This window comes from Ochotona princeps, chromosome 8, assembly GCF_030435755.1.
Source record: "Ochotona princeps isolate mOchPri1 chromosome 8, mOchPri1.hap1, whole genome shotgun sequence".
NCBI lineage: Eukaryota > Metazoa > Chordata > Mammalia > Lagomorpha > Ochotonidae > Ochotona > Ochotona princeps.
Window position 1 is genome coordinate 13,565,872 of NC_080839.1, and position 228,194 is coordinate 13,794,065.

Genomic DNA, 228,194 nt, shown 5'->3' on the forward strand with positions numbered 1-228,194 from the left:
TGGAAAATCCAGACGTTCACCTTCCCCTGGTTGTAAGGAGTGCCCTGCCACCTCCACTCTCCAGTGCCCACCAAACCATCACTGCCCGGTGACATTAGACAAGGCCAGCTAACATCCGGGCGTCCCACTCGGGCCTGATGGTAATGAGACAGGCCTTTCAGTCTGCAGGGTCAGTGCAAGGCACCAGGGGTCTTGTCACACAGCGGTGACCGTGAGGGTGTCGACAGAGCCGAGTCCTGGACCCGGAACTTGTCTCTCGGTAGCCACAAGCTCCGTTGCCTGTTACGGTATTTACCAGGACTGTGCCAGTTGTTGGCACTGGGAAGATTTTGGTGAATGGGGTTTACGGGACCTCTGCATGAGGATCTGTATTTCAAAATATACAAATTTAAAAATTCTCATAACAATATGATGCACATAAAATAGAATAAAATAAACAACATGAACAATTTCTGTGGTGAATGAAGGAGTAATCACCTTTTAATTATGCAACCTCTCAACTTTCCGAAACATGGATGTGTCAGGTCATCTAGAATCATTCAATCTGTTTGATTAAATGCAACATGAGATTTGAAGTGCAGGAGGGTAGTCTTGGAATTGGACATCATGCTGCCATAGGTTAGACAACTATTTCATTTTTAAATTTTTTTAAAGATTTTTTATTTTTGTTGGAAAGTTAGATATACAGAGAGGAGGAGAGACAGAGAGGAAAATCTTCCATCTGATGATTCACTCCCCAAGTGGCCACAACAGCCAGAACTGAGCCCATCTGAAGCCAGCAGCCAGGAGCTTCTCAGGCTCTCTCACGGAGTTGCAGCGTCCCAAGGCTTTGGGCCGTCCTCAACTGCTTTCCCAGGCCACAAGCAGGGAGCTGGATGGGAAGCAGGGCAGCTGGGATTAGACTGGTACCCATATGGGATCCCGGGGCATATGCAAGGGGAGGATTTTAGCTGCTAGGCTACTGTGCCGGACCCAACCTGCTATTTCAGATGCCTACATCCCTTACGCAAGTGCCCAGCATGGAGTCCTGCTAACATGACCCTGGAGGTAGCAGTTGATGGCTCAAGTGCTTGAGTCCCTGGCACTCACTTGGGACACCCAGATGGTGTTTCTGCTCCTGCCTCCTGGATTGGGCGTGGCTCAGCCCCGGCTGCTGCAGGCAGCTGGGGGATAGCGGATGGAAAGGCTCTTGCTCTCACTCTCTCCCCCTCTCCCTCGCCTTCTTTCAATGGTGGTCATCTTATAATAAATGAAGGTGACATTATGCTCCAGTCCCTTCCCCCTGGGGGCTCGCGGCCTTTTTCTTTGAATTCTTTTCAGATACCAAAGAGCAGTGCTTTGCGGAATGGGGTGATGTCATCAGTGAATCAGGACGGGGGCTCCGGAATCCTGGCAGCCGTTTGAGCCCTGGACACTTGGATACGGTCAGTGCTCTTCTCGCCCTGTTGTGGGACTCTGCTCTGGGTAAGCAGAAACCCAGCTTCGGTAGCCCTGTGGGCGCCCACCCTTCTCTGCGGTAGACTGGATCTTGGGTCTGACCCATACTCCTCCAAGGGGTCTCAGAAGCTGTAGGAAGCTTAGCCCAGTCACACAGCAGGAATAGAAACACGTCTTGAACTTGGCAGGGGGAGAGAGAACAAGAGAGGTGCTGGGGAGGTTCAGAATAATGTGGAACTGCAGGAAGGAGCCCTGAGGATGAGCAAGGCAAACCCCGCAGCCTCGAGCTCACCCAGGGCCATTTCGGATGGGAGTGAGTCACTCTGGCCAGGCTTAAACTGCCCGTGAACTGACAGTAGCTCATCAGGACAGCTAACACTCAGAGAAGAGGGGATCCCTCTGAGACCCACAGCAGCTGCCTCAGAGATCGTTCAATGCCAGCAGAACCCAGCACAGATGGGGTCAGAGCCAAGGGGATGTGTGTGAGCAGGAAGGCGGGTGTGCCAGGCCCCAGGCCCTTCGCCCTCATCTTTGCCTGAGTAAAGATGAAGGCCCATTATGGCCCAGCACCAGCCCATCCTCTGCCCTCTGCCCTCTGGCCTCCTGAGTGCAGTTCTGCAGGGTTGCGGAAAAGGAGGGCAGGCGAATCAGGAGACCGATTCTCATTCACTTTTTTTTTTTTTTTAAAGATTTATTTTATTTCCATTACAAAGTCAGATATACTGAGAGGAGGAGAGATAGAGAGGAAGTGGAGCTGCCGGGATCAGAACCAGCGGCCATATGGGATCAAGGCGAGAACCTTAGCCACTAGGTCACACCGCCAAGCCCAATTCTCATTCACTTTTGCAGCAATGGAAGACACTAGACTTCTCTCCACAGTGTCCTCCAGTGGAGGCAATGTACAGGAGGAGGCGCCAGAGGGCGCCCTCTGCCAAAGGAAGACAGGTAAACCCCAGTCATTGGGGGCCCTGGGGACAGATGCCCAGAGTCCATCATCAGGCTCCTCTCGCGTCCCAAGATGGCTCAGGTTAAAACCCTCCAGGTGAGGGAGCCGCGCAGAGCCCAGCGTGGCCAGGGTGCGTCCCTGGGTGTCAAGCACAGTCCTCTGTCCCTGCAGCGTCCCAGGACAACAGCCCGGTGGCCTCCAGTCCTGCCCCTTCAGTGGCTGATCCTGAGCAAGCAACCAGGGAGAAGAGGGACCCAGAGACAAGGAAACTGGCAGACGCCAAGGCAGGTGTGTGCCCTCAGTCACCCCGCGACTTCCTCGCCTCTACTGCCAATCGACCACCTCCTGTCCTCACAGAGCAAGGCCTGAACTGCAAGGGACAGGCCAGGCCCTCCCACGCGTGCTTCGTTCACTCACCACCATGTTTGGGTTCCCGCAGCTCTCAGTAGGAACAGCTCCCCGCCCTCTGTCTCCGGCCTGAAGTCCTGGAGAAGGAGGGGCCAGAGGAAGAACATATGGACTGTCAATCACGTCGAGGGAACGAAACTCAGAATGAACAAGAGGAGAAGACCCAGTTACCGCCTGGAGGACCAAGAGGCTTTCTACCGACTGCTAGGTGTGCTCTGCGGGCGGGCAGAGCGTCCGGGGCGGCCCTCCTGGACAGAGAGCTGCAGGGAGGGGTGGGGGCTCAGACACCTCCCTCTGAACCCCGTCAAGCTCCAGAGCACGCTCTGGTCCTGTTGTGGATGTGCTGGGTGGTTCCTGTCGCAGCCCCTGATTCCCTCTGGTCAACCTGCTAGAGAGTCGCACTGTTTATTCTAGTCCACTTTCTGTTGCTGTAACTGAACGACACAGACTGGGTCATCAACAGGAACACAGTCCGGGTGGCTGGGAAGGCCAGGGGCACAGCCAGTGGCACTGTGGAACCTTCTCCTTGCAGCACAGGATGGCAGAGGCACAAGTGTGCTAACTCAGGTTAGCATGAACAAGGCAGCATGGGCAGTGGTTCAGCCACCCGTGCCACAGTGATTTCGGCTAATCCTAACATCTTCCCTGGAGCAGGGAGGACTCCAGGGAGTTGGGGCTCCCGGTCCCCAGCACTGCCAGCCTGGCAGCTGAAGCCACGCCCCGTGGCAGAGGCCAGGGGTCCTGTGGGCTCTTAGTGTTGAGGCCAATTGCTGTCCTTCAGAGAACAGAGTCAAGTTCTGCAGCCTGAACACATTCATCACATCCCACGGTGACCCTGTGTGAACGATTCCGGAACCAAATTTACATCCCGCAGCCAAGGGTCATCAGTGTGTGAGAGGCTGTGACCCGGGCCGGGCCGGGGGCCAGGGCCACAGCTGTCCGAGCAGCTGCTCACCTCCTCCTCACCACACACACCGAGGGACTCCACCAGTCTCACGATCCTTCTCTCCCTTCCAGAGGACCCTGTAATCCAGAGCTTCTTGGAAGCAGACATCTTCCTCAAAGTGTCTGACAAGGTACCTGTAGCCAGGTGCCTCTGGCAGGCCGGGGGTTGGGAGGGGCGATGTTGGGCTGGGCCTGCAGGAGAGGAGAGGAGCAAGGGGCCACGGTGGGCGCTCCAGGCACCTCAGGGTGCTCACTCCGTCCCCACAGTACCTGCTGGCCATGGTGGTGGAGTACTTTGGCCGCGTGGGGCTGCCAGGACACCTCTACAACAGAATCCATTTCTTCCTGGCCCTGTGAGCGCCCCCTTGCGGACCAACCCTAAAATAAACACAAACTCCCCAGTCTCCCCCGCCAGGGGAAGGGGAGGTTCAGCGACGCCCCTTGTGCCAAGCCCATTACCACCCCAGCTGCAAGGCTGTGGGGGCGAGGGGCAGTGGGGAGAAAGAGGCCCTGAGATGCTGAATGTAGAGACCAAGTTCCCTTGGGAAATGGGGTCACCTATAGCGTTGGTTTCCCCAAGCCCATTGTCCTGAACACACACTTGCCCTGGGCATGAGGCCTCTCCCTCCAGCCCTGCCTGAGGTTGCTTCTTGCTCCCCACTCCTGCTGGCAGCTATATCGCCTCTGACATGGAGGAGGACAACCCCACGTCAAAGCGCAGCATCTTCCAGTTCCTGCTGGGCAAGGAGCACTGGCCAGATCTCTACAAGGAGTTCCTGAAGCTGAAGATGGAGTTCTTCCACGCCATGGACCACCGCGCCTGGGTCACCCCGGAGCTATGTGAGGAGGTGGGTGTGCGGGGGCACACGGTGGGGGAGGCTGGGCCCTTACCCCCACCTGCACTCACCCCCTGTGCATTTCCTTGGCAGATACAGGCCCAGAATCCACACCACTGGGTCTGGGGCCGGGAGCGCCAGTGCGCTCCCTAGGTTCCCAGGCTTGGGAACGCCTCCTGGCAGGTGGTGTGGCCGCGGTGGGGGGAGGCGCTGCCGGCCAGGTGAGTGTGGGTCCCAGCCCCCTCTTTGGTGCCCCCCAAAAAACAACAACAAAATGAGCAGGCGTGAGGAGGCGGTCTGTCACTCGGTGTCACAGACAGGACTCTGGAAAGGTGTCGCTGATCCAAGTCCTCCCAAGGAATCACGCGCTGTGCGTGCAGTAATGCTCCCAAGCGCCTGACTGCAGGCTTCTGATCAGAGTTGGAAACTACAGGTGTCCATCCAGGACCAACACTGATGCCCACCCCTACTAGAAAACGGAGCTGCTGCCACTGTGGCTCTTGGTAGGAGAAAAGCAAATAAATGTTACACTGTCCTTCCACGTGTGGTGTCCTGCTGCTACATACAGCAAGGCTGTGCCAGGCTGGGTCCGTGGAGAACATGCTGTGTCTTGTCAAGAAACAGAAGCAGTTCCCAGGCCCTTCTGGCCTCAGAAAAACTAAGGTGGCTAAATACCCGAGGGAGCACAAGGACAGAAGTGTGTGGAAGGAAGAATTCATTTGTCACTGCCTCCTAAAAGGCAGGCAGGAATGCTGGTGCTCAGGAAGTGATCGAGGTGGTGTTCTGGAAGCCCAGCCTGGTGAGGGGTGATGGGGGAGGTGGCACAGCTTAGGGACGGCCTCTTTCCCTAGCCTCAGGGGTCTCCATGTAGAAGGAGGGGGCAGGACCAGATGCTCTCTTGGGAGCCTTGAGGGCTGACCGTGGGTTCCCTTGTACGTGCCCTCCTTCAGCAGCCTCTACTACTCATCCCCGTCTCTCTGAAGAAAGTGCTCAGAGCAAAGCAAGAGAGTTAAAAATGGGCCACTCCATCCTTATCCACAAGTGAGAGTGTGGGATCCTTTTAGGGGCCTTTTCGTTTCAAAGGGCTCTTCTGTAGCTTGTGAGTGTAATGAGGAATGGCCAGTATATTTCACAGTAGGGTGGGTCCAGGGCAGCCCTTGGAAGCAGATTGGGTACTGCAGAGTGCATTAATGTACGGACCAGCCTATTGCACCTGTCAGGATAGACACTGCTCCAGCCACGCTGCCCCCTTGGCTGCTTGCACACTGCATGCGCTAGAGACACACAAGAGACCAGACCCTACCCCCTCCCCACAGTAACACATTTCTGATAAAATGTGGCCAGTCTGAGGATGGGGGAAGCAAGAAGAGAGGCTCTCCACCCCACCACATGGGGGGGGAGGTAACACCTGGACTTCTCAGAATCAACACCCATCCACTCATCTGCAGTTCCCTTCACAGCTCCCACGGGCTCTGGCTTCTACTCCCAATCCTGGCTCCTGCTCTCACCTGTGTGCCTAGCAGACATGCTGGCCTGCCACTGAGTGACTTCCATCATGACCCTCAAATGGAGATGGAAAACCCTCCTCTTCTCAAATTTTCTGGGGTGTCTTGAGTTGGGAAAGGCCCCTCACTGTAAGCTGTGGAGCTCCCCCGTTCCCAGACCAAGGGTGAAAAGGTGCGTTTTATTTAGGATTAGGCAGCACAGAGGGCAAGTTCCTGGGACTGAAGCCAGCAGTCTCCTGCAGAAACCCAGTGTGTATGCCTTCAAGTGGCTTCCAAGCTCTGGACTCCACCTCTTTATTGGAGCCCCCAGGGGCAAGCAGATGCCGCTGACTGGAGGCAACGAAATGGAATCTGAGGGTATGTGTGCATGTGGTTGCAGAGTTTATTGCCTTCTGGCTGTGGAAGCAGAAAAGATGGACAGGGGCCTGCTAGTGACGGCCAGAGGTTACTCACCCTCACCGGCAACAGCCTTTCCTCCCCACTGTGGGCATGAGGCGGAGCAGCATGATGAGGCCTGGCCTCTGATCTTTAACTGGAAGTGACACGTGCTGCTTCTGCGCCAAAAACGTCCCTGTTGGCCATTGGTCTCCAGCTCCTCTTCCCTGAGCCTCTGATAGCTGAGTGTGCCAGGTGGCCTGACCCCACCCTCCAGGTTGGCTTGTTCGATCGTAGCATGCTTGCTCAAGGGCAGACTGCCCAGGACCTCCTCCTTGCCACCTGCCAGCTAATCCCAATGCCCAATAAAATGCTACTTCCAGATGTCCAGTCTGTCTGTCTACCTTCTTTTACAGCCTGTTTTTTGCTTTTGTTGACAACATTTGAAAGGCAATTCTCCCCAATATGTGAGTTTGTGGATGCGTCAATTACTGCCTTTCAAGCCATTCTTTCTTCAGGGGACAGCAGACCCTCAATCACAAACAACTGCAAGTGAAGACAGCAACAGCTGTCCAGATGCTAAGCTCTTTGAATATTGATTCAAATGGAATTTTCATTTGAAAAAAATGAACCTATTTTTTCTTCTATTTTTAATTAAGAGAAAACCTATTTTAGTACAAAAAGCATTTTTTTTTTAGTCTCTTGGCCAGCCTCAGCTGGGAGTGAGACTAGAGTCAGGCAGGGCTGTGAAACATGAAATGTCTAGAGAGAACCACTCCACCTCAAAGTACGTGCCTATGCAATGAAGTCTCCTCTTGCAGAGGAAAGCGCCACACCAGTCGTTGCCAGCATGCGAATGGAAACATTTGCCCTTGTTTCAGTTTGTTCTCGCTCTCCCCGTTACAAAGCCCCCGACCTCATTGCATTAGGATCCCACCCTTCCCCTTCACCCAGTTGAGTCCTGCATGCCCTGTTTTCTTGTAATTGTGCTGGAATCTGGGACACTGAACAGAATTCAGACCATAGAACTCCATGCTGGACCACTTTTCACTGGGCCTTAAATCTCCTTTCCCGTGTTGGAGGTGGTCACACCTTGAGGCTGTCTGCACCGTCACGGGATGCATAAACCACTTCAGCCAGGACAACCGCGGCATCTCAGGAAATGTGGAAGGCTCTTTCACCGATGCAGAAAGTAAAACTTCACAGCTTCATTCAACACTCTCACTGTCAAGCACGGTCGCCTCCCACCCACCCTGCGCCAACCGCTGTCTCTCAACTCCAAAACCAAAGCAATCATCAAGATTTCTGAAAACAAACCAAAAAAATTTATTTACAAAAGTAATTTTAACTCACTTTTATGTCATATAATGTTAATGTGGACAGCAACAGATTCCTTGGAATATTTAAAGCACACAGATTTATAAAACACATTGAGGCTTGTGTAGCTCATCTCCCTCTAGTTATGTTATACAATTAATAAAGGTCTCATTAGCTCTGAGGTTGGGTCTTGTTGCTGCGCTGTCGCCTCATCGCGGGGTGGGTCTGCCGCCAGGACGGTCACATAACCATCGGCTGTGGACTCCCAAGGAGCAAAGGAGCGAGTCGCAGCAAAGCACGCACGGGCATTTTCAGCTGCTGGAATTTGAAGAGCAGTTCAGCAAAGCTTGTGCTCCCTGAAGAAGCAGAAATGAAGGACAAGGTCACATCATCAAATAAATCACACACCCCTTCCAAGGACATCGCGGAAACACACGTTTAAAGCAGACATTCTTTGAGCACAATCACCCAGATAATTAGGAAATTTCCCTCACACACTCTATATGATTACACATAAAAATCTAAACATAGCTTTCCGTGCTTTAGAAAGTGAATTACTATATGTGAACCTTTTCGTAATATTGTTTAAATACAGATGTTATTCAAATACAATCAGTATCTTCAATTATTACTTCAGTGACTTCTGACTGGTTCTAATATTTTAATTTTTAATTCATGTACTCTATATTTAAACTAAAACAAAGAACACGGGTTGGGCTGTAAATGAGCACCAGAGAAGTTGCTCCAAGGCCTCTCCTCTAGATCATGACAGGATTTCTCCTGAGTGCAGCTGGGGCACCCTCAGTGTGAAAGCAGCCCAGGGAGATGGCTCTGTGGTGCAGTGCACTAAGCTGCTGCTTGCAATGCTGGCACCAAAGAATCAGAGTGCCAGTTTGAGTCCTAGCTTCTTCACTTTCAATTCAGCCCCCTGCTATAGCACCCGGGGAAGCAGCAGATGAAGGCACAAAGACTTGGGTCCCTGAAACCACACTGAGACCCGGATGCAGTTCCTGGGTCTTGGTTTGGGCCTGGCCCGCCCCAGGCCACTGCAGTCATTTGGGGAACAAAACAATGGATGGAAACTCTTACTCTGTCTCTCCCTCTTTCTCTCTGCCTTTCAAATAAATAAGCTAAATATTTAAATGAGGGAGGGGCGAGGAAGGGAATCAGACATAAAAAAAGCTGCTCAGTGGCTGATTGCAACCAAGGTCAAGAATTCCAGCATAACAGCACGGGGGAAGTGCCCCTGCCTACAGTTCTATCAGCTCCGTCTTCCTTTCCTGCTCTCATCCCCGCTACACACCTGCCCACAACCCCCCCTCAGCCCCACCACATGCACACAGGAATGCATCTCTTAAAAAAAAAAATCACAGAACATCTAACCAAAAACAAAACATTTATTTTGGTGAAAATAGTTGAAATCCTTGGAAATCAAAGATGAAAAATCTTCAAAAAGTATACAGAAATAAGCATTACCAAAAATTATGCCTGTATTTCAATTTTTTTTGCACCCAAGGTTTTTGACTCCACTGTCTATGAGCTGAAGCCCCTCATGCAGCCCTTCCGCCTCCAGGCCACGGCGAGCACCCTAACGGGTCCCAGGCAACGAAGGTTCCATGGACATCCCATGAACATGGGCAGGGAAGAGACTCGGGCTACAGAGCAGTGATCCTCCAACATGGGAATGAGTTCTAGCTCTGCAGACTATTGAGGGGCAAGGCTTTCTAAACATTTTATTGAATCAGGCTCTGCCAGTCAGCTGGGAGTGAAATGTGTTTATCAACCTCAATAAAAATTTAGACACTAGGGATTGGCGTTGTGGCCTAGTGGGTTAAGCTACTTTCTCACTCCTCACTCTGTGATCAGTAAGTACGTTTGGTTTTTTTCTACTGGGCTCCAGTCACATACTCCATTTTGTGTTTTCCATCCATTTTTCTCAGGGCTTCAAACTGTTTTTACTAGTCACTGTGTCACTTTTACTCACTGTTCAACTTCCTTCTATCTGCTAACATGTTAATGAGTCCATATGCACTGTGACCCAACATTGAATATTGTATGTTAAAAACTACAGAGTTGCTGGCTATGCTTTCCTTGAGCAGTTCTCAACCCTGTTCACTGGAGGTTTTCTTCCACCCTCTCTTACAGGACTTGGTCCTTGGCCACTATTTCACCTGAGCAGCTGAGCTGCGTGCTTCCCAGAGCCACTTCCCGGGCACTATGCTACTGCTGGACTGCGTGGCACCTCTTAGCCGTGTGATCTGTGCTGGATCTCCAGGTCTCAGCTGTGCAGAGGCAGGTGAAGACGGGTCAGTCGTTACCTCCTGCCAGGACCCAGGCTCTTGGGCAGGCAGTCACAAGCCCTACCCAGGCGCCTCAGCCCAGGGGCACTACAGGTTTCTGCTGAGGTGATACTTGCGCTTTAAACTGGCAAATGGCCTGGAGGGAAATGCCAGGGCAAACAGAAGGGTCCCTGTTATGATTCCCTTCTTATGAACTGCTCAATCTCAGCTGGCTTCAGTACTGTCAGTACTGCTGCTGCTGCAATCCCTTTAAAGTGCTCATCTTACAGACTTTTGTCTGAATTTTGTATCCATTTCTGCGGCAATCAGGCAAGCAATTCCATTTTAGCTATTAAACTTTAAGTTTATACAATTAAATGGAATAGCCTTCCCTCGTGTTGAAAACATTTTTTTTCACCTTCAATTAAGAGGCATCAATTTGAAAGGTGATATAAATAAAGATGCTTAGAATTCATTATATTTGATTATTCAACTTACTGAACAAACTTTGCATCTGTTTTTATATTCTAAGAAAATATAGTCAAAATGCTAACACTATTGGTTTTAAATTCCCTTGTGAAAAAATTTAAACATGTTCAAACTAAATACTTGTTTATTTTAAATGTTTAAAATTTTAGAAACTCACATTTGACCTTTTTTTTAAAGGACCAGCATTTGTCCAGCAGTTAGGATGTCCCTTCTGATGTTCCTGTCTCGTACCACAGCACCTGTGCTCAGTATGCACGTCTGGCCCTGACTCCTGCAGACCCTGGAGGGCAGCAGGGGTGATCCAAGTGATCGGCTTCCCATTACAGGACACCAGCTCGAGTCCCGAGCCCTGGCTTCACTGAGGACATTTGGGGAGGAAACCAACAGGTGGAAACACTTCCTGCCTGTTTCTAATAAACTTACATAGACAATATCTTAGAAAAGAGAAGCAACTGAAAATTTAGATTAAATGAAAAAATGAATATGTGCTGGGAACACAGACAACAACATAACCCGCTGTGCCACTAATCTGGCGTCCCTTATAAGCACTAGCTTGAGTCTTGGTTGTTCCATTTGTGATCCAGTTCCCTGCTATTGTGCCTGGGAAAACAGCAGAGGATGGTCCAAGTACTGGGACCCCTGCCACCCATGTGACAGACTGCAGAGTCCTTGGCACCTGGTTTTGGCTTGGCCCAGCCCTGCAGCTTGCAACTATCCAGGGACTGAACCAGCAGGTGGAAGAACTTTGTCTCCCTCTCCTCGTGACCCTCCTTTCAAATTAACCAATCTTAAAGGCTGAGCTAACATAGAAGGATGAAATGAACAGCTAGGACACTGGTGCAGATCAGTGTTTGGAATTCTATTTAGAACCCAGCCTTGTGTGAACTTCAACGAAAGTTTACACATGTGTAGTTAATAGGTTCTTTCTTAATGGAAAAACATCTTAAGGCTGAAAATGGAACATTAATGAAGAACTAGAGAAAGTAACCCACTAGAAATTTTTCCTACTTAGTAAAAACCTAACCAGGTAGGTACTGCTGGTATTAAAAGGTGACTTTCGCTATACAAGTACCTTCTAGTGCCACCGATGACAGGTGGCGCGGAGCAGGCACCGAGTGGTAGACAAGGAAGCAGGCCAGCATGGTCAGCTGAGATTCCTCAAAGGGCTGCCCACTGAGGTATGCGTGCACACACATGTCACCCCCGGCTGTGAAACAAACACAAATGCAATGAACAAGTGACAATAGAATCAAAAGGCACAGGGAATACTCTATTCTTACTTTTCATCAAGATTTTTACAGTACTTGCCATATGGTAACTGGGTACTATACTGGGTAAAGTTTTTATATTGTGGTAAACTAGACCACATACCTGTCATTACAGAGTTTGGGGTGTTCCAGAGGAGAGAGCTGACATAAGCCAAGGTGTACAAATTGTGCTGAGTGTCAAGAAAGTGTGGACAACTGTGGTTTCTCCCAAACAGCTTTCTCGCATCCTTCCCTCCACTGTGTGCCCTCCGAGGAGATGGACCTCAGCCCAGGACAAGCTCCCCAACTCCCATGTGGATCACACTCCACAGCTTGTTCACACACAGACGGGCACAATCTCTGACTAGGCAGTTCTGGGTGGGGTGGGACCAGAAGCACCGCATTTCTGAAGCCAGTTCCCCTGTGATCTGCTACCGTAGAGGAACCATGGTGAGAACCACTCCCACGAACTGATCAGTCATCTTGTCCCTATGACACAGCAATTAGTTGGAAGCCTCAGAATGGTGAAGACAAAATGAGCCAAGAACTGCATTCCACTGAACACAACAATGAGGATGCTAGTCTACTGGGAGGTGGAAACACCTGGGATTTGGGCAGAGCAGCAGAGGAACAGAAACTAAAGGAGAGAAGGGATTCTTGAATAGCTTATCAAGAAATGTGAGCATGGTATTTCCTTGCTTCCCTTCAATGGCTTTCTCATACCTGTCAATTCTTTTTTTTTTATTGACTTATCACTATTGTTTTCAGTTTCAATGATTTCTGCTGTTAATGTTTAACTTTGGGTTTACTTTCCTTTTTCTGGGGAGTGAATCATTGGATGGAAGATCTTCCTTTCTGTCTCACTTCCTCACTGTATATCTGACTTTGCAATAAAAATAAATAAATCTTTTTAAAACAAAGTGAAATTGAAAGACACAGTTAACAAAAGGTAAAATAACCAATGAGCAAAATAAAAGTACACTGGTCATTAAGGAAATGCAAATTGAGAATAATACACTATATTAATCACTAAGACTATAAAATATAAAAACAATGATATAATTAAAAATTTAAAACTGCATGACACCACTTCACTGATGGGAAACTAAAATGGCACAAATTAGGAAAGAAAAAAATCTCCTGAATGTGGTGACGATGAGGCTCAGCCGATACAATAATGGCAGGAGTGATTGTACCACTCTTTAATTTCCATATGCTTTATGTTTTCCACAACACATTTATTAGACAGTTAAAACTTTAAGTTGAAACCTAAAACCTATTTTCCCAAGATTATAATTTAAGGAACCAGAGCACAGGAAACATCTGGAATTTTCAGATTCCATAACTGTAGCTGGGGTTACAATGACTGATCCTAAGTCTATAAATGCATCTGATTTCTACGGAGACACTGCTGTGAAGGCCAACTCACAGGCTCCCCATCTCAGTCCCGCTGTTGTTTCCCCCGCAAATCCAGCTGCGCACACACCTATGAGACAGGAGGATATAGTTCTACACTAAAAATGACACACTATTAGTAAGTGAGAGTGAAAAAGCAAAATTTGATGGTGGCTCAGAGCACTGCTGTAAATCATCCAGTGCACTGCGGGGAGAAGGATGACCCAGGACACTGTGTGAGAGAGAGCCCGGTCACTATGGAAGTTTCATTTCAATGTATGAAACTGCAGACCAGAGAAGTTGCTGGCATTTAAAGACATATTTCTTAACAATAGCAAAGGTTATCAAAAAGGGGTCAAATGCTAAAGTGAATTAAAATAATAAAACCAATGAAGTAACATATTTTCCCTCTAGAAAAGGGCAGATGGGATGTAGCCATTAAAGTACAAAGAGTTTGGGGGCCAGGGCCAGTGTGACGGCTCAAAAGGCCAACACCCTTCGTTGCAGCGCCAGCATCCCATACGGGTGGCCAGTTTGTGTCCTGGATGCTCCACTTCTGATTCAGCTCCTCTTCTGAGCAGCAGAGGATGGCCCAATGCCCTGGGAGCCTGCACCTGCATGGGAGACCCAAAAGAAACTGCTGGCTTCAGATTGGCTCAGCTCCATTTGTGCTGGCCACCTGGGGAGTGAACCAGTGGATGGAAGACCTCTCTCTGTAAAATCTGACTTTTAAATAAAAAGAAATGGATTTTCAAAATACAAAGAATTTGGAATTGCCACTTTTCAATGTATATGTCTTACCATCTTGTTTCAAATTTTCTCCAGAAACTTGCTTTCTAGACTCAGAGGTGGATAGTTTGCCAATAGGGATTTATTGGAAGCATTTCAATAAACTAAAAAGAATAAAAATAATCATGGAGTTGACTTATATCAGAATACAGAAGTCAAAAGGCCTCACCTTTTTGCTTCCGTGAGAAACACTTCGACGCTACTATAAATAACTTTGTCATTTCACACAATCAGAAGCCAGCACTTCCGACAGAGAGTCACTGTTCCACGATGCCCCAGGGGCTCACTGCCTGGCTCTCAGGGCTGGGAAAATCACCCTCCCCACCACACACATACATCAAGTCCTAAGAGTACAGAGAGTGGAGAGAAGAAAAGGGGGCAGGAATGACAGCTGGTCTCAGGTAGGTGACAGGCCACACCCCTAATAAACAGGACACAGAGGTACCAGAAAGAAAACCTGATCTGATGCTTGGAAAAAAAACAAAGTTCCGAATCAAGAGATATTTACAATGCTATACACATTCTGTGTGCATGCTTTATAAAGAAGTATAAGCAGATAATCAGAATCCAATTCACCTAGCTAGAAACATGACTCCTACAGCCACTCTGGCTTAAAATGGACTATATCTTGCTGGGAGTCCAGGGTAGGTTCGAAGCCCAAGGGTCCAAGGCCACCATTACCTTGCAGCCACTGGTCCAGGCTGTTGTCAATTGTGCACTTCACCACGGGCAGGAACTCAGAGTTCATGAAAAGCCCGCGCTTGGGGTGGTTCTGTAGCCGCTCCTGATGGCTACGTGAGCTGAAGAACTCTAACACCAACTTAATCTGCCATAGCTCGGAGGTATCAGCTATTTCTCTTTTTCCAAGTCTTCTTACAGCCTTGAGGAGGAGAGAACAGTAATCCACTTGGTGAGTGAGGTGCTCTATTTTTAAATGTAACCCTAAAATAAGTGCAGTGGGGGGAATCCCTTCTGTGGTTTGGTGCATCCCGCCTCCACAGGGCCCTTCCCTGAGAACAGTGACAGGGCTCCCCTCATCTTCAACAGGACCCCACTTGAGCAGTCCCCGGGGGCTAAAGAGTTTGCTCTTTTAAAGATTTATTTATTTTTATTTTTAAGATTTATTTATTTATATTGGAAAGGCAGATATACAGAGAGGAGAGACAGAGAGGAAGATCTGCCATACGATGGATCACTCCCGAAGTGACCGCAATGGCCAGTGCTGAGCCAATCCAAAGCCAGGAGCCAAGAGCCTCTTCCGGGTCTCCCATGCAGGTGCAGGGTCCCAAGGCTTTGGGCCGTCCTTGACTGCTTTCCCAGGCCACAATCAGGGAGCTGGATGGGAAGCAGGGCTGCTGGGATTAGAACTGATGCCCATATGGGATCCCAGCACATTTAAGGCAAGGACTTTAGCCACTAGGCCACAGCGCTGGGGCCCAAGAGTTTGCTCTTGACTCAAGACCCTGAACAATTAGGACCCCAAAGGTCTTTAGTTAGTCCCCTATGAGGAACTCGGACAGGGTACAATGGCATGGCAGGGATCAGACAACGACAGCAGCACTCCTGGTCTGGCTGCTGTTGAGAGCCACCTTTACACAGAGGGCACAGGCGTCCTGGAATCTGCCCATGACTGAAGAGAGAGGGCTCAGAGGACAGAGAGAAGACATCCTCAGCCAGCAACTACAAAACATAGCTTCCTACTTGGTGTTGAAGGGAGGCACCGCGAGGAGCAGCGCAGCACACACACCACAGACTGACACCTTCCGCTCTATGAAGCAGCAGCCTGGGGACCTATCTACTTAAGCTGGAATCTGTATTTAATTAGGACTGTCATTTGATACAATGTGATTCCTCAGGTATTTCCACACTTGGTTTACAAGATTATTTCTCCACTAGAGATTATCCCTTTGGCTTCAGACACTGAGTCCCAACTGCTGATGTGTGAACTCAGTATAGCAATCAGTTGAAGAGCTTTGTAAAACTATAAATTCTGGATCTCACACTAGAAATCCCGATTCAATAGCACACTGGTTAAGATGTCAGTAGAGATGCCCATATTCCATATCGGGGTTTGAGTCCTGGCTTGGCTCCTAATCCCAGCTCCCTGCTAACGTGGACACTGGGTGACCCAAGTGACAGCTCACATACTGGTGTTCTGGCCACTCACTTGGGAGTCTTAGATCAAGTTTCCAACTCCTGGATTTGCTGCCTTGGCCCATGCAGCCATTGATGCAATGAATCAACCTTTGAGAACCGTCTCTTTCTCTTTCTCTCTCAAATAAATGTTAAAACAGTATGAATTACCAATAACCTAAAGTGATAAATTGGTTTGATCTATGAGGAGATCTGGTAAGCATTATTTTCTATTGCCTTTTTAGGCTCTTTTAAAATAACAATAACAACAACAACAACAAAAAGAAAGAAAGAAAGAAAAAAATTTAAAAGTAAGCCCCAACTCCCCGAATCACCATTTAGATTTTGTAATGTTTGGCAAGTTGAATCATGTAAGTATAATATCACTTACAGTCATTCTTATGGAACTCAACTTAATCACCTGTTGTTCATTCAGTGTTCCAGTAAGCGGCTTCACTAGGAAGGAGGCAAGAAACCACAGAAGCACACCAAGACAAGAAGAGAGGGAATGTCCTTCTCTCCGCATTAGGGGTCAAAGGACTAAAGGGGAAAAGAGGACTGCTCCCCAAAGAAGGGACACTTCTGTCTTGTAAACTCCAAGCTTTTAGGAGTGCTTTCAACTTTGTCAGGCCTTCCTTTTTAATATTTCTAAAAGCAAACAAGAAAATAAAAGGGAAGACATATAGGGCACCTTGTCCTACTATTGGTAGGATACTTGAACCACAGATAAAGTCATTAAACACTGGAGCAGGTTTGGGGATCCTACCTGATCCATCGCTATGTATGCAGGCAACATCTCTGGCGTCTCCTGAGCCACACACTCGTACAGCACTGAAGAGAAGAGATCCAGAATCTCCTGTTTCTGTGGAAAGTCAGGTTATTGCAACACATGAACACAGAGCTCAAAGCCAATTCAAAGAAACAATTACAACTACTAAGGCTTATTTTTAATCTGTATAGTAAATGACATAAAATAGTGATTTTCTTCAAAAACTCCTGGTACATGCAACAGTAAACATCAATTAAAAAACAAAATGGAATTAGGTCCCAAAGGCCAGCTGAGGACAGAAGCACTGTGGAAAGCAAAGGGACTAGGTTAAAATGAACCACACCAGGTGTCCCTGCTTGGGCTGCTGGGGAGGGATTCAGAAACTGGGCACAGCCTCCAGGAAGGTGCAAGAGAACACTGAGCAGAACAAGCCTGGGAGGACAACAGGTTCAACTGCTGCTGGGGGAGGGACACACGGACCCCATCCAAGAACTGTGCCTATAAACCACAGTGATAGAGGACCTAACCTCAGGGGAAGAATTAAATGAGAAAATTATAGAAAATACAGAGCAGAGGGCCCGGCGGCGTGGCCTAGTGGCTAAAGTCCTCGCCTTCAACGCCCCGGGATCCCATATGGGCACCAGTTCTAATCCTGGCAGCTCCACTTCCCATCCAGCTCCCTGCTTGTGGCCTGGGAAAGCAGTCGAGGACGGCCCAATGCATTGGGATCCTGCACCGCGTGGGAGACCCGGAAGAGGCTCCTGGTTCCCGGCTTCGGATCGGCGCGCACTGGCCCGTTGCGGCTCACTTGGGGAGTGAAACATCGGATGGAAGATCTTCCTGTCTGTCCTCCTCTGTGTATATCTGACTTTGTAATGAAAATAAAATCTTTAAAAAAAAAAATACAGAGCAGAGCATCTAACATATATTCAGACTTAAATAAATAAGAGAGGGGAAGGTGACCTCACTGAACCATCAAAACAGCATAACAGTGTAATCCTACTTTTGGAAATAAAGAGACCTCATTTCCTAAGGCCACACACACACTTAGAGACAAAGGGTGTAAGTTCCAGATCATCTAATTCCCACATTCCATCCTCCCGCTCCGCATGGTGGACTGAATGAAAGAGCAGTAAAGCACTCCTGGAATTCTGAGCAAAACGGGTGACTAACAGAAAGAGGGTGTAACATACAGAGAAAACTAAGCAAAATGAAATCACAAGAAGAGAAAGGTGTAAACTACTGAGAATATAAATCGGTGCGAGAACAGATGCAAGAAACTGTAAGCTACCAAACGAACATGTACGGAACTTTTTTTTAATGTTAATTTACTGGAAGGTAAGATTTACACAGAGAAGCAGAGAGAGAGAGAGAGAGAGATTCCATCTGCTGGTTCACTTCCCAAATGGCGCAACAGCCAGAACTGAGCCGATCTGGAGCCAGGCACCAGGAGCTTCCTCCTGGTGTCCCACACAGCTGCAGGGTCCCAAAGCCTTGGGCCGTCCTCAGCTGCTCTCTCAGGCCACAGTCAGGGAGCTGGAAGGGAAGTGGAGCAGCCAGGATATGAATTGGCATCGATATGGGATCCCAGCGCATGCAAGGTGAGGACTTTAGCCACTAGGGTACTACGCCAGGCCCAGGAACATTTATTTATTTATTTTTAAAAACAGTTTCACTTATTTATTTGAAAGAGTTGATAAAGAGAAGCAGAGAGATCTTCCATCCGTTGGATCACTCCTCAAATGGCTGCAACTTAGCTTCTTGTTTTCCCACATGAGTGACAGGGACCCAAGCATTTGAGTGATCTTCTATTGCTCTTCCCAGCCAATCACAGGGAGTTGGACAGACAGTGAAGCAGCCAGAACACAGACCAGTCCCATAGAGAAGGGCCTGCACCACAGGCAGCAGTTTCACCTGCTAAGCTACAATACCTACCCCATGCACAGACATCTAAGCCGGTTCTGTTATCACAGTAGGCAGTTATTACAGAAAAATCAACACTTTGCCAAACAAAAAGCACCCAATGCTCCTGAGGCATGTTGTCAATTTCAAGGACAGGTACCAATATCACAGATGGTTTTGTGGATTTACATGTAGCAAACCAAACCAAAACAAAAGAAAACACACAAAAGAAACAAAACAACAAATCCTGTAGTGCTATGCTGGAGCTAAGAAACCAAATATGATGCATACCTGACCCATATTCACAGTTGGTTTGCAGAAATATTCAGCAAATGACAGAAGAGCTGGATCAGACGTAAATGATGAAATTGTTTCTGGCTAGAAAAAAACAACACAATAATCCATGTGAGACAGTAGAAGATTGTTTTCCTTAGGCTCCCACTGTGATGTGTGCAGTTGTAAACTGCCACTCTCCTTTCAGCTCATGTCCCCACAAACCTAAGACGCTACAAACTCACGTGAGTCTCATCGATATGTTCTGCTAAAAAGTCAGAAATTATCAAAAGATCACTAATAAACGTCCTCTCTCTTCTAAAACTCAACCCCCAAAAGCCTTTCCCCTCTTTCCTTGAAAGCCTAGCAGGAAAGGTAATTGTAACTAAGGCGGTAAGGAAAAAGATTACCACGCACAGCCAGTCTATCACAGTCAACAAGTACCACACAGCTCTACACAGAAGAGGTCCTAGCTTATCAGCTGAAGTCACCGAGATAGGAAGTAGAATGGGGACGGCCAGGGGCAGGAGGAGGGGGAATGAGAAGTGAGTGTTTCAAGGGCTCAGAGGCTCAGGTCCTCCAGAGTCCTGGAGGCAGACAGAGGTGATGGCTAGCACTAAACTTGCACCCTTACAAAGGGTTACCAGGGTAAACTGTGTTATATATATTTTACCAAGACAATAAAAAGCTGGTAAGAACAAATAAACAAACCAAACAACAAACTGTCATAAGTTGAAGACTGAAAATGAAGCACAACTACTTTTCACTCTGAAATTCATAATCTTTCTGGACTAACAGGAAGGACGCTGAAAGTATACACTTTCCCCATTGGAACGCAACTCTAAACTCAGACCTGCTTTCTCCACAACTGGATTAGAGTCTTTGAGATAGACTGTACTTTTAGAAGAAACAACTGTACTAATGTAAGTCAAGTTTTGCTCACAAACCCTCTAGAGTACTTCAGAGACAACCTATTGAATACTGCTAAGCAAAATTCCCTGCCATCACATCTGAGAACATAGGCTCAGTTGCAACTAAACCAAAATGAGACATAACAACAAATAAACAAAATGTAATGCTTGAACTGAATTAAAATAAGCTGTGTCCTTCCCTGGAGGAACAAACAATGCTTACTCAATCCTCTATTTGCCACTTGGCAGCTCAGCTGTCACCTTGCTATACATAACCATCCTCCGGGCTCCTGGCGCCTTCAACAGGCAGATATTTGCTCCTGGGACTCCAAAAAAGGAGTTGAATTCAGGCATCTTAATGCTAGATCATTGGTATATTTCTGGTGCTGGAACTCTATTTGAGTTCTAAAATGTACAGCAAAATAGATACTGGTTCTGCCCCAGTAGATATGAAATTCTTCATATCCTCTCAGAATATAGATCTGTCTATTTCTTCACTTCAAAGACCGCTGCACCGGCACTCAAGTATCATGCAAATAAGAGTCACACACACTGACGAAAGACTAAATCTTTCATTTATCCTTTCCAATTCTTAAGAAACAAAAGGTAGTTCAAAACTTAGAGTGCTAGCTTGCAAAAAAAAAAATCTTCAATTTTTTTTATGACTTAAGTACATCTCTATTATGGAAGGATAATAAAATCCTTAAAGTTTTACACTGTTAAGATATAATCACATTATGACTCTTCTTTTCGCTAAATAAAAATCTTAAAGTGTTTTCTCCCCAAGCCAGCAAACAGTCTGCGGCCAATCAGTGTTTCCAATCAAGAGGGATGAGTGAGGAAGCAAGTGGGATCTGGAAGTACTTCCTCTCATCTTCTAGATTCTACCAACACCCCCTACCTTGAAAGCCCGAGCTTCAGAGTTCCTGTTGGCAACAGTCTGGGCCAACAAACTTTGCCACCCCATTGGATCTTCTTTGTAGGAGAGCTGACCTGCTCTGAGCTTAACATATAAAACCCCATCCTTAGAAAGGATGGACCTAAAAGAAAAAGAATGAATTTAATAGGAGGTAACATCGGCAGTTCTTGACTAGAAAGGTTTTTCCAATACCAAGTTCACAAGATGAAGTCTTTCTCATTTTCCACTAAAGAACATGATTATTTTTTGGTTGGTCCTATGATAGAGCAGTTAAGATGATACATGCAACACGAGAAGCCCATATGGGTACCAGTCCAAGTCAGCTGCTCTGCTTCCAAACCTGCTCCCTGCTAACGCTCCTGGGAAAGCAGCAGCAGATGGCCCAAATATTGACGCACCTACCACCCATATGGGAAACCCTGCTAAGGTCCTGGCTTTTGGCGTCTGCTTTCAGTCTAGGCTAACTCTAGCTGTTGCAGCGATTTGGGGAATATAGCAACAGGAGGAAGATCTCTGTCTTTCCCTCTCTCTTCAATAATACCTTTCAAATAAACAAACAAATTCTTAAAAAAAAAAAAAAAAAGAATGACTATTTATTTGGCCTAAAATTAAATCAAGCCCTAGATGACAACCCAAATTAAAGTTTTGTTTTTCTATGGCATCTAGAATTATGGCACTTATTAAGAAGGCAATTTGATTATTTTCTCAAAGATGAGCTTCTAAGATCGTATTTATCTGACATATCTTGGTATTTTTTACGCACTCTTGCACCATACATGAGATACATGAGGTACTAAAATATCTATTCACTGATAGCAGAAAGAAAGAATGCTTCAGAACTAAAAATAAGACAACACAAAAAACAGCTATTATACAAACTGCCTGGGAATACATAAATTGAGAGCAAACTCTAACAGCTTACATTCTTATAAAGCTTTCTGGAAACTTGTAAAGACTTAATTTAGATACTACTCAAAATTATTAATTATTAATAAAATCATTAACACTCCAAAGTAATTACTTGGATATGGCTATTCCCACCCAAAGAAATCTATTACAATTGTAAATGTCTAAGAAACTTCCAACCAAAAAATGACAAAGATACAAAAGAAGATGTATGACAAACATCAGTAATTACAATAGATTCCTCTTTCCTTAAACTTTTCTTAAATTATTTATCAAAAGATAATTCCATTACTACCTCCAAATTAGTCAGTTCAAATTTCTCAATGAATAAATATTTATGTTTGATTTCTGACTTTTAATTTTCACTTTCTAATGTAAACCCATCTTCAAATATACAGAACACTTTATTCAAGGCACACTGTGTATTATCTTTTTTTTTTTTTTTTTTTTTTAAAAAATATGTATTTATTTTATTGGAAAGCAGAGCAAATTTAAAAAAAAAAGACTGTGTATTATCTTGTATGAGATGAAAGAGTAACAAGTAACACTCAAGGTAATAACTGATACCCTCCCTCACACTTCTATATACTTCCTAGACTCTTCCTAAAAGGTACATCTGAGAAATTTAACATACTTACTTCAAGTGTTGTGTTCCTTTGCTCAAATCTATAAGCAGCTCCCAGTATCTTGGGCCTTTAACTTTAATCTGCCAAGACAAACAAATGTAATCAACCCCCAACTGCAGAGTCCTAGCCTGACAAATTGAAACCCACTCTCAGAGCAAACAGCAACTTAGCTGGAGGCAGCTGGAGATGACCAAGCTCCATTTCCAGACAAAAATTCCACAAGCTTCAACATCTGAGCCATCTAATCTCCTAGTAGAGCTTCCCAAGATAAGCCCTTTTCTGTTGTAAGCAACTATTCCTTTTGCTGCTATTGTCTTGTTTTCTACCAAAGTTTCATAGCTATCTAATGATACACTGTTCTGTTTCAACCTACCCCTTGAACAAGCATCCCCAAGTCAAGCCCAACTTACTTGTTTTAAAAGGTGGAGTTCTGGAAGAAGCGTAGGAGCCATCAATTCTTCTTTGGTTTGTTCATACCACTGAGTGCCCTTTACAAATGTAACAGTACAGTCACAGTTCACAAGACCATCATTGGAAACCACAGAAAGGAACAAGCACTACTCCAAACCTATCTCTTGCCCAAAACATGTCCAGAGACTTAAGGGACATAAAATTCTGATACTCGTGCCTTAAAAAAGGACTACAGCCTCAATCCCTTTACCTGGCATGTATCACTTCTCACTACTTTGAGTTTGGCTCCTCACAGGCCAGCAACACTGAAGGTTGCACTTCAAGCGGGTCTTTGCACACGTCTTCTTCACTGGAAACAAGCCCCCCTCAGCTAGCAATTTACAACCCAAACACTGTCCACTGTGAATCCATCCCAACCCTCTAAAGTTGGACAAGGGCATGTGTCTGAATTCCATATATACTCTCAATTGCCACCATATCCATGGCCAGTGAAGAGAAGGAACACAACAATGTCATTTTGTAAACCTGTAGCTAACAGTGTTGATACACAAAATATACTTAATAATTTCTCAAATGAATGAAGAATACTGGATTTGAAATCTATATATATATCTAAACGGAAGGTCTCTCAACAAATACACAATTTTGGAATTTCAAGTATTTAGCTTACAACTCTAACAGAACTCAATTGGTCTTTTTAGAACACACAGGGACATGTTCAAACTATAAGCTGTAAGGACAAGAGAGTACTGATAACCCCTAAAACAATCATAGTCACAGACACTAAATGAGTCTCAACGGCTTGGATGGGATGTCCAACGAGCCTGGAAGCTCCAATTTTTATGAGAAATCAACCTTTTACTGAAAGATCCTGACCTGCAAAGATGGATGAATGGTAACAGAATCATAAATCAATGACAGGGAGGAAGAGCTACCTTGTAGGTCACCTCTATGAGGGCATAGCAGGGCGTGTTTGTGTCCACATCCACGGGCACCAGAAGCCTGGGTTCTGCAGCTAGCACATAGAGATGCCGCAAAGCCTGGAGATGGTACCTGTGCGAAGCAGAGAGCAGGTAACAAACATGTGACGACAGCTGCTGCCCCAAAGTGAGAGAAAGAGCTCCAAGTGAACAACACTCTGAAAAGATGACGACAAGATTCAAGGAAAAGCAATGCGGAAGTGAGTATCCTGCCAGTTGGAATACCTGTATCCCTCAACACAGTCCTTGGATTTCAGTGTTGGCTCAGCCTCCAATTCCAGATTCCTACTAATGTACAGCCTGGAAGGCAGCAAATCACGGTTCCAACATGTGGGACACCTGGATTGAGTCTCCAACTCTCAATGCTGGCCTGGCCAAGCTCAAGCTGTTGTGGGCGGGTATTAGGAAGAGTACTAGTGAGTGGGAACTCTGCCTTTTTCTGTTTTTCAAATAAACAAAATTTTCAATTAGAAAATTTTTAAAAAATCAATGCAAAATTCTCTTTTGGAGGGCTGGTGCTATGGCATAGCAGACACACACAGCTCCTTGAAATACACAGCACATTAAAAATTTACAGCTGAGATTATGACAACATTTTGTGTATACATGCTTTACTTTTTCAAAAAAATGGACTTTAAAATTTGCATTTTAGACTGTAATCATTCACAAATTATTTATCACTTACTATCCCAGAAGGATGAAAATTTTAATTTCCAAAAAAATTATGAACAAAAGGCTCCCTCATCTCATTGAAACATACTACTCCCACAAATCTATTTCTAAAAAATCAATAAGGATCTGAGAAACCCTGGTTATTTATCAATTATATAAAGATTTTTGATGTTTATCATCAAATTGCTTTGTCTAAATAGCTAAGTTACATTATGATCAGGAACATATAAATGTGGCTCATTACTGTACACGAGCCAACAATTTGGTTTAACAACTCAAAAATCTTTCCTAAATGACAAGAGTGAGACCCTGAGGCAGAGACGCACTGACTTAACAAGACTCTCACCCCACCATCCCATCATCAAAGTTTCGATTTCAGATCAGGTTACTTTGTACAACAGCTTTCTTTCTTCCGACACTGGCTGTAATTACCATTCTGTGCTCAGCAAAGATGGCTTAGGTAGTATTACTGTGAGCGCTCTGACCCTTCCTGAACACGGGGGTCGCCTCAGCTGTGATTCATAAGCAAGAGGGATCGGCTACATCAGAAACTGAAGTGCGCTTGTTCTGTGTGCTTAAAAATACGAAGCTTCTGGACCACTTACACATGTGCTGGGGTTTCACTGCTCGCACTACTTCTCAATTGTGTTGATTTTATGCTGTGTTTTGCTATGTTTTTCCTGGTTCCTTCAGTGTCATTTACACCAATCAACTCTCATTAATATAAAAGAGGGAAGTTAAGAAAGGACTCACAACCACTGTCCCTCGATCAGAGGCATTTTTTACTTGGAATTAGTTGCAAACACAAAAGGTATTGTCTTGAACCCCCTTTGGTTACTATCCTCTGCTCGGTGACTTTCGCCCAGATGATAACTTGGTCTTGGCCACTCTGGGGTTCACAGCAATTCTACAGACTTGAGAATGAGGGAACAACAATCAGTCACTAGATGGCGAAAGTTCTCTTTTCCCCTAACATTTTGTGAAAGATACTTTTTAACGGATTTAGCCAGAAGCACAAGTTCGGGAACAGAACAATGTGAATTTAGAAACAGGCTCAAGAGACCAAAACACAACCAAGTTATCCTCTGGGAGAACGGAAGGTACCACAGTGAAGGCAGACTCTGGACTCACCGGTTGTCGGTGCTGTGAGCCGGGAAGTGCGGGTAAAGAGCACAGAGAAGAGCGGCGATGGAGGAGTTGGAGGTGCTCAGAGAATACCTGCGGGCAGACAGGGCACAGGTCACTAATGGCCCTTTGCACAAATGGACACTGAGCCACTCACTCACTCAATAAGTGTGTCAACGGTGTGAATGTTTTCAGTTACTATTCATCATCCACAATATACTGAAAACAGAAGCAACATCTCACAATTGGCAAACTTCAGTCCTTGAATGTAATAAACAAAATTAAAGCTAAACCATAGTGATGGAGACCATGAATTCAATCGTAAATATTAAGAGTCACACACAGCAGGCATTGTGGCATAACAAGCAAAGCCACCATCTGCAACACCGGCAGCCCACACGGATGCCAGTTTAATGTCCTGGCTGTTGCGCTTCTGATCCATCTCCCTTCAAATAGCAGACGATGACCCAAGTGCTCGTGTGACTGACACCCACATGGGAGATCCACACGAAGCTCCTGGCTTCAGCCTGGCCCAGCCCTGGCTGCTACAGTCATCTGGGGAGTGAACAGTGGATCGAAGATCTCTCTCTGTAACTCTTGCCTTTCAAAAAATATATACATACATATTTTAAAAAAGGGTCATGCATAAAGTTTATGACCTCTATTGGTTTTATTTACATCTATTTACAGAACTGTGAACTTGACTTTTGAATTCTCTTTCACCAGATACATTAAACATTTTTCTGTTTCTGTAAAATGTGAGTACTCCTTTACAATGATGGACAAAAAGGGGCAAAAGTTAACATTAAAAGTGCAATGAGTATATAAACAGCAATCTGCCTTTACATAAACTGCTTTTTCTTAATGTAATATAATTTTTTTTTAAAAAAAGGATACATTTTCTCAGCAAAGGATCTTCTGGAATTTTCCTAAGTTTAAATTATTTTGCTGTTGCTCCAATTTAATATAGCAAGCAGGTAAATTAGATTAAAATTCTAGAGTGTTTCTAACAAATATTATGAAAAACGTAACAGTACAAGACATCATATAAAATAACACTGGAGCACCATGGTGAAGTAGGCTAGACTTCTGCCTATGGTGCTGGCATCCCACATGGGCCCTGGTTCGTGTCCCAACTATTGCACTTCTGATTCAGCACCCTGCTAAGACTTGGAAAAACAACAGAGCTTGTTCCTGGTTTCCCACATGGGTGATGGGGCCCAATGATCTGGATCATCCTTTGCTGCCTTCTCAGGCACATCAGCAGGGAGTTGGATTAAATGTAGAACAGCCAGACTCCAATCAGTATTTGTGTGTGTGTGTGTGTGTGTGTGTGTGTGTGTGTTTTGTGTGTGTGTGTGTGTGTGTAACACAGCAACACAGGCAATGGCTTTACCTGCTATACCACAGTGTCAGTCCCTAAATATATACCACTTTACACACATACACACACACACAACCAAATCTTTCCATATCTCTGTGTTCATATTTACAGTGTCCAATAACTTGGCATTAACCATACATATCACACAGTTAAGTAACTGGGAAGAAGAGAGACCAGAATTTAAACAAAGAAAGATATCGCTTTTTGGCATGTACATGTAATAGGCCATTTTTTTCCTACAAGTTTTGATAAAAGAAAAGTCAAAGATAAATATTAAGAAACAATGTCATAAATTTGGGAATTCAACATGTCGATGTAGCTATGCAAAGTTTACTTAAATGCAGATATTAGACATATAACGGCTTATAATACCGAAATCCCTTGAAAAGCTGAGCAAGAAGACATCTGTTCAGCACGAAAGAGCAGATGGAGTCACAATGCAAGGGCCAAGTGAAGAAGCACCCAACATAAATGCAGGGGCTTATTTTGAAAGGAAAGAAGCAATTAAAAATAATAAAAGAAGAAATCATAAATGATCCAAAATATTTATAGGCACATTAACACACTTCTCCAATGATCTTCACTTTACATACTTCTTGGAAGTTCCAACAGTAAGCTCGATCTCAGGCCAAGAAATTTTAGCAGCTGGCCAAAGTCAGACACATGGAAGCTAAATAAATGAAGCGACATACCTGGAAAATATGCACAACCTGGAAAATTCCCTTGTAACAAACGTATAGAATCCATGCAATTGTAACCAATATTTTACCAGCTTGCATAATGTGGAAAATGACAAATTCTGGTATTTATATGAACATATCAAAAAAGCAAGAAAAAAACATACATTTGAAGAAAAAACCCAGGAAGAAGAATGTACTTTACTGGATATCAAGACTTTAGAAACAATCATTGGGGGCCAGCAATGTGGTGCAAGCTAAGATGGAACCTGAGATGCCAACATATCACATACTGAAACACCAGTTTAAGCCCCGGCTGCTCCGATTCCTCTCCAGCTCCCTGCTAATTAATGTATTTGGCAAAACAGCAAAAGGTGGTTCAAATGCAGGGACCCCTGCCACCTACATGGGAATCCAGACAGAGTTCTGGGGTCCTAGTCTCTGTCAGGCACACTGGTGGCCACTGCAGTCATTTGGGAAATAAACAGGGAGTGGAAGATCTATTTCTCTTTCTCTGGCATTTATGCCTCTCAAATAAAATATGTACAAGGTGGTACTAATGCAACTATAAGAAAACATACCAAGAGAATTTAGCAGCCCAGAAATAAGCACACACGTACACTTCATATTGGAGAAAGGAAATTTTCAGTAGCAGTGGGGGAAAAAAATCATACAGAAAAATAAAAACATACAGAGAAAAATCAGTTTCAGGTAGGTTTCTTATTTTTAAAATTATTTTTTAAAACGTATTTATTTTTCATTCGGAAGTCAGATTTTTATAGAGAAGGAGAGACAGAGAGGAAGATCTTCTGTCCACTGGTTCATTCCCAAAGTGGCTGCAACAGCCAGAGTTGAGTCACTCCAAAGCCAGGAGCCAGAAACTTCCTCCAGGTTTCCCATGCGGGTGCAGGATCCCAAGGACTTGGGCCATCCTCAATTACTTTCCTGGACACAAACAGGGAGCTGGATGGGAAGTGGATCAGCCAGGGTACGAACCAAGACCCATATGGGATCCCGGTGCATGGAAGGCAAGAATTTAGCCACTAGGCTACTATACCAGGTCCTCGTTTAATAGTTTTTTATGTAAAGATACTGCTACAGAATTTGCAGTGTTTAATGCCTTTTACATTATTTTATGTTACTTTTAGTTATTTTTCTTGGAAAGGCAGATTTACAGAGTAAAACATACTCTATTCACTGGTTCACTCCCCAAGTGGCCACAACAGTCAGAGTGGAGCCAATCCGAATCAGGAGTCAGGAGCCCCTTCCGTGTCTCCCATGCAGGTGCAGGGTCCCAAGGTTTTGCCACTGCTTTCCCAGGTCACAAACAGGGAGCTGGACGGGAAGTGGGGCCGCCACGATATGAACCAGTGCCCATACGGGATCCTGGCATATGCAAAGCAAGGATTTAACCACCAGGCCACTGCACTGGAACCACAAGTAGATTTTAGATCCAAATGTAAACAGAGAAGCTACTAGAGATAAAAAAAAAAATCTTGGGAAAACTGATAAAGGACAACTATCAATAACTGCATCAGGTGGCCACTGTGACACTGCAGTGGTGACTAAGACTGCCACTGGTGAAACTCAGTCTAACAGCTCGAGTCCAGCTGTCTTGCTGCCGATACAGTTCCCTGCTCCAGCACCTGGGAAGGCAGTGGCAGGCAGCCTCAGTACCTGGATCCCTGCCACTCCTGTGGGAGGCTGGCATGGTGTTCCCAGCTCCTGGTTTCAGTCTGGCCCATCCCCAAACACTATGGCCATTAGGAGTGAACCAGGGGGTGGAAAATTCTTTCTCTGTTTCTCCCTATCATCTGCCTTTCAAATAAATAAGTCTTAAAAAAGAAAATCAAAACACTACTCTGAGAGAGGACAAAGGTAAGCCGAAGAGTAGAAGACAGCTATGATATACAAAACTGACCACAGGCTAGGCCCTAACTTCAGGAAGTCCTAAGGGGTGGGCACTGTTGCCCAGCAGGTCAAGCCATCACTCAAGACCAGGTGCTGATTTAAGTCCTGACTACTGTGCTTCCCATCCAGCTTCCTGATAACGCATCCAAAACACAGCAGGTGCGGGCTCAAGTGCTTTGGTCCTTGTCATCCACATGGGAGACCCTTGATGGAGTTGCAGGCCCTGGCTGGGACCTAGCTGTGGAGAGTGCTTGGGAAGTGAACCAGCAAATGAAATTTGTTGCTCTCAATTTCTCTCTCTCTTGCTCATCCTTTCAAATGGATGAAAACAAATATTTAAACAAATAATGAAAACAGCCAAATCCATAGAACCAAAGGGTACACAGTGAATTGGCAGGGTGAAGGTAGAACAGAGAACTGTGTAAGGGGAACAGAGTATCTAGTTCACAAGACAAAAAAATCAAACAGACTGGTTGTATGACTCTAACAAAAACGAACACTACTGAGTTGTATACTTCGAGTAAGATTACATATTTTGGTATATGTATTTTATTACAACTAAATTTTAAATAGATAAATATGAAAAATGGGTAGGAAAAGACTTGGCCGTCACAAAAGGAGATTTACAATACGCTACTAAATATATAAAGTGGTGTCCGATATTATTCAGGGAACTGAAAATTAAACCACAATGGGTCACGGCTATAAACTCACCAGATGGCTAACATTAAAAAAGACTATATCCATCAATTGAGAGTAAATCAATATTCTACAGTAGAGTTACACCACGAAATACTGAAACTTGAGTAAGATTCTGATCTATGCAGCATGAATGAATTTCACAGACATGATGCTGAGCAAGAGCTAGATACAAAAGAATAAACATAAACAGTATGATTTCATTTAAATTTCAAGACCAGGTTGGAACAGGTTTTGTGGAACAATCCCACTCTAGGTCAGAGCACAGCTGCTTTCTTTCCAACCCAATTTCTTGCTAATGCAGTTGAACACCAGATGATGGTCCAAGTACTTGGGTCCTTGCCACGTATGTGGCAGATCGGAAGGAACTCCTGGCTCCTGGCTTCAGCCTAGCCTAGCCTAGCTTAGCCCCAGCCTTTGTGAGCATTTGAAGAATAAACCTACAGATCTCTCTGCCTCACCCTCTCCCTCTCTATCACTCTGCCTTAAAAATAAATAAATAAACTAATCTTTACAAATACAAAACAGGCAACATCAATCTAAGAGAGAAGACCACACAGGTGTTATCTTTAGGGAGGACGTGACAGTGATCAGCATAAGTGATGCAGAGACAGAGCTAGGTGATCTGAACTGCAAATGCTGCTCCAAATGTACATCTGTGGGGTAACAGAGGCTTTCACAGTAAACAGTTCACTGCCCTGTACTCCTATGATGTGACTATTTTTACACAATACAAATAATTAAAACCTAGGGTAGTCTTTAAAAGAATGAAGCTGTCATCAGGGTGTTTATCTTTCCATGCCATGTGTTTGAGAACTCTGTGCTTGTATGACCTGTACATATGTGTGTGTGGGTGGTGGAGAGGGCTGTTTGTCTGCAGCTAGTATGCTGGAGGATGTATAGATGTGTAGTATATCATGTTTTCTGTCATTGTGTTTCCTTTTTAAGACCAGTACCATTCTTTATTATGTGTTATCTTATAGTTTTCTATTAAAACATAGTCCTTTTTTCCCTAATAAAATAATCATCCTTGCAAACAAACAAACAAAAAAAAAGAATGAAGCTGTGAAGAATGACAAATGGTGCAAAGGAAGCAGTAAGGCTGAAAACTAAGAAGAATTAAACAGTATTTTAGTGACCAACACTGCTCATGCCCCTTCTGAGAAAGCAGTGCAACAGAAGCAGGAAGCCTTTAACTAGCTGGGAACAGAGGTATTGCCTGGAAGTACTGGTTAGAGTTCTCCCGAGAAATACAGCGATACTGATAATTCAGGGGAAGATTTGTAATTTTGAGTGGACCCCAGCTGCTGACTAACCTACAAGGAAGCCCTTAATGTGTAACAATGAACCTACCTAAGCAGCCAGTCACAATTAAGTTTAACATTGCCATGTACCTTAAAAATCAAAATAAGTCACCTGTACAGTTCTGATTATGTGAACTTATCACTGAGATGAAAACCAAACCAAAACAAAAACACCACATACTCATTTACCTTCCTCCTCCCAAAAACAGAAGGCCCAGGGCCATGTGGTGGGCGAGGTGAAAGCCATAGTTCATCTCACCGCCTGTTTTCATGTGCAGAAAGCGACAGAGCTGTAACACCTTCAGGTTCCCAGAGCCAGCCATCACCATGGCAAGAGACAGCAGCACCACACTCAGGCACGTTTCCAGGTTGTAAGGACCTGTCTGAAAAGGCAAAGCCAGATGGCACCGCTGCACCTGCTGTGTTACACTGCTTTATCATCAGAGCTAAATCAGCCATCACTGCAAGACTGCACATGTCCTATAACTCAAACATTTTTCAAAAAATAAAGCATCAAGAAGAAAAACATTTACTTGGTAGCTTGGCTTTCTTCTTTGAATCTCGCCTTGTAACTAGTTATTTTTCAAACTGAGACATTACTGCATCGGTATTGTAAATCTAATTTTAAATCTTTAATACATTTAGTGATGTATTATAAGCAATAGTTTTGTTCAAAAAATAATTCTTACACGATTTTTGATAATGCCACTGTATAATCATGGATACATGATAATCAAAGTACTAACTGCTTTTAAAGAGGAATTCCTAATATTCAGTACCGAGACAGAGTAACATATAAGAATCTACAACTGTTATACTCTTCTTTAATCTGTTGTCAAGAGAACTAGGCGCCTGAGCATAATCAACAGTAGTCAGCTTTGGGGCCGGCACTATGGTGCAGTGAGTAGAGCTGCTGTCTGCAGCACCAGAACGAGTCCCCAGCAGTGTCACTTGTAATCTAGCTCTCTCTGCTAGTACGCTCAGGAAAGCTGCAGAAGATGGTCCAGCACCGGCTGTTGCAGCCATTGGAGTAGTGAACCACCAGGTGGAAGATTTCTCCGTCTCTCCCTCTTTCTGTTTAACTCAGTTTTTCAAATTAAAACTAAGTAACAAAAAAAGAGTAATCACAGTCTCACCTAACCCAAAACAAGAAAACAAACACGGACCAATTTAAATCTCCCATTGTATACACTGAGATACTTAACAACACATAAGTTTAATTTTATTCACAACTAGAACTGTAGAAAGACTTACTACAGAAGCATTGGGTGCGGACAAATAGGTCATGAAATCTTTCGCAAATTTATGCTGGAAAAAATAAAAATTCAAAGTTAAATGAAGCATCATAATCCTTTGTTAGAAAAAAAATCAGAACAGAGCAAACTGTGACTGTTCTTACCAAGCAGTTAAATGCTGATAGGTTTTCTGAGCCGGCAAACCGGAAGCCCAGAGCCAGGCAGGCCCCTGCAATGATGTAGACGTGTGCCTGCCTGGGGACAGAGACAGAGTGCATCTGACACTGCTTTCCTTTAAAACTCATTCTTGATTGTCTTGGGGATAAAGACAGCAAATATTCCTGTTCTCTCCCCTTGCTCATCTTCTTCCGGGAAGGCTCAAGACTGCCTCTGCCCAGGCAGCTGAGCCCCATCGTGCTTGGCCCCTCCCCGTCCTGCCTGACGAAGCCTGGCTCTGCACACTGCTCAAAGGTTGCCCAGCCTTTTCATGGAATGGATAAAAAAATGAGCATCTACAAGCTGAATCTCTGCCTTTTGTGGGCAGCAACTTCATGCCTCAAAAAGCTTTAAAAAAAAAGATAATCTTGTAAATATCTGATGGAGGACTCAGAATTATTCAAATATACAACATGAGTTCCACACAGTTCACATCAAGGTATTTATTTGGTAAAAGTTGTATTAAATATTACATTACTTACGACAAAGTTTCCAAATTCAAGTCCTCTGAGCAGGGTAATTCAATTTCACTGAGAGAGATGCTATTTTCTCTTATAATCTGTCAAGAGAGAAAGCAAGAATATTTGACATCAATATTTGTTACAAGTATTCAATAATTTAAACAGTAACCTTCCCAGGTGTCCAAGAAAATAAAAACTAGGGTATATTTGCACAATGAAATGCTATCTGAAAATAGCAAGGATGAATTATTAATACACGATACCTCAAAATCACTTTCAGTAAAGAAAGTTCTATAGAAAGAGTACATATACTGTATGTGATGTCGTTACTACCAATAAGCCTAAAATAAATATTTTTTGGGAAAAACCAATTTGGTTGCAGTGGGGGGTGGAGAGCACAGACTATAAAAAGGGTCAGACAGGACACAGGACTGTTTCCACAAGGGCATGCATTAGCAAAATCTCAAACAGAAAATTTTATTTAAGGGCTATGCTTTTCATGAGACATAAATTTTATCTCGAAAGAAATGTGATTAAATAATACATTCTAACTAATGATACATAAGCTAAATAATCTATCACTGTGCGATTTTTGAAATTCATGAAAAATGTCAGATATAAGAGGTGCTAAAAGGATAGCATGTGATTAAGCCAAGTTCATATAGCAAAATATTAACTGCACAATCTCCTGGCCATATGGGTGTTCATATAAGGTTCTTTCAATTTTGCTTTATTTTGGGATTTCTTTCTAATGAAGATATTGGAAAAAATAAGCTATCCAATAACCTGAAAGATAAAATGATTTTCCAAACAAAAAGAAACCAAGAATATGAGACACACACAGGTGAATAAAGGCAGTGGTCAAGCTGGTGTCATTGACTAACCACATCCACAAAGCACATCATTAATCCACGATGATCAAGTTGGGGGGATTCTGGTGAAGGGTTTTGAGTATCTCCCGCTTCATCCCTCCCAAAATCTGGAATACTTATTCTGTTGAGCTATTACACCAGTTTTAACACCTTGCTCGTATTATGTTTAAAAAAATAAATAAATTTAAGAAAACCATTTTAAAATTATGCACAGTTGCAGCCTGAAAAACTTAAGGTGGCACCTCATAATATCAATTTTAGGAGCTTTATGTGGTGCATTTTACACAACTGGTAATTGCAAAATCCACTTCGCCTGTATAAGTGAAACAGACTGTTACCTTGTTGGCCCTGTGACATTCTGCACTTGATATTTCATGTATGCTCTACCTTCATTACTTTGGGCAAGAAGTTCTGCCTTAGCACTCAGTTGCATTTTTTTCCCTTTCCTTCCTGTTCATTATGCTTTAATTCCATATGAGGGTAGATACTATTTACCTTTTTAAAAAGTACAAAAATTTGTATAAGCAAACCATTTTTCTTAAGTTGATGGCCAAATGTTAAAAATGTTATTTTCATTATCATTTATAATCTTGTCACAATCCACTTAACGAAGTTTGGTTAGATTTCAATGACAATTCTCTTCCAGAGTAGGTTTTTTTTCCCTTTGTGGCATGGGGGGGTAGATAACTTTACTACAATTAGCATGTATGGTGCAGAATTTCATGCAAATAAGGTGTGCTAGCAGTGTGATCATTTAAACGAAAAGGAAGAATGCACACACTTGCTGCTGCTTAGACCACTGCAGCCTCTAGGACCCAGTTTCTTTTACTGATTTAAAAGCAAAACAGAAAAAAAACAAAAAAACAAAAAAAAAACGTTGTGCTTGAAAAAAAAAGGTTACAAATTTGATTTTGAGATTTATTTTTTTCGAAAAATTTATTCATTTTTATTGGAAAGGTAAATCCTATTTACAGAGAGAAAGAAGTTTCATCTGCTGGTTCACTCCCCAAGTGGCCACATCAGCCAGAGCTGAGCCAGGCTGAAGCCAGGAGCCCAGAGCCTCTTCTGGATCTCCCACACGGGTAACAGGGTCCCAAGGCTTTGGGCCTTCCTCTGCTGCTTTCCAAGGCCACAAGCAGAGAGTTGCATGAGAAGTGAAACAGCCAGGACATGAACCAGTACTCATATGCGATCCTGGTGCATGTAAGTAAGGCAAGGCAGTTAGCCACTATGCTACTGTGCTAAGCCCTGATTTTGAGTTCTTACAGTGTATTTGACTTATTGAATAAATCTGCTATAACTAATTAAAACAGGCTATTGCACAGAAGATCTAAAAGTTTTATGAAGCTACATTTAGATAAAAGTATACTTAGACTAAAACTAAATGTTAGGGGACATTGGTATTTATCTCCCCCCCCTTTTTAAGGATGTTATTTATTTTAATTGGAATGGCAGATCAGATTTACAGAGAGGACAGAGAGAAAGATACTCCATCCACTGGTTCACTCCCCAGATGGCTACAATGGCTGGAGCTGAGCTGATCCAAAGCCAGGAGTCAGGAAACTCTTCCAGGTCTCCCTCACAGGTACAGAGAGTCCAGGTTTGGGGCTGTCATCTGCTGCTTTCTCAGGCCATAAGCAGGGAGCATGATGTGAAGTCGAGTGCGATTCTAGTGCTTGCAAGGTGAGGATTTAGGAACTGAGCCATTGTGCTGGGCCCAGTATTTAATTTTCAAAAACCCTAATGTAGAGGACTGGCACTGGGCACAAGTCACAGCACTACCTGAGATGACAACATCCTATGAGCCCCAGTTTGCTTCCTAGATGTTCCACTTCTTACCCAGCTTCCCTGCTAACGAGCCTTGGAAAGTAGCAGAAAATGCCTCAAATACCTGGGCCCTCACTACCCACAAAAGAGATCCAGATGGAGTTTGAAGATTCTGATTTTGTTCCCATATATTTCCCCCGCCTGACTCTGCAGCCATTTGGAGAAGGAACCAGCCAATAGACAAGATCTATCTCTATATCTCTCTTTCTAACACTACTTTCCAAATAAAGAAATACATTTACAAAGCAAAAACAAGACACTTCAATTTCTAGACATGAAAAGAAAGGCTGTGGTTACTACATGATCTTCAAATCGAAGTTCTTTATCTTTGAGATATTGTCATGAAAATATTGCCTTCATGGGGAAAATATTTATAGGATTTTGTGGACTCCTACTAAAAATCTTTATTGCTTGCTATTAGACACGTAATTTTGACTCTATGCACTTACCTGAGGAACGTTGCTGTCAACCCACTTGGAATTTGGTAAAATATCATCCCACAAAATCAGGCATCGAGCAAGTGTCTGAAAAAATAAACAGAAACTAATTCGAGCACAATTAACAGATTCTGTAACAATGCTAACATTAAACAGAACAACTTAACAATCAGTTTCTAAGGAATGACAATTAATGAATTAAGTAAACAGTATCAATCTAAGCTACTCATTAAATGAAAGATTTCAACTGCAACAAAGAAACACTAAAATTAATTTGACCATCACTTGGAGGTGATACAAAGCAATCAACAAAGTGCTAGCCATTTGTTGCTTTTTACGTTTCTTTTTAACATTTATTTTATTTGAAAGGAGAGATAGAGGGGGAGAGTTATCTTCCACATGCTAGTTCTCTCCCCACATGGCCGCAATGTCCAGGATTGTTCAGGCCAAAGCCAGGAGACAGGAGCTTCTTCCAGGTCTGCACACTGGTGTGGGAGCCCAGGCACCTGAGTCCTCTGCTACTGCTTTTCTAGTGCATTAGCAGAGAGCTGGACCATAAGTGGAGCAGCACTCATGTGGGATGCAGAGCCACAGACAGTATAACTGGCTATTGCCACAATGCTGGCCACAAGGAACGTTTCTAATAATGAAGTAAGTAACTAAAATGTCACCTCAAGTATTATATATCCATAATGTTATCATTCGTGAGTCTCCTGAAGTTATTTTCACCAAATTTGAACAGAAAACTGTCAATCACACACCCAGGAAGGATTAGAAGTAAAAAGACTCTATTCTCAAGATAGGTACATTTGCAAGACAATTTTCAGAAGCACAAACAGATTCCTTGTGTTAACAGAAATGAAAATGACAAAACACCATACTCTAAGCAACAGAAACTCTGGTTTCACAAAGTCCAGCAAATACATGGTATCCGGAGCCCGGAGCCAATCTGCAATGGACCTGTGGGTGGAAGACATGAGTGAGAATGAGTGCGAAGCAAGCAGCACAGGAGCCCGGAGAGATATTTCAAAACATTTCTTCCACTCCAACATGCTCCATTTTGTCTTTCTGGGAAACTTCACATTCTAACATGATATTTACTATACATGTCTTATGGTAATCCAAGATCCTTGAGGGTAGATGTTTTTAGTTTTGTTCACGGAATGTCACCAGGCCAAGAAAGCACTGACAAACATGTTCATTCAAACAGTAGTTGAAAAAGTATCTTTTTTCACTATGGGAAGAAAATTAGCTCACAAAAAAGTTCCTTGAATCTTAAAATATTTTTTAAACTAACAGACTCAAGCTCTCCAATCCAACTCAATCATCCAGACAGAATCTAAAGTAAATGCCAAAAGTCTATCTTCAAGCTACAGTAATAACTATGGAGGACTAGGACAGTGGAACATTTAGTTACAGAGAACTTTTGAAATTAGCAGAAACAACTTACTAATGGTAAGCAACAGCATATCAACACTTTCTGGCTTAACCAGTGTTCACAAGGATATATAAAATCAATGAAAAGGAATGTGGGCAATTTGGAAGTCAACACCCACAACTACAACCGGCATGAGCAGCCACCAGCAGACACAGTCAGTGGCTTCCCATCAGCGTGTTCTAGCACCAACTGAAAATATTCAGGAAGCAAGCTTGCACTTGTACCAAACACAGCTGGGCTTCTCCCATTGGCCTAAGTACCTGATTACACAGCATACACATGGTACTATAAGCCATCTAGTGATGATTTAAAGTGCACTGGAAGATTCAGTTTGTATATCACACGTACATTTCATGGAAGGGCCCTGAGTATCCACACATCCTGACATCTCTGGGCGCTCCAGGACCAATCCCCCACAGGTATGGCGGGATGACTATATATTGTCAAATAGCACTTAAAAAGCAAAATCTGTTATTTCTAGGCACAATCTGTATAAGTCACACTTTTGGAAAGAAGGAAAAGGAACTGATCTATCACAGGAAACCTTAACACATAATATAAATTCACTATTCAGGTCAGATACATGTCACAATGTCATGTGGAAAACAGAGCAGAGGTCTAAATACCTGTTATTGGTTTTTAAATAGATCATAGCCAAAGCTAGAGTAGCGCCTGGACAAGTCACATCCACATTTATGGTGTCTCCTTCCTATCGAAAGAGAAAGTATTCATGTAAAAGGATTCTAAATTATTATAAAACTCTTCTGAATACTAGACTAGGTTTAAAACTAATATATAAGAGTACTTAAGGAAGTTCATGGAAAAGAGAATTGAATGATAACTGTTTCATTGCAAAATAAATTATTTTGAAAACCATACATCATTTGCATTTTTTTTCCATAAAATTTCCAATGAACTTGTACTGACAATGCTGGTATAAAAAATTACTCCAACTTCAGGATTTTTATCTGCAGCTTTGATCCGGACTTACTTTGATCTGGTAACTTGGAGATTTATGTTTCTCCCTGTGCATCCCTGTCTGGAAGCGCCTGTGCCCTCCGACCATGTACTGGTAAAGCTGCTCAGGCACATTGAGGTCAGACATACCTATCAGGTTACTTCCGTGCTGGAAAACAAAACCACACACACACACACACACACACACGAGATGAAATCTTAGGGAAGAGACACGAAAACAAAGGACTGACTTCAAAACAGGCCTCTGGGCTTTAGGTTTGTTATTTTCCTATCGAAATAACTCAAACTATTTGTAATTCTCATACAAACTGTAATACAAATGTTCAAGTTTAAGTACTTTTCATTTTAGGAAAGACAAAGACTTCAAAATAGAGCTAATTACTCTTAATAGCAAAGGAAAATGTATTAGCAACATAAGTGAAATCTGAACTATATATACTTAAGTTTTATAATTGTTTCTATTAACTTTTTCAGCAATAATAACTACAATAATAACTTACTGAATGTTTGCTCTCTGCCAGAAGTTATTCTGTGAGTTGAACAGGAATTATTTATTAATTCAACAACCCAACTCTGTTACAGTCTAGACAACAGTTTGGCTGCTCTCAAAAACCCGGGTATTGGAGGCCTGATCCCCAAAGTGTAGCTATTGGCTAGTCGGTTACATAATTACGGCCTCCACAGAGGATGGGCCCGTGGGACTCCTTCAGGTTACCTGGGTGTGCGACTGAGAAGATGGGTGACATGCACTGACTTGGGCCTGCATGCTTTCTCTCTGCTCTCTGGCTTGCCCTAGGACTCTTCCTCCACACATGCTCTGCCATCTACTGCCTTCATCACACGGATCTTAAACTGTGAACCAAAACTTTGTCCCTTATAAGTCAGTTTCTTTCAGGTATTTTAGTTATGAAAAGCCAGCTTTACATACATACCAAACAGCTACATGAGGAAAGTGAGACATAGACGGATAAACCATAGCTAGTAAATGACAAGGTGAGAGGGGCTGCCTGACCAATCCACAAGAACGCAGTCATTCTGACTCGCTAATCAGGGCCAGAATCTATGTCCCAACTCCCAGCATAGCATCCTTCCGTGCTGCCATACACGGGCTCTTTAGCTCATGTGTCAAATGTGTAGTACAAACCCCAACATATGGACAACTACAGGGTAAATTTGCAAAATACATCTAAGAAAAACTCATTGCACTGTAACTTGGCCTGAATCATTTAGCTTGATCATAGCATTACTTTGGTAACCCTTAAGGAAAATCATACTCCAACTTAATTAAATTAGATTCTGTGGAAATTTCTTGACGGGAATTAGACTGGCTGGCTTGGTATTAAACTTTGTTATAAAGAGCAATCTGGAGTTAAGAGTTTATTTCTACCAACTACTACAGACTCTTATTGCTTTCCATCTTACACATTTTTCCATGATTTTCTGACTTCTATCAAACTGGGCTGTCACTATCTTATCTTACACCTTAAACTCTTTCCAAGAAACTTCATTCCCTTAGTTTATTCAGGCATACTACAGGGAAAGAAATTTACAACCCCAACCTTTCCAGTGTAATTTCTCTACAGTGGACAAATCGGGAACTATGACGAAAAAAAGTCCATTAAGAGAAAAAAGCTTGGAAATTAAGTCACAATTTAGGCAGTGATATTCTGAAATAAGTGTCAAGATCACTGGTCTCAGCACACCGATGTGGTAACTACAATACAGGAAGGCACAGCTTCTCCTTACCCCCAAGCACACCATGCCCAGGGCCAGGCCAGCAGCTAAGGAGTAGGACTCCCTGTCAGTGCAGTATTCCATCTCAGGGCCAGGAGGCCGTCCTAAAGAAAACAGAGCAGCACAGTTCAAGTCAGCTTCTTTCCAGGAATTTTTATGATTTTCCCATCATTTTTACTTAAGATCATGTAAAATGGGAAATATACATCTGTGAGAATTCAGCACTGTTAATTTCCTACCTATTTCAGCCAGTAAGACTTCTGCTGTATGTCTGTGAGCCGTCCCTTGATACACAAGGCCAATGCCAACTACTGCAGCCACCTGGACATTGTGAGGAACATCAAGTTCTGTGGACGTTGGGGGTAAGAGAGCAGGAATGTGAATGCTAAGAAGCCGAGTAATGGACATGTCCATGGTGCCTAGTTTCGCAGCAGAAACACCAAGTAGCAGTCCAATGCTTGTCATTTCATGGCCCTAAGACAGAAAACAGAGTGAAACTTAAGATTCACTACCAAAACAAGCATGTAGCTTTAGATTAAATATTGTCTGCCACTTTTAGTAAGTACTTTTATGTGACAGGCACACTAAAAGATAATGGGAATACAGTAACAAAACTAAACAGACATGATCCTGGTGCTCAAAGAGTTAGTGTCCTAAAAGGAAAAATAAATATATGTATGAATTAAATAAACACATTAAAAAGTAGCATGATAAAAATTAAATCATAACAAATATTATGAAGGAATATTTTATTAACCTTCAAATGTTTATCTCAAATTAAATTTCAAAAACTTGAGAGGCAGAAAGGAAGAGAGAAAGCAAGCTCCCACTAGTTGAAATGCTCACAGCCATGAGGCAGTCAAAGCCAGGAGCCAGGGACTCAACTTTTCTTTCCCATAGGTGGCAGGAGCCCAACTACTTAAGTCATCATCACTGTCTCCCGTAACCTGCCTGAGCAGGAAACTGGAGTCAGACAAACACATGCTGCATTAAGGGCATCCCAAGCAGCCTTTAAACTAGATACTAAGAGAACATTTTAAAGGAACTAATTTAAAATAGGGAGAGGTGAAGGATTATTAGGAAAGAGAACATTACGTAAGTAAATTTATAATTGGACCTGAAAGATGATTATAAATTAGCAAGGAAAAAGTAGCAGCAGGGAAAGACTTAAGTTTAGAAAGTGAGGAGGAATGTTTGTAGAGGTGACATCACAGCATGGGAACAGTCCTGTGGTACCCGAGAAGAAACCATCACAGTGACAGGCCAGGTGAGCACGAGGGGCCCAGAACAAAACCCAGCTCCTCAGAATGGTGCTGAGACAGCCAGAGCCACATGCAAAAGGAACAAGTAGAATCTACTCTACTTTACTCACAAAAAGTAACCCTAAATGGATCATATTCCTAAACGTAACTTCAAAAAGAAACGTCAGTACAAAACTTAGGGTGACTCTGGGTCAGGAAACAACTTGTTAGATAAAATAACAAAAGCACAGCAAGCAGCTAATGGAAAAAACAGATTACTTGGACTTCATCAAAATTAAAAACTTCTGGGCTTTGAAGCATAGGAGAAAGTGAATGGACAACCCAGAAAATGAGAGAAAATTTTTGTAAATCACTTATCTGTTAAGGGATTAGTTTCCAAAGTAGTTAAATAACTGTTACAAACAATAAGAAAAATAAAGAATTTAAATACACATTTCTCCAAAAAAGATACACAAGTGACTCAAGAGCACATAAAAAAGAAGATTCTTGTACATTATTAGTAACCAAGAAAATGCAATGAAAACCACAGTGAGACAGTATTTTATGTCAACCAGTATTTTATGTTTTTAGAAACACAGTATAGGGCCCAGCACAATAGCGTAGTGGTTAAAGTCCCCGCCTTGCACACCAGGATCCTATATGGGCGCTGGTTCTAATCCCGGCAGCCCTGCTTCCCATCCAGCTCCCTGCTTGTGGCCTGGGAATGCAGTTGAGGACGGCCCAAAGCCTTGGGACCCTGCACCCGCGTGGGAGACCCAGAGAAAGCTCCTGGTTCCCGGCTCCCGGCTTTGGATTGGCGCAGCACCAACCGCTGTGGTCATTTGGGGAGTGAATCATTGGACGGAAGATCTTTCCTCTGTCTCTCTTCCTCTCTGTATATCTGACTTTCCAATAAAACTAAAATAAAAACATAGTATAATAACTGTTATCAAGAATCTGAAGAAATCAATAAACCCTTGTATACTGATGAAAAAGTATACTGGAAAAAAAGTTTGGTAGTTTCTCAAAAACTGAGCCAGAGTTCTCATATAATATAGTGACTGTACTCCTTAGTATGTACACAACAAAAAATGAACAACTGAATACCAATCACACAAAAACACCTATATAAATGTTCATAGCTTTGTTCATAATAGCCAACAAATAGAAGAAGCCCAAACATCCGTCATTAGATACATTGATAAGTGAAGTATGGCATTTTCATACAGAATATTTACTCAATAATAAAAAGAAGTGCTGAGGTAAGGTACAAATATGAATACATGCTACATGAAAAAATCTAGTCACAAGAGATCAGATACTATATAGCTTCATCTACATGAGAGGCTCAGAATAAACAAATCTATAAAGACAGAAAGTAGATGAGTGGCTACCCAGGCCTGGGTGGAAATGTAGAGGGAACCACTAAAGTATAAGGCCCTTCTGGGGCACAGATGTTTTAAAATGAATACAAGTGCTAATACACTAAAACCTACTGAACAAGTCAATTCCATGGCACGCCTTGTATAAATACAGCTTTAAAAAATGCAAGGTTCTAATGCAGAAGAACGAAGATGAGGAAGAATGTTTGTAGGGGAGATGGAACAGCACGAACACACCTCTCAAGTGATTCAGGAAAATAAAACCTCTGTCAGGAAGCTAAAACAGCCAAAACATGGTTGGAATGTGGAGAGCAAGAGAAGAGCAGTGCAGAGTAAGGCTGGAGGAGTGAGTGAGTGAAGGCCCTACGTGGCGAGAATGTCCAGGAAGAGCAATGCAAGAGTACTGCCATGGGGCAGGGGAAGGACCCAGGCCGACGTGAGCCACACTCCAGACAGATGACTCTGCCTGAAGACACACGAGAGTGAAGAACGAAGAACAAATAGAGAAATTTGGCACTAACGCAGTAGGCAGATGAGACCCCATGCCAGGTTCCGGGAACACAAGTTCTCACCTTGGTCAAGTAGTCATGGATATTGAGAGTAGCCAGCTTGGTAAGGTGCCCGTTCAGACCCAGGGCCATGAGAAAGCCTGCATATTCATTGGCTAGCTCGGCATGCTTGGGCTTATTGTAAACAATCCAAGCTGAGTCGATCTGGGAGGCAGGGGCTATCTTCAGGCCAGCAGCCACACCATTATGGAAGCTGGCCCAGCTTGTCATGTTGGGAGGCACATCAATGTTTCCACTATTAAGGTCCACTGTCGTATTCCGAGGAGGGGCACGCCCTATCCAGCCAAGTGAAGTGTCACAATGAGAGAAAAAATTGACAAAATCAAAACTGTCAAATTTAGATCTTGGAGAACAATTATTACCTTCTCTACATTCAAAACCCTTAACCCCATTATCCCTAAAATGATATTAAAGCTCTATGAGCATTTAAACTTTTACATGTCAGTTACACTTATTGTAAGCTGAAAAAAAAATCATAATTTCTTAAAATAGTTCACTGTCCTTTTGCTAAAATGAATAGGGCTACCAGATAACCGAAACAAATGTGAACTTTATAAACATCTCTGATTAGAATGCTAATTTGAAATTTTCTTAAACAGCTAAAAGCTTAATTAGAAACCAAAATGAAAATTAACATTATTCTTCAGTTATATAAGTACTTATTCCAATAAGTGATTGATGACAATAGTGTTAATTTCAAATATTGCATCCCTTACTTTGCTCCGGACAGTAACAGAAAATGGTATTTTAAAAAGAGACAAGGGCCTTCATACATCTGCTATATCTCCTATCTATAAATGTCTCTCTGCTTAGAGGCATTTAGTTACACACTATTGTTAAAAAGGCCAAACTGCATTTAGAGACAGCTATAAAAAAGCATCCTATTATAGACTCGTTACCCAATAAATTACAGAAGAGAGAACACTTGGCCTCATGGTCAACAGACTTCAGAGCAATGTTCAGAAAGTACGATACTACATGTGCTCCTTTCATTTGTTTTTTTCTGGATTCCTTTGGATTTGATCTACATTGTATTTAGACGAATAATTCTTACTAAATTATCAGTATTCTATATCAGTTCAAGGCACAGCCAAATATTTAAAATACATTCTAATGTTCCTTAAAGTTATCCAGTTCACTGAAACGCAGAAACTATAGTTCTCAAGTTGTAAAGAGATGGACTTCAGACAGACACATAACATCTTATCTGAGGTGCACAACAACACAAACACCAAGCATAAGCACAAGGCAAAGCATCTTCATCATCTGCTTTTTTTCCAACTAAAGGCAAACTCAACTGCTAGTGTTAGTGCCACAAGTTCATGAGCCACACCTGGATTTTCTCAAAGAAGGCAGAAATCAGTATTGAAAAAGCAAGTAACATTTCTGAATCATCCCTTCATCATCCATATAACATAATATTTACACACAGGAGAAAACGAAAGGTAAATAAATGCTAAAGCAGAATATCTCCGGTAAGAGTTAACAACACACGAAAGTACAACAGGTCACATCAGGGTGGGTAAGGAACTACTCTAAGGAATTATATTTCCATAAATTAATGTGCCATTCATTTATAACAAGATGATCCTTTCTCCCACTTTTTTTCTTACGCCTACCAGATGACTAAAAAATTAACCACTGTAATGAACACATTTTAAATTATGCAAATGCAACTGAATACATTTAAAAAAAAAATCAAGCGATTCCTAAACTTATTTTTTTAATGCCAACTCATGTATTACTTAGATATTAGGTCAGATGGATTTAATGTTTTAACATTTGCCAATTCTATGTCAGAATCTGGAAACAGAGCTCCAAGCATGGAGACTGACCTGTCCTGGAACCTAGATTCTACTCTTTTAAACTCCCTGTTTTTTTGTTTTTTCCCTTTAATTTATTGGTTCATTCCTCAAATACCTGCAAAGACTCAGGCTCGGTTTAGGCTGAAGCTGGGAAGCAGGACCGTCAAATAGGTATACCATGTGGGTGATAGTAACCCAATTACTTAGAACCATCAATTTTGCCTCTCAGGGTCAAAACGTGAGTTAGGACTCAGAGATGAGAATCAAACCTAGGTACTCCCAGGTGGCAGGCAGGCATCATAATCACCAGGCTAAATGCCCATTCTCCTAACACAGTTTTTATATGAACATTTTCATATAAACAGTAATTGTAACAACTAACAAAATAAACCTTCAAATATCAGGCCTCTCTTCAAGATCTAATTATTGTTCAGATTCAGCCATAGTTACTTCTCTCTCAGAGAACAATGTAAACATTGAAAGCAACCTATCTACATGCCTCCCAATGAGAACTGGGCTCAGAAGAGGCAGGAAACGGAAGACGGAATGTCTTCTTCACTCAGGTGATTTTGTTTCCTGTAGGCTGTTCAGTGCATAGGCTCTTTACAAATCTGAGTGTAACTCAGGTTTTCTTTTTAAATTATTCAGTTGAAAATACTGTGCAATTTTATGTATTTGATTTGTATGTATCTGATTATATATTTGTACTACAATAAGTTTTATGCATTCATTGTATACAGGTTTCACAAAACCACACATATTTTAAGGAATTTTCAATGAGTTTCAACTGCATGTGGCTGTCATCTTTATAATGAATTCAAACATGATTAAGATTAAGGGGACATGTTTAAAATACACTGCTTGTAAGCATACTGGAAATGGGGCAAAATTTCATCTGACAGAAGTAAAAACTCATGTAACTAACCAGAAAAGAGAACTGACAATATGCTACTTCAGAAAATTAAAGCCATTCATCCTGCTCTCCTAGGAGTTCTGCTTCCAAGCTGTTAGTCTAACGACATAAACTATGATGTCCACAAATATTAAGTATAACTATGGCATATTCTATGAATGAAATACCCTACAGCAAATAAAAATCAAGGTAATGGTGAAAAAAATGTGTATAACACACATATATAAAAGCATAACTGTGTACATATGTATGCTAGATATGGAAAAAAGTATTAACCCTAAAGGCAATTTCTAAAACAGATTTAAACTTTCCGATAATCTGACAAATATAAACTTAGAAATACTTAGAAATAAAACTAGGAAGCTTGCATACTAAAATGTCAACAGGGTGACACTGGGGAGTGGGATTAGTATAAACAATCATTTTTTTCTTTTGGGTTATTTTCTTGCTATGTACAATAACAGAAGGCATTTTAAGACTAAGTATTATATTTGGGACTCTTTACAATTCAGTAATCTCTCCATTAACAGTAATATATTTCTGAACTTTTCCAAGTGACTTTGACACCCTGAAAAATCTCATTAAGTGAGAATCTGTAATGGGGTATAATCTACTTCCTTCAGTGTTTAGCTTGTCTTAACTGCTTTCATGAGCTTTGATAACCTCTGTACTGCAACTATTTATGACATCTTAAATCACTAGAGAGGGAGAGAGTGTGTCTTAGAGGTTCACCCAAAATAATTCAGAAGAATTCCACTTCTGCTGGTACTGGATCATCTAAACTTCCTCACAGAGCCCACACCTTAACATACCGGTGAGATTCAATTTAGGAATAGGCAGTGGTTCTGTTGGAACAGGATGGTATGAAAACAAGGTAAACATCCCACGTCCTACTGGAAGGGCCATGGTTCGCTGACACAACTGGAGCAACCTACAGTTAAAATAAAAATGTGAAATGTTAAAAAAATGAAGGCATACAAGATGAAGTCACTTCAAAGTAAATCTGTGCAAAACATGGGGGAACCACCCAAACAGAATTTTTCTCATTTTAATACTCTTGCTCCCGTTAGATTCCAATAGCAAGATGCATTTCTTTTTTGTTTTCTATTTGCTTTTTTCATTTTCTACCAAGCAGCTCCATACGGCAAGCTAATTCTCCTTGCATGTTTAAAAAAACATGTGAAATTTTACTCTCACTGATGCTAACCTTCCCAAAGGAAAACATGGTACTTTCATGTTTCATCATTGTGTTTTCTCCCAGCCTACTTTCCTTCAGTATATGTGGAAGCCAACTCTCGTTCCTTTTGCCAATACAACCTCAGAAACACCATCTCTGTGGTCGGTACCCAAGAAAAGAAGAGAACTCCTGTCCTGAAGGTAAATGGATTTCATGGCCTTTCCAGGACATAGTCAGAATCAGTTTGGCTTACATCATGGCTAGATTCACTCACAGAACTAAATTCACTATGTACCAGGCATGCAAGGTTAAAATGGGATCTTTGGGCTACAATGCAAAATTAATACAGCATTCCCTAACTTGTTTCTGTTAAATTACATTTCAGATAGTCCCTTAAAAAGACAAAAACTATCAAAAATATTCAAAGTAGAGACATTTGTAAGTATTTATAAACAGGAGCATTATTTGCAGATGCATATAAAAGTTTTATCTGGAAACACAGAATTATCCCTTCACAGGTTAACATTCTCTCTGCAGACAAAGCTATCACAGGCTTGCTCTCCCTGACTGTACCACACAGAACTGCTTTCCTAGCTTAATGGAGTGGAATATCACTTGATATATACACAGCAACTCTATGAAGTACAAATACTACAAGCATGCTTATTCTTAAACTTGAAGCAACAGAGATAGCTGAGGTTAAGCCAATTTGCCAACACCAATACATAATAGCAGGCTCTATATTCAATCTCTCAGTCACTCCATCTCCTCATTTACAGATGACTACTACTGGGTATCCGGGAAAGGGAACAGTGACAGGCCAACTACCAGTAATATCTTCTTTGGCCTGTGCTTAAGTGTGGGTGGCCCTTCCTCTCGAAGCAGTACTACAAGGAAAAGTAAGGAGCTCAGAAAACAATGGCAAGCAGAGGACAAATGCCTGAGTTACGGCTGATGAAAACGGGAGAGAATTTAAAAAGCTGTAGTGTCCCAAGACAATAGCTCTAACACATCACATGCACGTGACACTAGTTCCTACTGAGTCTAGGAATTAATACAAGGATGATCTACCACATTAGCGGCAGGAAAAAAGGATCACAGAGCATTACCCTGACCATCAAACAAACAAACAAAAACCACTGTTGTTAAGTGGAAACTACATTAAAAGCAAAACTCAAAAATTCTTCCTGATGAAGACAAAAAGCAGTTCAGTGTTTTGCTTTGTTTCTAAATTCTTACAACAGCAAAATGATTTTAGAAAAGACACTGTTGTGCTGAACATGATAATTATGTCCTCAAAAGCCAAATTTTGGAAACACATATCGTTTAGTGAACTTGGATGAATACTTAAGAAAAGCAGTACATTTCAACTTCAAAGTAACCTTTAAACCATTCTCGGGTTTGAGATGCTAAAAGCTCAAAGGAAAAACAAGTATCAAGTTGAAATGCAATATGGACTAGTGCCTTCCTGTACCTGTTCTCTTTTTCTTCAATGAACTCGTGGTCACTGAGCTCTGGGTACTGCACTACGTTGACACGAACAGGATGTGCACTCTGCAGAAGCCTCCGCACATCCTGCACCCTCAGATCTTCACTCCAGATTAGCGACATGACCTCGTGATTCAGGTCATTCATGCCATCATCTTCCTCCTCAGCCTCAGTTCCTGAAGACACATCTGATGAGAGCACCTGAGTGACAGACTTTGTTATAATAATTTTATGTAATTAAGCCAAAAATGCACATTGAAAAGAATATGAGTCGGGTCATCAATGTATCCTCTATTTACATACAATGTTTAAAAATCTTTTTTAAAAACCAGCATGGTGCCTCCCTGAAAACAATTACTGTCATTTATTGAATGACAGGAGACAATTTAAGTTGGAGGCATCAGGAGATCAAACTACGGATGAAAACATTGCAAATAAACTAAAATATTGACATTTCTTAACTGCTTTACAAAATAACTAAACCAATCAAAGTAGAATATAAACCTCATTCTGTTACTGTAGAACTATGGGTTTCATAGTTCATACAGTGAAATTATATACTGTCTGTGGATGAACAGACACAAAGCCAGACATTAGGAAGGATATACAAAGGGCTGGAAGAACTGAGACAATACCTACGTTAATACTTTCAACAGACTGGATTATGGTTAATTTTTACTTCTTTTCTAACAAAATATATCAAACAAAAATGTCTCAGAATGAAAGGGATTGAACTGTGGCAGAACAAGAAATTAACTCTGTGTCATCGTACCCTCTCAAACTTATCACGTGCTTTCATATGGGGAATACTGATCCACACAATTTAATCTGCCTGCAACACAGATGTGAATCATATGGAATCTTCTCCTTTACTCTCAAGTCACTCAAGACGGCCTCCGTGATCAAGTTTTATGTAATTAAATTTTAAAATGTTTTGCAACATTTAATACAGAAACAACGTTAGTCAAACAAAAACACTAGCAGCAGATATGACAAAATACTCATTCTTAGTTCATAAAAACTGACTGTTTCCTATGGGATATCACTTTTAAAGAAATTACAATGGCTGAATTGGCTACAAAATACAGCCTAGGGACCCTGTACCCCTGTGGAAGACCTAGAGGAAGCTCCTGGCTCCTGGCTTCGGATCAGTGCAGCACTGACTGTTGTGGTCACTTGGGGAGTGGATCATAAGAAGCAGGATAGTAGAGAGAGAGGCACATCTGCTTGCTGACACAGTGCGCGTCCCAAGGCAGGACAGGGGCAGCGCTCACACAATCTACTACCCCAGGTTCAACTGCAAGTTGAACAACACGCTGCTAATTGCAAATCCCATCTGGTATACAATAAAAGCAAATGAAGAACATTACCATTTTGAATTACTACAGAAAAGCACTGTTGATACTCACAGATTTCCCTCTGGGTAAGTTTCCTTCGACAGCTTGCTTGGAAAGATCCTGACGTCCAATTAAGAGACAGACAGGTTCTGGCCAATCCGAAGCGGGCTGCTCACGACAGTGATAAATTGCATCTCTGATAGGAAGAGCAACTCCAAATGGAAGTGTTTCCAAATCTCTTAAAGTGAATCCTTACGGTGAAAGGAAGGGAGACAACTGTTTACACTTACCACTATACCAACTGCCCTAACTCAAGTTAGTAAACAAGTAAGAAATGAATTCATTTGGCTGGGCACTGGGGCACAGTGGGTACTGCCTGCAACCCCGACATCCTTCGCAGTTGCTGGTTTGTCTCTTGGCTGTTCTCCTTCAAAACCAGCTCCCTGAAATGGCCCAGGTACATGGGATACTGTCACCCAGGCAGGAAACTTGGAAGAAGCTCCTGGCCTTTGGGGGCAGGATCAGCCAGGACAGCTGGGCTTTGGGGGAGTCAGTCACAGCAGCTGGGGGGAGTCAGCCAGAGCAGTTGTGGCTATATAGGAAGTAAACCAGTGAATGGAGGACCTCTCTATGTCCTTCAGATAAATTAAAATATACATATATTTATATATTTTAATATATACATATGAAATTCATTTATTCATCTTATTATCAGATCGATGGCAAGGACCAAAGAAGACTGGCTGTGGTATAGCTAGTAAGCCACTGGCTGAGCTGTCAGTATCCCAAATGGGTCCTGGTTCATACTCCAGCTGTTCCCTTCCAATCTAGCTCCCTGCTCATAGCTTTGGGAAAGCAGTGGAGGATGGCCCATGTGGGAGACTCCGTGGAAGGTGCTAGGTTTCCAGCTGCAGATCGGTCCAGTGCTGACCACTGCAGCTATTTGCAGACTAGACCAGTTAATGGAAGATGTCTCTCTCCTTCTCTGACTCTACCTTTCAAATAAAAAAATAAGAGAAATCTTAAGGGGGAAAAAAAAGGAAGAAAGAAAGAGAGGGAAAGATTGTGAGGTCTTCCACCCATTGGTTCACTACCCAGATGGTCACTAGGCCAGGACTGCACTGGCCCAAATCAGGATCTTCTTCCAGAGCTCTCCTGTGTGGGAAGCAGCGGCCAAATCACTTGGACCGCGTTCTGCTGCTTTCCCAGGCTTCAGCAGGGAGCTAGGGTGCAAATCAGATGGCCCCATGGGGCTGAGGCCATTGCAGGCAGTGGCATGATGTGCAACACCGCAATACTGGCCCCCAAAGTATAGCTTTCCAACATATTATTCTATATGACAACCTCTTTTTTTTTAAATTACATAGTTGTATTAGTTGCTTATTTCTTTTCAGTTTGTTATTTTTGGCAAAAAAAAGTTTCCTTAGCATTTTATTTAAATGCAAGAGTGCAGATTTTAGGGATGGAGAATATAAAAAATCTTTTTTTCCCCTTTTCTCTGCCAGCCGAATCTCCACCTTAGTAGCAAAGATGCCTGACTTCAAGCTTCACAGGTCAGGTGGTGCCCAAAATACCATCTCTGATAGCTAGGCATCCCAATGGTGTCACAGGTGAATGTGCAGTGATCAGAGCTTTCTGTCCTAAGACTGGTTTCTGTAACTACAGTCTCCAACTGGTCCCAAGATAGACAAATGTAACTCATGCACACAGAGACAAAAAGACAGCATCTCAGGATAAAGAAAGCATGGCTTAGTCAATCACACTCTCACACTCTCAATCTTGAGAGACTTAAACACAGAAACGGCAGGCCACGCCCACCTCGCACCTTGCAGCTCTAGCCAGCACAGAGGAAAACAAGTCTAGTTAGACGCCAACAAAGCAGCTCTCACCTACATTAGTCATCCAGACAACTAATTTTTCTGCTAGACTAGAAACTGATGTGGAAGGCTTGAAATCGAACCTATGAGAAAGTAAAACACAAAGTTATCAGGCAAAAGGTAATGTTACAACATTGCCTTAAATTTTCTCCTTGAAAAGTACAAACTAATCAAGTTACCTGTTTTCCTCTTGTTCTGCCTGTGGTTTCTGGGGGGCTAAAATACAACAAAATAAAATGTTATATTCACAGTCATCAACAGATGGTGGTTATGTGTCAGACAACTGGAAATGTGAATTCATTAACAAATAACTGGTAAAAAATTTACAAAATAAGCAAAACTGCATCGTGCTGGAAAGTAAAAGTTTCTTGAAGCTAAAATAATTATTTTAGACACACTGAAAATGTAAAAGATTTGTTAGATTTTCAAGCAACCATGGTATGCAAACATCAGCTGCGATCTGTGAATTAGACGAGCCTACGAGGTGCCAGCATGGATGCAGCAAGCTAATCCTCCACCTGTGGCACCAACATCCCACACAGGCAGCGCATGTGCACTCCCAGCTGCTCCGTTTCCAATCCAGCTCCCTGCTTACAGACTGCAAAAGCAGCAGAAGGTGGCCTAAGACCTCATGCCCTTGCAGCCACTGGAACCAAGCTTCAGAGGTGCCCAGTTCTGGGCCATAGTGGCCATTTGGGGAGTGAGCCAATGTATGGAAAATATCTCTGTGTCTCTCCCTATTTCTCTCTAATTCTGACTTTTGAGTAAAATTAGTGATACCTTTACAGAAAAAAAATTTATGGCCTCTAAGCCAATCACAAACATTTTAGTAATTCAATTCTGATACTGACACTTATAAACATTTGTTCTGAGAGGACAAACATTACATCAACTTACCTACAGTTATTCTGGATAAATATTGTGAGGCGTCATTCAAAACTGAGCTCTCATCACCAAGTATGTAGAGTGCAATACTCTGAATATATAAAAAAATGTTAAGAAATTAACAAATAAGAAATAATCATAGTGTAGAAACCCATCTATACTGGAGTACAACTCTATCAGTCCAATACACTATTATACGATCACGTAAGTACTACCATACTCACCATACAGAACATTCCCAACACTGAAAGCTCCCTTGAGCCGTTTGTAATCAGTCCTATAGTCTCATACCCAGCACTGAACAGTTAATCCACTACCATGATGACATGTAAACAGAACCACACTATGCATTTTTGTGGCCTAATTCTTTAAAAGTACAAAGATTGGAATTCATCCTTGTTCATACATGCATCAGCTGTTTGCTGCTATCCATAGCTGTGTAATACTCCATCACAGTTATACCAAATCTCATCTCAAAACTGATGGACAGTCATTTCCAGTTTGTAGTAACCATGCAAAGTTGTTGCTTTCATTTCTCTTGGGTAAATATTCAGGAAAAAGACTGTTGTAGCTCACTATCTCTAAAGGAAACTGCCAGTGTTCTAACATGCTATGCCATTTTTGCAATTTCCTACATCAGCAATGTAGAAGCTTTAGTTGATCCAGTTCCTCACAAATCGTTTCAATCATCCTCCCTAGTGTATAAAAGAGTATCCTAGTATCCAACAGGTATCTAGGACTATCTCCGTGTGCCTTTAATTTTACAATAGTATATTAACTTTGAAAATTTCAAAATATTCAGTGCATAATACAAACACAAAAGGCCATTTTCAACCTGCCATTTAGATGTAAATTACACTAGTCAAAAATTTCATAGCAATAACCAGTGACAAATCAGGTCTCTTTCTACTCATTGAGAAAGTACACACAAAGTTCCTTGAAGACACTAGCTCCACAACTGTCCTTTCCTTCATTTTAGCAAACAGTAAACAGATAACATCTCCACTTACACAAATGACTCAACAGCAAAAAGCCACATAAAGAGGATATGGTACAGGGGTACGGCAAATGCCTCACCAGCTAAAAAACACATAAAAAAAAAAGGCACTGCAACACAGCAGCTACTGCCTGCTTTCCAGCATCCCACATGAGCACCAATCAGAGCCCTGACTCCTTGGCTTCCAAAGCAGCTTCCTGCCAAGGTGCCCAGGAAAGCAGCAAACGATGGCCCAAGTGCCAGAGCACCTGCCATCCGCGCGGCAGGCCAGGATGAAGTCCTGGCTGCAGATTCTGGCATAGACAAGCAAAGGTCATTAAGTCATTTTGGAGAGCGAATCAGTGGACAGAAAATCTTGGTCTCTTTGTTACTCTGCCTTTTTAATTAACCAAGCCTCCTATCTAGAACTTCCCTAATACCAGCCACCAATAGGGAAATGTAAATTCAATATGCCAGCAGATGTAATAACACATCAATCAGAAGGATGAAAACAAACAAAAAACTTGACAGTGTCAAATACTGACAAGAACACGGGGAACTACCACAGCAGTATTTCTGGTGAGTATATAAAATGGAACACTTTGGAAAACAGTTCATTCTTTTTTGAACAACTGGATAGGAGCCCATGCCTTTGTGTAGTAGGCTAGGCCTCCATCTGAGGCTTCAGCATCCCATACTGGTGCCAGTTCAAATCCCAGCTACCCTACTTCTGATCCAGCTCGTTTGTGGCATGGGAAGGCATTTAAGGAAGGTTCTAGTTCTTGGGCTTCTGCACCCATGTGGGGAACCAGAGGAAGCTCCTAGCCTCAAACTGGCCCAGCTTCAGCCATTGCAGTCATTAGGGGAGTAAACCAGAGGATGGAAGATCTCTTTTTCTCTGTCCTTCCTTCTCTCTGCAACTCTGCCTACCAAATAAAAATAAAATTAATCTAAAAAAGGATAACTAGGTATACAAATATCCTTCTGCATGACCCATCAATTTCACTCCTATAGAGAATGAAAACACTATGGTCCCTAGAAAGCCTATGCTAAAAACTAGAACTAACTCAACTACTGTGAATAGATGAACTTAGTGTGGCACATCCCTTAGATGGACTACTAGTTGTCAACAGAATGCAATGAACAGATGATAAAGACAATATATGAGAGAAATTTGGGGAAAACAATGCAAGTGTGCCATATCCTAATTAGATTAGTGATCACATGAATCTACCCTTCTACTGATGAAAACTCACAGAGCTGTACCCAGAGGAAAAAAAGGTTCATTTTACTACATAATTTTTTTAATTTTAAAAGAAAAAACAAACACTCCAAACACTCACCAAGACCACGAGCTTGCTTCTTTCACAGATTCCAGGAAGGTAAGGGTAGGGCAGCATTCCTTCACTCTTCAGACAGGAACTCACCCACTGATAAATACTAGGTGGCTCAGAGGTGAAAAACGACGGCTGATGCATAAACCCAGCTTGAACATGAAAATGAAATTCGTGTGAATCAAGATTTAAGAATACATGAACTGTAAGCAGGAAGACGGAAGTAGTACTATGCTCCTAAATCTGCATCGTGAAATATGAGTTATCTGTTTACTTTACACAAATTTTTTAAAGTTTACAAAAGAAAATGTTAAGAAAACATTATTTTATTCTAAAGGGAAGTTGAGCAACAACACATGTAATTTTGAAACAGGAATAACATGGTTCTATATTCCCCAAAATGCTAGATTTTCTGTCACAGCACATAACTAATTAATATACTTTATATAATTAGCACAATTTAAATGACTTCTATTTTATTTAATCCCAAATAGAATTTAGCAAATTCTATGCCCAAAGCAAATATAGAAGCTAAGCAAAATCTCTGGCCTAACCCTGAAGGTGAGAAAACAGAGGATATGCTTAGCTCTAACAAGCAGGTCCCAACTTTGAGCTCCTCTGGCTCAGAGTTCAGGACAGTGCAACAGCAATGGGAATTTTCCCTCTCAGTGCTGCTACATGCGGCACCCACTGGCTGCAGACGGCTACGGAGCACCTGAAATGCAGCAAACACACTGAGGTACTAAAGTTCTCATTCTTATTTGAGCTGAAGTAAGAGATGACTAATGACTGGGAAATGGGCAGTGCAAGTCTACATTAAAGCACGGTGGGCACTGGAAGCTCTCTCAGCTTCTTCAAGTCACAACCTTAAAGATGGGTAAATTTTTTATACACAATGAGTACAGTTTACTGCAAGTCAGAAATCAAGCGGAACGAACTGATCTGTGTGATGGAAAACATACACAGGCTTGACTTAGAGACTAAGGGCAAGAAAACATACACAGGCTTGACTTAGAGACTAAGGGCAAGAAAACATACACAGGCTTGACTTAGAGACTAAGGGCAAGAAAACATACACAGGCTTGACTTAGAGACTAAGGGCAAGAAAACATACACAGGCTTGACTTAGAAACTAAGGGCAAGAAAACATACACAGGCTTGACTTAGAAACTAAGGGTAAGAAAATATATCCTCTGCTACCAACTGGAAAAGATGCAAACAAATGTCACTACACTGTTCAGAAAATCTTTAATGGCAAAAACGCTTGCCTGGATCAATGGTGAACACCGGCCCAGTCATTCTGACGAGCGTAGGATAGTCTCTGTAGTAATGATCTACATAAGGTTCCAACTTCAGGTCTCTAAAGCAAAAGGGCATATAAAGAAGAAGTTATAACAATTTTCCCACCTCCCTGCCAGAGTTCAAGAGTTTGTCAGTTGAACTTTACAGTTTTAAAAGTCTTATTTATAAAATCAGAAACAAGATAATCAAATGAACAGTCCCTTTCTTCTATGCCTGAACTTCATAGTGCCCAAGGTGACAAATGCAGTCCAATCCTGTTTTGATAAACTTTGTGTAGATAACATTAAAGTATGAAACCTGTAGCTTGGCACCACCTTCTGCTGTTTATTAGCTAACTATGGGACCTTCAGCAAGCCCTCTCCAAGAATTTTAGTATTTACTTCTAGGCAACTCAAGCTGGTCTTGAAGATTAAGTAAGATAATAAATGCGAAAAACACCTTACAAAACCGATTAGAATCTGGAAATAATTTAATCACAGAATTTTCAATGGTGACCACCTGTCATAATTGAAATGACCATCAATTAAAACCATGATCAGAGTCTATGGAAGTAGGATTGCAAGTTAAGCCCAAATCCATTGTCAGCTGGAGTACTAGAAGCTTCACACGCCATCCAGCTTCCTTCTGGTACATCTAGGACAGCAGCAGACAGCCCTGCACCCAATACTGGAGACTCAAATGGGGTGTCCGGTGTCTAGCTTAGGCTTTGTCCAGCCAGGGCTATTGTGGGTATTTGGGGAGTAAAGCAATAAGTGAAAGATCTTTACGTGTGGGGGGTGGAAGGGCGTCTCTTGGTTCCCAACTCTGTTTTTTAAATAAATACAAGCCCATGCTATGGGATATTGGGTGAAGCTGCTGCCTATGCTTCTAGCATCCCATGTAGATGTCGGCTGGAGTCCTAGCTGCTCCACTTATGATCAGCTGGGAAAAGCAGCAGATGATGGCGCAGTGCTTGGGCCCCTGCACCGACATGGCAATCCTGGAAAAAGCTCCTGGCTTCATTCTGACCCAGCCCCGCCCCCTTGTGGCCATCTGGGAAATGAACCAGTAGTTAGAAGATCTCTCTCCCTCTCGCTCTCTCTCTCTGCTTCTCCTCTCTTTTCAATTACGCCTTTCGAAAAGAAAGGAAAAAACCCTTTAATAAAAACTTTTAAAATAAACTGCCACGTTTCCCAAAAGCATTTCAGGATCTCAGGAAAGATCACAGAAATTCAAATATGCTATAACCATAACTCAGAAGTTAACACTTTTTTAAAAGATTAATTTATTTTTATTACAAAGTCAGATATATAAAGAGCAAGAGAGAAAGAGAAAGATCTTCCATCTGATGATTCACTCCCCAAGTGACCATAACGGTCAGTGCTGTGCCAATCCAAAGCCAGGAGCCAGGAACTTCCTCCAGGTCTCCCACAGGGTCCCTGGGCCTTGGGCCATCCTTGGCTGCTTTCCCAGACCATAAGCAGGGAGCTGGACGGGATGTGGAGCTGCCGTGATTAGAACTGGACCCCATATGGGATCCCGGCGCGTTCCAGGGGAGGACTTTAGCCACTAGGCCACGCCACCAGGCCCAGAAGTTAACACTTTTTAAAAAGATTTGTTTTTATTGGAAAGGAAAAATTTACACAGAGAAGGGGACACAGAGAGAAAGATCTTCTGTTCTCTGGTTTATTCCCCAAGTGGCCGCAAGAGCCGGAACTGAGCCCATCCGAAGCCAGGAGCCTGGAGCTTCTTCTGGGTCTCTCACGCAGGTACAGTGTCCCAAGGTTTTGGGTCGTCCTCCACAGCTTTCCCAGGTCATAAGCAGGGAGCTGGATGGGAAGTAGGGCAGCTAGAACATGAACCAGCACCCATATGAGATCCCCGTGCATGCAAGATGAGGATTTAGCCACTGAGTCATTGCACCAGACCCAGACGTTAATATCTGGAATTCAACTGCATTAGTACAAAGGGTCATGGAGACATAATATCTATGTATGACACTAAATTTAGGGACATGGGCCATTGTTGTGGCACATCAGGTTAAGCCACTGTCTGCAACAATCCCAGACCAGAGTTATAGTTCAAGCCCCAGCTCCTGCACTCTGGATACACTTCTTTGTTCACGTGCTTGAGGAGACGGCCCAATTACTTGGAGCCCTGCCACCCATATGGGAAACTCATGACTTTGACTTGGCCCAAGCCTAGAGACTGTGATCATTTGGAGAACGAACCCGCAAATGAAAGGTCTCTTTTTCTCTGTGTTCCATTCTGCAACTCTGCATTTCAAATAAATAAGTCTTAAAAAAAAAAAAAGAAAAAGAAGAAGAAGAATTTGGTGCCAAGCACAGGGTGCTAAAAATGCTGTTGAAACATGTAACCAGAATTACCCAAAAATTCGATAACTACCTGAAAGATGGAGACAACCACAGAATACAACAAGAAAAGCAGAGTAAAAAACAGCTCACAACTGGCATAAACTCAGGAAATCTGGGCAACGTTCCCTCAACACCAAAACAGGGATCATAAAACCTACATTGTGTATGAACTACGACTCTGTTAACCATAAAGCATCATCTGAATATACAGGTTATCATGAAACAGCAGATTGATGATGGAACTTACACCACAGTCTAGCCAGATATCTTTTCAAAATGAAAAGCTGAACAGGCCATCCACATTTTCTCATGGCTTTTTGCTAATCTTAGGACAAAAACCAAACATTACAGATGGCAACCGGCCCTTACATAACCAGGATTGGCAAACCGTTCCGTGGTTTATAGAAAATACCCTGGCTTCTTGAGAAGGCAGATTTCAGACACTCATCAAGATTTCTATTTGAGGACTTGAAAAAGAAGGTTACCTAAGGACTTGTTGGCAGTTCCTGATCCAAGGACAATATTTACCTGGCCAACTGAACAAGAAGGTCAACCAGGGAGCACATTCCTTCTCCCATTAGAGTGTTCAATTTAAGCTCCTCATAGACAAGGTGAAGAACAAAAAAAATTGCAGGTATATGACTGAAGAGAAGTGTAGAAGAATCCAGACAGAGACTTTGTGACGAGTCCTCGTCCTGCGTCTGAGAGCCTCTCAGAGGACCCAAACAGAGAGACTGGCTCAGCAGGTGACACTCAGCATTATGGTGGTACTCAGAATTTACCAGGTATTCCCAGTCCTGAGAAGGTGAAAAGGAACAAGTTAACTCTTTAAACAATGCCTTTTTACATCACCATTTAAAAACATAACCAAATTCACTGCGCACAATTCAAGTTCCATATTCACATTAAGTCCGTAACAGGAAAAAAACAGCTACAAAATAACCAAGCAATCGCCAGATGCCAAACAAAGCATTAAGACAAGCCACCATAAGACCCGTTTTTTAAAAATCCAGTCCTGCATTTTAAGGAAAGGACTTTGGGGAAAGAGTCAAACTAATAACAAAGGAATTAAGAAAGACACTCTAAGATTTTCTTGAGCTATGCTTCTGAATCCAGGCACAAAGAATGACAGGTGGGAGGCACAGACGGGCAGGTTTAGTGATTTATGTTTTTGCAACAGTGAAGTCTACTAGTACTCAGTGTATATTATTATATTTACATTCAGACTGACTTCTCATTTTTCAAGCACTTGGTCTACTTTGGTTTCCATTTGTGATTTACTGCATTATGTTCACAGAATATGGTTTATGCTATTTACATAACTTGGAACTTACTAGTGTTTTTATAAAGCTTAATATGGAGTTATGATAACTCAAACTCTTGTTCCAGATATAGAAAGAATTAAACAGAAAAAAAACCTGATAAACTGGACACTCAAAATTGAAAATTTTGCCTATCCAAAGACACTATTAAGGCACACACTAAGATAAAACAACCTCAACACAAACTTAAAGCAGAAAGCTCATGTGCAAAACACGTTGCAGTTGGTGCAACACCAATAAAGATGCCTGCATCCTACATCAGTGTCTAGGTTCTATTCCAGGCCCCGGTTCTCAATTCCAGCTTCCTGTCAATGAGATCCTGAGGGGCATCTGGCGACAGTTCAAGTAGGTGGGCCCTGCGGTCCCCACAGAGACCTGGCTCGAGTTTTCAGGGTTCGGCGCTGGACCAGCCCTTCCTGATCACTGCAGGTGCTTAGGCATCAGTTGATGGAAGCACGCTCTGTCTCCATCTGTCTCTCAACAGATTTTTTTTTTAATTAAATACATAGGTATCTATATGTGTGTGTATACTTTATATACACACATATAAAATAGAAGGATTTATTTACATAATTTACACCTCAAATAAAGAGATGTTAGGAGGCTGGCTTTGTTATATAGCAGATGGAGAACCAGCATATGAAAGACTGCTCTCTCTCTCGCTTTCTCTCTCTCTCTCTCTCTCTGTAACATTTCCAAATAAAACCAATTTCTTTTTAAGGAAAAAAATTAAAAAAGAATGTTGGGGCTTCTTAAGAATCGAACCATCTGGGGACCAGCGCAGTGGCACAACAAGCTAATCTTTCACTCGGTAGTGCCAGCATCCCATAGAGCCCAGGTTATGTCCCGGCTGCTGCATTTCCCATCCAGCTCTCTGCTTGCGACCTGAGAAAGCGATGGAGCATGGCTCAAGCCTTGGAATCCTATACCCATGTGGGAGACCTAGAAGAGGCTCCTGGCTTTGGACTGGCTCAGATGTGGCTGTTGCAGCCATTAGGAGAGTGAACCAGTGGAGGATCTTTCCATCTCTTCTTCTCTTTAAAACTCTGCCTTGCAAATAAAGATAAATAAACCCTTTAAAAAAAAAAGGAACTATCTTATAATCTGATACATCTGAGAACTCAAACTAGAAAAACACTGCATAGAAAGGTAAATGCTGTCATTTAGCAATAAAATACCTATAAACCCAACTAAAATCAGGACGCATTACCCATGTGCACAATAACTTTCTGGTGATTAACAACAAAAATAAAAAATGACCATAGAAAACACAACAAATCTACCCTTCCAATTAATTGCTATTTCATATCTAAATAAATAAAGCAGTAGATGTTGGAAATACAGACACAGTTAGAGGAATACCACAAATGTGGAAAACCAGTACAAACAACCATAAACTAACTTAGAGTGACATGGTAATAATGCTTACATCATCAGATCCAGTATCTGAAGGCCTTGCTTTTTTGGGCGCAATGACTGGAGAAAGCGATCCTTCAAAATCAAACTGAAAAATAACCCCACAAAAGCAGACAAAATCATAAATGTATTACTGTCAACTTACCAGCTGAACAAATTCAGAAATCAGCAACATTCAACGCACAAACCTGATGTTACTATAAATCACCCACCAGCACCTGTGAGGAAGTGTCTGGGGGAAAAAGGAGAGGGCTACAACTGTATCGTTAACAAGGCAGGCATGTGGGATGGAACACTCATCATACCAAACAATATGTGGTTAAAAGGACAGCCTGGTCCTAGCTAAGAAGCCTAGGGGGTCAGCATTACAGCACAGGCGGTTAAGCTGGCACCTGCAGCACTCCCATATAAACACTGATTTGAGTCCTGGTTGTCTGATCCAGGTTCCTGCTAACTTGCCTGGGAAAGCAGCAGAAGCTGGTCCAAGTACGATTTTAACATATGAGGCCCCTATCACACAAGTGGGAGGCCCGGATGGAATTCCAAGCTTCTGGCTTCAGTCTGGCACAGCCCAGCAACTATGGCCATTTCAAAGAGTATGATAGCAAATGGAAGATCTTTAACTCTATCACTCTGCCTTTCAAATAAACAAATGTTTTAAAAAAAAAAAGTTAAGCCATGATACCAAACATTCTACTCCCAGTTTTGATCAAATTAGAACTGAATCTCTGTAATTCAATTTCTGTATAATAAAACCCAGATTATTAGCGAGGTCAGCATTGTAGCATAGTTGGTTAAGCTGCCACCTACAATGATGGCATTTTATAAAGGTGTTGGTTCAAGACTTGGCTGCTCCATTTCCAATTCATCTCCCTGCTAATGCACTTGAAAAATCAGCAGAAGATGGCCCAAGTTTTTAGGCCCCTGAACCCACATGGAAGATCTGGAAGAAGCTATGGACTCCTAGCTTTGAGCTGCTACAGTCCCTGCTACTGCAGCCTTTTGGGAAATTAACTCGTAGATGGAAGATCTCTCTTTCTCATTCTCTCCCATTCTCTATTTTAACTCTGCCTTTAAAATAAAACAATAAGTAAACAAATAATTTTTAAAAAAGACTTTTAAAATAATCCTAGCAAAACTTCAGTCGTTTACAAAGCATTAAATTAAAAGAGTCAAATATACCTTAGTAAACTAAAAAGACTAAAACACTATTATATCTTTAATTATTACAGATTTACAATATTCAAGGATATTTCAGGGACTAATGTGGTGACACAGCAGGATATTCCTCCACCCTATGGTGTTAGCATCCTATATGGGCACCTGCTCTTGTCCCAATTACTCCATTTCTGATCCAGCTCTCTGCTATGGCCTAGGAAAGCAGCAGAGGAGGGTCCAGACACTTGGGTACTGCAACAAGGGAGACTTTGGATTGGCTCAGCTCCAGCTACTGCAGCCATCTGGGGAGTGAGCTAGTGGATAGAAGACTCTAACGCTCCTCTCTCTGTAAAATCTGTCTTTCAACTAAAACTAAATACATCATTAAAAAAATACTTCAAATAGTCTGTGAAAAAGAGAATTAAAACATATGTTTCTGGGATGGCACAGGGCAGTGGAGCCTGCTTCTTAAACTCTGCCAGCCCACACTGGAGCAGCAGTTTGAATCCTGGCTGTTCTACTCTGGTTCTGCCTTCCTGCTCATGCACCTGGAAAGGCAGCAGAACATGGTCCAACTACTTGGACCCCTAACACCCATGTGAGAGAATACGATGGAGTTCGTATTCTCCTGGCTTTAGTCTGACCCAGATCTGGCTGCTGCAGCCATTTGGAAACGACTGCATGGAAGATCTCTCTCTCTCTCTCTGTCTCTCATTGTCTCTTCTCTGTCTCTCTGCCTTTCAAATAAATGAGTAATTTTTTTTTTTTTTTTTTTTGTAAGTCAAGCTGGGGTGAGCGTTTGGCTTAGCAGTTAAGATGCTCCTTGGGACATCTGGTAGCCCACAAGAGTGCCTGCGTTACAGCAGCTCTGCTTCCCACTCCGGCTTTCTGCCAATACAAGCACTTAGTTTTCTCTCATCCACGTGGGAGACCCAAATGAAGGCCCAGGCTTCTAGCTTTAGCCTGGACCAGTCCCAGAAGACAGAAGATATCTCTCTCTGCATCTCTCTACCTTTCAAATACAATGAAAATAAATAGATTTTTGAAAAAAGTCAAATAAATCATTTAATGGCCTTTTTAAAAAATGAAAGACACTTGGTTTGGTGCAAAATAATTTTAACATCCACATTTTAAAAAACATGTACTTTCTATGATTTTTAAAGACTCTTCATACAGATACAATAAATCTTAGTATTACTCCATTAGCTTGAATAAGGTATGCCCATTGCTACTCTGAATGTTATATTTATTACCAGTTAAGACATTACGTTGATAACAGAATAATTCTTGAACATAACAACGATAGTTACTTACATTTCGGGTCCATGTTAAGCGGTCTGTGTTATAGCCCATCATGTTCATGAGACAAGTCACAAACAAATTCCACTCTGAGTGATAACCAGGCCCTCCGGGAGCACTGTGAACATTGTACCACTTCACAAGCATCTGGACTGCCACCTCTTTCGGCAGGATAAACTTAATTGCTCCCAGACATGTTTGTACTGTTGGAAGCAAAGATTAATTTCAGCATGCTTCAAGGGGCGTCATTCACTGCTGTATATACACACACACAGCAAAGGTGAGAAGCAAAGGGCAACCCGTGTGAGAAAGCGGGATACACAAGTACACCACAACTGGATCCTAAGTAAGTATAAACCACAACACTGTTCAGAACTCTTCTTCCCTAGAGTCTTCCAAATTGCATTTCTGTAGTAATTCAAGCAGATTCTAGTATTTATTAAAATACTATGACTCTATTATGACCATATTTTGACCATAAGACTAAGTTCTATTCAATTAGGCAATTATGCTAATACCATACTTTACTGAAAGTTGAGGAACTTATTTTAGGATTAAAACTGTCATTAAATATGCCACGAAATATTTTAGCTGCTTAGGCTCTTGCAAGAGGCATGTCTCCATATATTATAATCTTGCCACGTGGTTTCTTCAACACGAGATCACAGACAAGGAGCACCAGCCCCTCCTTCAACTAAAGTCAAGCCTTATACCATAAATAGATACAAAGGGAAAAGAATTTCAAGCTCAATATGACTTCTCTGCATTATGACTTCTTAGTACTTCAAAAATAACTAAATAAATGTTAAAACTCTAATTAGTAAGCATATCAGCGATTACTCCACATCTTATAAGCCAAACTGAGAATGCACAGAAGTGAGATCTGACTCCCCATCATACCTAATTCAGAGGTGGCAATCTCAGGAATAGTGATCCTGACCATGGAGCCGTTACTTAGTTCCTAGTGAAAAGAGTAGAACACAGAAGAGAAAGTAAGTAGAACCTAAACATTCTAACTCTTTGAATAACTTAATTAAAAATTCTTGATAAAAAATGTCTGATTTTTATAGGACACCAAGAATCAGCATCACCAAAAAAAAAAAATCACTGATCATTAATGAAAGACAAGTCTTGTCAATGCACAATTCAACTTATTGAACAAGTTTTGTCAGTAAGTTTTTAAACATAACTTTAGAAAATTTAAAAATTAGAGGTAAGGACCCGGCGGCGTGGCCTAGCGGCTAAAGTCCTCGCCTTCAACGCCCCGGGAACCCATATGGGGTCCAGTTCTAATCCCGGCAGCTCCACTTCCCATCCAGCTCCCTGCTTGTGGCCTGGGAAAGCAGTCGAGCACGGCCCAATGCATTGGGACACTGCACCCGCATGGGAGACCCGGAAGAGGTTCCAGGTTCCCGGCTTCGGATCGGCGCGCACTGGCCCGTTGCGGCTCACTTGGGGAGTGAAACAGCGGATAGAAGATCTTTCTCTCTGTCTCTCCTCCTCTCTGTATATCTGACTTTGTAATAAAATAAAAAAATCTTTGAAAAAAAAAGTTAGAGGTAAAACAGTGAAAACAAATGACACATCACACAGACTTTTAAAATCATGAGAAATGTTTGCTTGCATTTTTCAGGCAAAATGCTGCATTCTAACAAATCCCTCACATCTCCTGGACAGCACGCTCATCTTTTAAAGGTTTACTTACTAGAGTAACTCTGTTATGGACAGGATCCCTGACAGAATGGATATAAGTGCCAAGCTGCTGGAAAGTGCAGTCCTCAGTACAGAGAGAATCATGGAGTTTGGCAGAATCCCTGAGTTCTGGAACTGGGGACAACAGAACAACCTGTAAAAAATTACCAACAAATCAGATGAGGCATTTTTGGAGAAATCAAAGCTACAGAACAAAATTATTGTGCACTAGCTACAATGCTGTTCGCTGCAACAGACAAGGATCCTCACGCAAACAGCCAGAAAAGGTGCACGCACAGCAAAGCAGCTGACTGCTGGCACGGCCAGGCTGTGGAGGCAGCATGGACTACAGAAACAATGCCCAAGAGAGAAGGAAACTGTGGGGTGGGCAGACACACTTATCCAGCTTCTTCTGCTTGACGTCATGCAATTTCTGGTGGGAAGGGATGCATGTGCTAGGCTGACAGGAAAGCTACCGCTAAGAGTTGGAGAAGGCAGCAGGCCTCTTGGTCATCTTCCACTGTGACTAGAGGCAGCCAAGACAGACAAAATCCAGGGAATAAGACCCAAGGAAAGCAGAGCAAAGAGACAATACCAACATTTGGTGGTATTTCCCTTATAGGCAAACATTTGAAAATATAAGAATATAATAACTACAAATGTGTAATAAAAACCTTAAATGATCTTAGTTACTGCATACAGGCAGAGCCTTCTAATTTCATATCTCCCATCATGTCCACTGTAATTCCATGTATAGATTTCCAGGAGATATCATCAATGCCTAGAGTCAATGAGGCCTAAGATGTACCTGGTATGGTCCTGCTTCTACCTCAACAGTTACCAAGAACAATTCAGCTCCAGTGGTCTGGCTCTGAATCTTACAGTCTTGCCAAAAAAGCGGAAAAGTTATCCACCAACAGGATGCGCCATGGTATCCCGGTGCTTTCCCAGCTAGCAGAAACCACCTTTCCTGGATTTAGGAAATGCTGAAAAAGCTAGAAAACATTTTTCGTTATAAAATAAAATCTTCCAAATCATGCTCTAGAGCTTTTCCGATTACCCTTCTAAGAGTTCTGCTAATGTACTGGCTTGAAGGGAATCATCTCAACATTGTATATGCATAAAAAAAATAAAATGAAGATCTAGATATTATCCCAAACTTGGCAGTGCTGTTCTTCATTCTGAGCTGCTCTTCAACCCCTACAATCAGATGTCTTTGATAAAAGGCCTATTTTCTCTGGGCTTCCAAACTCAGGCAGCAGGACTACCTATCCATGTTGTTAAAAAAAACTATAGGCCTTGTTCCTCAGCACCCCATCCCAACCCAATCATAAAACCAACGAGCTGATACACTGCTGTTTCCACCTCTTTGGGATCTTCAGTCACATCTCTCCTTGCCTCACATGCTCCTCTAGCTGACTCTCTTCACAGCTCTTCTATCGACACAGACAACCTCCTGTACAGTCCAACTGGTCTCCTGATCTTTAAGTCTGAGATATACCAATCAAAACCAGATTCTGACACTCACTGTTCCCCGAAACCAGTAATGCCCTGACAGTTGCATTTGGAATAAAATGACCTTTTCATCCTTCCTCCCTTTAACAGAACCTTACAAATTATATGAAACCAATTCTACCACTGTAGAACTTAGAAGCTGACAAGTAACAGGCAAATGCCCTATTGGGCTCATCTGTAAAACAAGGATCAAGATACCTCCATCTTAAAAAAAAAAAGAGCTATTTCAGGGATTAAATCAACTGATCACAATGAAGCATTAGCAACAGTGCCTAGAACACAAAAAATGCTCGTACAAGAGTCATGATTATCACCCACCCCCAGCTCTGCAGACCCCACAGAAAATCCACAGATGTACTGAGGACTTGTTTGCTTGCAGATGGAGTCATAAGTAACACTGACAAAAGAAACGCTCTTCACCTCCTACATTCATCCAGTCCCATGTGACCTCTCTCTGCCCTGCAGGGCTCTTTCTACCTACAGACACTGAGCTAGATTTGCCTCCCAGAGCTGAGGCTTTGGTTGGGCCCCAACATTTCATCAGGATGTTTCTGACTATCAAAGAGTCTACTATGGCACTTCCTGTTCCCATTCATAAGTCTTCACTTACAAAAGTACAGGAAACAAGGTCATAAGTTATTATAAAAATAGTGCATTTATTCCACCCAAATAAAGTGTGAGGTTCCTCAATAGAAGAATGTATTATTTTCCTCTCACTAGCATCTTCATAAAGTACACTACTACACGAAAGGTCAATTTATGTTAACTAGACTATCAATGTTTAAAAACATTTATTCTTTAAGAATTTGCTACAATTAAGTGAAGTAAGGAAAGAATTAATATTTGATCAACTTTTTTAAAGCAGCAATAACTTCTGGCAACACCTACTCCACCTCTTACCTCATCCATTGATCCAAGTAGTTTACTAAGAGGTTTAGGAGTACTGACACCATCCAGAGGAGTGCTGGGCCGAGGCATCGTGTTGGACATTGTCAGGGAAGGAGCTGGCAGTCCAGGAATAAAAACCTTTCCCACCTTTGGGTAATAAAAAGATTGCAAAAGACAATGGCTTTAATGTATCTTATTCTTCTGTAAAATACTAAGGCAAATAAGCACATATTATCTTTTGGGATGTCACAGTTTATGGTCGTCAAACACAATTAAAAACAATTGAAAGTTCACTAAACAATCCAATTCCAGCATCTTACTGCAAATATCATACTATGGTTTTTATTGGCTCAATTTTGTCATCATGACTGGGGACTTCTTTTGCTCAGTGGGGAGTACTAATATACTCGAGATACTATACTGAAGTCTTCATATTACATTTTCTACCTTTTTGGTGGTAAAGACATCAGGATTCCATGCTGTCAGAGGATATACATGGCAACCTTGTTAACTAACTCTCCAGGCAAAGAGACACAACCCTAACTGCACCCCAGGAGCTGAAAATTGAGCCTTCATGATATTTGAAGAAATCAAATTCAGCCTAATTTTTTTAGAAAGATGTATTTATTTATTTGAAAGGCAGGATTTCAAAGAGAGGGAGAAAAGAGAGAGATCTTCCATTCATAGGTATACTCCCCAAATGGCCACAAAGCTGGGCCAGGCTGCAACCCGGGGCCTGGAACTCCATTCAGGTTTCCCATGTGGGGAACAGTGTCTTCTGCTGCTTTCCCAGGTTGCAAGTGGTACATACAGCCAGTTCTCAAACCAGCATTGACATGGGATGTCGGTGTCAGGACTGGTGGTTTACCCTGCTGTACCACAATCCCAGTCCAATCAAACCCAATTTAAAAAAAAATGTTTATTTTTATCTACAAAAAGGCAGAGTGACACAAAATGAGAGACAGAGCGCTTCCATCTACTTCCCAAATATCCACCAAGAGGAGGCCTGAGCCAGGTCAAAGCCAGGAACCCAGTACCTCACCTAAGTGTTCCAGAGATCACTATTTGTTATCTGCCAGGATGCATGAGCTGGACCAGAAGCACCGGAGCTGGGACCTGAACTGGCACTCATGTGGATTGATGACCATCACAAGCTGTGGTTTAACCTGTTGTGTCACAATAGTCAAACTCAACCTAATTTAAACTCTCCATCTCACCAACTGTTTTCAGCCTGGACTCTAAAATTGTCTTTCTTGAAATAACTTTACATAAAATGGAATAAATGCTTTATTGGCTTTAAAAGAAGGAGCTGACAATTCAAGCTAGCTGGTATTATTTATTAGCTATCCATAAGGTTCTCAGGAAAGACAAAACACAAATTCATACTCAGTCTGAAAACTTGGTAAGACTAAAAGCTATACAAAACTAAGTGCAAATTTAACAGTACACATTTCTATTAATATATTAATGAAAGTTGCCCAAATAAAATCCTTAAGTTTAAAAAATAAAAATGAGGATCCAGTGTGGTAGCCTAGTGGCTAAATCCTTGCCTTGTGTACTGGGATCCCATACTGGCATCGGTTTGTATTCTAGCTGCTTCATTTCCCATCCAGCTCCCTGCTTGTGGCCCGAGAAAGCAGTCGAGGACGACCCAAAGTCTTGGGACCCTACACCTGTGTGGGAGACACAGAAGCTCCTGACTTATGGCTTCAGATAAGCTCAGTTCTGGCCGTTGTGATCACTTGGGGAATGAACCAGCAAACAGAATATCATTGTCTTTGCTTCTCTCTATAAATCTGCCTTTCTAATAAAAATAAAGAAATTTTTCAAAAGAAAAAAAGAATGTAGGCATTTGGCACAGCCATTGAAACCCTACCCAGGACATCTGCATCCCACACCACAATGCTGGGTTTGAGTCCAGGCTTCCTGACCATGTGCACCTGGAAGGCAGCAGGTGACGGCTCAAGCATGTGGGTCCTTGCCACCCAAATGAGACTCAACTGAGGTCTGGGCTCCTGGTTTCAGGCTGGCCCAACCCCAGCTGTTTCAGACATTTGGAAAATAAACAAGTGGATGGGGCCTGGCGGCATGGCCTAGTGGCTAAAGTCCTCGCCTTGAACGTGCCAGGATCCCGTATGGTCACCGGTTCTAATCCTGGCAGCTCCACTTTCTCTCTGTTTCTCCTCCTCTCTGTATATCTGACTTTGTAATTAAAATAAATCTAAAAAAAATAAATAAATAAACAAGTGGATGCCTTTCTCTCTCCCTCTCTCTCTCTCTCTTAAAAACAGTGAGGGGGAAAAAGATAGTGAAAGCTAGTATAGTTTTTAAAAACCTATCAGAAACACACACCCCCCAGTTCAAGGCTGATGCTGTGGTTCAAGTCGAAGGTGTCCTATTAATGAGTCTGAGATGACACTGGAAGATGGCATAAGTGTTTGGCCATACCACTGATGTGGAAAACCCAGATGGTGTTCCTGGTCATGGACTCAACCTGGCCACACCTGGCCACTGTGGTCATCTCAGTAATAAACCAGCAAATGCACAATCAATCTCTGTCATTCTGTCTCTCCTTCTCTCTTTCTGTCACTCTGTCTTTAAACTAAACTCTAAAAAAATAAAATCTCCCAGTTCATAAAAAGAAAACAGCAAACACATTCAATGCTATTCTTCCCACAAATTACCAAAGGAGAACAAAAATACTACATAAGTTTATAATTCAATTAATTATAAAAGGCAGGGAATACAGACTGGCTAGGAACTTAGACCCCAAGAGGGATCTAATGATGAATCCTCTAGGTTTTGCTCTGCCTTTTCACTTCCTTACGTTTCTGGCCTTAGATTCTCAAGGGGTTCACACCCAGACAGGTGCACAGACAGACAAAAGAGATCACAAGGAAATCTTGCTTTTTTTTAGCCCAAGTGTTGAGAAAAGACTGACCAAGCAGGACACAACACTTGCACTACTCCTGGCAAGAACTAAGAAACAAAGCCCGAGCCACCTCTTCCTCTGCCCCAGGAGCTGTAACCTGGAGACTGCATGGCACTCACGCCCCACGACGGGGCACAGCCCGCTGCAGCCTTCGGTGGCACCTCAGCCGCAGAGCCCCACCTAGCTGGAAAACTCAGGGGGAAGCAGTTCGCAGTTTCCCATCCGTGCAGCTGCTGGGGACGAGGGAGGAGTCTCAGCTTTCAACCTTGCCCTACAACAACAGGGAAGCACACAAGGAAGAAAAAAGATGGAAAAATACATAAACAGAGCCTGGGGGGCCTGTGTGTGGCACAAGAGCAAAATAGTATTTATTACCTTTAGAGAAACCAGGAGAGGAAAAAAAGCACAAAGCTGCAAAATATTTGTCAAAAAATGTCTAGATAATTTCCCACACTGAGAGACCTATAGTTGCAAGCTATTGTACAAACCATTAGCGCTATTAAATCCAAAGACACCCACGCCACATCAGACACATGAAAGTCAAATTTCTGAGAACAAAGAAAAATTTTTGAAAGTAGACAGAGCAAAAAAAAGTATTACTACCAAGGATAGCAAGTCCAAAAGAAAAAAAAAATCTTTCATCAGAACCAATGGAGGCCAGAAATAGCACCTTTTTCAAAATTCAGAATTCTACATTCCAGTAAATTTTCCTTCAGGAAATGAAAGTAAAAAAACAAAACCATCCTCAGATAAAAGGAACCTATAAGAAACTATGGTCAGCATATTTGCAATAAAATAACAACAGTATGATTCAAAATGAAAAGGCAAAGCTAGAACACAGAATCATTTTCACATATTTTTAGAATATTTAATGTTTGATATTTGAAACCAAAAACTGTAATATTGTCGACTGTGGTTTTTTATGAGGTGGCAAATACTTCGTAAGACAGCTTAATCATAGGATAGCAACCAGTGTTTGGCTCAGAAGGTTAAAGTTGCAGCATCTACACCAGCATCCCATGTTAGTGTGGGTTCAAGTCCAGGCTGCTTCACGACTGATCCAGCTCTCTGCTAATCCTCCTGGGAAGTTCCAGGTGGGTGGGCCTGTACTACCCATATGGGAGATACAGATGGAGTGTAGCACAGCTGTCCAATGAGGCCATTTGGGGAACAAAAGAGCAAATGAAAGAACAATCTCTCTCTTTCCCTAACTTTGCCTTTTAAATAAAAATTTCGCTAAAACATAAATAAGTATATCAGAGTAAAGCAATCTATATAGTATCATACTGACAAGAGTAGATTCTGACAAGTTACATACATACATACATATTGTAAACTCTCTTACAACTAGTCAACAGAAAGCTGGAATGGCCGTTAAGCAGACTTCGGAAGACAATGACCTGAAGCTAGACTTGAGTTGAACGTGCAGAACCAGACTGTCAGGAAATCAGGCCTAATGCAATGGCTCAGTGGCTAAACTCTCGCCTTACAAGTACCAGGATCCCAGACAAGGGCCGGTCCAGTCTCAGCTGCTCCACTTCCCATCCAGCTCCCTGCTTGTGGCCTGGGAAAGCATTCAAGGACGGCCCAAAGCCTTGGGACTCTGCACCCATATAGGAGACCTGAAAGAAGGTCCTGGCTCCTGGCTTCAGATGGGCTCAGCTCCGGCCATTGTGGCCACTCGGGGAGTGAATCAGTGGATGGAAGATTTTTCTCTCTGTATCTCCTTCTCTGTAAATTTGCCTTTCCAACAAAAATAAATAAATCCTCAAAGAAAGAAAAAAAGAAAGAAATCCTATAAATCCTCAATGTGTAAGTAGCAAACAACAGAACCATAAAGTGACTGAGGCCACCAGAGTTCAAAAGATAGTTTACCCAAATTGGAATATTAAAAATAAATACAAAAGAAATTAATTAGATTTCCTATATACCGCAAGAACACTTAGAAAATAAAAATTTAGGGCCCGGCACAGTGGCCTGGCAGCTAAAGTCCTCGCCTTGAACGCGCCGAGATCCCATATGGGCACCGGTTCTAATCCTGGCAGCTCCACTTCCCATCCAGCTCCCTGCTTGTGGCCTGGGAAAGCAGTCGAGGACGGCCCAATGCATTGGGACCCTGCACCCATGTGGAAGACCCAGAAGACATTCCAGGTTCCCGGCTTCGGATCGGCGCACACCTACCGTTGCGGCTCACTTGGGGAGTAAACATCGGACGGAAGACCTTTCTCTCTGTCTCTCCTCTCTGTATATCTGACTTTGTAATAAAATAAATAAATCTTTAAAAAAGAAAATAAAATTTAAAAACAGTAACACTTAAAGTAGCATTAAAAACTATGGAATATTGGGCTTGGCAGCGTGGCCTAGTGGCTAAGGTCCTCGCCTTGATCCCATATGGCCGCTGGTTCTAATCCTGGCAGCTCCACTTCCTCTCTGTCTCTCCTCCTCTCAGTATATCTGACTTTGTAATAAAAATGGAATAAATCTTAAAAAAAAAAAAAAAAAAAAAAAACTATGGAATATTTAGGGATAAATTTGACATAAGACACATCTGACATAATACTTGTGAATTTATCCTGTTCGTAGATCAAAAAAGTAAACATTACAAAGATGTAAATTATTCTTTCTTTAGGATTTATCCTAATCCCTACCAAAATTCCAACAGCCAAAACAAGATGGAATAGACAGATATCACACTTTTTCTAAGTTAAAGTCCTAGCTATTCTATATAAAATCACACGATTCAGAAAGGCAAAGGGAGAACTCAGGACCCAGAAAGTGACATGACAATGAATGCCCTGGGTTTTTCTGACCTGGGTGCTAGGGAAACTGAGACATCATGGCAGCAGACAAAAAGAAAAAAGAAAGAAGACCCATGAAATCCTGCTTCCCAAAGAACTAGGAAAAGAATAACCCAACAGGATGACATTTAAATACAGCAAGCAACCGACTGTAGACAAACACCATGACAAAAACTGCAGCCCGGGATGCACCCCCTCAGTAAAGGCCAAGGGGGACCTAACTGCTCACCCTCAGGGAGCATCACTTTGAGGATGGTGTGAGGGACAAACAGCACTATAGTTCAGCAAGAATGTAAAATATTTAAAACCCTCATGCACTGCTACAGGCACAAAGCAGGAGGAGAAGCTCTACGTCAACACAACCTACCCTCTGAAAAGCAATCTCGTACCACGTGCTAAGTACCACACACATATTCCCTAAAAACCAGGAAGCATATACAAGATTTTGTTTCAAGGATTATTTAACAGAGGAATCAGAAACAACATGAATAACCCTGATGATAAAAATTAAGCTTGATGGAACAAAACAACACTGTAGACAGTGAATGAGTAAACAACAATGATAGACAAAAAAAATAAAACAAGTATAATATTGAGTAAGTAAGTAAGCTGGGAAACAGCACACGGCAAAACTTTTAAAGATTCATACGCAAAGAAAATAAAATAACTCATTCTTTATGACACACAACTACAAAAACTAATGATGAGGGCTCGGCGGCGTGGCCTAGTGGCTAAGGTCCTCGCCTTGATCCCATATGGCTGCTGGTTCTGGTCCCGGCAGCTCCACTTCCTCTCTATCTCTCCTCCTCTCAGTATATCTGACTTTGTAATAAAAATAAAATAAATCTTTAAAAAAAAAAAAACTAATGATGAAAACAAGCAAAAGTTAGGATAATGTCTGTGGGAATGGCAGGAACAGGAGGCAGGCTGTTCAAAGTCAGAGAAAAGCAGAGACAGAGAGTAAGCCAGTGCTGGGCCAGGCTAAAGCCAGGTGCTACACCCAGGTCTCACGCATGGGCAGCAGAGGCCCATCAAGCTAGCTGTGCCACCTTCAGCACTTCTCCCAGGCCGTTAGCAGGGTGCTGGATCAGGAGTGCAGCATCTGGGACAGGAGCCAGTGCTCACATAGTATGCCTGCATCTCAGGCTGTGGCTTTACCCTCTATGCCATAATGCTAGCACTGACATTCTGCTCCTTAACCTCAGTAGTGGCTATACAAATGTTTACCTCCTAATTCTTCAATTCCTTGTGTTTGTAACCAAGTTTCATACTTCAATGAATCTGTATCTAAATTTCATAAATGTCAAACAAAAATGCAGCCAATTAACACTACATTTAATGTAATGAAACGTCAAGATCAGCACAGTGGTTCAACAGGCTAATCCTCTGCCTGCAGGCACCAGCATCCCATACGGCTCAGGACTGTTTATGTCCCAGCTGCCCAGCTTCCAATCCAGCCCTGTACTTATGGTCTGGCAAGGCAGCAGAGGATGGCTCAAGCCCCTGGGACCCTGCATTCATGTGGCAGACACGATGGAAGCTCCTGGCTTTGGATTGGCTCAGCTCTGGCTGTTGTACCCACTTGGGAAGTAAATCAACCGATGGAAGATCTTTCTCTCCTCCTCTCTGTAAAGATCCATTTTCAAAATCTTCCAATAAAAATTGTAAAACAATAATGGAAGCACTTCTACTAAAGGCAGAACTATTTATTTCTTACCCGCACCACTCCAGTATATAGCACCAAGTTTCCACTGCCTTCCAGGACCAGCATGGTGTCTATCTTCTAAAAAAAGAAGAAAAAAATTCTTTTCCGACCTGAGAAGACCAGCACAGAATTCTCCCTTTTCAAGAGGGCGGCCTGCGTCTACCTCCACAGGTGCTGCGTCTTTCGCATGGATGCTGGTGACAGAGCCAAAGATGAGCTGGGTTTTATCATTACTCTCTTGGAACTTGACACATCTGAAGAGTAAAATAAAAACAATAATAATAATAAACTCGTGCTACATGCAACAACCTGTATGAACCTTAGGAGGATTATGTTTCTAATAAACACAATCTTAAAAGGCAGATACTTCTTTGTTCCGTTCACATACATTCTCAAATGGAAAATTTACAGGGAACAGATGAATGTTGCTAAGGTAAGGGGTGAAAGAAGGTGCAAGGAGACTATGGCGTGTCTGCAAAGAGGCAGGGGATTTTTCTTTTTTAAGATTTATTTATTTTGGGACCCAGCACAGTAGCCTAGCAGCTAAAGTCCTCACCTTGCATGCGCCAGGATCCCATATGGGCACTGGTTCTAATTCTGCTGCTTGCAAGGTGTGAATTTAACCACTGAGCCATCATGCCAGGCCCAAGGAGACCGTTTAAAAGGTTAGTTTGTATCCTGACTCGGTGTTTATACAACTATTACACATGAGAAAAAAAAACATAAAACTAAACACACAAATGAGCATATGGAAAATTGACGGAAACTGACAAATGTAGGTCATAGTGATGTCACAGTGAAGAGAGCTGAACCTTCCCATCCCCTCAAAAAACCATAGAATGTCAATTCTGTTATGTATCAGTGTCCAGAACAGATTCATGTACAGAGGCAGATGGTTTCTAGGATGCTTGCCTAAGGTTGGAAATGGCCAGTGGGCACAGGAGCATCTTCTCATGCTGACGGAAATGTTTTAAAACTGACCTTGACAACTGAATAACTCTAATTTACTAAAAATCATTTATCCAGGACATGTCAATGTCATGAAATATACATTACTAGTCAACAAAGCTCTTAAACAAAAGACAAACAAAAACCAAACAACAGCAACAAAAAACCTAAATGATTTCTAACAGAAACAGCAGGAACAGGTACACACCGCAGCTGGAGCAGAGGCTCTACCAAAAAACACAAGAACTTCTGTCCACACAGGTCAGACGTAATAAACACTTTTGACGCTTGTGAATTTTTCTCCCTGTAATACACATATTAATAAAGCAATTGTCAGTGTTGGTGCAAAACTCTTCCATGATAACTAATATATTCAGTGAGAAATCTCAAAACTACCTGGGTTAAACAAGACATGGAAACATGTAAAAATTAATATTCATGATCCCTAACTTCCTTTTAACTTTGCTCTGCGCCCTTCACGCAAGGCTTTGGGGATGTAATCCTCACTAGCAGCCTCTCAAATTCCATACTCTACAAGCTGACTACCTATGAAGTACACAGAGGTGAATTTCTATCCACTAGAGAAACTAAAGGGTCAGATTTTAGTGCACCTTCTTTCTGTCCCCTGCTCGGTCCCCACTTAACTCCTTTTCTCTAAGCCATAGCTCTAACACCTGTTTTTTATTAAAGTGGTACAGAAGATGACAAATCTGTGAGATACAGATGTGCAACATATTCGGTCTACTAATGAGGCGTTGAAACAATAATTGGGGCCAGCACTACAGCATAATGAGTTAAGTTGCCACCTAAGATGTCAACATCCTGTATGGGCACTGGGAGTCCTGGCTGTTCCGCTTCCCATCCAGCTCCCTGCTAATGTGCCTGGGATGGCAGGAGAGGATGCCCACATGTTTGGACAACTATGCCCAGCATGGGAGCCACAGATGACGCTCCTGGCTTTGGCCTATTCCAACTCAAGCTGTTAGTCACTTGGGGGAATGAATTAGATGATGGATGGTCTGTCTTTGTCTCTCCCTCTCCAACTCTGCGCTTGTCCTTAAATTCCTTCCTGCATAGAGACATGAACATGGACTCAGCCATCCTATAAACTCATTGCCATTCAGGTCCGTCCTCTTCTGACAATCCAGGCACCTCATCCTGGAATGCTATCTTTTTTGCTCTACAACTGTCTGACATCTCATGGCTTTTTTGGCAGTTTTTTCTTTTCGGTTTTTTTTAAACAAGCCCCAATTTTTTAAATGTCATAAAATCCCAAATGTCCTAATCTGGTCCTAACCTACCAAAACATCGAATACTTCAAACCTGAAAATTATTATCACTGTAATATCATTAATATTACCTACTGAACCTGAGGTAGCATTAATACATACCTCTAATATTCTTGTGTGTATTACACTTGTTAAAAAAAGCAAGCCTTAAGCCAAAACACCAAATAGATTCTAAGACTTCTAGCCATGTTTTCCTTTGCATATAAAAAAGACACACTCCAAACCTTATGTTAGTCATCGGTTCTGTCCACAGATGATCAATACACAGCTCAGGAACGATTGGCTCCGTTTCCGGGGCCAGGAAGGAACCATTAGAGTTGCTGCTTGGAGAATGGGAAATGCTGTGTCTCTTCGGAGACTGATTATGGCTTGAAATGTTGAACCTTTGCACTCCTGAGAAAGAATGCACTCCTAAGGCAGGAGAGTGAGCACGGCTGCAGAAGGAAGAGAGTACAGTTAGCAATGCCTGCTCCGTGACACAACTTCCCAAAACCAACACTCAGAAACTGCTTAAAGCAGTCACTTCAAGTAGTTCATGTCAGCACGTTATAGTAGTCCATACACTTATATCTCATCAAAAGAATCTATTCTACTAAAACAAAGTTAGCTCATTTCCTTCCTCAGAAAATGTTTATTTAAAAGGGTTTAAATTGTAATTCTGTATATAATATATTCACCAACAAAACTGTCTTTGTCACACAAACATTCCAATACACAAATACATATATTTCACCTTAGAAAGACAGACATAGTTAACAAGAACTAAGGAAAAGCATAAGTTAAGAAAAATAAAATGGTACCAAAATATTTCTAGAATTAATATTCACCAAACTGTGACCACAGAGCAACAGAAATGAAGCAATCAATCTTATGACAAGCAAAATCAACTTCTAAACACATCTCAGCAGGGCCAACAAGGTGGCATAGCAGCTAATCCTCCACCTGTGGCACTGGCACTCCACATGGGCGACGGTGCGAGTTCTGGCTATTCCACCTCCCATCCAGCTCTCTGCAAGAGGCCTGGGAAAGCAGTATAGGATGGCCCAAGTACATGGGTTCCTGGGCTCATTCAGGAAACCCAGAAGAGGCTCCTCGATGCCAGCTTTGGACCACCTCAGCTCTGGCTGCTATGATCATTTAGGGAATAAACCAGCAGTTGGAAGATCTCTCTCTTTAACTCTGACTTTCAGGTAAAATAAACAAATCTTTAAATATGTGTGTATATACACACAGAAGAGACAGCCAATTTGAAAGTCTTAGCTAAAGCAACACAATTGAGATAACAGCTGTTTTCCCAGAAACAGTCAACAGAAACTTTAAATCCTTCAATACGTGAGGCAAAGGTATCCTTCTCCGGGGTATCTCCTTTAGAGCAGGGGAGCATGTGCACCTGAGAGCTGCCATGTTGGAGATAGAAGGGGAGCGAGAGTGCAGACTGGGCGACGAGGTGGAGCGGCTCTGGCTGTGAATGGAGGAGTAGTTCTGGAACGGGGAGGCCACGGGCGACTCGCCTTTGGAGAGGCTTCTGAGATGTGCCGTGAGGGAGCTGCTAGTGGCCGCATTCTGCGGGGTTCCCCCTTGCTCGGAAAACTTTAAAACAACATTCTCTTCCTTAAGTCAAAAGGAAGACAACAAAACAAGACAATAATTAGAACAAAAGGGCAACTTCTATTTTGGAGGATACACAGAAGATGTCCCAGAATCTTTTTCTCTCAAGAAAGTCAATCCATCTCACAAATGATTCTTCCCAAGACCATGGAAGGTGTTCAGGATTTTCCACTCGTCCACCTGCCTTTCTCCTTACCTCTGGTCTGACTCTTCGCAAAGTCCACACAGAATGCACATTCTGAACAGAGTCATACGTCATTACAATGGAGGGGTCAATGTTAAGGAAAACAATCTTCATTGCTGGGTCTACAACATAGTGGACCCTTGATGAACCAAAAAGACCTTAAAAACAAAACAGAAACAATGAGCATCAGAACGATGAACTTCACAAGACTGATCTCTATGAACCGAGTTCTTCAGATTCCAAAAGGGAAAAAGAAACCAAGCCAAAGAACAATGGCCACTATTACCTTGTGTAATTAACTCTGAATTTTAAAACGTTTACTTTGCATTTCTTCCATAAAAGATATTACTGATAAGAGTGTTATAAGTTTCACTTTCAAATACATGAAGTAAATTCTGAAGACTTCTTTTGACTCATCACCAAATTCATCAGCCACAGCTAAGAGGGCCATAGACTCCTTCAACAATCAGCTTCTTTATAAACTGCAGCCAACTGCCTGCCAAGTTTAACTTCCTTACAGATCCTGTTCCTCTGTACGAAATCTGTCCTAATAACTGTTCAAACAGTTCCAGACAGTGCAGTGCTGTTTCTGCTCTGCTGTCAACAGGTACACAGTGACATCCTACTGGGGCAACTTTCACTCCAACAAGCCAGGGAGTAGCTCCCATAGCCTGACGTCACAGCTTCCTAGCTGGTTCCCTCTCTGTTGAAATACTTACAACTCTTATCAAACAGTTACTTTGCAAAAAACTGTATTACTACATAAAGTAACACATAATATATTCATCCTGCCACCATCTCAAAATACCAATGATTGATGTTTCCCTATTTTTATCATTTTTTCTTTTGCAGTCACAAACACGTACTTTGTAGGCTTTCACAAAGACACAACTGTTTACAGTTTAGTTTTGTGCCCAATTTGACATTATGAATGAGCAATTCCTGAGGTCGCTGAGTATTACTCCAACACATGACCAATATCAGCTGTAGGCCATTTCATCGCTGGCCCTAACATGCTGACTTCGAATGGCGGTATTCATTAACAATTTTGTTTAAAATTGTAAATAAACTTTCTCATAAAAGGCCAAAGAGTAAATTGTCTGGGCTTTGTATCCCATAAAGCAGAGCATGCTATGTTATTTCAAGCAAGGATAGTAAGACAAGAAAATTCACAGTATACATTCCTTCTTTAATAAAAAAAAAATCACTTCATACAACTATCATTTATTTACTTATCAACTAGAAACAGGTGAATAAATGGCAATACCCCCTAATTGATTTGCATGCCTCATTTTACCAAAGTAACTTCTGAAGTTAATACCACGGTAAGTAGGAAGTTCTTGCTTTAATATGAATTACTTTCATATTACTTAAGTTACATTATTTTTTTGTGAGATAGGTCAGTTTTGACAGAGGCTTTTTTATAATCCCTCCCAGCTTTAAATCAAAATTCCCCCAGCTGTAGGCAACAATCTAGGTTGCATTGTACCTAAGAAAGTGTTACACTGCTAGGAGAAAAACAGCTATTAGCTGGCAGGCATCCTGGGCCTGGTTAATGCCAAGTTTGTGTTAACTATACCAGTGTGCGTATTTTTTTGTTAACCATACCAATGTGCTTATAGTTGCTTCTTTTTTTGTTTTTGTTTTCTTCATAAATATGTAAGGGACAGATGCCAAGACACCAGCAGACGGGGTCTAGGGACCCATGCCTGAGCATGCTTAGACCCCAGGATGGCATGGCACAACACCAGAGGACTGGGCTTGGGGATCTGTATGCCCGCAGGCATGGTAGGCTGTGGATTGCTCAGGAAAATGGGTCTAGAGATGTGTGGAAAGGAACACTGCTCAGACAGAATGTGACAAATGAGGAGTGACTTCTGCTGGACTTCCACCAACCCAGGCTACTGCACATGCAGGTAAATGAGGGGGCTGACATCAGGTGGTTTGGAGGAAGGAAACTGAAAGACCTTTTGGCACCAAAACCAATATACCTACCCACGTGGGAGACCTGAGCTGGGCTCATTGGTATCAACTACCACCTATTGGCACACATGAAAGCCATGGCTTGGGGACCTGTCTGGCAGGGCTTGAACCACATCAGGCTTGGCCATGACACTAACCAGCATGGGAAAGAACCAGGTGTGGGAGCAGATTCTGTGGGGGATGTGTGGGCTCACCCCAGTGGGTCTGCAATACCAGCTGGTTTACTTTAGGGCTGGGGATGGTGACAGACTGAGCCAGGCATGATTATGGAACTCACCAATACTCATGGTAACTGGGGCTGGGAACAGGCCAGGCTGGTCTAGCCAGCACCAGTGCACATACCCAAGAATAAGTGTGAGGCAGGCTGGGCCACAACATTCACCAGCACACACAAAGGCTGACACTGGGAACAGACTTCCAGATAAGGGCCTAACACCCGCTGGCATGTGAGATCTGAGTCTGGGAGTGGGCCTAGTAATGGAACTTGAGGAACTCCCAGGTGCACCTGATGGTAAACTCCCTGTAGCACCTGATGGTAAACATGTGAGTCGGCTCGGCAGGGCTGCTGCTTCACTTGCTAGAAACTGTACTTTAGCTCTGGGGAGGGCAGACCAGGCAGAACTAGGCCACACCATAGCACACTGACATGTACAGGAGCCAGGATGGGGTACGGGCCAAGCTGGGCTAGGCTAGACTATCACACCTACCCATTTGCATGAAAGCCAGGGATGGGGTAGGCCAAGCAGGGCTAGGCTGCAACACCCACCAGCAAAAAGTTGGGACTGGGGGGCAGGCAAAGCCAGGTCAGGCTGCAGGATCCAATGACAAAAGCCAATCAGGGTGATAGCTTATGCCAGTCTGGGAGAGAGTAACCACTGGCATGCGCAAGATCTATGGCTGCAAGCAGTCAGGTTGAGGAGCGAAGGGGATATCCTGGCTGGGCTGCGGTTCCCACACTAGTGGAAGTGGAGAGCTGCAATGGGTGCAGTGAACTGGGATGGACATGACTAAAGCATCTCTTGGCTTGGGTGTGACCTGAGTCTGGGGTGTGCCAGACGGGGATAGGCCCTAGCACCTGCTGGTTCTCCCAGGAGCCAGGCTGGGCACAGGATGGGCTGGGCTAGATCTTGGCACCTGCTGAACCACGCAGTTACTGGGTCTGGGAGTGGACCAGGCAGGGCGGGCTGGGTGTAGCACTCAATGTTAAGAGCCAAAATGGGTATGGGATGGTCAGGCAAGGCCACTGTACCTGCCACGACAGGAGGTGGATCAAGTCAGGCTGGGCCAAGAAACCAGCGTAATGGGATCTGTGCCTGGGAAGTAGCCTGATAGAGCAGCTTGGGGAACTCTTCCATCAGGACGCAGTCCCTACAAATGAACACAAGAATCAAGGCTGGGGGCAGCCCAGACCAGGGTAGGTTACAGTATATGAAAGAAAGCAAATGTGTGGGGACAGGCCAAGCTGAGCCAGTTCATAATACCCACTGGCAAATCTGAGAACCAGGACAGGGCACAGGACAGGCCAAGTTGGGCCACAACACCAGCCAATTCATTTTAGGGCCATGGTATTCCAGCCTGGGCTAGGAGCTGGGAGTAGGGGCAAGTCCTGTCAGGCTAGACCATAGTACCACCTGGAAAGTGCATAACCTGGGGCTGGGAGTGGGTCTAGTGGGGAAATTTGGGCATCCGTCTGATGGGCTGCACCTCCCACAAGTGAGCATGGGATCCAGGGCTTGGAAAGGGCATGGCTGGACAGGCAGTGGCACCCCCAGCATGAGTGTTAGCTGGGTAATGGAGTTGGTCAGGTTGAACTAGGCTCCAACACCCAATTATGTGTATGAGAAACGAGCAGGATACAGAACAGACCGGACCAGTCTACTGCATACACTGGCAGCTCAGGAACCAGGACTGGGGGCGGGCCTGCTATGGGTACTACGGCTCCTGACTGGGCTGCAGTTCTAGCTGGTGTGCGCGAGGGTTGATTATGTGGCGGGCAGGGACAAGCTGGGCCATAGCATTCATTGGTTTGTGTAAGAGATGGGGCAACTGCAAACACCAGTTTGTGTGTAGGCTAATTTGGCTGATGGATGAATCCAGACCCCACACTAGCTGGCACACATAGGAGTCAGATCTGGAGTCAGCTCTGGTGAGATTTCTTTGGGGACTCCCAACAGGACCACCAAACTCAGAACTCAACCACAGGGAAAATCACAGGATATGTGGATTGACCATGGCATGCATGTGTCAGAACTCGTCTCCTTGGTTGTTGAATCCTGTGCAGTGGACAGCATGCCCAGATGCACATGGGGGACACAACAACCAGTTCACCGAGCCCTGCAGAGGATGTCTATATCATAGAGAGCAGAACAAACCAGACAGTTCTCACAGCTAAGCTTTGACTGGGTGTTTACAGACTATGTAAGTAAACGGACTTTGCAAGGATTTCCTCAAGTTTGGAGTAACAAAATGAACAGCATCTCAGAACTATCAAAACCACTTAAATATTACCCTCAGAACATGCTCCACATTGGGGACCCTGGGAAGACATCAGATGGCCTTTCCCCATCCCTGGGTACTGATGCGGTTGGACTGCTAGGAGCAGCCCACTTCCCTTCTCTCCCCACTACTCCCAGATTTGAGAAGAAAATAGGAGACTGGAAACAGTTGTCTCATCTACTTTCCACCATTCCTCGATCCTTCCCCCCCCCAGTCAGTGGTCCATATGGGCATTCATCCTTTTTAACGATATAAACAGCATCAAAAATAAATTTATTATTAAAAAAATTTTTAAAGCTTATATTAATAAAATGTACTTACCTCCAGATTTACAAACAAGTGGGGTTATTTCATCTAGTGGGTGCAGCATGCTGAACATAGTAGGTAAAGGTTCCCTAGCAATAAACAAACAAATGCATAAGTACTCACTAACACAGACTACGTGTTTATATGAACTGTACACCTTCCTTGCAAAGGAAGAGCGTTCTCAGATTATGCACTCGATGAGAAACCTCTCATCTTGAAAGGCAACCTTCTGAGCCCGGCGCCGTGGCCTAGCGGCTAAAGTCCTCGCCTTGAACGCGCCAGGATTCCAGATGGGTGCTGGTTCTAATCCCGGCAGCTCCACTTCCCATCCAGCTCCCTGCTTGTGGCCTGGGAAGGCAGTCGAGGACGGCCCAAGGCCCAGGGACCCTGCACCTGCATGGGTGACCCGGAGGAGGTTCCAGGTTCCCAGCTTCGGATCGGCGCAGCACCGGCCGTTGCAGCTCACTTGGGGAGTGAATCATCGGATGGAAAATCTTCCTCTCTGTCTCTTCTCCTCTGTGTATATCTGACTTTGTAATAAAAATGAATAAATCTTTAAAAAAAAAAAGGAGAGTAGATTACGTGACGTTTAAAAAAAAAAAGAGGCAACCTTCTAAACTTTTGCTATACTGTTTTGAGTATTTTATTCTTAGAAATCTCTCCTCTTGCTTAAGGCAATTCCGTCCTCACACAGAGAGACATGACAGCACCGCTAGAGCGATGGGTGTCGGACAGTCTTTACTGACTTCAGTTGGTGTGTCTACAACAGCTAAGACATCCAGCTTCTTACACATCCTCATACAGAAGTGCACTCAGCAAAAAGAATACTTCAAATAAATTAGTCTAAATTTTTAAGAAGTGACTTTTTTAAAAAAAGATAAAAGCTTTCTATCAAAACAAAGATTAAAAAATCCATGCCAATTTTTAAAAACGTAGGAAGTATCCTAAAAATCTAGTGCATTATGACAGGTGCTATATATTTCCGTCTTCCAATGAGTTCATGATTAATAGCCACACAGGATAAGCACACTGTTAATAAGCATCTATCATTTACTGTGCACCTAGCACATACCAGTCATGATATCAAAGCTTATATACACTTAGCTTAAGTTCTGCATAAATCCGAACAGGTAACTGATAAATGATTGTATGTATCTTGTGACAGATAAGAAACCTCTAATGAGCCCAAACCATAAAATGGCAGAGTTAAGAAATGACTCTTGGGCCCGGCACAGTAGCCTAGCAGCTAAAGTCCTTGCCTTGAACGCGCCGAGATCCCATATGGACGCCGGTTCTACTCCCAGCAGCCCCACTTCCCATCTAGCTCCCTGCTTGTGGCCTGGGAAAGCAGTCAAGGATGGCCCAAAGCCTTGGGACCCTCCTGCACCTGCACAGGAGACCAGAAGTTGTTCCTGCCTGCTGGCTTCAGATCAGTGCAGCTCCGGTCGTTGCAGTCACTTGGGAAGTGAATCATCAGATAGAAGATCTTCCTCTCTGTCTCTCCTCCTCTATCTATATCTGACCTTGCAATAAAAATAAATAAATCTTTTAAAAAAAATGACTCCTGCTGGGCCCAGCATGATGGCTCAACTGGATAATCCCCTCCTGGCAAATGCTAGGGTCACATACTGGCACCCATTCATGTCCCAGCTGCTCCACTTCCCATCCTGCTCCCTGCTTATTGTTTCCCAGGATTACTGGCTTGGGAAAGCAGCACAGGACAGCCCAAAACCTTGGAACCCTGCACCCACATGGGAGATGCAGAAGAAATTCCTGGCTCCTAGCTTCAAACTGCCTAAGGTACAACCAATATGGCAATTTGGGGAGTTAATCAACAGATAAAAGATCTTTCTCTCTGTCTCTCTCTTTGTAAAATTGACTTTCAGTAAAACTAAATAAGTTTTTTTTAAAAAAAAGAAATAACTCATGTTATCATTAAGCTATTTCCCTGTTCCATTTTAAATCATGATGGATGAGGGAGCTATGGATAATTAAATGGTAAGCTAAGAGTGTACAATAAAAACAAAAATCAACACCTATCTATGCCATCATCATAGAAATAACCACCAAATAGTTTTATCCCAGAACCAACAGCAAAAAAGCCCAAGCAACACTCTGAACTAGGGCAGATACTTGGGCACAGGGTGTTAGGCTACCACCTGTGACACTGGCATCTCAAACACCAGTTCAGTCACAGCTGCTCCACTTTCAATCCAGCTGGATGTGTCTAGGAAAGCACCAGAGGAGAACCCAAGTGTCTGGGGCCCTGCTACCCACATGGAGACCCGGATGGAATTCTGGGCGCCTGGCTTTCCTGGCTTTGATCCAGCCCAGCCTTGGAGATTGTGACCATCAACCAACAGATGGAAGAAATCTCTTTCCTGTTTTCCCCCACCCCTGGTTTAACTCTGAATTTCAAATTAACACATATTATATATTTAAAAAAAAATACTCCTGACAGAATAAAGTCAATACCTTGGTGGACCAGGAGGTGTCTCGTGTGAACTGCTTCGTTCAAACAACAAACCATACTTAGTGGGCCAAACATTTGCAACCTATCACATAAAAAAGGCAGACAGAAAAAGAACCTATCCTTATAAAATGTTTTTAGGCAAAATTCCAAAGCATTACATTTCCCCCCAATTTACTAACAACTTTATAAAACAGCAAGATCATTAACTGTAAGAGTTTTTAATAACAATATTTAGAAGCAATTCTAAAGATTTATTCATTTTATTACAAAGTCAGATATACACAGAGGAGGAAAGACAGAGAGGAAGATCTTCTGTCTGATGATTCACTCCTCAAGTGAGCCGCAGCGGGCCGATGCGCGCCGAGCCGATGCCGGGAACCTGGAACCTCTTCCGGGTCTCCCACGCGGGTGCAGGGTCCCAATGCATTGGGCCGTCCTCAACTGCTTTCCCAGGCCACAAGCAGGGAGCTGGATCGGAAGTGGAGCTGCCGGGATTAGAACCGGCACCCATATGGGATCCCAGCGCGTTCAAGGCGAGGACTTTAGCCGCTAGGCCACGCCGCCGGGCCCTAGAAGCAATTCTGAAAGAAAAATAAATCTGGGCATTGGCACACTGCACCCACGTGGGAGACCCGGAAGAGGTTCCAGGTTCCCGGCTTCAGATCGGCGCGCATCGGCCCGCTGCGGGTCACTTGGGGAGTGAATCATCAGACAGAAGATCTTCCTCTCTGTCTCCTCCTCTGTGTATATCTGGCTATAATAAAATGAATAAATCTTTAAAAAAAAAAAAAAAAAAGAAAAAGAAATCTAAGAAAGAGGAGTCCAGTATGGAATTCCTGTTAGCAGCTTGTATCACTAACAAAATGACATTATAATACAATTTAAACACCAGCACTAGACTTTAAATATGGACAACAGAAATACCTGCATAACTCATTCACCATTTAACACAATTTTTATATAAACTTAAAAATCTGAGAAAACTTCATAATTCTTCGTTAAATAATGTAATTTTTTACACAAACAACAGAACAATGTTAGCTACAAAAGCAGCCAAAGTTTAGTTATCATAGTTGGGCAAAAATAGTCTTGATTATCATAAGACATGAGATGTAAGACCTACTTCCGACACAAAACAAATTAAAAAACAAATTAAAAACAAATTAAAAAAAATTCTGAAACACTCAGGTTTACCTGGAATGGTAAGGAAGCTATGTAATCCTTTCCTTCTATGCTGTGCATGTTAATGCAGGAGCTTTGCAATATACATATGCATTTTTCAATTTCAAAGCGATCTAAAAAGATAAAGTATATGGATGGATTTTTTTTTCCTGAAGAGTTCAAGCCTAACAGCACAATTAACACACAATATAAAAATGCTTAGCTTAAACCACTGTTGTGAATGGCTACGTATCTTGGGTAAAAAGAATTTAAAGATGAAAACAGAATCATAGTGAGATATAAATTTTTAAGAAGAAACTTACTGTAGGTCTTTTCAGACTTATCCTGTGATATGATGAAGTCACACCACAACGCCTAAAAAGAAAACAAAACACTTAGCTAAAACAAACAAACAAAAAAACTAGATAATAATCTGAACTAATGGCACATGCGTAAAAATTGTGCTACCTTCTCAGCTCAACATGCATACCATGGGAACAATAACGCAAAGAAATCTACACCAACTGACGACAAATACTGTAAGCAACTATGTGTGCAATTAAGTTTTAGAAGAAGAAAAGACAATCAAAAAACCAACTGGACAGAAGCCTGTGGCACAACCTGTTTTAACACCACATCCCATAACAAGCTAAAGACGACCTGAGCAGTTCACACTTGCTACTGAGAATCTCCAACATCACCAACTGATCTTGACAGTCTCCACGCTGACTCTAGAAAACCTATTCATAAAAACTCACATCTTCTTGTCTTCCAAGTCCTTTTTAGAAGATACAAACCAGGAAAAGCCAATAAGCTTTCACTGGAATATATCACAATCACTTGTAATCACTCAATGGATTTAATGCATTTTGGTAAAACGCAAACAAAAAATCTATTTCAACCACTTCGTAATGTATATTTCAAGAGATTAATTACATTGACAATATTTTTTTAAAGATTTATTCATTTTTATTACAAAGTCAGATATACAGAGAGGAAGAGAGACAGAGAGGAAGATCTTCCATCCTATGGTTCACTCCCCAAGTGAGCCGCAATGGCCGGTGCTGTGCCGATCTGAAGCCGGGAACCAGGAACCTCCTCCAGGTCTCCCACACAGGTGCAGGGTCTCAAGGCTTTGGGCCATCCTCGACTGCTTTCCCAGGCCACAAGCAGGGAGCCGGATGGGAAGTAGAGCTGCTGGGACTAGAACCCGGCGACCATATGGGATCCCGACGAATTCAAGGCGAGGACTTTCACTGCTAGGCCACACCGCCGGGCCCATACATTGACAATATTGCACAACTTCACCACTACCCATTTCCAGAACATTCTCTGCACCCATACACCATAGCTACCAACCCAGCTCAGGGAACCTGTGTTTTACTTTCCCTGTAAATGTGCTATGCTGCACACTTCTTGTAAATGCAGTATTATATGTCGCTTGGCTTGTTTCCACTCTTTGGCTTTCATGAACATTGGTGTCCAAATACCTGCCTGAGTCCCCGGTTTCATTTCTTTAGTATATACCTAGTATATATTCTTTAGTATATACCTAGAAATGCAATTGCTAGATCATGAGGTAATCCTAAAGAGAACATTCCACAGCAGTTGTTTACTTTCTCACCAGCAATGCACAGGGTTCCAATTTCTGAACATACTTGGTACTTCTTGGGTTTTTTTTTTATAAAGTCAACCTATAGCAGCATATCATTATGGCTGCAATTTGCATTTGTCTAGTAATGTTGAGTACCTTTACACATGCTTATTGATCATTTATGTATACTCCTTAGAAAATGTTTAAATTCTTTTGCTCATTTTTTTAATTGGATTGTCTGCTTTTCTGCGGAGTCGCAGTGTTGATGGTACTTTAGCATATGAAAATTCAGGAAGAGGAATATCCATCAGAGTTGTGTTCCCACCTGAAGTCTCTAAAATATGTTCTGCACCTACTACTTCTCAACTTCCTTTTAATGAAATCTTTTCTTCTAAATACATTAACACTTCTTTTACCGCTGATATCTAAGACGACACTAATCTTTCCATTTCTTCCTCTTCTTTCACACCCGCATCTATCTATACTTTGTCCAAGGCAGCAATCTCTCTGGCTTAAACTAACATAAACTTGTGTCCCAGACTAACTTGCCCAATCTCCAGTCAACCCCATATATCCTTTCATACTTAGCAAGCTATCCAAAGGATGACAACTTACTCTTTCTACCCTACAGTATTATGGTGCCATGGTACTATTCTTTCACCCTACAATACTAGCATTCATTTACAATTCTGCCCAGAATTAATTACACTGGAGATTACAAAACGGTAACTTTCTAATTCCATCATTTTTCCTACACACATTAGCAGGCAATCTTCCACATGTTTTCCTCCATCTAATGGAGTTGAACTGCTTTCCTTACAGACCCACAGTAAGGGCATAACTGTTCTCTTTAATTACCAATTTTCAGAACAGTGTTAAGTGTGAGAACCAACTACACTGGTAACCAATTTCCCTTTGCTTCCTGAGTATTATTATGAACCCAATTTTTATTTAATATTTTGCAACAAAATAGAACAGTCACATGTTAAAATATTGATGACAATAAACAGAATACCTGAGAACAAAGTGTTTAAAGATTTTCAATGACAAAGGACTAGAATAAAAAAGTGATGATACAGAAAATAAAATGGAATTTTTATTTTCCTGACATTGCCTTCTTCACAACACATTAGAAAATATTGCATGAACTGCTGGGATTACTGCGCTGTTATAATTTCTGTCATATCCCATAACAAAAATTTTTTGTTTTTTTAAATAGTAAACAAACACTAAAATTGCAATCAACTCACCTGCTGAACAGGACTGTCAACTGTAAATGCTTTATAAACTGCCAGAGCCTGGCTCTTACTGCCTTTGCTCCAGATCACCATATTTCCAGCCACGTAAAGCTCCTCATCGTAGTCCACTTCGTCTCCAATGTCACTGACACCTTTCCTTAACTGCCAGTTTTCCTTAAAAATCAATACACCAAAGATCATAATTACGCACTGTCTTTTCTTTTTTCAATGTTCTGGAACAAGATTTGCCTGGAGTAAACTCAGGGCAAGCCCAATTCCTAGAAGGCTGAGCGCACTAACAGAGTCTTTAGGTACGTCTGTTACATCATACAGGATTTCATGAAGAATTTACTCAAGAATTCCCTATAGTACACGTCTTACGCTACTCCTTTATTGTTGCTTTGCCAAAAACATAAATGAGCAAAAGGTACACCTTATCTATAGATCAAAACCTGAAACCATACACTAAAGGAGACTGGAAGCACTGCTGTACCTATGTGGGGTTACAATCAGGCCCACGAGGCGTGCTGGTCACTGGGGGCGTTCATATACCTCGCAGACATCCCTGCCTCACAGCTGCATACACATTCACTTTCCTTCCTTTTCCCCACCCAGTAAAACGAACGGAAAAGAGAGAAGTGCTGATTTCTAAGCACACAGACTTTCCATCCCTGAAAATTTTTAGCTCAAAGGCATAGGAAAATTAAATGAAATAGGAAGAACTGATTTTTCCAACATACACACCACTCACTCCCCTATTTTAAGAACTGCTGGGCCCTGTGCAGTAACCTATGCTACCTTCTTAATGTGGCATTTCTTCCCTTTAGAGACATCCAAGTCTTCTGCAGCATTTCTCTACCATTTAATCATCCAACAACACATCTGGCCCCCACACAGGCAACCCAGGATTTGAAATCACCATAATCATAGCAGCAAACAATTGATTATAAAATCATCAGTCACACAGGATACATAAATGAATGGTTATAGCACTACAAGGGTCTTTATCTTAGCACTGACGGAAACTGCCAAACCTCAACCTTTACTCCAGACACAGCACGGTACTGCTCTCTCAGTTGCATGTGGAGAGCCTTACACTGCACAGTGATTCTATCCCCCTCAATTTCAAAAAAAAAAAAAACATGCTGGGAAACTGAATAGCACCTTTTGCTTCTCGTGTATTGTGACCTCCTGAAGGGATCCCACCAAGCCAGCAGCACCGTCAGACGACCACAATTCCGAGGCTGGCTGCAGTTGGCGAAGCTGAAGGGTCAACGCGTTAGGGTGCTGCTTGCAGTGGTCGCGACCAAAAGGGACAAATTCCTGCAAATCCCCGGCTGCAATCATCGTTGCCTTTTCTTCATAGAAGTTCGACATGGGTTCCCAGTATCCACATTATTTCTGTTTGAATTCAAAACACACTGGCATCAGCTTCTAGAATTTAGGACTACAGAGATGTGAATCGGCAGTGGTGGAAACATGGCACTCCTCGTGCAAAGCGCTTCTCTGTCCATAGACAGCTGGTGAAACCCTGACACCCGTGACAAGCACACCATCTTCTCACCTAGAGTTGTGTTAATGGCATCCCATTTACAGAGGCAACGCTCCAAAGACAGCACCACAGGCAAGCTGTAAGGCGTGCGAAACAAGACTCAAGGTGAACAGGCTTTCATGAAATTTGACCCTAATTTCTCCTCTCTTTCTGGCATCACCTTGCTGCACACAACACCCCCAAGACCTCTGCCATTTCCACTTACCTCCTCTGGAGCCCCAAAGTTATAGCACCGTGATTTATGCACTACCCCTGAGACAATATATCACGAGTTTGTTCTCCCCTCCTGCTAAAAATAAATCAGTGCTGAGAACACTTGAAATTAGGAACTAAAGCCATGCCTTCTAAAGCTTAAAACGAAAAACAGATCCAGCCAAGGTTCCCACACCGAATCAACAAGGTAACCAACCTAAAAGAACCTGCAACTCTATCCAACTTTAGCAGGGCCATTCCCAGATGCTATTCTCTAACTTCAAACTAGAAACAACAGAATTACTATCGAATTAGTGTTCCCTCTTAAGACAACGTAATTTGGCACTTTTACAGCACCCCCAAACTTCTATAAATGTGGCATCCTTGTCAGGGACAATATAAAAAGCTATACCTGCAAGTATAAAAGCAAAAGCTATACATCAAAATAAAAGCATTGTGGACTGGGCCCAGACATTATCCTGTCAAAAAAGAGACCCAAATGTCTACAGAAGAGGCCTCATGTGGATGATGCATACCAAAGCCCTCAGCATCTTTAGGGGACGATGACATTAACAGGCTAAGAATGATGAAGGTCAGAAAATTTACTCAGAGGGGCCCATACAAGGGCACAGACCACACCAACTGTGCACCGGGTGGTGCACCCCGAGACACCTAACCCAGGCCCTCCGCATCCCCGAGCTCTCCTCGGCCCACACCCCCGCCGGGCCCTCCGCATGAGAGCATCCAGGCCCTGGTAACACGCATCCCCAGCCCTCGGCATCCCCCGGCCCTCCTCCGCACCCCCGGCCCTCCTCGGCATCCCCCGGCCCTCCTCCGCACCCCCGGCCCTCCTCGGCACCCTCCGGCCCTGGGCATCCCTCGGGCCCTGGGCATCCCCCGGGCCATCGGCATCGCCAGCCCTCGGCATCCCTCGGGCCCTCGGCATCCCCCGGGTCCTCCGCACCCCCCGGCCCTCCACATGCCCGCGCCCACCGTGGCCGAGCGGCTCCCACGGTCCCGGGGCACACCCTGCGGGCTGCGGGCCGCACCTGCGTTAACTCCGGACGTGTCAGGCGCGGCGAGCCCCGGCTGCTGCCCGGGGGCTCAGGGGCCGAGGAGGCCCGAGGGCAGCGGCGGGGTCAGGTAGGGTGACTCCTCGGCTGCCACGGCTTCTCATGCCCGGTCGTCCCCGCCCTCCTGAGGAATACGCGGCCGCAGAGTGCAGGCAGGCGTGCGCGGCGTTCAAACGCACGCCTCCATCTTGCTCTCCCGCCCTGCTCAGCGCCGGGGCGGGGCCTGGCGGGGCCGGCGCCTGCGCAGTCGTGGAAAGAGGGCGCGGGAAGGAAAGAGCCCGGTTCTTGCCGCGTGGCGCATCCTGTCTCCAGACAGCGTCCCAAGGCGCCTCAGCTCTTCCTGACTCCTGAGTTTGGCGATTTCGAGCTGGTTTTGCTTCCGCCTCCTGCATGGTAGGTGGAACTACGTTCCCCCGCCCTGGTGGCTCGGAGGGCGAACGAAGTTGCTGGGTTTTCTCTCAGCTCCACTTTAAACCCTGTGGCGTCTGAGCCCTTTGCAACATGGATGAAAGGCATGGCGAGGCGCTCACGGAACAGGCGTGCAGTTCCCAAGGTTCACACGCTTGAGTCAGTTCAAAGACTCGGGTTACGAACAACCAGCTTTACCCTTCCCTGGCTCCCTGTCGTAAGCGGTCCAGCTTGTGACCACTGAACAACACTTGAACCCTGGTCTGCCTTGGCCTCGTATGTGCAGGCAAAAGCTGTTGATGGGTTTCCAGTCCTAGTCCTCTGCCCAGTTAAGACGAAGTTGGCTGAAATGTTGGGATTCCCGGAGCACACCTCGCCCCTCTTGACCCTGATGTGTTGCTGGATGCAGCGCCCTTTCCTAAGAGTGTCATCCTTCGTGCTCTGTATCCATGGCCACTTCTTGGAAGGGTTCACCCCCAAAAAGAAGGAGCCTCCTGGACCTCCAGCAAAACTGCCCTTCCGTGCCTTGAAGCCAGGTCGAACTAACGATCATAGCCCATACGCCCTCTTACTCTTCCTGTCTTTTCAAATGTATTTGACGCCGAGAGGTCTGCCATGTACTGGTTGGTTCCCTCCTCTCATGGCCACGGGGCCTGGACCAGGTGTGGCTGGTATCCCCTATAGGAGATGTCACCATCACAGGTAGTGGCTTAGCTTGCTGGGCCTCAACACCTGGCACTATCCTTCTGTTGCATCTCCCGGAGTCCCAGCATCCTACCAGATTCCCTTCTAACCTCACCAAGGACTATACACCCTGGTTGCTCTCCATGTCTCAGAGGCACCATTCTACATACTCTGGAGGCTTTGCCACCATCCCCACCTCAGCTGTCCATCACTCTAGGGCCCTGTGTGCCACACCCTGTGAGCTCCCCTTCACCCGCTCCCCCGGCTTTTCTGTGCAGTCAGGCTATTATCTCACTCCTGGGACTATGACTTCTGCCACTGCAAGATGTAGACAGCGTGGGAACTGACGTGGGGGCTGATGTGAGGGCCGCAAATGGTAAACTCGAAGTGTAGGAAGCCAACTTTGAACCCCAGGTTCAGGGTCAGGAGATGTCTGTGTGGCTGAGCTGGTTTGGGGGCATCCTGTTGGGGAGCAGGCGCCTTGGCAAAGCTGCTCGTATTTGCCTGTCCTCCAGGCTCCAGACTCATCATCTACCAGTCTCTTCAGACAGCAAATCCTGGGGCAAGCCTTGGGGAACACCAGATTAAGCCATCATGTGGGCACCTGCACCCCACTTCAGAGGGGTTCTAGTCCTGGCTACTCCACACTCCAGCCCAGTGTCGTGCTAATGCTCCTGGGGGCAGCTGATGGTGGCTTGAGTTCCTGCCATCCCCATGGGAACACGTTGTTCCTGGTTCAGGCTGGCCAAGTTCTGGCTGTTGTACACATTTTAGAATATAGATTAGCAGATAGAAGGTCTCTGTATCTCTTCCTTTCAGTCTTTCCTTTTAAAAAAAATCCTTTAGTACCTTTTTAAAACTTCTTTTTTTAAAATAAAGCAAGAAACTCCTCTGGCTTTTGCCATTTAACACCTCTGTTCTTGGGAAATTGAACCACGAGTCCAGGAGTTTCAGAGGACAGTATCTGCTATTTTCTCCGTCATCCTGTCCCCTTTGACTGGCATTTGAGGCACCTGCTTGATTCAGAACACAGAGCTCCACTGTGGAGACTGATGCTTGGCCTGGCAGTTAAAATGCCCCCTTGGGGGCCCGGCCTGATGGCGTAGTGGTTAAGGTCCTCGCCTTGCACACACCAGGATCCCATATGGGCGCCAGTTCTTATCCCGGCAGCCCTGCTTTCCATCAAGTTCCCTGATTGTGGCCTGGGAAAGCAGTGGGGGATGGCCCAAAGCTTTGGGACCCTGCACCCGCATGGGAGACCCAGAAGAGGCTCCTGGCTTCGGATTGGCTCAGCTCTGGCCATTGTGACCATCTCGGGGAGTAAACCCATGGACAGAAGATCTCTCAGTCTTTCTCTCTTGCTCTCTCTTACTCTGAAGCTCTCCCTTTTAAAAAAAAAAATGGATAAAATGTTTGAGTGGACATTTCGCCAGACATGTGCAAGTTCAAAAAGCTCATGAAAAGATGATCAACTTTATTAACCAAAATGCCAATAAAAGCTATCATAGATATCATTTTCCACCTACTAGGATGGCTGTAGTCAAAAAGACAACAATAAGTGTTATATAACAGGTGTTGATAAAAATGTGGAGTTCCTGGAAGCCCTGAACCTTACTAATAGGAATGTAAAATGGTACCGCCTTTTGGTAAAACAGTTTGGCAGATCCTCAAAAAGTGAAACACACAGTTATCATGTGGGCCAGCAGTCCTTCTGCTTGGTGTATGCGTGTTTTCATAATAATATGCTTGACAAAGCATTGTTATAAACATAGCAGCATTATTCAGAATAGCCAAGGGAAAAAAATAGCCAAGGAGTAAAAGCAATCCAAAGCTCATCAATGGATGAATAGGTAAAAATCATGTGGTAAATGCATATAGCGAGATATTACCCAACTACAAGAGGGAATGAAAGACTGCTATGTGATACAACACAGATGGTTCGCAAAAACATGCTTAATGAACAAGTGAGGTCATAAGAAGTCACTTATTTGATGATTCAATTTACATGAAATATCCAGAATGGACAAGTCCACAGAGTTAGAAAGGATATGAGTGACTACCAAGGGTGAGTAGAGAAGGGCGGCATAGGAGGTGACTGCTAACAACGCAGGATTTCTTTCAGGAATGACAAAAATCTCTGAATTAGACAGTGATAATGGCTGCATGGGTCTGAGAATATACCAAAAACGCTTGAGTTATACACTTAAATTGAAAGGCAGAATTTTATGGGTCGGGGTGAAGTATATATGAACAGAGCTGGTTTTTAATTCTTGGATAAAACGCTGAAATCACAGTCCATAAAAAGGTAAAACGAGTGACTTATGGACCATTGTTGTACAGCAGCGTAAGCTGCAGCTATCAACACTGGCTTGCTGGTTGAGTCCTGGCTACTTCACTTCTAATCCAGCTTCTTGCTAATGTGTCTGGGAAAGCAGAGGAAACTAAATTAAGAGCTTGGGTCCCTGACACTCATGTAAGACACTAGGATGGAGTCTCTGGCTCCTGGCTTTGGACTGGTCCAGGCCTGGTTGGCTGTCTTTCTGATGCTCTGCCTTTCAAATAAATATGTCTGTTTGTTTGTTTCTTTGTTTGTTTTTCAAAAAACAAAAATATAAGAAAACAAAACAAAGTCCAGCATGGTAACCTAGTGGCTAAAGTCCTCACCTTGCATTCGCTGGGAGCCCATATGGGCATCAGTTCTAATCCTGGCAGCTCCACTTCCCATCTAGCTCTCTGCCTATGGCTTGGGAAAGCAGTCAAGGATGATCCAAACCCTTAGGACCCTGCACCTGCATGGGAGACCTGGAAGAGGCTCCTGGCTGAGTTCTGATTGGCACAGCTCTGGTCATTGCAGCCACTTGGGGAGTGAATCAATGGACGGAAGATCTTCCTCTCTGTCTCTCCTCTCTGTATATCTGACTTTCCAATAAAAAAATAAATAGAAATCTTTTTTAAAAAGTAGAAAACAGGGCTCGGCAGCGTGGCCTAGTGGCTAAGGTCCTCGCCTTGATCCCATATGGCCGCTGGTTCTAATCCCGGCAGCTCCACTTCCTCTCTATCTCTCCTCCTCTCAGTATGTCTGACTTTGTAATAAAAATAAAATAAATCTTAAAAAAAAAAAGTAGAAAACAAAGTAAGTCACAGACTGGGAAGAAATATTTGCAAATCATAAAACTGATAAATGATCTTTTAAAGATTTATTTATTCAGAAAGACAGATTTACCCCAAACAATGACAGTAAAAAATCTCAGTGAATGGAGCCAGTGGACATTGAGAGGGTGACATCATCCTCAAATCGGTAAAGTTGGCAGCATTTCAGAACTATCCAAGCCACTTGGACAGAACCCTCAGAACATGTACACATTGAGACTCTGGGTTGATATGAGGTGGTGGTTCCTCATCCCTGGGTACTGGGTCCTGTGGAAAGTCGTGAGTGGTGTCCCCCTTTGTCTCTCTCCTTCCCCCAGGAACAAGAAGAAACGGCAAACTTGAAGTGATGAGTACACCCAATTTTCCCTTAGCCTCAATCCTTCCCACCCTACTCCACCATGTAATCATTATAAAAGATATAATGTATAAGATATTTAAAAAAAAAAAAAAGATTTACAGAGAGAAAGATCCTCTACCCATTGGTTCCCTCCCCAGATGGCCAGAACAGTTGGAGTTGAGTTGATCTGAAGCTAGGAGCCCACATGGGTGCAGGGTTCTAAGGCTTTGGGCCATCCTCCTCTGCTTTCCCAGGCCACAGGCAGGGAGCTGGATCAGAAATGGAGCAGCAGGGACAAGAACTGGTGCACATATAGGATCCTGGCACTTGCAGGTAGGGGATCAGCTAATTGAGCCATTGCACCAGCCTCTGACAAATGACTTTTATATAGACATATAAAGAATTCTCAAGACTCAAGAAAAGGAAAACAAACAACATTGTGCCTTAATAAAGTTCTCACCACACTTGAATAATTTTAATTATGATCATGATTTATTAAGTTATAACCTGGTAGAAGGAAGGACAGATTCTTACTGAAGTTATTTTTTAAAAATCATGGTTACAAAAAATAAAGACAACTGGTTAAAGAAACCCTGTAAATGAGCCAATTTCATCATCATTCAGAGTGGGTTTTGTAGAGAAGACTAATCAGTATGTGTCATTAATTGTGTTATAATCACTAGATGTTTCTCTTTACTACCTTGTAATCTACAGTACCTCCTCTTGGGGTTTATTTTTCTGAATTCCAAAGGTTTGGTTTGCACATGAGACTTTTTTTAATGGTGCTTCATTCAAGTTTGAACATATGTAACAACCAAGTTTATGAGTAGAGACGCAGAGAGAAAAAGCTTTTTAATATGCTTATTAAAACAGAACATTATCCATAATGAAATGACAGGCAAATTTTTGTGGCCCCTGGGTTACACGGTCTGTTGTCATAAATTCGTTTACCTCTGCACTAAATGTCTGCTGCTCCTGCTCATCTCCTTGGTGCAGGTCTGGAGGCTAGCTCTTCTGGTGTTTCCTCTGCAGGCCTGATGACTCAAACAAGCCAGGACCCTGAGGAGGAGCCCATAGTTAGTGTCTCACTTCTTAGTTCTATGCCATATGCTGCTGTAGTTATTCAGAATGATCATGGCTGCAGTTAGGCACATAGCTTTAAGGATGGTTTGGGTTTCTTTCTTTCTTTTTTTTTCTTTCTTTCTTTTTTTTTTTTTTTCTTTTACATTTTGTTGTATAGAGAGCACACTGCCACCCACTCACTGCCCCCCAGAGCCGCATAAGGCCAGACCTGGGAGAGCAGTGCAGATCTCCTGCGTGGGTGGCAGGGCCCCAATTACTGAGCTAGCCCTGCTGTCTGCAAGGTCTGCACTGGCAAGAAGCTGTAGTAGACGCCAGAGTCAGAAAGCAAACCCCAACACTGTGATGCGGAATGTGGGTGTCATCCCCCCAGGGCAAAACTGCTGTTCCCCTTTTAATACAGATTTTGTAGCACTTTACTGTTGCTCCAGTCAGCAACCCTCCACATCACTAGCAGATGCGGGTGAATATCTTAGGAACCTCTGTAATTTCCTTTAGGAGAAAAGAGAGGGAAAGCTATATTCTCAGAACTCTTTAGATGGCTCAGAAGGACCCCAGCTTAGAAGAAGCTGCCATCATTTGGTTGTTATCTGGAAGTTCCCCGCCTCTCCTCTCCACAAACCAGAAAACCAGCAAAACTGTCTCCCTTCGATCATTGTACACATTCGTTCCCTCTCATCACAAAGAACTGCGGGTCTACACTAGTTACACTGAGATGGCACATAGGACAGACTGCTCTGCTCCCCTCCCCACCGACTGGATGTAAGAGAGGGGAGTAGAAAGGGCTATATAGACAAGCCATTGTAGAGAATTATTATACCTTGTTTTTCTGAAGATTGGAAAAGTCTTTTTTTTTCTCCCCTCTTAAACTTTTCACACACACCAGCTTAGGTGTTTATGATTTCACCCACAAATCAAAGGGAAATGCAAAACTGAAACACTCACTTCTCCAGCCACAGCTCCAGAACTCTTTGTTCATTGTGACCCAGTTAGGCTCCTGGTAGTAAGCAAACCAAATAGCAGAGGATTCCCAGAGCTCATAGAGTGCCTGAAACATGATATGGGTTATCCTCAAAGATTCATGTGCTGCAGGCTTGACCCCTCCACCAATATGGTGCTAAAATGCTGGAATTGCTAATTAATTGGTTGATGGATTTCATGAAAGAGAGAGATCTTTCCTCTGCTGATTCACTCCCCAGATGCCTCAGCAGCTGGGGTTGGGATCCAGAAGCCTAGAACTCCATCCAGATCTTCTGTGTGTGGGCAGTAGGGACCCAGGTACTTGAGACGTCACCTGCTGCTTCTCAGGTATAACTTAGCAGGAAGCTGAACTGGAAATTGAAACAGGCCCTCTAACATGAGATGTGGACATGCCAGGCATCATGTTATCAGCTAAGCCAAACGCTAACCTTAAACTCGTGGTATTTGTAAGAGATAGGATCTAGGGACCCGCATGGTAGCTCAGTGGGCTGATCCTCTGCCTGTGAGGGCTGACATCCCATATGGGCACTGGTTCTAGTCCTGGCTGCCCCACTTCATTTCCATGGCCCAAGTCTTTCAAAGAGGCTCTTGGCTCCTGACTTCAGATGGGCCCATCTCTGGCTATTGTGACCATTTGCAGAGTGAACCAGTAGACGGAAGATCTCTCTCTGCCTCTCCTTCTCTCTGTAAATCTGCCTTTCAAATAAAAATAAATGAATCTTTAAAAAACAGAAAAGGTGGTGAGGATTATATGAAGCAATTTGATTTCTGGGGCACTGTTCTCAGAGAGTGCATGCCAACTTAACAAAATAAGTTTGTTTTCAGAAAGTAGGCTGTTATAAACCAAGGACACGCCACATGCAACTCCACATGTTCACCATGATGTGACATAGCTGAGTGGACTCTCACCAGAGTCTAAATGGATACAGCTGCCTGATCCTGAACTCTTCAAGTCTGCAAGACTGGAAGCTGAATAAGCCTCATCTGCTGATAAAAGTGTCCACCCCAGGTACTTTGTTATAGCAACAGAAAAGGGACAAATGCAACAATCAAAGTTATGACCAATTTTCTGTTGTCTCAAACCCAGCAGATCACCAGATGGCTAACCATTCCTGACAAATGGTAAGAGCCAAGTCTCTTGGCACGTCCTGGAAATTAAATCTCTTGGATAAGCTATCTCCATCTTCTCATCCCAAACAAGAATAAAGTCATTTCCAGTAGACTGTACCATCTCAAAGCCTCTAGAACTACTTAGACTACGAATACAAGCATGTCATTCAGGAAGCTAAATGGAGTTGCTAACCAGCATCACACACAGTTTCCCAGTAATTTACAAGTTCGGTTTCCCAGTAAGCTGTGAAACACAGAACTCGGTGCTTCTGGTATACTCTTCAACATGCTGAAGAGTCTTCCCCAAGCATCCTCTTTGTTTTCTCCAGTCTGCAAGTGCTGGATCTTGCAATTTCAGTGCCATTTTATGCTGGCTCAAACTCCTTCTAAGTGCCGTCTCATTGTCACAGTGAAGTCTAGTATTTAGTATTTTTTTAAGGAGTTATTTATTTTTATTGGAAAGGCAGATATACAGAGAGGAGCAGAGACAGAGAGGAAGATCTTCTATCCAATGGTGCACTCCCCAAGCAGCCGCAACGGCTGGAGCTGAACCAATCCGGAGCCAGGAGCTCTTCCGGGTCTCCCAGGCGGGTGCAAAGTCCCAAGGCTTTGAGCCGTCCTCAACTGCTTTCCCAGGCCACAAGCAGGGAGCTGGATGGGAAGTGGGGCTGCCAGGATTAGAACCAGTGCCCACATGGGATCCTGGCACATTCAAGGCAAGGACCTTAACCACTACTCTATCGCGCCAGGCCCTAAAGTCTGGTATCTAAATATTTGCTCATCCTAGACATTGTTCAAGTGAAAAGAATATCTTTCCTAGACCTCACTGGGTTTCCTAAAGCTGCAAGGGCTAGCTACTGATCTTTGCCTCTCCGCCCTCTTCCCTACCCCTAAGTTAAAGGAGTAGAATGGGTTGTCTTCTGTGCTCCATCACACTCCAACAGGAACTTGTATATTGCTTTCTAATATGTGATTGAGCAGCAGCTGATTGATACATTGTACCCAAACTCTTCAGTTCCACAACAGATTACAAGTGTTAGAGGACAGAACTTCCATGGTGTTTTTCAACATAGTCTCAATTTCTAACAAACTAATATTTAGATACTTGCATTTCTCATAGTTTTTTTTCAGCATGCCAAAAGGATTCTCTTACCTTGCCGCATCACCAAAAAACAACAAAAGCCCAAGAATTCAATACACTGAGAGCCATTTTATATTGATTGTAGGAGGACATTGTGACCCTAGAAGGTCAGTGAGCACAGGATTACAGTTGGTTGGATAATATTTGGAGGAGAATAACCAAATGGCTACCTTTTGTATACCTTATTGGATATCATTTGTGTAAGAACAGTTGAGTGAAGAGTATGTATATGAGAACACCTGGTGGAATATACAAGACAAAAGAGTTCCAAACAAAAGCATTGATGGTTTTGTTGATGAGCTCAATACTTCCTCCCTTATCCTATATGGCCCTCAGTGTATAAAGTTTGATGCCACTAATAAACTACGGCTTTTGACCATCAGTCAGGGTCCACGCATGTTATCATCAGCTCCGTGCACCAAGTCCATCGCTGCGGGACAGCGACAATTGATGACCATCCTTGACCTGTTGTTGTAATGAAATGCTTGAGACTGAATACTTTATCAAGAAGAAACTTGTTTGGCTTACAGTTTAGAAGACTGAGAGTCCATGAACAGTTGGTTCCGTTACAACACAGCAGATGATGACAGGGCAGGAACGAGGGATCACATGGAAAGTCGGGTGGCCAGAGAAGAATTCAGGGTCTGGGCTTCCCCTTTGTAAAGCAATCTGCTCTTCTGGGAACAAACCAGGATCCTGTGTGTTTTACATGAATTTCTTGCAGGAGTAGCACCTCCAGTAACCACCTCCTACCAGGCCCCACCTCTTCAAGACCCCAAATCTGTATTTCTGTCCTCATCTCAACACTTCTCAGTATCATTGCCTGGAGACCAAGCTTTGAGCACATGAAATTCTGCATGGGAGCTACATCCTTTCCCTTCCATTACTATTTTCAAACTATTGGGTGGATTATGTTGAAAGTTCAAGGGGTGGTAGGGGAAACTAACTAGAAGAAGAATAATTATTCCATTGTCATGTTCACTGTACTGAATGGAGTCTTTCACTTGTACCACTTCATTTTGCAACAACTACAAAAGCCATTGTGCTTTGGGAGTTAATTCCAGCCAGCCTGGAATTAGGCTGAGCTGTTTCACTCAGGTTCCTACCCAGCACTGACGCTGGGCCAAGGACACGAGGCATACTGATGAAAAATGTTGCTTTTTAATCTTAGACTCAAGGAGGTTCAGGAAGATTTTCCCCAGTTTCTCAACGTTGTTTACTGAAAGCAGGCAGATGGATGATTTGTGCCTGGTCTTCATGAGACCCCCCCAGAAGACTGCTGTTGGGGCCAGCTATACTTGCAGAGAATGCTTGTGTGAGCAGAAAAACACAACAGTCTTGCATTTTGAGCTCCTTGGATCTGGAGTGCTTCATGAACATACAGATGCTTCCAGATCCAAGAAAGAAAGTACATGGAGCCATATTATTTAATGACTAGTTTTAATAATTTGAAGGGCAGAGGGATAGAGAAAGAAAGAGGTCTTCCATCTGTTGATTTACTCCTGAAATGACTGTGATGGTCAGAGCTGGGCCAAGCTGAAACCAGAGCCTGAAACTCCACCTAGGTCTCCCACATGGGCAACAGGAACCCAATCACTTGGACCATCTTGTTCTGCTTTCTCAGGCTCACTTGCAGGGAGGTAGGTGAGAAGCAGAGCAGCTGAGGCTTCAACCTGCACTCATATGGGATGCTGGCATCATCCATCACTGGAAATGGCTTAATCCACTGTGCCACAGCACTGACCCAATGAGGGCAAATGATTACATACCCTTTTGATTGTGATGCACATTCTTTTTTTTTTAACATTCATTTATTTTTATTGGAATGGCAGATATACAGAGAAGAGGAGATACGAGAGAAAGACCTTCCATCTGCTGAATCACTCCGCAAGTGGCCACAAGGGCCTGAGCTGAGCCAATCTGAAACTCAGAGCCAGGAACCAGGAGCTTTCTCAAGGTCTCCCACGCGGGTGCAGGTTCCCAAGGTTTTGGGCCATCCTCGACTGCTTTCCAAGGCCACAAGCAGGGAGCTAGATGGGAAGTGGGGCGGCCAGGATTAGAACCAATGACCATATGGGATCCCAGCACAAGCAAGGCGAGGACTTTAGCCACTAGGCCTCTATGCCCAGCCTGTGATACACATTCTTTTAGATTTTTTTTTTTTTTTTTAAGGCAAAGGCACAGACTGAGGATGACGGGGAGAAATAGAGATTTCTCACTTGTTAGTTCACTCCTGAAATGCGTACAGCAGCGAGGGCTGGGCCAGAGTGAAGCAAGGAGCTCTGAACTCAACTCGGGTCTTCCAAGAGGATAGCAAACACTTGTCACCTGCTGCCCTTCATGGTGGAACCCAGGCACTCTGATAGAGCATGTGGGTGCCAGACTGCAAATGCCCATCCCATAATGCACATTCTATTTTTATCTTCTGGTTTTTATTTATTTTTATTGGAAAGCCAAATCAGATTTAAAGAGAGAAGGAGACACAGACGAAGATTTTCCATCCACTGGTTCACTCTCCCAATGGCCACAGCAGCTAGAACTGAGCCGATCCAATGCTAAAACCCAGGAGCTTCTTCTGGGTCTCCCAAGTGGGGATGCAGAATCCCAAGGCTTTGGGCCATCTGCTGCTCTGTTCCCAGGCTACAGGCAGGGAGCTGGAAGCAAAGTGGAGCAGCTGGGACATGAACTGGTGCCCATATGGGATCCTGGCGCTTGTAAGGTGAGCATTTAGCCACTGAGCAATCACAGTGGACCAATGTACATTCTCATGTTGCTGCTAGACTCTTTTAGCCATGGAGCCCTGTTTAACACCCACTTCACAGTCTTACAACTGCAGATGTACACTTGTATTCAATTCTAAATGGATTACAGGGACTCCCCCCCCCAAGAGCTACCCACTTTTACTCCTGGTTTGTTGAGTGCATCAGATGGTGTCTCATCCTTGAACCAACTACACTATCCAAAAAAATTATAAGATGCTATAAGACTTCTGGCATTCTGACTTGCCTGATTGGCATTAGCCTAGTTCTCCAGCAAACTTCAAGAACCTGGCACCTATATAATCCCAAACATGTTGCTTAGCACACTAACTGGGGGAGAAGAGGTCAAGAGCACATCCCTCTCTGGGCCCCAAGGACAGGCAGGAATTGTGTGTGTGTGTGTGTGTGGTGTGTGTGTGTGTGTGTGTATTGGGGTGGGGAGGGTGAGGAGCATGGTTCACCATAGGAAAACCAGGCTCTGGTTCCTGAAGGACCGAGAGATGGATGTTGGAGCTGAGAATCGGAGTGGTACAGACCTTGACTGGCACTAGGGTCCAGGAGACCGAGACTCCGTTGGTGTTGATGTATACCTGGAACAAAGCAGGTTTTTAGTCCATTTTTTGCACAATGGTAGATGAACAGCTTGTTCTCTGGCACTGAAACTAGGATAAGGGCACTTCATTGTTTTTAAGATTTATTTATTTTTATTAGAAATGAATATAAGATTTACAGAGAGGAAATACAGAGAGAAAGATCTCCCATCTGCTGGTTCACGCTCCAAATGGCTGCAGCAGCTGGAACTGGGCTGATCTGAAGCCAGGAGCTTCTTCTGGGTTTCCCAGGCAGATGCAGGGGCCTAAGGCTTTGGGCCATCCTTGGTTGCTTTCCCAGGCCACAAGCAGGGAGCTGGGCAGGAAGTGGACAAGCCAGGAACATGAACTGGTGTCCCTGTGGGATCCCAGCACTTCCAAGGTGAGGATTAGCCATTGAGCTATCATGCTGGGTCCAAAGAGGGCATTTCGTATCACAGTCACACCTGAGTGTCCTGAGGCCAGCCTGATGTCTACTTTCTTATTTTGAAATTGTTTGATTTATTTATTTGAAAGGCAAAGATTGGGCAGGAAGGGGGTATGGAGAGACAGAGAGATCGTCCATCCATTATTTTACTTTCCAAATGGCCAAAACAGCTGGGCTGGGCCAGGTCAAAGCAAGGAAGGAACCAGATGATTTATCTGGGCCTCCCACGGAAATCTTTGGGCCATCCTCTACTACTTCCCAGATGTGTTAGCAATTACTGAATTGGAAGTGGAGCAGCTGGGACTTAAACCTGCACTGTATGGCGTGCTGGTGCCAAAGGTGGAGGCTTAATCTACTACATCACAGCACTTGCTTCTTTTGTTTACCTTCACCTTTCCCATTGCTTATTGTGGTCATCTGAATAATTAGTAGAACAAATGCATGGCCATCTGACACAGGGCTCGCACAACATGAATACTGTAGAAATGTGTCCCATGTTTTAGCTAAGTTTTGGCATGTATAGAAGTTTTAAAAGGTGGCTGCAAATTCTTTACAGCATAAGGTTGGGGCCTGTGGTTCTCCTCCCTGGGAGTAGGCTTCTGACTGCCCCCCTCCCAAGAGAGTAGGATTAGGGGCTGATGTGTGGCACACTGGATTAAGCCACTGCCTGCAATGCTGGCATCTCATATTGGTGCAGCCTTTTAGGGAGTCCAACAGGAGAAGCAAGCTCCCTTCCTCTTCGTCTCTTTTTCCTTCTCTCTGTGTCACTCTACCTTTAAAATAAATCTTTTTTTAAAAATGTGAAAGTGGGGTGAGGTGTAAGGTTAGGCCATCAAGGGCCTTGAAAAGCGATTGAGTTCTCTGGAATGTTAGCTTTTGGAGACCTGAGTTGCCTTGCATGACTTCATGTACTCAGTGCTGTCACAGAGATGTCCTGTTTAGACATCCTGGTCTGCAGCCCTCATGCCCACGTCACCCCCATTGTGAGCAGCACCCACGTGCATGCATGAACATTTAGATCAGAAGGTGGACAGGATGTCAGCCACAGGGTCCCTGTCACAACTACTCAACCTGCCCTTCCCCTTCCTTGCCTTCACCTTGCCCTGCACTGCCTCCCCTCCCTCCCCCCAAGATGCAGCTTCAAGAAATCCCCCAAAAGTGCGTGGCTGTGAGTGAAAGCAGGCTGCTTAACAGCAGAGGGCTTCGCTGCTCCAGGAGTCTGTTCATGTGGCCCTTCTGGTTTCATCCCTGAGGACTAGGGCCAGCAGGAAGCTGACACATGCCAGATTTTGTTTTACTCTCCGTGTAAGGTAGAAGCCCAGGCCATCCAAGCTGGTCACAGCTAAAGCTACAGGTGTTGGTCACCCACCTGTTAGCCCCACGGAGCAGAGCAGATGGAAGAGAGAAAGGGAAATCAGATCATGTTGGACCTTGGGAGACTTGGCAGGACTTTGGCCCTTAGCAGAGAGAAAGACACCTGAGGAATCTGGGGAATTTGCAGCAGGAGTTGGCTCCTATCACCAACGCCAACGGACCACACAGTAAAATAGAAGCCATTCTAACAAGGGTTCCATTAAGAAAGCAGGAATGGAAGTTGCGCTGTTGGTAAACGTGGCTTGAATCTTTCGTTAGGATTCGCTGTCTCTGCTGCCGCTGTTGGCGACCCTCCTCTGTGCCGCACTAGAGCCTGCTCTGCACCTGTTAACTGGCTCACCTCCATCCAGGAGTGATGCCTCTCATAGTGCCCCCAGGAGTCCCTTCAACCGTTCCCAGGAGGCGTTCCTTGGGGAGTGCAACGCCCTAGGGTTCAGCCAGCAACGCTGCCGCCTGCGTTTTCCGAGTGCACAGAGCTGGGATTGCGAGGGCGCCGTGGTCCCTAAACTACTGGACTTTCTGCGTGATACTAGGGGTTGCCTCCAGTACCGCCCACCATCTCTGCTCTCCCCTCTCACTCCACCCACACGTTGCACCCAACTCCTGCCAGTCCTCCTCTTTTACCACTCACCAGCACCCTCCCCTCTCCAACCTCCCTCTCCCCCTAGATCCCCCCCGCCCCCCCGTCGGACCAGCGGTCGCCGGAGGCCCGCCCCCGCTTCGCTGCCGCGCCCGCACAATCCGCGCGCAACCTCCAGTAACCTTCGCTTAAGCCGGGTTCAGCCCCTGGTCCGCCCCTATCCAGCTGCCCCCATTTCCTTCTCCTCCTCTAACGTCCGCCTCCCCGCCCCCTCCCCGCCCCGACCTGCTCGAGTCCGCCTGGCTCCCGGCCCCTGGCCCGCCCCTTCCAGCCTCTGGCGCCTCCCGCCAGCGACTGGGAGGCCACTCGGGCGCCTGCTATCCCGGCCGCTCGGTCTGGGACACTTGGCTGGCGCTTGCCCGGCTCGCGGGCATGTTCGGACCGTCCATCTGAACGTCGATCTGGACAGAGTTTCCAGATCGCGGCTCCAGGATGGGGCTGGCCCCACTATCACTGCTCCTGGGGCTCTCCCTCCGCGCGCTCTGGAGAGAAGGTGAGTCTGGAGAGACGCTGGGGCTGGGGTTCGGGTGCTTGCGACCGGAGTTCGTGGAACGCGCGGGACTTCTGGCGAGTTTACAAGCATCTCTGCGGCGCAACAGCACAAGGGAGTGGGGCGCGGGGGAACCCACACATCCACCGACCGCGTCCCCTCCAGCGGGCTATTGAACAGGCTGGATCGTGGGCGCGCGTGCCGGTGAGTTCCCTAATCGCTGCGGAGAAATGGTGCGCCGCCTGGCGCGCTGCACCTCCCGAAGTTTGTCCGCGGTGGAGAGCGGAGGACTTGGCTGGGTCTGGTCTGTAATAAGCCGGAGGCTTCGCTAGAGGCGGCGCAGAAGTGTTGCACTGGGTGTTTTGGGGGGCCGTCTACACGGTTCTGGGCGTTGAGTGGTGGTGACCTTGGCTCTGCGAGTTGCCGGACGCTGGAGAAGGGGAGCGTTCTCTCCCTTGCCTTACGGGGACGGAGCTTCAGGTGCTTGGGCAGCCTCCAACGTCTATCTCCGGCCACCAGTGTCGTCACTGGCACTTCAGGCCCAAGATACAGATTGATAAGCAGAGGCTGGGAAGGCAGGATTCGTTCTGCACCCCTGGCTTGTTGAGAGCGTGAGTGATCCCTCAGAATTCAGGTAGGATCATTTCTTGGGGAAGCTGGAAGAGACTAACCGGAGATGCCTCCCACCCCCAAGAAAACGCAGCGGGGAGGGGAGAAAATGATCAATAAAGTCATGCCAAATATTCCTCTTAGCCCTGTTGGCACCCAGAATGGGGTGTCTGCCTCTTCGACCCACGAGTAATGGCTAACTAGCTAGCACCTGTTCCATTCAGAGATGTTTCATAAGGATACCTGCGAAGTTCAGTTTCTACTTAGTTCTTAGTTCTTTTCCCCTCCCACCTTGGACATTTTTCCCCTCTGAAAGCTCATTTGCTCAAATGTAAGAGCCCTAAACAATACACGGCCTTTGGCACATAAAATTACAGAAACATTTTGTAATTGGGAGCAACATAGCCATTTGCAGCAAACGTCAGGAGCCAAGACCAAGCAAAGAACTAAAGCCGCTCTGTTCTCTGCCCCCTCCCTCACCAAACCCTCCGAAATTCCTGGTCATTCCTGCCAGGTCTGTTATTTATAATCTGCTACAAAGCTGTTCGTTTTTGCTGCTGCCGTGTGCTGCAAAATTATCGAGCAAGTCATGAGAACAACTATATTTTTGAGGGTTGTTTTAAAATTGACTATCTTTATTGTCCATTAAAAAAAAAGCTGTAGTAAAGAGCTTTTGCAAGTAACAGCTATAGTCCTATAACCAGAGAACAAATCTTTTCATATCCACTCAGCAGGAAGAGTGAGTGGTTTCTCCAATTTCCCTTGTACCTTCTGCATTTCATCATAAGCTTACTCGTGAGATGTCTGACACCAAGTGTTCCATCTTTTCTGGCGAAAAGCTGAAAGAATGGGGATTCTCACGGGCAGAATGAGAAGTTAGGATGCTAAAGAAAGTGATGAAACCTGGAAATTACTATCTTCATGTAGGTGCAAGGTTTTCATCATGCCTGTTGTGGCTCTCAGTGGGATTACTAACCAGAGAGGAGAGGTGTGAAGGTGTGCCTAGGCTCCACTGCAGACAATGGGTACGTCATTGCAGTTCAAGCAAGGCTGCGTCCCGGGAACACACCTCTGCCCCCCGACAAGGTGTAAAAATGGGAGGTAGCCAACCACAAGGCTGATGTTTTGGGCGTTCTGCTCCCTCTCTGATGGGGGCGCCATTGAGCAGTGAAAGAGACCCTGAGTGGCGAAGGCAGGCTGGGCCACAGGTGCAGAATAGGTTCCTGAATGGGCAGGTAACTCATGACCAAAATGTGTGTGTGCATCTGAAGTGCAAATGTGTAAGCATTTCCCCAGGGAGAACTTTTAAAGTTGCCCTTTTCCTTTGTAACAGTGGCCTCAAATGCTTTTTTAGGGGCAAGTCATCAGGGTATGCTTTAGGAAATAAATAAATTTAAATAAGTTATTCTGAACCATTTCCTTGCAATGCTAGATGAAAAACTGGTTTTTGTTTATTTTAATGAACAATAAGGATGTTTTACATTTTTTTTTCTGAAAGTTTCTAGACGACCCTGGAGGAAGGGCCTGTGAGTTACTAATCAGTTACTAATCAGTGTTGACAATGAAATGAATTGGGTCCACACTGCTAGGCGGGCTAGCTGAGTGGGGGCCTCAAGCACACAGGTGCCCTGGCCACTTCCCACATACCAGCCACAAGGAGATTCTGACGGTGAACCTGATTGTGTCGTCCTAAGGTTTCCTGCTCCTCACCAGGAGTTCTTGGACACTCCGCTCCTCCTGACTCGCCTCCTGACTCCGTTCACTCCCACTTGTCCCCTGTCAACTGTGCCTTCTTCCCAGCTCTTGAGTAACCTTGGCCTTGGCTGTCCACCTAGATCCCTGCATGCTGGCTTCTTCTTTTCCCTGGGTGTCAACTCAGACATGCTGCAGCCAGAGTTACACACACCCCTCCCTCCTTTCTCCAGTCATTTTCATTTCCTGATAAGGCTTGTCATATTTGATGCATTCCTCTTTTCTCTTGTTTTTCTCTTTGCTTGTTTTGTTTTCCTTCACTGTTGCCCTTGGGCCCACTAGGAAGTAAGAGGTGAGCTCCTGGGGGCACTACAGTGAAAACCCGCCCGAAGGCAGGGTGGGTGATCCAGCCCTCTGTGTGTTTCTTCTGACTTTTGCAGAAACAGAGCTGTTGGCGTGTGCTCTGCCTTGGGGCATGCAACTTAACTGATAGAAAACAATCTAGCTAATTCTGTCAAGTCTAATGCCAGAACTACCTGGAGAGTGCATAATCTGGGAGTGAGTGTGGCCTAGAGGGAAATAGTGGGCACCTCCATCGGGGCTACCACTCTCATTGGACAGCACGAACACCAGGACAGGGGCAGGGGTGGCTGGACAGAAGGGCACCTGCCAGTAGATGTGTGGGCTGGATAGTGGGTTGGTTGGGTTGAGCTGGGCTTCAATGCCCATCAACACGTGTGAGAGCTAAACAGGATGTGGGACAGACTTGACAAGCCTGCGGTGTGTACTGGCAAGCATGGGAACCAGGGTAGGGGGCAGAACTGGTGGGGGTTATGGGGAGTCGCCCCAACTAGGCTGCAGCTCCAACCGGTTTGCGTGAGGACCAAGTATGAAGTGGGCAGGATCGAACTGGACTACAACACCTGTTGGTTCACGAGGAAGACAGGGCTGGAAACAGAACGAACCCAGTAATCCCAACGACCAGCATGAGCATAAGCTGATTGGTGTGACGGATGGTGTCGGACTTTGTACTAGCAAACTCGCACAAGAATCAGGCCTGGGATCATCTCAGATGAGGTTTCTTTGGAGATCCCTCCGACTGAACTGCTGATCTTAGAACCCCAACCATGAAGAGACTGTTAGCCAGTGGATTCTGAATAGGGTTCATTGCGATTGGAACTGAGAGATTGGCAGCAATCCAGAACTGATGAACAATCAAAACTGTATGAGCAGGACCCTCAGAGCGTGCCTCCCGTTGGGGACCTGGGATGGGTGGGAGGTTGGGTGGGGCTTTTCCCTTTGTTTTTTTCCCTGGCCCCAGATACAGGGTAAAATGATATTGATGTGGAAACAATGGTATTACCCACTTTCACCCTGTAGCCCTTGACACTTTGTTCCCTAATAAACTAAGTAAGATTATTAAAAAAAAAAAAAAAAAAAAAAGAAAATCTTCACTTTCTCAGTGGTGCTCAAAGTGATTGCATTGCCTGGAGAAGTTAGGAAATGAAAAAGCAAAAAGCTAGGCTTTTGGACTTCTAGCCTCCTAGCATACTTTTTATTCTGATTTCTTCACCTAGGGAAAAAATATATATCCAAACCAAGTTTTCCTGTTAAAAACCAAGTGGCGGGCCCGGTGGCGTGGCCTAGTGGCTAAAGTCCTAGCCTTGAAAGCCCCGGGATCCCATATGGGCGCTGGTTCTAATCCCGGCAGCTCCACTTCCCATCCAGCTCCCTGCTTGTGGCCTGGGAAAGCAGTCGAGGACGGCCCAATGCTTTAGGACCCTGCACCCAAATGGGAGACCCGAAAGAGGTTCCTGGCCATTACGGCTCACTTGGGGAGTGAATCATCGGATGGAAGATCTTCCTCTCTGTCTCTCCTCCTCTCTGTATATCTGACTTTATAATAAAATAAATAAATCTTAAAAAAAAAAAAAGTGGCAATGGCTCCTTGTCTGGAAGCGGGCTGCCCTGAGTGTCTGGCCTCTGTGACCTTTTGTTGTTTTCATCTTAACCCAAAACACATGGCTGGGGGTGAGCAGTGCAGCTCAGCAGAGGGTTAATGATTAGGAAAACTGAAAACAGAGTTCTCCCATATGTGCCTCTTGCGACAGTTAGCAGTGGCTGGCGCCGGGGAGGGGTTCTGCAATGCAGGTGGGATACCTGTCAGGACCCCACCTGGGTCCTTTCTGGGTTCGTGGGACTCCACTTGGATGTCATGGATCTATTCGAGGGTGAAGTCAGCTACTAAGCACAGTATTACTCATTATGACCCGCAGTTTCCCCTGTCCTGTTCTTACAGGAGCGCCAATCTCGGGGTCATTGTTTGTCCTGGACAAAAGGTACTCTCTGAAATGTGTGTCCTGTGTTGCTCCTTGCAATAAGACGACAGAACTGTGGTCCACCCACCATTGTTCATTTTACTTTGGGGAGGGGCGGTAGGAGGTGTTCCCTGCCCTCTCCTCCCCAAATCTGGGGTGCTAAAGCTCTTGCTGTAGCTTTTGCTAGGATTTTGTTTTCTAGTGGTTCTGTAGCAAGACCGCCAGGGGCCCAGCAGCTCTGGGAGCCCCGCCTCTCCCCACCTACCACGCACCCCCACAAGCATTCAGGCTTGACAGAATACGGGGATAGCTTCCTGTCATGTGCCCCTCAGGAAAGCATTAAAAAGAAGGCCAATTCCTGCCTAGCTCTCCCACAAAACTACTCTAGAGTGGGTGTGGTTTTCATTTGGCTCTGTTTTTTCAGTTTAGTGTGTGTGTGTGTGTGTGTGTGTGTGTGTGTGTGTGTTGGCTTTTTGAGTGTGCACAGACAAGTTTATTTTCCTTTTTACCAGGTCAAGCCAGGTTTTCCAGCAGAAGGCTTTTAGCTGCTGTGGAGACCGCATGCAGCCTGGGTTCTTAGAGAGGAAATTCTGTGTGTGTGTGTGTGTGTGTGTGACAGAGAGAAGAGAGGGGTGAGGAAATGAAAGAAGCAGAGTCCAAGGACACTCCTGGCCCCGGATGTGTCCAGCTTGGTGGCGATGCCAGGCCACACCCTCTCGTACCCGTGGGGGCAGTGCAGGCCTTCCCTTTCTGCACTCTGGGTGTTTGTTCGTAATCCCTGACCAGAGGTAAACCCATGTTGCTTCTCTTCTTCCTTTCTTGTTCCCGTCCTCCTGTCTGTAGCTAAAAAAAAAACTGCAAAGAATGGCTGGTGGAGAATTTTGTCAGGATTGTGCCTCCCACCACCCGCTACCTCTTGTTGGAAAGCAGGAATACTGAATACCTGCCAACTCAGGCACTTTCTCATCCCCGTGTTAGTTTTCTCTGTGTGAGCCATGGCTGTTACTTGGGGAGGAGGGGAGTTCTTAGCACAGCAAGGGGTCAGGGCTTTCCAAGTTTTGTGACACCCCAACAGCACCATGAGTCCCTGGCAGCCCTCCCTTCTTGGAGCTCTCCTGGGGCCTCTGTGGGGCAGCAGGGTCCCGTGATCAGGGCCCAGATCCTTGGCAAGCTCTGAGTTTTATCCGTGTCGCATGCTGCCTCCCTTAGACTCAAGAGCTTGAAAGTATAAAGGAGGGGAGAGCGATTATGCCCTAAAGGTTCCATCACAAACCCTATTGTCAGTCCTGGAAGATTTCATTTCACTTTGTCTACTGCATTGCTACTTTCTCTTCCAAGGGAGGAGGGTGGAAAAAAGATTTTTTTATGAATCTCGGGAGTAGCCAAGAGAGAAAGGAGGCAAGGGTGGAGAGCCAGAGAGAGCAGACAGATGTGGCCTTCTGCTTAGATGGAGATCACTCATGAGAAGTTGTCCACCAAAGCCTGAGCATGCTTGACAGTCTTATGATCAGAAGAAACCTACTTCATTTCAGAAGGTCAGTGTGTGGATTTTTGTGGCAGTGCATTCTGTGGTTGTGGGTGGCTTCTTGTACATGGTCAGTGTCTTCCAAAGGTTGGTCTCTTCTGAGGTGTTATCTTAGCACCTACAAAGGCAACCATGGCCCCAGCAAGGGGCCACTACAGGGCTACTGTCCCGCTTGACCCACTCGGCTGGGTAGGGTGGAGGGGCCCCCCTCAGGAGTTAGATCTAACGTTGGCACTGAATCCAGCCCATGCTTTCTGCCAAATCTCTCTTTATGTGTAACCCATCTCTCCTTTGGGACTGCAGTTCCTCAGCATTCAGGAACACGCCACATCTTAGGCTTGCCTTAGCCGCAGCCCTGCCTCTCATTAGATACACAAAGGAAAGCCTTGTTTGTTTTGGAAAAGGGATTGTTTTGCTATTTTAAGCCTTAGGGCCCTCATGTGAGAGCTACTGATAGGAGGCAGGCTTCATTAAGTGTTTTGAAAATGATCATTTTCCACAAGTAAGGACAGGCTGTGTTGGTGGAGAATCTTAGCACACAGATACAAACTTGCTGAAAGTATTTTCTCTCACTGCTGGACTTACTGAACTGGCAGAGCCTTGATAAATATTCATGGACTTGATGTGCTGCCTGGATCTGGAGGCTGAGTTTTTTCCACTGCTACAGTTAATGGCACGCTGCCTCCTACCCATGGGAAGCAAAACCGCCTCTCAGCCTTTTTACAATTCGTGCACGTGATTGGAAGATTTGTTGATGGATACAATGTTCTTTGAAAATTTTGGGGGAAGAGAAAAAGGAAAATTTGTTAGCTTTAGCATTCGTTCACAAAATAATCACATTGGGAGTCCAATAGTGCAAGTTCTCATCCCAGTTTTGATGTGAAGTTACAAGGACTCTTGGAGAACGGTGCCTTCCCTTTCCAGAACTTCAGATCCTCTTGTGTTAAATGGGAGAGAAATAGCTGATGGCAGAGGGTGCCCTTCTGAACAGAGAACAAGTTGTACTTGCAGGGGACACTTTCACAAGGAGACTCTGGACACCATGCCCCAGTGGGTCTGGTGGACTTTAGCATCAGCCCAGATATGGGGACCTGGGGACAGCTTTTTTTGTTTGTTTGTTTCCTCCAGTTATTTAAAAGGCACACGCGTGCGCGCGCGCACACACACACACACACACACACACACGAGAAAGCAAGAGAGACAGAAGAGGCACAGATCTATCTTCTCTCCGTTGATGCCCTCTCCATAGTTCCACAATGTTTAGGGTTGGGCTAGGCTGAAGTCAAGAGCCAGGAGCTCAGGCTAAGTCTCCAATGTGACTGGCAGGGCCTCAAGTACTTGAGTCATCCTTTGCTGCCTCCCAGCACATGCATTAGCAGGAAGCTGGAACTGGAAGACAAACTGGGACTCAAACCAAGGCATTCCGATATGGGATGCAGGTGTCTCAAGTCTAACTGCTGTCTACAGGCCTGCCCTGCAGAGTGTGACTTCTGAGTCATGCCAGTGGGTTCTTTACTGATGGCAGCTGCTATTTCCTGCCACCTGGGATCTCTGCTCCTATCTGACACCCCCCTCAGCTCCTATCTAGAGCAGTAGAATGGTCTGATACATATATTAGCAGGAAGCTGAATCAGAAGTGGAGGCAAAGACCCGGCTTAATAGCCTAGTGGCTAAATCCTTGCCTTGCATCTGCTGGTATCCCATATGGGCACCTGTTCAGGTCCTGGCATCTTCACTTCCTATCCAGCTCCCTGCTTGTGGCCTGGGAAAGCAGTAGAGGAAAGCCCAAAACCTTGGGACCCTGCACCCACATGGAGACCTGGAGGAAGTTTCTGGCTCCTGGCTTCAGACTGACTTAGCTCCAGCCATTGTGGCTACTTGGGAAGTGAATCAGCAGACAGAAGATTTTTCTCACTGATTTTCTTTCTCTCTGTACATCTGCCTTTATAAAAATAAGTAAATATTTAAAAAGGAAAGAAGAGGAGGCAGGACTTAATCTCAGATACTTAGATGTGGGATGTGAACTTCTTAAGTGGTGACTGAGCCCACTGCGCCCTAAGACCTAACGCACCCTAAGACCCACTGCAGCCTAAAACACACTGCAGCCTAAGACCCACTGCAGCCTAAAACACACTGTACCCTAAGACCCACTGCGCCCTAAGACCCACTGCAGCCTAAGACCCACTGCGCCCTAAGACCCACTGCGCCCTAAGACCCACTGCAGCCTAAGACCCACTGCGCCCTAAGACCCACTGCAGCCTAAGACCCACTGCGCCCTAAGACCCACTGCAGCCTAAGACCCACTGTACCCTAGAACACTCTGTACTCTAAGACCCACTGCAGGGAATGGGTGTTGAGCAAGATACTAGCAGCACCTTGCCCTGTGTGTGTTACAGATGTTGTACCCAGCACACTTTCTTCTCCAGCTGGCCTTTTTCTCTAGGCTTAAGTTTGCTAGATCAATCTGGATTTAAAAGTGTAAATCTAAGATGAATGACCTTCACAGGCAAATGTATGAAAACATTGTAGTTTTCTTTATCCAATTTCCTCTTAAAGGGCGTTTACGTTCTGGAAAGTTTTTCTTTTATAAGGAAATTACCATGAACATTCTTCTTAATCTTTTACTCATGGCAATTTCATTTTCTGTAACCAAATGCACAGATTCTAGGTGTGGTATTTGATACATGTTGACAGATATTTGTGAAAAACCAGCCATCGGAATGAAGATAGCGCTTGATCATCTTACCTGTCTCCCTTGGACAGGTGTGAGTTTGCAGGAGCGGTAATGCTGTGTTGCAGGTTTTTGTAATTATAGGCTCAAAAGACATTGCTGGTTCTGCATGTTTTATAGACAGTCTGTTGCTTTGGGAGATCTCAGCTCTTTCTCTCTAGGAAAACTCCAGACAGGTCTGGTTATACTTCTCTGGGTTGTGAAGCAAATTGAGGCCATCATGACATCACCCACTGGCCCTCCCAGACATCCCACCCAGCCCTTCATCCTCGCTTTTGGCTCTCACACCTGGGCACCCTTCTTCTGATTAGCCTCAGAATGAACTGCCGCCCAGAGCTCAGTAGCTGGGGTCCAAGTGGGAGCTGGAAGGTGAATGTTGATGGGGATGTAAGAAGCCTCTTTTTTTTTTTTTTTTTTATAATCTATTTTATTGTGTTGTTGTTGACAATCTTTTCATAGTTAATTACAGTTAAAGAAAGAAAAAGAAAAAAAAAAGGTTCAGGGGGATAGGGAAGTGGGCAATACTATTATGTCCATATTGTTTCTATCTTGTATCTGAGGTAAAGGAGGATATTGAGGGAGAAGCCCCACCCGGTTTCCCGCCCACCCCGAGTCCCGGATGTGGGGCATGCTCTGAGATATGTGCTTGAGTGGTGTTAATAGTTCTCCAGTTATGAATCACTGCCAGTTTCGCTCGATGAGGTCGTGCTCTGATTGATATGGTCCATCATAAAGTCTCCGTTTGCCCCATTTTTCGCTGCTAACATGTAGCTGAGATGAATGATTGATCTGCTCTGTCTTCTGTCTTTTCTTGGTTAGAGTTCTGAGTCCAGCAGTTCGATTGGGGAGATCTCCAAAGAAACTTTGAGGTATTCCCAGACTAGTTTCTTGCATGTTCTAGCAAGCACAGGGCCCGGCACAGTCCATCACCCCGATCAGCTGGTGGTTGCAATTGCTGGGTTGGTTCTGTTTTCAGTCCCGAGTTGCACTGGAACCAATGGGTGTTGTAGTCCAGTCTGGTTCTGCCCAGCATGTACTCGGCCCTCACACTAACCAGTGGGAGCTGCAGCCTAGTTGGGGCGACCCACGATAACCCTCACCCGGCCCGCCCCTGGTTTGCCAGTATGTGTAGCAGAAGACCAGTCTGTCCCCCATCCCATTTGGCTCTGGCACTTGTCAATGGGTATTAAAGCTTAGTTCTATCTAACCAACTCAACCATCCAGCCCTCACGGGTGTTGTTGAGTGCCTCTCTATCTAGCCATCCCAGCCCCCATCCTAGTTTTCATGCCCTCCCACGGGACTAGTGACCCAAGAAGGGGGAACCCACTTTTTCCCTCCCAGGTCTCTCTGTCCCGGTTTATGCACTCTTTAGGTGGTTCTGTGATTTGACTTGACAGAATTAGTCCCCAGTGCCAGCTTCTGTGGCTATGCCCAAACATCCCTCACCCACTCTAATTTATGCTTGCACCAGCAGGAATAATCAGCCCAGCCTGGCTTTTCCCTGATCTAGTCCACATGCAGCGCACAGGTGTTGTAGCCTTGCATAGTCTAGTCTGTCTCTATCCCAGCCCACGCTCTCCGGTGGGAGTAGCTGTCCGGCGAGGGAACCAGCCCCTTAATCCCCCCGCCAGTTCTGCCCCTCCCTTCCTTCCTGGATCTCACGTGTGCTGGTTGGGTGCTGCATTCATATCCAGTACAGGCAACCACGCCCTGGCATTCCGTAATGTGTACTGGTTTTGTCGCGACCAAACCCGGCTCATCCCACACTCTGATCTGGTGATCGGATTTGCCAGTGGGTGATATGGACTGATTGAGCCTGGTCTGCTCCTGACCCATGCTGAATGTGTGCCAGTGGGAAACTTTCCATGGCCTATTCTGGACTGTTTCCTATCATGCTTCTTGCGCTTACCTGCAGGGACTGTGTCCTGCCAGAGGAGTTGCCCAGGCTCCTCCATCAGAACCCCTCCCAATGGCAGGTTTTGCGCATGCCAGGGGGTCCTTGAGCCAACCCAACTCAGTTCACGTCCTGTCCTAGCAGGGACAGTGGCTTTTCCTGGCTGGCTTTCACCCCATTCTGGTTCTTGTTGTTGGATGTTTCAGCCCGGCCATGGCTCGTCCATACCCACATACAGCTCACGCATGGCTCAGTAGGGGGTTGAGACCCAGCCTAGTCAGTCCCACATCTACCCCCTGGTTCTCCATGACACCAGATGGTGTTGGGGTCTGAACTGGCCTGGTGCATCCAATCCCAGCCCACACTAGTGCCTCGGGTGACTGCAACTGTTTCCTAGATAGAACGCAGCCCCAATTCTAGCACATACAACCCTTGGTGGGAACCTCAACCTAGTTAGGGTGTCCCGTTACCTCCCCGATTGGGCTTGTTCCTAGCTGTAAATCATGCACCTGCCCTTGGTTGCTCTGAGGACCAGTAGGTGCAAGAGCCTAGCTCGGTATGACCTGTGTTCCATGCTGGTTTCTAGTTTTGCTTGTAAACAAAGGTTTGCTCAGTCCTCCCCAGTACATTACGTTCCATTACCAATTTACACATTTTGGAGCTACTATGCCCTGCTTGTCCGACCCCCAGATCTGGACGGCGTGTTCACCAGCGAGAGCTATGACTCGCCAGGGGAGCTTCCCAAGTACCTCCACTTGATCCACTCCCAAACCCAGTTTACATACATGCCATTGGTTTTTAGGCCAGTACCCGGTGTACTCTGGCCTCCCATTTGGCCTTGTATGAGCTGGTGAATGTTGCAGCCCGGCCCACCCCACAACCTATTCAGGATGCACATTTGGGTGCTGCTGCCTTGCCCAGTCCAGTCTATGGCGGATCCCTTTACCTGTGATTGATGGCAGGCTCCTTGGTCACACCTAGCTTAGTCCATAACCACCTAAAATTTAGGTTTACCAGTGGGGCCAAACTTTCTACAGGGCGTGGCCCACACATCCTGTACAGAGTCCACCCCAGGATAAGGTTCTAGAGTGCTAGTTAAAATTATGAACCTGCCTAATGTGACCAGTCTCCTGAACCAACATCATGTCAGGCAAAAAAATATCCTGCTAGACAATCTGGGGGTTATCTTCTGCATTATAGGTGTTCAAAGCTCAGCATTATTGAGTGATTAGAAGTTCTCCAAAAGAGCCACTGGTGTTGGGAATCTTTAGGATTGACTCAGAACCCAGAAACAGTGGGGTCACCCTAGAGCTATCTAAACAGCAATTCGGACATCCATTACCCCAGAGCTTCCCGGCCGGGCGGCCAACAGGCAAAGCCTGGCACCACATGGTGCACTGGCCGCCCTGGATGAGGCCGAGGACTCGTTCACTGCCTTGTGGCAGTGTCTTTGGCGCGAGCCCCCAGCATTGGGTCCGACCCGGCAGGGGCACCCCCCACAGCCGCCACACTGTGAGGAGCGGCAGTTGCCCCCGAATCCCAAGGCCCGAACCCCTCCCAAACTCACCTAGCTGCCAGATATTAGCAGCTGGGTGGAGCTAGGAATTTTAAGCCAGTTCCCAAGTTCCCTCATGGCGCACTTACCCGAGGAATGAGCTCTCTTGGGTCCTGGATGAGGCCGAGGACTCGTTCACTGCCTTGTGGCAGTGTCTTTGGCGCGAGCCCCCAGCATTGGGTCCGACCCGGCAGGGGCACCCCCCACAGCCGCCACACTGTGAGGAGCGGCAGTTGCCCCCGAATCCCAAGGCCCGAACCCCAAGAAGCCTCTTTATTCCATCCTGGCCGTACAGATCTAGCTAGGCACATTGCAGTTCTAGAGTGCTGGTTTCTTCCACTCCAACTATGGGACAATATCAGGCAGAAAGAAAACCCCATTGTTCTTGGCTCCTGGGGACCTAGCTAGTCTACCTTCTTTCCACCTTTCAGAGTTGTGCTTTTAACTGTGGTGACATATAATATAAAATTTTCCTTCTTAGCCATTTTGAAGTGTTAATGCAGTGGTTTTAGAAACATTCATCATGTGGGACAACCATCTATTCTCAGAACCTTTTCAGCTTGAAAAATGAAACTCTACACCCTTTAAACAGTAACTCCCAGTCCCAGGAACCACTTCTTTTGTTGGCCTCTAAGATTTTTATTTATTTTTTTTTAAAGATTTATTGATTTTATTACAGCCAGATATACACAGAGGAGGAGAGACAGAGAGGAAGATCTTCTGTCCGATGATTCACTCCCCAAGTGAGCCGCAACGGGCCGGTGCGCGCCGAACTGATGCCGGGAACCAGGAACCTCTTCCAGGTCTCCCACGCGGGTGCAGGGTCCCAATGCAATGGGCCGTCCTCCACTGCTTTCCCAGGCCACAAGCAGGGAGCTGGAGGGGAAGTGGAGCTGCCGGGATTAGAACCGGCGCCCATATGGGATCCTGGCGCTTTCAAGGCGAGGACTTTAGCCACTAGGCCACGCCGCCAGGCCTGGCCTCTAAGATTTTTAAAAAAGGGTTTATATATTTGTGTGAGTGTATGTATTTGAAAGGCAGAGAGTGAGTTTCTAACTCCTGGTTTATCCTGCATGTGGTCACAATAGTCAGATCTGGTCCAGGTTGAAACCAAGAGCCAGGAACTCCACCTGGCTTTTCCATGTGCGTGTTAGGGACCACGCATTTGGACAGTTACCTTCTGCTGTCTCCAGAGAAGTTTATTTAGACCTGGAGGAGCCAGCACTCAAGTGCACAGCCATGGGATGCATAGGGTTATTGCACACCACAGCTAAACTTGGTCTCTATGATTTTACTACACTAATCTTTCAAGGTGTCTAAAAAATGTTTATTTAGAATGCCGAGTGTTTTTAGACATACTTCACGGGAAGAATAGGGAAAGACACTTTTTTGTCGTTTTGGAGGGAATTCCCCATTATTTGTCACTCCAGGGATATCCACATTTTAAAAAGAAATGTTTTTTTCCTTAAAAAAATGAGTTATTGTTGGTGTGTGTGTGTGTATGTGTGTGTGTGAGAGAGAGAGAGAGAGAGAGAGAGAGGCATTAAGGTGCTGGTGAGCTTGAGGATGTGCCCACGGGCAGTGTGATGGGACAGCTCCTCTTAGGGGGTGAGATGCCTTCCCAGGGCTTTTAAAAACCCACCTGGACCTTCGAGGGAACCAACCCAGACCCTGGGGAGAAAGCTGCTTGGCAACCCTAGCCAGAGCCTTTGTGTGATACTTGGTGACCTGCCAAAGGGGGAAGAGAAAGAAAGGCCTTGGTTAAGTAAACATCATCTGTGCATATCTCACTGCAAGAAGCTGAATGGTCTAAGACAGCGTAATTGTTTCCATATGTCTGGCGTTGATCTTCCAGGCAAGACTAAAAAAGTTGCGCCTTTGAAATAAGACAGGCCAGAAGTTTCATATTAGGAAAATAATAACTGTCATTTATTGCATGTCTGTGCAAGCCAGATAGTGCACACAGTGGTTATTTTAAATGTTTCTATATACTTGAGAGGCAGAGTCAGAAAGCTCCCATCCGCTGGTTCACTCTCCAGATACCAAGCACAAAGGGTCTAGTGACAAGATCCTCGCCTTGCTGGGATCCCCAATGGGTGCCGGTTTGTGTTCCAACTGCTGCATTTCCTGTCCAGCTCCCTGCTTGTGGCTTGGGAAAGCAATGGAGGATGGCCCAAAACTTTGGGAGCTTGCTCCCGTGGAGAGACCCGGAAGAAGCCCCTGCTCCTGGCTTTGGATTGACTCAGCTCCAGCTGTTGTGGCCACTTGAGGAGTGAACCAGTGAACAGAAGATATTTCTGTCTGTCTCTTCTTCTTTCTGCAAATCTGCTTCTCCAATAAAACATACAAACAATAAAACAAAATGAAAACTCATATTATATATATATAGTGAGCACACAGGGGCAGCACTGGCTCCAGCTGGCTTCCCATTTTGCATATTTGTAGTTTGTCTGGAATTTAAGCACAAAAGAGTATCTCGTGACCCTACACCAACATGGCCCATTTAAAACGCCTGGCCCCGCCAGCACAGTGCTTTCCGTTCACTTTACTTTCCTACCACCGTGCAGGCATCTCTGGCTTTGCTCCTCCTCTTGCATGACGCTGTGACCTTTTGGAGGCTGTGGGGCTCCCCTCCACCAACTCCCCTTCCCCTAGGCCTCAGGTCTGGTCTCCCTGGGGACTTACTCAAGGTCAGTGGATTCTGCTGTTTTTTCTTTCTCCAGCCAAGTTAATGATTAGCAGTTACAGTTTTAGAGCCATTAATCAGGTTAAGTGACATCAGGTTAAAGGTTATATCTTTCCACTCACTGAGTGTTGCTGCTTTTCCACCCATCAGAAATCCTGTGTTTGCATAAAGGCAAACAGGTTAGGAAATGTCAGTTTGTTTGGGGTTTGACCTCAGTTGTGGGGGGACACAATTCGGATACCAGCCTAGGGGAATGCAAAGGAAGGTACCTGGCACCATCTGTTCCTTTCTCCTGGGCAGGGTGGAGGGTATGGGGGTACAGGCAATAATGAGATTCCAAATGCAAAAGCCCTTCCTTCAACTGCACACTTTAAAAGGAGGCTTCTCTCCTCCCTGTCTGTAGGGGGCTGCTTGACAGCAAATCTGTCGATAGGCAGAAAGGAAACCCCAGTGTGTGGTGCGGGGGCAAAGTGCACGGCCCGGGTTCCCCACATATGCCCCCGGTGTACTCCATAGGGTGGGAAGTCAAGAACCCCGAGGAGTTTCAGGATAAACTCCCACTCTTGCAGCCTCCTCCTGATTTTGAGGCTAATCTTCAGAGAGCTCTCCTGAGAACAAAGGAAAGAACAGGCAGAGGCCATCTAGGCTGGCACTTCAGGCCTGCTGTTCTCCAACACTCTGGCCTGGGACTGCCCCTCTCTCCCTGAATACCTGGGATGAGAGCAGGCAGATAATGCATATGTAACTCCAAGGGCACTGTCTACTGAGCAGCATTCACCAAGCAGAGCCCTATGGCCACAGCTCGGAGGGGCTCAAGCTGGAACCTGCAGTTGTAGTCACTGCTGCTGCTTTTTTCCACCTTGAACTATGTTCAGCAGGCTTCAGGGAAATCAGAAGGTGCTCATATTGGTTGGGAGAGGGTGGGGGAAACCAAGGCCAGTCCTACCTTGAGATTATTGAGGGCCAAGTGTCCTTTTCCATCCCAAGTCAGAAGTTTGTTTTCCCTTGTCACTCTTGGCGGCCAAGTGTGTTGCACCAGTAAGCCACGCCCACGGCCTTGTCACTCTTTAGTCTCAGACGTCACTCCCACAAGGCCCAGACCTGGCCTCCGGTGGCCAGCAGGCCAGAGTACAAATGCAAGTTAGTAATGAGCGTATTAGCCAGGATCTGTATTGGGAGCTAGTGGACCCTGAGACATGTCAGCTCTTGCCACCATGGTCCAGTTACCATGATGAGGGTTCAGAGGGTGTCAGGAACTTTGCTGAGGTCATGTCTTGAGGCCCTGGGAGACCTAGTGGACAGCACTGCTGGCTGGCCACTGAATAGCACTGTGTCCCCAAATGCCTTCCATTACACACAGTGTTCAGAAACACTCCAGCAATCCTTCATGGGTTTCAAGGTGGGATGTAGCAATAATGGTCATACAAAAAAATAGATTCCTTATTAGCATCTCCCACTTGACTAATACTCAGTCTAAGAGATTCTTTACTAAGTCCCTAAATGTCTGAGTTGCTGTATCTGTGTCCAGGGCCATCAAGGAGGTGCCACCCACCGTCTCCCAGAGCCATCCCTCTGCCAGCCACAACAGCAGTGTCCTTGCCTGGACTCTGTCCGGCTCACCTCAGAGCCCTGTGAGCATTATACCCACTTATCCTGTGGATGTCCACTGCAGGCCACCCCCTTGCTGTGCATCACCCTGAGTTCAGAGGATGTCACCTTTAGCCTTTGAGAAAACTACAAACTCATTCAAGAAAATATAAGGATGGATATTTGGCAGAGAGATTAAACCACTAGATGAGACACCTGCGTCCTGTATCGGAATGCCTGGGGTCAAGTTTCCACTAAGTTTCCAATTCCAGCTTCCTGCTAAAATGCACCCTGAGGGCAGCCGGGCCCTGTCACCCACCTGGGACCTGGATGGAGTTGCTGGCTCCTGGTTTTACCCTGGCCCGGGCCCATCCCCAGCCCCAGGCGTTTGGGAAGTGAACCAGCCCCAGCCGAGGAGGAACACTTTCTTTCTCTTTCTCTCCCTCTCCCTTTTCTTTCTTGTCACTCTACCTCTCAAACAAAAACAAAAACAAAAATAAAACCCCGTGAGCCTGGCACAATGGCTCAGTGGCTAGAATCCTCACCTTGAACATGCCAGGATCCCATATGGGCGCCGGTTCTAATCCCAGCAGCCTCACTTCCCATCCAGCTCCCTGCTTGTGGCCTGGGAAAGCAGTGGAGGACGGCCCAAAGTCTTGGGACCCTGCACCCGCGTGGGATGCCAAGAAGAAGCTCCGGGTGGCTTTGGTGGCTCAGCTCTGGCCACTGCAGCCATTAGGGGAGTGAACCAGCAGATGGAAGATCTTTTTCTCTGTATCTCTTTTCTGTAAGACTTGCCTTTTCAATAAAAATAAATAAATTTTTTAAAAAGAAAAAGAAAAAGAAAAACAAGACACACAAGGAGTAAATCCAGCCAATCCATTAATCAGATGAATACACTATTCCTGTCCCATGGGGCTGTCCCTCTGTTGGGCACTCTGTTGCTGCAGAAGTTGATGATGGAGACAAAATTCCCTGACTTTAAGAAGATGGCACTTGATATCTTGGCAAGGATTATCTTAGTCCATTTCCCATGGCTGTAACAAGATACCCGAGGCTGGGTAAGTTGTAAAGAAAAGAGGTTTATCTGATGCACAGTTTTGGAGGCTGAAAGTCCTAACAGTGTAACGAAGGTCCCCTGGCTGCATCCTGTCCTGCTTGATGGGTAGTGTGAAGGCAGGAGTGTGCGTGAGAAGGAGAGATCAAACAGTGAGGCAGGAAGTTAGAGAGACATTCAAGCTCAAGCCTGTTCTTTTATAACAACTCGCTCTTGGAACTAACCGGAGTCCCGTGAGAACTAGTTTCATCCCTTCCATTGGCAGCAGCTCCTGTGGCCCGATTACACTGCTCACCTCCTAGCAGTTCCATTGCTTCGCTGGGGACTGAGCCCATGAACCTTACCGGGACCCACTGAAACCTGTTGCAGAGCAGAGCAAGGCGGAGTGGCGACTGGAACACACAGGCCCAGCACAGCAGTGCTTACTGTTGGAACTCCAGGACTTAGTGGGAGCGGGTCCGTGGCGCCTCTTTGGGATCTGCGTGGGGGGCCCTTCACCATGAGCATCATTCGCCTCCCATTTCAGCTGCTTATTGAGCCCTCACAAGGAAACAGTCTTGGAAGAAAAGAGAAGGGGAGAGGCGATGGTTTCTTGTTCATTCCGCCCAAATTCCAGCCAGAGGCAGTGCACTTTTCCATGTGTGCTGTGCAGAAACGAGCATATTTTCATGCAGCCTCTGCTGTGGGGAAGCTTTTTGGGTCTGATCTCATTTTCCATCACCCCTCCTCCACAAATTAGGAAAATATTCCCCTTCTGTGAGTGAGGGAGGGGACACCATGCAACTGAAGTAACTGGAAAGCTGAAAACTTAGCAGCCTAAAGCATAATTACATCATGGCCCCTGCCCTTGGGTCCATGAAACCTTGGGATTATTTTCATTTTCTGTAGGGAGCTTCTGCAGTGTGAAACTCGAGACACTGTAGACAGAGACGGCTATGTGGCCGTACTGCAGCTTGGGGGGGCACTGAGCATCACCTAACCCAGTACCATCTCCTGTAAATCAGCAGTTTTCAATGGCCAAACTGGCAAGGTTTTCCTGACTGTCGGTAAAATGAGCAAATAGCAGAAGCAACAATCGCTAACACTCCCTGTGTCCTTCCTGCGAGCCAGGCATAGGGACAACTCCTTTTCTTCCTAACAGCAACCCTGTGGCGCATTGCAATTACCTGCCCTGTTTTCCCTGCAACTACCAATGGTCCCATCCATTCCTGACAAGTGTCCTTTGTACCAAGGTCATGTCCTTTCTCAGCATCTGGATACTGGAGAACAAGCAATAGTGAGGACCTGGGCTGGTGTGATGGCTCAGTGGGTTAAGCTACAGCCTACAGCACTGGCATCCCATACGCGTGTTGATTTCAATCCAGGCTGTTCTCCTTCCAATCCCGGGTAATGCTCTTGGGAAAGCAGTAGAAGGTGGCTCAAATTTTTGGACCCTTGCTATCAACATGGGAGACCTAGCTTGAGCTTGACCTACCTCCAGCCGTTGTGGTCATTTGCGGGGGGGGAGTGAATTATCAAATGGAATCTTTTCTGTGTGTGTGCCATGCTGCCTTTCAAATAAATAAGTAAATATTTTTTTAATTACTTCTTTTTCTTGGAAAGGCAGATTTTTTAGAGAAACACAGAGAGGTTCTCCAATTTCTGGTCCATTCTTCAAATGGCCATGATTGTTGGACTGAGTCAATCTGAAGCCGGGAGCCAGGAGATTCTTCCGTATCTCTCACAAAGGCCCAAGACTTTGGATCATCCTCTCTTTTTTCCTAGGCCACAGGCAAGGAACTGAATGGGGAGTGGAGCAACTGGGACATGAACTAGTGCCATTATAGAATGTTGGTGCTTGCAGAGGATTAGCCAATTGAGTCATTGCACCCACCCCATATAAATACATCTTTTTTAAAAAGTTAGAGGGGCATCTTTTTTGCCATGTGTCCACACTGGTCTCTTCCTGGAGTATTTTCCTCCCCCTGGCCTCCCCTTTCTTGCTCAGCATGCCCCTCTAGCACAGCTGACCTTCTCCCTCTCCACTCAGAAATCTTCCAGAAATTGCTCCCACCGCATGTGGGTCTCTGAACACTCCTTGGTCAGCTCGGTTCCAGTTCCTCTCTCCCATGTTTGTCCTGGCCAAGAAGCTCCGCCCTACAGCTAAGTGGCTCTCCCTACAGTATTGGACCACTTCCTCCCCCTCCCGTTTCCCACTGCCTCTGCCCCTGTAAACCTTGTCCATCCCTCCCCAGCCTTCCCGTATCCCTGGCTTCACTCACTCCATGAGCCTGATTGGAGCACCTGCCATGTGGCATAGATGATAAAGCCTGGAAAAAAACAGATTGGTAACACATTTCATCTAAAGATCTTGGTGGGCTTCTTACTGTGGTTTTGGAGTCGAGTAGAACAAGTTCCTGAGAGCCGAACAGAAGAGGTTGACTTTCTAGGCAGGCAGGAGCTGAAGAAGCAACAGCTGTGGTCTTTTCAAAGCCACTTTCCTTGTACAGGTTAAAGGAGAGGAAACTTCCTTCTCCAGGACTAAAATGGGCCTGTCTGGGGATTCGGCTCCTGCCTGCCCCTCTCCTGATAGAGACCTTGGCTTCCATGGGACATGGAGCTTCAGCACGAAGGAGTCCACTGAGCTTGGTTCTGTTGGCCTAGTGCAGGGGCTCGGTCCAGACCAGTGTCCTCCTAGCACATTTATTCAAGGCTCATGGGACACTCAAGAACCAAGGAACAGTCACAAGAGATGTGATGCTGCAGAAGGCAAGAGTCCCATAAGGGAAGGGCGGGGTTGGGGAGGCACCATGGGACAGCCTCTCTCTCTCTCTCTCTCTCTCTCTCTCTCTTTCGTTTTTTTTTTTTTTACTTATTGCCATTTTATTATTATTACCATTATTTCATTTTATGACACAGTTCCATAGGCTCTGGGATTTCCCCCAACCCCTCCTAAAGCCCTCCCCTCGTATTGAATTCCACCATATTGTTACAGTAGTACAGCTCATAGCCAGTCATAATTCCTTCATTGTGGGCATGAACCACGCAGAGAGTTCAGCATCTTATTGTCCAGATAAATTCAGCAGTTTCATTGGGAGACCATCCTTGGTCTGAAAGTAGAGCTGGCAGAATATCATCCCCTCCAATGAAAAGCCACTACACAAATTCAGCAACAGGAAGAAGCATGGAAATTTACAACATCATGAAGTTAATTGACATGGTATTGAGTGACCAATGTGTTAGAAAATGCAGGTTCTTAACCACATCCTGTAACTACTTCGTTGACATCTCAATTTTAGTTTATACATAACTGACTGCTATAAACCTTAAAATGGTTACAGGGTACTATTCAGCTGTCTTGTGTCTTTTTTCATATTTGTATTTAGCAGCTTATCGTATTCAAGCGTGGTTTTACTGAGCTTCGTGAATTTTAGGAGAATTCAAACAGGCTTAAAACTCTAACAAGCCATGTGTTAACAACTGAGGACCAAAACAGTTTTAGGAAGAGTGTGCATAGAAATATTCAATACCATAGTGAAGAGTAGCTGATCTTTGTGTCCTACCTAGTAAGGTATATGGGAGTCCAAGCTGACTTTTTCTTGTCTATTCTAAGCTATCCTTATTGGTCTCTGTCTATCTGATCTAATTTTGGGGGCCTCCTGAGTGACCCTGATGATCATTGTAAGAGAGAGTGGGGAGCCAAAGTTGGAGCCAAAGAAGGACCATAGAAAGCTCCTCTCCTGAGTCCCGAAGGAGGTTTACTGTTCTTCTGTTTCTGAGGACTGCTCAGGGCTCCTGGCTGTTGTTCCAATGACATTAGATCCTGTGAGGAAGGGTCTGGGCTTCTTCCATCCCGTGTGGGAGATCAGATAGGGAATGGTTGATCTCAGAGTTCTCAGCCTATGAGGGCACTCCAATTCTCCTTGGCAGTGGGGATGTAGTCCTTGCTGCCCATATTGATAGTCCTTGGTGAGGTACTGGGAGTCTCCAGGGTTAGGATACAAGCCTTCTCCTGGGACAGCCTCTTTTTCTATGCTCCGGTAAACCCCATCTCCTTGTAACTCCTGGGACACTCTGCTGCTCTGCCTTGGCACAGGTGACTTTCCTTAGCCCTTCAGATGGGGTACAGCAAATCTGAAATGCAGGAAGTGCTGTGTAAATGTCCCCCCAACTTCGGGTCAGATTGTGGAGATGGGTTATCCTTAAAATCAGCCAGTGAGCAGAGTGGTTAGGACATGGGTTTAGCCTGACCCTAACTAAGCAGCATTTCAATTGGCTGTGAGAAAACTGAGCTTATACTCCAAACTGTACTCACAGGTTCAGGATCCCAAGGCTTTGGGTCATCCTCCACTGCTTTCCCAGGACACAAACAGGGAGCTGGATCGGAAGTGGAGCAGCCTGGACATGAACTGGTGCCCATATCGGATCCCAGCTGTTGCAAGATGAGGATTAGTCACTAGGCTATTGCGCAGGGCCATTCTTGGATTCCTGACATCTTCTGTCCTCCACCTGTTGTTCATCCTGTTTCCCAAGGAGGTACAGCCTAAATGCAATGAGCATGAGGGTAGCACTCAGACCCTCCAGACTTCCCAGCAGAAAAGGGGCCAGGAGGGCACAGCTCTGGAGAGGCGGGAGGGAGCGCTGTGTAGGGAGGGATCCCTCCCAGGCCATGGGAGGGCACAGCTCTGGAGAGGCGGGAGGGAGCGCTGTCTGGGGTGGGCTCCCTCCCAGGCCATGGCCTCGCTGGAGGAATAGGTACCGCCCGGGTGACTTAGCAGGGAAAAATGCCAGGTTCCTCCCTTCCGTCCCCAGATCTCATTGTAGCCCCCACCCCCGTTAGCCAATTAAGGATGTAGCTGAATGTCCATACTAAAAATGGTTGTTTGTCTGAAATTCAAGTTTGACTTGGCATCCTATGTTCTTTGCTAAATCTGGCACAATCCTAAACCGAGCCTGTACTGCTGCTCCCTGCACATACACACACACACACAGAGGAGCCCGTAAGGTGTGACATCTTGATCATGGATAGACCCCTATGTGTACCCCAAATTATCAAGCCACAATGCAGGATACAGAGCTTGCATGTCTCTTACCTGTCTGCCTTCCCCATTCCCTGCCAATCTGAAAAAAATCACCAGCCAAGAATGTGTGCTCCAAAAAATGCCATCAAAAACACTGAAAGTACAACTATTATGAGCCAATATTTTTAGAAATACTTGCTGGCCTGCTGAAATAAAAACATTTCCTGGCTCATTCCAGCAGGCAGACGTTTGCTGGAAGCCCAAAGTCACCCTGTCACAAACTTTAGTTGCTGGGAGAGAGAAAAAAAAAGGGACACATTGTCTTCTTGGTGACTAGCAGCAACCTCTTAAACAGGACTGACCAAATTGGTCACGCATTGTGCGACTGGGCAGGTAATAAGATGGCTGAGCCCCGTCGTGGAGGTGGGCATAAAGATAAAGAAATCTTGGAATGAGTTAGTATTGGGTAAAAATTATTTTTGAGGGCATTTGTATTTGCATTTGTTTTAGAAAGAAGCAAGAGAAAGGCACACTAGCAAGGCAAGTTAAGCCACTGCCTGCAGTGCTAACATTCTATACGGGAACTGCCTGGCTGCTTCTCTTCCAATTCCACTCCCTACCAATGTGCCTGGGAAGGCAGCAAGTGCTTGGCCCCCTGACACCTACATAGGAGACAGGGACAAAACTCCTGACTCCTGGCTCTGACCTGGTCCCATCCATTTTGTCAATGGCCATTTAGGGAGTGAAGCAGTGAAAGGAAGATCTGTCCATTTCTCTCTCTCCCTCTCTCTCTGCCATTCAAATAAAAGAATAACTCTTTAGCAAATAAAAGAAAGAGGCAAGTGAGCAAACGACTGAGCTGGCAATTGAGAATGGATGTCCAAAGTGTGTGTTAAACTCTGCTCCTTTTTTCCGTGGACACTCAGGATCCCCAGTGCTCCCTGTGGCCAAAGAAGTTGACAGCCTGCTTAGAAAACTCTTCTCCCTTATCTGAAAAGCTAAGTGTTGGATGTTCTGTTCCACAGCTGTTGCTGAGGCACCAGAAGAGAGCAAGCCCTACCCACTGTTATCAGGAGCAGTTCCAGGGAGCCTGCCAGCTGACTCCGCACCCTTGTCTTTGGCTTACACCAGTGGCTACCAACCTGTCTTGATGCCTTCGCCCACCCAGCCTGGAAGAGCCCACCCAGGAAATGCAGTCCTTCCCCAGGAGACCTCTTCTGGGTCAAAACTACCTCCTCTTGCATTTAATCACACAGTTGGACACATAATACTTTCCGAACACAAAGACATTAAATTCAATTGTTCCATCAATATACCAAATATGTACCAAGACATCGCTGTTATTTCTTGGTGGAAAGATGGGAAGGAATTGCTTGGAGCACATCATGCAATTACACAGTTTTATCCAGATGATGAAGTCACAGCAATAATTGCTTCCTTCAGGTATGTATGTTCTATCTCCTTTTGTTTAATTTTTTTTTTAAAGATTTATTCATTTTATTACAGCCAGATATACACAGAGGAGGAGAGACAGAGAGGAAGATCTTCCGTCCGAAGATTCACTCCCCAAGTGAGCCGCAACGGGCCGATTCGCTCCGATCCGATGCCGGGAACCCGGAACCTCTTCTGGGTCTCCCACGCGGGTGCAGGGTCCCAATGCATTGGGCCGTCCTCAACTGCTTTCCCAGGCCACAAGCAGGGAGCTGGATGGGAAGTGAGCCGCTGGGATTAGAACCGGCGCCCATATGAGATCCCGGGGCTTTCAAGGCGAGGACTTTAGCCGCTAGGCCATGCCGCCGGGCCCTGTTTAATTTTTTTTAAAGATTGTTTATTTTAAAGGCAGAATTACAGAGAGAGAGAGAGATCAATGTTCCACTTGCTGCTTCACTCCCCAGATGGCTGAAACAGCTGGGACTTGACATACATATCCAAGGCCAGGAACCTGGAGCTCTTACATGGGTACAGGGGCCCAAGCACTTGGGTCATCTTCTGTTGCGTTCCCAGACACATTAGCAGGGAGCTGGATTGGGAGTGGAGCGTCTTGAACTGGTGCCCATATGGGATGCTGCCACTACAGACAGTAGCTTAACTGCTACATCACACCTCCAACCCCACTTCTTTCTTTTTTTAATTCCATAGTGCTGCTGCTGACTCAAAAGCCTCCAAAAAATGAGAAACTTTTATTTTTAATCAACCTGGTGTTTACTGTGGAGCAGGAGTGAAGCGCCATCTTTCTGCCAAGGGCCATGTGGACATTTATAGCATCACTTGCAGGCCATATACACACATAATAAAAATTAGCCTGTTGTAGATTTATTGACTTTCGAGTCTTGCCTGTGATTGCCTTGGCAGGGCCAGATCAAGTGATTTTGTGGGCCAGACTGCCATCATTCTTGCTTTAGCTGGTAGATGAACACGTGATGTTTTTGGCCTCCTTTACATATGTTACATATACATTTACTTCTTTATTTGGAAGAGAGAGAGAGAGAGAATAAGCTCTGCCATTCTGCTGTTCATTCCCCAGGTGCCTACAATAGGCCAAAGCCTAGAGCTGGGTGCCCCCACTTCAGCGGCAGGGACCCAAGTATGTAGGCCATCAGTTGCTGCCTTCTAGAGTGTGGGTGTCACAAGAAGCTGGAACCAGGAGTGGAGCCAGAGGATGCTGCACCAAAGGCCCATCCAGAGATAATGAATTCTAACACCAGATGCTCAAGATGGAAGCCGTTTGGCCTAGTGGCTAAGACCTGCATTCGATATTGAAGTGTCTGGGTTCAAGTTCTGACTCCACTCCCAATTCTAGCTCCCTTTGCTCGTACACCCTGGGCTTCCTGACCCTCACCTGGCCCATCCCTGGCTGCTATAAGGCTTCTGGGTAGTGAACCAGCAGATGAGAGATCTGTCTGTCTTTCTATCTTTCTATCTGTCTTTCAAATAAATAAGTAAAATAAATAGATAAATAAAATGAAAAAGAAATACATTTAAAATGATCTTCCTCCTCCCACCCCTTCCTACCTTTGGGACTGCTGGTTTACCAGATGTAACTGGGAGCTACATCCCCCTCAACCACTCATCCTATCAAGTGTAGTGAGATCCCAGAATTCTACGAGTAACAGCGGTGTCTCTGAAAGGGTGTGAAGAGACAGCACAAAGCAAGTCATCTCTTTGACCTGCTAAATTCCCCGACCTTCCTGCTCTCCCCAGAATCCCCATTGCATACGCATCTAGCAATTCTAGGTTTTGTGAGAGCTAACTGGATGAGTTGGTGTGGGGGTGACAGGGTCAGAGCCAAGCCAGGACCTGTGTCTGAGGTGCTCTGACCTCTCACAGGTTGGGCTCCCCTATTCCCAGTGCCTCTCCTTACATCCCGTGGTATTGTCTTCCCTCTGAGCTAGGAAGGGCTTTGTGTTGTTCCTGTGGCCAGGACTCTGCTATGCAGTTTCAGAATCCGGTCAGCCCAGGGTCAGCTGACACTCACAATGAGGTCAGAGCCAGGAGAGGTGAGAGCCGAGGCGAGAACCCGTCTCTGCCATCCCTCTGCTCCAAAGAGGAGTCCCCTTTGATCTGTCCTGTTTTCACTTTCCCTGACCTGACACTTGGCATAGTCCCATACTGGGTCATATCCTTTGGTGAATCATTTTATGTTTCCTTTTCAGAAACCACGGCTCAGTTAGCACCGGCTTAGTGACTCTGGGCAACGTGTAATTTGTCTGCATTTCCACAGGATGGACCGGCTTTGCATTTTTGTCCCCACATTGTAGGCTTGATCAGTGGGTCACTGTATTTGTTTTTTTAAAGATTTATTTTATTTTTATTGCAAAGTCAGATATACAGAGAGGAGGAGAGACAGAGAGAAAGATCTTTCATCCATTGATTCACTCCCCAAGTGACTGCAACAGCCGGAGCTGAGCTGATCCATAGTCAGGAGCCAGGAACTTCTTGCCATACGGGTGCAGGGAGCCAGGAACTTCTTGCCAAACGGGTGCAGGGTTCCAAGGCTCTGGGCCGTCCTCGACTGCTTTCCCAGGCCACAAGCAGGAAGCTGGATGGGAAGTGGGGCCGCCAGGATTAGAACTGGCTTCCATATGGGATCCCGGTGCATGCAAGGCGAGGACTTTGCTGCTAAGCTACAGCACCAGGGCCTAGTCTATTTTTTTTTTTAAGATTTATTATTTTTATTGGAAAGTTGGATATACAGAGAGGAGGAGAGGCAGAGGGGAAGATCTTCCATCCGATGGTTCACTTCCCAATCGGCCGCAACGGCCGGTGCTGTGCCGATCCGAAGCCGGGAGCCAGAAGCTTCTTCCAGGTCTCCATTCTCGACTGCTTTCCCAAGCCACAAGCAGGGAGCTGGATGGGAAGTGGGGCTGCTGGGATTAGAAGCAGTGCCCATATGGGATCCCGAAGCATTCAAGGCAAGGACTTTAACCACTATGGTATTGCACCAGGCCCTAGTCTATTTACTTTTTTTTTTTTTAAGATTTATTCAGTTTATTACAAAGTCAGATATAGAGAGGAGGAGAGACAGCGAGGAAGATCTTCCATCCGATGTTTCACTCCCCAAGTGAGCCTCAACGGCTGGTGCTGATGCCGATCCGATGCCGGGAGCCAGGAACCTCTTCCAGGTCTCCCACGCGGGTGCAGTGTCCCAAGGCTTTGGGCCGTCCTCGACTGCTTTCCCAGGCCACAAGCAGGGAGCTGGATGGGAAGTGGAGCAGCCGGGATTAGAACCGGCGCCCATATGGGATCCCGGGGCGTTCAAGGCAAGGACTCTAGCCGCTAGGCCACGCCGCCGGGCCCAGTCTATTTACTTTTAATGTAATAAAATATCAGAGGCAGGCCAACTCATAGAGAGAAAAGAAGTGTATTCACCCAGAGTTTGGAGGGTCAAGGGCTTAGATCTGACATGGGCTCAGCTCTGGTGAGGGAACTTGTTGGATGCATTGCATTGTGGTGGGCAGAGATCATGCAGCCCAACAAGAAGGCAGGGAGAGGCTGGGGCCCTGCAGTCTTCTTCCCAGGGCACAGCTCCAGTGAGGCCCCTAAGGACTGCCCACTAACTCTGAGGACCAGGTGCCCAACATATGGACTGTGGGGGTAAACTGTATCCAGATCGCAGCCACAAGGCAAAGTGCACAGCTTCCACGCCTCCCCCTTGGTTGCCACACACCCTGCCTATGCTTTCGGGCAGCCCATCTCAGCCAAGGGCAGAGGCTGCTCAGAGGAACTGACAGTGTTTTGTTTTCTGTATCAACTCCAAAAAAGCAGATATTTTTCTGTTGTACAGGCACAGCTTCCAGTGAGAGAAGTATTATCGTCATTTAATACTAACAGAGTGAGTTGCTGTTTAAAGGCTTAAAACAGCAGAAACCTGACCCAGGGGCTTCCGTGGGTGTCACTGGTGGGGGAGCATAGCCCTGCTGTCTGGGCCCGCCTGCCCATGTGATAGCACCTGAGCTGCCACTTTTTCCTGGCTTTCTTTCTCAAGGGAGGAGTCCTGTGTCCAGGCCCTGGGACGCTGCTTGGTCAAGGGCTTTTCCTGAGTCGCCAAAAGGGGCTGTAATTGTGGGATGTGATTAGCTCAGGTGTCCATGATAGAGTGCAGGGAAGCCCTCCAGCTTAGGGGCAGCTGCTCCCTGCCTAGGTGGAGCATTTTGAAAAGAAAGTAGCCATCCATTGGGAGACTGAGGGGGTGGGGCCTGGTAGCAACTGAAGCAAGAGCAAAATCAGGTGCCCTATGAGAGCTGGCACATATACTTTATTGGGAGGTCTGTGGCAAACGGAAGTGTTTGTCCTATTTTCTGGTTAGCCTAGGGGTTCCCAGTGCATTTGGGATTCTGGCATCACTCTCAGTGGAGAACACCGGAAGAATTTTACCTCCTCTGAGTTTTCCTCGGCGAAGCTGTTTATTGGATAGTTTGGGTCCCCTAACATCCTGTGCCCATCGTGGCTTCCTGTCTCTGTGCCACAGGCTGCAGACACCATGAGTTCCTGTATTTTCAAGACCCCTGCTGCTCTGCCTCCCAGGGGTCCCACCGAGGCCTGGTGCTGGGTCTGTATCTCACTGCCTTTGGTGTCAGGAAAGGTAGACTCTGGTGAGCCATCTACGTGAACACCTAGGAAATAAGAACTTGGCTTCCTTAGCTTAAATCGTCAACTGAAAGATTCGCTATTAACCATGGATGCCCAATGTCCGCTTAGTTGCTTTGTCATTACAAGATTGCCTCACACTGGGTCACCCACTGCATGCAGTGGGGCTGGTAAGACAGCAAACTACCAGTGGACCTTTGCATTTCTTTTGAATTCTTTAAACATTTTTATGGCGGTAAAATGTGCATAGCATGAAATTCACCATTTTGACCCTTTTGGCATGCCTGGTTCGGCGGCATGGTTCTCGTTGTGTGGCCATCACTGTTGCTCAGGGCTCTCCTGTCTTCTCACACTTGAGCCTTGTACTCCCAAACACGAATTCCGCTTCCCCCCTCCCAGCATCATACAGTGTACCATTGTGTTGCGTGCTTTTAAGAATATGCTGGGGCTTGCTTGCTGTTTTCCAGTCGTTTCTGAGCAAGCTAGCCGGGTTGTGGCAGGACAGAGGGGCAGAGTGTCGCTGAGTCTTTGTGGAAGGAATGTCCCTGGGCCAAGCCGGCTGAGGCTATCCTTGCGTGGTGGGCTTGTGCTGCTGTGGCCAGGTGGTTCCTGTCTAGACACCGTGTCTAAGTCTGTGTCATTTCTTTCATTCTTCCTGCTTCAGATGTTTAACCAAAATCTGATGAGAATTTTATACCCCCTTTTAAAACAGGCAGTGCATACACATGGTAAAGTATTTCAAATGGTTCAAGATTCTCTCCTTTATGCCAGCTCCAGCCGGCCCTCTCTGCTATGAGAAAGTGAAATTACCTCTCTCTTATGTACCTTGTCAGAGATAGTCGGTCCACGTTTAGCCCTTGGATGTTAGTCTGTGTGTGCCAGTCCCCAGCGTGAGTGTTAAGGCAAAAGGGTATTACTCAGTGCTGTGGTTGCATCAGTACTCCAGGTTTACATATTTTGTGGCAGTGGAAATTCTGTTTTCAGCTGAATCATGTATCAGACTATAATTATATTCTATTTTTGAAATAGCTTTTTTTTATTTCCCTGAGCTTAATGCTTTCCTTGGTTGTTTGCAATATTTTATTTTATATATGTGGATACGTGTGTGTGTATATATTTGAAAGACAGAGTTATAGAGATAGGCAAGGAGAGAAGGATCTTGCATCTGCTGTTTTACTCCCCAGAGGGTCACAGCAGCTAGAGCTGAGCAGTCTGGAGCGAGGAGCATCTTCCCAGTCTCTCACATGGGGCAGGGACACAAGCACTTGGGCCATCCACTGCTGCTTTCCTAGGTAAATCAGTAAGGAGCTGGATGATAATTGTAGCAGCCAGGATACAAACTGGCATCTATAGTGGATGTTGGCACCACATTATGCCACAGTACCTACACCTCTTTTATGTATTTTTAAAGTGTTTATCTCTGTTTGTTTATTTGAGAAACACACAGAAGGAGAGAGATAACACTTACATCTTTTGGTTCATTTCGTAGATACATACATACACAACAACCAGGATTGGGCTGGGCTGAAGTCAGGTGCTGGGAACACAACCTAGGTCTCCCCGGTGGAAGACAGGGAGCCAATCACTTGAGCCATCCCTGCTGCCTCTCAGTCTGCTCTTACAGGAAGCTGGAGTCAGGAACAGAGCTGGGTCAAACTCATGCGTTTCCATATTGGACGTCCCGAGTTTGTTAGTTATCTAAATATCAATCACACCCTCTTCCTGAAACTTTAAAGGAAAATCTTGTATGCATCCTCTCTCACAATGAGAAAATTATCTGATTTTTTCCCGTTTGAGAGATGCCTTGTCTCACTGCCTCCCTCTTCTCCTGCTTCAGGCTGAACAGGTTGCCCTCCCGGCTAAGTCTTGGCTTCCATTGGAACCCAGGTCCTCATTGTTCCTGGCCTTTCTTCCCCAGCATTGGCACAAAGCCTGTTCTCCACTGACCTCCCAAGACATGCATGTCTCAAAATGCCATTTCCCCACCCTCACCTCCAGCTGGTTTGCCAGGGTAGGGAATCCAGAGGGTGGCGTATCATTCACAGTGCAACCCCTGCTCTCTCTTGCTGTGCTCCCATCTCAGGGAACTGGTCAGTTCTGGGCCATCTTGAGTTAGCCCCTGTCTCCTTTCCAGGTACTTTCTGGGAGCTTTTCTCTCCATCAGCTGATTGTGATGTTAGCGTTTGGGGCTCCTGACCTTTCCCACTGAGCATCCATGGCGTGTAAGCTTTGCGATTTCCCAGACACAGCCATACCTCTTGTCCTAGCCCCACACCACATCCTATACTCCCAGTGGCAGCTTATCCTTGGATATGTAGAAGCAACAAGGAGAACGTTTATGGGAGAGAGTTTTATGGAAACATGATAGAAATGGGTCTGGGCTTGCGCATCGATTCCAATACCTGTCCTCTCTGAGCAACGGCTAAACACTTCCTGACACCAGTGGGCTAAGTCACAGTTTCCATTACATTACCTTAGTGTTCTGCAGTTTCCTTTTCTCTTCCCTCACTGAAAGTTCCTTGTAGGTTGGCCTACAGTATTTCTGGGCATGCTATGCAGCTTGATTTCTACAATCCCAGCTGCGTTGCCCACTCCTTAACTTGTTCCTAATTGTTGCTTAGGCTCTGTGCAGGAGCATTGTCATTCCTGGGTGGGGAGCAGTCCGGCTAAGCTGCCTGCCCTGGGCTGGACTAGGCTTGCTTCTCTCTCTGGCCCTCACTTGCTCTGGGGTCCCTGTGCCCCTGAGTCGTGCTGCAAAGCCTGCTGCTACTGCAGGGTCCCAAGGCCTTGAGCCAAGAATGAATCTTCAAAGACAGAGCTGTTCTCTTCCAGTTTAGCCTCACAGGTCACTCTGTCGAACCCTCAGGGCCTGGAGAGAATGGTACCTCTTTTAAACACATGGCAAGAAGCCATGGTTTCCTCTGGAGCTGTAAAGCAGACCAGGCTGGTCAGTTGTGCAGAATCTGGGAACTGTTGAAGATCAGGGGCACATGCCTTTAGTTACAGCCCAACGTGCGTCATACACCTTTCTGGACATGTGATTCTCTTCTTGTTTATTTTTCTATTTAAAAATGCATTTGTTTTATTTATTTGAAATGCAGAGTTACAGAGAGAGGGAGAAACAGAGAGAAATCTTCCATTGCTGGTCCACTCCCCAAATGGCCACAACTGCCAGAGCTGGGCTGGTCTGAAGTTGGAAGTCAGGAGCTTCTTCTGGGTCTCCTCTGTGGGTCCAGGGGCCCAAGCACCTGGGTCATCCTTGCTGCTTTCCCAGGCCATTAGCAGGGAGCTGGATCAGAAATGGAGCAGCTGGGGCACCAAACAATGCCCATAAGAGATGCTGGCACTGCAGAGAGTGGCTTTATCCATTACACCCCAGCACTGGCCTCCCTATTTCTTTTTTTAAAAGATTCATTCATTTATTTACTTGAATGTTTGAGTTTCAGAGAGGGAAGGAGACAGAGAGAGAGGGAGAGAGAAAGAGAGAGAGAGATTCCATCCAAAGCCAGGAGCTAGGAGCTTCATCCAGATCTCCCATATAGGTTGCTGGGGACAGTACTGTTACCAGATTTAGGGAAAAATAGGGAGGTGATGTTACCTTGGACACCTCAGACTCCTCCCCGACAACAGTTCTAACTGATCCCAGTCTTGACTTGTGCTGTAAGTTCTTTTGCTCTGTGGTGCACCCCCAGATGTGTGACTGACACAGAACAGCTGCACGTGCAGTGGTGCTGCCAACAACTAGCCTTCCCAAGTGCTGACCAAGGCACAGCTCAGAGAGATACCAGCCCTCCCTTTTCCAGCCCTGGGGAAACAGTTCCACATTATACACTGGGCAAAGCACACCATGTGAGTGGGAAGTAGAATTAAGTTCTAGTCTCAGAAGACCATCTGGGATACAGTCACTCCTCACTCTTAAAGCCCCTAATGATTGTAACTTCAAAAACAACTCCAGCGATTTCCAAAACATCTTGAGGGGGCAGTCCCCTGGTAGAGAACCACTGGTGTGGCGTCTACCACAGAAGACGAGACAGAGGGGAAGTGCTGTGCTCTAGCTGCTTTAACTGTTGTGGGAATGCCAGCGTCCTGTAGCAGAATGCTTGGTTCAAGTTCCAGTGACTTTCTCTATCGGCTTCCTGGTGGTATGTACCCTGGGAGTTAGTGGACAATAGTTCATGTATGCTGCTACCCATATGAAGACCAAACTGGAGTTCTGGGCTCCTGGCTTCAGCCTGGGCCAGCTTTGGTTGTTGTAGGTATTTAGGGAGCAAACCAGTGAATGGAAGATCTCTCTGTGTGTGTCTCTTTCTTTGCCTTTCAAATAAAAAGAAAACAAATAATTTTTTTTAAAAAACTACTAAAAAATGCCCTCACCATGTTGGAGGCCCAGAAGTTCCAGGTTCTTGTCTTCAGTACGTGAGAGAATTTGAGGACAAGATGCAAGCAGACAAAGATTAGCAGGGGAACAAGATTTCTTGGTCTTAAAGCGAAAGCACACACCAGGCCATCCCTTTATGTGATCTCAAGACCTGGGAGGGGGTGATGTTGGGGGCGAAGTTCCCAAGAATCTGGTGACTGCCCATTATTTGGCCTTTTTAGGAAGTCTCAAGTGTCATGGCATCAGGTACATGATGGGATTGGGAGTGTCAGCCTTGGTGATTTAATGATAATGATATTATAATAGGCTGTAGGTGATCTTGGAGACCTAGTCAGGACGTGTGACTAGCACAGGTCCTGGGCCCTGGCTTTGCTGTGGCAGTAATTTCAGGTTTCTATTGTGAGAGTTTTAAGAAAAGACTTAAGGTGGGAATGTGGGTGTGAGGTAGGGTGACATGTTTCCTCTGGCTCTTTCTCTGATCCATGTCACCTCTTTACCTGGAACAACAGTAACGTCAAGGCTGGTGTTTGACCTACCAGCCGGGTGGGTATCATGGTCTTGCTAAATGAACATAGAACTAGTAGCCATCACAGCCTGTGGCAGAGTGGTGGAAGAGCTTTCTGCTCCTCTAATAGGGATTCCTAGGACAGTTCCCTATAAACACCTCCGTGTGTTTTTCTTTGAAGCATAACCAGTGTGCAGCGCTCAGACAATGGATCCTACATCTGTAAGATGAAAATAAATGATGAAGAGATCGTGTCTGAACCCATTGACCTCGAGGTCCAAGGTAAGCTTGCGAGAACTGTTCGTTTCCAAGCCCGCTGCATCGAATGCTATTGCACACTCCAGAGTTAGGCCTGCCTGTTTATAACCATGGGAATCTGTCAGATCTTGCCAGGCTATGCTCTGTTCCAGTTTCAGAGGATGATGAAATGAACTCAGTTCTTGAAGTCTAAGCTGTGCTTTACACAGTAGAGAAAAGCAGGACAAGAAGAGATTAGGTGTTTCTTTGTCTGTAGGTTATTGACTCTGAAAAGACTTCCTGTTAGGAAGCAAAATTTTGCATTTTATTGCCCAGCTCTCGGTGCTGCCAGCCAAACCACTCACTTTGTCAAGTGACCATTGACTTACCATCTAGCGTGTTTCTCTGTCGTGGGTGGTAGTACAGGGGAGAGAGGGTGATACTCCTGCTCTGGCCCAGCAGCGCACCCTGGCCCAGCAGCCCACCCTGGAGCTCCTTTTGGGCTGTAGGATCAATCAGGCGCATGTTTCAGAGAAATCTCATGTCATCACATGGAGGTCAGTGAGGGTGACATCAGGCGAGGGAAAGGTAGTCTGTGCCCCACTGGAAGTGGAAATCTAGAGGGGCCTGTGAACTGATGCCTGGGTGATGCTGAGCCGTGAGCTCTGGGTCTGCAGTGGCAGGCCCAGTCATGGCAGCCTGTGGTAGAATGCACCCTTGTCTACTGTGAGTGGTGTTGCTCACTGCACCAGCCAGGGGTGCCCTCCAGGCCCTGCTTCTTGTCCTCTGTGAGCAGAGCTGTCTGATCACTCTCTTTTCTACTTTCTTCTGACTTTGCTCCTCACAGGCTTCCGAGCAGGTGGCTAGTTTTTCATCCAGCAGCATCTCCCACTAAAAGGCCCGTCTAAGTGTTCATCCATTTGTAAACCTGCTCTTTATATGCACAGAATAGACAAGGGGCCTGAGGAAGAGGGAGGAGATGGCGAGGAGGGCATGGGTGCAGTAGATGGAGAAGGGGAGAGTTGGGAGGGGTGGCCCTGCAGAGAAGTCTCCTCCAGACACTAGCTCTAAGTCCATCCCAGACAGCGCAGCTGGTGCTCAGGATCTGCCTTGGGTGAGCTTCCTGCACTTGCTGCTCATCTGGGAAAAAGGCCTAAAGGACATCCTACTTGTCAAATCCAAAGGGGAAAAAAATGCCCAGAGCAAGAACACATGAAGTCTGGAGTTTTGAAAAACCTTGTGGGCTGACTTTGTAGCATTTCAGGTCAAGCCACAGCTTGCAATGCCAGCATCCTATATGGGCACCAATTCCAGTCCTAGATGCTCCACTTCTGACCTGGTTCCACATTAAAGGCCTAAGGAAAGCAGAGGAAGATGGCCTAAATACTTAGGTCCCTGCCACCCATGTGGGAGACCTGGATGGAGCTCCTGTTTCCTGGCGTCAGCCTGGCGTCAGCCTGACCCAGCTCTGACCATTGCACCCATTTGGGGGAGTGAGCCAGCAGAAGGAAGCGCTCTCTGTGTGTCTATAATTCTGCCTTTCAAATAAATAAAATAATCTTCAAGAAAAAAAAAAAAGGAACCTTGAAATGGGGAAAGAATCTCACTAAACACCACCCCCCATACCTGTTGAACCAGCTCTGTGAGTCTCCAGTGCATAGCTGAGCTGCTTGGGGACACTTGGCCGGACCCACTGAAGGTTTGGCATGGGCCCCAGATGCTACTCAATGCCTTTCTCTGACAGATTCCTACACTTCCTTGTGGCCCTGATCCTGGAACTGCGTAGAGGATACTGGGATGGAAGGTGTGGGGCTCTGCCTACACTGTTCTCACAGGAACATGCCATGACTAGTGCATAGCCCTTATACACACTTGAGGATTTTAGAACTAATTATCTCTGTGTGAAAATCATACACGTGGTAGATTCTCAAAACGTGGCAGCCCGACTGCATACCTTTGACTTGACTGTTTCTTTTGGTAAGAAATATGGAAAACCTGCCAGCCAAGTCCAGCGGTTGGAGCAAAACTGGGCTTTGGAGCTGTCAGTGGCCTTGCTTCTGGCAAAACCAGTTCTGAATCATTGTTAACAACAACCCCCTTCTCCGCCAGAGAGTGTCCTAGAAATCCGGCTGCAGGCGAAATTAACCGCTGTGTTCTTTTCTTGCTCAACCTTTTTTGTTTCCAGTTTTTATTTAAGTACTTGAGAGTCAGAGACAGAGAGTGCTCCCATACACTGATTCAGCCCCTAAATGCCCCAAACAGCTGGCACTTGTGCCAGGTCCAAGCTGAGAGAAGGGAGCTCGCCCTGGATTTCCCATGTGGATGGCAGGGACCCAATGCCTGGAGCCATCACCTACGGCCTTCTTGGGTGTGCACTAACAGGAAGCTGGACTGTGGAGCTGGGAGGACTTGAACTCAGGTACTTTGATTTGGGATCAGGGCATCTTAATCAGAGTCTTAAGTGCTAGAAATTATCCTCCCACCCATCTTACTCAGCTTGACAGAGTGAGAATCGGCCATTTCAGATCTGAAGTAGTGCATAGGACAATCGCAGGCTTTCCAATTTCCATCCCCCCAAGGGCTTGCCTGTCTACAAAACATGTCGTACTTTCACTGAACTTCTCTGCAGGGCTTCCTCATTTTACTAAGCAGCCCGAGGACATGAACGTCACAAGAAACACAGCTTTCAACCTCACCTGCCAAGCCGTGGGCCCTCCTGAGCCTGTCAACATCTTCTGGGTTCAGAACAGCAGCCGCGTTAATGAACAGCCTGAAAAATCTCCCTCCATCTTAACAGTTCCGGGTAAGTCTGAACATTATGCCCCTTTGTTTATTAGCCTAACAGCAGAAGGGGCCAGGAGTTTGTTGGCCACTGCTATATACATTCAGTAGTGCAGTGAGGCAGGTTAAAAATACAGGTGTGGCAGTTGAGGATAGGAGACTGGATAGACGGGGAAAGTGGGTTGGAATGGCAGGAGTGAAAAATCACAAGCCAGGGTTTGGAAGTGGGTCTGTGGCTTCCATGGTTAAGTGGAGATATAGCCAGAGTGCCTGAGCCCAAGCTGCAGGAATCTGGCTCACCTGTCCCATGGCAGCCCAGCAGCCTGGCAAGTGGTGGGCTTAACAGAAACACGGGGTTAAAGACCTCTGTGGAGTTGGCATAGCAGGAAGGTGGCGTGATCATGGTCAGGTGTTGCAGGCAGCTTGTGAGTCATTGTGGCTGAGTTGACATTCCAGGGTCATCTTGATTTCCATCCAAATGAGAGGCCCCTGGCCTCATTCTCCTACCCTCGTGTGACAAGGTGCTAGCTATGGCCGGTGGTGGTTCCTGTGCAACTGCAGCCAGCAAGCAGGCTCCTCCGTGGCTGCTCTGCTGGCTGAATCTGTGGGACCACCTCCCTTCTTCTTGTCTTCACACTTGGGAAGATGCTTCGGGAGGAAGTGCTGTGTGCCTCCTGCAGTTCCACAACCTGAGAACAGGGACACACTGTCCTGACTTTCTTACCACTTCACCTACTCCTCCCGTGACTTTAGAGGAGTCCTGAACTTTGGGGTGCCCCAGCTCATTCCTGGGCCTGCTGCCTTTTGCTCTGAGACACTCCCCACTGGGCCCTCCCTGTGGTAATAACCTGGAACTCAATATTTCCAGTTCAGACTCTCATGAACTTCAGGCCCGTGTACCCAGCTGCCTCATTGGTGCATGCTGGAATCATTGGCTTTTTTTTTATAAATTTTTTTTTAAGATTTATTTATTTTTATTGGAAAGCCAGATATACAGAGAGGAGGAGAGACAGAGAGGAAGATCCTCCGTCCAGTGGTACACTCCCCAAGCGGCCGCAACGGCCGGAGCTGAGCCAGTCCGAAGCCAGCAGCCAGGAACTTCCTCCAAGTCTCCCACGCGGGTGCAGGGTCCCAAAGCTTTGGGCCGTCCTCAACTGCTTTCCCAGGCCACAGGCAGAGAGCTGGATGGGAAGTGGAGCTGCTGGGATTAGAACCGGCGCCCATATGGGATCCTAGCGCGTTCAAGGCGAGGACCTTAACCACTACACTACCGCGCCGGACCCTCATTGACTTCTTTTTTTTTTTTAAGATTTATTTATTTTATTACAAAGTCAGATATACAGAGAGGAGGAGAGACAGAGAGGAAGATCTTCCGTTCGATGATTCACTCCCCAAGTGAGCCGTAACGGGCCGGTGCGCGCCGATCCGATGCCGGGAGCCAGGAACCTCTTCCAGGTCTCCCATTTGGGTGCAGGGTCCCAATGCATTGGGCCGTCCTCTCCTGCTTTCCCAGGCCACAAGCAGGGAGCTGGATGGGAAGTGGAGCAGCCGGGATTAGAACCGGCGCCCATATGGGATCCCGGGGCATGCAAGGCGAGGACTTTAGCCACTAGGCCACGCCACCGGGCCCTCATTGACTTCTTAAAATGAAACTTTCACTCCCTCCCATTCCTTTCCTCATTTTTAGTTGAGCACATCAGCAGTGCCACTTGTACGCTCTATCTAGAGTCTTTCTGCCATTTCCATTGCTGGCACTCTGGTTCTTATCGCCTGTCAGCTTCCAGCATTGCTTCTTCACAGGCTTCCTAGCAGATCTCCCAGCCTGGTGCCCACTCCCACCCTCTCTCCCCAGCAGCAGAAAACATCTCCCACCTGCTGAAAAGCTCCCTGGAAGCCTCCTGTTATATTAGACTGTGACCCAGGCTCTTTCCTGCCTTTGCCTTTGCCCTGTGCAGCTCTCCAGTCCAGGCCCACCCTGCCGTCTCTAGACTGAACTCTAAGTACCAATCACCCTGATCGATTTCTTCAAACACATCATGGGTCCTCCTTCTTCACGACCTTTGACACTGTCTCGGCTGTCTGCAATGTTTTCCTGTCTGCCCTTCGTCCCCTTACACAACTCAAAGATCACTTCTTCAGAGAGGTCTTCTGTGATTTCTCTTAGCTGTTTTAGGTCCACCCCACCCCTTTATTGCTTCCCCGTCACATATTCTCTAGGGCCAGTTCTTTGCACTAGTCCTAGCCTGTACTTACTCTCATTCTGTGTTTGATTTCCGTGTCTGTTTCTTAAGGAATGTGTGCTCAGTAAACCCAAGGACTTTGTCTCTTCCGCTCACCACCGCATTCCTGTACTGAAAGCAGAGGCTGACTCACAGTAATATTCAGTAAACACTGACGACAACGACCGATCAGCACACTCCAGCCCCTAGATACTGTCACTAAGTCACTTTTCTTTGCAAGAAAAGATGCATTGATTTTTATCCTTATGTGAAAAGTAGAGAGAGAGAGAGAGAGAGAGAGAGAGATCTTGCATCTGCTGGTTTACTTCCCAAATAGCTGGAACAGCTGGACCTGGCCTAGGCTCAAGCCAGGTGCCCAAAACTCAACCTGGGCCCCCTTGGTGGGAGACAGGGACCCAGGTTGCTTGAACCATCATCTGCTGCCTCCCACAGTACGCATGAGCAGGAAGGTGGGTTGGAGGTGGAGCAACTGGGATTTGAAGTAGACCCTTCCATGTGGGATGTGGGGCCACCAGCAGTGCCTCAGTGCTATACCAAGTGCCCACCCTTCAGTCACTTTTCTAATCCTTCATTTCAGGAGGAATGTTATGGATTTCTCTGCCTTCATCTGGGTTTTCTATTTTTCCAAGTTGCTGATAATTACATAACTTGTTGAAAATCAGTGAAGATGGGCCTGGCGCGGTAACCTAGCAATTAAAGTCCTCAATTTGCCTGCACTGGGATCCCATATGGGTGCCGGTTCTTCCCTTCCAGCAACCTGCTTGTGGCCTGGCAAAGCAGTGGAAGATGGCCCAAAGCCTTGGGAGACCTGGAATAAGCTCCAGGCTCCTGGCTTCAGATTGGCTCAGCTCCTGCTGTTGTGGCCACTTGGGGAGTGAATCATCAGACAGAAGATCTTCCTCTCTGTCTCTCCTCTCTGTATATCTGACTTTCAATAAAAATAAAATGAATCTTTAAAAACAGATGAAGATAAACACAGTTCACCCTCTCTAGGATGATTAAATGCTCCAAAGTCCCATAAGGATTTGTCATCGCTGAGATAAAATTGACCAACAATTCAGTGTCTAGAACTTGTTGTGTACAGTGCAGCCGGCGTTTTCCCGTATAACCACTGTGTCAATCAGTGTACCTGGAGTTGCCTTCAGCTGAGAAAATTCTTTCCTGGTCGTATCCGTTTAATTGTTACCTTCCCAGGCAGCACTGTCCTGATGTCTGTCAACATAGGTTAGTTTCATGTCTTCTTGAATTCCAAATAAACAATTTAAAAAAAGCATTTTTTGGCTCTAGACTTCTTTTGCTGCATGTGATGCTTTGGAGATTCAACCATGGCACAGCCTGCATCGGTGGTGTATGATTTTCTATTACTGGGAATGCTCAGTGATCGAGTGCACTAATTTTGTTTATCCATGTGTTTGGCCAACATTTTGGGATGATTACGGCTATTGACTATTATGAGTAAAGGAACACTGAATATTTACATGCAGGTGTCTTAGGGGGACTTGGACAATACGTTGGAGTGAACTTGCTGTATCCCGTGTTAGGTGTAGGTTTAACTTTTTAACGAAAACATCAAACTGTTTCCCAAAGTCACTATGCTTTGTTATGGTCCCACCCACAGCGGGGAAGAATTCCAGTTACTTCATCCACATCCTTGTCAACATTAGATGTGGTCAAACTTTTTTTTTTGTAAGATTTATTTATTTTTATTGGAAAGTGAGATATACAGAGAGGAGGAGGAGAGACAGAGAGGAAGATCTTCTGTCTGTGACTTTACCCCCCAAGTGGCCACACTAGCCAGAGGTGAGCCAATCTGAAGCCAGGAGCCTGGAGCCTCTTCCGGGTCTCCTATGTGGATGCAGGGACCCAAGGCTTTGGGCCATCCTCGACTGCTTTCCCAGGCCACAAGCAGGGAGCTGGAAGGGAAGTGGGATTGTTGGGATATGAATTGGTGCCCAATATGGGATCCTGGCACATGGAAGGCAAGGACTTTAGCCACTAGGTTACTGCACCAGGCTCGTGATCAGACTTTATAAGTTCAACATTCTAACGGATGTGAAATGTAGATTATTGTGGTTTTAATATGCTTATCATTTCCCTGAAGTCTAATTTTAGATTAGGTTTTCAAAAGGCTTTGGCATCTTTTCATGTGCTTGTTAACCTATCTCATTGGCTTTTTGGTGAAGGGTCACTTCCCGTAATTAGCCCTTTTCTATCTAAATCTCAGCCTGAGCGTCACCATTTTAACAAATAATCTGCTGTGATTGTGTTTGCTTCAATATGGACCTTGTAGATGAGTTTTAGGGAGAAATAATTGCTTAATATTGATACTTCCAATGTGTAAATACATCGTATCTGTTGGTCTTTAATTTCTCTTTTTTATATGAGTTTATGTATAGATGTCATGTACGTCATTAAATTTTATTCATTAAACCTTTAAAAATATTTATTTATTTTTATTTGAAAGACAGAGTTACACAGGGAGAGATTTTTCCATCCATTGGTTCACTGCTCACATGGCTGCAATGGCTGGAGCTTCTTCTGGGTCTCCCATGTGAACACAGGGGCCAAAGGACTTGGCCATCTTTCTGTGATTTCTTCGGCACATTAGCAGGGAGCTGGATGGGAAATGGAGCAGCCAAGACTCCAGCCAGCACCCATGTGGTATGCTGGCACTGCAAATGAAGACTTAAGCTACTACACCAACATCAAGGTGTCTTGGTGTGATAGGTTAACTTAAATTTTGAAATATACAGTGTAACATTACTGTCTGTTCACACAACCACCATTTGTGTGTGTAGGAGGGAGATCCACACATTTCAAGCATACAGTGCAGCATGTATTAACTATATTCCCAATGTTGTTCATTCATCTCTAGAACTTACTCATCCTACATGATAGAGGCTTTGCATCTCTCCAGTCCCCCCTCTCTACCCCACCTCCACCCTGCTCCTCATAACCATCATTCTACTTTTTTTTTTTTTAAAGATTCTACATTTAAGTGAGATCAGGAAATAGTTTTCTTTCTGTCTCTAGCTTCTTCATTTAGCACAATGACTTCCAGGTCCATCCATGTTGTCTCAAATGACAAGATCTCTATAAAAGGCCGAGTAATATTTCCTAGTATAAAAATGTCTTTATCCATTCCTTTGATGATGGACTAGCAACAAAAAGTTACAGCAAAATACACAGGAAGAGTGCCAGCATCGTTCCCTCCACCTCCCCCAGCTGGCATCTTACAAAACAATCAGACACAGTGGAAACCAGAAAGTCAACAGGGTGCTGGCCAAAGCTTGCTCATCTTCCACCCATTGTACACATACTCTTTCTTCTGCGTGTGCAGCTGCAAGTTGGCCTATGTGTAGCTTTTACAGCCACTGCTGTAATAAAGGTTATTTTTAAAGTATGCTCTCAGGTTGGAAGCTGCTCAATTCCTGAATTACTTCTATCATCTTTATAAAGGAAAAACATTTAAATTGAAGAAAGTGAGGCAGATGTTGTGGTGTGTCAGACTAAGTTGCTGCTTGGGATGTCCATAATCTATATCAGAGTTGCTGGGATTGAGTCCCGCCTCCACTTCCAATCCAGCTCCCCGTAATAATACGCCTGGCAGAGAGCATCTCATGGCTCATGTGCTTGGGCCCCTGCATCAGTGTGGGAGAGCCGTGTGGAATTCCAGGCTCTTAGCAGTTTAAGCCTGGCCCAGCTGTTGTGTTGGGGCTATCTGGGGAGTAAATCAAATGATAGAGGATTGTGTGTGTGTGTGTGTGTTTCTCTTCTCTGTAACTCTTTCTTTCAAATAAGCAAATAAATAAGCAAAATTAAATTAGTATGTAGGATCAGCATTATGGCCCAACAGTTTACGCTGTTGCTTGCAGTGCTAATTCAAGTCCCAATTTCTCTGCTTCCAATCCAGCTTCCTGTTATTGTATCTAGAAAAGCAGAGAAAATGGTCCACATACGTGGGCCCCTACCATTGGGGTGGGAGAACCAGATAGAATTCCAGGGTTCCGGCTTCAGCCTGGCCCAGCTCCAGCTATTGCAGCCACTTGGGGAGTGAACTAGCAAATGGAAAATCAATCTTTCTCTTTTTCTCTCTCTTTGTCATCTCTTCACCCCCAGCCCATTGCTCTTCCATTCAAATAAATAAATACATATTTTCAAAAATAAAAAGTAAAAATGTAAAGAACTTACAACATAATATAATGCTGCTTAGGAATAAATCAGAATTCCAAACTAATATCAACTACAGCCTTGAGTGTTCAACAAATTACAAATTTTTCTGTTGTATATAATACATAAAGTTTAATTTATTTTCTGTATAATAATAGTAAAAAGTGAGAAACACAATGTAGTATGCTGCTTACACTGGTACATAATACTTACTGAGTGCCGGTAGGAAAGTCCCCACTCTCATGTTCAAGGCAGTACTTCTAAACATGGTTAATTCCCTTCCCATCATGGACCATTGTGTACCAATTATTTTCCCAATATGTTTTTTTTTTTTTTTAAGATTTATTTTATTTTTATTACAAAGTCAGATATACTGAGAGGAGGAGAGATAGAGAGGAAGTGGAGCTGCCGGGATTAGAACCAGCGGCCATATGGGATCAAGGTGAGGACCTTAGCCACTAGGCCACGCTGCCGAGCCCTTTCCCAATATGTTTTTAAAAATGTATGTTTTTTGGAGCCTGGAGGGTGGCCTAGCTGCTAACGTCCTCACCATGCAGGAGCCAGGATCCCATATGGGCACTGCTTCTAATCCTGGCCACCCCGCTTCCCATCCAGCTCCCTGCTTGTGGCCTGGGAAAGCATACCCATTTATTTATTTTTTCTGAATTGGTTAAAATCATATATGTTTATCATGTACAATATGATGTTTTAAAAAGTAAATAGCTCAGTCAAGCTAATTAGCATGCATTTTATCTCCTGTAGCTAATTTAGGGGTGGGGTGATGGGGGCAAGCCATTTGTATTTATTTAAAAAGAGTTCTAAGTAGGGATTCCATAGGGAAAAGTACATTTTGATGTATTCTAATCTCTCTTCAAAATGATCTTGCCGGCTTGCAGTCTTCTTAGTGGAATGAAGCAGGTGTGCCCTGAATTATGTGGTGCATGCAGCAGTAGTAGGTATTTGCTTTTTGTAACTGAAATCAAATACACCTTTTAAAAAACATTTATTTATTTGAAAGGCAAAGTTATAGAGAAACAGAAGAAGAGGGAAGGAGACAGAGATCTTCTAACTGCTGGTTCATTCCCCAAATGACCACAATGGACGGGGCTGAGCCAGGCTGAAACCAGGAGCTTCTTTCAGGTCTCCCAAGGAATGCAGAGACCCAGACATTTGGACTGTCTAAAGCCAATAGCCTGGAGCTTCCTCTGAGTCTCCCACATGGGTGCAGGGGCCCAAGGCCCTGGGCCATTTCCACTGCTTTCCCAGGCTCGTTAACAGGGAACTTAATCAGCAGTGGAGAAGCTGGGACTTGAATTGGCACCATATACAGGATGCCAGCACTGCAGGTAAAGACTTAACGTACCACACTACAGCGCTGGACCCAGCAAATGCTCCTGAGTGTCAACTTATCTGGTTTAGCCTCCAGGAGCTTCCGTGAGACCAGGGAGCCTAATGAGGGTGAGTTGACCACATCTTCAGGGTCTAGTTCAGAGTCTGGTACCTGGTCAGTGTGGAAATGATAAGTAGGAGAACACCCACTCTCACATTTACAAGGAGGTGCTTCTGAACACGGACATGCCTGGTTCACTTCTTTCCCAATAGGGGCCATCAGGTACCAAAAGGGGGAGTACAATGGAATCCTTACCAGTGTTTGATGTCACGGTACAGTCACCAGCTTCTATAGAATTTTCACGCAAGTGAATGGATGCTGCACTGTTCCATTCACTTGCCTGACCTTACAGTATGTATCCAATGCCCTTTTGACAGCAGAGATGGTGTAGGAAGGGAGGCCTGGGGATGTTGTTTGTATACTCATGCCAAAAGCCCGAAAGTTATCCCGATTCTTCTGTCTTCACTCCCCAAGATGTCTTTGTTGCTTATAAACTTCTGTTATATTCCTTTCTTCCTCTGGATTCCCACTGTCACAGCTGAATTCACCTTGCTTGGCTCAGTCCCAGTCCCGTTGCTGTCACTTTCTAACTGTGCTGCTGGGTTGATTGTCCTCAGCCCCGGCCTAGACACAGAAACCCATACCCACCAGCTTCATTCTCCTCCACTCTGCAGAGAGGTTCTTCCCAACACACAGTTGGGTATTTGCAGTGTGGCTGGTTCCTCAGCCCTTGCCCCCATAGGGGCTCCTGCTCCACCTTTCTAGGACCTCTTCCTGCCTCACCTGCAAAGGCACCTGCTGTGAGCTCTAATGAGCTGGCAGGTCCTTGGATGTACTATGTTGTCTTTTTATTTGTTCATGTTTAAAAAATATTTATTTATTTGAAAGGCAGAGGCTTTCTCTTCTTCTCTCTCTTTTATCACAAATACACACATATACACAGAACTTTCACCTTCTGACTGATTCCCCAGATAGCCACGGGAGCTGGGTTTAGGGCAGGCCCAATCCAAGACCTCAGAACACCATCTGAGTCTCTCATCAGAGTGGCAGGGGACCAAGTGCTCCCACTGTCATAAGCAGGGAGCTGGGTGGGAAGTGGAACAGCTGGGACTTAAACTGGCACTCCATGTGGATGCCAGCTTTGGAAGCAGCAGCTCAGCCAGCCGTGCACAGCAGCAGCCCCTGCACCGTGTTTTCTGCGGAGGCCTTTGCACATGCTGTCCCTCTGTCTAGCCTGTCTTCTCTCTGCTATCTATCTGGTGAACTCCTGTTCATCTCCTGCCACTCAGTCATGACTGTCTTCTGAAAACCTCCCTGGCCACCCCCTGCTTGTCTGTATCTTCACAGGATCTCTTCACTGCTGTGCCATCCCGTAACAGGGAAGCACAGCTACCTACCTGCTGGGCCTCCAACAAGGACCTTTAATCAGTGTGATTACACCTAGTGCATTGCCTTGTCCATGAGAACTGTGTCAATGAGTGAATGAGCTAATGAACAGGTGGACAGATGACAGTCTCCGAGGCTTAGTCCTTTCATGAGGACAAAGGAACATAGTAAAGGGACTTGTATTTGTAAGGTTGTGTTTGCGTGGATACTCCTTCTTGTTTCTTTTATATCTCTAGCCAGAGCTATGACATGAAGGGGCAGGACTTTCGTCTACTCATTTCACAGACTCAAAGGGCTTCACCAAACCCACAGGGAATAAAGCACGGGCTGCTGGTGGCAGGGCTTCCGACAAGGCTGCTCGCACATCAGCATTTGCTAGCTGTTCCCAAGCATCTGGCCCCTGTTACACTGTAAAAGAGCTACATAAAATCTTATTTAAATCTTTCTTTCCAAGTACTTCATTCTACTTAAAAGGCAGGAAGACAGAAAAAGAGAGAGATGGATAGATAGAGAATTGGTTCACTCCCCCAAATGCCCGCCATGGCTGGGCCGGTCTGAAGCCAAGCCTCCCACATAAATGGCTGGGACCCAACTGCTTGAGCCAGTTCTGCTGCCTGCTTGGATTGTGTTAGCAGCAAGGTAGAATCAGGAGGCGGAGCCAGAGGTCAAACTCAGATACTCCCATGTGAGATGCGCTACATCACAAGGCCAAACAGCCACCCTGAAATCTATTTTAATCCTGGAGGAAGCTCCAGCTGGATGTTGAGCCACTCCCAGTAGTTCTCACTGGGGGATCAGGTGCTGTCCTGAGTTACCTGTGGAGTGGACTCGGTGCCTGCATCACAGCTCCTTATCTGCCAACTTAAAGGAGTGGGTTTTCACCAAGGGATGCCACTGTGTCCTGAAATTAACCTTAAAGTATGCTTTTCTAATTCCTTCTGTTGAGAGAATGCCAAGTAGGGAAGTAGTTTAAACAGCCTTGGTGTTTGCATAGCATTGAGCAAGCATAAAGGTCATGTGCATTTCCCCTCTTGATAAAAGTTGGTTTTTCCTCTGTGACCTAAGGGCTATCTTTAAGGGACAGGAGCAAAGAGGTATTTTGGCTGAAAGGCTTTGTTCTGAGTGACTAGAACCTGCAAGGTGCATGGTATATGATTCCACTTCACTGCCATTAGCATGACAGGACTGTGGTGCTAGAGAATAGATCTGGCGCTTCCAGGTGTTAGACTCGGGCTTGGGATCATGTTCCTGGAAGCAGGACTGGCGAGCCTTTTTTGTTTGTTTGTTTGTTTTTTTCTGCCAGGGGCAGGAAAAATGTGGAGATTTAAAATGGCTTCCACAGACCGGACAACATTAATTTGAAACTTATCCTGCTATAGATTTATTGGGTTTCTAGTCCCACCTGCAGCAGGCTTGGCAAGGCCAGCCCAAATGATTCTGCAAACCTCATATGGCCTGTAGACCCGATAGCTTCATCCTCCACATAAGTAAGGCATGATGGAGCAAGCTGTTAGCCACAGATGGGCACCTGTAGCGTACTGTCATAGAAGCTCCTCCCTGGGGACAGTGCGCAACAGTTCTGGGCTGATTTTTGTTTCCATTTTTTTGCAACTTGTTTATCAAAACTATTGACAACTACAAAAAAAAATAAGTTTTTTAAAGGGGCACTTTGCCACAGCAAAACCCAGTTCCCCCAAAACAGGAAGCAGAACTGCAGTGGGTTCTCGCTGCCTGGTGTGGAATAGGTACATGTGGTATAGACTGGTACCTGCCATCCGCAGCTATGGCACATGAACCGATGCCACTTAGCTCTGCTGTGTCGACATCTTCATATGAAGGAGGGATAACAGCCATGTGCGCCTCACAGCACACCTTGGAGAGTCAGTGACTCAATGGGAGAAAGCCTATGGTGTCTCAACAACCTCCCCAAATGGCTGTAGTCCCAGGTGGTAAAGTTTTTTGTGTTGTTATTTTGACAAGCAGTAGTTACAAATTGAATTTCAATTAAATTTCAATTGAATCTCTGTTAAAGGTGGTAGATTAAGGCTCATGTTTCTGATTTGTATTTTAAAAAAAGATATTTATATTTAAGTCTTCATTTTGGAAACAACTAAACTTGTTTGTTTTAGTTAATTAGCTAACCAATTCATGTATGTATGTATGTATGTATTCCTATTCTTGTAATAACAGTGAAAATAATTGGCATTTATTTTTAAAAAGATTTATTTATTTGTATTCAAAAAGCAGATTTACAGGAGAGACAGAGAGATTTTCACCCTACTGGTTCACTCCCCAAATAGCCACAATGGCCAGGACTAAGTCGATCTGAAGCCAGGAGCCCAAAGCTTCCTCCAGGTCTCCTGTATGGGTCAGTGGTTCAGGGTCCCAAGGACTTGTGCCATTCTCCACTGCTTTCCCACACCATAAACAGGGAGCCAGATTAGAAGTCAGATTTTAGGGGTCTGCACTGGGGAACAGTAAGTAAAACTGCTGTCTGTATCATTGACATCCCATATGAATGCTGATTCAAGACCCACCTGGGTCCACTTCCCTTCCAGTTCTCTGTTAATGTGCCTGGAAAGCAGTGGAGGATGGCCCAAGTGTTTGGGCACCTGCACCCATGTGGGAGACCCAGAGGAAGCTCCTGGTTCCGGGCTTCGGACCAGTTCTTCTCTGGCCGTTGTAGCCATGTGGCCACTTGAGGAATGAGCCAGCAGTTCAAGGATATCTGTGTGTGCACATGCGTGTGTATACCTGCCCTTCAAATGAATAAATAAATCTTCTTAAAAATTTGGCCTTTAATTCTCCAAATACTTCCTCCAAAGATAACCGTGAACCTCACAGCAAGGTGTGATATGGGTAGACATTGTTAGCTCTCATTTTACACATCAGAGAAGAATTGGCGGTGTGCATAGAGCTGCTGGTTTAGGGCCTGCTCTGCCCCTGGCAGCTGGAGCCATCCTGGGATAACACACAAGTCAGATGGTGTCAACCCCAGCGTGAGTTCCTGGTTTCCCCTCCACCCAGAGATCAAAGCCTGCCCACCTGCTTCCTTCTGTGTAAGTCCCTCTTGTTCCATCAACGTGACCTATTCCTTCATTCCAAGTTTGTCCCCTGTAGCCATTTCTCCCTGGAATTCACCCTCCCCCCATTCAAAATTACCACCTGTTTCCCCACCCGCCCTGACCCTCTGGTCCCCTTCTGTTTTCCCATGGTCTTTATTGTCTTGTGATACAGCATGTGGCTCCCAGATACTTCACTCTCTATCAAGGTTATTATTTATTGTAGAGTTCCTTAGGGACAAGGGTCTTTGTTTATTCTTATATCCCAAATTCCTGGAAAATGCCTACCACACAATAGGTGCCCAGCACATATTTGCCATGTGAATGAATGATGGCAGATAGAAAGTTCCAAGTTCATAAGCTGCTTCATTTATGTAGTATGTTCTGTGTGCCGTCTTCTTTGGTAGCACGATGAACAAGAGCACAAAATTAGAGGCAAGCATTTAACACAGTAGAGCATTAATAAGTAGTTTGGAACAGCCACATTCCATGTCCAGGCACCTGAGTTCGAGTCCCAGCTCTGCACCCCATTCCAGCTTCCTGCTAATGTACTCCCTGGGAGCCAACAGGTGATGGCTCAGTGGTTGGAACTCTGCTACCCACACAGGAGTTCCTGGTGACCAGGAATTTGGAGGAGTGAATCAGTAGATTGGATCTCTCTCTCCTTCTCAAAATAAAAGCATTTTAAAAGACACTTTTTAATATATATATATATATATATATATAAAATGAAGAACAAGTGTTGTTTATCTAGTTATTTCACAAGATTGTTTAATTTAAGAGCTCAAAGAATTGGCCTAACTGTGCTCTCAGAAGTTGCTTCCTCAGCGTTTCCATTGTGCTTCCCTCAAGGGAACATCCTGTTCCTTAAAAATATCTTTTAGGCCTCAGTCACGGGTTGTCTTTTTTTTTTTGTTTTCAAACCAGTGGAGGGCCAAGCAAGAGGGGTGTGAACCATCACAACAGTTAGATGAGAAGGAGAACTCCTCGCTGCCAGGGGTGAAACCCACCACCCACGAGCAGACAATTCAACTCTGGGAGATGGCGGAGGCCACTTGGGACAGAGTGGGTGGCGGGTGGGGGCAGGCCGTGGGTGATTTTCTTCACTGGAAAGCCACAAGGGTTTAGGCTGGGCAGCACCCAGATCTATTCCAGTCTAGTGGTTATTGTTAGAGGGTCGGAGCTGGGTTTGCCTGGTGTACCCTCCTGGCTACTGTACATCAACCAGCCAGGAAAGGTCAACCACAAAAATGAAGCCAAGAAAAGTTCTTCTCAGCCTTGTGTGCCCATCGTGTCTTGGAGAAAGTTTTCTATTGTGACTTTCTCTTCCTTATCCCTTGAACATGTTGCCTCTGTGGCATACATGTGAATTAGAAAGTCTTTGATTAGTCACTGTATGATGCTTCTTGGCAATCAACACATACATATGGAAATGGGAAAAAGTTTCCCTTTGGACTGCTTATACCTGTTAGTAGTTTGACCCTGTTTCTGCCTCTCAGTGTTGGCCTTGGATTTGAACTCTGGACTTTAACCATCTGATTGTGGAGAACTGCTGTAGTATGTTTGGTTACTGCTGAGTGATTCTGATTGGTGTGGGTGCCTTATACCCAGATATTTGCTATAGATTGTTTTTCCTGACCTGTGTGCACTTTGGAAAGAAGCACAAAGAGAGGAAAAATGACTTCCTTCCTTCTAGAACCAGGCCCTACAGGAACCAATTTCACTTTCAGGTCTTGATTGTCCTCCTGTAGGATTTTTTTTTTTTTTTTTTTTTTGTAACCAGTATTAATTTTTAAGTTGAAAGAGAGATCTTTTGTCCACTGGCCCACTCCCCAAATGGTCATTGCAGCTGGAGCCAGACAAGACTGAAACCAGGAGCTGAAAACTCAGTCCAGGTCCTCTGTGTAGGGGTTAGGCCTCGAGCACTTGGGCCATCACCTGATGCTTCCCAGGGCCTGTGTTAGCAGGAAGCGGATCAGAAGCAGAGGTAGGACATGAACCCAGGTACTCCACTGCCAGTTCCTGTTCCCTCTCACCGCTCCTTCTCCCTACAGAGTAAGGAAGACATCTCTCACCTTCTGGAATCACTCTGGGGCATCCGCTCTCAGATATGTTGGGTTAAAAATCCCTTGACAATCTTCTGAATCCCTGAGCCCTAAATAACTTGTGTAAATGTGGGCAGCAGCTCTCTCTTGTTTCTGAATGAGACACTCAAGCAGTTGCACACAGGGCTGACTGTGATTTCATTGTATTGTACATTCTCTAGTAAAAAGCTGCTGAGGTTGTGGGTGTTTCCACTGTAAAGCAACGTTAAATACTTGGAGAGATAAAGACATTAACCTGCTTGGCCATTGCACAGTGTACACATGCAACTCAGCATCATATAGTACCCCAGAAACATGCCTAACTCCTATATGTTTGTTCAAATTTTACAATGAAAGAAATTCAAATGGAAAACCTTTATAAGATGAGAATGCAAAAGCACATATTCCACCTGTTAATAGAGCTATGACATCATCACATGATGTACAGCCTTTGGAAAAATTCCTCTGGAAGATTCCACCATAATTCATGAGATAACAGGAATGAAAAAGACAAATAACTTGTTTTGAAGAAAACGATCTGCCTTGCCCCCTGCTGCTGGTGTCCCAAGGATCTATTCCACCAACAAGATGGGCCCTTGTTAGCATAAACCTTGATCTTACAGCTGAGGTCATGTTCATCAGTTCTCCATTCTAGAGTTTTCCTTCCTCTCCCGCTACTTTTCAAACTATCGCTTTTGGAAGGAAATTTGTATGTGCGTCCATGATGGAGTTGTGCTCCATGTCTCTGAGGTGGAGCATGCACATAAAGTGTGCAATTCTGCACAGGAAATGTGTCTGTTCACCCCCTATTTATTTAATCATTTGTTTATGTCAGTAAAGGTGTGTGGGTATTTACTTTGTACTATGGGTTGTAATCTTATGCCATTTTGTTTAATTTTTTCTTCCTTGAATTGTTCTCGCTTTGGTCATTGAGATTTCTTTGCCCTGGAATCTTGTCTCTGTGACATATTCCATCCTTGCCTGTCTGTGTATGTGTATGTGCATGTGTGTAAGAACATGCAAGCATGTGTGTGTATGTGTATAGGTAAGAATATGTAGGTGTGTGTGCGTGCATGCGTGTGTCACGTGTGCTACATTTCACATAGGCTCAGCTTCTACTCGACCATCACTCCAAGGGAGTCTGGTTCTGTGTCTTAGAAAATGGTGTTAGAAATCAGGATTCCTCCTTTCCATTTAAACTCAACAAATGAATTATTTATTTTTAGGTCAGGGATATCTTGAAACTTTTGCAATGATACACTTCATTTAGCACTCTATCTTCTGTTAAAGTAATGCTTGGAAACTTAGCAGTTTTTACTCATTACATCATTGGAAATGTTTTAAGTTGGATTTTATATTGCTTTTGCTCTTCTGAAGTGTATGTAGCATAGTGACATAGTAGTATGTACTTCAGGCTGAGCAGGCACTAAGGCGTGTCTCAGAGTCTACTTTAAAAAAAATGATTTGGGCACGGTACGGTAGCCTAGCAGCTAAAGTCCTAGCTTTGCTCACACCGGGATCCCATATAGGCACTAGTTCGTGTCCTGGCAGCCCCACTTCCCATCCAGCTCCCTGCTTGTAGCCTGGGAAAGCAGTGGAGAGTGGCCCAAAGCCTTGGGATCCTGCACCCCGCGTGGGAGACCTGGAGGAGGCTCCAAGCTACTGGCTTCGGATTGACGCTGGCTATTGTGGCTGCTTGGAGAGTGAGTCAGTGATGGAGGACCATTCTCGATCTCTCTCCTCCTCTCTGTATATCTGACTTTCCAATTAAAAAATAAGAAGAAAGTAATATTTTTAAAAAGAAAAATGATTTATTTATTTATTTGAGAGGTAGAGCAACAGAGGTGGGGGTGCAGACACATACTCAGAGAGAAAGAAAAAGAGAAGGAGAGAGATCTTTCATCCACTGATTCACTCCCCAGATGGCTGCAAAAGCTAGGGCTGAGTCAAACCAACACCAGGAATCAGCAAACCATGCGACTCTCTCCTCCGTTCTCCCAGGTAAATTAGCAGGGAACTGGACCAGAAACAGAGCAGCTGACACAGGATGCGGGCATCATAAAGCAACTGCTCACCCCTCCTTGCCTCAATGAGGTCTGCACAATCCATTTTTCTTATGTTGGGGGATCAGTAATTCCCAAATCTTCTTGCAGTACTTGAAAAGTTTTGCTGATAACTGCTTCATTACTTAATGTCTCACTGTCAGGATCAGAATGAATGAAAATTGTGGCCTTTGGGGCTTGCACTGCTTTTGTTCTTAAAAGCTTTTGACTCCAGGAGTCTTTCTGCATAGCGAGCACCTCTTCTAAACTCACTTTGCACTATGGCTTAAGCATGAGCCAAGAAAGGACCCCCCCCCCCGGATGCTGATGGATGGCATCCTCTCTGCTGCTGGTCTCACTGGTGTGCTTCCTCCCCAGGTCTCACCGAGGCGGCCGTCTTCAGTTGTGAGGCCCACAATGACAAAGGCCTGACTGTGTCCAAGGGTGTGCAGATCAACATCAAAGGTGAGCCACAAGGCCAGAGCCTTGTGGGTATTCTGGGAGCTGGGTTGGGGAAGGACGGAGCCCCAGCACAGGCCCTGCAGCCAGTTTCCTGCGGTTGGGGTCATAGTCCTGGCTTTCCCACCTGCAGGCCTTGTAGCCTTGGATGGGTCATTTCACCTCTTTAAGTTTCAGTGATCCTTTCTGATAAGTGGGGTAATTCAGAACATACCTGTTGTTGAGAATTAATGCAAATAAAAGCACTTGGTGCAGTGTCTGGCAGGTCTTGGGGAATCATTAGCTAGGTTGGCTGTGCTTGGAGAATAGCTACAGTGATCAGAGTCTTTTCACTGTGCTCCCTTCCCCGGTGATCCTGTCCTAATTAACCCTGGGAGAGCCCTGGCCGGGGCATCCTGGGGCATTGATCTCCGGGACAGGCTGTGTCCTCCCAGCTAGGCCAGACACAAGCCTTGGCAGCTGCTGGCTTGAAGCTCTTCACTGCAGGCCCCCCGACATTTCCAGGCATCTCTCTACCAATCTACCTCTCCCTGTTGTTGCCTTCGCTAGAGGCTGAGCAGGAGTTACCCCAACAGTGTGAAAGGCTCCTCTGCGCAAGTCCCAAAAGGCAGGTTACGGAAGTGATCCGATCCTTCCACCTCTTCTCTTCCCTCCTATGTCATCTAAAATATTTAAATCAGAAGCTGGAAAGAAAAGGAAATCTACAAGGCTTTCAAATTGTCTTCCTTACTCCCAAGCCTTTTTAATGGCTCAGTGGCTGATCTGAATTAGGTTTTGAGAAGTCCATGTTGGGTTTGTGGACCTTCCACCTAATCCTGAGGGAAGTTGTGCAAGGATGGAAGGTGTTTCATGGAGTGTTACAGGTTGGGTGTAGATGCAAGGGGCCTCTACGTTGCAAAGGAAATAATCGTAAATCAAGCAAATAACTCAAAATAGTACTCCAAGGAAATCAACAGATAAAGGCTGTGAAGGGCGTTTTCTAAAAATCCACTGGAATAAAAAAAAGTCGCACAAGAGGAAGTGTATAACTTCCTTCCATCATTACAAATCCCATCATTACAATTTTCAAAAGCTATGTTGGGAATTTCAGAAATTCATGAGTGGGTGTAAATGTGTAATGATATTCTCATAAAGTCTGAGCATTTTAACACCTAAAATGTATAAAGTAAAAAGTGTTGCTTTGATTTCATATTTGACACAGGATCTTTTTTTTAAAAAATAAGTTCTGTTTTCCAAACTTACGTTTTTGGCTTTCATTTATTTATGTTAAAGATGTGCTTATTTTTATTTGAAAGGTAGATTTATAAAGAGAAGGAGAGCAAGAGTGACAGAGAGAGAGAGAGAGCTTCCATCTACCGATTGACTGCCCAAATGGCTGCCATGCTGGAGCTGAGCCGATCCAAAGCTGGCAGCCAAAAGCCAAGAGTGTCTTCCACGTCTCCCCAGTGAGTGTAGGAGCCCAAGGACTCAAGCCATACCCTGTTGCTTTCCCAAGGTATAAGCCGAGAACTGGATCATAAGTGGAGCATCTGGGCCATGAACTGGTGCCCATATGAGATACTGGCACTGGCAGGCAGAGGATTAGCCTCTTGAGCCACTGTGCCAGCCCCAAGGTGGCTTCAACCAAGGTGTCAAAGCAACTAAGACTCTCTTCTTCTGCTGTTATTACTTTGGTGGTTTTGGTCAGATTTCGGTGTGGAAGCACAGATACTTGAAAGCAGTACTAGTACTGATCTATGTAGGGAAGGACTGGCCCCATAGACTGCCTGTTCGTCCTCACCAAGCTGCGTGTCTGTTAGTAAAACTGAAAGTCCTGAGAAGGGAACCTGGCACCCACTTATGTGGTCCCAGTCCATCACCCCTCCCTCCCTGGCCTCACTTATCCCCAAGGGGAGGTGGTGTTCCTTTTCCCTTTTGTGAAACCCCAGGGGACAGTAGGGAAGTAGCTGCCCTGGGGCCATGTGACTGGGTCAAGTGGTGGGCCAGCCCCCCCCATCTCTGCCAGTGCTACTGCCAGTGTGCTGGCTGCCCCCTCAAGGGACACAAGCCTCTGGTATCCTGTTGAGTAGAGGGGTCAGGCAGACCAAAGTTCAAGGTCCTGCTCTGCTACTGACCACCCAGTAGCCTTTGCCAACTTTTCATTTCTCTGGGTCTCTGTTTGCTCATCTGTGATGGAGTTTGGAAGACTGTAGCGATGACTGAGGGATGTGAAGTCTATGTGTCTTAGTAAGTACATGAGGGTGATAGCAGTCTTTTTTTTTCAGTTACAAGTGTCATGATTAAAACTTAAATTTAAGAATGAAGAGTCCCCAAACTGTGACTCTTCTTCCATCGTAACTGAGAAAGCTCCCCTCATCCCACATGTCACTGCTAATTGGTGATTGTGGCTGCACCCTTGCCCAGCACACACACACACACACACACAGCCCTGGCACCTCTCTTCTGGCCACAGTGTACTCCTGTCCTTGGTGAATATAGGTCTCTCCTTCTGGGCAGCACACTCCATCCTCCACCAGGACAGGGCTTTGACCCCTCACCCCTGAATGGCACACTAGCACCCAGCCAAGTGGCCAGGCAGAGTGAGCTTAGAACACAGGCAGGCTCAGTGAAGGAGCTGAGCATCTCCTGTGTTCACCAGGGAGCAGGAGAGCCAGTGCTCTCCTGAAAGCTTTATCTGCAGGTGGGCGCAGTGACCCTCAGGCTCAGAGTAGCACCCTGAAAGCAGTGTTGGCTTTGGCTCCTCTTGAGGTTGGTAGGAATGGTCTCCGTGACTGTAGCTTCCTGTGTCTGGTTATGTGTGTTTGCATGTATGTGTTTGTTTCTCCCCAGCGATTCCCTCCCCGCCTACTGAGGTCAGCATCTACAACAGGACTGCACACAGCATACTGATCTCCTGGGTCCCAGGTTTTGATGGCTACTCCCCGTTCCAGAACTGCAGCGTGCAGGTAACACTCTGAAAGCAAAGGGAGGTTGTTGCTTGCTGCTCTGTGGGACCACCTGTTTTTTCTGCCTCCTGAGGATGGGCAATGAGGGCGTTCGGCCAGCCCCACTCAGTCCTGCACAGTGACCACCATGCACACCACCTGTCGTGGGGCTCTGTCTGTGATGTCACTTCCTTCCCCTGCATGAACCACAGTCCTACCAGGAAGGAAACCTGTTTCCAAGGGAATGCCATGAATCCCAAGGAAGATCTTGAAGGTATGAAATCACATCACTACATGAAAGCTGGCTGTGACCAAGAGCTCGTCATGTGACTCCTCCAGGGCCAGTGCCGTGAAGGACAGATGGGGCAGCACCTGGGGCCTTTTGCACTAATATGCCGGGAGCACCTTAACCAGTGTCTCATGGGAAAACTCCAGGAGTAGCGGCCTGGTAGAATCTTATGCCATTTACAGCAAAAAAATGAAACAGAGCTGTGAGAAATATACGTTAGCCATCCTAAAATGACACCTTAGCATGATATAAAGAATGTTTATTTCCTAAAAATGGAAACAGTTAATACCCCTGTTGCTTACCAGTTTGCACAGTGGCCTGGGACCTTTTGCAGAAATCATCTTGCTTGGCGCACACCCCATCGCAGGCTCAGAGCACTCACCCTGACTGTGAGGGACAGAACTGGAGTTCAAGGCCAGGAAGCTCTGCACACACAAGCAGAGCTCAGAGCCACACTGTGTGTGGGAACAGGTTGTCCAACACATAGGGTTTAGCGCCTGCTGAAAATTGGAGTGCTTTCTGCTTTGTACTTTATCCCGCAGCATGGTCAGGAATTATTCTGAGGATCCTAAATGCCTGATTTTATTAGTTTAAAACATGTTAGTCTGAGAAGGTAATCATGCCAGCCCAGCTCATAGAGTGACTTCCAAAGAATTTCATGTTGACAACCAGATGTTTTTAATACCAAGTGAAATTAATTTCTGTACTCTAAATGCCTCCCACCCTTAACAGCTGCTCTTTCTCTGAAGAATAAAAAACATATGATCCCCAAAATAGCCTCCTCCCTCACCCCGCATCCCCGGCTTTGCTTGAATCTTGCCCAACGACACTTTTGTAAGCCTCCCAAATACTGGTAAGCATTAAGAATTCTTGCTATGTCCACAATTCCCCACCAGAGAGATCCACTTTAAAATATTTCTTTTCAAGGTATGATAATGTACTATTATCATTACCAATGTAAACTATACAATCCAGTGATTTTTTGGTAGTATATTCATATGGGTATCCATCTGATTTCAGAAGAGATAGTATCCTGTTGTTCACTTATGATAGCTTTTTCCGCTTGGAATATAAGTCATACTGGCTTACAGAATGAATTGGGAAATGTTCTCTTATTTTCTAGTTCCCAAAATAATTTGTAGATTGAAGTTAATTCTGAAGTATTTAGGAGAATTCACCAATAAAGCCATCTGGTCCTGGGCTTTTTCTTCATGGGAAGTTTTTTGATTAGCTCCGTCTTTTCACTTGGAAAGGATCTGTTTCTTCTCGAGTCAATTTAAGTTGTCTGTGGCTTTCTAGGAATTTGACCAGTTCATCTTATGTAATTTGTTGGGACACAATTGTTCATAGTAGTCCATTGTAATCCTTTTTTTTGACTCTGAGGTTAGTAATACCATTCTTTCATTCTTGATTCTGGTAATTTGACTCATTATTTTGACCTAGGCAAAGGCTTGACACCTTTAATGAGTTTTTTAAATGAATCGGTTTATTTGAGAGACAGAGAATGACAGTTCTGACTCACGGTTCACTCCCTAATGCCTACAGCTGGGAGGGGCTGAAGCTGGGAGCCAGGAACTCATTCCAGGTCTCCCCCTGCGTGGCAGGGCTCAGTTTCTTGGGCCACCACCACTACCTGCCCAGTAACAGAGCCAGATATACTCTCAGACCCGTATACTCTGATATGAAACAGAGAAACAAATTGTATGAACAATTTGGTATCTTAACCAAATTGATCTTTTTTGAACAACTAATTTTTTTGTTTGTTTTATAGAATTTTGCTCTTGTTTTCGTGTTCTATGATTCTTTGTGCTTTAGTCTTCATGTCATTTTGGCTGGTTGCTTTGACTTTATTCTTTTTCTAGTATCTTTTTTTAAACATTTATTATTTTTTTTATTAGAAAGGCAGATTTACGGAGAGAGAGGGAGATACAGGTAGAAAGGTCTTCTGTCCACTGGCTCACTCTGTAAGTAGCCACAATGGCTGGAGCTGAACCGATCAAAAGCCAAAAACCAAGAGCTTCTTCTGGGTCTCCCACGTGGGTGCAGGGTCCCAAGGCCTTGGGCCGTTCTTTGCTGCTTTCCTAGGCCACAAGCAGGGAGCTGGAAGGGAAGTGGACCATCCAGCTCTCGAACTGGTGGCCATATGGGATCCTGGCACATGCAAGATGAGGATTTAGCCACTGAGCCATCACGCTGAGCCCTTTTTTTTATATATATCTTAAGGTATAACGTTTAGCTTTGATTTCAGATGGTTTGTTTTTAAATATAGACATTACTATACATTGCCCTCCAAGTACTGCTTTTTATCTGTATCTCATATCGTTTTGATTTGATTTGGCTATTATTTTAACCCTTTTAAATTTATGGAGCCTTCTTTGTTTAATGGCCTAGCATGGTCTATCCTGGGGAATGTTCCATGGACACTTGAGAAGGGTATATATTTGGAGTGTTCTATATATGTGAGTTGGGTGCAGTTGATTTATATGAGGCTACTTAAAAATGTCTAGAAAATGAAAGCAAAGGATAAGTTTATTTTGATATAAAAATTCTTAAAATCCATCCATAGTTTTTTGATGACACTCATTTTCCATGCACATTTTGAAGACCTATCACATATACTGATTTCAAAAGCTTTTACTTACACTTTCCATAAACTTCCTGAAGTATTTTCATCCTCTTTTGGGGACTTTTGTTTCCTTGCTAATCTTTTGCTTGCTGGTTCTATCTGTTACATAAAATGGAGAATTAAGGTCTTGATTTTTTTTTTTTTTTAAGATTTTATTGTTATTGGAAAGTCGGATATACAGAGAGGAGGAGAGACAGAGAGGAAGATCTTCCATCTGATGTTTCACTCCCCAAGTGAGCCACAACGGGCCGGTACGCGCCGATCCGATGCCAGGAACCTGGAACCTCTTCCTGGTCTCCCACGCGGGTGCAGTGTCCCAAAGCCTTGGGCCGTCCTCGACTGCTTTCCCAGGCCACAGGCAGGGAGCTGGATGGGAAGTGGAGCTGCCGGGATTAGAACCGGCGCCCATATGGGTTCCCGGGGCGTTCACGGCGAGGACCCCAGCCGCTAGGCCATGCCACCGGGCCTAAGGTCTTGATTTTTATTTTTTAGTTGTTTATCTCTCCCTCCAGTTTTTAGTTTTTGTTTCATGTAGTTGGGGACCCTGGTGTTAGTAACAGCCATGGAAATGATCCCCTTGGAAGTGGAAGTGATGTCCATGGATGTGGTCTTGACTAAAGTACATGCCACCCTTTTCTGAAGTCACTCCACAGTTGCTAAGCTTCTGGAACAGCCCAGGAAGACATGGGAATTGTTACTTTCAGGGAGACCCTGAGACCTGGAGTTGGGTACGATGCTTGAGAGAGGTCACCCTTGAAGGTGCTAACTGCTCGTATTCATCTTGAATTGCTTGCTCTTTCTCTGTCTGATGCACTGTTGGGTTGTCATGGCATGTGTGAGAGGTCATCCTGGCGCAGCCAAATTACAGACCCTCTTGCCCACGCAGGCTCCTGTGACATAGATAGGGGTATTCTCTCCCTGCCTTGCCAACTGCCTCTGCTTCCTTTCATCAGTTCTGCTTCTCATCTCAGGTAGGGTTGTCAGATGAAGCAAACATGGTCTATGGACCACCAGGGACAGGTACTGGGTGCAGCATTTAAGCCACCACTTGGGACAGCTGGATCCCATGTCAGAGTGATTCAATTCAAGTCCTGACTTAGTTGCTGCCCCCAGCTTCCTGCAAATGTGGATCTTTGGGGGCAGCAGGTGAAGGTTGAAGTACTTGGGTCCCTGCCACCCAGGTAGAAAACCCAGATTGAGTTTTTGGTTCTTGTCTTGATTCTGGCACAGCCCCAACTATTATGGGCATTTGGGGAGAGGAGCTTTCTGTGTGTGTGTGTTTGTCTTTAAAACAAATAAGTGAATAAAAATAAAATGAGAGTGCAGGACACCCATTTAATTGCAGGAGTAGGGACCAGCACTGTGGCTTATAGGGTAAAGCTGCCACCTACAGCACCAGCATCCCATATAGGCACTGGTTGATGTCCTGGCTGCTCCACTTTTGATCCAGGTCCCTGGTAATATGCCTGGGAAGTTAATAGAGGATAGCTCAAGTGCTTGTGCCCCTGCATGCACATGGGAGACCTGGAAGAAGCTCCTGGCTTCTGGCTTTGGAGCAACCCAGCCACAGCCATTGCAACATTTAGGGATTGAACCAGCAGATTATAAGTCTCTGTCTCTCTCTGTGTGTAACTCTGCCTTCAAATAAATAGACAAATATTTGTAAGGCATTTATAGGAGTAAACTTGTAATATGCATGTACTAAAGAATTACTCTTGGGGGGGGGCAGCTACTGTGATGCAGTGAGTTAAACCACCACTCAGGAATGCAGCATCACAAATATACCTGAGTATCTTGTTCAAGACCCGGATACTTCATGCTTCCAATCCAGCTTCCTGCTAATGCACCTGAGAAGCAATGGATGATGGCCCAAAGTACTTGCGTTCCTGCCATTAATGTCAAAGACCCAGACGGAGTTCCTAGCACCCGACTTCATTCTGGTCCAACCCTCGCTGTTGTGAGCATTTCAGGAGTGAATTACCATGTGAAAAAATTCTCTCTGTTCCTTTCCTCTTTGTGTCACTCCGGCTTTCAAATGAATAAATAATTTGTTATTTATCTGGAAGGCAGATTTACCTGAGAATCCTGAAATGTTCTCTGGCAGGCCTAGTGGAGTTGGTCGGCACAGGCTCTAGAAGGTATGCTGTTACATATTGTTGGTTAGTGGTGCATTCCCAAACCAAGCACAGCTCATCCCTGATTGCAGTATTAAACTCGGACTTGGTAGCAAGTGAATGTTTTGAATGAGATTCTGTTTCATGCACTGGCAGGACACACCCTCCCATTTCCTTTGGTCCCTGATGTGGGTTCCTTTCCCCACCCGTTTTTGGGCCACAAACTTTATTTCTATTTTTAACTTCACCCTCATGCTGCTTGCCATCCTGTGTCCTCTTTTGCGTCAGGACCACTGAGAAGGACTGTTCTAGAAGGCCTGTCTTCTTTCAGGAGCAGCCTCTCGAAGCCTGTCTATGTGCCTGGAGATGCTTCTTTTGGGGCTGCAGAAATTGGGTGGGGACCCAGAGCCAGAGCTCTCCATGGCAGCCAGAGTGTTGTTTGCCAGGAAGCAGGGCCATACTGGGACGGTCAAGAACAAAGTGTAGTTTGTGCCAGCAGCCACCGCCAAGATAAGCAACCAGCTCTGGCTTCTCTTCTGGTGCCGCTCAGACCTATTGGCACCTTCCTGTCACTCATGGATTCTGAGTCAGAGATGGGACTCGGTCCCCGTAGCACTCGCATGGTGTCTACCAGGGCGTTTGGAATTCTAAGATGTTTACTTACGATATCTTGGCCTGTGTGTCAGACTGTCCTGAAACGACAGCATTGCATGTTCACACCTGTAATCGCCAGCCTGTTAGGAAGTGGAATACATTTTGCGGATTGAAGATTTTTCAGTTACTTTTTGGTTGCTCCTTGCCTTCCCCAAATATTGTTTTGTCTTTTCTGGCAGAAATATTCAGGAAAACATGTACCTGGATGTAAAATCCCAGAAAACTCTTATTCCTGTTCCCAGGTAGAGATGCACTTACAGGAATAAAACGTGGGGTCTTGAGAGCCCCCCTCTCTTGCTGGTGCACCCGGAGGTCTGGAGAGCAGTGTGGAGAGGCTGCTGGAGTTTATGCAGGGAAAGAAGAGAAAATATGTTCCAAGGAAATTTGGAGAAAAGTGCCTGGTTGAGACACAAACTGATCCTTTCCCCTATCTGCCCCATACCTTAAATAAATAAATAAATAAATAAATAAATAAATAAATAAATAAATAAATAAACTCAACCTGTGTGTGCTTTTGGAGTTGAGTTTCTGCTAGTGTAGAGCAATCTCAGAATCAAGGACACACCAAGTGGCCTCCAAGCAAAATAGGCCTCCCAGGTAGCACAATGAGGAGAACACAGATTTATCTGAGAGACGGAAAGATACAGAGAGCTTTCCCACCCACTGGATTACTCCCCCAAATGCCTTCAACCGTTAGATCCCAGTCTAGAAGCCAGGAAGTCTACCCAGGACTCCTACCTGGGTGGTGGCAGGGACCCTCTGAGACCTTCCAGGGTTTGCATTAGCAGGGAGAGCTGGAATCAGGAGCCAAGCTGGGAACTGCACGCAGGTAGGATCACATGGAACATAGTCATAGAATGCCTGGCCCCAGTCCCAGATTTAACTTTTTTTAAAATGTTATTTATTGGAGAGGGAGTCCTTGCTGAAGCCAGGAGCCAGGAACTCATTCCAAAAACTGGCCTTTCAGAGCAGATATGTGGGAAGTATTTTCTGCAGAGAAGTAGAGGCTTTTAGGCTTGCCTGTCGTCTCTGTCACCTGTTCTGTGAAACTGCTAATAGAAGAAGCCATGAGTTTAGATGGTTGTGAGGAGCAGGGACTCCTTTATTTCATGGTATGGAAGAAATGAGTTACAATCCTGCTGACATCGTCCAGGGCTCTGCTCTGCCACCTCAAGATTCGTTCTTTGGGGCGGTTTCCCGAGACCCTTCTTGGTTTTGCTCACAGAGCATGAGTAACCCTCATTTCGGAGGGTGGAAACATTTGTGTGTGCCCTGGCAGGAAGTAAGCTTTTCCCCCGGGACCTAGCACAGGCCACATGTGCCGCCTGCCTACGTGCCCGGTGCCTGACTAACGCTGCTCCCGCTGTCCTCCTTCATTCAGGTCAGACACATGGATCCGCTGAGTAACGGCTCCGTCATGATTTTTAACACCTCTGCTGCACCACAGCTGTATCGCATCCAGCAGCTGCAAGCCCTGGCTAATTACAGCATCGGTGTGTCCTGCATGAATGAAGTAGGCTGGTCGGCCCTGAGCTCTTGGATTCTGGCCAGCACGACCGAAGGAGGTAAAAATTCGTGGGATTCACGATGGATATTTCCTCTGGTGGCGTGTGATTAAACAAATGCTTCCCTGTGGCCTCATCTGTAGGGCATGCACTTTGCTTTGTTTGTTCTCCAGAGGAAAATTTTATTGACGTGGCTCACAAAAATGGGAAAAGAAATCATCCCTTTTGTATTTTCAAAGGACTTTGTGGCAGAACTTAGACAGGCTTAGCATCCCTGATGATGCTAAAACCCAAACTGTGATAAGCCCCAAAATCCAACATGACACTCTGAAGGGTTGAGAGTTTGTGACATTTTTTTTATTTCAAATGAGGGATGTTCACTTGAAAATATACTAAATATGCAAATATACTATTTGAAAATAAAATTGAAACAGTGCCAGTTGTAAACGTCTCAGATATAGGACACTCAACCTGGGCTTACTATGTATAGATAGTATTTTCTGTGAAATTGGAAAATAGTAGCTCACTTTTAAGAATGCTATTTCAGGGCCCGGCTCAATGGTCTAGCAGCTAAAGTCGTCACCTTGAATGCGCTGGGATCCCATATGGGCGCAGCTTCTAATCCCGGCAGCTCCACTTCCCAAACAGCTCCCTGCTTGTGGCCTGGGAAAGCAGTCCAGGACGGCCCAAAGCCTTGGGACCCTGCATCTGCGTGGGAGACCCGGAGGAGGTTCCTGGCTCCTGGCTTCGGATCAGCACAGCACCAGCCATTGCGGTCACTTGGGGAGTGAACCATTGGACAGAAGATCTTCCTCTCTGTCTCTCCTCCTCTCTGTATATATCTGACTTTGCAATAAAAATAAATAAATCTTTAAAAAATGCTATTTCAATTAAAATATAATGTACAGGAAAGCTAACAGTCTGAGGGTGGCTGATATTTAGCAAACATCTACTGTGTGCCACACACCCCATAGGTGGATTTTCATTGCTTTATTTCATTAGATACGGTAACTATGCAGTAGGCACTACTATCTTTACATTATCTTGTTCAGAGCAACTTTTGTTTTTGTCTTTAAACTTTCAAGGCTTTTCTCTGTGTTGCTTTGGTTTTCTCAGGGTGTGGATATGGGAATGGCCGTTGCGGCTCATGTCACCATTGACTGGCAGTTTCTAGTTTCCGCAGCTTAGAAGTCTCACTTCCCCAGATTCTCTTTCCTGCCCTCGTATTGTCCTTGCCCAATCAATGCCCAAGTCTTTTTTCCTTTTCATTTTTAAAAAAAAGATTTATTTATTTCTTTAACTTCAAAGAGTTACAGCGAGAAAGGAGGATCTCCCATGTGGGTACATGGGCCATTCTCTGCTGCTTTCTGAGCTCACAAGCAGGCAGCTGAGTCAGAAGTGGAGAGCTAGGACTTGAACTGGCACCCACGTGGGATCCTGGTGCTGCAGGCTGAGGATCGGTTTGCTATGCCACAGCTTCATCCATGGCCCCCATCTTTTTTTTTTTTTTTGACATTTTGAAATTTGTATTGGAAAGGCAAATTTGCAGAAAGAAGGAGAGACACACAGAGAGATCTTCCATCTGCTGGTTCACTCCTCAAATGGCCACAGGGGCATCCAAATGAGATGCCGCCAGGAGCAGATGGAGAATGAACTTGTTGAGGCACAGTGCCAGACCCAGTGCCCTGGTCCTAAACACGGACGGGGCAGATCTGGATGAGAAATCTCAAAGCGGTTGATTCTTCTTTAGAAATCTTTGTGTCAAAATTTTAGAATGTCTTCTTTTTTCTAATGCAAAACAGCCTTTGAAAATAGTCAGGATATGCTCTAGTTCCATTTCCATTCAGTTCTAAATACTTGCTATGAAATTGCTCTGTTTCTGCGACTCATTGATGAGCTAGGTAAGTAACCTAGCTTTAAACTATTTTGGGTTTTTGGGCCCGGCGGCGTGGCCTAGCGGCTAAAGTCCTCGCCTTGAAAGCCCCGGGATCCCATATGGGCACCGGTTCTAATCCCGGCAGCTCCACTTCCCATCCAGCTCCCTGCTTGTGGCCTGGGAAAGCAGTCGAGGACGGCCCAATGCATTGGGACACTGCACCCGCGTGGGAGACCCGGAAGAGGTTCCAGGTTCCCGGCTTCGGATTGGCGCGCACCGGCCCATTGCGGCTCACTTGGGGAGTGAAACATCGGATGGAAGATCTTCCTCTCTGTCTCTCCTCCTCTGTGTGTATCTGGCTGTAATAAAATGAATAAATCTTTAAAAAAAGAAAAAGCAAAAAACTATTTTGGGGTTTTCAAGAGAGTTTCATGGTATTGATTTCTAATTTATATTGATTAGGTTTATAGACCATAAGTGACCTGGAATATGACCGTTTTTTAAGTGGATACACTGTTCTTATTTAGTGGAGTGATCTATACATGTCAACGAGGTCAAGGTTGATAGTGTTTTTCAAATCTATAGCCAAATTGGGTTTTTGTCCACTTGTCCTATAAATTGTTTTCAGAGGAGTATTGCAACGTATGATGGTAATTTGGGGTCGACCAAGTTCTATTTTTTCCTCTTTGGGGTTAGATATTTTTATGAATTTTCTTTCGTTGACTTTGTTGGCTTTTTAGCCAAAAACTATTTTGCTGTTCTTCTAAAGGTTGCTTTAAGATTTATAGTAATCATGTTTAACTTAACACAATCTACTTTCAATGAACAAATTATAATATTAACAACCACCTCATGTATAATATAGGACCTTTACTAGCCTATAGCTTATATTTTTGTTATCTAGTACTTTTGTTATTCTTGTCACACATTTACTTTTATCTATGTTATGAAGTCTTACCATATTATTGTTATTTTGGTTTTGGTCAGCATTTTAGAGGCAATTTATACAACAGGGAAAACATTACCCATGTAGTTACCCTACCCATGCTGTCTCCATTTTCTTGTGAGCATCCTCTTTTGATGTCATTCCAAGCATTTTCCTTTTTTACTAAAGATTCTTTTTCTTTTCTTTTTTTTTTTAAAGATTTATTATTTTATTACAAAGTCAGATATACAGAGAGGAGGAGAGACAGAGAGGAAGATCTTCCATCCGATGATTCACTCCCCAAGTGAGCCGCAACGGGCCGATGCGCGCCGATCCAATGCCGGGAACCTGGAACCTCTTCCTGGTCTCCCACGCGGGTGCAGGGTCCCAAGGTTTTGGGCCGTCCTCGACTGCTTTCCCAGGCCACAAGCAGGGAGCTGGATGGGAAGTGGAGCAGCCGGGATTAGAACCGGCGCCCATATGGGATCCCAGGGCTTTCAAGGCGAGGACTTTAGCCGCTAGGCCACGCCGCCGGGCCCAAGATTCTTTTTCTTACAGTTTGGATTGGCAGGAGAGGAATTCAACTTCTGTATATATGCAGAAAATGTTTAGTTTACCTTTGACATTTTTTTTTAAAGATTTATTCATTTTATTACAGCCAGATATACACAGAGGAGGAGAGACAGAGAGGAAGATCTTCCGTTGGATGATTCACTCCCCAAGTGAGCCGCAACGGGCCGGTGCGCGCTGATCCGAAGCTGGGAACCTGGAACCTCTTCCGGGTCTCCCATGCGGGTGCAGTGTCCCAATGCATTGGGCCGTCCTCAACTGCCTTCCCAGGCCACAAGCAGAGAGCTGGATGGGAAGTGGAGCTGCCGGGATTAGAACCGGTGCCCATATGGGATCCTGGGGCTTTCAAGGCGAGGACTTTAGCCGCTAGGCCACGCCGCCGGGCCCTACCTTTGACATTTTAAGAAGTTATCTTCACCTGTATTTTTGAAATATGTATTTACTAAATAGTTCTGGGGCCATGTTTTTGGATCTTTTTCTTCCCCTGGCTTAAAAATGTTCCACTGACTTCTTCTGGCATTGTCTCTGACACCAAGTCTGCAGACATGCTAATTTTGTTCCCCTGGGTGTGCTGTGTCTACCTCCTTTGCCTCCTTATCACTAATGCTGAGGGAGGTCATTTTGTGTCGTTTTATCTACTCCTAATCTCTATAATTTGTGTCTTGAGCTGTCATTCTGTGTGTTTGTTTGGTGCCTTATGATCTTCTGGACCTGCTCAGTCCACTGACTTTCACTTACTCCACCAGTTTGCAGTCTCATGCCTCAGTTTTTATGTTGATGCCGTAAGTGTAGTGGCTTTTGGTTCAGAAAACAAACCACCTTATCCCCTGTGGGTAATAGGGTACTTCTCAAGTGGTTGGGGTTGGAGTAGAGGGATCCCAAGAAGCAATTCCTTCCTCTCTTTTTTTTTTTAGATTTATTTTAATTTTTTAATTTTTTAAAGATATATTTATTTTTATTGCAAAATCGGATATATACAGAGAGGAAGAGAAACAGAGAGAAATATCTTCCATCCGATGATTCATTCCCCAAGTGACTCAATGGCCAGTGCTGCACAGATCCAGAGGCAGGATCCCAGATCCTCTGCCAGGTCTCCCACTTGGGTGTAGGGTCCCAAGGTTTTGGGCCGTCCTCGACTGCTTTCCCAGGCCACAAGCAGGGAGCTGGATGGGAAGTGAGGCTGCCAGGATTAGAAGTGGTGCCCATATGGGATCCTGGCACGTTCAAGGCGAGGACTTCAGCTGCTAGACCACAGCACCAGGCCCGAGATTTATTTTATTTTATTTTATTTTTGTTGGAGAGTTATACAGAGAGGAGGAGGAGAGACCATGCATGGGCTTTGTGTTCCTCACCCTTCTCTTCCTCTTCCTCTGTAGCTCCATCGGTGTCACCATCAAATATTACCGTGGTTCTCAGTGAGTCTAGTAACGGCTTGGACGTCAGCTGGACAAAGCCTCCAATCAAGCGGCAGGATGGAGAGCTAGTGGGCTACCGGATCTCCCACACGTGGCAGGGCGTGGGGACTTCTGTAAGTCGAATGCCTGAGAGTATGCTGAATGATCTCCTTTGCACTTGCTGACTTAATTGTTTTAGATGCTTTCGTTTTGTCATGAAAAGATGCAGGGTGACTGGGTCCAGCAAGACCACGCTGTCAGTGCCACATAGACACTGTAGTAAAAGTCAGAGGTGACTGGGTTGTGACACCATTTTTTCTAATATTTACTTATTATTTCAAGCAAATAATATTAGAGAGAGTGCACCTTCTTCTGATTCACTCACCAAATGACCACAACAGCCAGGGTTGGGTCAGACCAAAGTCAGGAGCCTGAAACTCCATCTGGGTCTTCCGTGTTGGTGGAAGGAGCCAAAATACTTGGACCGATACCAGCTGTTTTCCTATATGCATTGGCAGGGAGCTGGTTGGAAGTGGAATAGCTTACATTCAAAGGTGAGCTGCTGCTTATGATGCTGGCATCATAGGCTGTGACCTAATTCAATGAACCCTAACACCAGCCCCAAATCACACAATTTTTTAAAAAATCTTTTTTAAGATATATTTTTATTGGAAAGTCAGAAATACAGAGAGGAGGAAAGACAGAGAAGAAGATCTTCCATCAATTGATTCATTCCCCAAGTGACCACAATAGCCGGAGCTGAGCTGATCTGAAGCCAGGAGCCTGAAGCCTCTTCCAGGTCTCCCACTTGGGTGCAGGGTCCGAAGGCTTTGGGCTATTCTCCACTGCTTTCCCAGGCCACAACCAGGGAGCTGGATGGGAAGTAAGGCTGCCAGAATTAGAAGCAGTGCCCATATGGGATCCTGGAGCGTGCTAGGCTAACACACCAGGCCCCAAATCACACAATTCTTTTTCTTTATTATTATTATTTTTTTAATTCATTAATTACATTGTATTATGTAACACAGTTTCATAGGTACTTGGATTCTCCCCACCCCTCCCCAAACCCTCCCACCATGGTGGATTGCTCCACCTTGTTGCGTAACCACAGTTCAAGTTCAGTTGAGATTCCCCCATTGCAAGCATATACCAAACATAGAGTCCATCATCTTATTGTCCAGTCAAGTTCAACGGCTTCTTAGGTATACCCTCTGGTCTGAAGACAGAGCCAGCAGAGTATCATCCCAATCAATTAAACACTCCAACATACCATCAGCACAAATTTACATCATTATGGAATTAATTGACATAGTAATGAGTAACCAATATGGTAAAAGTAAATGCGAGTTCTTAACCACCTTCTGTGACCATCTCATTGACATTTCAATTTTAGTTTATACACAACATATAACAAACCTAACATAACATGTTATTCATAACATCGTGTCATCTTAAATTAAGGCAAACATGTGGTATTTAACCTTTTGGGCAAATCACACGATTCTAAGGGGTGTCTTGGGACTCTGCCTGCTTACTCATCCACTTATTGATTTATTGGTTTAGAAAATGTGTCCAGAACTCATCAGCTATTTTCACCTGACTCTCACCTTCAGATAACGTGGGCTCTTACAGGAACAATGTGGTGACTCAGATAGCCACAGCTTGAGGTCAGGGCATTCCAGCAAGTCATACCTTTTTGGAAACCTCAGATGATGATGCATTTTTGAGACCGGGATCCTAGAGGAAGACAAAGGGTAAGCAAACTCCACAGGAGAGCAGCAAATAGGCAGCTGTTTATCAGAACTGCTGTCTTCCAAAAGGGCTGTTGGGATTTATTCTTGGTCTTTTCTTGCCTCAGTTTACCTGTCATAAAGCATGCTGTTGGAAGCAGAGGTAAAAGAAGAGGGCTTACCAGTCCATGATGTTCTGCATCATTGAGTGCTAATGGTGTTACAGCAATTACCCTGTTTTGCAATCACACTTGCGCCATCGCGGGGCACAACAAGTTAAGCTATCAAAATGTAACACCAGAACCCATATCAAACCAATGGCTCAATTCCCAGCTGCTCTACTTCCCATCCTGCTCCCTGCTAATGTGCCTGGCACAACAGTGGAGGATGACCAAAGTACTTGGACCCCCTGCATATCCACTTGAGAGATCAGGATGGAGTTCTTGGTTCCAAGCATCAGCCTAGCCCAAGCCTGACCATCATAGCCATTTGGGGAGTGAACCAACAGGTGGAAGATCTCTTTCTCTCTGGCTCTCCCTCTCTCTGTCACTCTCCCATTCAAATAAGTGAAATAAATCTTAAAAAAAAAAAAAATCACAGCTAGGAGACAGTGTCTCCTTGCTCAGTCTTTTATCCCAAGGCATTCCCTTCAAGGAAGCAGCTTCTGGAATCACTGTGCCTCTCTATCGCTGAGCAGGATAAATCAACGAATACTCAGTGTAGATCCATGAAGTCCCCATAATCACGTCAGATCAGTAGAAATTTTCTCTTTCAGGTTGACAAAATGTGGTTACTGCCAGCAGATATCGGAAAAGTCTGAAAACAAGCTGCTTTGCTTAAGGACTGCCAGTCACTGTCGAATTTCTCCTTGTGATTGTGATGTGGATGAAGCTATTCTTGTGAGGAGCTGCTCTCATGAGCTGAGGCCAGCCAGAGGCGGCAGCAATGACAACTGTATGAATGACCACGGCTGGAACGCCCCTTACACTCTATGCTCTGAGCCCTCTGTTGTGCTGTGCGTTGGCGCTGCTCTGTGGTGCCAACAGGCCCCTGTGTGGCAAGAACAGTACTGCCACAGTGAGGGCTGTGACCTTTCCAGTCCCCGTTCTCCTTGGGGATGCCAGATCATCCCAGGGAGAAGGTCATTTGCATTGTACTGTGGTTGCATTTGGTGTAGCATGATGGTCTTGTGACAACAAAAGACTTAGTGGAGCGCATTATTTTGAGTAACGTTTTCTGGTGCAGCTAAGCTTCACTGGAGACAAACAGCACAGAAGATAGGCCAGCCCTGGGCTAACAGAGAGGGTGCCTGGAGCCAATGGCCAAGGTGAAGGTTGAGATGATGTTAGCATCCATCAGTCCAATTTCCTGAACCCCTCTCAGCTCTAAGGGCAAGACCTAGACACGGCTTCATTGCTTAAAATTGTCCTTTCATTTCCATTTTTAAACAACTGTTGTTAAAGTAACTTCTTCCTTCTGCAGTGCAGGGAAAATGGGTATTTTTGAAATTTCTCATAAATGACTGTAATAAGTGTGGGGCTTTCTGTGTGTGTGTATGTGTGTGTGTGTGCACTTTCTGGACTTTCATGGAAATGGTCTGCGGGGGCATGACTGCAGTCACACTGAAGACAGGCTGTACCTTTGTTATCCTATTCCTGGTAGATGACTGTCACGCTAAGCCTTCTGATCATGACTGGATAGCTCAGTGAAGATACATATTATTTTAGGTCCCATTTCTCTTGTTTTATCTTTATTTTTTATTTCCATCTACTTGAAATAGAGGTAGAGACAGAGATAAGAGAAAGAGATCTTCCATCCACTGGTCTGCTCCTCAACTTCCTACAGCAGCTGTGGTTGAGCTAGGAACTTAATCCATGTTTTCTGCACGGGTGGCAGGGGCCTAAGTGCTTAAGCTGTCACCTGCAGGCTCCAAGGATAGGTTAAGAAGAATGTGGGTCAGAAGTAGAGTAGCTGATTCCTAATGCAGTGTCTCTCATTCATGCATGGTCCACTGGGACCCCTAGGCAGGAAGAAATAAGAAAAGGACATGTTCTAAAAAGTAAGATGTGAGCGTCTTACAGTGGTGCTTATGATTTTTTTTATTGTACTTGTTTGAAAGGCAGAATGACACACAGAGGGAGAAGCAAAGAGAAACCTTCCAGTCATTAATACTCTACCCCCCAAATGACCTCAGTGGTAGGCTGGATCAGGCAAAAACCAGGAACCAGCAGCTCCATCCAGGTCTCCCACATGGGTTTCAGGGGCCAAAGCATTTGGGCCATCTTCCCTTGCTCTTCCAGGTGCAGTAACATGGAGCTGTATAGGAAGTAGGGCAGCAAGAGTTGGAATGAGCATTCCAGTGTGGAATGCACATATCACAGGTGACAGCTGAACAGCAGCCTCTGTCTTCTCATTAGATGTGTTATGGGGCAGAAGTGTTCATCTGGCGGTTCTTTCCTCACCCAATGTTAGTGCTCTTTGAGACTTACAAATAACCTTCAATATAGCTGGAAGTCAGAGGGTTGCTAATCTTTACAGAGTCACTGGGGAGGTTATAGTTGTGGTAGCTGTAAACAAATATCACTACATTTCCCCAGTCTAACCCAATTGCCACACCCTAGAAAAAAGAAAACAGCTCTCCAAAAATATGCTACTACTTTCTTAACGTAAAGTCCATTATATTTTGTTCTCTGTAAAACAAAGCCACAGTCTAAAGCCATGTTATAAATCTGATCTCATTACCTGGTATGTTCTTAAGTTGTTGAGTCCTTAAGAATATGGACCTTGTGTTGGTGAAAAATACAGACTCTCAAAATGAGAAATTAACAGTTAGCCTATAGCACACACCATCTGACCGGGCTATGCCGGGGAGATGACCCCACCTGTATGCTGTGCATTGGCAACACAGAGAGCAAATGCATGAGTAGCTTCTGCATGCATCCTTGTTTAAATGGATCTTTCTGACAGTTTTCAAATCAGAATGATGTATTTGAGAATATAAATATGAACACACTGCATAAATTTGGCATCAAGATAATCTGGACAAATTCACCCATTTTTAAACTATATTACCATTTAAGGATATTAGAGGAAATTGTTAAACCTTCATTCAAATGTATCTCATGGATCTTTCTAATGACATTAGAAATTATATAAAACATGTTTTATAATTTCAGTCTTAAAGCCAGATCATCCTTGACTTGTTTTCACAATGTGTCACCAGGAAGTATAGGTCAACCTATTCAAGATGCAGAATGGTGACAACTTTGACCATGGCCGTCGCTGAACAGGGATGATGTTTGACCTGAGCCAACCACTGGTCCATGTGCCTCTTACAGAGCAAACTCCCCACATTTGTGAGGTCACGTAAGGACTGAGAGTTGGAAATAAAAAGGAACTTCTCTGGGTTTTCATGGTGAACTGTAGGCCCTTAGCCAGTAGGTATTATAAGCTGCTTTGATATTTATTTCTGAAGGAATCATTTCGTTTTTATTAGGATTTCTGTTTGTCCAGACATTTGTATTTGCCCCGATTATGCCTTTTCCCCCTTGTTTGGAGGCAGCCTGGGGGCCCAAGGTCCAATGTGAGCCTTGAAGTGTGCTCTGAGAAGCTCTCAGGGGTGGACTGGGAAGCAGACACGTGCTTCAAGCTTTCTTGGCTACAGGCCTGAGTCACTGCAGAACCCTGTGACCCAAGCTGTTTGCATACCTTCCAAGGATGGGATCACCTCCCAGCACCACCCCACTGAGGGCCACCCTTCTCATACATGACCCTCTGGGGGGACAGCCCAAAGCAAGTTCAACCCCAACACCAGGGAGCACTGTATCTTTGCTACCATGTCTGTGCCTCACGTGATCTGCTAGTTCTCTGTTCTGAAGTCAGATTTCCAAAATTCTCAACTCCTACAATATCCACTTGAGAAGCCAGCTGCAAACCCCAGATGCCATCATGGTTATGAAGGTTTGGAAACAAACGAGAAAGTTTTGTTTATTCTCCCCCAAACATTGTAATGGCTCATATTTTTTTTCATGGCAGTGTTTTAAAATAGCATCAGTGAAAGTAAAACCAGAATTTTGAAAGCTAGACAAGTAATACATTTCTAATACTGAAAATAGTAATAATAATAAAAATCCGTACCCTTCTTGCAGATTTTTAAATTCTATAATTCTTATCATTTCAAGGAAGACAAACCTACTTGTGCCTAGTCCAAGGGCAGCTGGCAGGCAGGCAATGTCAAGGGCTAGTGTGACTCTAGGTCTTTTTCTTCAGGGGTTTCTGAGGATGGAGCGCTTGAGGTGTCGGAGTCGCTCTTGCCGTCTCAGTAGGTACACCTGGAATATGTTCCTGATCTTCCAGAAGCTTTTTGGCAGTCGCTCTGAGGAGTGTACCTTCATGGCCCTGGTTTCCCAGAGCTTTCAGCCCATCCTGCCTGCTCTTTGGTTCCATGGACTGTGATCTGAATGGAGAAGTTGTGCCATGGAAACACAGGCACTGTCCCTCAGAAGGAAATGTAGACTTGGTTCAACACCTTATTCATTTCCCATTTTCATCTGTATTTCCAGAAAGAACTCTCAGAAGAAGTTGACCGAAACAGCAGCCGGGCCCAGATTTCTGTCCTCCTGCGCAATGCCTCATGCACAGTGAGAATTGCAACCATCACCAAGGGAGGAGTTGGACCCTTCAGTGACCCGGTGAAAATATTTATCCCTGCACATGGTGAGAACTAGACCCTTACCAGTCAATAGAATGTGACAAAACAGTCAGTGCCCATGTCACCCTGAAGTAGCCTGTTGAAGAAACAACTGATTAAAAAAAAAAGAAAGAAAAAGAAGAACAGGAAAAAAATTTTACCACCATGAAATTGTTGATAACAAGTTCTTTTAACTCCTGATATGCCCTGATATGCATGGGTTTTCCCACCACCTCTCCTTCTGTTGGTAGTAACTAGGAAGACTAGTCCTTTTATAACACCAAGGTTGACTGCACTGACTTTAGTTTAATAGTATGGATGGAGAAACAGTGTGGCCAATTCTTAGCTCTCTATAATCGGCACTGTTTGCTTGTTTGCTTGTGTTTGCTTTCGCTGCATTGTTGGCCACAGTTTTATCCATTCATGCCATGGGGAATGTGCTTTGCGATTTGGCCCACACAGAATGCAAAGGATTTGTTACACAAGCCACGTCCAACCACTTGGGGCTGACTGAGCTAAATGCCCAGTCATGTGTGCTGGTTTTTATGTGTTGCTGGAATGCTCCTTGGCACAGCGCCTCAGTGGTGCCCCAAACATCCCAAATGCTGTGCTTGCTTCCGTTGACCCATGCAGCTAGCTTTATTCTAACTCTGATGTGCCCAAGGTTGCCTGTTGTTAAACTGCAATCAGAAAATTCACACACAGGCACCCAGATCAGTGTGGCTTTTGCATTTAGAAAGTCCTTGCCAAACATGGCTTTGGGACTCAATGGGAAATAAGAGTTGTGAGGACTGAGTTCCTAGCTTTTCTGTTGCTGGCATCCCTCAAACATATTGTCTCTTTGGGTGCTAAATGTAAGCCATTTAATGTTCCTGCAGCCCATAGACTCAGTATTTGGGAACATTTATAACTAATGATGAGGACATAAAGTATGTCTGCCTGGTAGAAATTCAAAGACAGAGGCTGGCATTTACCATAGCAGTTAAATCACCCTTGGAATGCATGCATCCAAGTGCTTATGTTGTCATGTCAGAGTGCCTGTGTTGGAGTCTTAGCTCCGTTCCCAATTCTGGCTTCCTATTCATATGCACCTGGTGAGGTAGCAGGTCAAGGCTCCACTCTTGCTGCCTACTTGCAAGACCCCAGATTAAGTTCCTGGCTGCCAGCTTCTGCCTTGACCAGCCCTGGCTGTTGCAGTATGGGGAGCAAAGCAGTGAATGGGAGATCTGTCTCTATACCTTTTTCCAACAATTTAAAAAAATAGATAATGAAATCTGATTTTTTTTAAAGATTTATTTTTATTGCAAAGTGAGATATACAGAGAGGAGGAGAGACAGAGAGGAAGATCTTCCGTCCAATGATTCACTCCCCAATTGACCACAACAGCCGGTGCTGTGCCGATCCAAAGCCAGGAGCCAGGAGCTTCTTCCGGGTCTCCCATGCAGGTGCAGAGTCCCAAGGCTTTGGACCATCCCCAACTGCTCTCCCAGGGCACAAGCAGGGAGCTGGAAGGGAACTGAGGCTGCCGGGATTAGAACTGGTGCCCATATGGGATCCCAGCATGTTCAAGGTGAGGATTTTAGCCACTAGGCCACGGCGCTGGGCCCGAGATCTGATTCTAAGGGCTCAAAAAAATCAGTTTAAGAATACAAAGCTAAAGATTATCAAAATAAAATAGCAATTAAAAAAAGACTACAAAGCTTTTATCTTCATACATAACAAGCTCTCTAAAATTGCAAAAGTTTTGCCATACAGGGGGTATCTGTTAGCACCGTTAATGCCAGTACACCAACAGTGTGGCTCAAATGTCTAGTACCATCACCTACTAATCAATCGCATAAAATGTAAGTTTGACTACTGGTTCTTCTGCCCATGAATCACCATATAAATAACAGGGTGCATCATGATCATGGCCAATGACATTGCTTTTTTTCAACATCTGCCTGTGACCCGCACTGTGCTTCTGTCATTTCAGTTTGGACACACCCAGCAGAGGCATGTGGCAGTGTCGCTTCTTTGTCCCGCAGTGACACATGACATTTTATAAAACATGAATAATTCAAAGAGAGAACTAGTGAACAAAGATGAGAGTACAGTAAAGAAACAGAGAGTGAAGGCATTGGAAATAAAATCTGAATGGAATGAAAGTGGATTGTGGAAGGTTGATCCTGCTTTTGAGAGTGGCATGTACACTACTAAGAGATTTTGTGAGGGTGAATTTACTAACATAATCTAAGGGATTGTGACAAGCAGGGTGAAAGTGCAACAGAGAAAGTGACATCAGAACAAAGCTTCATATTACAGGAATTCTCAGAAATATTGAAGGCACTAAGATAAAATGTTGGAAGTTCATCCAGATTTATAAGGGAGTATGAACATGCACAAAATAGCTTCTCTATGATAAAACTAGAAAATTTTAAACACTGACTGTACTACTCTTTGTGTATTTTTATGTTAAAAATATTTCATCTTGGGCCTGGCGGTGTGGCCTAGTGGCTAAGGTCCTCGCCTTGAACGTGTCAGGATCCCATATGGTCGCCGGTTCTAATCCTGGCAGCTCCACTTCCTCTCTGTCTCTCCTCCTCTCTGTATATCTGACTTTGTAATAAAAATGAAATAAATCTAAAAAAAAATAATAAATAAAAGACAATCATCCATTAGTACACATTTTAAAAAAAATATTTCATCTTTAATACTCCTAATACTTTTAAACTACATATTACTATTTTTTTTTAAATATTTATTATCTAACTTCAGTAATTACATTGTATGTGACACAGTTACATAGATACTTGGGTTCTCCCCACCCCTCCCCAAACCCTCCCACCATGGTGGATTCCTCCACCTTGTTGCATAACCACAGCTCAAGTTCAGTTGAGATTCCCCCATTGCAAGCGTATACCAAACATAGAGTCCAGCATCTTATTGTCCAGTCAAGTTCAATGGCTTCTTAGGTATACCCTCTCTGGTCTGAAGACAGAGCCAGCAGAGTATCATCCCGATCAATTAAACACTCCAACATACCATCAGCAAAAATTTACATCATTATGGAATTAATTGACATAGTAATGAGTAACCAATATGTTAAAAGTAAATGCGAGTTCCCAGTCACCTTCTGTGACCACCTCACCTATACTTCAATTTTAGTTTATACACAACATATAACATTCAAAACATAACATGTTATACATAACATCATATCATCTTAAATTAAGGCAAACATGTGGTATTTAACCTTTTGGGATTGGCTCATTTCCCTTAGCATTATGGTTTCCAGTTTGGCCCATTTGGCCACAAAGAACTGCATTTTGTTTTTTTTAATAGCTGAGTAGTATTCCATGGAGTAGATGAACCATAGCTTTCTTATCCAATCCTCTGTTGATGGGCATTTTGGTTGCTTCCATGTTTTTGCAATTACTGATTGTGCTGCTATGAGCATAGGAGTACATATTACTATTTTATTCATTTTCAAGTATACATGTAAGTGCCTGAAAGACTTGCCCATTGATTGTGTTTTCATTGCTATTGCTTTCTAATTGACAGCTGGAAAGCTGCATTTATGGAGAACAACAGGAAGTGCCGTTATAAGTACACATTGCAGAATGATTTAATGCAGCGAGTTCTCATTGACTTGGTGTTTTGAGTCTATCGGTATCTTACCAGGTGGGGTTGACTACGCCCCCTCGTCTACCCCTGCGCCCGGCAACACAGAGCCCGTGCTGATCGTCCTCGGCTGCTTTTGTGGCTTTGTCTTCATTGGACTGGTTTTCTACATCTCCCTGGCCATCAGAAAAAGAATCCAGGAGACCAAGTTTGGGTGAGTTTCCTAGCTGTTACAGCATGTTTGCCCAGTGGTTCTGATAAGATGGTCATGCCAAGTGATTTTGCTTCCCCAGGGCCCTGATCCCCATTCTGCACTCTGATGGGTGCCCTGTCATATGCATGCCTTTGAGCTGGGCAACTGCCTGATCCAGGCAGCCAGTAGCCAGAGCCTACACTGGAAAGAGCTCTTTTCCAGAAAAGTGTGTCTGTAGGTGTTCAGTGCTCCATCCAGATAACTACCATGTGAGGACTTCTATAAGAAGTCATAGTAATGGGCTCGGCAGTGTGGCCTATTGGCTAAGGTCCTTGCCTTGATCCCATATGGCCGCTGGTTCTAATCCCGGCAGATCCACTTCCTCTCTATCTCTCCTCCTCTCAGTATATCTGACTTTGTAATAAAAAATAAAAAAAAAAAAAATCTTAAAAAAAAAAGAAGTCATAGTAATGATCTCATTTATGTTTAATGTACAAATGGACAAGAACATGAGCAAACTGGGCTAGGTCTGAAACGCAAAATGAAGTTTTTTCGTCACAGATCAGGAAAAAGTACTTTGTCAGAGGCAGACTGTTGAGAGCTTGGAATGGAGCAGAGGGAGGGAGAGGTGAGTGGCCATGATGTGGAGGGCGCTAGGCAGCCCTCCCTGAGAGCCAGTGCACCATGCTCTAAGAATATTTTACTGCCTCTAAGATTGCCATGGCCTGGGGAGGGGGCTAGGAATGGAAGCCAGACTGCCTCTGGGTCGTGTCCATCCCCTGACTCTATCCTTATAACTGTTAGAGCTTAGCGAGTGAATTCCGAGAAGGACCGTTTTGAGGAAGCAAAGCTGGTTAAAGCTTGGGCATGGAGTTGACCCCAAGGCATCCCTGGATCTCAGTGGAATGTGGGGGCTCATCGTGTAAAGAGCCCTGGGAGGCCGTGCACAAGTGGCAAGAGTAGCTCAGAAATCTGTAGCCAAGGCCTCCTGGGCACTGTGGATGCCTGGCTTACGGTGGAGAACAAACTGCTGCCCGTGTGGGTTCACAGTTCAGGAGTCAGGCAGCAGTCAAGCAGTGATGTAAATCAATCCAAATGGCCACCATGTTGTATAAAGGTGTAGGGGTGTGATGGTAAAGTCAGGGAAAGAAACACCCCCGTCCACCCTGCCCCAATCCCTCAGCAGAAGTGACTGACACCTGAGCTGAAATCTGAAGAAAGAACAGATATGCATCACCAAGAAGGGAGAAACTTTCCAGCCAGCAGACAACAGCACTGAAACAGGCCTTGGCTGGTATCTGCTTGTAGTGATCCAGGAAAGGCTGGACCTGAAAGGGAGGGAGGGGTTCACCAAATAGTGGGGCTAATCAGGGCAGCACGCTTGTTAACAAGATGACAAAACTATGTCAAATACTTAGGAATAAAGTGATGCCAAAGCACCGCTAAGTCCAGTAGAAGCTTCAAGCAAGGTGACGGGCTGACAATAGACGGTTGCCGTCTGCATCTGTGCCCCTTCCCACCAGCCCTCCCTGCAAGACCCTTTCATCTGTTCATCTGTACAGGCGCCTTCGCCGCTGCCTCATGTCCCTGTTCCATGGGGGATCCCACCCAGGATCTCACATGACGACTGCTCATTACGTTTCGTTAGGCTCCTGCTGGCTGTGGCAATATCTCAGACTTTAACCTTTGACGATCTTGGCAGTTTTGGGGGAATATTGATCAGGGATCAGGAGTTTTATAGGATACCTACTAGAATTGTTCTGATGTCTAGCTCAAGATTAACTTGAGATTATGGGTTATTGCTCATTTTCAGATGAAAATGCTTTTATTTTCTATTTATAAAAGTAATGTTTTATGGTTTTTAAAAATGAGATTATACAGTAAAACACCAAGCCCATCTGTGCTCCTGTACACGAGGCCCATCAATAGCTCTAGGAGTCCTGAGTGGTGGTAGTTGCGTTTCAGCCTGCCCGCTTGCAAATGCTCTACTCTGCGTGCAGATCATGTTGTTTCCTAAGCGCTGTTACCCATTTCAAAATCTGAATCCCAAAGGTGAAATGAGGTTAAGCTTACAATTCACTCACTATCTCATAATACTTTCCCACTGATTAATGTAAGATTAGTTTTTTTTTAATTTAGATGATGCTTACATAATTGATCAGGGTGGGAAGAATCAAGGATCAGGGGAAAGTGGGTATGATCATCGTTTCCAAGTTTTCCATTTCTTTTTCTATATCTGAGGGAGGGAGAGACCAGGAGAGAGGCCACACCCAGCCTCTCAACCGCCCCAGCACCCAAGGACAGGGAACGGGCACCCAGTACTGACCAGGGTCCTGATATGCATGCTCTAAGGATTCTGCCCAGGAGGCGTTGATGATTTTGAAATGTTGTCAGTTTTTCCGATCCAAAGACAAAGGGACACTTTCAGTGTGCATTGGCTCACGTAGTCCTCCTTAGTCTCCATTTGCCCAGATATTTGCTGTCCTATCTGGACTGGGGTAGTTGTCCGATCTGTTCTGTTCTTCTTCCTCTGCTATGGTAACAGATGTCCTCTGAAGGCCTCAAATGGGCTGCCACGTCCTCTATGTGAATAAATGGACTTTTAAAATAGGCTTTATTCTTTAGACTTTTTGAATCATTTAAGTTTATACTGTGTTCCATGCCTGGCTTCTGATGTTATTAACAGCTTACATTAGCACAATGCAGTCATTTATAATTAAGGATGTTGATGGACTGTCGCTAACTGAAGTCTATGTTCTATTCAGATTCCTTTCGTTTTTGCCTAATGTCCTTCTTCAATTGGGCTCCCACCCAGAATCTCACATGACATTAGCTCATGATATTTCCCTAAACTTCCGGTTGTGGGGGTATCTTGTGTCTGATGGACATGACAGTTTTGGGGTGTGCCAGTCAAGAGTTCCCGAAAGAAGGACTTGTGCCTTCAGGCTATTCGCGAGCAAACTCTGACAGAGGGGCACGCTACGCAGCACCTGAGCCTTGACCAGCACCTTGCTGATGCTGACTCTGCTCTCTGCAGATAGCTCGGGTGCTGTCTGCTGCTCTTCTCTCCCATTGAATTATTTGTCTCCATTTCCGTGCGTTCCTTTACAAGCAAATCGTTGTGCACAGCCCACATTTCACAAGGTGAGGACGCGGCTGCCCCACCCGTAAGGACCGAGTGTCTACATCAAATACCTGGAAGTCTTCTGTCCAGGAGACCCTTTGCTGTTTATTCATTTCTTCACACTCCTGAGTACTCATCTTACGCTTACGGTCCAGGGCTACTTTTTAGTTGTTGTTGTTCAGAATGTGACAGCTTTGGCCATGGGGAGCCTATCGCTTAGTTTCTAGTCATAGTGGAACCTAGTTAGAATTGTTTGGCATTGCCAGGTATACCTAAGATAAGCCTGAGGAGAATAACACATATTTCCCCTAGTGGGAAACATTTTCATTGTGGACGAACTGTTTTGAAAGGTGATGGCTTCAGAGCTGCCTTTGTGGCACGGCAGGTTAAGGTGCCCCCTTGTGACACCGGCAGCCCATATGAGCACCAATTTGGATCCCAGCTGCTTCACTTCCAACCCAGCTCCCTGCTAATGTGCCTGTGAAGACAATTAAAGATGACCCAAGTGCTTGGGCCACATCACCCGCATGGTAGGTCCCAGATGGAATTCCAGGCTCCTGACTTTTCACTGGAGCTGACCATTGTGGCCATTTGGGAAGCGAATCAGCAGATGGAAGGTCATTCTCTCTCTCTCTCTCTCTCTCTCTCTCTCTCCTCCCTCTTTGTTTCTGTCACTATTCTTTCCAAATAAATGAATCCTTAAAATAAATTGAAGTAGTGGACGGTGATGATGTTACAACATTGTAGCATCCTGGTCAAACCAACAGCTGCCTCCATAGCCCTACTGTGTAACAGTGAGACACCTGTGTTTTTATTCACCCAGGAACGCGTTCACTGAGGAAGATTCTGAGTTAGTTGTCAATTACATAGCAAAGAAGTCTTTCTGTCGGCGAGCCATCGAACTGACCTGTGAGTTGGCTTTCGTTTCCCCTTTTGGCAAATACTAATGCAGTTGAAATAAAAGAAAGGAAAAAAAAATCAACAGACAGATTTCTAATAAATGCCACAGGAGTCGTAGAGTGTAGGTTTTCGATATACCGACTGTCTTCAGAAACCAGTGAGGCGACAGTTGGGCACTGCCATTACATTGCTGCGGGCTGGATCTGGAACTAAGTGACAGGGTTAAGGCCTCATCTCACCAGGAGATAAATGCAGAAGAAGGAGGAACTTGTGGGTGGTAGGAATTGGGGTAGAAGTCAGAGATTTAGGGAAAACGGCAGGGCTGGGGACATAATCATGTTTTCCTGGCAATCGAGTCAGGGGACAATTTGCCAACGTGGTTTTGTAGTAATTACGGTTGGAGCATTGCTGAATCAGAATGGGGCCTTCTGGTTTGTCAGGGGTGGTTCCAATCAGATAGCAGTGTTCTTGAACAATTTCTGAAACAACTTCAGAAGCATGTGCAAATATCAAATTTATATCTCTGGATGCTTACCAAACAAAAAAGTGTGTAAGAATGATGGAATAGAGCCTGATACAAAATAAAACCTCACTTGGGCATGAGAGAATCTGGAAAGTTCATGAAAATTGCATGTTATTAGAAAACTGCATGAATCTGAGCTTGGTCTTTTGCACCAAAGTAAACTGAACTCTTGAAATTCTGTTTTCCATGAACTTTGTCAAAGATATTTATGTTACCTTCTTAACTTTGTTACCCTGTGTTTTTAGAAGTCTTTTATTGCATTTTTAAAATGTTTCTATGACTTCTTTTATAGTGAGTAGCTTGGGAGTCAGTGAGGACCTGCAAAATAAACTCGAAGATGTTGTCATTGACCGGAATCTTCTCGTTCTTGGAAAAATTCTGGGTGAAGGTAAACAGTTTAAATTACTTCTTTTTCTAAAAGATTTATTTGTTTTTATTGGAAAGATTGACTTACAGAGGTAAGGAACAGACCGAAAGTTCTTTCTGCTCCTTCACTCCCCAAATGGCTACAACGGCCAGAGCTGAGTTGTTCCGAAGTCAGGTGCCAGGAGCCTCTTCCAGGTCTCCCACGTAGGTGCAGGGCTCTAAGGCTTTGAGCCATGTGTGTTAATCAACTAATGCTGTGGCTCAGTGGGTTAAACCACTGATTGTGACACCATCATCCCATCTCAGAGTGCCAGTGAAAATTCTGGCTCCTCCACCTCTGATGGAATGTACTAATGTGCTTGGGAGAGCAAAGGCAAGAATACTTGGGTCCCTGCAACCCATGTGGGAGATCTGAATGCAATTCTGGCTTCTGGCTTTGGCCTGGCCTAGCCTGGCTGTTGTAGACATTTGGGGAGTGAACCAGCAGATAGAAGATATCTCTCTTTCTTCCTCTCTCTCCCTGTGTATGTGTGTGTGTCTGTGTGTCTTTGTGTGTGTATTTGCCTCTGTTTATGTCACTCTGGCTTTCAAATAAATAAAATTAATCTTTAAAATGTGTGATAATAAGATAAGTTGAGAGGAAAGTTTAAAATATGGATTAATTAAGCATATGGTTTTTGTGCTTTGGAGTATAATACCAATTATTGGTGTGATCAATAGTTATTTTGGGGAAGGGAAAAAGAGAATGTGGAAACAATCGTCTTACTTACTTTCCTCTAGCCCTTTACCCTTTGCACCCTAATTAATCATGTAAAGATCATCAAAATAAAATAATAGTAATAATAAATAGTAATTTTTGAAACATGTTGTGGCAGATTGTATAGGCCTCCATGGTGCTTAGAACACATGCAATCCATGAAAATGGTTCATTCCCCTCCTTTATTGGAAGGCTTACAATTTGTGGGTGAGTTTGTTATGGATGTTAAATATAGACCTCAAGACCTTAAGTTTATTATGTTCTTGGGACCTTCCTAAGTAGTTGAATAGGAAGAAAGATGAACGTGCCTATTTGATTTGTTAGCTTGGTCTTAAGGTATATGATGATTTTTCATACAGTTTTCCACATTCTCCTGTACGTGTCTTGGGTCAGTTACAATGCTGAAGTAAATGATGAACCATGTTGTTCCTGAGACATCCAAGCTCGTAACAAGCAGGAGACCAGTACGTAACGCATGCCCTTGATTTGTGAGCATGGGCAGCCTGGGCAAGCTCTGCCCGCCAGCCTTGAAGCACTTCTATGGTCAGTGGAGAGCTGCACAGCATCCCAGTGCATGCCTGTTGTTTTTCTTCCCAGGAGAGTTTGGGTCTGTGATGGAAGGAAACCTTAAACAGCAAGATGGAAGCTCTCAGAAGGTGGCAGTGAAGACCATGAAGTGTGAGTTGTCCATGATGAACTGTTTCCCCTGGGGTGGGCATTTCAGTATTAGGGGCTCCACAAGACCATGATGGTGGTCATAGATCATAATCTGAGTCACCACTGGATCAGATGACACGGGTCACCAAGAGAAAGTGAACACAATGAGTTCTTTGTCCATGCATTTGTAGATTGCTTATACACAAGACAAAAGCATTTGTTACTTAAACTTTCTCTGGCGTTCTCTCTATCATGATCATTATCATCATCTAGCAGAGATAATAAACTCTGAAGCAAGTCATACATTTCTGAGACCAGGTGGTCTTGTACAAGCCTCTGATCCTAGAGATTGGGTTGCCTGATCTCTCTACCTTGGTGGGGCTGCTGCCCCGTTTACGGATATCTGACCCTCAGGAAGCTGTGGGCTGCCTGGCAAAGATACTCTTTGAGCAAAAGCAGATGAAGAATTGCTGTCACAAGTCAGAACCTCCAAGGGAGCTGGGAAGAAAGTCAGAAGCCTGAAAAGGAAAGCCCTCGTAAGGTGTAAGGCACAGCGACAAATCTCTTATCCTACCAAGAGTGGATCACATTAAGAGTCTTAAAAAAAGTGAGGAACAGAGCAATTTACATTTTGCAAGGTTCACTCTGGTGGCAGTGAGGAGGTGAATGAATTATAGTGTTGACAAACATAGCACTGGATGTCAACCCTCTAGAATCTATCCAGTTATCTACAAAGATAAAGTTGTTGTAGTGACTTAATGACTTGTCTAGATCAGATAGCTAGAAAGGGAGAAGATTGTGTTGGATTTTTGTTGCTGTGAAAGGACCAGGCCTGATGGTAGCACAAGATAGCATTTCTTCCATATCCTACTAGGAGGTACATTTCTGGGGGGTGGGACCACACAAGCGAGTTTGATTTCCCTGATGTCTGGCTGGTCATGACCCATCATATGACATCTAGAAAATAGAACATGGCCGTGGAGCATTTCACCTGCAGACTTCCTCATGATCTGAAGGGATAGAGATTTAAATAATGCTCAGGGTTTGTGTCTTCTTAATCTTGATACTGCATCCTCCTTGACCCTGTGGATATGTTCAATATTTTTTTTAATCGAGTAGTAAAATAAAATGGGTATCTTCCTTAAATACAAATCCACTGCTTGCTAGAGCAGTACAAGTTAGAGACCGAAGATTTCATTTGGCTATGATAAGGAACCATAACCATTGAGTCACCCTGGCTGGCATTGGCATAGCACTCCCCGCGAGCCAAGGACGTCACAGTGAGTTCTGCTTTTTTCATCGGTACAGCAGGAGCAGTACCAGCCCCCAGAAGTGAGAAGCCCCGCTAGAGAGCACTCAGCAGAGCTGAGCACACATTCTGTGGGTCTCAAAATCCTAGGTTTATTTCCATTTGCTTGGGAGTTAGTCCCTGGGGGAAGAGTTTGCAGATAGGCCCCCTCCACCTTCATTTCTGCCAGCCTGATTTGCAGCAAAGGGAAAAGGTAAGGACAAAGTTAGCAGGTATTTTTCCAGAATTTTCTCGAATAAGGAGATTGCTATGTGTTAAGCCTGTAGGATGGCGCAAGCACTGTGCCCAGGCTCCCATATGTTATTTCAGCCCTTAGTTATACCCTGATATACAAAACTCTGAGGCACACTTGGCTTTGTGTTTTGTTTTTGATGATGGTCAACTACACATAAAATAAAATTGACTATCTTAGCTGGTGTCACATGCGCATGTCAGCAGCATTCAGAACATTCACATTGCACAACCCTGGGCACCAGCCACCTCCAGAACACTCACATCTTGCGAAACCAAAACCGTCAGCAGTCAGTACAGATGACCCATTCTCCCTCGACCCAGACCCAGAGACTTTCTGTCTCTGGCGTTGACAACCAGAGGCAAACATTGTAGGTCAAATCCTGCACTGCGTATCCTTTTATAGCTCACTTAGCACAATGCAGACTTCTAGCTGTTCACTTAAACTGGTTGAATTCCAGGAGCTTGGATGTGAACGTGCTTTCTAGCATGTGTGTAGTGAAGCTAAAGGCTCCCAGGACAGGGCAGCAAGGGGCAGGCGTGGTCTTCTTTCTTTCTTTCTTTTTTTAAAGAATTATTTATTTTACAGACTTTGTATTACAAATTTATTTTATTTTTACAGACTTTGTACCAGCAGTGTTGGGGTACACTTAAATAAGAGACTGATGGAATTTTAATTCATTATGAAGGATTATACCACTGTAGTAAAATGGGGGAAATCTGTTGGGGGGTGGGAGTTTGAGGGGAAATCCCAGTCTATATGAAATTGTAACACATAATTTAAAAATTCAAATATATATATATTTATTTATCTAAAAAATTATTTATTTTTATTGGAAAGGCAGATATACAGTGAGAAGGAGAGACAGAGAGGAAAACTTTCCATCCGTTGATTCACTGCCCAAGTGACCGCAATGGCCAGAGCTGAGCCGATCCAAAGTCAGGAGCAGGAACTTCTTCCGGGTCTCCCATGCAGGTACAGGGTCCCAAGGCTTTGGCCTGTCCTCGATTGCTTTTCCAGGCCACAAGTAGGGAGCTGGATGGGAAGCAGGATCTCCAGAATTAGAACTGGTGCCCATAGGTGAAGACTTCAGTTGCTAGGCCACCGCGCCGGGCCCTTCTTCTTCTTTTTTTTTTTTTTTTAAGATATATTTATTTTACTACAAAGTCAGATATACAGAGAGGAGGAGAGACAGAGAGGAAGATCTTCTGTCCGTTGATTCACTCCCCAAGTGACCGCAATGGCCAGAGCTGAGCCGATCCAAAGTCAGGAGCAGGAACCTCTTCCGGGTCTCCCACGCAGGTGCAGGGTCCCAATGCTTTGGGCCGTCCTCGACTGCTTTCCCAGGCCACAAGCAGGGAGCTGGATGGGAAGTGGAGCTGCCGGGATTAGAACCGGCGCCCATATGGGATCCCGGGGCTTTCAAGGCGAGGACTTCAGCCACTAGGCCACGCCGCCGGGCCCAGTGTTTTGTTTTTGTTTTTTTAACAATGAAGAATTCACATCAATGCAGTCTTTTCTTTATTTTCTCCCATTAATTACAATGTATTACGCAATACAATTTCATAGGTACTGGGATTCTCCCCCCTTCGCCCCAAACCGTCACCCCGCCCCGTGGATTCCTCCATCCTGATGCATAGCCACAGCTCAAGTTCCGCTGGGATTCCCTCATTGCAAGCATATACCATACATAGAGTCCAGCATCCCATTGTCCAAATTCAATGCAGTCTTATTATCTGAAATCCATAGTTTGCATTCATCCTGAAGAACATTTTCAGAGCCCGAAAACATCTCCTGTGGTCCATCCACCTCTCTGTCCCTCTCTTCTCAACTTCCAACAACCACTCTGCTGTCACCTATCTGTGTAGCTTCTCACTTTTCCTGATTTAGGTTTGAGTAAACAAAATCATTCTTACCCATCACATCCCACCTAGCCAAGTTGGTGATCTGTGCCTGACATGGTCCATCTGTTTGTTTAGTGGACAACTTTTCGCAACGGGAGATCGAGGAGTTTCTCAGCGAGGCAGCATGCATGAAGGACTTCAGCCACCCGAACGTCATCCGACTTCTAGGTACTTTCGAGAAAAACTAGATTGGGTGGCCGAGGGAGGTGGCAGGGGGCACGGCTCAGCTGATCCACTCTGCGCCAAGCTTCTCCTATGTGTAACCCAAAAAAATTTCATTGATTTAAAAAAATTATTTTATTATTCAACACGTGTTTGTGCATGTTCATGGGGTCCAATGCAATATTTCAACATACACATGCAATGTAAACTGAAGGTAATTTAAAGTATTGGGTGTTGTACCCAAAACACTTTTCCCTAGGTTTCTCTTTTAAGACGCTGATAGTCATAAAACAGTTTGCATTACCTAGGAATTGGTGGGCTCAGAAAGGGTTCCAGTCTGTACAGAACTCTAGGAAACTGTGGATTAAAATTGCCACAGTCTCTCAAGGGCAAGACATAGGACTGGCCATAATCCCATCTTGGTTGATGTAATTAATCAGATCCCAGTGGCTTGGGCTTTAAGAGTAGATACATTCCCTGTATCATTTCTGAGGATTAATTTAAACAGTACAGACTGTTTAAAACTATTTTATTGATTTGAGAGACAAGCAGAGACAGAGACAAAGAGAAAGAGCTTCCGTTCTCCTTGATTTACTCAAATGTCTACAACGGCTTTCAAGACAGGAACCAGGAACTCAATGTGTATCTCCCAAGTGGGTGGCGGGAACCATTAACACCACTTCCCAGAGTTCTGACGAGCAGAAATATGGAGTTGGGAGCTGGAGCCTGGGAGTCAAATCCAGGCACTCCAGTGTAGAACACAGACATCTTAACCAACTTCTTAACCAGAAAGCCAAACGCCTATCCTGAAAAATATTGATTTCTTGTGCTCATGGTACATTGACAATTTCATGGAAAATGCTTTAATAGTAGAATTTGGTTTATAGACTAGCTAGCTACAAGACACAATTAAAGAGATCAGGTGCGAAGTTTGAACTGTACATTTAGACGACCCTATTCCAAGAAAAAGGAACAGCCTGAAAATAGCAGAACTTACTGCTGACTTTCTTGTTTGCTTACCATCCTGTGACTTGCTAAGTTCTGTTGAGGTCTTTCAAAGTTTTGTAAGATTGACACTCCAGACAGATGTGAAAGCTAACGTTTGGGTATAACATTACATCGTAGAAGCTACTGTTGTTCATCTTCAGCTATTGGCATTAGCAGATGATGCTGATAGTGGTTGTATTTAGTGATTTCTGCACAAAGTGCAACAGGCACAAATTCAGGATCCACTAACAGGCTCCCATGCAAGAACTCCATGGTCAACAGTATGGCAGTTTTCCCATAAAGGAAAAGCTGTGAAAACCAAGGATATGGATTTACCTGGCAGCCTTCATAATTCTTCCAAGAGCTTGGAGCATTTGTTTGCAGAGGTCTTCTTCATATGATGAAGTTTTGAACTGTCAAGTGACACTAATTGGCTCCAACTTCTAAGGAGGTCTCTATGCCTCAGTCAACTCAGTGCCTAGGTTTCTATCCTCATTTCAGATAGACTGACTGAGGCCTCTCACGCAAAGACGGGCCTTCATCTGAACTCCATGTGGAGTCGCATAGTTGCTGTAAACTGGCTAAGTAGGCAGCACAGGGTTTCCTCTTAGCTCCAGTGATTTTCTGGTCACCCCTCACAGGGGCTCTGCCTAACTGGCTCTGCTTTTTGCCTTCAGGTGTATGTATAGAGATGAGTGCTCAAGGCATCCCCAAGCCCATGGTGATTTTACCGTTCATGAAGTACGGGGATCTGCACACCTACCTGCTGTACTCCCGACTGGATGCAGGAGCAAAGGTAACAGTCCACCTGCATTGCTTCCCCGCGGTCTTTAGGGCTTATACGGCAGAGCAGAAGAACATCATTGGAGTATAACCTTCGCAGTGAGGGCAAGGAGAGAGCATGGACCTCTGGTCAGTGCTGCCTGGGCACCGGGGGCAGCAGTGTGCCATCTGTCCTCCCCGCAGGCCTGCTCATGGGTATTACACTCCCCCTTGATAACTGGAGGGGTCTGAGCTGGCCACTCACCAGCCAGTGAGTGCAAGGGGCTGGCTCCTAGTCCTGCCCTGAATGCCCTTCATGGCCCCCGGAGCTCCAGGCTCTGGGAATGCCATTGAAGACAGTCCACCCTGAAGAATGTTCCAGTACTCCTTGAGGAATTTATGGAGTTTAACCTTGGAAGATGCAGACGTGTTTTTGAGACTTCTCTGACGGTCCTAGTCTAAGAAGATGAGTTACTGGAGACAGGAAGCCTGCACGGCTGATGTTCTTGCACACGTGCGTAGCAGGTTACTCCCCCTGCTGCCAGTCATAAGGGTTGCGATGCCCTAGTGACTTTGGCTGTAACTGTAGAGGCAGCCATGCATCACTGAGGACTTTTAGGGCCACAGAACTCGAGGCTTGCCCTCTTCAGACTCAGTTTTCAGCACTCACTCCTAGAGTTATAGAGTTTAGAACGTATAGTCCGTGAGGAGGTTGCCGGCTTTGTTTCCAGTGCTTGCTTTCTGGGACTCGGCCAAGCTGAAGCCTGGAAGCAGGAATTCTAAAGAGGTCTCCCACATGGCTGGCAGGTGTCCAAGCACTTGAAACATTATCTGCCTTCCCAGGCACTTGCATAAGGTGCTAGATGGGAAGCAGAGAATCCAGGGACTTGAACCAGCACTCTCATGTGCAATACTAACATCCCAAGCAGTGGCTTCACCCATTGTACCACAACACCCCTCTTTACCTGAAAGGAAGTGCTCTGCTCCTGTCATGTTTCCTGGGGACAGTGCCATTGTCTGTGAGCAGGAGGTATATGTTGTGTCCTGACTCTGTGCCTAGCTGAGCCATAGCCCGCTCTGCTCCTCACTCACCTTCTCTGTTTGAGGAGGCAATGATCCTGCAAGGCGATGCTGGGGACATCATATGGGCACAGGTGGTGCTGGCCTCAGTCAGTAGTCGCCCGTATTAGGACAGAAGTCTCTCCAGGCCCACACTGTCCTGAAGCAGTGCCAGCAGGCAGCCCAGTCCCTGGTTTTTGTTCCCCCATGTTCGCTCTGCTGAGCGCAAGCAGAAACATCTGTTTCCTCCACCACCACCCCCGGCCAGTGATGGCTCCAATGCATGGTCTTCTTGAGTCCACAGGTCAAAGGTGCAGAAATAATAGTCTCTGGGGAACTCATTCATTCTCCCATAGGCTCTGCTCAAGCCACAGAGGGTAATTTTCTAGTGAGGACCTGGCATGGTTGAATTCTGCACTCGCCCCTCTATCCACAGACCTGCGATTTCAGTAGCTTACATTCAGCCTGGTCATTTGATAGCCTGCCACAAGACTCACTCACAAATCCTTCAGTCCAACCAGAAAAAGGTCTGTTAAGTTCGTAGTTCATTCAGTCAGCCAGATGCTGACTTCAAGCTGGATGGAGTTCTAGGGACAGTGGAGGGAATGTGACAGGCGCAGCTCCTGCCCCGTGGGGCTGATGCTGCTGGTGAGTGAGGGGAAAACTGGGGACGGACAATCAATCACTCCCAGAAAAGGGGGAGAAGCAAGGTTGCGTAGACGACAAGGAACAGAGGGACCTGAATTGCCACACCAGCCAAGCACTGAGCCCAGCGAAGGTGCCATGGCTCAGAGGAAACTCGGGCGGGTGTGTTTTTGTGGATGCTATTGGCTAGAGAAGCTGCTGGTGACTCCGGGACCTCAGCTAGGAATTTCCTAATCGGGTCATCTGAGGCATGTGGGCAGTTGCAGAGTCGCCTGCAAATGCTGAGGTCAGCTGTGTCTCTGGGAGTGCTGAGTCCCCGACAGAACTTTGAGGTTTGAAGCCAGGAGGAAGCATTGCTGGAAGGGGCCTTGCAGGTGCTGAGGTGAAGTGGGAGTGGGAGAGGGCTCTGTGCCTTCTGGAAGGGTTCTGGCCCTACATGCTGTCAGAGCAGTCTCTTCTGCTCTCGTCACCATCATTCCCCTACTCACTCAACAGATGCAGGATCCATTTCAGTCCCTGGTTGCAAGTTGCTTGGAGTCACCTCCCAAAGACTGAGGGTGGACCTGTCCAGAGCTAGCATACTTGCTTCAGCAGGAGCCCTGAGAGGAGAAAGCTGCCCTGAGCCCAGGAAAGCCAGGCAGAAACAGGACCTCAACCCTGATGTGTCATCGCCTCCGACATGCTGGCCACAGGTCGAGGGGACTGGCAGATAGAAGCTGAGCTTTGATTGACAGCAGTGATAACCATAGACCTTCATGGCTGAGACTTCCTTAGAAAGGCACCAGTTCTCATCCCCGGAGACCAGGACCTCTACAGAAACATCCCTGGAAGGAAAATTTGGGAAGGCAGTGGAACATACATGGGGCAATGCGAGGCCCAGGTGGGAGTCCCTGGAGCTCCCCTGCCCTTGCTTGCCTGCTTCGTTGGCATGCTGGGCCTGGGTGCAGCGGAGGGAATGGCATTTTGGTGACATTTTTTCCTGTTACTTCCTTTTTTATTTTAAGATTTATTTATTTTTTATTTCAAAGGCAGAGTTATAGAAAGAGAGGGAGGAACAAAGGGAGATTATCTTCTACCTGTTGGTTTACTCATTCAGTGACCACAATGGTTAGATTTGGACTGGTCCAAAACCAAGAACCAGAAGCTTCTTTCAGCTCTCCCATGTGGGCACAGGAGCCCAAGCACTTGGACCATCTTCCACTGCTTTCCCAGACACATTAGCAGGGAGCTGGATCAGAGGCGGAGCAGCCAGGACTCGAACTGGTGTCCATCCATATAGGATGCCAGTGCTGCAGAAGGAGACTTGGCCTATGACACCACAGCATCAGTCCCCATGTCACTTACTTTCTTCTTCTGGGGCAAAGTCTAACTGATCTCAACAGGAGAATGAGCCCCTTTGTTTCTAATTCCCTGATTTCCTTGCTCAGCTGCATTTCTGTCCCTTTACAGGTGGCTTTCTTAAGTCTTTCAGCAGCATAATGACTCACTGTACCAACAAGCAGTTATATAGCCACATCACAAGCTCTTACAACAGCCTTGAGGGGCCAACATTTGGCCTAGTGGTTATGAGTTTTGGGAGACATCCACAATCCCACATCAGAGTGCCTGAGTTTGAATCTCAGCTCTGCTTCCAATCCAGCTTCTTGCTAATGTATACCCTGGGAAACAACAGAGGATGCCTCAAGTACTCGGACCCTGCCAATCACAAGGATTGAGTTCCGGGTGCCTAGCTTTGGACTGACCCAGCTCCAACTGTTGCGGGCATTTGGGGAATAAACCAGAAGATGGAAGATGATTCTCTCTCATCTTCACTCGATCTCTGTGCCTTTAAAGTTGAAATAGAAAAATAGATTTTGGCTGCAGGAATTTTTTAAATAATCTGAGTTTCTGTTGTGGTTTATAGTAGTATGAACAAAGTGAGAAATTAAGAGACGCACATGGCCAATATTGGAATAAGCGGTACAAGAACACATGTGTTTTAGGAAAAGTGGGTTGTCTCCCCTGGCAGAAACAAAGCAGAGAGAGAAGAGGCAGGTGATCGAGGGGGGAGGCGGAGCTGGGACAACTTGTGGTGTCTGCAGCAGACAGGATTTCATGAGCAAGAAACACAAAACTCAACTCCCGCATGGGGTGCCAGCGTCACAAGCAGTGATTTGACCTGCTGGCGCCCGCCAGTGTTTTTAGTTTTGATAAAATCCAACTGCTCTTTTGTGTCATAATTGTAGTTGTTGTTACTTGCACTTTTGGTGTTATACCTAAGAAACCGTTGCTTAAATCCAAACATAAAAATTTACCAGGTCATGTATAGGTTTCAATCCATCTTTTGCTCTTTTTTTTTTTTTACAGATTTATTTATTTTTTATTGCAGATTCAGATATAGATATATATAGAGAGAGGAGGAGAGACAGAGGAAGATCTTCCATCCGATGATATACTCCCTGAGTGGCTACAACGGCTGAAGCTGAGCCGATTTGAAGCCAGGAGCCAGGAGCTTCTTCCATGCGGGTACAGGATCCCAAGGCTTTGGGCCGTCCTCAACTGCTTTTCCAGGCCACAAGCAGGGAGCTGGATGGGAAGCGGGGCCACCAGATTAGAACCGGTGCCCATATGGGATCCCAGCATGTTCAAGGCGAGAACTTCAACCGCTAGGCCACCACGCCAGGCCCCATCTTTTGATCTTTTCAATTAACTTTTCTGTATGGTATAAAGTAGAGATTCAATTTTATCTCTTGCATGTGACAGTTATCTATCAATCGTTGAAAAGATTGTTTTTCCCCCATTGGCAATGGTGACTTCCTTGTTATTAAGTTAAAATAGGAACCATTACTTGTGGCGTAACAGACACAGCCTACAATTCTGACATCCCGTGTAAACACTGGTTCAAGTCCCGGCTGCTCCTCTTCCCGTCCAGCTCCCTGCTAGCATGCCTGGAAAAGCAGCAGAAGATGGCTCAAGTGCTTGGGCCTCTTGCACCCAATGGGAGACCCAGATGAAGGTCTTATGTCCTGGCTTCAGACTGGCTGAGTTCTGGCTCTTGTGGCCATTTGGCAACTAATCCAGAAGATGGAAAAATCTCTCTCTGTCTCCATCTCTTTCTCTCCTATATCTCTGCCTTTCAAGTAAATAAGTATATTTTAAAAAATAAAAATAAAGAAAGTTAAAGCAGTATAGAGGCTCCTTTAAAAACTAAAAACAGAACTATCACATTATAATAACAATCCCACATTATAATCCGGCAATCCCACTGCTGGATATATATCCAAGGAAAATGAAATCCCCCTGTGAAAGAGACAGCTGCACTCCCATGTTTGTTGCAGTACTATTCGAAACAGCCAGGAAGTGGATGAAACAAGTGTCCGTTCTTCCATTCACTGAAGAATGGATGAAGAAAAAGTAGGATATTTGTGCAATGGTGCTCAGCCATAAAAAGGGTGAAATCTTGTCCTTTGTTACAATATGGTGGAACTGCTGGTCATTGTATTAAGTGAAACAAGTCAAGTCCAGAAAGACATATTCATGATCTCACTTATACATGTAGGTGCTGGTAACTCAGCCTGGTTTGTGGATGGCAGGGGCCAAGTGCACGTGAGCCATCAGCTGCTGCCTCCCCAAGGTGTGCCTCAGCAGGACGCTGGAACAGGCACTCACACCCAGATACTCCCAACATGTGATGTGAGCACCCCAGTGAGTCTTAACTTCTGCCCCAAACATCTGCCCCTCCGACTTTGAAAGTGATGTTTCTCCTTGTTGCTCTTCTCCCCAGCATATTCCTGTGCAGACACTGGTGAAGTTCATGGTGGACATTGCTCTGGGAATGGAATACCTGAGCAACAGGAATTTTCTCCATAGAGATTTAGCTGCTCGAAACTGCATGTAAGCCTCCTGGGAACATCTTAGAAGTGATGGGGCCTCATGTGTTTGGGGGGTGCTGTTAGTGGCGGTAGGGGGAGAGGCATGGCTGGAAAATATGGAGGGCACTTAGGCCTGTGGGGGAACAGTGTGGCTCACTCTGAAGATGGGATTTTCTTAGGACTGTGAGCATGCCTGGGGGTTTGCTTGGAGCTCTAAGAGGCCCAGGGTTCCTCCTGTGGTCACTTTTTCACTTTTCACTTTTCCCCACTGCCTTCTGTTGGCTTTGACCCCATGGTGACAGTAAGATAGCTGATCAGGAAGACAGCATGGAAAACCATGTAAGAACTTTCTCCCCATGCTTCTAGATGCTTGCTTGTGAAGCTTTGAGCTTAGAGTTCATGGGCCCCTTCCTTTCACGGCAGATGAGAGCTTATTCTATAAGCCCCACAGACTCTGGTTGCCCCATTTCTTCAGCCTGCTGCAGTTAAGCCATTGGCTGTTGTAAATCTTCAGAAGCAGGAATTGTCCCTTGATTTCAAGCTTACTGTTGGAAGAGAGAGTGGTCCTCCCTATGTCATCCTTTTCTCTGAAATGTGGCAGTGGCACCTGCTCCTGGCTCCTCATTCCTCCCACCCAGCCTTGCCGCTATGCTTCTCCTGTGTTTTTAGTTCCCAAAGGTGCTTTCGTTGTAGTGTTGTTTGTCATTTAAATACTTTCTCTACTAGAGAGGGAAAAACAGGAAATTTTTTTTCCTCTTAATATTTCTTTTCATGCTTTTCTTACCAGCTAGGGTGGTTGGTTCTCTGGTTTGTGCTGAACTGAAGGGTTTCAGTTTAAAAGTCAGTGGTATGGAGCTGGCATTATTGTACAGTGAATTAAAATACTACCTGCAATGCCAGGATCCCGTATCGAGGTGCTAGTACAAGTTCCAGCTATTCCTCCTCTGATCCAGCTCCCTGCTAATGTGCCTGGGAAAGCCGTGGAAAGCTTCTGACACCCATGTGGGAGACCCAGATGGAGTTCCAGGCTCCTGGCTCCAGCTTGGCCCAGCACCAGTACTTGCTGCCATTTGAGGAGTAAACCAGCATATAGAAGACTCCCTCTCTTTCTCTATCTCCCTTTGAAATAAATAAAATATTGTTTAAAACCAGTATTGACCAAACAGGAATAGTGTTGTCACCGGCCTCCAGCTCTCCCACACCTCGTCTTCCTCTTAGCTTCCCTCCTCTTCACTTCCTCCTTTTCCTTCTTCTGGTATATCTATCATCTGCTTTGATAACTTTGCCTGTGAATGTCATTGTGTCCATTTAATCTTTCAATGAATTCCAGAAGCACCCACATGATTCTCCTGGCATGTACCGGCCCACCTCCCCACCCTAGCTGGGGCCTGACTTAGTCCACGGGGCCAGTGCTGCCTCTGGACATGCAACAGGAAGGCTACTGGGTGCACATACCCCTTGGACCAGAGGCCTAGGCTTTGAGCTGCTGCAGTCTCTGCTCCTGCCATGCCCCAGCTCTGTCTGCTGCAGCCACTGTGCACAGGTGCCCTGCTGGTCTAGATCTCCATGCAGACCCCTCACAGGCAAGTGGGGGTCACTTGTCAGGAGTGCTCTCAGCTGCATCTGATACTATCCTGTGATTGAAGGGAAAGCTTTGCCCCACCCAGAGCAGCTGAGGACATGAACCTGCTCTCCCCTAGGTTGCGGGATGATATGACCGTCTGTGTGGCAGACTTTGGCCTCTCCAAGAAAATCTACAGTGGGGATTACTACCGCCAAGGCCGCATTGCCAAGATGCCTGTGAAGTGGATCGCCATAGAGAGCCTTGCGGACCGCGTCTACACCAGTAAAAGTGACGTGGTACGTATCCGTCTTGGATTCAGGGCTCCCGTGACAGAGACAAGAATGAGTACAGTGGAAGAAGTAACTCAAGTTGGTATTGCAGGACATTTGTTTCTTGTGAGCTATTGTAGTTCAGTGGAGGAGGGCGGGGGGAGACAGCAGGGTCTGTTAAAGCACCCTGACCTTCAGGAGGTCTTTGCCTACACCCATCATTTATTTCCGTTTTTCTTTGCTACAAAAGGGTGGCTTATTGCCCCCAGCTCACATGCTTCCTATTCACAAAGAACTGAGTGAACTCCTCCAGTGGCTTTCGGGAAACTTGAAGAGGCTACACTAAAGGTGCTGTGTAATTACCCTTGACTTGAGGGGATGAAAATATCCCCCACAGATTTGGGGCAGAGCCGAGGAGCAGGGTTCTGATGTGAAATGCGGCAGTATCTGCCTTTGCTGCATTTCCTGGGCTGGCCTTGGAAAAGATGGAGAAGTGTGGCATGCAGCCCCACGTTGCTGTGGCTTCGGGAGAGCAGTGTGTCCCAGACATAATCGCCAGCTTTGTGCACAGTCATCCACTTGGAGGGAATGACCTTTCCCAGTGAAAAAGGCCATTCAACCTCTGTGGAAAGCTCCGCATCCTAACTTGTTGTCGCTTTGTTCTCAGTGGGCCTTTGGCGTCACCATGTGGGAAATAGCCACGCGGGGAATGACACCCTACCCTGGAGTGCAGAACCATGAGATGTATGAGTACCTTCTCCACGGCCACAGGCTGACGCAGCCCGAAGGCTGCCTGGACCAACTGTGAGTGAGCATCTCTGTGTCACCGGGCACTCAGCTTTGCAAAGACCAGGGGAAGCATGCCCCTAGGGAGGAGATGCGGGGGCAGGGGTAACCTTTTATAAGGTGAGCATGCACACAGGGCACCTGCTACCATCATAGGCTGGGAGCCATTTCTGGGATGGAAGGCAGGGAATGCCACAAGTGGCTCATCCAAAAGGTTTGTCCCCACTCACAGGCCACAGTCCATGTCCTCAGACTCCTTACACACATCCAGGTAATGTATCCTGACACGTCTCCTTCAGCATACACGAGCCACCCAGGCTTCCCCGCCTTCCTTGGGCCTTGCTCTTCTCTTGCTGCATAGCATTTCAAATACACAGTGATGACCCCAGTCATAGTCTTACCCTTCATCAGAAAGCTTGGGATTAGAAGTCAATGACTTGGACATCAGAATGGTCATCAGAATTCCCTGTGATGCAATAGATTAAGCCACCGCCTACAACATCGCCATCCCACTTGGCATGCTGGTTCAAGTCCTACCTGCTGCGCTTCAGATCCAACTCCCTTCTGATGTGCTTGGGAAAGCAAATACTGGCCCCAGTGTTTAAACCACTGCCACCTACATGAGATGTCCAGCTAAAGTTGCTGACTCCTGGCTTCTGCCTGGCCCTTCCCTGGCCTGTTGGAGAATGAGCCAAGGGATGGAAGATCTGACTCCTCTCTGTCTCTCTGTCACTATGCCTTTCAATGGAATCAAATAATTCTTTTAAAAAAACAAACAAGAGGAGCTTGGGGCCATTCCAACAATGTGGTTCCTCAGCCTTGGACCTGGGGACTATGAGCTGTTGGTGCAAAGTGGCCCATGGATTTGGCCTCACAGTTAACATGCTGCTTGGAGGGCAAGCATTGACACTGGGATGCCCACCTCCCATAACTAAGTGCTAATTCAAGGCCAATTTGAATTCTGGCTACTTTACTTCCAATCCAGCTTCCAACTAATGCACCTAGAGAGGCAGTGAGTGATGATTTCTTTTCTTTGTCTTTTTTTATTTTATTTTGATGATCTTTACACTGTTGATTAGGGCGCAAAGGGTCAAGGGCTACAGGAAAGTAGGTAAGACTATTGTTTCCACATTCTCTTTTTTCCTTGCTGTATCTGGAGGAAGGGAAGAGATAAAGGGAGAAGCCCCATCCAGCTTCCCACCCATCCCAGATCCTCCATGTGGGGCATGCTCCAAAGGCACTGCTCAAGTGATTTCAATAGTTCAACAGTACTGAAATGCTGCCAATCTCACCATTCCAAGCACGATGAAATCTTTTCACACTTCACTGGCTAGCATACGCCACCTTAGAATCTCCATTTGCTCAGATTTTCACTGCCAACACTTGGCTGCGATAGTTGATCGATTTATTCTGTCCTCTGTTGTGGTGCCAGGTGTCCTCTGAAGACTCCAATGTACTGCCGTATCCTCCATGCACACGTCCACTGCTCCATCGGAACCACTGAGGAGGCTCAACTTTGACACTTACTCTCCATGGTCAGACCATGGAACCTGCACCTCTCTTCTTGGGTTGGAGTTCAGTTGGAAGGATCCCCAAAGAAATTTAGTCTGAGGTGATCCCAGACCTGATTCTTGTGTGTGCATCCCAGCACAGTTCGTTGCCCCAATCAGTTTATGCATATGCTGGTGGTTGCAATTGCTGGGTCAGTTCTTTTTCCAGCCCTGTCTTCTAAATGAACCAATGGGTGTTGTAGTCCAATCTGATCCTGCCCACCACACACTTGGCCCTCACGGAAACCAGTGGGAGCTGCAGCCTAGTTGGAGCAACCCACAATAAACCCCATTAGCCCTGCCCCCTGCCCTAGTTACTGTGCTTGTCAGTATATACAACAAACTGGTCCAGTCTGTCCCACATCCCATTCAGCTCTAAATCATGTCAATGGGCATTGAACCCAACCAGCCCCACTATCAAGCTCACACATGTGCCAGTGGGTGCCACTCTCTTTCTAGCCATACCTGCCTCAGTCCTAGTTCTCCTGCTCACCAGTCAGAGTGGCAACCCAAGAGGGAGGTGCCCACTGTTTTCCTAATGGGCCCACTCCCACTCACAAATCATCGACGGTCCAGGTGTTTCTTCAGTTTAACTTGATAGAATTAGCCCCCAGTTGCAACCTCTGCCATCTGATGCTGCAGCAAAGCCCAACCAACCCTCATTCAATGTAATTTATGCTTGCATCAGTAGGAAGTCAGCCTAGCCTGGCTTTTCCCTGATCTAGCTCACGTAAGGCCAACAGGTGTTGTAGCCTTGCTCAGTCTGGTCTACCCCATCCAAGCTCATGCTCTCCAGTGGGAATGGTCGTCCAGCAGGGGAGCCCCATGCAGCCCCTATCCTGGCTTTATCCCCCCGCTCCCGGGTCTCACGTGTGCTGGTTGGGTGTTGCACTCTGGTCTGGCATGGCCTTCCAGGTGATGGTTCCTATGCTTTGTCCCCTGTCTCCCCCATGGGGGACCTGACTCCTGCCTTTGGTTTGGTCCAGCCTTAACTATTAGGGCATTTGGAGAATACACTAGAAGACAGGACACCTTGTAGTCTCTTTTCTGCCAATGAAGTATATTAAAAAGAAAAAACTTCTTTTAAAAAAATATCCCATTTGAAATGCCCATATCCTTCATGGGGAGTGCCTGGAATCAAGTCACAGAGCCTGATATGCTCCCTGCTGACGCATACCCCAGGGAGGCAGCAGAGCATGATGTGGGTTCTTCAGAGAGATGCTGTACAGGTTCATTTAGGAAGTATGAGGCTTGTGGAGTGGGTGCTCACATCAGGAAGGTCAAACATTAAACGCCATGCTCAGCCTTTAAAAAGTGCGTGCCCTGTAATGCCACCTGCTCCATATCTGGCACCTTCCTAAGAGTGGATCTGTCCCTGGGTAGTAAGTGCCATGAGTCTGCAGAGGAGGATTCTCACCACGTTTAACTAGAGCCTTCACAGCTGGGGGCCTGTACTGGCTGTCATGGAATATGGCACACTGAGTGCCCTGCAAGATGCTGGGGCGAGGAGGGCATGTGCAGGTCCACACCTCCACCCCACACTCAAATCCTCACATCGGGAGTGGATCCAGGTTAGTCTGCATCCAGGCCTCCCAAGTCCTTCCTGAAACAAACAGAAAGAAGACAGACACAGACAGTCCTCCCAGCCTCTGATCCACTCCTCCGAATGCCCACAGCAGATGAGGCTGGGCCAGGCCAAAGGCAGGAGTCAGGTCTTCTAAGTGGCTAGCAGAGACCCAGTGCTTGAGCCACCACATGCTACCACCCAGGGTGTGCATGAGCGGGAAGCTTACATCAAGATGGGAGCCAGGGCTGGCACCCAGGCATTCACAGAGGAATGCAGGCATCTCACGCAGCGTGTTAATTGCTGTACCAAATGCCAGAGCCCTCGCCTTGCCTGCTAGTTAGTGGTGGTGTTTACTGTGGTTGTAGCGGTCTAACACTGAGGACAGAAACACTGTAAACCCTTGGAAAGCATCACAAAATCCTAATTCAATTAGTTCTAGGATTGCATGGTTGTTCTTAAATGGACCATGCTAATGAAATGTTTGCTTCTGAAAATAGGAAAGCATGTCAGCCAAACAATGCAGGTTGGAAACAGTTGCCCTGCAGTTTCTGTCTTTGCTTGGGTCTTAGCAAGCTCCACACTGTGTCCCAGTGGGATTCTTGGACGTGTGACATGGAGGCAAAAGGAGGGAGCTCTGAGCCAGTGCGTCTGGAGATTGTTCAGGTGACAGAATAGCAGAACCAACACTTGCCATGTGGCTGTAGGGTGGAAGCAGGCGAGGCGGTGGGCCCTATGTTCTGCCAGTCCCGTGCCTGTATGGATGAAGCAGGCTTTCTTCCTGAGTCTCCCTTCACCTCCGGATGCTGGGGTACAGTCAGTGTCCCACACCAAAGCCTCTGTGTTTCCAAGCCAGGGTCCATGTGCCTTGCCTCACACCAGCACGGCTCAGATAGCCACGGAAGTTGTTGACTGAGTTGTTGATCATCCAATGGAGGCCAAACAGGCAAATGCAAAAGAACTCCTAAACCCGAGATAAGAGCCAGGATGATGAGACAAGGAGATGTGCTCTCCGCAGCCCACTAACTCAGCATTCGCATGCAGGAGCGGCCCCTTCCTGGCACGACACTGTGGGAATCTCTGCCTCTTGAGGTCTGGGCATGTGTTGACCAAGGCTTAAAAACAGACATGTGAAAGAAAGCTATTGTACCTTGAGACGTATTTGTTGTATGTGAAATACCATGTGCTAGTAGAATTAGCCAAAGGATCTATAGGATGTAATTAAATACAAATGTGGGAGTTGAATGGTTCTGCATGTGTCAGCCGATTTAAATATGAGTTATTGGGTTCACCATTTGTGACACTGGCATCTAGTGCCTGTGGGAGCCTGGTTCTCTCTTCTGATTCAGCTTGCTGCTATAGCCTGGGAAAGCAGCAAAAGATGACCCAAGTGTGTGGGCCCCTGCCATCCATGTGGGAGACCCAGATGGAGCTCTGGGCTCCTGGCTTTGGGCTGGCTTAGGCCCTGCTGTTGTAGGCATTTAGTGAGTAAATCAGCTGAAGGAAGATTCTTTATCTCCCTCTCTCTGTGTATGACTTTATCTTTCAAATAAATCATCTTTTTTTAAAGATTTATTTTTGTTATTGCAAAGTCAGATATACAGAGAGAAGGAAAGACAGAGAAGAAGATCTTCCATCTGTTGATTCACTCCCCAAGCAGCTGCAACAGCCGGAGCTGAGCCGATCCAAAGTCAGGAGCCAGGAGTTTCTTCCAGGTCTCCCACGCGGGTGCAGGATCCCAAGGCTTTGGGCCGTCCTCGGCTGCTCTCCCAGGCCACAACCAGGGAGCTACATGGGAAGCGGGGCTGCTGGGATTAGAACCGACACCCATATGGGATCCTGGCACATGCAAGGTGAGGACTTTAGCCACTAGGCCACCATGCTGGGCCCATCAAATAAACATTCCTTAAAAAATAATAGTAATAACAGATTGTGTTATTGGGTTGTGTTCTTACCCAATGATACGAATATCAGTTTCTCAAATCAGGAAAGGATCAAAATAAAATCGTGGTGTAACTCACTCTTCATCTCAGCCTAGTGATTGCTAAGCATCATTTCCATTTCGGAGTGCTCCTAACAATAAAAAAAAATTTTTTTTTTTAAAGATTTTATTATTATTGGAAAGCCGGATATACAGAGAGGAGGAGAGACAGAGAGGAAGATCTTCCATCCGATGTTTCACTCCCCAAGTGAGCCGCAACGGACCAGTACGCACCAATCCGATGCCGGGACCTGGAACCTCTTCCGGGTCTCCCACGCGGGTGCAGGGTCCCAAAGCTTTGGGCCGTCCTCGACTGCTTTCCCAGGCCACAAGCAGGGAGCTGGATGGGAAGTGGAGCAGCCGGGATTAGAACCGGCGCCCATATGGGATCCCGGGGCTTTCAAGGCGAGGACTTTAGCCGCTAGGCCACACTGCCGGGCCCAATAAAAAAATTTTTTTAAGTATTGATTTGTTTGAAAGGCAGTGACACCCAGAGAGAAGGTAGCAGGGGCCCAAATACTTGGGCAGTCTGCTGATGCCATTTTGGGTCCATTAACGGGGAGCCCTTGGACTTGAACCGGAGTCTTCTGCTCCTCTCCCTGTCCCTCTGTTTCTTTTGTTCATTTGAGAGGCAGAGATAGATAGATCCCATCAGCTGCTTCCCTCTCGGATGCCCACGACAGCTGGGGCTGGCCCAAGCACAAGCCATGGACCCAGAACTCAGGCTAGGTCTCCCAGGTGGGTGGCAGAGGCCCAAGCCCTTGATGCCTTCCACAGTACACATTAGCAGGAATCTAGTCAGGTAGTGAGCCCAGACACTCCTAGGTGTCTGACCTGTCCAACCTCTGCCTCTGAGGCCATTCCTCACTGTAGTTAAATACAGAATGAAGAAACAGCCCGAAAGAGCGTGCGGAGAGGCCAGGAGAAGCTGCCCACCCTATGTGTGACCCCCTCCTGCCCAGGCTGGCCACGTGGCCATGCATGTCCTATAACATTCCTGAGGCCAGGTGACAATGGCGGTGATGGTTGGTACCCCAGCTCTTGGCCTGCTTGCCCCTAGCCCCAGCTGCACTCAGCCAAGCTCCCCGTCCTGGTCGGACTCCTGACCAGTGATTTAAAACAGAGGTCAGCAACCCCTTTCTGCAAAGTGTACTTGACAACAGAGAAATAAGTGTTGAACTTGTGTTCCAATAAAACTATGTACAAACCAGGTGGCAGGCCAAGTTTCACTCATGGGCTGTAGTGTAGCCAACCCCTATAAAAAAGAAATTGATCTTGGATGAATCTTATTTCCAAAGATTAATATATTTGTCCTACACGTCCGCTATTTATGGAAACAGAACTATTTTCTTGTCAAATATCCATGGACCGTATACCAAAGATGAGTGAATATTAGGCTATCAAGTAAGGTCTCTCACTCAATTCCACAAAAGGTAAAATGAATGCCGACTCACATAAGACCAAAGGAATCAGATGAAAACAAAGGGGGTACATTGAGGAGGTAAAACTCATTTTTGTCTTCTAGGTATGAGATAATGTACTCCTGCTGGAGAACCGATCCCCTGGACCGACCCTCGTTTTCCACGCTGAGGCAGCAGCTGGAGAAGCTCCTGGAAAGTCTGCCTGAGGCCCCGGACAAAGCAGATGTCCTGTACATCAACACGCCGCTGCTGGAGGGCTGTGAGGGCCTGGCCGAGGGGCCTGTGCTCGCCCCGCTGGACATGAACATCGACCCTGACTCCATCATCGCCGCCTGCAGCCCCAGCGGCACCGTGAGCGTGGTCACTGCGCAAGTCCACGGACCCCAGGAGGGAAGGTACGTCCTCAACGGAGGCCTGGACGACTGGGAGGACCTGGCGGCGCCGCCCTCTGCCCCCATGGCCGTCAGGAGGGGCAGTGTGTCCTCTGAGAACAGACCGGTGAGGAATGGGGTCTCCTGGTCCCAGCGTAGCACGCTGCCCATGGGCGGCCCCTCTCCCGATGAACTTCTGTTTGCCGATGACTCCGCGGAAGACGTGGAAGAAATGATGTGAGTGGAGAGTCGCAGAGCCGAGTTCAGCATCCTGCTTCAGGACGGCCTGGCTGTGTGTGCCTGACCGTCCGGGGTTTGTCTTCCTCGCCATGCAAACACCCGCAGGGAATGTGGTCATCGAGCAGCCTTGGTTCAAGATGCATCGTATCTATTTATTTAAAGAGAAATATGTACGTATGTATGTATGTATATTGTGGGAAGAGATAAGGATATTTTAATAAAAGATGACTGAATTCATTTATTGTATAGGTCTGAAGAGTCGAGCTTCAGCTGGTTCCCGGCGTTCACATTTGTACAGAGCTGCTTTTTTTTTTTTTTTTTCTTATGTTCTTTTCTTCTTCATGGCTCTTAAATGTAAAGATGGTGGTAAAGTGAAATTCTCATCTGGGACATCACTTTGGTTTTCATGAGAAGCATGTTGTTGTCACGTGGGTCATGTGTTGCCTAAGAACGATGCATTTAAGTTTTATAGCTGATTGGCTTGTTGAGAAAACTTCCTAATAAAATGTGTACGAGCAAGGACGTGTCAGGATTCCCGCAGAGAGGACACGCGGCGGTCACCTGCGGCTCCAGGGCCTTTGTACATGCCTGGCTCTCACGCCATTCTTGGCTTTGCTTCTCAGAGACAGAGAAGAACTGTCCCAGGAGCCCATAGGTGGGGCTGGGGACGGGGGGCAACAAATACTGGAGAATTGAAAAATGCAGCCTGAGCTGGCAGATGTGGAGTCAGCCACAGGTGAGTCTGACAGGTGACCCCCTCCTCCGCTTGGGGGCGTGGCTTGGTGAGGTGGGCATGGCAGCCGGGCAGAACATGGGCGTGTGTGCTCAGCATACCTGAGTTCACATCCAGGCTCCGTTGAGCCCTTGCTGTTTCCAGCATGTGTGCAGTCCCTGGTTTAGTATACTTTGCTGTCATGGGTACCAGTGCTCAGTAACATGTTTGTGGCCCCAACTGGAGAGAGGTGGAGCCACAACTTACAACATCAGCTTTTGGCTGTTTCTGAGCATATGATTTGGGGGTCTACTGCAGAGCCTGCTGATTCTTTCTTTAATAAACACAACGATAAAGCACCTACTGTGTGTCAGGAGTGGCTTTTATTTAATGCTTGGAGCAACCTACCAGGCAAGGACTGGAGTTATCCCCACTTCGCGGACGGGCACACAGAGGCAGGGAGAGTCTAACTCACGTTGCTTGTCAGGGCAGTCGACCCGTACAGTACGTTGAGGTGTGACTCCTTCTGCCCTGGGTCACAGGGAAGGCCTGGGGCCACAGTCACCTTCAAGCCTGTTCACTGCTTGCTTGGTGGCACCCTCAAGCAAAGATCCACGTCTACACAGGATCCAGGGTGCAGTCCACACAGCCCAGGTCCTGGCCCTGGGTGAGCCAGCTGCCCTGTTTCTGTCAATGCTCTCATGGACAAGTGCTGAGGGTAGGGGAAGTGCCTGCATTGTTACAAGAGGGGCCAGCGTTAACATTTCATCAGTGAAAGGGGGAAAAAGTGTTACATCTGAGAAAGTTAATTTAGACAGTTGAAAACTTCTGAGTGGTCACTTTAATATAACAAAAAAAAAAAAAATCAATAAAAGACCCCTGCACACTAGTGGCTGAATCTTCACCTTGCACATGCGGGGATCCCATATGGGCGCCGGTTCTAATCCCAGAGGCCCCACTTCTCATCCAGCTCCCTGCTTGTGGCCTGGGAAAGCAGTCGAGGACGGCCCAAAGCCTTGGGACCCTGCACCCACATGGAAGACCAGGAAAAAGCTCCTGGTTCCTGGCTTCAGATCAGCTCAACTCCAGCCATTGTGGCCAGCTGGGGAATGAATCATTGGGTGGAAGATCTTCCTCTCTGTCTCTCCTCCTCTCTGTGTATCTCACTTTCCAATAAAAATAAATAAATATTTTTAAAATTGTTTTTAAAAAATCAATAAATAATTGCCTCATCTACTTGTGCAAAAAAAATGGTCTTGTTCATGCTAGTAAATATTTAAAGAACTCATTAGTGTTTTTTTTAAACTTGTGTTTATATTAATGATTTCTGAGGCACTGACAGAGATCTTTTGGTTCACGAGAGCCAGGGCTGGGTCAGGCGGAAGCCAGGGCTCTGGAATCCCACCCAGGTTTGCACGTGGGTGCCTCCCAGGGTGCGCATTGGCAGCGTGCTGAATAGAAAGTGGCATTGCGATATGGGATGTGGGAGCCCACATGGACTCTTAATGCTGCGCCAAATGCCCACCCACTTTGGAAATCTTAGTTTTGTAATTTATACCCGGGCTCGGTTCAGAGCTTGACTGGATGGATCTGGCGAGGAGGGACCCCAGCATGTTCCCCTTTACGGGGTGATTCTGGTGCGCAGCCGCAACTGAGGTACTAAGACCCCTTTGTTTGGAGTCCCAGCGTCACCTTGATACAGGCGAGAGCCGTCACAGGAGTCACCTCAGGGTGGCCAAAATTGTTCTTTTTTTAAAATTTTGTGCATTTATTGGAAAGGCAGAGTGACTAAAGGTGAGACAGGTGAGGGTCTTCTATCCATTGGTTCATTCTACAAATGCCTGCACTTGAACCACACCAAAGCCTGGGGCCAGGAACTCCATCCTGGTCTCTCACGGGGATGGGAACGGCCCACGCCTTTGGACCATCTTCCTATGTATTAGCAGGAAGCTGCGTCGGAAACAGAGGCTAGACTGGGCCCCCGGCGCTCCAGTGTGACATGTAGGTGTTCCAGGCTTAGCCCCTTGTCCCACAGCACCTTCGACTCCCTCTCTCCCCGGTCCGTAGGCTTGCTCAGTAACTGACTGAGGCTAGTTAAAACAAACAAACAAAAAGCTATGCTTACATCTGCAACCTAAGGAAGCAACTAATAATAATTGAAAAATAAAGTTATTTGAAAGTGTTATATAAATTTAATATTATCTAAATATATTTCAAAAGTACACAGAAAACTGTTGTTTAAAAACTTAATGAATTTGGACCCGGTGTGATAGCTTAGTGGCTAAATCCTTGCCTTGCATATACCAGGATCCCATATGGGCACCAGTTTGTGTCCTGGCTACTCCACTTTCCTTCCAGCTCCCTGCTTGTGGCCTCGGAAAGCAGTAAAGGATGGACCAAGGTCATAGGATCCTGCACCCATGTGGGAGACCCAGAAGAAGCTCCTGGCCTTGGATCAGCTTAGCTCCGGCAATTATGGTCACCTGAGGAGTGAACCAGTGGACAGAAGATCTTTTTCTCTGTTTCTCCTACAAGCTATAAATCTGACTTTCCAATAAAATAGTAAATAATTTTTAAAAAGCTGCATGAACGCTAATTTTGAGCACCATAATGAAATTATATGTTAAGGCTTGGCACAGTGGCTCAGTGGTTGATCCTCACCTTACACGTGCTGGGATCCCTCATGAGCACCAGTTTGTGTCCCGACTGCTCCACTTCCCATCCAGCTCCCTGTTTATGGCCTGGGAAAGCAGTCGAGGATAACCCAAAGCCTTGGGATTCTGTACCAGCATGGGAGACCCAGAAGAGGCTCCTGGCTTCAGATCAGCTCAGCTCCTGCCACTGCAGCCATTAGAGAAGTGAACCAGGAGCCACGAGCTCAGGCCAGGTCTCCCGCCTGAGAGGCAAGGGTCCTGTTAGCTCAGCCATCACCACTGCCTCCCAGAGTTGACACAGGCAGGAAGCTAGAGTTAGGAGTCAGAGCAGGGATCCAACCCCAGTACTCCGAGATTGGACACACCTGTCTTAGTTAGCCTTTTAATCACAAGGCTAAATGCCCGCCCTAAATGCCCTTATTTTCAATTTCATTTTCCACATAATGTTTATAATATCCACTTATTTTAATAGGTAAAATATATATTTAACAAGTAGTTCACTCAATAGTGCCACCGCCTCCATGAAGTACTCAAAAGTCAAGGTTTCAGTTAGCGAGTTTCAGAATGAAGCTGGGGCAGGCAGGAGCCTGGAGCTTCACCCACATCTCCCACATGGGTGGCAGGGACCCAAATCCTGAGCCATCCCCTGCTGCGCGCCAGGGTGTGCATTTACAGGGAGCAGAAGTAGAGCTGGGACTGGAACCAGGGATCTCAAATTACTACTGGGTGCAGGAGTGGGCAGCTTGGCTTTCTCTCCCATCAGTCTGTCCTGGGGTATAGGGAGTGCTCTCCCATTAACTGGAGAAGGGCTGCAGCCTGGGTCATTTGTGCCATGGGGCAGTGTGAGAGTCAAGACATCATAAACATAGCAGACATTCACTTCTCAGGCACACCGCCATGCTGTCCCCTCTCCCCGCCGCCCCAGCACTGGTTCCAGCAGGTGTGACCAATCAGAGGCAGGCCCGCTGGCTACCTTGCTCAGCACCTGCTGATCCTGCGGACGACTTGGCAGCTCCCGCATTCGGCCACGGTTGGATGTTTGAAAACTCGCAAAGAACTGATTCAGACAATCCATACTTGGGTGGGTACAGACTTTTGAGCATACACTGAAATGTACACACTCACGCTGGTTTTGTAAAAAAACAAACAAAAAAAAAAACAGGAAAACAAGTGGAGTCATTGTCCCGAGTTGTGCTGGGACTGCTGCTGGGAGGTCAGGAGGACAAAGAAATAAACAAATACCAGAAATACCCGTGACCTGTGACCTGCCCTGCGAGGCTGACTGGCTCCGCTGTGAGATAGTCAATCAATCTCTCTCTCTCTCTCTCTCTCTCCTCCTCCGCTCTTCCTCCCTGCTATTTCTTGCATTGCTCACCAAGCAGAAACAAGAAACAAATGTACCAGGGAAGTTCCTTTGAAAGCAACAAAGTGCGCTGCCCATGCTACAGGACTGGGCTGGAGCTGATCCTGCCCGGTCTCCTCAGAGGGACAGTCTCGGCAGTTCACCTGACTGTCCTTGAGCCTGAGTTTCCTCAAGAGTAGACTAAAGAGACAACGCTCTCCCCAGTGTAGGTAAAGGAGCAGGAGCTGGTGTTTTAGTGCAATGGGTTAAGCCACCTTCCACAATATGAGCATCCCATGTGGGTGCCAGTTGGAGTCCCAGCGACTCCACTTCCAATCCAGCTTCCTGCTAATATACGTTGGGAGAGCAGTGAAAGATGGCCCGAGTGCTTGTGCCTCTCCATGTGGATGGAATTCCAGGCTCCTGGCTTCAACCTGGCTCAGCTGCCGCAGCTTTTTCAGCCATTAAACCAGCCATGGAACCAGCAGATGGAAGACCTCATGCAGTGCAAACCTACCAACCTTTATAATATTAGGAATATTTGGGGGCTAGGCCAGCAGCAGTTGAGACGCCACAATGCACACTGGGGTGCCCTCCCAGGTGCAGCTCCTCGCTCCTGATGCTGACGCTGACCTTGGGAGGCAGTGGGTGATGGCTCAGGTGACCAGGCTCCTGCCGCCTCTACGGGAGAGGAGGATTGTGTTCCCAGCTTTGGCTACCATTCAGCTGTACCTGGCTGGGCAATGAAGTGGCAGATGGAAACTCTCTCTCTTCCTTCGTGTATGTGTGTGTCTCAAAGAAAACTTCTAAAAATTTTTTTATTTTTCCTGGTTTTGCCATCCACTCCCTCCAAACAACAGACTTCGTCAAAAACAAAATTGAACAAGGGAGGGAGTTCAAGGTGAAGAATGGTCCTCACCTCTCAGCACAAACAGCCCTTCCCTCCACACCATCTCATCCCCCAGTGTTTAGCTACTGCTGAGAGCCTGGGTGCTCCTTCCGGGCCTCCCGCCCAACGGCCAAGGCAAACAGTGGAGGTTTTCTCAGCAGGACACGGGGACAGGAGACGGGTGGGAGAGCCCTCCCGGGAAGTGGAGATTCTCGTGCCTCTAAGTCCAGCAGACCACACAGAGGTTCTCACACAGGAAATGGGCTGAACCACAGTGTGGTATCTTCTAGATTAGGCCAGTCCTGATTCATAAATGTCAAGAACTTTGTAACTTGCGGGTCAACGGCTAAAGCAGGTTGGCACTTCTGCTGAATCAATGGGAAAAATCACTGACCACTGAACAAACCAGCTACAACAGCAACTTCACTTCTCTAAAGACATTTAGTCACTTAAGCTGACAAATGGAAAACAGGAAGCATTGTTTTCTCTAGTGAGCACTTCAGCAATGCACGGTGCTGCTATATTTGGAGTTTAGCTTCTTTCTTTTAAAGTTCCAGACAAGAACAGCAGCAAAACAACCATCCTTTTGAACTTGAAAAATCATGTCTGAGGGGCAGGGGTGGCTGGACAGAGGGCACCTGCCAGTAGGTGTGTGGGCTGGATAGTAGGTTGGTTGGGATGAGCTGGGCTTCAATGCCCATCAACACGTGCTAGAGCTAAACAGGATGTGGGACAGACTTGACAAGCCTGCAGTGCGTACTGGCAAGCATGGGAACCAGGGTAGCGGGCAGAACTGGTGGGGGTTATGGGGAGTCGCCCCAACCAGGCTGCAGCTCCAACCGGTTTGCATGAGGACTGAGTATGAAGTGGGCAGGATCGAACTGGACTACAACACCCGTTGGTTCACGAGGAAGACAGGGCTGGAAACAACGAACCCAGTAATCCCAACGACCAGCATGCGCATAAGCTGATTGGTGTGACGGATGGTGTCGGACTTTGTACTAGCAAACTCGCACAAGAATCAGGCCTGGGATCATCTCAGATGAAGTTTCTTTGGAGATCCCTCAACTGAACTGCTGATCTTAGAACCCCAACCATGAAGAGACTGTCAGCCAGTGGATTTTGAATAGGGTTCATTGCGATTGGAACTGAGAGATTGGCAGCAATCCAGAACTGATGAACTATCAAAACTGTATGAGCAGGACCCTCAGAGCGTGCCTCCCGTTGGGGACCTGGGATGGGTGGGAGGTTGGGTGGGGCTTTTCCCTTTGTTTTTTTCCCTGGCCCCAGATACAGGGTAAAATGATATTGATGTGGAAACGATGGTATTACCCACTTTCACCCTGTAGCCCTTGACACTTTGTTCCCTAATAAACTAAGTAAGATTATTAAAAAATAATTATAAAAAAATAAAATTAAAAAAAAGAAAAGCAAAAAAAAAAAAAGAAAAATCATATCTGTTGATAGTTAAATGTGACAATTATTTCTAGAAACGGTAACCTCAGGTTGCCACATTAGAATATTTTTATGACAGCATCTTTTATTAAAGTGGGATTCTGTATACATACATTTTAAAGAGACATTTGAGAATTATGTGTGTTTAATCTTTAGTCTCTTTGCGAGCATAAGAACATATGCTCTTCTAGAAACATATTCAAATCCTTTGCCCACTTTTAAATAGGATTACTTGTTCTTTTATTGTTGAATGGTAGGAGTTCTTTATATATTCAAGATATACACGTATATATCCCTTCTTATTTTTTTTTAAGATTTGTTTATCAGAAAGGCAGAAGTGGAGCATTCCAATAGGATGGCTCAGTGGCTAAATCCTCACCTTTCAAGTGCCATATGAGCACTGGTTCATGTCCCAGTGACCCCACTTCCCATCCAACTCCCTGCTTGTGGCCTTGAAAAGCATAAAGGATGGCCCAAAGCCTTGGGACCCTGTACCCGCATGGGAGACCCAGAAGAAGCTCCTGGATCCTGGCTTCAGATCAGCTCAGCTTCAGCTATTGTGGCCATTTCAGGAATGAACCAGCAGATGGAAGATCTTTCTCTCTGTCTCTCCTTTTCTCTGTAAATCTGATCTGCATTTCTAATAAAAGTAAATAAAATCTTTACCCTCCCCCCAAAAAAGTGGAATATCCAGGATATGAACTGATGCTCATATGAGATGTTGGTGCTTACAGGTGGAGGATTAGCCAATTGAACCACTTTATGTCTTTTCATATACTCTGCCACTGTTTTGATGGGAACAATTAACACATTCAGATTCCGTAAACTTCTCATACAGCAAACTTCATGAACGAAGGACCAACTGGTAAGCCTCCTGAACCTGGCATATGTTCCATAAGGCACAGATGGCCCCATCGGCAGGTTGTGGAAGTCTTCCTGGCCAAAGAGGCTTAAAGGGCACATCTGATCAGTCACTGGCTCAGTTCTGATCTGAGTCGCCCTAGGGGTGCCAAATACAAGTCTACAAACGCGACAAAGCGGAGACATGGGCAGTGCCACGCTGCAAGAGCAACAGAACCCAGAGGGACACCCACCCAAGCAAGTCACTGAACAGACGATAATGACCAGCAGCTCTGGGAAAGCGGCCCCTCGATACACAACAACAATCTCAGTGTGGACAAACACCGGAGAGGCATCCGTGAGATCTCGTGGTTAAGCCTCGCATGTTCCCCACCCGAGCGTCTTGCCCTGCACACGCGTTGGGAGGCAGCGGCGAGGGCTCGATTGCCGGGCTCCCTGCAGCCCGCGGGGAGGCCTGGGCTCCGGCCTCCTTGCTCTGGGATCAGCTGTGGCGTCTGGGGTGTAAGTCATGGACGAGACATCTGTCTCTGTCTTGCTCTCCTCAATGAAAGAAATGAAGTAATCAAAATATAGGAGACACGCAAATAAGCAAAAATGTTATTTCATACACAAAGGGGAAAAATCTGTCGATAGAAACTGTCCTTAATCTCACTTAAGTTCTCACACTGATGATAAAGAAAACTCTAGTGGCTAATTCACCTCAAAGCACCAGCATCCCATATAGGCACTGGTTCCTGTCCCAGCTGTTCCACTTCTAATCCACCTAATTGCCTGTGGCCTGGGAAAGGGCTGGAAGACCGCCCAAAGCCTTAGGCTCCTGCTGACCCAGAAAAAGCTCCTGGCTTCGGATCAGCTCAGCTTCAGCCATTGTGGCCAGTTGGAGAGTGAACCAGCAAAAGGAAGATCTTTGTCTCTCCTTCTCTCTGTAAATTTGCCTTTCTAATAAATTTTTTTTTTTCTAAGAGAGAGAGATAAAGAGAACTAGTGGCTGACTTTGACTTTAGAAATGATCACATTATTAAATGGTTACATTATAGATGTTCAGAGAACTGAGGAAAACCCCGTTTAAACTTGTAAGCTTAAAATCAGAGCTAGGGTTTAATTTTGGGGGGAAGGTGCGGGGAGGGGTGGGGAGAATCCCAGCACCTATGAAACTGTATCACATAATACAATGTAATCAATGAATAAAGAAAACTAAAAATAAAATAAAATAAAATCAGAGCATCTCTAGAGAGAAATAGCCGTTGTTGGATAGGGAGAGGGAACTCCTTGAGTTGTCAAAATGCCAGCACTGACATGAACTCTCCCTAGAGGACTCAACAAAGATGTGAGCTGGGAAAAGAGAAGGCTGGCAAGCCCAGCGAGCCTCAGGCCAGCTAACAGGAAGTACAGACAGAGAAGGAATAGCGAGTGATTGCTTCTGCAGGAATGAGAAGCTGATTGTCAAGACAAGCCACTGGAGCGCACGGAGTTAAGGCGGCAGCTGGCTCAGGCTGTGCTGTAAAGGAATTCTGGCCTTTCACTGTGGGGCAGGACCTTTTGATCTCCAGTTCAGAGGCTCCCCAGAGCCCAAACAGCGTCTGCAGGCGTGGCTGATGTGCTCCTTCGTGGGCAAAGGCCAGACTTGAGCAAATGCGCCAAGTCAGAGCATTCTGACGAGCGGTCCCGAAAAGAGAAGGATTCGTTTGAAGCCATCTGTTTCCCTCCTCTGGGCTGTTATTCCAGACAGCAAGGCCTAGACTGTCCTTTTAAAAAAAAAAGAAAACATGTATTTTTATTTGAAAAGCCAAGTTACAGAGAGAAGGAGAGGCAGAGAGAGATTTTCCATCCACTGGTTCAATGGCTAGAACTGAGCTGATCTGAAGCCAAGAGCCAGGACCTTCCTCTTGGGCTCCCACCCACATGAGTACAGGGTCCCAAGGATTTGAGCCATCCTCTGCTGCCTTCCCAGGCCATAAACAGCACAAGGAAGCTGGATGGGAAGTGAAACAGCCAGGACTGAACCGGCGCTCCATGGGATGCTGACTCTGCAAGCGGAGAACTATCCTGTCACGCCACTGTGCCAGTCCCTAGACGGTCCTGCTTTGCAAGACCCGAATGCCTGGATCAGAACCTCTCCCTCATATTACTGAACAGACTCCTGGGTTGTATTTCACCTCACATGACTCTTGCTTAAAAAATGTTTCTTGGGCTTGGCAGCGTGGCCTAGTGGCTAAGGTCCTCGCCTTGATCCCATATGGCCGCTGGTTCTAATCCCGGCAGCTCTACTTCCTCTCTATCTCTCCTCCTCTCAGTATATCTGACTTTGTAATAAAAATAAAATAAATCTAAAAAAAAAATCATTCTGTTAACATAATGCATGATTAAATGTCATCCATTGAGCTGTATTTAAAGATCCAGGAATAAATCCTTAAAAAAAAAAAAAAAAAAAAAAAAAAAAAAGTTTCTTGTTCCGTCTCCAGAAACCCATTCACTTAAAAGCATCATGTAATAACCTATAAGCACGTTGAAAAGGTGCTCAACAGGATTAGTCATTAGACAAATTCCAATGAACAACCACAGTGAGAAGCTGCCTCACACCTCTAAGACTAATGCAATCTAGAAGACAGACAAGGGCCCGCGGCGTGGCACAGGGCCAAGCCCATAGCAGGGTGCCCGTTGGAATCCCCGCTGCTCTCCCAAGTGTCAGAGATGTCTGTGTGCCTAGAAATACCCTTGAGTTTTGTTCTAGGACATAGTTGAATTACTTGGAAACTGATTGCTTTGGGGTTCTGTAAACATTGGCTAGCTGGGCTCTGCAGCGTGGCCTAGTGGCTAAGGTCCTCGCCTTGATCCCATATGGCTGCTGGTTCTGGTCCCGGCAGCTCTACTTCCTCTCTGTCTCTCCTCCTCTCACTATATCTGACTTTGTAATAAAAATAAAATAAATCTTAAAAAAAAAAAACATTGGCTAGCTGACACCCAAGCCCTGTTAGTTCTGAAGCTGTTACGGGATAGGCCCTACCTCAGCACGCTGTGCACTGTTCTTGCTGTAGCAACCTTCTAGGTCAGTTGGTGCGAACAGGCACTTTCCCCAGACCTTTGGGGAGCTGTTCCTCCTCATGCTTTCCGCTGACTCTTCCTGCGGTCTCCTGCGGTTTTCTTCGCACACACTGGCTAAGTGGTCGGCTCAGGATTCAAGGAGGCCTCCCTTCTGTAGGTCTCACTTCTTGAGGTCGTGCCCTGCCAACTCCAAGCTGGCCCACTTGTTGAGCTCCCGGGGCCCTCTAGTTCCTTCAGGAAGTCGGCCAAGCTCTGGTTTGCAATCTGCTAATGTGGTACCCTTGGGCAACCGGAGGGCCTGGGGAGGGTGCTCCCTCCACCCCTGGGAGTGGGGGGCTGTATGCATAGCCCAGTGCCCTCTGTCTTGAGAACAGCTGCCCACTCCCATTGGGTTTTTTGTAGCAGCTGCTTTGGGCAGAAGGGTGAGTTCTGTCCTTATGAACCGCTCAAGCAGAAATCTCAAACGTACTGTAATATGTTTTTTTCTTATGGGAAGTTCAAAGCATACCTAGGGGTGGTATTAGCAAATTCACCTCCAGGCTTTGAAAAAGATTAGTCAAGTCAAGACCAGCCTCCTGTTGTCTGTGTCTTGATTCACTTTCCTGCGGAAGCAAGTCCCAGATGTGAGCTTGTCAGACAGGCTCCATCTGCATATAGTGTCGGGTGGATTTAGGCTGGGCCCGGCCACGGTAAGGTCACGGTCACCCAACCTTTTCCCAGCCACCTGGACGAGTCCCTCCTGCTGGAAGGCTTCCCCTCGAGGCTTGGAACAGCCATACAGTCCTGCTCTGGCTGGCAGACCTGGGGCTGCCAGCAGGAGCCATGCCCTCCCAGGGGGAGATCTCCAAGGCAGATGTGAGCTTGTCAGCATCCCTAAGCTTCCCTGTAGGGGTCGGCTGGGGCACCTTCCCTGGCTCTAGTCTGTTCCCTTCCCATTGGCTCCGGGCCTGGACTGTAAAACAGATGTGTGTGAATTTGTGTATATAAAACGAAGGAACAACTCCACGCTTCCTAAAATGCCTGGAGAACAGGTGCCTCTTAGTATCTGCCATTTGGGTGAATTCCTGCCAGAGGGGTCTAATCTCCTATTAGAAGGACACCATGCGTATTGGATTAGGTCCCACCTCGGTTACCTCGTTGTATCTTAATTACCCCTCTAAAGGCCCTCCGTCCAAATACAGTCACACCCTGAGTATGAGCGTTAGAGCTTCCACACACAGATTATGGAGGGAGCGTAACTGAACCATCAGGCTTCTGCTGGTGTCCACTACACCTTCCAAAGAAACTGCTTCCCCCTCAAACTCTTATTTCTGGGGGAAAGCAAATATAGGAAATCTCCAGGGGTGGGGTGAGAATTCTTTCAAAAAACAAAGAATTGAATGACTCCTAAGATCATCTTCATATCCACACGTTAGTGCTGTAGCTATTCCGCCCCACATTCTTCATCTTGCTCGGGGCTCCGTACCCGCACAGCCCTCCCAGGAATGGCAGGAACCGCAAGCATCCATGCACCTCCTCACCCAGCGACTGTGGGGATGTGGGAGACCCAAATGCTGCTTGGCGTGCTTAGGAAATTGACAGTGTTCCCGTTTCTTGGAAATACGGTTATACTTCAAGAAAACGTAAGTAACAAAAGTAATTGTCCTAATGATGCAAGGCTGTGGCAAGCTTACTGCCAGTCACTGCGTGATTGTGCAAACCCAGCGCTCAGCAGGCACGAAGACTTCGCACATGAACTTGTGTGTCCAATGGCTGCAATTCAAGGCGCTGACGTGGGCTGCTGGCACGGGGCAGGGTATTGCCCGGAGGGAGGGACAGGAAGTCAACCAGGCTTTGTTGTCAACTTGAAACTGCTTGAAAACCAGTTTGTTCATTTAAATTTTCACTGATTTAATTATTTGAGGGGTAGAAAGATGCAAACACACACACAGAGAAATGAAGAAACAGACTGTCAGGATTGATCAAATAGACAAGAAGATGCTTAATGGAGAAATGATTGGATTACACTACACTGCGGCCATCATCTATACGGAGGGAATGAGCTGCCATGTGCTGCCTTACTGCCCGAATGTCCCCACATCCAGGTTCAGGCAGAGGCCGGAGCCAGCAGCCCAGCCCTCAGGCCAGGGCTCCCCTCCTTTGGCGGCGGGTACCCAGGAACTCGAGCCATCACTACTGCCTTCCAGAACCTGCCCTAGTTGAAGTCAGGTGCTGCAACTGGAATCAATCCTAGGTATTCTGGGGCTGGAAACATGGCTCACAAGGCTAATCTTCCACCCTGTGGT

The 228,194-nt window shown here is 45.4% G+C and overlaps 3 protein-coding genes across 5 annotated transcripts; 2 read left to right on the forward strand and 1 right to left on the reverse strand.

Moving 5' to 3' along the window:
* The first annotated feature begins 563 nt into the window (after positions 1-563).
* On the forward strand, positions 564-5,113 carry LOC101516443 (speedy protein E4-like). The gene is made up of 10 exons (XM_012928559.2): positions 564-618; positions 1,321-1,464; positions 2,287-2,382; positions 2,555-2,671; positions 2,823-2,999; positions 3,809-3,867; positions 4,004-4,089; positions 4,410-4,584; positions 4,666-4,760; positions 4,794-5,113. The coding sequence occupies exons 1-9, from the start codon at positions 564-566 to the stop codon at positions 4,723-4,725; spliced, it is 969 nt and encodes a 322-aa protein (XP_012784013.2). The 3' UTR covers positions 4,726-4,760; positions 4,794-5,113.
* Positions 5,114-7,760: 2,647 nt separating this feature from the next.
* Positions 7,761-94,450, reverse strand: ANAPC1 (anaphase promoting complex subunit 1). Of its 3 annotated transcripts, none has more exons than XM_058667620.1 (48): positions 94,207-94,450; positions 92,578-92,814; positions 91,426-91,587; positions 88,905-88,956; positions 88,615-88,715; positions 87,423-87,502; positions 84,963-85,036; positions 80,175-80,320; positions 79,761-79,981; positions 78,595-78,804; positions 77,290-77,385; positions 76,297-76,387; positions 76,146-76,208; positions 68,711-68,845; positions 66,309-66,449; positions 65,504-65,564; positions 64,619-64,806; positions 62,160-62,234; positions 59,937-60,205; positions 57,015-57,112; positions 55,762-55,904; positions 53,455-53,533; positions 52,737-52,773; positions 52,570-52,640; positions 50,753-50,931; positions 49,330-49,556; positions 47,491-47,609; positions 43,964-44,235; positions 41,008-41,242; positions 40,781-40,872; positions 39,048-39,182; positions 38,683-38,765; positions 37,500-37,578; positions 36,631-36,705; positions 33,504-33,580; positions 32,970-33,060; positions 32,825-32,878; positions 31,760-31,953; positions 25,602-25,688; positions 23,754-23,871; positions 22,818-22,895; positions 22,420-22,487; positions 20,858-20,996; positions 19,064-19,150; positions 16,868-16,963; positions 14,650-14,848; positions 11,610-11,744; positions 7,761-8,125 (listed from the first exon to the last, which is right to left on the reverse strand). In XM_058667620.1, exons 2-48 carry the CDS (start codon positions 92,788-92,790, stop codon positions 8,010-8,012), a joined length of 5,841 nt encoding a protein of 1,946 aa, XP_058523603.1. In that variant the 5' UTR covers positions 92,791-92,814; positions 94,207-94,450; the 3' UTR covers positions 7,761-8,009. The 3 variants fall into 3 exon arrangements, with proteins under 3 accessions (XP_058523603.1, XP_058523604.1, XP_058523602.1); XM_058667621.1 differs by having other exon boundaries at positions 49,330-49,544; positions 76,146-76,211; positions 94,207-94,449; XM_058667619.1 differs by having other exon boundaries at positions 76,146-76,211; positions 94,207-94,449.
* A 14,684-nt stretch (positions 94,451-109,134) lies between these two features.
* Positions 109,135-215,200, forward strand: MERTK (MER proto-oncogene, tyrosine kinase). The gene is made up of 19 exons (XM_058667622.1): positions 109,135-109,404; positions 133,082-133,499; positions 143,208-143,308; positions 145,893-146,066; positions 162,797-162,883; positions 165,707-165,822; positions 172,866-173,049; positions 177,737-177,888; positions 184,047-184,200; positions 187,838-187,991; positions 191,918-192,003; positions 192,810-192,905; positions 194,238-194,318; positions 197,818-197,910; positions 199,569-199,687; positions 205,121-205,230; positions 206,909-207,068; positions 207,709-207,845; positions 214,448-215,200. Exons 1-19 carry the CDS (start codon positions 109,344-109,346, stop codon positions 214,953-214,955), a joined length of 2,991 nt encoding a protein of 996 aa, XP_058523605.1. The 5' UTR covers positions 109,135-109,343; the 3' UTR covers positions 214,956-215,200.
* Positions 215,201-228,194: the final 12,994 nt, after the last annotated feature.

Bases quoted from the DNA above. Each gene is read 5' to 3' on its own strand.
- LOC101516443 (XM_012928559.2), top strand. From the start codon at position 564: ATGAGATTTGAAGTGCAGGAGGGTAGTCTTGGAATTGGACATCATGCT. The intron at 619-1,320 runs GTTAGACAACTA...AATTCTTTTCAG, and splicing joins TGGACATCATGCTGCCATAG to ATACCAAAGAGCAGTGCTTT. The intron at 3,000-3,808 runs GTGTGCTCTGCG...TCTCCCTTCCAG, and splicing joins GGCTTTCTACCGACTGCTAG to AGGACCCTGTAATCCAGAGC.
- ANAPC1 (XM_058667619.1), bottom strand. From the start codon at position 92,790: ATGTCGAACTTCTATGAAGAAAAGGCAACGATGATTGCAGCCGGGGAT. The intron at 76,212-76,296 runs GTAGACGCAGGC...TTCTTTTTTTAG, and splicing joins AAGACGCAGCACCTGTGGAG to AAGATAGACACCATGCTGGT. The intron at 64,807-65,503 runs GTATGATGGGGA...TGCTTCCAACAG, and splicing joins GATTGCCACCTCTGAATTAG to TACAAACATGTCTGGGAGCA.
- MERTK (XM_058667622.1), top strand. From the start codon at position 109,344: ATGGGGCTGGCCCCACTATCACTGCTCCTGGGGCTCTCCCTCCGCGCG. The intron at 143,309-145,892 runs GTAAGCTTGCGA...ACTTCTCTGCAG, and splicing joins CATTGACCTCGAGGTCCAAG to GGCTTCCTCATTTTACTAAG. The intron at 194,319-197,817 runs GTGAGTTGTCCA...CTGTTTGTTTAG, and splicing joins GGCAGTGAAGACCATGAAGT to TGGACAACTTTTCGCAACGG.